The following is a 239,137-nucleotide window of genomic DNA, read 5'->3' on the forward strand; positions in this document are numbered from 1 at the left end:
AGAGAAGCCACTGCAATGAGAAGCCCATGCACCGTGAATTTACCATAAGGCAGACAGCAGAAGTAAGAAAAACTACAATCCGGCAGCCTGTGGAACAAAAACCACATTCACAGAAAGACAGACAAGATGAAAAGGCAGATGGCTATGTACCCGATGAAGGAACAAGATAAAACCCCAGAAAAACAACTAAATGAAGTGGAGATAGGCAACCCTCCAGAAAAAGAATTCAGAATAATGGTAGTGAAGATGATCCAGGACCTCAGAAAAAGGATGGAGGCAAATATCAAGAAATTGCAAGGAATGCTTAACAAAGACATAGAAGAATTAAAGAACAAAGAAACAGAGATGAACAATACAATAAGTGAACTGAAAAATAGACTAGAAGGAATCAGTTGCAGAATAACTGAGGCAGAAGAACGGATAAGTGACCTGGAAGACAGAATGGTGGAATTCACTGCTGCAGAACAGAATAAAGAAAAAAGAATGAAAAGAAATGAAGACGCCTAAGAGACCTCTGGGACAACATTAAATGCAAAAAGATTCGCATTATAGGGGCCCCAGAAGGAGAGGAGAGAGAGAAAAGACCCGAGAAAATATATGAAGAGATTATAGTCAAAAACTTCCCTAACATGGGAAAGGAAATAGCCACCCAAGTCCAGAAAGAACAGAGAGTTCCACACAGGATAAACCCAAGGAGAAACATGCCTAGACACACAGTAATGAAATTGGCAAAAATTACAGACAAAGAAAAATTATTGAAAGCAGCAAGGGAAAAACGACAAATAACATACAAGGGAACTCCCATAAGGTTAACATCTGATTTCTCAGCAGCAACTCTACAAGCCAGAAGCAGTGGCAGGACATACTGAAAGTGATGAAAGGGAAGAACCTACAACCAAGATTACTTTACCCAGCAAGGATCACATTCAAATTCGATGGAGAAATCAAAACCATTAAAGACAGTCAAAAGCTAAAAGAATTCAGCACCACCAAACCAGCTCTACAACAAATGCTAAAGGAATTTCTCTAAGTGGGAAACACAAGAGAAGAAAAGGAACTACAAAAAGAAACCAAAAACAATTAAGAAAACGGAAATAGGAACATACATATTGATAATTACCTTACATGTGAATGGATTAAATGCTCAAACCAAAAGATACAGGTTCGCTGAATGGATACAAAAACAAGACCCATATATATGCTGTCTACAAGAGACCCACTTCAGACCTAGGGACACATACAGACTGAAAGTGAGGAGATGGAAAAAGATATTCCATGCAAATGGAAATCAAAAGAAAGCTGGAATAGCAATACTCGTATGAGACAAAATAGACTTTAAAATAAAGAATGCTACAAGAGACAAGGAAGGACACTACATAATGATCAAGGGATCAATCCAAGAAGAAGATATGACAATTATAAATATATATTCACCCAACATAGGAGTACCTCAATACATAAGGCAAATGCTAACAGCTATAAAAGTGGAAATCGACAGTAACACAATAATAGTGGAGGACTTTAACACCTTACTTACACCAATGGACAGATCATCCAAACAGAAAATTAAGAAGGAAACACAAGCTTTAAATGATACAAATGGCCAGATAGATCTAATTGATATTTATAGGACATTCCATCCAAAACCAGCAGATTACACTTTCTTCTCAAGTGTGCATGGAACATTCTGCAGGATAGAGCACATCTTGGGTCACAGATCAAGCCTCAGTAAATTTAAGAAAACTGAAATCATATCAAGCATCTTTTCTGAACACAATGCTATGAGATTAGAAATCAATTACAGGAAAAAAAAAAACCCTGCAAAAAACACAAACACATGGAAGCTAAACAATACATTACTAAATAACCAAGAGATCACTGAGGAAATCAAAAAATACCTAGAGACAAATGACAATGAAAACACTATGATCCAAAACCTATGGGATGCAGCAAAAGCAGTTCTAAGGAAGTTTATAGCAATACAATCTTACCTTAAGAAACAAGAAAAATCTCAAATAAACAACCTAACCGTACACCTAAAGGAACTAGAGGAAGAAGAACAAACAAAACCCAAAGTTAGCAGAAGGAAAGAAATTATAAAGATCAGAGCAGAAATAAATGAAATAGAAACAAACAATAGCAAAGATCAATAAAACTAAAACCTGGTTCTTTGAGAAGTTAAACAAAATTGATAAACCATTAGCCAAACTCATCAAGAAAAAGAGGGAGAGGACTCAAATCACTAAAATTAGAAATGACAAAGGAGACGTTACAACAGATACTGCAGAAATACAAAGCATCCAAAGAGACTACTACAAGCAACTCTATGCCAATAAAATGGACAACCTGGAAGAAATGGACAAATTCTTAGAAAGGTAAAACCTTCCAAGACTGAAGCAGGAAAAAATAGAAAATATGAACAGACTAATCACAAGTAATGAAATTGAAACTGAATTTCATATTAAATGAAATTAAAAATCATCCATCAAACAAAAGTCCAGGACCTAATGGCTTCACAGGTGAATTCTATCAAACATTTAGAGACGAGCTACACCCATCCCTCTCAAACTCTTCCAAAAAATTGCAGAGGAAGGAACACTCCCAAACTCATTCTATGAGGCCACCATCACCCTGATACCAAAAACAGACAAAGATACTACAAAAAAAGAAATTTACAGACCAATATCACTGATGAATGTAGATGCAAAAACCCTCAACAAAATACTAGCAAACAGAATCCAACAACACTTTAAAAGGGTCATACACCATGATCAAGTGGGATTTATCCCAGGGATGCAAGGAATCTTCAATATACGCAAATCAATCAATGTGATACACCATATTAACAAATTAAAGAATAAAAACCATATGATCATCTCATTAGATGCAGAAAAAGATTTTGACAAAATTCAACACCGATTTATGATAAAAACTCTCCAGAAAGTGGGCACAGAGGGAAACTACCTCAACATAATAAAGGCCATATATGACAAACCCACAGCAAACATCATTCTCAAAGGTGAAAAACTGAAAGCATTTCCTCTAAGATCAGGAAAAAGACAAGGATGTCCACTCTAGCCACTATTATTCAACATAGTTTTGGAAGTCCTAGCCACAGCAGTCAGAGAAGACAAAGAAATAAAAGGAATACAAATTGGAAAAGAAGAAGTAAAACTGTCACTGTTTGCAGATGACATGATACTATACATAGAGAATACTAAAGATGCCACCAGAAAACTACTAGAGCTAATCAATGAATTTGGTAAAGTTGCAGGATACAAAATTAATGCACAGAAATCTCTTGCATTCCTATACACGAATGATGAAAAATCTGAAAGAGAAATTAAGGAAACACTCCCATTTACCATTGCAACAAAAAGAATAAAATACCTAGGAATAAACCTACCTAGGGAGACAAAAGACCTGTATGCAGAAAACTATAAGACACTGATGAAAGAAATTAAAGATGATACCAACAGATGGAGAGATATACCATGTTCTTGGATTGGAAGAATCAATATTGTGAAAATGACTCTACTACCCAAAGCAATCTACAGATTCAATGCAATCTCTATCAAATTATCAATGGCATTTTTTACAGAACTAGAACAAAAATTCTTAAAATTTGTATGGAGACACAAAAGACCCCGCATAGCCAAAGCAGTCTTGAGGGAAAAAAACGGAGCTGGAGGAATCAGACTCCCTGACTTCAGACTATACTACAAAGCTACAGTCATCAAGACAATATGGTACTGGCAGAAAAACAGAAATATGGATCAATGGAACAAGATAGAAAGCCCAGAGATAAACCCATGCACCTATGGTCAACTAATCTATGACAAAGGAGGCAAGGATATACAATGGAGAAAAGACAGTCTCTTCAATAAGTGGTGCTGGGAAAACTGGACAGCTACGTGTAAAAGAATGAAATTAAAACACTCCCTAACACCATATACAAAAATAAACTCAAAAGGATTAAAGACCTAAATGTAAGACCGGACACTATAAAGCTCTTAGAGGAAAACATAGGAAGAACACTCTTTGACATAAATCACAGCAAGATCTTTTTTGATCCACCTCCTAGAGTAATGGAAATAAAAACAAAAATAAACAAATGGGATCTATGGAAACTTAAAAGCTTTTGCACAGCAAAGGAAACTACAAACAAGACAAAAAGACAACCCTCAGAATGGGAGAAAATATTTGCAAACGACTCAACGCACAAAGGCTTAATCTCCAAAATATAAAAACAGCTCATGCAGCTCAATATTAAAAAAAACAAACAACCCTAAACAAACATGGGCAGAAGACCTAAATAGACATTCCTCCAAAGAAGACATACAGATGGCCAAGAAGCACATGAAAAGTTGCTCAACATCACTAATTATTCAAGAAATGCAAATCAAAACTACAATGAGGTATCACCTCACACCAGTTAGAATGGACATCATCAGAAAATCTACAAACAACAAATGCTGGAGAGAGTGGGGAGAAAAGGGAACCCTCTTGCACTGGTGGTGGGAATGTAAATTGATAACAGCCACTATGGAGAACAGTATGGAGGTTCCTCAAAAAACTAAAAATAGAATTATCATATGACCCAGCAATCCCACTACTGGGCATATACCCTGAGAAAACCATAATTCAAAAAGACACATGCACCCCAATGTTCAGTGCAGCACTATTTACAATAGCCAGGTCATGGAAGCCACCTAAATGCCCATCGACAGATGAATGGATAAAGAAGATGTGATACATATACACAATGAAATATTACTCATTCATAAAAAGCAATGAAATTGGATCATTTGTAGAGATGTAGATGAATCTAGAGACTGTCATACAGAGTGAAGTAAGTCAGAAAGAGAAAAACAAATATCATTTGTTAACGCATATATGTGGAACCTAGAAAAATTGTACAGATGAACCAGTTTGCAGGGCAGAAATTGAGACAGAGATGTAGAGAACAAACGTATGGACACCAAGGGGGGAAGCGGTGGGGGGGCAGTGGTGGTAGTGGTGTGATGAATTGGGAGATTGGGATTGACATATATACACTGATATGTATAAAATGGATAACTAATAAGAACCTGTTGTATAAAAAAAAAATATATGAAGCCCATGCACTGCAACAAAGAGTAGTCCCCACTCGCTGCAACTAGAGATAGGCCACGTGCAGCAACGAGGACCTAATGCAGCCAAAAATTAATTAATTAAAAAAAAAGAACGGATAAAGATGTGGTATATATATGCAATGGAATATTACTCAGCCATAAAAAAGAATAAAATATTGCCCTTGGTAGCAACATGGATGGACATAGAGAATATCATACTAAGTAAAGTAAGTCAGACAGAAAAAGACAAATATTATATGATATCACTTATATGTGGAATGTAAAGAATAATATGACTGAATTTATTTATAAAACAGAAACAGACTCACAGACATAGAAAACAAACTTATGGTTACCAAAAGGGAAAGAGAGTGGGGGAGGGATAAATTAGGCATATGGGATTAACAGATACACACTACTATATATAAAATAGATGAGCAATAAGTATTTACTGTATAGCATGGGGAACTATACTCAATATCTTATAATAACCTATAATGGAAAATAACCTGAACAAAAAAAATATATGTATATATACCTGAATCACTTTGCTATATAATTGAAACTAACATAATATTGTAAATCAACTATACTTCAATTTTAAAAAGTTATTGTTTCTTTGTTTAAATAGTATAAAAGCTGCTTGCTTTGGTCACTTCTTAGGTCTCTGTGTGCAAAAATTAAAATTTGTTTCTCCTATTAATCTGTCTTGTGCCAATTTTATTACTAGTACAGCCACAGAACTCAAGAAGGGATAGAGGGGGAAATTTCCCCCTCCCTGACAGTGAATAAAATTCATTTATTTGTTTATATATAAGAAATTTAACTGGATATTATTTTACATAGATTAGGAGATCCATTTTTGAAAAATTGTGAAAATTAGTGAAAAAGTGAAATAAATATCCTAAACATAATAGCTAAAACTATCTGACTTTTACCACAGAGTATAGGAGAACATGTTCATGACTCATGAGTAGTCAAGATTTCTTAGGTCACAGAAAGCAATAACCACAAAAGAAAACAAAAACAGGCTTCATCAAAATTAAAAAACTTTTGCTCATCAAAATACTCCATTAAGAAAATGAATAGTCAATCCAACAGACTTGGAGGAATCATTGGCAAAACATATATCTAACAAAGGACTGTTATCCAGGATATACAAAGAACTGTGGCACTTCAACAATAGAAAGACAAAAAAACTATTAAAAATGGGCAAAAGATTTGAAGAATCAAAAATATATATAGCAGAATGGCCAATTAGCACATGAAAGAAGCGCTCAACATCACTTGTTATCAAAAAAATGCAAATTAGAACCACAAGGAGACAGGACTACACACCCATCAGAAGGGCTATAGTCAAAGAGACTGACACCAGCTACCCATGGAAGCAGGGACGCAGCACCTGGAGCAATGCTGTCCACGGTGGGGTGAATGACACAACCACGCTGGGAAAAGGTCTGGCAGTTTCTTCTAAAATGAAACATACATGTACCCTATGACCAGCAGTTCCACACAGAAGTATTTACCCAATATAAATGAAAATACATTCACAAAAAAGACTTGTGATGTTTATCATGGCTTTATTCATATAGCCAATAACTAGAAAGAGTCATAGTGCCCATCAACCGAAAAACAGATAAATACATGGTGGTAAGCAATGAAACTAGCAACACAAAAGAACAAATGACTGACACATGAAAGAACATGGATAAATCTCACAAGTATTATGCAGAGCAAAAGAAGTCTTACACAAAAGAGTATATATTGTATGATTTCATTGACATGATGCCAGAAAATACGAAACGAATCTACAGTGGAAAAACTTCAGAACAGAGGTTGCTGCTGGGGTTTGGAGGAAGGATTCACTAGGAAGGGGAGTGAGAAAACTTTCTGTGTTCTGTGTCTTGATAGCTTATATGTGTATATACGTTTGCCAAAATGCAGCGAATGTTCACTTAAGATGGTGCATTTCATTGTAAATGTTACATCAAAAGAAAAATGTCAACAAATATTAAACTCTGATGCTAATGATATGCCTCTGAAGTATTTAGGGGAAGTACACTGATGTCTTAGATTTACTTTGAAGTACATCACAAATACTAAGATGGGTTTATTTATGGGATTGATAGCTAAGTATCAAGGCAAGTCCAGTAAAGTGTTAATAGTAGAATCTAGGTGTTGGGTATGTGGGTGTTCACTGTAAAATTCTTACAATGTTGCTACTTGTTTGAAAATTTTCATAACAAAATGTTAGAAAACATGAAAAAAATAAATATGAAGTATGATGTGCATGGCAGTAAACTTCCGGTTTGGCTATATATTAAGGTTAAAATTATAATTGTAGCAAAGGCTTATTTGCTCAGGTCTTAAAAACACACAAACAAGCTTAACTTTATTAAGCTTCACAAAGCAGGGAGTTCTGCCTGTTTAACCAATTATAAGCACCTAGCATGGTGTCTGGTGTATAGGAGGTGGTAAATAAATATCTGTGGAATGAACTTTTTTACATATAATTCTTAATCAGACTATTTCAAGGCTTTCAGAAAGTGAGATGTGATCAAAGCAATTCAAGTGTCTTCTACGGCTCAGCCCATGATCAGAAGTATTTCTAAACTCAGTACAGATGATTCTAACACTGGTTAATATTCGTTGCCTAACTAAATTGATTTTTAAATGATGATGGGAGATAATAAAATACAAAGAATTTCAAGAGTTCTCGTAGTTTATTGATCTAAAACTGAGTTTGGCATCAGAATTATCTGAGAGTTTTATAAAAATTACAGTTTTCTAGGCTATACTTTGGAGATTCTGATTCAGTAGTTCAGTAGTTTTTTTAAAGTCCTCATGTAATTTCATAGCATATCTAGGTGTGCCAATCAATGACCTTGTTCATTTCTTTTCAACTACTTCAAATATATCTTCCAAATAAATGGCAAGAGAAGTAACCTTTATTTAGCTGCTTCCACATACTAGGTACTGTTCATGTTATCCCATTTAGATCGCACAATGACCCCTACAGGTGAGTATTATTAACTCCACTTTACAGTTTGGAAAATTGAGACTAAACAGTGTTAAGTAACTTTGACTCAATTCATTATAGCTAACCGTAGAGGACCCAAGATTTGAAGCCAGTTGTGTCTACAAAGCTACAACACTAGAACTAACCTTTTCAAAAAAGATAAGGGGAAAAGTTCCTAGAAAAGTTAGTTTCTCTTCTGGCATTAGCAACTGTGATATCATGCAACAAATTCTTAATTTATTACTTAAATGCCCGTTGGTAAAATCTCAGCCTCTGTCTTGTTCCAGTATCAATGGAAAAGAGCAGCTAATGTGACCCTTTATATATAGCTTCCAGAAGAGCTTTGGAGGGAGAGGGGAGAAAGAGAGTTCTAGATCTTTATTCTTCAATTCTTTCTATACCTATAGTGCTCTACTTCAAATCCTCAGAGTTCTCCAAATGAATGTCCCAAATTAAATATTGCGTTTTCCTCTCTCTCACACACAAAAACAAGAGTCTTTAGCTCTTCACTGTTTAAACATATCTTAGGCAAATTGTCATCTGCCTCACTGCTAGAATAGAGAATTTGTGGTCAAGGTCAACAGTAAATTGCTACCTCCTTCCTGGATTGCTGAAGTGACTGTTTGGGCTTTAGTTCTTTTAAGCTGTTTCCAAGTTTGAAGACAATCTAATTACAGACAATATCGCTTCACACACACACACACACACACACACACACACACACACACACGTTTTTATTAAGATTTTCATATTCCATATTGTGTTGCACATTATAAGTCAGGGTCTTTTCTCAGGGACAGTGGGATCAGGAATCAGGTGTTGGAAACGTAAAACCTCCATCCTTCATTATATGGTTTCACAGCAGAGGTGTTCTAAGTCTTGGCGCTGTTCTCCCTGCAGGGGGCTCAAGACATCCTGCAGCTCATCCCTTTCAGAAGAGCCCTGTCTCAGCCAGACACACTCTACTGCCGAAAAGATCAAGCCTTCCTGGGTCCAATTCCTTTTTAGTGCCCGACTTTCCTCTTTTATCCTAAATATCTCCTTCTAAGGAGGCAACACGGTGCACATAACGACTTCATGTGATACATGAAAGAAACATAAACCCTAATCTGCTATAACAGCCTATGATTCTTTCATTAACAAATAAGATAAATGCCTAAGTCACAAAAAGAGATGTCTTTTCAATGTTCCTGAGCTTCAGATTCTTCAGCTATATAAAATAAGGAAGTACATTCCATGATCTCTATGATACCTTCCAGTTCTAAAATTTTGGTATTAGACCAAAACAGGATTTGTTGGCTTCGAGACAGTTCTCATTCACTTGGTCCTTAGGGTGATACCAAGTGAGAATCAAGCTGCACTTTCAATAAACACTAGCCTAAATTGGGCAGGATGTTAGGTGAGAGGTGTGGCACAAAACTCAGAATGTGCCTATACATAATAGGTACTCAAACCATTTTTGTATTAATCATAATTAACATTTATTGAACACTCTGAATGTGCCAGGCACTGTTCTAAGAAATTTACATATATTAGCTTATTTAAACTAACGACCTCTTTGAGCTAAATACTATTATTACGCCCCATCTCATAGATGAGGAAGACTGAGGCACAGAGAAATTCGAGGCCAAAGGTCACAAAGGTGCCAGGGTTAGAACCAAGAGGTCCAACACCAGAGCAGAATTAGTATTTGGTTATACTCTGAGAAAACTACCCGGTACTTGAGGGTCTTTTTGGAATATATTTTACTGATCTAACAAGTGGTGGCAAACTCATGACTCACTAGCTCTTCCTGCACCTTTGGCAGCCATCATTAATAGATCATGGCCTCCAGGTGGGTTCTCAGAATCCTTTGTAACATAGAGCTCAGAGCAGGCCTTATTGTCATTTGGAGTTGACATGTGAGAAACCTACTATCCCTCACATAAAATAGACCACTGACTGAAAAAGAGGTGTATATACAGCTACCAATTATCTGCCCTTACTTCACTTTCCCATTAAATGAAAATACCTACTTGGCACTTGCTCATGCACCATCTATGATTAGTGACTTCTATGCTATTGGAGCACAGCTAGAAAATGTAAAATGCCTCTATCGATGATTAATGATGCTCTTACCCATTGCGTGCAGCCACTCAAGTGGGGAGATGCTGCTTCCCCTGACATTCACAGAAGCTCACCAATGGCATTCAGGAACAAACAGGGGCAAAGTGGCTGATGGCCCGTGGGCGCCATGCTTCCCCAGGGTGGTATTCCAGTGATTAGACAAAACCTCCTGTCACCATCAAGGCACTTTGTTTATTTTCTTGGCTCATAGCTCCAGCATACGTTTTAATCTATTCAGATCCTCGGAGCCAGGAAACCATTTGTAAGGGGTGTGAAAAAATCTCTGGTTCCAGAATTAACTTTGTCTCTCCACAATCTGAGAAAGCTAAGAAGGTCCCTATCCTAAAATCATGTCCCCTTGTGATATCCAAAATTCCAGTTACCAGCCATTCATAGTAGAAAATCACAGCACAAAGGAAGGAGCCTGGCTTTGGTGTCAGACAAACGAACCTTGGCTCTGTTATTTTCCTGTGTTATTGTAGGCGTGGCATCTAAGAAATGGGGAGAACAATCACTCCCCACTAGTTTCATGCTGGAGGACAATGTATATAGAGTACTTGGCACAGTGCCTGATACAGGTAACTCATTATCATTATTAGTATTACCATTACCTTTATGGCTAGCATTGCCATTTCCCTGGGTTCTCTCTTAAAATGTCACTGCTCTTGGTATGTGTAATGTATTAAGTCCCCACTGTCTTTGTTTGATGGGATTTCTTCCCTCTTTGGGGCCCAGGCAGCACTGATGGCACAAATCCCTTCAGCAGGAAGGACACTTCAAAAGAGGCAATGGGTTGCCAGAAAGGCACTTGGCCTATTTCACAGCTCTGTCTGAGGACATCCATTCCAAATTAGTTAACATTCCCCATACAGTAGCTTTGCCCCTGCCAAGGGCCATACTGAAAAAAAATCTTTTTTAAAAAATACCTCAGCTTGTCCAAATGTACAGAGGTAGTAAAAAGCAGTGCAATGAGGCAAACCCTGTATGAAGGCTGTTAAAAATGTGACATAATTTTTTCAACTCTGTTTTCAAACTTCTAACCACCCTGCCTGCCTACACCTGCCAAAAGCCCGAGATAATAGCTGACGGCACATTAGGGACCATTTCAGGCATCTCCTGGTTCCTCGTTCCTCATATGCAGAGATGCATAAAGGACTGCTTGGGTCCATATCTCACTTGAAAATTCAAATCATATTCACTTGCTTTTAGATCATCTCTTTGTTCACTTATAGAGCCAGGGAATGTTGCTAGGTTCCAAACAGGGAAACAGGGGCTATTAGGCACCATACCTATCAAACAACTACAAGTTTATAGTCCCTGCAGCATATTTATAGAGAAACATGGCAAGAGCAGGAAATGTCTTTGGCTACCAAGGTTATACTTTTATACAAGGCAATTGACATATAGATAGATAGATGATCTCAAAGACACCACATAACCCAGCCTCATAAATACACCAAAAATGAAACTACACAAATATTTTATTGGCAGGTTTTCACAGATCTGGTGAGGTTTTCACTGATGAAATCTATACTTTCTCATCTCACGACATCAGGGTAAAATTCAACTCACGAAACAGTCATGGCAAATTTCCATGATAGCAAGTGGAGTCGAGTGTCTAGAAGCAGCACAGGGGCATCTCTCACTGAAATTACAATGTACCTCCACACACCAACGCTCAGTGGTTGACCAGTTAGTCTTTGTTAGTCTGTAAAAATTTCTTGATCTCCAGAGACTCACTGAAATCCAAGGGTCTGGATTAGAAAATCCACAGAGCATTCTTAAAAGTCAAGAGAAGTTGAGTAGCTCTTTGCTTGCAGACTAACTCATCCATCTAGAGATTGATCTCTGCCAAATTCTCCGTGATTCTGTTACACTGTTATTTATGAGGACGGTGGCATCATGTTTCAGAAATTACCATCCAGTCAGCACTGATGGGTATGTATTTTTCTTGCTCACTCAGTGGCAAAACACATATATAATAAATTCTTAGGAACTTCATCTCTTTCAGGGAAAGTCAAAATAACTGCTGGCTCAGTGGTCTGCCACAAAATCTATTCCTGGATAAAAGGGAGGTCCACCCCCTTTTTATTGAAGTATTTCAATACTTCAGCAGTTCCAACAAGAACAGAGAAGTACCAATGAGAAGCAAAATAAGAAACTATGTTCCATGACTAAGAAATTGTTTCTGAATATTTTTATACCATTTTAAATTTGTTCTCAATGGAAAGATGGCAACAGATTAATTGCCCACATGTCCATTTGACAAAAAAAATTTTTTTAAACAAACTTATTTTACTTTTATGGCTGCAGATAGGAGTTATTAACCATCTGTCTTTGTATTACTTAAACATTATATGAATAAACATTATTTTACAACCAGAAAACAGTTATTCATAGAATTGTACATTTACTCCCCAATAATTCTTCTTTGCCACTTTAATAAGGGCCTAAAGTTACCATCATTTCAACTCTCCTTAAAATTCATTACCTATAATACTAAGGAAAACAGATGGCAATACAGTTATTTCATTGCAAATGAAGAAGGCCTAAAAGAAATTTCTAAAAAATTTATTAGCAGTATCAATTACCTCTAAAATTAAGAGGGAAAACTGACAATCTAAATTATAACTCACACTGTTAAAGGAAATGAGGGTAACACAAATAACTACCAGTTGACGGCTGCACTAACTAATACACTTACGTAGGCAAGTATCCTATTGCGTAATAACAAAACATGGATAAACGATTGACATTTCAGTTCTCTACTTCTATGAAACACAGAAATGAGTACGTCTCCAGAATCAGACAACACATCATATAAGATAAATAGAAAGACAGTTCTTTGCTATGTAGGGTGAGGGAATAGAGGAAAATAGGTGTAAAGAGAGGCAGAGAGAGAAGGCTTCAGATCATCTGAAGGGAGTATGATAAATCTAGATTTATTAAGACTAGAGAAACACCCTAAAGAACAGAAGTCAGAATAAACTAGCCAAAGACAAATCTGCACTGAAGACAAACTCTGACTTGCACTCTAAACCAGAGACAAGAGAGCGACGCAGAAAGAACTCTGCAGAAGTACAGAGGCCTTCTCAAATACTCAGCGGGGATTGAACAGGGAATGCAGGCAAGGAAGCTGCCAAGGCCAGGAGAAGAACCACTATAAGGACAGGAGGTAATAAGGCCCAGCATTCACACGAAGCTAGGAGCAGTGCCTGTTCACAACAGCCAGACTGGAACCTCATGACTCACAGGGCACTAGGCTAAATACACAGAGGGCTTTTCTTCAGTAATGAGGACAAACTACACCGAGCATAAGCATGTTCCAGTTGGGCCTAACAGATCTTAAAAGCGAGAATGGAAAGGATCAAATTGTTTACGAGTAACTTAACGATGTCCCAGTAAAAAAGCTCGAGAGCATTTATATGAATAAAAATATCCAGCATCCAACAAAGTAAAAGTCCTATTGTCTGGCATTCAATCAAAAACTGCCAGGCCTGTGTAGAAACTGGAAAATGTGACCCATCAGTAGGAGAAAAATTCATCAATTGAGACGAACTCAGAACTGACACAGAATAAGCAGACAAGGACCTTTTTAAAAAGTTACTATAACTATTTTTTATATTTTCAAAATGTTAAGCAATGATATGAAAAACATAAAAAGATGCAAATCAAACTTCTTAAATTGAAAATTACAATGTAAAATATGAGAAAGTATTAGATGGGATTCACAGCAGGTTAGATATTACAGAATAAAAGATTGTGAATTTGAGAGATGAAGAGAAAAGAGACTTTTAAAAAATGAACAGAGCAGCAGTGAGCTATGATAAAAACTTAAAGTACTCTATATATATGTAATGGGAGTTCCCAAAAGAAAAAGAGGGCAATAAAAATTATTTGAAGTAATAATGGCTGAAAATTTTCCAGATGTGATAAAAATAATAAACTCACAAATCCAAGAATACCAGTGAACCCCAAGCACAAGAAATATGAAGAAAACTACATAAAGCCACATTGTAATCAAATTGCTCAAAACTAGTAATAAAGAAAACTGTAAAAGCAGTCAGAGAAAGACATGTTATATACAGAGGAATAATAATGACAGGAGATATCTCATTGGAAACAAGCAAACGAGACCACAGTGAAGCAACATCTTTAAAATACTAAAAAGGCAGACAATTACAAGTATTGGCAAGGAAACTGGAACCCTAGTACATTGCTGGTAGGAAAGGCAAATGGTACAGTCATTTGGAAAAAAGGTTGCGAATTCCTCAAAAAGTTAAACATAGAGTTACTATATGACCTAGTAACTCCACTCCTAGGTATGTAGCCAAAAGAAATGAAAACATTTGTTGACACACGAACTTGTACATGAATGTTCATAGCAGCATTATTCACGGTAGCCAAAAAGTAGAAATAACCCAATAATTAACCAACTAATGAATGGATAAATGAAATGTGATATATTAATACAATGGAAAATTATTTAGCCATAAAAAAGGAATGAAGTACTGACATATGCTACAACATGGATGGATCTTGAAAACAACAAAGCTAGATATAAAAAGCCACCTATTGTAAGATTCCATTTATGTGAAACATCCAGGATAGGCAAATCCATACAAAGAAAAGTATATTAATGTTTGCCAGGGGCTGGGAGAAGGTGTGCATGGGAAGTGACTGCTAATAGGTATAAAGTTTCTGAACTGCACACTTTAAAAGGGTAATCTTTAGAATTCCCTGGTGATCAGAACTCAGTGCTCTCACTGCGAGGGGCCTGGATTCAATCTCTGGTCGGGGAACTAAGATCCCGCAAGCCGAGTGGCAGAGCCAAAAAAAAAAAAAAAGAAAAAGAGGGTAAACTTTATGGTATGTGAATTATATATCAACAAGACTGTCAATATAAAAGAAATGATAGAAATATAGTGTGGAAGATATCTAAAAGGTGAGAGATAGTGTTACATATCATACAGTATGTGCAAATAATATGTATAAAAAATAAACTGCAAAGAAATTCTAAAAAATATAGTCAGAGATTGTAATATTGGATAAAAAAAGTAAGACCCAACCATATGTTACCTACAAGAATCACAATTTAAATATAAAGACACAGAGTAAGACGCGGAGATCACCTTCCTCCCCACAGATACACCAGAAATACATCTACACGTGGAACAACTCCTACAGAACACCTACTGAACGCTGGTAGAAGACCTCAGACCTCCCAAAAGGCAAGAAACTCCCCACGTACCTGGGTAGGGCAAAAGAAAAAAAGAAAAAACAGAGACAAAAGAATAGGGATGGGACCTGCACCAGTGGGAGGGAGCTGTAAAGGAGGAAAAGTTGGCACACACTAGAAAGGCCCTTCATGGGCGGAGACTGCGGGTGGCGGAGGGGGGAAGCTTTGGAGCCACGGAGGAGAGCACAGCAACAGGGGTGCGGGGGGCAAAGCGGGGAGATTCCCGCACAGAGGATCGGTGCTGCCAGCACTCACCAGTCCGAGAGGCTTGTCTGCTCACCCGCCGGAGCGGGCGGGGCTGGGAGCTGAGGCTCGGGCTTCAGTCGGAGCGCCAGGAGAGGACTGGGGTTGGCGGCGTGAACACAGCCTGCAGGGGATTAGTGCGCCACGGCTAGCCGGGAGGGAGTCCGGGAAAAGTCTGGGCCTGCCGAAGAGGCAAGAGACTTTTTCTTCCCTCTTTGTTTTCTGGTGCGTGAGGAGAGGGGTTTAAGTATGCTGCTTAAAGGAGCTCCAGAGACAGGCGCGAGCCGCGGCTAAAAGCGCGGACCCCAGAAACAGGCATGAGACGCTAAGGCTGCTGCTGTCGCCACCAAGAAGGCTGTGTGCGAGCACAGGTCACTATCCACACCCCCTATCCGGGGAGCCTGTGCCGCCCGCCACTGCCAGGGTCCCGGGATCCAGGGACAACTCCCCTGGGAGAACGCACAGCGCGCCTCAGGCTGGTGCAACGTCACGCCGGCCTCCGCCGCTGCAGGCTCGCGCCGCACTCCGTACGTACGCCTCCCTCCGCCCGGCCTGAGTGAGCCGAAGCCCCGGAATCCGCGGCTCCTTTAACCCCGTCCTGTCTGAGCAAAGAACAGACGCCCTCTGGCGACCTACACGCAGAGGCGGGGCCAAATCCAAAGCTGAGCCCCTGGGAGCTGTGAGAACAAAGAAGAGAAAGGGAAATCTCTCCCAGCAGCCTCAGAAGCAGCGGATTGAAGCTCCACAATCAACTAGATGTACCCTGCATCTGTGGAATACCTGAATAGACAAGGAATCATCCCAAATTAAGGAGATGGACTTTGAGAGGAAGATTTATGATTTTTTCCCCTTTTCCTCTTTTTGTGAGTGTGAATGCGTATGGTTCTGTGTGAGATTCTGTCTGTATAGCTTTGCTTCCACCATTTGTCCTAGGGTTCTATCCATCCATTTTGTTTGTTTGTTTGTTTTGTTTTTTCTCTTAATAATTATTTTTTAATTTTAATAACTTTATTGTATTTTATATTATTTTATTTTACTTTATCTTTCTTTTTTCCTTTCTTTCCTCCTTCCTTCCTTCCTCCCTCCCTCCCTCCTTTCTTTCTTTCTTTCTTTCTCTCTTTCTACTTCTACTAATTCTTTCTTTCTACTTTTTCTCCCTTTTATTCTGAGCCGTGTAGATGAAAGGCTCTTGGTGCTGCAGCCAGGAGACAGAGCTGTGCCTCTAAGGAGGGAGAGCCAACTTCAGGACACTGGTCCACAAGAGACCTCCCAGCTCCACATAATATCAAATGGCAAAAATCTCCCAGAGATCTCCATCTCAACACCAGCACCCAGCTTCACTCAACGACCAGCAAGCTACAGTGCTGGATATCCTATGCCAAACAACTAGCAAGACAGGAACACAACCCCACCCATTAGCAGAGAGCTGCCTAAAATCATAATAAGTCCACAGACACCCCAAAACACACCACCAGACGTGGACCTGCCCACCAGAAAGACAAGATCCAGCCTCATCCAACAGAACACAGGCACTAGTCCCCTCCACCAGGAAGCCTACACAACACACTGAACCAACCTTAGCCACTGGGGACAGACACCAAAAACAACGGGAACTACGAACCTGCAGCCTCCAAAGGAGACCCCAAACACAGTAAGATAAGCAAAATGAGAAAACAGAAAAACACACAGCAGATGAAGGAGCAAGATAAAAACACACCAGAGCTAACTAATGAAGAGGAATTAGGCAGTCTACCTGAAAAAGAATTCAGAATAATGATAGTAAAGATGATCCAAAATCTTGGAAACAGAATAGAGAAAAATGCAAGAAATATTTAACAAGGACCTAGAAGAACTAAAGATGAAACAAACAATGATGAACAACACAATAAATGAAATTAAAAATACTCTAGAAGGGATCAATAGCAGAATAACTGAGGCAGAAGAATGGATAAGGGACCTGGAAGACAAAATAGTGGAAATAACTACTGCAGAGCAGAATAAAGAAAAAAGAATGAAAAGAAATGAGGACAGTCTCAGAGACCTCTGGGACAACATTAAACGCACCAACATTCGAATTACAGAGGTTACAGAAGAAGAAGAGAAAAAGAAAGGGACTGAGAAAATATTTGAAGAGATTATAGTTGAAAACTTCCCTAATGTGGGAAAGGAAATAGTTAATCAAGTCCAGGAAGCACAGAGAGTCCCATACAGGATAAATCCAAGAAGAAACACGCCAAGACACATATTAATCAAACTGTTAAAAATTAAATACAAAGAAAACATATTAAAAGCAGCAAGGGGAAAATAACACACAAGGGAATCCCCATAAGGTTAACAGCTGATCTTTCAGCAGAAACTCTGCAAGCCAGAAGGGACTGGCAGGACATATTTAAAGTGATTTAAACCATTAGCCAGACTCATCAAGAAAAAAAGGGAGAAGACTCAAATCAATAGAATTAGAAATGTAAAAGGAGAAGTAACAACTGACACTGCAGAAATACAAAGGATCATGAGAGATTACTAAAAGCAACTCTATGCCAATAAAATGGACAACCTGGAAGAAATGGACAAGTTCTTAGAAATGCACAACCTGCCAAGACTGAATCAGGAAGAAATAGAAAATATGAACAGACCAATCACAAGCACTGAAATAGAAACTGTGATTAAAAATCTTCCAACAAACAAAAGCCCAGGACCAGATGCTTCACAGGTGAATTCTATCAAACATTTAGAGAAGAGATAACATCTATCCTTCTCAAACTCTTCCAAAATATAGCAGAGGGAGGAACACTCCCAAACTCATTCTACGAGGCTACCATCACCCTGATACCAAAACCAGACAAGGATGTCACAAAGAAAGAAAACTACAGGCCAATATCACTGATGAACATAGATGAAAAAATCCTCTACAAAATACTAGCAAACAGAATCCAGCAGCACATTAAACGGATATACAGCATAATCAAGTGGGGTTTATTCCAGGAATGCAAGGATTCTTCAATATACGCAAATCAATCAACGTGATACACCATATTAACAAATTGAAGGAGAAAAACCATATGATCATCTCAATAGATGCAGAGAAAGCTTTTGACAAAATTCAACACCCATTTATGATAAAAACCCTACAGAGAGTAGGCATAGAGGGAACTCTCCTCAACATAATAAAGGCCATATATGACAAACCCACAGCCAACATCGTCCTCAATGGTGAAAACCTGAAAGCATTTCCACTAAGATCAGGAACAAGACAAGGTTGCCCACTCTCACCACTCTTATTCAACATAGTTTTGGAAGTTTTAGCCGCCGCAATCAGAGAAGAAAAGGAAATAAAGGGAATCCAAATCAGAAAAGAAGTAAAGCTGTCACTGTTTGCAGATGACATGATACTATACATAGAGAATCCTAAAGATGTTACCAGAAAACTACTAGAGCTAATCAATGAATTTGGTAAAGTAGTAGGATACAAAATTAATGCACAGAAATCTCTGGCATTCCTATACACTAATGATGAAAAATCTTAAAGTGAAATCAAGAAAACACTCCCATTTACCAATGCAACAAAAAGAATAAAACATCTAGGAATAAACCTACCTAAGGAGACAAAAGACCTGTATGCAGATAATTATAAGACACTGAAGAAAGAAATTAAAGATGATACAAATAGATGGAGAGATATACCATGTTCTTGGATTGGAAGGATCAACATTGTGAAAATGACCCTACTACCCAAAGCAATCTACAGATTCAATGCAATCCCTATCAAACTACCACTGGCATTGTTCACAGAACTAGAACAAAAAATTTCACAATTTGTATGGAAACACAAAAGGCCCCAAATAGCCAAAGCAATCTTGAGAACGAAAAATGCAGCTGGAGGAATCGGGCTCCATGACTTCAGACTGTACTACAAAGCTACAGTAATCAAGACAGTATGGTACTGGCACAAAAACAGAAAGATAGATCAATAGATCAGGATAGAAAGCCCAGAGATAAACCCACGCACATATGGTCACCTTATCTTTGATAAAGAAGGCAGGAATGTACAATGGAGAAAGGACAGCCTCTTCGATAAGTGGTGCTGGGAAAACTGGGCAGGTACATGTAAAAGTATGAGATTGGATCACTCCTTAACACCATACACAAAAATAAGCTCAAAATGGATTAAAGACCTAAATGTAAGGCCAGAAACTATCAAACTCTTAGAGGAAAATATAGGCAGGAAAATCTATGACATAAATCACAGCAAGATCCTTTTTGACCTACCTCCTAGATAAATGGAAATAAAAACAAAAATAAACAAATGGCACCTAATGAAACTTCAAAGCTTTTGCACAGCAAAGGAAACCATAAACAAAACCAAAAGACAACCCTCAGAATGGGAGAAAATATTTGCAAATGAAGCAACTGACAAAGGATTAATCTCCAAAATTTATAAGCAGCTCATGCAGCTTAATAACAAAAAAACATACAACCCAATCCAAAAATGGGCAGAAGACCTAAATAGACATTTCTCCAAAGAAGATATACAGACTGCCAACAAACACATGAAAGAATGCTCAACATCACTAATTATTAGAGAAATGCAAATCAAAACTACAATGAGATATCTCACACCAATCAGAATGGCCATCATCAAAAAATCTAGAAACAATAAATGCTGGAGAGGGTGTGGAGCAAAGGGAACCCTCTTGCACTGTTGGTAGGAATGTAAATTGATACAGACACTATGGCGAACAGTATGGAGGTTCCTTAAAAAACTACAAATAGAACTACCATATGACCCAGCAATCCCACTACTGGGCATATACCCTGAGAAAACCATAATTCAAAAAGAGTCTGTACCAAAATGTTCATTGCAGCTCTATTTACAATAGCCCGGAGATGGAAACAACCTAAGTGTCCATCATCGGATGAATGGATAAAGAAGATGTGGCACATATATACAATGGAATATTACTCAGCCATAAAAAGAAACGAAATTGAGCTATTTGTAATGAGGTGGATAGACCCAGAGTCTGTCATACAGAGTGAAGTAAGTCAGAAAGAGAGAGACAAATACCATAAGCTAACACATATATATGGAATTTAAGAAAAAAAAATGTCATGGAGAACCTAGGTGTAAGACAGGAATAAAGACACAGACCTACTAGAGAATGGACTTGAGGATATGGGGAGGGGGAAGCATAAGCTGTGACAAAGCAAGAGAGAGTCATGGACATATACACACTAACAAACGTAGTAAGGTAGATAGCTAGTGGGAAGCAGCCGCATGGCACAGTGATATTGGCTTGGTGCTTTGTGACAGCCTGGAGGGGTGGGATAGGGAGGGTGGGAGGGAGGGAGACGCAAGAGGGAAGACATATGGGAACATATGTTTATGTATGACTGATTCACTTTGTTATAAAGCAGAAACTAACACACCATTGTAAAGCAATTATACCCCAATAAAGATGTTAAAAAAAAAAAAATGTTGGGGCTTCCCTGGTGGCGCAGTGGTTGGGAGTCCGCCTGCCGACGCAGGGGACGCGGGTTCGTGCCCTGGTCCGGGAAGATCCCACATGCCGCGGAGCGGCTGGGCCCGTAAGCCATGGCCGCTGAGCCTGCACGTCCGGAGCCCGTGCTCCGCAACGGGAGAGGCCACAACAGTGAGAGGCCCGCATACCGCAAAAAAAAAAAGGAAAAAAAGTTGGAATTATTGACTTGATTTCTTAACTTTCAGGTAAGTTATAATATTCACACTTGTTACATACAAAGTATACAATACTTCACTTTGACCATACCACAGGGTTCTCATTTAACTGAATCAACCATTTGTTAAAAATCTTGTTCATATCAAGTATCAGACACATGGGGGGAACATGTTGCTATGGAAAAAAATGATATTTGGAGAATCTGTCAAGAGAGTAATATTAAGCACTGTATGTTAAGTAAATGCGCCACCTACTCCTGCCAAGCATTAAAGCCTGTTATCCCTAATTATGTTCCTCACTGAGTTTATACCTTTAAAGTGTCAAACACAGCCCCCTAGTTGTGGGGCTAATTTCAGTTTTCAGTGATAAATATGTTTTATGCTTCAAATGACATTATGTGGCCATCTACCAAGGAATACTCAAGTCCATTTTCTCTATTCTATTGTTTCAGTGAACAGAAATTACATATATTCTAACTGCAGCTAGGACTCAAAGCGGAGATAAGAGAATATAACAGGATGTTCTCAAATAGTTACCTAAAGATGACGTCTCATTTATCCAGTAAATCAAGAAAAGAAGCTGCCCGTATATACAGTCTTCTTATACCCAAACATCTGCTTTTACACTTTACAACAAAACTTAAATTTGCAAACAATTCCACGGGAACTCCATCTCTTACAGACTCGGATTCATCATTAGACACATCAGTTATCACACCGTAGTGTGATACTTAGAGCAAACAAAACCTCTTGAGTGTGAAACTATTTGCCCCTGCACTAAATGGTCTCCAGGGACCACGGAACCAGAGCTCTTTCACTTCTTTCATGGTGAGCTGTCATTTCTCCTACTGGATGTGCTTACTCCGCACATCTCCCAGCGCTGTCTCCTACCCCTCCAATATTCTCTGAGCTGGAAGAATCAGCAACCACAGTTAACACACAATTCTACGATATTAACACTTTGTAATTTCTTGATTATATGTATTAAATCTTAATATCTTAAGAATATCCACCCTATGGCTTTCATTTGTACACATGCTCTTTTTCCTCCAGATCGTTTGCCTTTTATGTTTTTACTCCTTATACAGATGGTCCCCAACTTATGATGGTTCGACTTAGGATTTTTCCACTTTATGATGGTGTGAAAGCAATATACATGTTCACTAGAGACCGTACTTTGAATTTGGATCTTTTCCCAGGCTAGCGACGTGCAGTATATGATACTCATGATGCCGGGCAGTGGTGGGGAGCTGCAGCTCCCATCAGTTACGCGATCACAAGGGTAAACAACCGATACCTTTACAACCATTCTGTACCCAGACAGCCGTTCTGTTTTTTACTTTCAGTACAGTATTCAGTAAATCACGTAAGATATTCAACACTTGGTTATAAAATAGGCTTTGTGTGAGATGATTTTGTCCAACTGTAGGCTAATGTAAGTGTTCTGAGCATGTTTAAGGTAGGCTAGGCTAACCTCTGATGTTCAGTAGGTTAGGTGTATTAAATGCACTTGCAGCTTACAGTATTTTCAGCTTATAATGGGTTTATCAGGCCATAACACCATTGTAAGTCAAGGAAGCTCTGTACTCTTGACAACACTGAGTATCTTGACAACACACTGTGTGTGTGTGTGTGTGTGTGTTTTGTACTGCTAATTTGATCAACAGACAATGATTTTAAACATTGGAGAACAAGGTAAAATACCCAATAGATTACGTCTAGACATTGAGCTTCCTCTCTATGCTTTTCTCTTTTGTCCAAGTTATCTGCAATAAAGCTCTAATGCTGCAAAGGAGAAATTAGGAAACAGAGCTTTAAAAAAAGAGAAAGAAAACTTTGAACTCAAAATCACCTAATGTTCATGTACTTTTGATAATTTAAACTGAAGCTGTGGATAAAACAGGAGGAAGAGAATTAATATTTGGGTGACATATGCACTGAAATGATTGTGGGGAATGGGGGAAGGAAGTGGCATGACCAAAAGCTTTAATCTTTTCTTGTAATGGTAAAACACTAATTCAAAAATGAAGTTTTTTGAAGATGATATACAAAAATAGACATTCAATTTGTTGGTATTTTGAACTAGATCTTTAATATCTCATCCAATCAAAAATTCTGTTTCTCTGATTCTCAATTATTATAAAATTCTCAATTATATACTTCAAAGAAAAACAGGTTCCTAAACATAAAGTTTTTGACATTTTTTTTAAATATATAGATTGAGAATACAACAAAGAATTTAAAAAATTTTCTCAAATAATGATCAGTTAAGGAAGAAAATGCAGAGCAGGAAAATGAAAAAAGAGCAAAGGAAAGAGTTAATATTTATAGCGAGGTGGAAGAAAAAAGGGAAGAAAAGCAAACAAAGAAGATTTACTAAAAATTTTGGTCAGTAGGGCTGTTTCAAAACAGACACACCAACCAAGCTAATGTGGGTAGCTGCAACCCATGGTCTCCTATCCATTTGTTAGATCCATAAGCTCTAAATATAAAGTTCCTTCTCTTACCAGTCAAAACTCTATTTTCTGATAATATCTAGCTAATAAGACAAATTATAAAGCAGAAACTAACACACCATTGTAAAGCAATTATACCCCAATAAAGATGTTAAAAAAAAATAATAATTTCAAACTAATTCACAGTAAAGTGTGCTTAAGATTGCCAACTCACAATGTTTAAATACTTTGAGCTACAATTTAAAAGCTTCTGAATTCCAAATCAACGCACTAATAAAGGTTCATTTTGGAGATTCAGGGGAAAAAAAAAAAACTGCCAATGAAATGTCTCTCCTCCACTAAAGACTAGCAGTCTTTCCTAAAAAAAAAAAAAACTGCCAATGAAATGTCTCTCCTCCACTAAAGACTAGCAGTCTTTCCTAAAAAAAAAAAAAAAAAATCAATATATAAGTGGAAATATGAAAACCAAGTTCTTATACATGTCACATGTCGATATAAACATGTTCCATAACTGGGAGGGATTGATTTCATTTACTGAACACAGAAAACAATAAGCATTTATATAAGACTGATTTTTACCATAGGTTAAAATTCACATTAAGTTCTGACAAAAGAGTCTAAAGATTAAGTGGAAAAAGATAATATTCACATTAAGTTTTGACAAAAGTATCTAAAGATTAAATGGAAAAAGATGATATCTGAAGGTATATTGAAAAGAGCATAGTCAATTGTATGAACATATATTTTTTTTAAAAAGAGGGATGATTACTTGTCCTCCACAGTTTCATAAACATACAGTATTTACAGTTATCATCTTTGGTTCTTTCTCATGGGACTATAGCAGCAGTTTGATCAACTAGTGTGCAGCAAAAATCTTTTTGCAGACTTCAGAATGCATAAGAATTCCATTTATGCATTTTAATGTTAATAGCAAGAACTATAAAACATGAAACCTGATTGGAAAATGCAGTATTTTAACCTTCAAATCTGGCTGTAAATAAAATATACATAATAAACCTTTTTTCTCTTTTTACATATTGCATATTTGACATAGATGTAAACAAGAAAATTTATATAATCGTGAATAAGCCAAAGGCATAATCGGATTTTAATTTGATATCTTAAGTGTTCCTAATATAGTCTCCATGTTTACTAATAGAAAAATTCCACAAATAAGCTATTACACAGATATTTAATACCAAAACAATTGTGTTACAGTAATCAACCACATCAAGCTATCTTTTAAACTAAAAGACAGAGAAAAACTTTATGTAATAATGATACTGACACTTTCTGAATCTCTTTTCAGGCAGAGTTTTTTTTGGTTTTTGTGACCATGTTATAATAGATTGATAAACATGGCATACGATAGTACCAATTTTTCATTAATATGGTGATTTTAAATATCACACTAAAGATAGAATCTTATTTAAAATCCTCCACCAAATGTATTTAGAGGGAAAAAAATCAGTTACTAAAACTCATAGCTCTCTTTTGGCCTCAGGAAATACGTTCCAGGCAGAGAAGATAACTAAAACAGAAGACTAATGAATAAATATAAGTTATTCAAAGAATAAGAAACAATTTATCTTTTAAAAGTGACAGAGTGAATTATCTTCCCCCCAAATTTTAAAACATTAAAATATTGGTTCTCTGAATCATAATGTCATATCTTTTTATTTTTGTACAAATGACTTTTAATCTTAAGAGAATAAAAAAGATCTTACAACTGACAATAACTATGATAAGAATATACCTAATAAAGCTAATTCCCTTTGCTATTAAGGAGCAGTACTAACGTGTTTTACATTCAGGGTAACAACTGCTTCTACCAGATAACAATCAAGCTTTGGTTTTAAAATTTAAAAGTAACTGATAAAATTAATGTAATAATTTTAAGAATTCTTTGAAATAATTCAATAAGATATCTCATAGATATGTCAGCTCTCCTTTATATAAAGTACATTTTTATTTGTATACAATGAAGACTGACTACATGTCTTAAAATGAAAACACAGGGGTACCCTGGGAAGATAGTGGTAGCAAAAGCAAGAGTTTTTGAATCTCTCCATAAACCCAGGGAGAGCAATGGAAAGAAAACCCGAAAACCATGGACAACATTTAAAACAAGACTAAGTACAGGTATGCAACAACCTCAAAATATAAGTAGGTAGAACAAACCCCTAACAAGTCCTATGACCTTCATAATATCAGCACTTCTGTAGGAGAAAACAAAGGGAAGCCAACTGGGCATCTAACAGACCTGATAATAGGAGACGCTCAAAATAAGTAGAAATCAGGTGAGGCAATTTGAGACAGCAACTGAAGGTGGGATGGGTTTTGCCTCTCATAATAGCAGGTGAATGTGAGGATAATAATGTCTCAAAGCAGCAGGAGCACTCTAGACCCTAAGCACTCCTGAAACGGACCAGCCAGGGCTCCCTTCTAGGAGAGAGTCCCACTAAAAAGAATCACTTGGTGGTAGAATCAAAACTGATCAGGATAGAGGAAATCAACAGATGGAAAGAGGAGTTCAAGTAAAGGTGGGAAAGGGGAACAGAGCTCTGAAAGCAAGGCAGCACAATTTTGAACAGCAGAGAACAAAAAACAAAGGAGGGGCTTCCCTGGTGGTGCAGTGGTTAAGAATCCACCTGCCAATGCAGGGGACACGGGTTCAATCTCTGGTCCAGGAAGATCCTACATGCCGCGGAGCAACTAGCCCCATGTGCCGCAACTACTGAGCCTGCGTTCTAGAGCCCGCAAGCCACAACTACTGAGCCCACATGCCACAACTACTGCATGCCACAACTACTGCAAACCAAAAGGAGTATGAAGATAGAAAAGCTAATCTGAACCAGGTTCCTTTTTAAAGTTCAGAAAAATGAGCTTCACTAAAAATGAGAAACAAAAATATCAAGATCAGGGCTTCCCTGGTGGCGCAGTGGTTGAGAGTCCGCCTGCCGATGCAGGGGACGCGGGTTCATGCCCCAGTCTGGGAAGATCCCACATGCCGCGGAGCGGCTGGGCCTGTGAGCCATGGCCGCTGAGCCTGCGCATCCGCAGCCTGTGCTCCGCAATGGGAGAGGCCACAGCAGTGAGAGGCCCGCGTACCGCAAAAAAAAAAAAAAAAAAAAATCAAGATCAAATCCTATGCTATATTGTTATAAATAAAACAGAGAATAAGGAAAAGAATAACATCCCTCCAGACAATAAAAGTACACCAGAAAGACCCACAGAACATATCAAAACTATTACCTTGTATTTTAAAATGAGATTAAAGTCATTACAAAAAAGATACAAGCCATAAAAAATGAAATATGAATCAGAATTAGAAATGAGGAGACAGAATTTAGGGAGAAATTGGAAATGAAAGAAAAACGTCACTCCAGAAATGAAAACAAAACTAGAAGAAACATAGGAGCAAATAAACATAACAGATAGTGCCTTAAGAGAAACAGGTGAAAAGGGAAAAAAATTTAACTCAAAATGCGGATAAAAAAGGTTCACAAGAAAGTGACATGTATTGAAGATAAGCAAAGACACATGGCAAATAACAGGAAATCCAGAAGAAAACCAAAGCAAGGGCAAAAGAACAAATACTACAATAAGAACTCAAGTAAATATTTGTAAAATTAAAAAGAATGTGAAATTACATAATGAAAGAGCACACGGCATATTTGAAAATATCAGCACAATAACTAACGCCAACACATATTCTCTTAAAAATTACTAGAGTGAAAGAAGAAAAACACATGGTGACCTATATAAGCCAGCCTCAGGTATCACAGATTCTAGTCTACCATCATCCTTGTCTACTCTCTGTCACACCTTTCCACTTGAAACCAATTAATCTAAGCTTGGATTTAAGAAAAACAAAAACTCAGAATTGACCAAAGCAAAAACAAGTTAAAAATTCAAGTCACATCTGCTTAAACGTATACTAAACAAACACATTTGCCACTGCTCTCTCATGAAAGTCCACCGAAATGGTAAGAAAATTTTGGAAGCTGAAGCACAAATGAGTGGAATTGACTTAGCAGGTGAAGAAATTTGCAACCCGAAGGGCCGTAGGAAACTAAGAAGCAACTTGCTTCTAAACACAAACCCAAGTAATGAAGATCCTGGGTTCCTCCAAAGACAGTGCAGAGGGGAAAACGCGAAAGTTGTTTTCACAAACAGGCAACCCTTCTTTCACCAACTCCACAGAAAACTCTGGCAGAGTTGAAGCATGAGATTCTAAACTCAGGCATACCAAGCAGAGCTAAGGGCATTCAGGAAAAAGCCTTCAGAGCAAACCGTGGATATCCTCAGGCAGCCCCAAAGAAAAGTGAATTGTACCAATTAGCGAGCCTCATCCATAAACAGGGCTTCCAATCAGCTTTTTAGGGTCTTACTCATGAAAGCAGCTAAACATCACCACAGATGGAAGGAAATTCGAGACAACCTTAGAGAGGAAAATAAGAAAAAAATTAAATTGAAGGAACTAGAAGGCAAAAAAGCAGAAGAAAACTTGAAAACAACCACTAAAATTAACATCCTCAGACAGGTAAAAATGTTTCGTCCACGAAACTATCAAGCGCAAGTCCAAGGCAAGGGTCAAGCAAGGCCCAACAGACTTAGCCATTAACGAAAAACAACAAGCTCTTTTTAGATGCAGGCAGCTTATTACTTACACAGTGAAAACATCGTAGTCAAAGGGGCCAAGTCCCCATGGCCTCTGGGTAGGGTGACACCAAAGTAAAAGGAACCAGATGCAACAGGATTAACGGGACACTGCTGCTGAGGTGCTAACGCCAGGCTGCAGCTAAGAAATTTTATAGCCTACAGCTGTGCCCTAAGCGGGGCAAGATAGAAAGTCTCAAGTCTCCAAGGAACCAGGGAGGCAGATGGGAAAATTGCCTCAAGACATCCTTCTGAAAAATAGGGAGCTTCCCTCAAGAAGAAAAGGCCGATGAGAAAATGTTCTTGTGACGGCTCCTCACAAGACTTGACTGTCTGACCACGTTCCTAGGAAGATAACAGGGCATTGCACCAAGACTTAGGCCAGGAGGTTCAAGCTCTGACTGCATGGCCTACGGGGATATGTACAAGGTCACCAGAACACCATGGAGTGGAGCCATGGCCCTACAGACACAACATACTGCTACTTTTAAAAGGGAATATTCAGAGAATTAAAAAATCTTTTGGATATTAAAAATATGATAGGAGAAAAAAATCATTGGAAGAACTGGAAGAGAATATTAAGAAAATATATAAGAAAGCAGAAGAAAAACATGGAAAAGAGAATAAGAAATTTTAAAATTAGGCCTAGATATCCACATCTTAATAAAAGGAGTTCTAGAAATAGAGATTAGAAAAAATTAGAGGGAAGGAACTTATCCAAGAAGTAATATTAAAAATCTTCCCAGAACTCAATGATGTGAATTTCCCTTTTAAAAGAGTCCATCAATGATGAACTCAAGGATGAAAAAAAAGATCCATCCTTTAACACATCATCAAGAAATTTCAGAATATTAGGAGTAAAGATAAGATACTAACAGCTTCCAAAGAGAAACAAACAGGACACACATAAGTATCAAGAATCAAAATGACAAATGACTTCTCAATAGCTTCAGTGGAAGTTAAAAGGCACTGGCGTAATGCTGTAAAATTGAAAAGGGCAATGATTTCCAGCCTAATGTCAACACTCACATAATGTTTCAATTGAACATATGGATAGAATTGAGCCATGTTGAGTCACACCAATGAATCAAAACTATTTATTCTTTATGCAGTTTTTCACAGGAAGCTGCTGGAAGAGGTACACCACCAAAATGAGGGAATAAACGAAAAGAGGAAGACAGGATTCAGGAAATGGGATATCCAGCATGAAAGAGGTGAAGAGCAACCAATTCAGATTAGCATAGGACAGAGAGCCCCAGGTGAAATGTCTTTAAAGAAAGAAAAAAACAAAGCTAGATTACATGATATGTTTGAACCTACTAAGAAACTGAAACTCCTGGAAGGTAGTTAGGGTACAATTTAACTGCTACTACAGAGAACACTGAGCAAATGAAAGAATAAGGTCATTATAAATTAATTCCAAACGGCTTAAAACAAAAATTGGAACAAAAAAGGAAATCTAATTACAGATACCACACAACCCAGTTGTGAATAACATTTACACAGTCAAAAGAGTATAAATATTGAATGCTAATTGAACCAAAACTGTGATGTAACTGCACTAAATTGGGAGGATGAGAGAGGAAGCTACATTTTTAGGGAACAGGGAGAAGGAATAGAGCTTAATTTTCATATTCCAAAATAGATCAATAAATAAAATCTAAGACTGAAATATCAAGGAATAGCAAAAAACCATGTTACTCAGAAATACAAAGGTAAAATTTTAAGAAGGCGAAAAGATTTGAAAGTGGTTACCTCTCAGTAGCAAGAGCTGGTGTAAAAAGAATAGGGAAGGCAGTACTGTTTTTCATTATAATAAGCCTTGGAAAAAAATTTTTTGACTTAAAACTATCTACATATTTTGAAATAAATAAATAAAGCAATAAGTTAAAGATAGCAACCTAAGTTTATAGGCCAAAGTGAATAATTCTAGACAATACTTACCAAGTGACCCTGACAATAAAGACTAATAGGTAGGACTTCCCTGGTGGCACAGTAGTTAAGAACCTGCCTGCCAATGCAGGGGACATGGGTTCAATACCTGGTCCAGGAAGATCCCACATGCCACGGAGCAACTAAGCCCGTGTGCCACAACTATTGAGCCCATGCACCACAACTACTGAAGCCTGCACACCTAGAGCCCATGCTCCACAACAAGAGAAGCCACCGCAATGAGAAGCCCACGCACCACAATGAAGAGTAGCCCCCGCTTGCCACAACTAGAGAAAGCCAGCGGGCAGCAACAATAAATAAGTAAATAAATAAATAAATAAATAGTGAAAAAAATAGGTAGAAGAAAAAAAAAACTGGATTATTGTTCATATCTAGCAACCCTATGGGACAAAGAAAGATTAGACTGTTTCATTTTGAATAGGGGGAAGAGGAGGGGAAGCCCTAAAAAATACTTGAACTCAAAAGAGTTCCCTAAGTTTTACAAATTTTATGGTATTTTCTACTGGAATCACAGGATGTTACAGCAGAAAGAAACCTTATATATTTGCTAATGATTCATCTCTCCTATTTTATAGTTACTTGTCCAAAGTTACACAGCTGGTTTGGGCAGAATCAGAACCCTCTGTTAACTCTCACACTCTTGTCATTTTATCACAATGCATTTTAAAATAATAATTAAATATCAAGGAAATTGAGTTCCTACTGATATATTCATTAGCATTTTTCTTTTTATTTAAAAAGGGAGACTACTTGAAAATAAAAAATGTAAAAATATCTATTAGTTTTAAGTTAAAGCATATTGGTCTTTTACTTTCAAATAATTAGTCATTATACAATAAAGGAAAAGTATCTATAAACAAACTCTCTTTTCCTACTTTTTATGATGAAATGGAACTGAGAATTTTTAAAACTTTCAGGCTGCCATCTATATTTTGCTTAAATTGTGGGTTCACTCCTGCTTTATCTACCTGGAAAATGGCATTGAAAACACATATTTTATTGCAATTTGTATTACTATTCAAATGACTCAGAACACCTTTATTCAGATAGCTAATCATGCCCTAGGATCTAACGATTTGCTGAAAGTAGGTTTTGACAACAAGATTTACAAGGAAAAGATATACTGCCCTATAGTTTTAAGGAACTGATGGTGTTCAACCAAAGGACTTGAGAGTGTTAGGTGATTTTCATAATTATTATGCTACACACTGGTAACCTAGTGATAGGTTTTTAGGATATACCTTGAGTCTCTGAATTAACAGGAACATCAAAAAGCGGGCCAAGGCCTATTGCAGAGGACCCATTATTACCAGTTGCCACCTATCATTCAAGTCTTGGGTCAAGTTCCTAGTCAAATATCAGAATTACCTGACTTTGGATGGAAAGTTAGGCTGCCCATTTTTTTTCCTCTTAATCACTAATTAAACATGGCCTAAAATTTTTCTTTACCTTGGCAAAAGGGAAGAATTAGGCATAAAACGAAGCAGGGCTCATCTGTTTATTCATCAGTCTATTCCATGCTAAAATCTATACCACAACATTCCTACACCATAACAGTTTAAGATTCTGAACAAGACTAAACACCTGTGAGGTAGTCAATAAATACCTGTGAGCTGATGATTTAAATGACAGCATCAGATCAATATATGATATTTTCCCATATCTAAAATAACCTTTCCCATATCTAAAATAACCTTTCCCATTTCTAAAATAACCTTATTCCTGTTCTCTAAAGCCATTCATTTGCAAAAACCTCTCGTCTTTCAACATTACAAAAAAAAAAGTGAGAAAGTTGATTTTCCAAGGTAAGAATCCAAGCAGCCTCTGATTTGTTCAGTTCATTCTACCTCAAACACTCCCTCTAGTCAAATGTCCTCTAAACAATTCTGCACAGTGAATACAGCAGACACACAATGCTTCACGAAGGTGGTGACTTTAATCAGCTACAAAGCACTCAGACCTTTTTCTACGCCTATGTTTGATCACACAAAAGTCACCTACTGCATCTTATAATTAATAAGCAGCAATAAAGTTTATTCTGCACTACTTTGTTATTATTTTAACTTTTAAGTTGAAATAGAAACTGATTTTTTCATTTTGAAGCAGTAACTATGAGAACTATTTAAATCATATCCATGTTTATCAGCCTAAGAGAAGCATTTCAAATGATATAGGCCTCTGTCCTTCATTAGAAAGACTCCACAAGAAAAAAAATGACAGGATTATTTAAAGGCATGTTCAGGAACAACAAAAATGAATTTATTAACTGCAACTCCAGTGTTTCATAAATACTATTTTCATAAGAAACCCTCTAAAATTTACATATAATGAAGCCAGCTAGTAAGACACAATCCCTGTAAGTTTTGTGTATAAGGAAAATCCTCATACAACATTAACAGAACATGGCTTATAAATAAAATATACTGTTTTTGTTAGCAAATATAAAAACAACAGTTCCAGATTTATCTTTTAGAAAAAAATTAATTTATTTTAAGAGTCTCCGCCTAAATTCATTTTGGTATCAAACAACTACAATTAGTGATGGGGCAAGCATCCATAATTGTGGCAGGATGTTATTTACAAAAACTATACAAAATTAGATTAATTATTACATCAACTTATCAAAGCTTCCTGAAATTAGTTTCATTTTTGGAAATGTATCAAAAGTCCTCAGATCCAGAATGATAGTCTTTATTATTTTTAATTCATTAATTTAAAATTAATTATTTTAATTATAGCACATCAGATCTTCAAGCAAAAACATCGGATGAAAGGCTGTACGATGAAATAGTCTCCTTTTCCTAATAGCTTGGAATGTAAATTAAAATGTGTTCCCTTCTTTTTTTTTTTTTTTTTTTTTGCGGTACGCGGGCCTCTCACTGTTGTGGCCTCTCCCGTTGCGGAGCACAGGCCCCGGACACGCAGGCTCAGCGGCCATAGCTCACGGGCCCAGCCGCTCCGCGGCATGTGGGATCTTCCCGGACCGGGTCACGAACCCGTGTCCCTTGCATCGGCTGGCAGACTCTCAACCACTGCGCCACCGGGGAAGCCCTTCCCTTTTTATTGAAGGAAAAAAAAATGAACTAAGCGTCCAGTAATATCAAATACCTGTTAGAATAACTTGTCTGCTGGAATTAAAGTTGGGCAATTACTTCTACATTGTTAAAAAATGCTTTAAATTAAGTCCTTTTTCTCTTTTATAAAGAAAGCTTTTCTCAGCCATTTTGGATCTCTAAGTCTTGTAACAAAAATGTCACTCAGTTTTTACTAGCAAGTCCACACCCATAGAAGGCATCTTCAATGCAGTATATATTTTAAAAGTGCATATAAGCATAACTAAATTTCTTAAATTGTTAACAAACCTAGGAGCAATAATTTAATATTCTATCGCAAAATACAGGTAGCCTAAAGGCAACATGCTTGGTCAATCTTTCATAAACTTTTTGGTTTGATGTCAAAACATTTCAAAATAAAGAAAAAAATACCATGACTCTTTGCTAATGGCTTTTATGGTATTAATTTGCAGATATAGCTAAATACTCATCTAACAAAGTATCCCGGTTACCCAATGATATTTGCCATGAATTCAGAAAACAATAACATATATAATACAAAAGTAACAACAACAACAAAAACATGTATTTTAGGCCTAAAATGAGTTTATCTAATAAGAGTTACATGAGAAATATCATGTAAGACCCCAAATAAACTTTAGATACAAAATTATATGATGTGGCTTTGTTCAAACACATCTAATATTCAGATACAATTTAAATAAACTAGGCTGGCTTTTTTATATCACCAGCTTTCATTAGGGCTTTAATAGCTCTTGCCCTCATCTCAAGTTCTAGCAGCTCCAGCTGCTGTGCAGAAGGCTGAACATCTTCTGGTGGAGGAACAGTCAGGGTGGCGGCTTTCGGTTCCTTTGGGCTAGACTCTGCCAGTCCCAGAATCTCATTCACACTTTTCTCAATGTCTTTCTCCAGGTCATCTATCTGACCAGCTTCACTTTGGACTGTATTTTCTGAGACCTCGGGAGCAGCTGCTTCTTCATTGCATGGGCCTTCTATGTCGCTGTCATAAGCATCTGCATTTATACTGAGTACATCACTATCTTCCCCTTTGCCTGTAACAAACAAAAAAAGGCAAAGAACCATGTAACCTAAATGCCCTGATCAAAATTTCCTTTCTGTTTATGATGAAAGGGCTGCTGTGACCCACACCTCCCACCATGGAGTCCCAAATACATTCCATAAACCCCATCCCAACCCCTGTTCCCCTGACTCAACTTCCTTCCTCCCTTCTTCCCTTCCTCCCTCTCTCCCTCCCTCCCGCCCTTTCTTTCCTTCTTTCCTTCCTTCCCTCCTTCTTTCCTTCCTTCCTTCCTCCCTTCCTTCCTTCCTCCCTCCCTCCCTCCCTCCCTCCCTCCCTCCCTCCCTCCCTTCCTCCCTCCCTCCCTCCCTCCCTTCCTCCCTTCCTTCCTCCCTCCCTCCCTTCCTTTTTTTTCCGCCCCCGCATAGATTGTGGGACCTTAGTTCCCTGACCGGGGATTGAACACAGGCCCCAGCAGTGAAGGCACCGAGTCCTAACCACTGGACCGCCAGGGTTCCCCCCTTCAACTTTGAAAACAGATCTAATTTAATGTAAATTTTAATGTATTTTTCATTCTAATTTAGAAGAATATGGAAGCACTAGGAAATGTACACCATCATATGGATGTCCCTGATCAATTTTCCTAATTAAAATATCGTTAACTCTTTAGACCACAGTGAAGCCTCTACATTACAAAATGCTGACACCCTTTGGATAGAGTATAGCTTATTACTGAAGAAGCAAAATTCTATTTGAGAAGGAGTTTTAAATACTTTGCCTTATAAACTACAAAAAAGGAAAAATATCACTGGCAAGCTGGACACCATGTGCATTGCAATTATTTCAAAGCTTTTCATATACTTTTTCAAACACTTTGTTCTAAATCAATAAATTAAAGGAGAATGCCTAAGGCCACTTTCTAAGGTAAAATAACTTTTCACCAAGAGGATTTTAATTAATAAAGTTAGCATGCCATAAATTTTTAAAGTACGTTTGTTATAAAACTTCTATAACTGATGCTAAGAACTTGCATATAAACACAGATTGTAGCCCTCAACCACCTTGGCCTGGACCATTACTGAAGTCCATGAGTTATTTACAACTTTGAGTGCTCCCTTATACCTCCAATTTATTTATCTTTTAAATTCCTAATATGTCTTTTAAAAAGAAAGTAATGATCCCCCAATTGTTAGCTTTGTTAGTTTTCTTGTAGTAGGAAGAACTTATTGACAAAATATAGATTGACAGATGGAAAATTCTGATAATAGAATGTATAAACAATTCTACTCCATGGATTTTAAAATAAATGATTTCGTGACCTTGATTCTGCTACACACCCTCTCAATGTTTCAAAGGAGAAAACTCTTTATGAAAAAACTTTTTTTGATTATATTTTCTATGAGTTTGTTTCAAACATTTTTAGAGGGCAGAGGTGGGGTTTGCTTTATTTTTTTAATCAGAAACAGCTATACATGTTATTCACTGAAGAAATGGGGCTTATAAATTTGGTGTTCTCAGTTTACATTAAAAATTATCCAAATCCAAGTGACTGAGTTCTCTGTAGCACAGTATTGGTAAAAGCATTCACAAGTTCCATCTGCCCATTATACCTGCACCATGGATGCCAAAGCTTTGTAGAATCTGTACCTGAAATGATTTAGCATAAGCACTTCACTTCACAAATGTGAAAATAAGGTAAGTGATTTGTACAATGTAATCTGACAAACTATGTAAAGATCTAGGATCATACTTCAAGTCTTTTCACTATTTCTTAATTTTCTTCATTCTACTGACTCACTTTTAAAGTATAGCTTGCAAATATATGAATACATTTTCAAAGATAATTTACTCTCATCCTAAGTATTAGAAATAGCAGGTTTTTTTGTTGTCAATTATGATCCTCAAATCAGAAGGGGTATAACTTGTACACTCTTTCTAAAAGAGTAACTTTAACCTAAAATGCCTCATTCTAAGCCCTCAAAATGTCAGTGTGGTAAAGTTCTGTCCTTCCACACCCCCATTCTACATATGTGAAAATGTGTGTGTGTGTGCATGTGTGTTCACAGGGAAGTGAGTACACATTTAAATTATAAGAGAATTCTACAAAAGAGCATCTTCAAGTTTTTACATGAGCTTAGGAGTCTGAGAGTAACAAATCAATCTCAGGGAAATCGTTTGTACTCCTCTAAAATAAATAAAAACAGTTTTACTGTATGCATGATGTTAAAGTAAGGCTATTGAAATCCACCAAGAAAAATAAAAAGACAGGTGGGTCTGAGGTAAAATAATACAAATGTAATTGACAATATTAAGAATAAGAATTCAGACTGTTGACTGTTAAAGACATTACAATAAAAAATGGCTCAGGGAAGAGAGCAAGCATAAAATTAGACCCAAATTACTGATGTCATAAAGCAGCAAAATAACTAAAGTAACTTAGATGTGGTACATATATACAATGGAATATTGCTCAGCCATAAAAAAGAATGAAGTAATGTCATTTGCACCAACATGGATGAACCTAGAGATTATCACACTAAGTGAAGTAAGTCAGAGAGAGAAAGACAAATATCATATAATACCACTCATATGTGGAATCTAATTTTTAAAAAAAGATACAAATGAACCGATTTACAAGACAGAAATAGACTTACAGATATCGAAAACAAACTTATGGTTATTTACAACTTTGAGTGCTCAAAGTTGTAAATAACAAACTTATGGTTACCAAAGGAAAAAGGTGGGGGGAGGAATAAATCAGGAGCTTGGGATGAACATACACATACTACTATATATAAGATAAATAACCAACAAGGACCTACTGTATAGCACAGGAAACTACTCAATATTCATATTGAGTATGAATATAGGTGATAACCTATATGAGAAAAGAATCTATAAAAGAATGAATATATGTATATGTTTATGTATAACTGAATCACTCTGCTGTACACCTGAAACTAACACAACATTGTAAATCAACTATACTCCAAAAAAATTAAAATAAATTAAATTTAAAAATTTAAAAATAAAGTAACTTTAAAATATACACAAAGAAACAAGAGGGTATGATATATTCCTTACTAGATTATATAAAAGAGCAGAATTAATGTAACATGGGTGGCCCTTAAAATACTACATACCATTTAGAGAACTTCAGAGAAAAAGCAGCATAACTAAAGAAATGAATCAAATAACTTAAGGGAAAGGACTAAAGGAGTTGAAGAATTTGGCTAAGGAACACAGAATAGAGTTAAAATATTTTTCAGGGAAAAAGCAATACAAGGATTTATTGAGCATTCATCTCTTATGGTTGATCCCCTAGCCAACTACTCACAAATATACATTCTATTCCATTTTCCTCTGATCTGGATACATTCATCATTTCTCTTTTCTTTTGTTTTCCTGCTATCTTCTGTGCTACCAACTTGATTCATACCCGTCAAACTCTACCCAAGTACCAAAGCTTTTTAAATAACAAATCAATCCATCTAGATTCAGTATCTAGACAGCAAAATGAATCAATCACTATCTAAATTCATCACTAACACAGATGAATAAATGGAACTATTTATCAGAGAAAATATCTGTTTATATTATTTAATGAGGCGTAGTTATAAACATGGGATAAAACCATAAAGGGAAAATATCTCACAACTAAACAGAACACCCAACACTCTTTAAATATTTTACTGACAAGGAGAAAATTTACAACTACAAAAGACTCAATCACTTTAAAATTAATATAGTTTCGGTATTTAAAAATGGGAGTGTACTACATAATAGAAAAGCTAAAATGCAATACCTGTATTTTTATTATCATCTATAACAAACCTCAATGCTTGAAAGCTACAGAGATTCCCCTAAGCTAGATAAAGGAAAACATTTTATGTTTTATGTTTGCTTTTTGTTAAAATAAAAGTTTTAATTATCCAAAGTAAACAAACATAGAAGAATTATTAAATATTTTGAGTAATAAACATTAAAAAGGACTTTTAAGTTATATTACATTTAAACCTTGATAGGGCCTATAATATTCCACTTGCAAATAATTCAACATATCAGAATACTTTTAAGGCATAAAATGAAAGCATATCTAATGTTATGAGTGACTACATGCTTGTGAAACTTCTTGATAGTGAGTTATTAAATTAAGCCAAGAGACAAACCCTAGTACATGGAATAATTAAGTACCTGTCTGAATTCCTGATAAAGATGGCAAATTGAGCACACATATCTAATTCCTATCCCTATCAAGAATCCACTGAAGTCACAGGAGAGATACTTAAAAATAATAGCATAAGAACTGTAAATTAGGACTTCCCTTGTGCCACAGTGGTTAAAAATCCACCTGTCGGGCTTCCCTGGTGGCGCAGTGGTTGAGAGTCCGCCTGCTGATACAGGGGACACGGGTTCGTGCCCTGGTCCGGGAAGATCCCACATGCCGTGGAGCGGCTGGGCCCATGAGCCACGGCTGCTAAGCCTGTGCGTCCAGAGCCTGTGCTCCGCAATGGGAGAGGCCACAACAGTGAGAGGCCCGCATACCGCAAAAAAAAAAAAAAAAAAAAGAATCCACCTGTCAATGCAGGGGACAAGGGTTTGAGCCCTGGTCCGGTGAGATCCCACATGCCGCGGAGCAACTAAGCCCGTGCACCACAATCACTGAGCCCGAGCTCTGGAGCTTGTGAGCCACAACTACTGAGCCCAAGTGCCACAACTACTGAAGACCATGTGCCTAGAGCCCGTGCTCTGCAACAACAGAAGCCACCCAATGAGAAGCCCACACACCGCAACGAAGAGTAGCCCATGCTTGCCGCAAACTAGAGAAAGCCTGCACACAGCAACGAAGACCAAACGCAGCCATAAACAAACAAACAAATAAATAAATAAATTTATAAAAAAGAAAAAAAACTGTAAATTAACTGAGAATGAAAATAACAAGCATCAGTCCTTCCTAAGTAAAATACAAAATGGAGGACCACAAAGGAAAAATATCAACAAACAAAGCTGAAAAAACGTAAGACTTCTGAGAAAGAAAATAGACTACAAATAAAATTATAAGACGGGGCAAACCTATAAGAAAATATTAGCAAAATACATTTTTTAACAGGACAAATGTAAGGATATATACAACGTCTGGGTATTGTTAGAAATAACTAAAAACATGGGCAAAGGATAGAAACGGGTTAAGCATTTCACAAAATATGAAATACAAAGGATCAATAAACATATAAAAAATGATCAACATAATTTTTCATCAGGGAAATACAAATTAAAACATTAAGATATTACTTTTTACTCATTAGTAAAAAATAAGAATTTCAGCCATCTGGAGAAAAAAATAATAAATTGGCAAGATGCAAAAATGATCAAGACACATTGTTAAGTCAAAAAAGTAAGCTAAAGAGTAATAATCATACTATGTTAAAAATAACATAAGTTATTAATAGTGGTTTACTTCTGGGGAGGGGAGTAAAAGTAGAAGGGGAAGAGAAGAAATTGAGTTTTCCAATTTTGCTCTATGAACATATGTATTTCTTCAACCATTTCTAAGAATATAACCTTGTAGAAAGTTTAAAAAAGAAATTATAATATTAGATAAGAAAGGGTATCATCTAAAAAGAAATTTTGCTGGATTTTTACAAAATGTAAGTAGGCAGGATAAAATTGACAGAAAAATAAAAGCAAAGCAAAATCACTGCCAAAGACACCACAGATAAGTGTAATTCTTTCTTAGAGTCTTGGAAGCAGGGAAGAGTTGGCTTTGGAACATACAGCAAGATAATTAAACTCATTCAGAATAGTTGAGTCAACTGAACCCTTCCTTCCTTCCCTCCCCTTCCCTGACACATGCCCAAGCACTCTATTGGGAGGCCTACCCCATTCACTTACACTAAAGAGATCTGGTAGAGAAATATAACTAAACATCTATTGAAGAAATCCAAACCAGCTACCAGAAAAACTACAATAAATGAAGAACCAAGATGAACAAAGGAGGACATAAAGAAAATTTAGGGATCAGAAGATATTCTACTGGAGGAGAATGAGGCGTTGGGGTGTCTACTTAGTATCCTTATGGAGTTTGAAGTAGACAATGTAGCCATAAAACAAGCACAGGGTGCAATGAAAAAGGACCAGAGAACAAGAAATATTATAATTTACAATTACAGTTATCAAGAGCAAACATTCAATGGCTGTTGAAAGACAATGTTTAAAAAAAAAAAAACCTTTCAAAATGTAGAAAATAAAAATATATTTAAAATATGCATTAAAAGTTAAGAGATGAGGATGAATGACTCACAAGTCCAACAACCTAATATAATTAATTCAACAAATATTGTTGAGCACCTACTATGTACAAGACATTGTTTTAAACACTGAGGAAACAGCAGTGAATTTTAAAAATTCCTTGCCTTACCATTAAGCCATAGGAGGGACACTATAAATAAATCAACATCAGGTGCTATGAAAAAAATAAATCAGGATAGAAGATAGTAGCAGAATGTTTTCATACAAAGTGATCACTGTGATTTGATACAGTAACAGTTGAGCAGAGACTTAAAGCAACAGAACAAGTCAGAAAGCAAGAAGAGAGGGAGTGAAGAGGGAAAATACTATGTATAAAATAGTTAACTAATGAAAACCTACTGTATAGCACTGGGAACTCTACTCAGTGCTCTGTGGTGACCTAAATGGGAAGGAAATCCAAAAAAGAGGGGATATATGTATACATATAGCTGATTCACTTCACTGTACAGCAGAAACTAACACAACATTGTAAAGCAACTATACCCCCCAAAAATACAAATAAAGAAATAAGAGAAGAAAACTGATATGAAACAAAGAAGGCTTTCACACTGAAAGGGTCTGCCAAGAGCATCACACCTAAGACACATCCTGTGAAATATCAGAACTCAACAATAAAAAAAAAATAGTTCTTAAAATTTCCGAGGAGGGAAAAAATAGATGTCCAAGAAAAGATAGCCTCAAGAAATCAAGAGCATTCTTATCAGCCACTGTGGACAATACATTCCAATGGCTATGGACATGCTCACAAAAAAGAGGAGTAATGACATACTCTGTGTCTTGAGGACACAACGCTCTTCTAAATATTCTTGTTAAAAGCTTGAACATGAATCTGATCAAGCCTCTATATCTAATTATCAATTTACAGAAAAATAATGTTAAATAAAACACTGAGATGCAATCAGTAAATTTAAACTGAGAAACTCCGACAACCCAGCTTCTTCAAGAAATAAACTGCAAAGAGAGGGAGAAAGGGAGAGAAAGGGGAGTAGATTAAAAAGAGACTCAGTATCATCCAATTGCAATGTAGGGACCTTATTTGGATCCCGATTCTTATAAATATAGTTTTAAAAATACTATAAGACAATCAGAGAGGTTTGAACACTGAATATCTCAGGATTAAAATTACATTATCACTGTTCTGTAACCCCTAATGAAATAATGGAACTAGACAATACTAAATAGCTATTAAAACCATTAGGCTGACAACACCTGACCCAATAGATCAATCTTAATATCACAATACCCACCAATGAACAACTAGGTTTAAATTTGAACACTTTCTGAATATTATCTGATGGTTTAAGAAATGCTACTTTTTAAGGTATTATGATTATGTTTAAAAACCCACCTCTTATCTTTAAGAGATATATTGATACTAAAATATATACAACTGAAAAGATGTAGGATTTGCTTTAAAATAACATAACGGGTAGGAAGCAGGTAGGAATATAGATGAAAAAAGATTAGACATAGGTGGATAATTGTTGAAGACGTAGCTGAGTACATGGGAATTAATATTCCTATTTTCTTTCCTATTTTTGCTTGAAAATTTCCCAAATAAAAAGGTTTTTTAAAGTTGATTTTTATTTAGAAACCTGTAACAACAGGTTTTAATACACACACACACACACACACACACACACACACACACACACACACACACAATGGAAAAGAAAATGAGAAAATCGAAATCCAATTTTCCTATCAAGCAAACATAGAGTTGGTTATTAGAAGGGTTAAACTACTTTACTTTTTCTATTTTAATTAGTTTTTCTCATCTGATTTTAAGTTATTCACGTTCAGTGGTTATGCCATTTAGAACAACACATTTCACCATCCTTCCCTCTAGAATCTTAACTCTCCAAGGCCTCCGGCGTTATCAATCTGCTGGAATCTCATTAGTAACAAAGCGTATGATATATTGGACAGCAATGCTATGCCTCCATGGATTTCTTTTCTTAGACTACAGATAATTTTGGTTTAAAAATTTTTTAAGTTATGAAGAACACATTTTTAATGTATTCTAACTGTAGAAAGTCAGCTTGATAACTTTTAACATTTTTAGTGAGTTCCAGCCTTTTCAAGAAGCCAAAACTTTATTTTCTGAAAAAGAAACAAAACTGTTCTTTTAATATATAAGAATAATTTTTTCTGGATAAGCCTTCAATCTTCCTCTCAGCAAAACTAACAGATTTGGCTATTTTTTTTCATGCAGTGTTTTAAACTATTGATTTAACTTTAAGTGCATAATGTTAACCATCATATTCAAAACTTAATCATGACATTAACCAACTATTACTCATAAAAAAGAAAATGCAAACAATTTAATACAGAAAAACTGTCTAGTATTCTACCAAACCCCTTGAACTATCCATTAAACTTCTGGCTAAGTGATTGTCTGCTAGCCTGTAAACCTAACTTTTAAGAAACACGAATCCAGAGGTTAGTAAATATTCACTCAGTATCTATTTACATATGTGCTGTAAAGGCCACAGAAGCAGGCCTTACAAAATGCCACAGGTAGTGTAGACTAAATATGTGTGGCAGGATTTAAGACACAGGTTTTGCCTTCATGGTGCTTGAGGATGCTTAAAATATGAACATCACACTTTAAAATGCTAAATTGTACAATATAAAGTATAATAGAATATCACAGTATATAAAGCAATAGTGAAAAGTCAAGGAGATCTTTACAGACATGTATTATTAAGTAGGTCTTAGAATCTAACAGGTGGGGCTTCCCTGGTGGCGCAGTGGTTGAGAGTCCGCCTGCCGATGCAGGGGACGCGGGTTCGTGCCCTGGTCCAGGAGGATCCCACATGCCGCGAAGCGGCTGGGCCTCAGTGAGCTATGGCCGCTGAGCCTGTGTGTCCGGAGCCTGTGCTCTGCAACGGGAGAGGCCACAACAGAGAGAGGCCCGCGTACCGCAAAAAAAAAAAAAAAAAGAATCTAACAGGTGATATTGACAGGGGAGGAAACTCCAAGTGTGAGGGACAGAATGGACAAAGGCAAAGTATTAGATCTAAACTCGGTACAATATGTGAGCCTAACAGAATAAAACGCAGACGTGAGAATACAGAAAAGGGTAGTACCCAAAATTACTGCCTCTGAAGACATCACCATTCCAGGATAAAAAACACAACAGGCTTTTACAATGGATCAGGTAAGTAAATATTTTGGGGTCACACTGGGGTACAATAACAGGCTAACACATGAGAGATTCCTGACTACCCTTCCTCTAGTAATCTGAAAGTAAACAGGAAGAACATATTTTTAAATGTCATTCATCATTTCTCCTATCATTTGATTAAACAGGCTTCTAATATGAAAACATACAAAACATAAAACATGGGGTTAAAAATGAAGACAGAGTAGCGTATTTACAAGCACTGCTGTTTAAAATCAGGCAACTGTTCTCCCCAAAGATTTGTTGGAACTTATGAATTTAAAAGGGCATCACACTCAAATATTCTCTGCTAGTAACATCTCAGTGCTCCACAATCTGCCCATCCAAGGAAGGTGTTCTTAAACTCATCATCTACCTCACGATAGGCCACGTTTCCTGCGACACTGCTTTAGTTTGTTTAAATATAAATATAAGCTTACAATGAGATACTAAAGACTGGATTCTAATTTTAGATAATGTAAAAGTATCTTTTATATACTCATGCAGAAAGCAGCCAGTCATTATCAGTATGCCAGAAAAGTGGTAGTGCATTTCATAAAACATAGAAATCCTACCCTAAAACTAAAAACACTTTCATTAAAGAAGTAGGAAAAATAATGAAAACTGTCAGTTTCACCCTCATTCTTTCCATAAAAGAAAATATGTGGAAGTAGTGAGAGTCTTTGGAAAAAATAACTATGTCACCTTAGAGTATATGGTATGAAGGTGGAAAATGCAGTATAAAGTGTCCTGTATGTTTTCAGAATGGTTGGAAAAAAGATCATCTCATGAGGAAGGACAGTTCAAGAGTGTAGAAAGATGCTCAAAAATAAAACTCGGGCTTCCCTGGTGGTGCAGTGGTTGAGAGTCCGCCTGCCGATGCAGGGGACACGGGTTCGTGCCCCGGTCCGGGAAGATCCCACATGCCGCGGAGAGGCTGGGCCTGTAAGCCATGGCCGCTGAGCCCGTGCGTTCGGAGCTTGTGCTCCACAACGGGAGAGGCCACAACAGTTAGAGGCCCGCGTACCGCAAAAAATAAAAAAATAAAACTCTAACCAAACATTAATTACCCAAATGAGGAAATATCCGAAGAAATATAAGCTACAGAAGAATCTCTATGATGACCACATATTTTATAAAGGGCACATGATCAATGCTTAATATAAAAGACTGGTATTAATCTATACAAGCAATATAAACAAAGCTAAAGGCTAAGGGAAACAAACCAAAACATGGCTCAGTTTTGTTAAGACCAGAAAGAAAAACAAGCTTATAAGCAACTCACTCTTTGGGGTAGGTGGTAAAATATTAATAGGTAAATATAACTAATATTCTATTTCATTTCTATCTTCTTTTTAAGAACCTTGAACATACTGGACAGGACAGAAGAGAAAGAATGAATTCTTTTAGTCATCTATCCATCCACTTACTCATTCAAAAGAATATGAGTACCCACTATAGACAAGCAGTGAAGACTTAAAGAATCCTAAGACACAATCCTTTACCTTAAGTACCTAAATTTAGGTACTCATAAATGCTTATTGAATTGAAAACAATTATTAATTATTGGGCAGTGTTATAACAGAAGTAAATAAACAGGCAACTATGGACTTTAGTTAGTAATAAGGTATTAATAGTGCCTCATCAATTTTAACAAATTTACCACACTAATGCAAGATGATAATATGGGAAACTGGGAGAAGCGGTGGTAAGTGGGTATACAGGAGCTCTGTACTTTCCACTCAATTTTTTGTAAACCTAATTTAAAGCTGTTCAAAAAAATTTTAAGTATTAGTTTTTAAAAATAAAAATAAAGTTTGTTAACTACAAGCTCAATACGTATCAACTATATGATGTGGCAACCAAAACGGCTGATTAAATCATAGGCTAGGTGTGAGGTGTATAAAAAGTTCAGGAACTGTTAACAAAATTGATTTCAAGCCTAGTATTTACTATCTTTCTTTTGGTAGCAGCACTTCTATATAAGGAGGTACTTTTCCCAATGAACTGGATGAGAACATAGTGGCTGAAAAACGCAGAGGATCCAAACATCTGAGGAAGGGTTGGAGTATGCAACCTCCAAAGTAGCTCCCCTGAGAGTGTGTCTAGGATCCTATGAAATGCATCACAAGATAGAATGTTTAAAATGAGTACAATTTAAAGAAACATGGAAATAAACATTTCTCTCAATACTGAACCAAATTCATAATTTCATTCTTGATAAAAAACACACAGAGCATTATGCATCCAAAAACCTTATCAGTTTACTTTTTTTTTTTAAATCCAGAAAAGTCTCACATTCAAATGCAACAGAGGGGCCTTCAAAAGGTACAGGAACAGTATGGGCTAATTTCCATATAAAATGTAATTTTTACCCTTTCATTCAACTACTACTCATAGAAAGAGACAAATTAAAAAGCAGGGAGGATCATGTTGGTGTCACTGCTGGTAATAACTTGTGAAAAAGCTCAAAGGAATGAGAAAAGAAATGTAAATTCTTATGCCACACCGATGGTTACACCACAATCTCTTCTTACTTCACCAATTGCTGAACTGCATAACATTTCCCCAGAACAAGTTTTTTTAAATCTTTTAAAGAAGTTAACTCGTGTTGAAAAGCTGCATTCTGTGAATACTTATTTGTTAGAGCCAGTCAAGGAGATAATCAAGGGCAAGGAGGAAAGGAATTAGACTCAAACTTTGAAAACAAATCAGTAGTACACATGCTTCTCTGCTTCCAACTCCAGAACAGCCTTCTAACACTTTCTTTTCAGTTTCCCCTCAGCTCTCTAACACTCCTACCTGCAATTTTGGTTTTCAAAGGAAGAGGCAGCACAGAGCTCATCTGCCAATCCAGACTTCTTCAGGTAAAACTTCTGGCCTACAAATGCTACTTAATTAACTGATGATCTTCATTCTCTCTTCCTTTACAGTGCAATAAAAGTCTCTGATGACATTTTTCTCATTATCTTTTCAATTTTTTATAACTTGTACTTATTCCTTCATGGTTGTAAAGTTCTTTTCAGCAAAACTCAACCCCTTTGTAACTGCAAACTGATTTCTTCATTCTTTTTTATTCTAGTCCCTCTCCGTACCTACCTTCCCTTCTCCTAGTGCAGTACTACCTCAGAACAACAACAGAAGCAATAAGAACAAAAATTGAGTTTTTCCATTTCTCTCTCACCTTAAGGACTCAAACAGTTTCACACAATTTTACGTTCAATCTTTGCTAAATGATGGAAAATATCCCATATAAAATTGAATTTTTTTGAAGTAATAAATGAATACATTATGGCCACCATCAATCCTTTATAATAGTCTAAAAGAGTGGTCTCTCAACTTCATTATTTACATAAACCTATCAGTGAAAACATTTTTTAAGTACCTGTCCAACTACATATTTTTATTTACTTATAAATTAATACATAATTAATATGAACCATTACAATTACATACATGTAACTGAAAATTTTAAAAGGGAGAGGTTTAAATATATAAGTTTATATGTATTTATTTACTTTAGAAGCTCTAGTATTTTTATCTTGCATTCCCAGGGAGTGTGTATAATTACACCGTGGTGATCAGTGGTCTGAAAGGCTGAAAGAAGCCCAAAGAAAATACCTATCTAAACTTTCATCACACGGTTTAACCACTGAAAACAATTTTCCCCTATTAAAGTCTACTTTTCGAATTCTTGAAGCTCTCAACAAGGTAATTCTTAAAGCTATCATTCATTAACTGTTTTTTAATTAATTTATTTATTTATTTATTTATTTTTGGCTGCATTGGGTCTTCGTTGCAGTGCACAGGCTTTCTCTAGTTGCTGTGAGCAGGGGCTACTCTTGTTGCAGCATGCAGGCTTCTCATTGCAGTGGCTTCTCCTGTTGCAAAGCACTGGCTCTAGGCACGTGGGCTTCAGTAGTTGTGGCACGCAGGCTCCAGTAGTTGTGGCTCGCGGGCTCTAGAGCACAGACTCAGTAGTTGTGGCACACGGGCTTAGTTGCTCTGTGGCATGTGGGATCTTCCGAGACCAGGGATCAAACCCGTGTGCCCTGCACTCTACCCCAGGATTCTTAACCACTGCGCCATCAGGGAAGTCCTATCATTCATTAACTCTTGAATTAGAAGGCCAAAATATAATTGCATGAGGCAACTACATTACTTTAAAAAAAGTGACAAGATTTGAGTCTAACCACAGCAAAAGTCTGTGCATTTTGTGTGTGTGTTTGCACATCTTTCTCTAATAGAAAAGAGGAATAATTTTCACATGAGAAAGTTAATGTAAAAGATTCAGAGTAAAATGTAGTCAATGTCTTATTAATTTTAATCGTTTTATACACCATGTGGTTACATTACTTATTTTTATAACTGTATTCAAATGAATGCATCTTAAGGAACCATCATACAGCTTAAAGACTAAAAACTCAAGCATCTTTTTCTCTAACAGAAAAACGTAGAGATAGAAAAAATTGTATATCTCATTCTTCTTCCATTAAACAATTTAATAAAACAGTTACTAAGAAGCACTCTTCACAAGTGCAGACACTGCTCTAGGCCCTGTTCTTTAGAAAATCTGATAGAAAGGAACTTCAAGATCGAGGCCAAACATCCAAATATTTAAACATTGCGAGAATCTGCTCTACAACAGCAACACCAAGTGGCCATTTGTGCAACCTGTGTTCAAACACCTTCAGCAATAGGGATGAACGTATCTCAGAAGGCAGCCCAATGCATTTTCTGATACATCTGATTATTTGAAATAAATAAATCGATCCAAACATGTTTAATGATAACCTTATCTACTGGCCCTGCTTTTATTCTCAAATTCTCAATACAGAACACGCCTAGTCAGTCTTCTATTTAACAGCCCTTCAAATATTTTAAAGGGACTACTATAAACCTCAACTCTTCTCGTCAACCTAAATACACAATTTTTAACTTAGCTATTTGATTAATCATGTATAGTAAAAAAAAAATTTCTCATAACAATTTCCAAGAAGGAATGCAAACATAAGACTTTAATTCTTGAAGTTACAAAGGAGAATAATTTGCAAAATTACACAAAGTTTACCCCAGTTGTAAACTTTAAAGCAAAAATTTAAATTGTTTTAATATTACTAAATGTCTTAACTTTATTTATTTATAGATAAATATATAGAAGAGAACTCATTAAGATTAGCAAAGATTTGTTTGATATTTTAGAAGTATTTTCTATGCATTAAATACCTTTGACAAACAGCAGTTTCATTTTTTTCTTAACTGTAGCACAAATGACTAATTTAGAAAATTTATATAAACCATTCTTATACAACTACCCTCCTGCTAAAAATGAATGACTTAGGACACTAATCCTAATCCTATTTTACTACAGGACCAATCAATCAACTAGTAGATTATATTTATATTTAAATAATGTTTGCACAGTGAAGGTGAAAGTTAGTGTACAATCTGATACCTTCAGCACAGCCAGTTTCATAAATAAATTTCCTATCGATAAGATAAATAATACCAGTACTAGACAAAGAAATGCCATTTTCAATTTACCTAATTCATAGTCACTGTTTCTCAATATTGAGTATTTTAGAAACTGAAAAAACTGAAAATATAATTTAAATAACTTGTCAATATCATATACCATTAATAGGGCATATAAGATTTATTTTATCCTGAAAGAACAAAGGGAAAATTCAGTGCTGCTTTATATTTTGGTCTACTGAGCAAAGGGTTACTTTAGTGCTAAGTAAGCTTCAATTAATTTTCTTAAATGGTCAAGTCATTAAATAAAATGACAACACATTCACAAGGAGAATTATGCTCTGTTTTTATTGAGCTAATAACTGTGAGCAAAAATAGAAAGTTACAGATAATATTAAATCAATTTTGAAAGTTCTGCATATTAAAGACAGACAATATTAGTTCATTTAAAATAAAGGCAAGGGCTTCCCTGGTGGCGCAGTGGTTGAGAGTCCGCCTGCCGATGCAGGGGACACGGGTTCGTGCCCCGGTCCGGAAGATCCCACATGCTGTGGAGCGGCTGGGCCCGTGAGCCATGGCCGCTGAGCCTGTGCGTCCGGAGCCTGTGCTCCACAACGGGAGAGGCCACAACAGTGAGAGGACCGTGTACCGCAAAAAAATAATAATAATAAAAATAAATAAATAAATAAAGGCAATAATCTTTACTGAGCCTGTCAGGATTTGTTTCCTGGGGTACCTCACCTTCTTGGTTAACTCCAAGCAAGTTAGTTACTATCTGGTTCAGATTTCAGCTATACTAATATTTGTCTGTAAAAAGTTCCATATAATTGAGTCTTCTAAATGACTTACGCTTATCCCATTATGCAACAAAATTTAAAATTTTAACCACTTCATAGGCATTTTTCTAAAAGACTTCACTTATTTCACTGCTTTCTAAAAAGAGCTGAAATTTAATTTAACCATTTTCTACAAATTTAGTTACAGTATGAACAGGAACTGTACTGCAAAATGGTAACTGCTGTGCTTGGATCTCCTGTTTCCTCTCCTCTGCTTGCTGTCACTTACTGATGACAGTGTGTTCTTGATGTTTCTGATGCTGAGGTGAGAACCCAAGAGTGTCTATAAAGGCTCCTGAGCATAAAAAACTAGGCTTTGTGATATCTGGTTACTGAGTTATTTTTCTCTCCTTCTTCACCTCCATTGCTAATTTTCCAATTACTGAAGTTACCATAAAAAATATATATATATCACAGCAAAATAGGCTGTTAGCACCAGGAAGGGAATTCTGAAGAGAGGTCCAGGTACCTGAACACAGAAGCAGAAAAACCCCTTCCCTTAGAGGGCAGCACTGGCTAATGTGCACAATGAGGTCTCCATTCCTTTTTCCCTGGGAACTGGAATCAACCTGCCCATTCTAGACTTTTCTATCCTTTATATGGCATTCTTTTTTTAAATTTATTTTTCAGGATTTTTTTTAACATCTTTATTGGAGTATAATTGCTTTACAATGTTGTGTTAGTTTCTGCTGCAAAACAAAGTTCATCAGCTGTACGTATACGTATACGGTGTTCTTCTCTCCACAGATAATTTAACAGCACAGTCTCCACACCTTCTGCTCATTAAATGCAAAGAACAGAACAAAGGCAGAAACAATAGCAGTGCTGTCAAATTACACATGGGGCATAAGAGTTAAATGACCATGACTACATTATATGGAAACGATGTGTGCTTGGCATGTATTGATACACGACAAACAAATGTAAATAAAACTATGAATCTGAGTTTCTGTCTATGGGTGTGCTGAGAAGGATAAGGGCACAAAGATGTAACTTTGTCTGGCACTGGAATTCTCAAAATCATCAGAAATATTTATAAACACCAGAGAACGTAAGTTAGAATTACAGAAAATCTAGATTTTGTTCTCACTACACATAAACTGAAGGAATCACAAAATTAATTAATCAACGTTTTCCCTTTTTCTTTTAAATACATATTTTGTTTTTTTTGTTTTTAATTTATTTATTTTATTTATTTATTTTTGGATGCATTGGGTCTTCGTTGCTGCACACGGGCCTTCTCTTGTTGCGGCGAGCAGGGGCTACTCTTCTTTGCCGTGTGCAGGCTTCTCATTATGGTGGCTTCTCTTGTTGCAAAGCATGGGCTCTAGGCACAGTGGGCTTCAGTAGTTGTGGCACAAGGGCTCAGTAGTTGTGGCCTGTGGCTCTAGAGAGCAGGCTCAGTAGTTGCGGTGCACCGGCATAGCGGCTCGGCAGCATGTGGGATCTTCCGGGACCAGGGATCGAACCCGTGTCCCCTGCACTGGCAGGTGGATTGTTAACTACTGTGCCACCAGGGAAGTCCCTCCCTTTCTTAATTAAGCATTAGTAGTACAGGCCACGGCTTAAAAAAAGAAATTCTGCCTAAGTAAACTGATGACCTGTTTCTCTCTACCAAATAAGTTCTTATGATTCAAGTTTTAGAGAAACTATTCTAAGCCATCAAAGACTAGCTGCCTACAAAATAAACAACATAACCCTCTTGGCTGCAACAGATTCTCACTGCTCTGAAGTAATTTTCATCAGAAAAATGGAAAAATGTGAAGTAATCTTTGACTAACTAGTAAAAATTTATTTTTACATTCAGTTTTCCCTACTAGGCATGAGAAAACAACAACAACAACAAAAAGACATCTAAAAGATTAGCCCTATTCATCTACCTGGCTTGAATAAATAACAACTACCATTTTACTTCTGTTAGCTGGTAATGTCAAAAATTACTGATTTATAGAAAATAATATATGAGGAAGAAAGTAAACAAGGATAAAATATCTAGCAAAAAAAAAGACAGAAAAAAGTTACTCTATAAAACTTTCTCCCCATATACAACCCAAAGATATCCAGTTAACACAGCTACAGTATCTTGGAGGTGAGAATATATAATAGATTACTGAATTAAAACTATTCAAAAATGACACCTTTCTGTTGGCATCTGTAACCATACAGCACTAAGACAGAACCACTCCAATGACTAAAGGAGTCATGAAATAAAGGATGTATATCTTACTCTGGATCTTAGACTAAATAAACTATTTTGTTTCCCTATCTATAAAATGGGGGCAAACTGGAAGACTGTGAAAATTTATTATTGGTAAAATGCTTATAATTTTCAGGTAAAATGTTACAGAAAAAGTTAAGTACGTGATCCATACCTTGTTTTAATTCCAAACCTTCAGGTTGCTTGTTCTCTCTCAGGGATGAGGTAGAATCTACACAGATGTCTTGTCTGAGGAATGAAAATAAATAAAAACAATCTTTTAAACACTATTCAATGAAATAATATTTACTGCTGAGGTTCCTAGAATTAAGTTATACACTTGAGAAGACAGTGAATTCTTCTCAGCCCCCAGGGTACCATTCAGTACATTCTGGAAACTCAGAAACATGTATACAAGTGTCAGAAGCAGCGGCTATAAACTACTACCAATTTAAGTAGTATACTTTGTAAAATCAAGGAACAAACCTGGAATGAATACCGAGGTTAATTTTCTCTCCCTTCCAATACTCTGCAGGGTAGCTGATGGGAGAAGTCATAACTCACAGAAGAATCTAGTAATTTTTCAAGTTCAACTGTTAAATTTAATGGGCACTCTGGCATTCAAATTATTTTTTTTTGTTTGTTTTTGCTGTACGCGGGCCTCTCACTGTTGTGGCCTCTCCCATTGCGGAGCACAGGCTCCGGACGCACAGGCTCAGCGGCCATGGCTCACGGGCCCAGCTGCTCCACGGCATGTGGGATCCTCCCGGACTGGGGCACGAACCCGTGTCCCCTGCATCGGCAGGCGGACTCTCAACCAATGCGCCACCAGGGAAGCCTCAAATTATTTTATATTCATCTAATTTCATACCTCAAATGCTTTGGTGTCTACAGGATGTGGAAAATACATATCTTATTTGTAATATACATATGTAATCAAAGTAAATGGATTATGTATAAGATCATGCCATAAAAAAAGTTCTTGATTCACTATTTCTGCAAAAGAGCTGTAAACTAAACTAATACTCTTTCTTAGAGAGCATTATACCATTATAATATTGATGTTACAAATACTTTACAGCAAAAGTCAAGACATTAATTATTTTAAATATTCAAAGTAACTATCTTCTTTAAAATACGTATCTATTACCTTCTGAGAATTTTTACACACACCCTAAGACTAACATACTAGAAATATCTAGGAAATTTTCGTATTCACAAAACTTTTTATATCCACTTAATAACAAATCCCTCAAATAACTAAAGGATAAAGACTTGTGATTATTTCTTTGAGAAGTTTACAATTTTCTTTCCAGTCAACACATTTGGCACTTATAAGTTTGTTCTGTATTAAAATTTTACTAATACAGTACAAACTCAAATAGAAACTATGAAAATATTTAACTTGGTACTATGACATCTTACAGATTTATAATTGAGATAGCTCCATTTTTTATCCTTCTTTCTGTCTAATGTTGCTTACTCAGATTTTATTCTTTCACCAGAATGACTAGCATATCCCAAGGAGGATATCAACAACGCACCCTGGCAATCTAGGGGCAGATTAAATGCCAATATACCACATTAAAAGCTTTGCAAAGGGGACTTCCCTGGTGGCACAGTGGTTAAGAATCTGCCTACCAATGCAGGGGACAAGGGTTCGATCCCTGGTCCAGGAAGATCCCACATGCCACGGAGCAACTAAGCCAGTGCACCACAACTACTGAGCCTGCGCTCTAGAGTCCACGAGCCACAACTACTGAAGTCTGCATGCCTAGAGCCCATGGCAAGAGAAGCCACTGCAACGAAGAGTAGCCCCCGCTCGCCACCACTAAAGAAAGCCCAAGCACAGCAATGACGACCCAACGCAGCCAAAAAAAAAGAAAAAAAAAAAAGCTCTGCAAAGAATAAAGTTAAAATATGCCACCTCAAGCCTTACGTCAAATTAGACTTTACCTACTGGGAACATTAATCTATTTCTAAGTATATTCCTTTAGAGAAAATGTTTGTTTGCTCTAATACCTGAATGGCACTTATTTCTCTTCTAAACATATACACCTAACTTTTTCAAAAAATGACTTGAACAAAAACATAATGTAACATCACCATTAAAAGGATATATGCATATATTGCATATGCAATACCTAATAAAGACACAACATCACTCACGCAACATTATAGCCGAGAATGTATAATCTGTATCATGAGGAATCATGAGACAAACTGCAAGTGGAAATGAGTAATGTTCTATTAAAAAGAGGGAGGGGAGTTAAAGTCAATGTTATAAAAGACAAAGAAAGGCTGTGGAAATATTCCAGGTTAAAGGAGGCTAAAGAGTCATGACAATTAAATGTTATAACTGACTTGAGACTGCTCAACTGGAGGGGAAAACATTATAAAGGAAATTACTGAATCAAGTGACAAACTAAAATACTGATGGCAGATTGGATAAAAGTATCAATGTTAAATTTACTAAAGCTGAATTTACTGAAGTTAACAATGTATTGCGGTTATATGAAAAAGAATATCACTATTTTAGGAAAAGTACAATGTAGTATTTAGAGGTAAAGTGTCATGATGTATGTAACTTAGCCTCAAATGTTTCAGAAGAAAATATACAAGTATATAAAGAGAAGGTGTGCAAATGGGACTAAATGTTAATAATAGGTAAATCCAGGTAAAGGATATATGTATGTTTCTTGTACTATTCTTATTCCTGCAACATTTTAATAATTCTGAAATTATTTCCAAATAAAAATTTTAAGTTAATAATAATGTAGTGAAGTGCATTATTTTATGCATTATTTGATTTTCTCTGTGAAAGCTCCTTAAATCCCCTTCAAATAAAACTGGACCCCTCTATAAAGTCTATCTGCTGTCATAAACAAATTTTTTTATTGCCCAAAGTGAATGTTTATAATGTTCTGTTTTCTCTTAAGTTGGATTTGATCAGGCTGTTGAAGAAAATCACCAGAAAAAACTTCAGACAGTAGAGGTAGTACACCACCTTGTGGCTGAAAAGTGAAAAGCTAGATGCTTTTACATCAGTATCATCTGAAGCTGAAAAAATGTTCCAGAAAATAGTTTGGAATTTTAATTTTTCCAAGACGTAGATTTGCAACTAAAATTATCATACACATTCAGAGTTCTGTAATGCAATTTAAAGATTTTCACTAAAGAGCATAAAAGGCAAGACGGAAACAAAAAAGGAAATGTCTTAAAGTGTAAGAAAATTATGTCTCCCCCAACATAATAAAACATACTAAGTGTCAGAGTTAGGAAAACTAAAGGAATTCCAATTTATAGTTAAATTACATTTAAATATTTCTATCAAACATTTTAAAACCATATAAGAATTTTATAACTGGAGAGAGAAGAGGTGAAGAGAAAAAAGGGGGGAGGGAAGGAACACACTAAAAATCTGGCTTGGGTTAAGAATCTTGCAATGTTTTTTGTAGTCTTTTCCATTAAGGAAAAAAAAACACAGTTTTTATTTCCCCAATTCTCTTCTCCCATCTGCAATGCTCCTTAAAGCACCTTAATTTACAATCTTGGCCTTGAATTATAAAAGAGCCCTATATCTATCCTTGGGATTTAAGTTCTCAAACCAATATCAGTCCAACTTTCTTTCTTTTACTCCAAATATGGTTCTATGAGTGATGCTTTCTTATAACTCCAATGAATTTGTTTTTTAAAATCAGAGTAATACACTGGGGAGATCTGTAGGACGTAATCAAGAACAACCACACATGTGAATTACTAAGGTTTAAAATATATTGCTAAACAGAAAAAAAAATCAATTTCTTGTCTAAAAGAAAAATACTGGGAAGAGACCTCAACAGAAGGATAAAGAGAGAACCAAACCAGAAGGATTCCTCCCACTTTGGAAAAAGTCAGCTAACAAAGAATCAGGCAAACTGGCCTAACGACAGATATACCCTTGGTTCTCTCGCCACTATCCTGGGAGTAAAACTAGAGGCTGAATGATGCCAGCTTATCAAGTTATGAGCTTTCTACTATTAAAAATAAGAGACAGGCAAAGAAACTAGAGTAGCCAAAACAATTGTGAAAAAGAATAACCAAGTTTAAGGATGCACACTATCACATTTCAAGAGTAAAAAGCTACAGTAACCAAGATAGTAATGGTATTAGAGAAAGGATAAACATCTGGATTAATAAAACAGAATAGAGTACAGAAACAGATCTAACACATATATGGTCAATAGTTTAAAACAACAACATAAATGTGTATCACAGTTCTGTAGGTCAGAAGTCTGGGAGGGGTCTCACTGGACTAAAATCAAAGTGTCCACAGGCTGCACTCTTTTCTGGAGACTAGGGGAGAATTCATTTCCTGCTCATTTGGATTGTTGGCATAAATTTGTTCCCTGAGATGGTAGGGCCAAAATCCCTGTTGCCTTGCTGCTTACCCAGCTTCCAGTCAAGGTCTTCTCATGTCACATCTCTCTGACCTACTCTTCTTCTGTCTTCCTCTTCCACTTTTAATAACTCAGTGTGACGAGACTGGGATAACCTGGATAATCCAGGATAATCTCCCCATCTCAAAGTCCTTAACCTTAACCAAATCTGTAACGTCCCTTTTCTCAATATATAAAGTAACACATTCTTAAGTTCTGGAGATTAGAGAGTCATTTTTCTGCCTACTATATTACCTGAACTGGAGAATGGATAAGCAAACTGTGGTTCACCCACGCAATGGAATATCAACTACTCAGCAAGGAAAAGGAAGGAACTACTTATATACACAGCAACATAAGTGAATCTCAAATGCATTATGCTAAGTGAAAGAAGCCTATATACTGTATTTATCTATATGACATTCCGGAAAAAGAAAAAGTGTGAGGACATAAATCAGGTTGTCAAGGGTTGGACACAGGAGAAGGAGTGGACTACAAAGAGCCATGGGGGAAATTCTGGGTATGATGGAACGGGTCTATATTGTGGCTGTGATGGTAGATAAATTTGTCCAAACCTGCATAACTATATAGTAAAAAAAAAAAAAAAAAACCAAAACTAAATTACACTTTTATCTAAATTACACTTTTAATATTTTTGTATCTAAATTACACTGTTAATATTTTTTAAGTTGGGGTACCACAAAGCCTTAGAACAAGTTCAGAAAAATGAAATCACCTAGTGCTCAAATGTAACCCTCAAACACTATGGAATGGAGCAAAACAATCTTTCTCAAAGGGCCTTTCCAAATAGCAAATAAATTCACATCTCTAGTGTTTCCCTCAGCAAGCTCATTCCTCAAGATAGCAAAATTTAACCCTTGTTTCCATTTCTTTTCCCCAAATAACATAATTCCAAAAATCAGTTACCATACTCCAGTTTCTCTGATCCATGATTCTCTAAGAATTCATTCTATAAATTGCCCCCCACAACTCCAAGTTTTTGTAAATAAGTCAATTCTCTAAATGGGGGCTCTAATCTATATAAAAGTGACTAAAGGGAATCACAGAGGTTCTCCTCTTTGTTCTATCCCTATATTCCTGCTTTCAAGCCTTTTCCAGTTTTAAAATTTGTATGAGATCACTTTATAAGTGCTTTATTTAAAGGTGCACAAGTAGGATGTGTAAATATCCTACTACTTTGAATGTGGAGTCCTATCTAAGCATTAAGTCGCAATACTCTCAATGATTAGTAGTACTTTCTGTGAAGGTTTTCTGAAAAACGTATTCTGTTATTTCTGATAAAGTTATTATATAGAATAGTCTGCCTAAGTATTACAGCTAATTTAGAAGGACACAAAAACATAAGTGGGGTACAGATAACCAATTTATTACCCTTTACCAGCCAAAAAGCACACAGTCAAGCCCTTTATAATACATATACTATGTCTAAAAGAATTTAGCATACAGAAGTAATGGCAATTTAACAAATTGATCTCATTTGTGAAAAAAATCCTTTTATGCTTTAAAATATGTATACAATAGTTTTCTCTTAATTTAAACTATGTTTGTAATAAATGAAAAAGTTAGACACTTATAAGCAATAAATTTTTAAAAAGCAGTAGCAGTAAAGAATAATAATTTTAAAAATCACAATGAATTCTTTTGCTTTCTTTAGGCTTTCATAAAAGGAATTTGGAGAAGGGAATCCCCAATACTCATCAATGTAAAGTGGAATTTTAAGAACAGTGATTGTGTGACTCAAAGTAAAAATTCAGTGATTCATAGTAAAAATTCTAGAGCAAATACAGCAACATTTTTTTCAATGCATTTCAACAACTACTATTCTAAGCACTTTACAATCTTTTCCCATTTAATCATCATCACAATCCTATGAGTAGGTACTGATATTACCCCTATTCTCCAAACAAGGAAATTGAGGCCCAGAGAGATTAACTAACTTGCCAAAGGTCAGAGAGATAGTAAGCTGTGGAATTCTGCTGCTAAAAGTGCAGGCAGTTTAACTCTAGAACCTTCATTCTTTACATTTATGCAGACTTTCTCCTACTTAAAGAAATAGTTCTCCAAGCAGTAATATTGAAAATTATACGTTGCCATCATCTATATCTCAAAGTATCAGGTCAGTTTTCATTCAAAATTTGACCCCAAGACCTCATAGGAAAATACTTCTTTCTATTGGAAAAACTAAGATATGCTATTAAATCATCAAGACAGAATTATTATTTTACAGTGGAAAATTTCAATGAAAGGACAGACATGAGCAAATACAACTGGTAACCAAAACAAATTCCAAATGAATCAAAGATTTAAACATTTTAAAAAACCATAAAGTACTAAGAGAAAGTATGAAAAATACTTTTTATAATTTCAGAATAGAGAAGGACTTTTGTAAATATAAAACCCAGGAACCATAAAAGATTGATAAAATCAGACTACATAAACATGAAATATTTATGCATGTGCAAAAGAACAATAAAAGCCATAAACAAAGTAAAAAAAAAAAGCAACAAGCAAAAAGAAAAAAAATTGCAACCCACATCACAAACAACGGATTAAAAAGACCAGAGGGGACTTCCCTGGTGGCGCAGTGGTTAAGAATCCTCCTGCCAATGCAGGGGACATGGATTCAATCCCTGGTCCAGGAAGATCCCACATGCAGTGGAGCAACTAAGCCCATGTGCCACAACTACTGAGCATGTGCTCTAGAGCCCGTGAGCCACAACTACTGAGCCTGCCCTCTAGAGCCCGCAAGCCACAACTACTGAGCCCGCATACCGCAACTACTGAGCCTGCATGCTGCAACTACTGAAACCTGTGCGCCTAGAGCCCATGCTCTGCAACAAGAGAAGCCACAGCAAAGAGAAGCCTGTGCACCACAATGAAGAGTAGCCTCCACTCACCGCAACTAGAGAAAGCTCATGCACCCCAACAAAGACCCAGTGCGCCCAAAACAAATAATAATAATAAAATAAATTAATATTAAAAAAAAGACCAAAGCCCTCTACATACATACACACACAAGGTAAACAAAAATGACAAAGCTCACAGAAAAAGGAAATTCAAATAGCTTTGTAGTATATGGAAAAACAGTCAATTTCACTCAGAGAATATAAATTAAAATTCCAATGAGATATCCTTTTTTACCTATCAGATGAACAAAGATCAAAATGTTAGATAACATTATATTAGCTAAAGTATATGAAAACATGTATTCCACATTTTGGGGGAGGGGTATAAATTGGTTTAAACTCTGAAAGTCAATTAGGCAGTATCTATTAAAATTTCAAATGCCCAAACATCTGATCCAACAATTAACTTATAGGGCTTTATATAATCACAGAAGAACAAGATGACTTACATACTGAGATACTCATATCATATGCAGTAACAGAAGACAGTAAACACTTAAATGTCCAGAAGAACAAGATTACTTATATACAAAGATACTCAACATATACAGTAACAGAAGACAGTAAACACTTAAATGTCTATAGATAGACTTTTGCTATATTCAACAATGGAATAGTATACAGGTGTGTGTGTGTGCGCGCGTGTGTGTGTATGAAGCCTTATATGCACTAGGTAGAACAAAATCCAAAAAAGTCATACTATTAAATGGAAAAAATTAAACAAAAAAGGGTATGGAACAGTTTGCATAGTATGCTACCATTTGCGTGACAAGAAAAACTATACATACACTTATACATTTGTAAATGTATACAATTTCTCTGGGAGGATACACAAGAAACTGGTTTACTGTGGTTGCCTACAAGAAGGGATTCAGAATGGGGAACAGAAAAAAGAGTGAGACTTATTTTCACTATATACTTTAAAAAACTTTATACTATGCGCATACATTTACCATTCAAATAAATAAGCTGTTAAATAACACGCAAGATATATGGCTATGTGGGAAAATGTCCTCATTTGCTGAAAATTCAAACATAAATATGTAGAATCAACTTACAGTACTTCAAGAAAATAGATAAAATAAATATGGAAAACTGTAATAATTGTTAGGCCTAGGCAATAGTTATTTGGGGGTTTCATTATACTGTTCTCTCTACTTTTCTATACACTTGACAATTTTCGTAATAAAAAAATAAACACAAGAACAACCTAATACAGTGAAGTCCCTTTTGTCTAACTCGGACAAGATGGTATCACTTAACTGAAAAAAAAAATATTTTATTAACACAGGGAAACACTTTTAAAAGTTACATATAGGAGGAGCTTCAAGATGGCGGAAGACTAAGACGCAGAGATCACCTACCTTCCCACAAATACATCGTAAATACATCTACATGTGGAACAACTCCTACAGAACATCTACTGCACACTGGCAGAAGACCTCAGACCTCCCCAAAGGCAAGAAACTCCCCACGTACCTGGGTAGGGCAAAAGAAAAAAGAATAAACAGAGACAAAAGAATAGGGATGGGACCTGCAACAGTGGGAGGGAGCTGTGAAGGAGGAAAGGTTTACACACACTAGAAAGGCCCTTCATGGGCGGAGACTGCGGGTGGCGGAGGGGGGAAGCTTCCGAGCCACGGAGGAGAGCGCAGCAACAGGGGTGCGGAGGGCAAGGCGGGGAGATTACCGCACAGAGGATCGGTGCCGACCAGCACTCACCAGCGCGAGAGGCTTGTCTGCTCACCCGCCGGGACGGGCGGGGCTGGGAGCTGAGGCTCGGGCTTGGAGAGCAGGGAGAGGACTGGGGTTGGAGGCGTGAACACAGCCTGAAGGGGGCCAATGCGCCACAGCTAGCGGGTAGGGGGTCCGGGAAAAGTCTGGAGCTGCCGAAGAGGCAAGAGACTTTTCTGGCCTCTTTGTTTCCTGGTGCACAAGGAGAGGGGATTAAGAGCACCCCTTAAAGGAGCTCCAGAGACGGGCGCGAGCCGCGGCTATCAGCGCAGACCCCAGAGACGGGCATGGGACTCTAAGACTGCTGCTGCCGCCACGAAGAAGTCTGTGTGCAAGCAGAGGTCACTCTCCAGACCTCCCCTCCTGGGAGCCTGTGCAGCCCGCCACTGCCATGGTCCCGGGATCCAGAGACAACTTCCCCGGGAGAACACATGGTGTGCCTCAGGCTGGTGCAATGTCACGAAGGCCTCTGCTGCTGCAGGCTCGCCCTGCATCCATACCCCTCCCTCCCCCAGGCCTGAGTGAGCCAGAGCTGCCAAATGAGCGGCTCCTTTAACCCCGTCCTGTGTGAGCGAAGAACAGATGCCCTCAGGCGACCAACACGCAGAGGCGGGGCCAAATTCAAAGCTGAGCCCCAGGAGCTGTGCAAAAAAAGAAGGGAAAGGGAAATTTCTCCCAGCAACCTCAGGAGCAGAGGATTAAATCTCCACAATCAACTTGATGTACCCTGCATCTGTGGAATACCTGAATAGACAATGAATCATCCCAAACTGAGGAGGTGGACTTTGGGAGCAAAGATATATATATATATTTTTCCCTTTTTCTCCTTTTGTGTGTATGCTTCTGTGTGTGATTTCGTCTGTATAGCTTTGCTTTTACCATTTGTCCTAGGGTTCCATCTGTTTTTTGTGTGTGTTTGCTTTTTTTAACTTTTTAAAAATTTTTTCTTAATAATTTTTTATTTTAATAACTTTATTTTACTTTATTTTTTTAAATTTTATTTTATCTTCTTTCTTTCTATTTTTTCTCCCTTTTATTCTGAGCTGTGAGGATGAAAGGCTCTTGGTGCTCCAGCCAGGCGTCAGGGCTGTGCCTCTGAGGTGGGAGACCCAAGTTCAGGTCACTTGTCCACAAGAGACCTCCCAGCCACACGGAATGTCAAACGGCGAAAATCTCCCAGAGATCTCCATCTCCACGCCAAGACTCAGCTTCACTCAACGACCAGCAAGCTACAGTGCTGGACACCCTATGCCAAACAATTAGCAAGACAGGAACACAACCCCATCCATTAGCAGAGGGGTTGCCTAAAATCATAAGGTCACAGACACGCCAAAACACACCACCAGACGTGGACCTGCCCACCAGAAAGACAAGATCCAGCCTCATCAACCAGGACACAGGCGCTAGTCCCCTCCACCAGAAAGCCTACACAACCCACTGAACCAACCTTAGCCACTTGGGACAGACACCAAAAACAATGGGAACTACAAACCTGCAGCCTGCAAAAAGGAGACCCCAAACACAGTAACCTAAGCAAAATGAAGACAGAAAAACACACAGCAGATGAAGGAGCAAGTTAAAAACCCACCAGACGTAACAAATGAAGAGGAAACAGGCAGTCTACCTGAAAAAGAATTCAGAATAATGATAGTAAAGATGATCAAAAATCTTGGAAATAGAAAAGAGAAAATACAAGAAACGTTTAACAAGGACCTAGAAGAAGAGCAAACAATGATGAATAACACAATAAATGAAATTAAAAATTGTCTAGAAAGGATCAATAGCAGAATAACTGAGGCAGAAGAACGGATAAGTGACCTGGAAGATAAAATAGTGAAATAACTACTGCAGAGCAGAATAAAGAAAAAAGAATGGAAAGAATTGAGGACAGTCTCAGAGACCTCTGGGACAATATTAAATGCACCAACATGTGACTTACAGGGGTCCCAGTAGAAGAAGAGAAAAAGAAAGGGACTGAGAAAATATTTGAAGAGATTATAGTTGAAAACTTCCCTAATATGGGAAAGGAAATAGTTAATCAACTCAAGGAAGCACAGAGAGTCCCATACAGAAAAAATCCAAGGAGAAACACGCCAAGACACATATTAATCAAACTATCAAAAATTAAATACAAAGAAAACATATTATAAGCAGCAAGGGAAAAACAACAAATAACACACAAGAGATTCCCCATAAGGTTAACAGCTTATCTTTCAGGAGAAACTCTGCAAGCCAGAAGGGAGTAGCAGGACATATTTAAAGTGATGAAAGGGAAAAACCTACAACCAAGATTACTCTACCCAGCATGGATCTCATTCAGATTTGATGGAGGAATTAAAACCTTTACAGACAAGCAAAAGCTAAGAGAATTCAGCACCACCAAACCAGCTTGACAACAAATGCTAAAGGAACTTCTCTAGGCAGGAAACACAAGAGAAGGAAAAGAGCTACAATAACAAACCCAAAACAATTAAGAAAATGGTAATAGGAACAAACATATCGATAATTACCTTGAATGTAAATGGATTAAATGCTCCAACCAAAAGACACAGACTGGCTGAATGGATACAAAAATAAGACCAGTATATATGCTGTCTACAAGAGACCCACTTCAGACTTAGGGACACGTACAGACTGAAAGTGAGGGGATGGAAAAAGATATTCCATGCAAATGGAAATCAAAAGAAAGCTGGAGTAGCAATTCTCACATCAGACAAAATCGACTTTAAAATAAAGACTATTAGAAGAGACAAAGAAGGACAGTACATAATGATCAAGGGATCAATCCAAGAAGAAGATATAACAATTGTAAACATTTATGCACCCAACATAGGAGCACCTCAATACATAAGGCAAATACTAACAGCCATAAAAGGGGAAATTGACAGTAACACAATAATAGTAGGGGACTTTAACACCCCACTTTCACCAATGGACAAATCATCCAAAATGAAAATACGTAAATAAACACAAGCTTTAAATGATACATTAAACAAGATGGACTTAACTGATATTTATAGGACATTCCATCCAAAAACAACAGAATACACATTCTTCTCAAGTGCTCATGGAACATTCTCCAGGAAAGATCATATCTTGGGTCACAAATCAAGCCTTTGTAAATTTAAGAAAATTAAAATCGTATCACGTATCTTTTCCAACCACAACGCTATGAGACCAGATATCAATTACAGGAAAAAATCTGAAAAAAATACAAACACATGGAGGCAAAACAATACACAATAACCAAGAGATCACTGAAGAAATCAAAGAGGAAATCAAAAAATACCTCGAAACAAATGACAATGAAAACACGATGACCCAAAACCTATGGGATACAGCAAAAGCAGTTTTAAGAGGGAAGTTTACAGCAATACAATCCTCCCTTAAGAAAAAAGAAACACCTCAAATAAACAACCTAACCTTACACCTAAAGCAATTAGAGAAAGAAGAACAAAAAAACCCCAAAGTTAGCAGAAGGAAAGAAGTCATAAAGATCAGATCAGAAATAAATGAAAAAGAAATGAAGGAAATGATAGCAAAGATCAATAATACTAAAAGCTAGTTTTCTGAGAAGATAAACAAAACTGACAAACCATTAGGCAGACTCATCAAGACAAAAAGGGACAAGACTCAAATCAATAGATTTAGAAGTGAAAAAGTAGAAGTAACAACTTACACTGCAGCAATACAAAGCATTATGAGAAATTACTACAAGCAACTCTATGCCAATAAAATGGACAACCTGGAAGAAATGGACAAATTCTTAGAAAGGCACAACCTTCCGAGACTGAGCCAGGAAGAAATAGAAAATATGAACAGACCAATCACAAGCACTGAAATTCAAACTGTGATTAAAAATCTACCAACAAACAAAAGCCCAGGACCAGATGGCTTCACAGGTGAATTCTATCAAACATTTAGAGAAGAGCTAACAACCATCCTTCTCAAACTCTACCAATATATAGCAGGGGGAGGAACACTCCCAAACTCATTCTACGAGACCACCATCTCCCTGATACCGAAACCAGACAAAGATGTCACAAAGAAAGAAAACTATAGGCCAATATCACTGATGAACATAGATGCAAAAATCCTCAACAAAATACTAGCAAACAGAATCCAACAGCACATTAAAAGGATCATACACCATGATCAAGTGGGGCTTATCCCAGGAATGCAAGGATTCTTCAATATATGCAAATCAATCAATGTGATACACCATATTATCAAATTGAAGGAGATAAATCATATAATCATCTCAATAGATACAGAGAAAGCTTTTGACAAAATTCAACACCCATTTAGGATAAAAACCTTCCAGAAAGTAGGCACAGATGGAACTTTCCTCAAGATAATAGAGGCCATATATGACAAACCCACAGCCAACCTCGTCCTCAATGGTGAAAACCTGAAACCATTTCCAATAAGATCAGGAACAAGACAAGGTTCCCACTCTCACCACTATTATTCAACATAGTTTTGGACGTTTTAGCCACAGCAGTCAGAGAAGAAAAAGAAATAAAACGAACCCAAATCGGAAAAGAAGAAGTAAAACTGTCACTGTTTGCGGATGACGTGATACTATATATAGAGAATCCTAAAGATGCTTCCAGAAAACTACTAGAGCTATTCAATGAATTTGGTAAAGTTGCAGGATACAAAATAAATGCTAAGAAATCTCTAGCATTCCTACACACTAATGATGAAAAATCTGAAAGTGAAATTAAGAAAACATTCCCATTTACCATTGCAACAAAAAGAATAAAATATCTAGGAATAAACCTTCCTAAGGAGACAAAAGACGGGTATTCAGAAAATTATAAGACACTGATGAAAGAAATTAAAGATGATACAAATAGATGGAGAGATATACCATGTTCTTGGATCGGAAGAATCAACATTGTGAAAATGACTCTACTACCCAAAGCAATCTACAGATTCAATGCAATCCCTATCCAACTACTGGCGTTTTTCACAGAACTAGAATAAAAAATTTCACAATTTGTATGGAAACACAAAAGACCCCGAATAGCCAAAGCAACCTTGAGAAAGAAAAACGGAGCTGGAGGAATCAGGCTCCCTGACTCACACTATACTACAAAGCTACAGTAATCAAGACAGTATGGTACTGGCACAAAAACAGAAATAGGATAGAAAGCCCAGAGATAAACCCACGCACATATGGTCACCTTATGTTTGATAAAGGAGGCAAGAATATACAGTGGAGAAAAGAAAGCCTCTTCAGCAAGTGCTGCTGGGAAAACTGGACAGGTACATGTATAAGTATGAAATTAGAACATTCCCTAACACCATACACAAAAATAAACTCAAAATGGATTAAAGACCTAAATGTAAGGCCAGACACTATCAAAGTCCTAGAGAAAAACATAGGCAGAACACTCCGACATAAATCACAGCAAGATCCTTTTTGACCCACCTCCTAGAGAAATGGAAATAAAAACAAAAATAAACAAATGGCACGTAATGAAACTTCAAAGCTTTTGCACAGCAAAGGAAACCATAAACAAGACAAAAAGAGAACCCTCAGAATGGGAGAAAATATTTGCAAATGAAGCAACTGACAAAGGATTAATCTCCAAAATTTACAAGCAGCTCTTGCAGCTCAATATCAGAAAAACAAACAACCCAATCCAAAAATGGGCAGAAGACCTAAATACACGTGTCCAAAGAAGATATACAGATTGCCAACAAACACATGAAAGAATGCTCAACATCATTATTCATTAGAGAAATGCAAATCAAAACTACAATGAGATATCATCTCACACCAGTCAGGATGGCCATCGTCAAAAAATCTAGAAACAATAAGTGCTGGAGAGGGTGTGGAGAAAAGAGAACCCTCTTGCACTGTTGGTGGGAATGTAAATTGATACAGCCACTATGGAGAACAGTATGGAGGTTCCTTAAAAAACTAAAAACAGAACTTCTATATGACCCAGCAATCCCACTACTGGGCATATACCCTGAGAAAACAATAATTCAAAGAGAGTCATGTACCAAAATGTTCATTGCAGCTCTATTTACATTAGCCAGGACATGGAAGCAACCTAAGTGTCATCAACAGATGAATGGATAAAGAAGATGTGGCACATATATACACTGGAATATTACTCAGCCATAAAAAGAAACGAAATTGAGTTATTTGTAATGAGGTGGATGGACCTAGAGTCTGTCATACAGAGTGAAGTAAGTCAGAAGGAGAAAAACAAATACCATATCCTAACATGTATATATGGAATCTTAGGGGAAAAAAAATGGTCATGAAGAACCTAGGGGCAAGACGGGAATAAAGACAGAGACCTATTACAGAATGGACTTGAGGATATGGGGAGGGGGAACAGTAAGCTGTGACAGAGTGAGAGAGTGGCATGGACATATATACACTGCCAAATGTACAATAGATAGCTAGTGGGAAGCAGCCACATAGCACAGGGAGAAAAGCTCAGTGCTTTGTGACCACCTAGAAGGGTGGGATAGGGAGGGTGGGAGGGAGGGAGCTGCAAAAGAGAAGAGATATGGGGATACATGTATAACTGATTCAGTTTGTTATAAAGCAGAAAGTAACACACCATTGTAAAGCAATTATACTCCAATAAAGATGTTAAAAAAGAAAAAGAAAAAAAGTTACATATATAATTTAAGCTTTTTAGGTTAACATAAAACAGAAATGTATCTTCATTCATCAGCCTTTGGATATGAAGTCTTATCTTTGATATGAATCCATGGAAAAGAGTTCAGTCTCATCCTACTCATATAAGCCATTGACTACATCTCTACTTTTGGCTTATTTAAAGCACAAAAATCTGAGTGCAGAAAAAAATAACCCTCTGTATTTATACAGTGCTGCCCAAACTTTTACTGTTGTTATCCCACAGCTAAAAACAACTGCAGTTTGAGTTTTTCCAAAGCATTCAGCGTGATCAAATAATCTTTTTATACTGATATTTCACCTGTTTTTTCATATAACTATATTGTAAAACTACAGTAACTGCACTGGAAACAAATACAAGTGACTCTTGGTAAGCAAAAACTTCAAATGGTGGGAGAAGTGCACCAGCGTATTAAAGAATAATCATTAACAACCAGTTTAGTGCACTTAACATCAGTGAATTTATTTTTCAAGTGAAATGGAAAAGACAGTTAATACAAAGAATCAGATAAGTGATTAAAATCTTACATTTTTTAAAAAAGTCATAAGGGAAGAGCAGAAAAAAGGAAAACTACCTGCTTACATCTAATCTAGTGCTTGAGCAGCAAGCTGAGGCATTAAAACGACTGATGGGAAAACAACAACAGATACAGTTTAAAAATCAGCTTTCTGTAACACAAAGATTTTTTTTGTGTGTAGACAGTTACAAAACCAGAAAATCCTTCCCAAGACCCTCAAAATTCCCCAATGGAAAACACAGTTGCAATTCAAATGAAGAGCCTATCTAAGACCTCTGAGAAGCTCAGGCCCTCCCATTTCAAAGAATGCTCTAAAGATTCTAGAGAGGTGCCTATCTGCTAAATATTTAAAAAGAACTGGGTCAACATCTGCTTCAAAGTTATCAAGTTGAAAGCAGGGGGTTTAAAATAATATGGGAGGAAACATGGTGGGTGATAGGTATTCAAGCGTTCATCGTACACTGAAATTTTTCATAATAGAGTTAAAACAAACAAATAACTGTTACAAAACAACCTCATACATTCCAGAGTGGGTTATGTGAGTTAGATCAATCACAGGTCAATTTGTGAAGGTATTATTACTAATAAGCCCGGGTCTAGGGTCTACCTGAGGCCTATTTTTGTATCTATTGATAAAAATGCTTACTTAATTATGTACTGTAGATTTATGCTGTCCATTAATTCAATGCTCCGGAGCACTGTAAATTTTATTCAAATGCTTTATTCCTTTGAAGCTTAATAATAGCAGTTTATGAAGGGCTCTTTTCTTCCCAACAAGTTTAGTTTTATTGACACTGAGAGTTCAGCATTTGGCTTAGTACTATTGCCCCTTTGAAAGTTACTTATACATACATAATCCAAGGAGTGCGTTGCCTGAATTGGAACAAATTCAACTCAATACTCTAATGCCAGCTGAGCTGAACCCCCAAGACAGCTATAACTCATCAAAAAGAACATGAATGCTTCTCCCTTACTAAAAACAAAACTAACGCTTTTTATTCAACTAACAAATGGCATCAGAGTTCTACCACATATCACTATAAGGGTTGTTGTCCAAATTATATGTATTACCTAAAAGCTCTAAGGCCTGTTCAGGAGTATCTTGCTTTTTCAGAAAGTTAATCACCCAAAACTAGAATTTGATAATAACTAATTTAGAACATGCCCATCCTCTGCTAAGAAGCAGTGACTAGGATCAATAGTTCCAGAACACTCCTATAGAACCTACTTTGCAGTATACCTTAGTTTGAGAATCTTGATTTTTAAATTTCTTTGCCTTCTAGAACTGGAATATTATCTCATCATTGCTTATTATCCATAGAGAAATACAAGTTCATTTCCACTGACATCTCCCTTAATATCATTCACTAAAAGCATATTAATTTAAAATTCATAAAGGTATTTATTAAATCAATTCTAAAACATTGTTAAGATTTCCCTAAAGTGTTTGTATTTTTATTCTTTTTATATAAAACCTCGATCCTGATTATTTTATTGCACTATTCAAGATTTAAATTTCACTACAAACATATTCTTTAGGGTGTAATCATCTCACATTATAGGCCAAGCTAATACCTGTTCTCATTTTTAGTGTTACTTTAGCTATAATAAAGCTTCTTTTCCAAATGAAGACAGCGCTCTGATTCCAGGCATATTACCTTATTTAAAATTGTTGTTCTTGTTAAGCAACTTGTAATCTGTAACATGTGCAATCTTGCCACAATATCTAAGTTTTAAAACACTGCAAAATTGTAAATGCTAAAATTTTTAGACTATCTCAGTACAATACAAAGTTGCTCATTTACTTAACTAAGGTGAACTAAAGTGACAGACAAACCCATCCCTCACCTTTTTAAAAATGAAGGTATTTAGAAACTACGAATGTTCTATCTTCATAGTTCCTGCATCTCATTCCGATTAAAATTGTTATAAGTTAACACTCACTAATTTCAAGTTTCAAAGTAGTACACTGTCAAAAATTTCTTATAACTACTACTTTCTTTTTCCTTTGGGTTGTAAAAAAGAACTATTGTAAAGTAAGTAAGAGTAAGCAATCAAAATTTTAAAAAGCAGTAGAGATCAAGAGAGCTTGGGGGAAAAAACATGTATTTGAAAGCTGACCTTAGAAGATAAATATAACTTAAAAATATAAAGCTAACAATGTGAGGAGATCATATAAAACGGAAAATATAAAGATTTTTTTCCCTTGTGCATAAACATTTGTGTGTACTTCTGTATTTTCAAACTTTTAATGGTTTATGAGAAAATTAATTTACACAGGGCATATTAAATACCATATACATACACATACGCATACATATACCTCATACTGAAAGTTGTCACTTTACAGCTTCTTAGATAATTCTAAGAAGCTATTAATGTTATGTCCTTTCCCATAAACACCACAATAAAAGCACACAGGTTGCCGTTAAAAGAAAATATCAAAATTTTCACGTGTCTTTAATACCATAGACTGCTTTATCTAGACCTATTTAAAATTCTTCTTGTTCATCAAAATTGGGATAGGGCTTCCCTGGTGGCGCAGTGGTTGAGAGTCCGCCTGCCAATGCAGGGGATACGGGTTCGTGCCCCGGTCTGGGAAGATCCCACATGCCGCGGAGAGGCTGGGCCTGTGAGCCATGGCCGCTGAGCCTGCGCGTCCGGAGCCTGTTGCTCCGCAATGGGAGAGGCGACAGCAGTGACAGGTCCGCGTAACGCAAAACAAACAAACAAAAAAAATTGGGATAAAAAGGTAAAGGTGTATGATAAGACACTGACAAGTTGATAAGACACTGACAAACGGACAGAACTGGTTCCAAGGCAAACCTTTGGCCTTTATGTATTTTCCCTTGAATCAGAGTTTCACTTTCTAGACATTCTGTACATTAAGCATATAGGCAAATGAAGTACTATGTGGCAAAGTGAAACATATATATGCCACTCAAAAAGAGAGTACCTACACTCAGCTCCAAATTGTTTTTGCCCTCTCAGGAAAGGTTGCTTGATCTGATTTTCAAGCAAGTCAGAAATTCAAACTTTGGTGTGTTATCACTTGATTTTTAAATGTTGGAACTATTTTAAAATTTTTTAAATATTTAAATTGAGCAAAACATCTCTATGGTTACAGGCAACAATCTAAAACTCTGGCTTATGTCTAGGTTTTAATCAAGTACCTTGCATAGTTTTCTATTGCCACTGTAACAAAAATCACCACAAATTTAGTGGCTTAAAACAATGTGAATTTATTATCTTACAGTTCTGGAGGTCAGAAATCCCAAATTAGTCTTACGACACTAGAATCAAGGTGTAGGTAGTGCTACATTTCTTCTGCAGAATCCATTTCCTTGTCTTTTCCAGCTTCTGAAAGATCACCTGCATTCCTTAGCTTGTGGCTCCTTTTTCCATCTTCAAAGTACATCACTCCAATCTCTGCTTCCATCATCCCATCTCTTTTAGCTGCCTTTGACCAGTTAATTACTCCCTACCACCAATGTTGCATGCGTGTGTGTGGGTGGGGGTGGGGGGTGGGGTTGTTTTTTGTTTTTTTGGTCTAAATGCATTTGCTAGAACCTCCAAGAAACATTAAAAATGAATGATCCTGTCTGATTCGTCATTTTAATTCACCAAGTGGGTAGTTAAGCTCAGTCAAATGGTCATTACATATCTGAATAGTTTTCTACTATATCTTTTTTACCTACAGCTTATATTAGAAATGACTGATGAATATTAGCAAAGGCCTTTTTAGCATCTACTTATCTGACCATGTAATTTTTCTCTTTTAATTTGATGAAATGACTTATGCTAATAGACTTTCTAATGAAGTCTCCTGTAAATTCCTAGAGTAAATCCTACTTGGTCAGTAGCATAATTACCCACTGATACACTGCTGGATTCGATATGCTAATGTTGTACTTACAATTTTTACATCTATATTCACAAGTGAGAAGGCCTATAATCCCCTGAACACTTTTTTGGCACTATTTATGAAATTTGGGATATTAAAGCTATGCAGAAATCATAAAGTAAACTGAAGATCTTTTCATCTTTTTCTAGGGCTTGGACTAATTTAAATAACACAGGTGTAATCTGTTTGAAAATAGTAACAGATGGCATGCATTATTGAATGTTTTATTAGCTGTAAACACATTAAACACATTACATCACGCAAATAATAATTCAGTTGTGAATTCACCTTGTCTTTTTCAACAGATCTCTATTCACCTTTCTAATTTCTTCTTTGTTAATCTCTTCAAGTTTTCCACTTTTGGGAGAAGTTAATTTGGTTAATTTGTATTTTGATAGAATACCATACATTTGCTCGCTTCAAGTTTGTTTATACAATGCTGCATGTGGATTCTCATTATTCTTTTAAACTCATACATGCCTATGATTCTGTCTCCTCCTTTCTCACTAATCTCAATTTCAATTGCTCTCTACCTATTTCCTTAATCAGACCGAAGAAGAGTTTATCTTATTTTCCTGTCTTTACAAAAATCAGGTTAATAAATTTAAATTATCCTTTTGTTTTCTGTTTCTTAGTTTTAATGTTTACCTTTGTTGTTTCATTTTTCCAACTTTCTTTTGGTTTATTTTGTTATTTTTAAAATTCCTTTAAGATGTGAACTAAGTTCCTGGGCTAGGCATTAAGCTTTTCTCTCTCATATCTAAATCTTCTCTTTAAATGTAGCTTTGAAATACTAACAATCAAACAGAACACATGAATTCCAACTGGATCCTGGATCAGAATCAATCAATTAATTAATTAAAATAAATAAGTAAACTATAAATTTTTTTTAGTAATTGGGGGAATTTTATATGGGCAATACATTAGATGATATTATTTGAATTACTGTTTATTTCTGAAAAGTGATGATGGCATTGTGGCTGTAAAACTCTCCTTATCTTCAGGAAGCGCACACTGAATTGTTTAAGCATGAAATGTTATGACATCTGCAACTTATTTTTTAATAGGTTATGAGCCGAACTGTTTCCCCACAAAGAATTCATATGTGAAACCCTAACCCCAGTGCCTAAGAATGTTGACTGTTTCGGAGATAGGGCCTTTAAAAAGCTAATTAACTTAAAATAAGGCCATTATGGTAGGTGCTAATCCAATCTGAGTAGTGTCCTTATTAAGGGGAGATTAAGACACAGGGAGAGACACCACGGGGACACACAAAGAGAAAGACAACCAAGTGAAAAGGCAGCAAGAGGGTAGCCATCTGCAAGCCAAGGAGAGAGGCCTCAGAGAAAACAACCCTGCCAGTACCCTGATCTGGACTTTCAGCCTCCAGAACTGTGAGAAAATAAATATCTGTTGTTTAAGCCAGGCAGTCTGTGGTATTCTGCTATGGCAGCTCTAGCAGCCTAATACAAATGGCTCTTGGGGAAAAAGGATAAATATAAGGAGAGAGCAAAAGCAAAAATGGCAAGATGTTAATGTTGCTGAATCTAGGTAGAGGGTATATGGATGTTCATTACATCATTCTTTCAACTTTTATATAAGTTTGAAGTTTTCCAAAATAAAAAGTCTGGGGAAAAAAATTTCACTGGGAAATATATACACACACACGTACATGTAAGTTAGTATTTGTTTGTTAAAGCTGCCATAACAAAATACCAAAGGCTGGCTGGCTTAAATGACAAAAATGTGTTTCTCACAGTTCCACAAGGTAGAAGTCAAAGATCAAGGTGTCTGCAGGTTTGGTTTCTTCTGAGGCTTGCAGATGGCTGCCTTCTGGCTGTGTCCTCACATGGCTCTCTCTGTGTGTGCCCAGCCCTGGAGTCTTTCAGTGTACTCAAATTTTCTTTTCTTATAAGGACACCAATCAGATTGGATTAACTTAATCACCTCCTTTTTAAAAAAAGATTTATTTATTATTTATTTGTTTATGATTATTTATTTAATATATAAATAATAATAAATTTATTATTATTATTATTTATATATTAAATATTATGTATTATTTATTTGTTTATTTATTTTATTTTTATTTTTGGCTGCATCAGGTCTTAGTTGCAGCACTCGGGCTCTTCGTTGCAGTGTGTGGGCTTCTCTCTAGTTGTGTGCAGGTTTTCTCTTCTCTAGCTGTGGTGCACAGGCTCCAGGGCACATGGGCTCTGTAGTCTGAGGCACGCGGGCTCTAGTTGAGGCGTGCGAGCTCAGTAGTTGTGGTGCATGGGCTTAGCTGCCCCACGGCATGTGGAATCCTAGTTTCCTGACCAGGGATTGAACCCACATCCCCTGCATTGTAAGGTGGATTCTTTACCACTGAACCACCAGGGAAGTCCCATTTACCTCTTTAAAGACCTTATCTCCAAATAAGATTACATTCAGAGGTGGTAGGGGTTAGGGATTTCCACATATGAATTTTGAAGGGACATAATTCAGCCCATAACCAGGTGTTCTCTCGTTATCCTTGCCCTTACAGTATTAAGTCTTTAAATCAAAAATTTTAATTCTATCATTTCTTCAATACTTTTCTAGCTATTTGTTTCTCTTTCTATAATTTCTAGTACGTTCAGGATAGGTCTAAAATTGTCTTCCAGGTAGCCATGAGTTAAACATAAGGATTTATACTTTTTGTGTGTGGTTTTTATTATTCTGTGTTTATTTATTCAACTTGATTTCTTAGGAAAATGATGTAGCCCCCAGTCATAGCTAACCTCTTTATCAGTTTGTCTACTAAGTTTAGGAATTCAGAATTTATTTTTAGTTCCTAAAACTACATTTGTGGGGACTTCCCTGGTGGAACAGTGGTTAAGAGTCCACCTGACAATGCAGGAGACACAGGTTCGAGCCCTGGTCCGGGAAGATCCCACATGCTGCGGAACAACTAAGCCTGCGTGCCACAACTATTGAGCCTGTGCTCTAGAGCCCACTAGCCACAACTACTGAGCCCACGTGACACAACTAATAAGCCTGTGCTCTAGAGCCCAAGCCACAACTACTGAGCCCACGTGCCACAACTAATGAAGCCCGCACACCTGGAGCCCATGCTCTGCAACAAGAGAAGCCACCAGCCCCCACTCGCTGCAACGAGAGAGAGGCTGTGTGCAGCAACAAAGACCCAATGCAGCCAAAGATAAAAAGATAAATAAATAAATTTATTAAAAAAAAAACTACACTTGTGCTCTAATTGTACTTCTTTGAGAGTTTTCATTATTTTGTTAAAGTTTTCTTTCCTATAGTCTATTAATTCTGTGTTCCATAGAAGCTACCTATTCAACTTATTCAGCTTCATTTTCCTCTCTCAAATTATTGAATTCCTTTCATTGGTTCTTTGCCTACTCGTAACTGTTCCCTCAGCATCTGGACAGCTCAGACTACTGTTATTTATTAGAGAGTAAAAAACCAGCAGGTAATAAAAAACATGGAAATTTTCAGCACCAAGGACCAAACATGTTAACTAAGTTAGCCCTCTGTTGAAGCACTGGAACGAGGTTTTTATAAGTCTGCCCACCAGGTTCAGTTCTCTTCTATAGAGATTAACAGGACTGAATTGTCCCTTTAAGCACAAAGCACATAGCAAATGTCAGGAACATGCACTAAAGCCAGCATCTTCTCACATTAACTCCCTGTCCCACCTTCATTGTTTCACACTGCAGTATATCTCCCCATTCATAACTAAGATTATTAATAATAAAATAGTAAACAAATAATAACAAACAAGTCACATTAGCTCATTTAAGCCCAATAATCCTATTGAAGCAAGGATTACCCACATTTTACAAATGTATAAAGTGATTTTAGGGAAGGTTAAGTGTCTTAAAGCCAGGTCCATTAACATGAATGCTTATATAATCTCTTCAGAACTAATATTCCTCCTACTTCCACGTTCATTTGTGTGACCTCAGGCACACAAATCTTTCTGGGCCTTATCTTTCCATTTGTAAAATGATGATGCTAATACCACCTACCTCACAAGGTTGTTGTACAAACCCAATGAGTGAATGAAGTCATATAAGGTGATTAGAACAGTGTCTGGCATACAACACTTACTGGCTCAGTAAGTGTTAGCTTTAATATTATTATTTATCCGGCATCTTTAGCTTATTTGGCATCTTCTAGCTTAGTATTATTATTTATTTGTCATCTTGTAGCTTTTTTTTTTTAAAAGCCTATATTCTCAAACAACTCAAAAGAATCCCAATGATCTGGCACTTATCAGATCCACAAGTGGCTACTATGACAGTTTTGGGTAATATTTGTGATTGCTTAACCTGCTCATTGCAGCATTTAAAAGCTAACATGATCTGTCTTACAGTAACACTGTAAAAGTGGGTTCTTTGCAATAGTCACTTTGAATCTAATCACCATTTTTTTCATTAGAAAAGTTCAGAAGTCAAATACTGTATTTTGTTGTAATTTTTTTTAAGAGAATTAAGTTTCTAATCTGATTGGCTATCCATCAAATGGCTTCTGACAGTAGAAAAGGTAGCATTAATGTTCAGGTGTGAACAATAACGGACTTAACACCATGACATTGTTAACATTGTTACTTAACATTGTTACTTTTACATTGTTACTTAACATTGTTACTTAACTTAAGTAACATTGTTACTTAACAATAACACTTAACACTTAACTTGACACCTCAAAAACTGGGAAAAATAAGCAGAGGCAAAGAGGCAAAACATTTGCCTTAAATAAAGGCAAACAAATGTAATCAAGCAGAAGTTGATGCTCTGTAAGAAACACCAAGAAGCAAGACATTTAATTTAGATAATTTAAGAAACTAAGGACTTCCCTGCCTGCCAATGCACGGGACACGGGTTTGATCCCTGATCCAGGAAGATCCCACATGCTGCAGAGCAACTAAGCCCGTCATGCGCCACAACTACTGAGTCTGCGCTCTAGAGCCCGCGAGCCACAACTACTGAGCCCACGTGCCAACTACTGAAGCCCGTGCGCCTAGAGCCCCTGCTCCACAACAACAGAAGCCACTGCAAAGAGAAGCTCACGCACCGCAACAAAGAGTAGCCCCTGCTCACTGCATCTAGAGAAAGCTTGTGCACAGCAACAAAGACCCAACGCAGCCAAAAATAAATGAATAAATAAATAAATAAAATTTAAAAAAGAAACTAAAAAGTACTAAAAAGTGACAAGCCTTGTAAATGGTTAAACTATCTGAACTAGATTAGCATACTACATAGACAATTTAAAGCTAAGTATTTTGAAGGAAAATCAATAGCATGGCTTCTTAGAAATGTGTACATTTTCTACTCTGTGGGTAAGTATAAATCATCCTGTGACACTCCTAGGCAAGATGTATGTGATGACCAAAAATCTACTGATTATGAGGCAACCAAGATACAACGATTTCTTCAATGCTTCAGTATAAGTAGATTATTTGATGCCCTCTACAGTTATAACATGAAATTAAATTATCTTTTTTCAGTGATACTTACCCAATAGCATTGTATTAGAAATGAAAATATACTCAAGGTTTCAGGTTAAATCTGTGCTACTTATTTATGCTACTGCCTCTGGTTACCTGTTTTTATTTGTGCTCCTGCCTATAGCCAAAGTCTGCAAACAGAGATACAAGTCAGTCTTTGGCAACTACCAAAAAAAAACTGTTTTAGTCAAAAATCATCAATAGATGATAAAATCAGTGGGTGAAAGTTTGATGAGCCCATGGCAGAGCAGAATAATCTAGAAAAAGAAATTAGCATGTTGCTTCTTGGTTAGTCAGCATCCCAAAACATCAGGTATTTTTCATCATCACAATAATCAAATTATATGTACCTATATAAAGTGAACCACCTTACTATCTCAGCTATGAAAAGAAGCTATTATCACCAAACATTAATAGGTATGTAGAAGATATTCAGCGAGATAAAGTCTTCTAAACTACTAACATAATGTTTGGTAGAGTAAGTATAATATTTAATAAATAGTGGGATCACTAGTGATACATATATTCAAATTCCAAATGAGAAATGTGATTCTGCTTGAGGTTGGCATTGTTGCAGTCCTATATCTGAGCAGTAGTTTAAGAAAATCATCTTAATCCTGAACGCAATTAACTTCATTCTCATATATACCAAAAGGACTAATCATTACAAGTAAAAAGATCAATCCAACATTGTTGAATCACTTTATATAAACATAACACAGAAAAACAATCACATTCTTGAGGTAAGAAATCACCAAAGGGATAACAAAGAAATTCTGAAATAAAAATGAAAGTTTTTAACTTACTGACTAACTAAATCAGATCCCATCTTAGAGCCATCATCTGCCTCTTCTTCCACATCAGAGTCCATACCACTGTCACCTTATGAATGACATAAAAAAAATTGAAAGCATGCTCATAAAATGTCAGAGTGATTTAATTATTATACAGAAAGTGTCATGTATAAAGTGACGATTAAATAACTTGAGTGTTGCTGAAAGATGACATTTTTAATTGCTTATATTTAAAATGCCTTATTAGGTATTTGTCATTGCCTTCCCTTGATCTATTTTATAAATGTACAAAATATATATAAGCAAGAAGGTGTGTACATATAATACTTACAAACTACACACACATGTATATATCTATCACCATTTTACATTTAAAAAAGATGTTATCTCTGGAAATTGAAATTCTCCATTTTTTTGTTCCTTCTCTTGTAATGCTAATGCTAATATCCTTGTAGAGTCCAAAAAGAAAAGCTTTAAAATCCAAAATTCTACAGGTAATATATACAAAGAAGAGTCTTAGTTCAGGCAGACAGATAAATGTTGGCAATTCTTCTAACTCTGCATTTGGGTCTTATCAGAGCAGAAATGGTATTCAACAGATAATTAAAAGCAGTAAGAATATAAAGCAGAAAATTTTAAAATATTTTAAGAGAAGGCTTTGCCTTCTCAATAAGTAATTTTTTCTAGTATTTTGGATAAACATTTTTTATTTCATTTTTTTATTGTGCACAAACTTAATGCTCTTACCTACACAACTGATTTGGAGAAACCATACATACATCAAAAAGTCCATTCCTGAGATGCTATTCTGATATGTAAACTATATTTCTGTACAAACAGAAGTAAAAATACTCAGTGATTACCCAATAATAAAATTAAAGTAGCAGTTAAAAAAAAAAAAGAATACCTCAGGATTTATGCTAAGTATAGTATTAACCACTAAGTTACCAGAAGGTACAAATACGCATTCTTACCCTCAAGAATCTTCAAGATTTTTTTTTCAGACAGGAGCTCTAACTGTTCCTGGCACAGTTTTTTAATTTCTTCTATTGAACAGTTCTAAAGAAAATGACATTTTAAAAAATGCATTTATATAACAAAGCACCAATATAAACTAGAAAACAGCAACCATTTAAAAAAAAAAGTCTGCTAAGCAAAATCCTACAGTAAAACAAATTAAAAGCCACATAAATTTTTTTCTGGGATGAAATGTGAAGACCTGCCAGTTAACATGTAAATATTATAATTTATAGAGTTTTGATTTGGATATATAAAGTCATGTTTATTATGAAAGAACTGAAAAATAAGTAGGTCCCCAGATATTCTTAATAGCAGCCTACTTATGTTAGGTAATACCTCTAAAGGCTTAAATATTCAAGTCCTAGCTCCATACATCTTAGATATATATGATGTTGGGCTTAACTTGTCCACGGCTTTTTTTCCACATCTGTAAAATTAGAATACCATGTATTTCCCTGAATAATTTTCAGAGATAAATATATGAAAACATTTATGAATTTAATGAAATATAGGCTATTACCAACTATCATTGCATACTGTTACACAGCAGTACACTATTTCTTAAAGCACTAGAAAGAATCAGTATACCTCTAACTTAGTTACTTAAACTGCCTGTATTTAATAGAATAATTTTCAGAAGGTCAAAAAATTCCTTACCTAAATATAGTAAAGTACCCTATTTCTTCCTGGCAAATTTTTAAATATACAAAGCCATTTACGGTTCTACAAAATCCCTTCTTTATATCTTTTCGAAGTAGCTCATATTAGTTGAAAACGTCCGATTATAATTTCCATTAAGTAAAATGACTGCTATAAAAAAAGTGTTTGTATATTCTGTATATGTGGATAGCCTGATAATGTATGTAATGAAGTACCTTTAACACATCAGGAAGCATCTTCTGTAACTTCTTCTCTCCTATGATACAGAAACACTGCTGAAGCATTTCTTTTTTGTCTGATATATAGAAACTAACTGGTTTTAATGCCACAGTCAGGTCTAATCCACCTTCTTCAAGGTCACTGTGCTCTGCCAAGAATAACTCTTTTTCCAGAGTTGGCAAAAGATATTTGGCTTCCTAAAATTAAAAGAGATAAAGAACCATTAAACAACAGAAATATGTCTATAATGTTATACATTTTCATTTAATAAAATCTTCGTTAAACATTTCCAAATTCTTTTTTTGCACAAATTATTTATTTGAAACCATAGGAAAGATTATTTAATTGCTCAGTATTCTTTGAAGTTACTCTCCACTCTGTAATTATCAATAAATTGAGAAAAAGTGAAGAGATAATATCCTAGGACACACAAATGAAAATATACTCAATACTGAATGATTTCCTACAATTTTATACTTGTGGAATACGATATTCCTCCACTAGACAATTCACCCAAGAATTTTATGTATGCATTGTCATTCTTCTTAATTCATAAAAAGAAATGGGATAGCAGCAAAAATGTTATAAACCACAAATATTATATACTAAAGTACCATTGCTTAGCAGAAGCTATTGTCATTTTTTTAAATAAAGATTTCTTTTTAAAAAATATTTATTTATTTATTTATTTATTTTTGGTGGCACTGGGTCTTAGTTGCAGCACACGGGCTCAGGCTCTCTAGTTGAGGCGCATGGGCTCAGTAGGTGCAGCGTGCAGGCTTAGTTGCCCCGCGGCGTGTGGGATCTTGGTTCCCTAACCAGGGATCGAACCCGCGTCCCCTGCATTGGAAAATGGATTCTCAGCCACTGGGCCACCAGGGAAGTCTCTATCATTTTAAAAACTGTTATATATCTAATGATATTCAAAGCAGGCAAGTAATTTAAGACATTTCAATCAATTTTACCTCCTATCTCCCAAATCTATCCAGTCTCTCCAAATCTACTGCCATAATCCTGATCCAAGGTACCATCCTCTTTTTGCCTAGATTACCTCAGTAGCACTCAACTTGACTCCCTACATCTAATCTGAGGTCTTGCCAATCTGTTTTGTATACTGACACCAAAATGGATTGTATAAAATGCACATATACTCATCCTCCCTATTTACTGATATAAGCTGTCAATGACTTCCCACTGTTCTTAGGGTAATATAGCCTATTAGGCCCTTCATGCTCATTGTGTTCCAAACACAACGACCTTGTCTGAACTACTCAAACATAAGGTGTTCTCCCTTCATTTCATACAGGCAGGGCTTTTGTACACACTGTTCTTCTGTCTAGGAGAGTCTTTCTTCCCCACTTCCCCATCACTCTATACTCCCAAGATCAACAAACTCAGGTATCAATTTAAAAGTCATTTCCTCAGGAAAATCCCTAACTATATTATTCAAGTAGGTTTCCTTTTTATACTTTCTAACGCAATTGTTTAAAATGCGGTTTAAAAACAGGCTGATTTTAAAGAACACTATGATAATTACACTGAAAAAGCAAAGGTTAGCTCTTGTTCTAATGGCAATTCTCTTGTTCACAAGAGAATAGCTCTTGTTCACAAAGCAATTCAGGTGTTAGCAAGGATGTAAAGGAACTGAACTCCCATACAGTGCTAGTAGGAATATAAAATAGTGCAGCTGGTTTGCAAAATGGTTTGTAGTTCCTTATAAAGTTGCCATATGATGCAGAAATTTCATTCCTGGATATATATCCAGAAGAAATGTAACCATAATGTCCGCACAGAAACTTGTACACAAATGCTCATAGCAGCATTATGCATAATAGCCAAAAGTTGGAAACAATCCAAATGTCTATATCAATTGACAAATTAAAAACTTAAATGTGGTATTAGCCACACAATGAAATAGTATTCAGCTACAAAAAGAAATGAAGTACTGATATGTGTTAAAACATGGGCAGACTCTGAAAAACAAATATGCTAGGTGAGAGAAGCCAGACACAAAAGATCACATATGATTCTATTCATATAAAATGCCCAGAACAGGGAAATTTATAAGTCTATAGAGGGGACTTCCCTGGTGGCTCAGTGGTTAAGAATCCGCCTGCCAATGCAGGAGACACAGGTTCGAGCCCTGGTCTGGGAAGATCCCGCATGCTGCAGAGCAACTAAGCCCGTGTGCCACAACTACTGATCCTGCGCTCTAGAACCGCGCGCCACAACTACTGAAGCCGGCACGCCATAGAGCCCGTGCTCCGCAACAAGAGAAGCCACCACAATGAGACACCCACACATCGCAACAAAGAATAGCCCCGCTCGTCACAACTAGAGAAAGCCCGCGCACAGCAACGAAGACCCAATGCAGCCAAAAGAAAAAAATCTATAGAGATAGAAAGTAGATTAGTGATTGCCTAGGGATAGAATGGGTGTATGGGTGTAGAGCTAGTAGGGATGACAGCTAAAAATTGCATATAGGGTTTCTTCTGGGGATGATGAAAATATTTTAAAATTGACTACAGTGATGGTTGCACCACTCTGTGAATATACTCAAAAACCAGTGAACTGTATACTTGAAATTAGTGAATTGTACAGTATGTGAATTATATCTCTATAAAGCTGTTAACAACAATAGGGAATGCAATACACAACAAATATTATGGCACTATTGGAATTTTGCGATGTTCTCTACATGCCTAATATATAATGACTTTTTTTTTTTTACAACTACAGTTACTTCTCATGAGAAGTACAGTTTAGTTCTGTATGCAAATGCTTATAGAATCCTTATTATTGGTCTCCCCATAATAATAAAGAGTACTAAAGACATGGAAACTATTTAAGATAAGAATGGTGATATCCAAAACTGAATCTAAAATGGGTGGAAAAATGCATAGATCTATAACTATTGAAGAATTTGGGGAAAAATAGATGGCAGTTAAGAGAAAAAATAACACCCCTAGAAAAATCCACCAGACCCCGACAGCTGTATGGTCCAACAGTCAAGTTCCGACATATCTTTGAGAAAAAGATATAAACTACTCTGGAACACACCAAAAAAAATGCAAAGCTTTCCCAACTCAATCCATAAGGCTACCATAACCCTGATACCAAAACAAGACAGGTTAACTACAAAAATAAAAACAATAAGCTGATTTAACTTAAGAACATAGGCACAACAGTAAAAATACTGAATTTCAGCCGAGTACAACAACCAAATCAACAAATCAAATAGTATTTATCCCAAGAATGCTGAGGACAATTCAATATAAGTTAACTTATGAATAAAATTACATAATCAGATTAAGAATGAAAACTACTGATCACCTCAACAGAATGCCCTAAAGACATCTGATAGAACTCTACAACCCTCAGAAAACCACGAATTAAAGAAAATGTCCTTAACTTGATCAAAGGTATCTTTCAGAACCTATGGCAAATACACTTACTGGTGTAAAATTAGAAATGTTTCCACTACAAAAAAAAATGGGAAAAGAATGCCTACTATGAACGCTTGTGTTCAACACTATACTAAAAGCCTTAGATTAAAAAGAAAGAAAAGGACTTCCCTGGTGGCGCAGTGGTTAAGAATCTGCCTGCCAATGCAGGGGACATGGGTTCAAGCCCTGGTCCGGGAAGATCCCACATCCCACATGCCGCAGAGCAACTTAGCCCGTGCGCCACAACTACTGAGCCTGCGCTCTAGAGCCCGTGAGCCACAACTATTGAGCCCGCGTGCCACAACTACTGAAGCCCGTGCGCCTAGAGCCCGTGCTCCACAAGAGAAGCCACTGCAATGAGAGGCCCGCGCACCGCAATGAAGAGCAGCCCCCACTCACTGCAACTAGAGAAAGCCTGTGCGCAGCAACAAAGACCCAACGCAGTGAAAAATAAGTAAATAAAATTTTGAAAAGAACAAAAAATAAGAAATATCAGGGCTGAAAAAGAATAGATATATGTACATGTATAACTGAAGCACTTTGCTGTACACCTGAAACTAACACAACACTGTAAATCAACTATACTCCAATAAAAATTAAAAATTAAAAAAAATTATATAAAAAAAGAATTATCAGGGCTGACAAGAGTTAATAAAGAGGCTGCATATCAAACTATTAATGGGGAAGCATAGAGACTTCCATGATTTTCCCTTCATTTCTGTGTTGTATACATTTAAAGTATGTATTCATGCATTTGTTTTATAATGTAAGCAAACTTTTTTTAAAAAAGTTAATATCTTGCTAGGTCGATGGAGCATAAAGAACATGGCTTTTATAATCAGATATTGCATTCGAATGTAGGCGTTATTAACAAACTGTGACTGTGGGTAGACTTCCTTAACCTCTTTGAGCCTCAATTTTCTCATCTTGTAACGTGGAGGAAGAGAGACATAAAGCGCAGCTCGCAAGGGCACTGAAGGGTAGTTTCTGACCCATACTTTTCAAGGAGACTGAGGAGACCACAGGAGTGGAAGAAGCCAAAAGCAGTATGAGTCAGACGATCGGTAAATCGGAAACTTTAAGTTCAAGACGTGCGAGTGTGGGGTTCAAGGGAACTTAGGAACGTGAACTTCAAACATGGGACCCCTTAGGATCGCAGCGCTAACGTAAGATACCTCCGGCTCCGCATCCCGCTGCCACATTCCGCTCCTAGCCCACCTTCTTCCGGAAACGCAGCCGCTTCGAGAAGAGGCGAGAAGAGCACGCACGCACCTGCTGCAAGGAGCCGGAGACGCTGGCAGATGAGTCAGTGCTCCTCCGCTTACGGCGCTCATTGCGCTCCACGCTGCCCCCAGCCCAGCAGCTGCCGCAGCTCCCACCGCCAGTGACACTTCCACTCAAGCTGGTGTTCCCGCAGCAGGTGACGCTCCCGCAGCCGCTGGCGCTCCCGCAGCCGCTGGTGCTTCCACTGCCGCCGCTGGCGACGGCGGGAACCGGGTCCGGCGCCGCGAGCGCCGCCGCCGCCGCCGCCTCCTGACCGCTTCGTTTGCGCCGCTTCTCCCGGGAAGACTTCTTCCCCGTCATGATCCCTCTGCTGCAACCATCCGGGGAAAGCCCGCCGCTTGTGGATCGACCAAAACCCTGCCGCAGCAGCTAGCAGCGGGCACGGGGCGTCGCAGCTTTGACGTCACTTCCGGCCGCATCGCTGACGTCAGGAGGCGTTTCTGGAGCCGGGGCCGGGGCCAATAGCGCTGCCTCCGCCAGCCGAGGAGGTAGGCTTGAGTTTGCGGCAGGTGAGCAGCGTGGGTGGTTTTTTGTTGTTTGTTTTCATACCCCTACAAAGGGCCGAAGGCGGAGCATTACAACAACTCTTTGCTTTATTGATACTGTTTTTCAATCTTTGTCTATATACAATACACAGTAAGGTAAAGGTATATTGTTTGATTCTCCAGTGTCATTTGTCTTTCAGTTTTTGGTTGACAATGACAACAATAAAGAAAATTTAAGGGAAATCTCATTATCATCATCACGTGTATAGATTTTTTTTTTTAATGTATTATAGGGAGTTGTACAAGAGTAGGTTCTTCTGCTTCTTTGTTTTTCCCCATTAACACTACTCTCTGGGCATGATGCCTTTTCACTCTAAAGGCCCTTGACGCTTGTATTTATTCTTTCTCAATTTATTTAATATTCAAATACTGGCGCTTAGGTTGTTGACAGCTTGGCACATTGTCAGAAAAATGCCGCTATATATAACTTAAGAAAAAATTTACATTATTTTGTACTCAAAAAAAAGAAATTGACCAAAGGATATAAGCATCTTATTTTTCTTCTATTTAATCGAGTTCTTTTGAAAAAGAAGGGCTGAACCAACTTAGAATGTCATGCATACACTGAAATCTTTGTCAGAATTTGTTCTAACACATGATAATAGTAGTTTTAACTTGGATTCTTGACTTACAGTGTTGAATACTTTTCCACTGATTGGAACACTGTTTCCTCATCATCAAGTAGTCCGGTATTGTTTAACCTTTTATCTACCAGAATAAGTATAGCGAACTGCTAAATGTAAATTAATTCTTTATGTTGGGGAAAGGGGAGCAGGAATAAAATACTCTTGGCATATTAGTGTTGCTACCTTTTCTCTCTTCCTTCTTTCCTCATAAACTGCCGTTTCACACTAGTTCATGGTGTTTTGAAGGAGAGGAAAACAAGAAGAGTTTAGGAGTGGAGGTGACCAATAAGGAGATCCCAGACCATTTTTTAAAGGGATTTGAGGCAAGAAATGCAAAAGAAAAGGAGCAGTGTGTGAAGGCAGCAATGGAAAAGAATAGAAGAGAATTTAGGGAGTACTTCCGGAGATTATGTATTTCCTGCATAGAGTGCATGAGGGACAAGAAAAAGACGAGTGAGTTTTTGAAAATAGATTATGGGTCATAGTTTTATGTTAGCTTTTGTGGGCTGCTGTGTGGGATTTTTGATCTAAACACAAACCAGGTTTTAAAATCAGAGATCAAGAACACATAAAAAAAATGTGTCACCTTTTGGCTTCGGTGGTCTCAGCTGAGGCCTTTAGCCACAGAAGGAAAAAGGTAAGGATAGGGCAACACTAGTTGGGTGGTAGTAATTTTCTAACTTTCATTGAGGTGACAGAAAGCAGTTGAAAAAAGAAACCTCCCTTTGACCACATTCCCTACCTGTCTCAGTCACTCAGCAACAATTTAGTAAGTGCCTAAAACAAACCAGGTTGCAGGGGCAATCCCAGGTCTGGGAAAATAGCTGTCTCCACCCCCCATTCCACCCTTATATTTGCCTTCTAAAGTCAATGCTGAGGCCAAGCCCACTGTGCCCTCAGGAGTTCCATATTGGCCTCATTAAGTCTCATGCCTGAAAGGAATGGGAATATTACAGTATATTCACAGACAGAATAAATACATAAAATCAATAACATGTAATTGTTGTGACCTTGTTATGAACTGAATTATGTTCCTCCAAAATTTATATGTAGAAACCCTAACTAACCCAATATAACTATATTTGGGGTAGGGAGTTTAAGGAGGTAATTAAGCTTAAATGAGTTCATGAGGACAGGGAAAGGGCTTTGACTCATGGTGTGAATATGACATCCAGGTTGTCATAGAGTCAGTGAGATGCCATTGTCTATTTAGGTTGAACCATATGAAATTGCCTTTTTTCTAAGTCAAAACTGGTTGAATGGTGACAGTTTCATATGGTTCAAGCCAATATTATAGAGCTTAAGAGGCCCAGCACTAAATATTGTTATGAACTTAAAAGCTCTGCAAGCAGATGCAGGACTGCTTTTCTGCCGTGGAACAGATATACGGGAGGGTGGACAGAGATTGGGATTTATATGCCATTTTCATAACTACTCTTCAGTGAGTTAACCCAGTGAGCATTAATCACAGTGATTGGCTAGGGACAGGATGCATTAATGCTGGGGCCAATCAGTACTTCTCTGGAATTTTATAAAGAGACATTAGATGAGAATTTTGCGCTTTCATCTTAAATTATGAACTATAAGGAAGTTACCTCATAGCTGCTAGTTGTCGTGTTCCCTGTCCTGGGAAGGATGCTAAGAGAATGAGACCAACAAGAGACACTTGCTGAAACAAGACACAGAAAGTCCTAATGGTGTCATTTTTCATCAGTGAGCCAATAATTCTTTTTTTTTAAGCTGATTTGTTACTTTCTGTCACTTGCAGCCTAGAGTCCCAATTAATACAACTTACGACATGTAAGATGTTCCAGGAACAGCATTTTTTTCTGCTGCCCCATAGCTTTCCTAGAAATATACCCTCCGAGACTATTCAAAAACCCCACCTCCACTCACCTTAACTACATCTAAGATTTCACTTCAAGTATCACTTCTTATTGAAAACCCTTCCAAATCACTTGCATTCTGAACCCTGCTAAGATTAGCTGCTTTTTCCTTTGTAACCTACTGTTCTTACTACAGAGCAACCAAAACTCTCTACTGCAGGCACTTGCTAATATCTTCTTCAAAATACTGTTAGTTCTCATGAACAGAGGCCGTGTATTACATATCTTTGTAGTCTCAACATATAATACAGTATCTGGCACATGCTAGAAACTCAATGCTTGTTAAACTCTGTACTGAGAAGTTGCAGATCCACACAGAGCTTCTTTCTATGTCGTCACTGTGGTAAATGGCATTAATGGCTCCAGGTCTTCACCTCTCTGTATTCGTGCCCTTTGCCATGTAATTTGATAATGTCCTTCTTCCACTGACTAGAGACATAATTCCTGCAGAGTGGAGTCAACCATATGACTTAATGAAGCCAAGGGGATATTAGCAGATGTGCAGCAAGCAGTCTCAATAAAAGCTTGTGCAGTTAAGATGGTCCACTCTTGTGCTTCCACCATCACCATAAAAATTATATACTCAGACTAGCCCATTGGTCCCAGGAGAAAGAAGAGACAGATAGGGCTCAGCTGCCCCAGCTAAGCTATCCAGTCAAGTCCAGAGTAGAGCAGAGTCACAAATGAGCCTAGCCAGGATCAGCCAAACCCCAAACGTGTTAACTCCTGAGCTAAATAAATGCTATCGTTTTTGTTATTGTTTTCTGTGCAGTATTACTGTGGCTATAGTTAACTTATATGCATACTTTCTAGACTCCCCCTGCCCCCTCTTTCCTTGTATTTCTCTGCTAGTTATGAGAAGAACCTTCAACGCTGTTTGATATCAAATGAGTCACTGTTCAATGCTACAGCTGTAGGATGGGTAGATGTGATTCTTATATTCTAACAGAAATGCCTTTATATTTCATGGTGAGGTTCTGTGGCATTATAAAGAAGTGTAAGGATATTTGTGTTTAGAGTTCCAACCAACTGCTTTTATTAAAAAATCATCAGGACACCACCACCCCCTACCACCTACATGGGCACTTTTTCCCCCTGTAGCAATAAAATCTAGTATTTTTCTTTTCCTTTTAAATGTTCTTTGTACACAGCAGTCACTTTCATTGTTAAAGAAGATGTTAGACTTGGTTATCTTTGAAAGTAATGCTTGGTAAACATATATGTGGCAGATATTTTGCTAGCCTTTTTTTTTTTTTTTTTTTGGCTGCGTTGGGTCTTCATTGCTATGCGCGGGCTTTCCCTAGATGCGGCGAGCGGGGGCTGCTCTTCCTTGCGGTGCGCGGGCTTCTCATTGTTGTGGCTTCTCTTGTTGCAGAGCACCGGCTCTAGGCGCACAGGCTTCAGTAGTTGGGCTCAAAGGCTCTAGAGCGCAGGCTCAGTAGTTGTGACGCACAGGCTTAGTTGCTCCGCGGCATGTGGGATCTTCCCGGACCAGGGCTCGAACCTGTGTACCCTGCATTGGCAGGTGGATTCTTAACCACTGCACCACCAGGGAAGTCCGTATTTTGCTAGGCTTTTACACAAATATCTTATTCTTCTATTTTATGAAATCTCAATGTAGAGATATGTAAACTGGGACTGAGGTTAAGCAACTTGCCTTAACTCATTAATAAGTGGTGGAAATATCACTGAACTATATGGCTTTTTAACTCCAAAGCCAGTAATCTTTTGCTATATTACACTGCATCTCTGGTTGCTCTTACTATTGAAATTTTAAATGATGTAGACGTAAGCAAACATTTCTTGAATTTATTAGTTCCTTTGAGGACACAAGAATGAAAGAAATGTGGTTTGAGGACTTGTTTCAGGCCACTTTTTTCTGCTCTATGTATCAACCTTACATGCCACTACCAACCATCATAGTTGCTATTATGATAAAGTGAAGTGGCTACTACAAATCGAGATTTTTCTCCATATGGATGTCCAGTTTTGCCAACATCATTTTTTAAATATAATTTTGTTGTTTTGTTACTACTGACTTGTCAAAAAAATTTACTTGACCTCTTTCAGTTTCTTCACCTGTAAGATTACTAGCAGTACTTGCCCCATGGAAATAATGGTAAACATAGGAAATAGCATAATGTACTTGCTTAATGAATGCTATTTAGTTTACTTAAATTCATCTGTTCTTTGCAATGCTGCTCAACTGGTTGGTTTTAAATACAGTTGCAAACCATTGAGTAAACATTGCTATATCATATGCCTTAAATGTAGAGTGATGTTATCTCTATCACATTATATCTAATGAAAATATCATTGCCACTTGGACATCATACTTTTGTGATTTATTATAAAGTGTCCAGGAAACCCAGGGTCAAGTTTTAAGTCCCAGGAATTCATCTTAGGCCTAGCATCAATATCAGCTTACCTACTTTACAGAAGTATGTTGGTCAACTTTCTCCTCTAAAACTTCCATTACCCACCTTATTCTGAAGGCTGTTTTCCTCCATGACAGGCACGAGTGGTTTAGTTTTGCCCTCAAAGTCAAGATCCTGCCTTTCTTAGTATCCCTGGAAAACAAGCATCCTAATTTCAAATATTAAACAAATAAAACCTGATAACCACTTTAGGAAGCAGACAGGTGGAAAAATATTTAAGAACAAGAAAACTTCAAAAAAATGTTCCCCCATCTTTGTTGAGATGGTAACTAGAATGCCAATTATACCATTTTTATTCTCCTAACCTCCTTTAGTTAAGGGAAGGAAAACATCACTAAGGAAGCTCAGATATGATGCAATCAAGTAAAAAAAAAAAAATCAAACAAAAAACAAGTTACTAATCACCTGTGAATATTCTGGCCACAATAGTCTAATTTCAATCTAACCAAGCCTTTGGATTTAGCTTTCTGTTTGTAGGAAATAGGTGTGGCAGGCAAATTCTAAGAGGGCCACCAAAGATCCCTCTCCCTGGTATTCATAACCTTGTGTAATCCACATTTTTGAGTAATTTACTTCCAAGCAATAGAGTATCTTGATGTTGATGGGATGTCATGTTTGTGATTAAATTATAAAGATTCTTGTTGGTCATGCTAGCAGACTGTCTCTTCCTGGCTTTGATGAAGCAACTGGCCATGTCAGGGAGGCCCACCAGGCAAAACTTGATGGCAGCCTCGGCCAACAGCCAGCTAGGAACTGAGGTCCTTAACTCAGCAATCAAAAAGAACTGAACACTAACTACATAAGTGAGCTTAGAAAAATGCATCCTTCCCCAGTCCAGCCTTCAGATGAGACCCCAGCCTTGGTGGGCACCTTGATTGCAGCCTCATGTGAAACAAAGAAGCAGAGGAAGCAGCTAAGTTGTGGCAGGATTCCTCACTCACAGAAAATTTGAGATAATAAATGTGTGTTATTTTAAGTCACTAAGTATTGAGGTAATTTATTAAGCAACAGTAGATAATACAGTAGGGTTATAAGAATGTTTGTTACAAATACAAAACGGGAGTAGTTAACATTCTGGATTGGCCAACACACTTCAAAGTCAATGATAAAAAAAAAAAAGATGGAGGAACTGTTGTAGATTAAGAGACCAAACAGCCATATAACCAAATAACTAAATTCAATACCTAAACCTTGATTTTTTAGATTAGAGCCTTTAGAACAAAAGTTATAAAAAACATTCTTAGGACAATGAGGAAATTTGAATATACACTGGATATTAGATGTTATGAAATTACTAATTCTTTTAGTATGTGGTTATTAATAAGAATATTCTTTAAAATGTTTTTTCTTAAAAGATGCATAATGAATTATTTAGTTGATAAGTGTGTTATTTGTAACTTATTTTAAAATAATTTCAAATGGAAGTATTAATAATAGAGATAAAGCAAATATGGCAAAATGTTAACAACTGCAGAACCCAGTTGGCAAGTCCATGGGTGTTCATTGTATGTATGAACATTTTCATTAAAAAACTGAAAGGAAACACATGGAAAAATGTTAAATGAGCCTTCAAAATTGTATTTATAATGACAACTACACTGTGCTACAGACTGAATGTGCCTCCTCAAAATATGTTGAAACCTAATCTCCTATGTAATGGTATTTGGAGGTGGAGCCTTTGGGAGGTGATTAGATCATGAGAGTGGAGCCCTCAGGATTGAGGGGTCCCCAGAGAGCTCCCCCCTCCCTTCTGCCATGCAAGGACACAGGAAGACAGCATCTAAGAGCCAGAAAGTGGGCCCTTACCAAACACCAAATATGCCAGCACCTTTATCTTGGACGTTCCAGTCTCTGGAACTGTGAGAAGTAAATGTTTGTTGTTTAAGCCATCAAATCTATGGTATTTTTGTTGTAGCAGCCGCAACAGACTGAGATACTGTGTATAATTTTCTACAGAAGAATGCACTAGAATTTAGAGTAATTATAAATTATTTTTTCTAATGATTGAATAACATTCCCTATTCTCAGGTGGGTAATTTATATCTCAAGACCTCTAGGAAGGATGATACATCACTAATGATCCTCTATGCATTTTATTATTTTTTCACAAAATAACCATAATATACAGTGATAACTGCTAAGGAAGCCATAACCCAGTCTTATCCCCAGTTATCTTTGTGAAGGTTTTTAGCTATGCTTCTTCCATTATTTTAAGAAGATTATGAGGTAGATAAAAAAAATTTGTCACATTGTTATTTAGTTATAAATTCAGCTAGTCATGAAAAAAAAATCATAACATGCTCATTTTATTTATTTATTTATTTACTGGCTACACCGTGTGGCATGGGGGATCTTAGTTCTCTAACCAGGGATCGAACCCTGCCCCCCTGCAGTGGAAGCGTGGAATCCTAACCACTGGACAGCCAGGGAATTCCCTAAAATGCTCATTTTTAAAAATGTAATGCCAGAGGGGAACTACAATAGTTAATGAATTAGAGACAATGATACCTTAGCTCTTTTGCAGGCAACTGTTTCTAATGCAATATGAAGGACATTAACCCCAAGACTTTTACCACTGGAGGTGATTTGGCAACATTTATCAAAGTTTAAAAATGTGCATTAACTTGACCTACCAATTCCAAGTATAAAATGTATCCGAAGGAATTAGTAAGAAACTTGTGAGATTTGCCATAGCATTGCTTGATAGCTGAAATAGGAAGCAATGTCAGATAATAGGAAATGGGCACATCAATATAACATATTTATTAAGGTGGAAATATGTGTACTATATGTCAAGTTTAAAAATCAGGTTATTGAACAATGTGTATCATACAATCCTTTTTTAAAAAATAAAACATGTTTACATACCAATTGATATGGCACAAGATGTCAAGAATGATTCTCTCTGGGTAGTGGAATTATAGGCAATTTTTATTTAATGTGTGTGTGTTTTATTCAATGAATGTGCATTTTTCTATTCAGAAAAAAATAATAAGGGAATGGAAAAAAGTAACTTAAGTAACTTTAAGTAACTTAAAAAAATCTTTAAAACAATTAGATCACCACTTATCACTTATCTTTCAAGTGGGATTTCTTTTCCTTTTTGCTAAACTGTATTTTGTAATTTTTCTTCAATAAACATAACAGTATAGTGGTTATAAAAACACTTGCACACTAATGGGAAGCAAACAGTGTTTACCATTTGCCACCCCTTACATTCGGAAGAGTAAACTCCTATTCTTAACGAAGACTTTACATCCTACCATTATTCAAAGGTACCTAGTATTTCAAAATATTGCAGATAAATTGTACTTACAATTGCATGCTAAACATGACATGTTAAAAAGAAAGCACTGTATTGTAAGTACTGAACCAGGCTGACCCAGTTACACTCTTAATGCAGTCATTTAACTTTGACTTAACCCCCTAAATCCCAATTCAACAAAAAGCAAAGCACGGGTAACTAATGGAACCAGCAAACAATATTTAACGTCTGGGTACACACCAGAAAATTGCAATGTAATACTCAGCAAAATACATATCCCCTCAATTTACATTTTACCCATTCTCTTTTGATATTCCAAACGTTTTTCCTTGGACTAATCTAGACAATCAAACCATTTCTCTCTTATTGGGGAGGAACTGTTCTTCTTAGACTGCAATTTGGCATTAAGCCAGGAAATTCACGGTTCTAAATATCATAAATGTTGGGAATGATGCTCACTATTTTAGATTAAGAATAGTTACACTTCTCTTAAGAAATTAAGGTTCTCTTAGACACAACAAATTATATAATTAATGGGTTGGTTCCTTCTTGGTGTTAGTTGCTAGGATGTTCATAGACAAATTTGTGACCCCTCCCTCTCTAGGAAGTATGGCATGGTTTGTACTTTTCCTTTTTTCCATCATGATTCATCCCACTATCTTTACTTCTGAAAATAGAGATAACATCACCCTACATTTAACAGGATTTGGGAATTAAATATCCAAGTGTTTAGCACTATACCGGGACCATGTTAGAGGCTCAAAAATACTAATTTCCCATGACAGTCTCTGGACTTGCAAATAACAGTTTGATGTATTCTTGCTCGCTCAATTGCCTGATAATATTCAACACATTCCAAATTCCCTTTGATATAATGGAAATGACCAAAAATAGACAATCAGATATCGAAATTGGAATGAATAATGAAGTTACCTCAAATAGTGAAGGGGAAAAGAAACTGGATCATAAGCCTGTAGTCAATTTGGGGCTTCATCTGTCTGAACTGATACACATAACACAGCTTAGTAATTTGCTTTTACTTCAACTAAAAATAAGCCATCAAACAAACTTTCTATTTACAGAGGACTTAAATGAAGAAATTATGTTGTATCTTTTCAATATATGGAATAATTTATAACAAACTTAATTTTAAAAATTCTAAAGTAGTTGTCCTAAAACAAAACCTTGAAATCGATCAGTGCTGTTGAAAGAATCCAGCAATGAAAATGAGTAGAGCAGAAATTAAATAAAAGACAACCACCAACAAGTAACAGTCTGGGGTATATAAGTAGTAAAGCAGATTACATAAATAAAAGCCCTTGTCTTCTCCTAGTTGGCTAAGGTAAGGGAACTACACCACTGTAGTTGTGTTGCCGTTGGTCATAGCTCATTCTTAATTTATATCTGAACTATTAAAAAACCTATCCCCATTACCCAGGAAAATTTCACAGTTCACCAGTGCAAAAATTTTATTTCTCCTTTGTTTCCCCTCCCCCGCCCCCACTTTACAAGATCTGAAATTTTACTTAATCCACAGCATTCTTTTCATCATCTGTAATCAGACGTGTGAAATGTGAGGAAAAAAAAAAACTTATCAATTTAAAATCTCAGTCCCCAAGCCCACTGTTACAGTAAATTTAGGATAAGTCTACAGCATTCACTTACTTTAGCTGGTTCTGATACCGAGGCATACTTTTTTATTTGAGAATCAACGCCTAAAGATTTGGCTAATTGTACAGCGTTTGAATCATCACTGATAAGTGTCCCAAGAGCCACAAGAAGTCTAAAAGTGGCTTCCAGGTCTTGTACAACTTCCAAGACTGTGCTAATTACTGACAAGCACTGAGCTTTCCCTTCAATGTTATGGTCTTTATGAAAACAAACAGAATAGTTCAGGGTTAATGTAGCCAGAGCAATGTGAATGTTCTTATTGCTCCCTGATTTCAGTTCTATTGCATGGGACAGTAGTGATTCCCTCTGGGACATCATGAGCTTTTGTCCTGCCTGGCCAACAAAACAATTGCAAAAAGTCCTGAGAGCAAGCAGCTGGTTTGCTGGCTTTCCTTTAGGGTTCAGAAGACTGATGAGATGGCTGCTGAACCGAGCTCCTTCTTTTTCATTGCAGAAGTTCTCATTCACACTGGGATGTTTAATTGATAACCGAAGAATGTCAAGTGCAGGAAAGACAATATCTATTGAAAAGAAAAATTCATTAATGTTAAAAAAAATTTTAAACATTAAAAATAATACGCCTGCTTTACAAAACGTGTATACTTCTGAAACTTGTGTTAACTGATTTTTCATATTTATAGAAACTGTATTTATTGCTACAAGATCACATTACTTTAAAAATATGGTAACTCTCCTGGGTTATTAAAATAGCTTGACATACAGTGAGTATTCAATAAATCTTTGTGCAAAGAATAGGATTGGGACCTTGCTTTTAAAAAATTCTAAAACAAGACCAAAGAATTGAGGGAAAGTTCTTTATAGGAGAATTCCAGTTCACAAATGCCAATAGGATGCTTATTATACACATTGGTAGAAGGATTTATATTTAAGGGACTGGGTAGACACCAGGTAAATGAATGCGCTAAACAATCTTAACATCATTAAAAGTGAAGAAAGCAGAAATTATGGGCCCTGTGATATAAAGGTAGTATGCAACATCATTTATAAAGGATATTCACCTGAAAAAAACTACTGAACCAGAATCTAATTATGTCTAGCAGGAAAAACACAGATAGAGGAACACATTAAGTGATCAGCCAAATTCAAAATATAGGACATTTTGCAGGAAAAATGATTTTTTTCTCCAATAAATCAATTACATGAAAAAATAACAGGGAAGAGGACACTTTTAGAATAAAAAAGAGTTAATTAACTAAATAAAAGAAAACATACTTATAGCAAATGTTTGTAGCCTATGTTTAACAGGTCAGATAGAGTTTCGTGGATGGCTTGCAGGGAACCCACAAATGCTCTAAAAGAGTATATAAAATGGTCCATGTATGGGATCATTACATTACCTTCAGATTCTCTTAAGGTATGTGACCAAAGCAAGACTATGAGTTACAGTGGTATAGTGAATCCTTTGTGTGAAGTTTTTCCCAATGCGAATTTCAACTAACATGTCAACTTTTATTTAATCCAGAAACACCAGTAGTATGAAATTAAAAGATATACTTTCTGCTTTCTAGTTACATTTTAAAGAGTGTTTCTGTACCTTCAGGCCAGTTAACAGCTTTCCATAAAATCTGAAGTTGCTGGGCTGTGGGTTTTTCTGAAGAATTATTACATATTAGAGACAGTATCTTTTCAAGAAGTACCAAGTCATCCTCAGTTAACTTCTTCTCTTCCGATGCAGTTCCATTAAGTTCCTTCAGTTTACCTAGAACCCAAATCCAAACCTTCAATTTTCTCTAACTGTAATTAGGCAGATATATCACATAAATGCCAACATTTTCAGTAAGAGTACTCTACCACACACCATGGAGAGGTAAGACTTTTCACAGCAATTATCAAAGACCATAAAACAAGAATAAGGCCTGGGAGTAATTTTAAGCTGAGTACAGTACAGAAAAAGAAAGATTACTGTTATGATTTTTATTTTACCTGTTGTCTTCTAAGATCTTCTAAAGCTTTTGCTTTGAATAAGTTTTTAAGTATACCATATTTGTTATCATTTTGAATGCTTTTCAAAGTAATATTATGTCATATATAAGTCAATCCCCTACTTTCTCAGAGAGAAAATTTATAACATCTTTTAGCCAACTTATGGCAACTTCTATGACTGCCAATGAAATAGTCAAAAAGCTAAATGTGTATTTATATTTAATTTATTGACTTAGTTTCATCTGTACATTTGACATCACATTTTAAAAAAAACATTTAATTTGCTTCCCATATTGACATTTCATGAAACTATTTCTTTCAAACTCTTCACATGCATCTTCAATATCAGCATCTTTGTCATCATTAATGTTACTTTGAGTCATCTAACACTATTTCCTCAAAAATTTTCATCTCAAAGAATAAAAAAGGCCAAATTTCCATCACAAAAGGTTTAAGAAGATACAATGTCCAAATTTACAAATTTTTATCTATCATAACTGGAAACTTGGATCTATTTCATTATTCTTTGGCATTAAAAATTACTTAACACTAACAGAATATTAAAACAGTTTATTAAGGGAATACAAAAAGAGATCTTTTATATTTGTACAAGAGTTTAAAAATGTCAAGTTGTCTAAAAGTGTGTATACACTTCTTTATTGTTCAAAAATAAAGCAATTAAGAAAAGACCTATGAATGATTTTTATAAAGACAGTATGAAGGATGATGAGAAACAAAACAAACCTCCCCAAAACAATAACACCCCTGTCATATATTCAGGTATGTATGTTATCTTATCTCAATAGACTCTCACCATAATCTTTGAGGAAAACAGAGCTAGTAATACTCTCAGTCAAAAATAAACAAACAAAAAACAAAACAAAACCTAGTCATTTTGTTTTGAGGAAAACATTAACAGAAAAAGCAATGAAAGCCAACTGAGCAGTTTCATTTTTACAGACAAGATCTTTGTTTTTTAAATGCTTTACTCATTCGTTTTCATTATTTTTTTTCTGAAATCAGTTAAGAGCTTAGGGAATGTGACTGATATTTTTCCCCTTTAATTTTTTTTTCTCATTAAAGTCATCAAAAAGCATTTACTTATATTTGTGTAAGGTTTCTTATAAAGTATTAATGTCCATTATCAGATCGTGTATTTTTAGTTGACTCAGTTGTGTAATACCAAAATACAAGTCTCTATCGTGTAAGCACCTGGTTCCCAGCACATGCTTAGGACAGAAACAGCCTTGAGAGCAACTCAAAGAGTCTGTGGATATGTGAGAAAACTACTTAATTAAAATACACTTACCTAATATTTGTGTAGGGTTTGCTTGATCAAAAGTGACAGCCTCTTTTTTAGGAAAATAAATATTCACTGTCTTAGATGCAGCTGATTGGTAGGCACTGTTCCCTATTCACAGAATAGAAGAAAGTGAAAATCGTTCAGAGTGGTCAAGAGCAAGATTTTTCTAACTGATTTTTGTTTTCAAAATTACTGAGATACATAACTATTCAGTGCATGCAATAAAATAACAACCAACTTCAGAAAAAAAGAAAATAAATCCGTAAGATTTTATATACTGTATATATTTGTTAATATAATAAATTTTAGTTTTTGGAATGGGAGCTTCATTGTAAAACAAAGCCTTTCCATTTCATATTTTCTACTTCTCTCATATTTTTAAGATTCAATCTAAATTGAAAGTTTTTAAAAGATCAAAGAACACAAAACAATTATGAAACTTTCCATTTCCTTCTTCTCTAGGCATACTAATCTCTCTTTTCTCATTCCAAATCATGTAGTAGGCATTGTCATTTTCTCCAATCATTTTCTACATCATTTTTATAAATCCCTCCCAAGTTGTAAGCTCCTGAAGGGCATATGTATTTACTTCTTAAGTCCCCATTATAGTAACACTAACTCAGTATCTGATGATGAACAAAAAACTGCCACAAGATGAAAATTCAACAATACTCAGTGTATAAGCTACTTCAACTAAAGCATAATTTAAATCTCATTTATGTCTTTCATTTCAAATCTTAATTTATACAACATTTTTGTTCTGACGTAAAATAAAGGTATTTTGCAAAAATATGAATAAAACATTTTAATCTTCTGAGTATATTAGGAATAGAAAGGGGGAAGGTAGATAAATGAAGAATGAGGTAAGTGCACAAAATTAATTCTAATTGCTTACAAAGCATAAAATATTTATTGACATGATCAAAGACACTGCCTGTACTCCTGGTTGTTAGAGTCTAGTTGTGGTAAGGAGACTGCAAATCAAATTATCATCCAAACAATTAAATACAATGAAAAGTTCTCTGAAGGAAAAGTATAGGATGCATTGAGAGCTTATGATAGACTAGAGGATCTAGCAAGAGGTATATGTGCATATCCAGGAAGTTTCACTGAATTCATTTAATAAATACTATACTGCAAAATTAAATAAAAAAGAAAAAGGAGGGAAAAAGCCAAACAATAATTACTGGTCAAAATAGCAAAGTAGAGGGCACAAGTATTCCCAAAGAGAACAGCAGTACCAAACTCCTGAGGTAGAAAACTGCATGCCATGCTCAAGACACTGATGCAGGCCAGTATGGAAGAAAAAAGGCAGAGAGGAATGTGATACAAGGCAAGAGAAAATAGTCAATGGGAAGCTATTACAGGGTTTTAATCAAGGGAGGGGCATAAACAGGACGACTGAGAGACCAATTTGGAGGCCATTATTTCATTGGGCTAGGTGAGAGATGACAGTGGCTTAGATAAGGTATACAAAGGTCCATTACATACACCAAACTGTTAAAAACTTTAATTTCTTAAAAATGAGAGGAAGCACTGTTAACTTTAAGACTCTTTTGTAATACAACAGGTATAACATTACTAAGAATTTATTCCGTATAAAATGATTTACATATATTTCGTAATTTTAAACTCTTATTTCTAGGAAGTAGATATAACTTTACAAATGAGAAAAAGAGAGGCACAGAAACAGAATGACTTGCTCAAGGTAAAACACATAAAAAGTAGTGGAACTGAGATTTGAGTCTAAGCATTCTCACTCCAGAGTCCTTAATCTTAATTACTTACTACATTAAACTTCAATACTGCCAACCAATGTTACTTTCACAATGAAAAAATAGCTTAAAAAATCACATACCAACTTAGTTCTCAAGTAGAGTGGTGGGTTTATATTTTATTATGCTCAATAACATATATGTCACACATATTCTCTTGTATAAAATAATAGGGAAATATATATGCCAAGAGATCTGTCAAGCTTACAAGAGGTGAACCACAAGTTCAGTTCTGCGTTTTATGGCAGCCTATACAGAGTAAAAAAGTATGCCTGCATATATTCAACAATGCTAAACAAGTAAGATGTGTCAGGGTTTAGGCTGGATACTAAGAATAAAAAAAGTTAGTTGCGCAGGGGAAAGCCAAATATTCCAGGCCTAAATCGTAAAAGCAAATTCTTTCCTGAGTCCTCTCAATGTGTAAATAATATTCTAAACACATTAAGTATGTAAGAATGAAGTGGAAGAGATGGGAATAACTCAGATTTTGTAAGGATAGTGAGGAAACCAGCCTTAACACAGTAGAACAGCAGTTTTCAATCCTGGCTGCACATGAGAAAATTATAAAACTACTCTTGCTAAGATCCCAACCCAGAGCAACATTAGATCAAGTGAGCATCGCTGGGGATGAGGTTGAAGTAGTTTGTCTAAGCTCCCCAGATGATTCTAATGTGCAGTAATGACACAATTCTGAGAACACTCTAAAAGCCAGGTCAAAAGTTTGGTCTTGATTTACTGTATAAAAAGTTTCTCAGCAAGAAGAAGATGCCAATTTCCTTAACCTTTCATTACATAAAAAAAAAGAGGAAATGAAAAATGTGTACCTGTAAATGGATCAACTCCAGCTATAGTAGTTCCCATACTTGCAGACCCGGGTACATACCGACCACCACCTAAAATGCAATAATACTCCTAGTAAGCATAGGTAACAGCAAATGATAAAGTTCAAACTGCTCCTTCTCTACACAGAATGACTTATTTTCATTATTAGTCACACTTCAGAATGACATCTTAATAAAACAGCTGTAAATTTAATACAGCAAAATGCTTAGAAGAGTATCTGGCATGCAGTTAGATCTCAATAAAATTAGCCGGAAAAGTAATTCTCAAGGTATAAAATAAATATTACATGCCTTATATACTATAATTATAGAAGTTTAATGAATTATAAAAGCATTAATAGATTGGAGAGAAAGACAGTCAAAAGTTTCCATAATGAAATGTGGACACTATTTTATTGAAATAGAGACGGGATTAGTTGGCACATAAGACAAATAGAAAAGAAACTAGGTAAGAGTTAGGGATGCTATGATAATAGCCCAGTCTCAAATTTGAGAATACTTGTAGCTGCTTTATTGAAAATGGAAAGAAAGAAAGAAACAGGAAAAACAAGTGCAGAGAGAGAATCAGCAGGATTTGGAGATGTTCGGAGTCCTGGATCAGCCTTTGTGGGAAGAAGAAAGATGAGCTATTGTTCTAGCCCCTCTAAGCTTAATATTCAGGAGTTGGTATAACCAGTGCAACAGATACAGAAAAAACAAACAAAACTAAAAAACAAAACTGCAGATGTGAACAGGATTCATTAAAATAATGAAGAACACAGAATAAGTGGATTTGCTGAGTTTTTACCATATGCTGGCTAGCATGCTAAGCATCTTAATTGCATGAATCATTTACATATTAATTAGAGATCATTATTATATAATATTTCAGAAGAGGAAGGCTGAATAATTTGCCCAAGGCGTTATTATGAGGCAGAAAGTAGTCCTACACTGTTCCAAATGTGGTTCTCTGACCACCTGAATGAGAGTCACTGGTTCAATATGCAGACTCCCAGGGCCTGCCCATAATAGCCTAGTTCTCCAAATTAGCTTCAATTTAGAAACCAATAGGGAGCTTTTAAAACTACCTGAACAGCAAACCACATCCAAGACCATACAATCAGACTTCCTGGGGAAGGGATCCGACTCTGAGTATTTTTAACCTCCTCACTAATCTAGTGTATCAGAATCTCTGGGTGGGACCTTGCAATAACTAACTTAAACAAGCATCCCATATGATTCTAACTGACATTAAATGTTTGAGAGTCATATAAATGAGGAAAAGAAAAAAGAATTAAGATTGACCTTAAGTGAGAAGCAAGATGGGTAATGTTTTGGCCCCAGTGCTGTTGGTAAAACTGGAGGAACAACATCAACAATAGTAATAGCTAACATATATTGAGGGCTTAAATATATTCCAGGCATTTTGCTAAACACTTTATATGTACTATACCACTTAATTTTTATAATATCTCAATACAGCAAACGTTTTTACCTATCTTTTATAACAGTGTGGTTCAGTTAACCTATTAATTCCATAATTCTCTTGGACTTTTAGTATGCTATCTTGCATATCTCCATAATCAGTGCATCTTCTGAGTTACTGACACTGTGCAACAGTGAGACATGCTCCAGTTACGATGGCCCCAGTTGTTCTCTTGATTTTGTTGGTACTGTTTGAAGCTTGGTATATTCTTTCTGTTCCAAAAAAAAGCTGCTAATGAGATTCAGGAACTCTGTTGTTCTAAGTTTCAGAGCATCACTGTGCCTGAATATGCTGATAGAGAAAGTTATCATCTTATCTACTCTTCAGATCTTTACTGCCTTTTCAGGGTCACCAAAGACTTCCTTAATAGCCATCATGCTATCACAACATTTAGCTTGATAGTTGGTTTCTGTAGTACACTGGTACACTGCACAGGGTACAGATATTTATTTGCATCTGGGCCACCAATGCATTCTTAGGAGAAGGGAAGCTCACTGAGAGCAGTTCACAACTTCATGATACTGACCCAAGGTTGTGTGTTGGTCCCATCTATGGTTTAGAAAGGACTATACGGTCACTTTTAGAGCTCACAGTACTAAGTCTGCAAGGCCAATAGATACCATAAATACTACGAATTTCTTCCCAAATTTGGTATATTGTCCAGGAACTCTGGCTGAAGATCCAACAACAGCATCATAAAATACATCAAATGCTATTCTGAAAACAGAGATTTCTTCAGTTGTATTAAAGTCCAATTTTTTTCCAGTAGTGTTGATGCTGAGGCATGCATACCTTTGGTAAATAAAGTCACTTTGAAGAGACACCAACACCTCCAGGGCTTCATGAAGGCCATTAATAACTTAGATTAGGAAGACTAATCCTGGGTAGCTGGGTGGACTGTCTCCTTCCATGCTAAAGGCAAATTATGCCTGGGCAAACTTCTTGACTGCACTGCTCCATCCAATCTCAGGGACTCACATGGCTCCTTCTCTGCTCGTGATCAGTAGCATCTCGCCAGTGATAGCACTCATGCTGTGTCTTGGTTGGTGGATTCCCCTATTATCTAATTTCACAGATAAAAAAAATAGGCTCAGACAGGTTAAGTAACTTGCCAACTTCTCATAGCAAGTAAGTGGTAGAGCCAGATTTTGAACCAAGGTCTGTCTGACTCTAAAATCTATGATCTTAATGACTCTGCTCTCCTTCGAGGAAGGACCACTGGAGAAAATGATGAATTTTAATAATATGTTATTAAAAGTCATGAGGAAAGCTATAAAAGTACTCGAGGAAAAAGAAAAAATTAGAAGTTAAAGAAAAGGAGATCCATCAAAATTGGAAACACAGATAATAAGGGAATTATCAGTTACTGGATAATATCTTCAAAATATAAAGCTGTATAATACAAAATGTTATACATTTAGTGAAGAAAGACATATTGATCAAAACTGCTTCCCACCTGTAAAAGGATCTGCTGCAGGCAGTGTGTTAGAAGATCCTGATGAAGAGCCTGGAACATACCGACCACCACCTGTGCATGCAAACAAAGAAAAGCCTCAAGTATGCCAGAATCCTGCATTTCATAAATGGCACATTGCTTACATCAGAAGACTCTAAATTTGGGGAGAAATAAAAGAGCAAGGCTGTCCCATGACAGAATAAGAGGAGTTACAGTCAGAAGTCTTATAGTTGGAAAGGTTAGTAAGAAACTAAAATTTCAGTGATTCTCCAAGTTTTGCTTTTGTTAACTTTAATCCTTTATTATATCTTAGCTTCTGCACTTAAATATTAAAATAACTAGGAATTCAAATACAAAAAGATAAATTGCAGTTGGTCTCTGACCTAAATAATATACACATACAATCAGTTCCTGTTCCTATACGAATTCACTAGAATTCCTGCTGCTGTTGTTGCTATCAAACCACAGGCACCAACTGTGAATCTTTTAGAGAACCCCTGGGTTCATTAATTCATGTGTCAAACAGTACATTCAGTGCTGAGATCTAGCAGGGAACAAGATTGCTTGTATCCACTGAAGCTTACAACCTACTGGAGAAAATCACAAAGGGGATGAGTGGTTCAAAGGAAACAGACTTCCCATTTATACAATTACAAATGTGTGGTGTGTGTGAGTACGTTTTGTTAGTATCTCTAAGGAAATAATCAGAGGTGTCTACAAAAAGATATATCTAAGGATGCTAACAGAGTTTCAGAGGAGCAAAAAAGCCAAATTGTTGTTAGATTTCCAGACAGAGCCAGCTGCTTTTCGGTCCTCCATCCCACAAGATAGCTTATGAAATACAGTACTCTTTTGTACTGTAGACTGATATTCCAACCAACAGAAATATACAGGTAATAAACATTTTTTTTTTTCTTGTTCTGTCAAGTGCATCTGCTGGGAGGGTCCTATCATTTATAGTTCATAGTGAATCAGTCTGATAATCTGTTTAAGTCAACATGCAGGTGAGATTAACTTTATTATGTGAACAAACAATGGAATTTTGAACTAGAAGGAGAGGAGATAATTTAGGAGCATGAAGCATCTGTGAGGGAAGAAGAAAAAAAAAAGACCTGAGACAAGAAGAGGATATGGGATCCTTGCAATACGAGGAAGAGCACTAGCACATGAAAGATAGAGTCAGAAATAATAGGAACCCATTAACAATAAAGTGTCAATTTCAAATTTTTATTTAGAACTAGCCCTATATCTAAGAAAAGATAGATATAGGGCCAGCTCTATATCTATCCCATATCATGGCCTCAGTTCCCAGGGCCCAGAGCTCAGGCTAATACTTCTAGAATTAAACTCCATTTCCAAGGATCCCAGACTCAAACTAATACTACTGGGATTATAATACTACTGGCATGAGAACCTAATCCCATTAATAACATTTTAGACGCTGTATACTATGTTATAAACAACTGACTTAAAATGAACATGAGGAGGGCTTCCCTGGTGGCGCAGTGGTTGAGAGTCCGCCTGCCGATGCAGGGGACGCGGGTTCGTGCCCCGGTCCGGGAGGATCCCACATGCCGCGGAGCGGCTGGGCCCGTGAGCCATGGCCGCTGAGCCTGCGCGTCCGGAGCCTGTGCTCCGCAACGGGAGAGGCCACAACAGCTGGAGGCCCGCGTACCGCAAAAAAAAAAAAAAAAAAATGAACATGTGGAATACAAATAACATGTAAACTAAAACTACCCATAGTTCAGTTCTAGATTTGATGCATAACTAACTAGTTTAGCCTCATGTGAAAACAGAATTTCTATTTACTAAATTTCACCAAAATATATATTTTAAAAAGAAGCAATAACATGAAGGAACTTACAGGTTTCTTTTCATTTCAAATGACTGAATTAGTTTCAGTTTAATTTTATTTAGTTTACAGTGTGGCTGTATTTTTGAAAGAGAACAATTTACAACTGTTTCCATAAATACAAAATTACTATATAATTTGAGCCTCAAAAATATATATCTGCGGCAAAAACCTGCTGTAGATCTTGGTTTTTATTTAAACAGCTAATCATAATAGGTGTTTAAACACAACAAATAAAGAAAAAAAAATAATCAACATTGGTGGAAGTATATAAGACTTAATACAAACCCTAACTTACCTGTAAACGGATCTGAAAAACTGGGATTCCCAAGTCCCAACATTTGACCTTTTGTGTTATCAATAATAAATTTAGCCACCTGATCCAAAAACATAGGATTCAAATCATTCTTCTGCAAGAAGTTGTATGCAGTTAACCAGGGATCGTCAGTGATGTTATATGGCAGTTTATATGATGGTCCACCTTCGTTGACATCAATTGAGAAAACATAATCAAACTCCTTTAATAGGAATATAAAAAGGAGATAAGTGATTACTATCTGTTCACATAAATTAATGACATACATAACACAGATTTATGTTAATAATTATAGTGCTAAACTTTCTCCAAAGCACAATTTTAAAATCTTCCACTTGGCAAATAATGTTTAATAGCAACCATATGCATGTGGTGCAAGAATAGTAGTTCACTGGCAGGTAGATGTGGGGGATGGATTATTACTACATATTAATTGTAAGACCAAAGGATGGTTTCCAATTAGTTGATCTCAAGGCCGAAAGTATTAGCTGTTACCTTACCCTACTCATGAAAACATGCTGGCATTATAAGCACAGCCCTGCAGGGTCCCTCATGGCCTGTCAAGTTAAATATAACTAGGCACAAAGCATTAGATGAAAGGTGACACAGAAGCGCCTAATCCAAAATGGTTGGGAACAGCTTATCTATGTAACTACCAAAAGGCAAATAATGGCAGTGTCCATCACAAATGCAGCTCTCTCTACATGCAAAGATATTAAAAAAAAAAAAATCTACTTCAAGACTAAGAATCTCCCCATTGAAATCTATTTTTAAATGTCAAAACACCAAAGAAAATTTTATTAGCATGGGGAAAGGGAAACAAAAACTTTTAATTTGTCTAATGCTTTAAGATAATAGCAATTAGAAAGAAGTCGACATACTTTCCCTTCATATAAAACTTTTCCAGATGTTTGCTGATTAGCACCAGATGAGCCAACAACATCACCAATTTTTATCCACCTCCCTTCACTAACACTCCACTGATAGGCTTCGACTTTCTCCCCATCTCTGATTAGGCGAGTCTGTCCTTCTCTAGTACCTTAAAATAAAAATTTTAAGAATCAAAGAGAGAATGGCAGAGTAAATTTTACAAACATTAGATCGAAAAGTTTTAACATTAAAGTTTATATATAAAAGTAAATATGTATTTTGGTTTAATAGAAAATTTTATGAAACAAAATATTTTAAAATGTAATTCTACTGGAAACTGGCCAAAAAGAAAATAACAGTTTAAAAGAAACCCTACTGTGACTTCCCTGGTGGCGCAGTGGTTAAGAATCTGCCCGCCTGCTGATGCAAGGGACACGGGTTCGAGCCCTGGTCCGGGAAGATCTCACATGCCGCGGAGCAACTAAGCCCGTGTGCCACAACTACTGAGTCTGCACTCTAAAGCCCGCGAGCCACAACTACTGAGCCCACGTGCCACAACTACTGAAGCCCGCACGCCTAAAGCCCATGCTCCGCAACAAGAGAAGCCACCGCAATGAGAAGTGAGAAGCCCACGCACCGCAATGAAGAGTAGCCCCCTCTCGCCGCAACTAGAGAAAGCCCGTGCTCAGCAATGAAGACCCGATGCAGCCAAAAATAAATAAATAAATTAATTAATTAAAAAAATAAAAACTCTATTAAGTAAAGGATGGTTAAAAACATGTGATTCTACTAAAAAGCAGCTGGCTGATCGAAAATAAAACAAATTTTATTAACGAGTATCTTCTGACAATACTTCATTTCAGTAAATGATTCTCCATTCTTCTAGCTGATCAGGCCAAAAAGAATAGAAGAGTGTGATTCCTTTCTCTCAATTCTAATCCTTCAGCAAATTCCATCAACTCTATCTTTAAAATATAGCTAAAAGACTACCTCTTCTCACCATCTCCATTGCTACGCGTTGGTACAAGCCACCATTATTTCTCCGTTGCACTGATTCAATGGCCTCCTACTATAGGCCCTGGAGCCCCCTAGAGTCTATAACACTGGCTGTTTATTCTGCCTACGACATTCTCCACACAGATGTTAGCAAGATTTGCCCCCTTGTCTCCTTAAGGACTTTACCTGAAAGCCACATTCTCAGCAAGGCCTTCAGTGGCAGAGACTGCTAGCTGTCCTCCAGAGATTCCTGCTCCTATTCCAATGGGTAGAGCTGTAGCTGTCTAGTTGAAGACTACCTTATTCCGCCCCCTTACATTTTGTAGTCCCTAGATTACACACTGAGTAATGGTCAGTGGAATCTGGGTAGGTGTGATAAATGCCAGTTCTAGGCCTAGTTCATCATCTTCTACCCTCCCCTCTTATGCTGTCTGGTGGCTGAATATCTATAATTCAGGGGGACCATGCAAGCACATGATGAAGATGGTGATTTCAGCATGGGTCCCTCAATGACCTAGAGGAGTAAAATTATTCTACGAACATGTTCCAGCATACCCTGCTGTCAACTGAACTTCAAATGTGCAACAAATAACCTTCTCTTGTGTTAAGCCACTGACATTTTAGGATTTATCTGTTACAGCAACCAGTGCTATCCTAAGTATTATACATTTCCTGACCACTGAATTTCAAACTCCTGTTTTATTTTTTATTAAAACTCAATGCCTGCTTTACTTTTCCCATAGTACTTATCTGACATACTTGTATATTTACTTATTAACTTTTTAATTATCTGTCTCCTCCTGTACAACATAAATTTGTGAGAACAGAGATTTCTGTCCCTTTTGTTATCTGTATTCCCCAGAGCTTAGACCAATGCAGAGCAGACAGTAGGTACCTAGTAAATATTTATTGACTGTGTATATATAGACAAAAAGATTACATTTTTGCAAAGAACTGTAAGAATATTAAAAACATGAAATAATACAGTGGTGTTCAAACTTTTGGTTTCAATATTTCTTTACAGTCAGAAATGTTATTCAGAAGCCCAAACAGCTTTTTTTTAATGTAGGTTATATCAGTTGATTTACTGAATTTGAAATTAAAAATGAGAAGAGCAAAAAGTATATTTACTTCATGGAAAACAGTAATAGATCCATTACATATTGAATAAGTAATAGTTCAATGAAAAATAAGTATAGTTTTAAAAATTTAGTGAGAAGTCTGGCATTGTTGTACATTTTTGTAAATCTCTTTACTGTCTCTCTTAATAGAAGACAGCTGGATTATCATACCTGCCCCTGCATTTAACCTGTTGCAATCTGTTGCTTGGTTGATGTATACAAAGAAAATCCAGCATCACACGGATAATACAGTTGAGAAACAGAGGACTAGTTTAATAGCCTTTTCAGAAAAATGTGGATATTCTACAAGTAGTAGATCCTAAAGGTTACAAATTTAGAATCTGAAACTGTATCAATGAATTTTTCATGCTCTATTATACTAAAATCCATTGATCTTATACTCTGAACAGTTCTTTTACCCATGTATGATTTTGTAAGACCATGAACTGGTCATTTGGAAAATACTGATTCACTGAGCTATGCAGATCTTCCATATGATTACACATTTTATTATTCAATATAAAAAAACTGCATTTGTTAATATTACCATTAATGTCACAAGTTTTCCAAAATTGCAATTTTCATTTGGAAGTCTGAATTTTATCTTTGGCAACAAATGCTGTCAGTTGTTTTCCTTAAAGTGACATTCTCGCTTTGTTCATTTTCAAAAAAATATCTGCCAAATACCTAAGCCTGAATAACCGTAGTTGTTCTTTGAAATAAAAATGGAATTCCCTGAAAAAAGGGAGAGTTCAGCCTGCAACTCAAATGACTGCAGAAGTACTTACCCCTGAGGCACATGGTACTTCGGTAAACTGTATGTGTACTTTACATTTTGTCATCCAGAATGTTAAAAAAGACACGTACTAAAGGGCCAAAAGGTAACAAAATTAATTTTTAATGCTTCATCAGGGACACTCCTAAGGGCAGATGGCATTTTTTTCTTTTTTAATGACGACTGCATACCAGTGAAGAACACCATGACTACCTGAATAGTTTGGTGCCACTGCCTCCATCTACGTCCTAAGGAGCCAGCAGTTTTACCCACCGCCGCTTTTATACCATAAATGTAGATGATAACACAGTGTAAAAGGCAAATAACACCTTAATATTATAAAACTAGCTTTGACCACATGGATATCCTGAAAGGATCTCAGAATCCCCAGGGGTCCATGGACCAAGGGATCATGGACATATCCAACCTAAGATTTCATTTGAGACAACTACTGTCCTCTGATTTTAAAATCAAATGATCCCTAACGCATTAAGCAGACATTGCTTTATTTAAACTCATTTTTATTTTTAGTCTCTACAACCTCTCAGAGAATCCAATCAACCAAAAGGTATTAAATGAGTGATTTCCGAACACCTACTATATATGAGCTAAGTATTAGGTGATTTATTTAAAGAAAAAGATTCCTGTTTATGGGAACTTAGCTCCAAGTCTTTAAAACTGTGAGGCAGAGGCAAAAAGAACATGATTTTTCACTGTGGTTATGCATAATAAAAAGTCTCAAAGATCAGTACCTCGCAATGAGAATAATACTGAATGACTTAACAAAACAATCTTTTTTTCTTGTCACTCATTATTCCAAAAGGCAAACAAGGCAGCATTTTTTACTACTAGATACATTGAAATATTTACCAGGTTCATTCAGATGTTCCCTCCCAGGAAGCTGCTCAGCATTAATGTCTCCTAAATCACCAGTTTTGGAATCAATGGTTGCCTGAGAGAGTTCTCTTTCAAAAGCCTTGATTTCTTCAGCACTTGCTGTCCGATCCTCTGATTCTGTAAACACTCTAATAATACCATCACTATAAGGAAACAGAAAGTGATTTTAAGTCACTGCCACAGTAGGTTAACATTATCACACTTCAGTGATCCAAAGCAAAAATAATCTGTATTTGTGAATACGAGAAATGTTACTATGTATTTATTGCTGAGTGTAGAACTATGCCGATTTCAGCACACTACCCTCTATTACTTTCTAAAGCAATGGAAAGGGTGGAAAAAGACTAAGGAAAAAGTTACTGGGAAAGAACAAAGAAATATATATTTAACACAATTTTCAATTCCAAATTAAATATTTACCCTCATAAAAATCTACAGACATAGCATACACTTTTAAAATGAACATTACACACATAGGTATTATGGTATAAAGAAGGGTAGTAAACTGTTTAACTTATAAAGGGCTCAAATACCCAGGACAGGGCTTAGAAAATACTAGATGCTTGATATCCGTTAATTAGAAATGCATGGAGCCTGTCCTTACTATGCCATTAACTAGCAATGTAACCTAACCCGAATCAAGAAAAAAACAGCTTCACCTCTGGACTGGATGACAGTCCCAGCCTCTATTCTCAGAAAAATGACTTCATTTCCATAATTTCTCTTTGTGAAATTTTGGGGTAGGGGAGACAAGTTAGCCACTTTCAACTGTACTAATCCTACTCAACTCTGCAGAAAAACTTTCTTACTTAACCTTCTACTAACAGCAGTGTTACCCCTTTATTTTTCTTCAACTTTAAATGATTTTAGGGTGAAAATAACTAAACCAACAAATCAACCTCTGGCCCAGCCAAGGAGTAAAATACATCCGCTTTATTAGACACTGTATCCCTTATGGCTGTCGCCCTTTTTCCTCTTGCCTTCAGTGCCACAGTAGTCTATAATCCTTTCCCTCATCCATTTCTTCAAAAATCTCTTTATCTGTCTCCTCTCATTTACCTTTTTCTATCATTTTCTATGAAAATGTGATGTCAAAAAAGTCACTGCTGACATCTTTCAAAGCAAATCCAAAAGCTTTCCTAACTTTCCATTCCTTAACCCCTCATGTACTTATTGACACTGATCACAATCTCCCTCCAAAATCTCTTTTCCATCTCTGAATTTCAACATCTGGATTGCTTTTTGTTTAGGCTACTGGCTTCTCTTTTTCTACCCACAGTGTATCACAAGTTCAGTCTTTAGTTCTGTTCCTCCCCTTCTATGTTTCTTCCCTCAGAGAAAGATGCCCTATTGCTTGACTCTGGAAGTTCTGTGCCAATCTTGATCTTCAGTCTCAGTTGCTACACTAGGACCCAGTCCAAATGCCCACGACCAATCTGCATGAGTGTGGCTTATCACCACTTGGATCCCAGGAAGTTATCACCTTCTTCACCAAACCAATTCTCACTCTTGTCCATTTTTATTAATGTGGACTTCTAATCATCCAAAGTTTGAAACTCTATCCTTTTCTGACACGCCCCCTTCTGATCATTTTCCCTCCGCATTATCTCATTTTCCGGTTTTTTATCCATTAGCACTGCAGGGTCAATATTTCACAACTTTACACCTACTACTGCAATTGCTTACCAACTTGGTTTCCTGCCCATTGTCACCACTAGTTAAATCTAACCTACGTATTTAATAATTCATAAGTTCTGCTTTAATCACAGCACTTCTTGCTCAAGAGCTACAACCCTTTAACCCCAAGCACTGAATCTAACAAATGCTGGGCATTCCAGGTTCTCCATAATTAAGCCCCACGCTACCATCTTACCCTGTCACCCACTGTTCCCCAGCATTGTTCCTCCACCATTTTCCTTCATTACCTTTCAAAACCCAATTCAAATTTCTTCTTCTCCAGAAAGTTTGCCCACACCAATCTCTAACTTCTCTAATTTCATGTTTCGACTGCAGAACTTACAGTGCAATACTATTGTAATATATCATGTATCATTAGTGCAAAACCTGTTATACCTACTACTGTTTTGTTTAGTAACACAAATGTGCCTGTGGTCTCCCCAATTCACCTGAAATTCCTATGGCTTATCTCTGTGCACCCTAACACCTACCTAAGGCCTAGACACATATTACTGATTGATTGACTAGAACATGAGTACCTCGCACCAACCACAATGTCACCATTGTCTAGCACACAGCAGCACCATATAGACTGAGCTGGAAGTCGGATCGTTTGAGCACATTCCCCATGTTTCCAGATTCTCAGAGATCTGTCTTCTGCTGTTGTCACAAAATCTAAAATTAATGAATACAGGAAAAATTAGTTTGAATATATAAAATTAAGTACATTTATATATACCACCTTTCTAAATAGACATACTGATTTTTAAACCCCAAGTATTTATAAATTATAGCTTTAAATTTTATGTATTTGTCACTTATACAATATACAACTTCAAAGAATCACATTTTTATATATTTAACATCTTACACACTATACTTTATACCAATAAATTATAAGAAGTCTTTCCTCAGATGCCCAAAAACTTTTTTTTTTTTTTTTTGCGGTATGTGGGCCTCTCACTGCTGTGGCCTCTCCCGTTGCGGAGCACAGGCTCCGGACGCACAGACTCAGCGGCCATGGCTCACGGGCCCAAACGCTCCGCGGCATGTGGGATCTTCCCAGACCGGGGCACGAACCCGTGTCCCCTGCATCGGCAGGCGGACTCTCAACCACTGCGCCACCAGGGAACCCGCCCAAGAACTTTTTACAACACACCATCAAGTCTGAATTAATATAAAGATGATCATACAGTTTCCCCCTTTAGGAAAAAGATACTTATGAAATAAAGTTACTAAATTACTCAAGTTACAGTTAGTAAATTGATTTAAATCATTAGCCCTCCCCCCACCTCAAGATGGAATAGAACAATGCTCAATACAAAATTTAAAATATGTAGTATAAGACAGTCTTACCTTTACAATTTGGAAAGACAGATATGCTATAAATATAATTTGTATGACCATAAAATACTTCAAGACACTCGCCAGTGATTTGCCACCTTCTAATACTAGCATCATTTGCACAGGAGAGAAATTCTGTTTCACTCAAAATTGCCAAGCCTCTTACACAGTCTTCATGCCCTGTATAAAAAAAAAAAAAAGAACACGATAAATCAATAAAAATGGATCATTTGGTTGATGGCTCTATGTATTTTATTAACATTATAAAACACATACCAGTGAATATTAAAAACTGATTTTCAAGTTAGAGAAATACTTTTTTTTTTTCCAGTAGAAAAACCTGATAGCCAAAATTTGTACTGTAGGCTTGGCAGTATTTTTTATCACCAGTCTTGGGAAGTTCTATATTTACCATATCTTCTCTAAATTATTTCTTAAAAATTTCTTAAACCCCTCCAGAAATAAGTTTCTGATCCCCACAATTTTTTTTAAAGGAAATCCTTTATTTATTGATTGATTGATTGGCTTCACGGCATTTGGGATCTTCGTTCCCGACCAGGGATCAAACACGTGCCCCCTGAAGTGGAAGCTCGGAGTCTTAACCACCGGACCACCAGCGAAGTCCTCCAATTTTTACTTGACAATTCATTTCAACTCTTCTTCCCCAATAACAAGAGTAATTCATAACATACACAATATTAAAATATAAACAGATATATAACAAAGAGTAAATATCCCCTAAATTTCTCACCACATAATACTAAGATTAATATTTATAAAGCACCAAGAAAAGAAAAACTAAGATTACAAAAAAGATTTCAATTATTTAAGAGTTTGAAATAAAATATCATAGAAAAGTAAACTTTATTAAAATGTGAAATAGGTTGAGAGAGATTAATTTATCTAAAACCACACAATCAGTGGCAGAGCTAAAGCAAGAATTCAAGTTTCCTGCCTCCTATTCCTGCCTCTTTCGATTCAACCAAAACATAAATATAAAGCCAAACACTGTTGCTTTACCAAGGGAAATATTTCATAATTTATATAAATGCAGGCATTAAAATGATAAAATAAAAATTAATGACTATTGATTTTTTAAAAGGGCAAGAATTTATGGAATGAAAACTTCTTGTGTTATGTTGATTGTATATATATATACATATATATATACATACATGTGTGTGTATTTATTCCTCTCATCAAAGGATATTAAATGTTTTTAAAAACTTGATAAGATTCCATTTTTTTCAATATTAATTGAGGCATTGTAGATGCCACTACAATTTTTTTTAAAAGACAAAACATTCTCAGAAGTCTGTGATCTAATAAAGGAGACCAAGAAGTCAAAACCTTTCCCATGCTCAGTATTTCCTATGCTGATTCAGATTATCTATAGCAGATTAATAAAAACTTAACACATATGTTGTATGTATGGAAGCAGAAACAAAGGGATGTTTAGTTACAACTCATTGTCTACTTTCCACCTACAGATAGTTTTATCTGCACAAAGGGACTTCTTGAAGTATTATCCAGGATGCTGATCAACTTTTAAGGAATAAATAAAAGGAAAAACGAACAAATAAAATCATACCAAAAATGTTAAGTGCCCCACAAATAAATCATCAGTTCTAATATTAGACAGCAGATGCCTCGTTTTAGGAGTTATTTAATAGCTGAGGTTTTAAAAGACTACCCACCTGAAACCACAACATAAACAAAGCCTGAAAGTTGTTATTATTAAACAATGTACTTCAATATTAATAAAAGCACGACTGATGTTTTCCTCATATATGAAGATAACACTACTGACCCACCCTCAATAAGACTTATGCTTGGAAGTTTCAGGCTGAACTTGTTCAAATGACAACCAAAACATAACTGAGTACCAAAAATTACATATATAAAATACACAGAAGCACATACTCATATTGTAGCTATTTATTAGTCCATATCTGGTTGTTTTATGAGAGGTCTCAGTACATATTTTAAAAAGATATTACCGGGCTTCCCTGGTGGCGCAGTGGTTAAGAATCCGCCTGCCAATGCAGGGGACACGGGTTCGAGCCCTGGTCCGGGAAGACTCCACATGCCGCGGAACAACTAAGCCCGTGCACCACAACGACTGAGCCTGCGCTCTAGAGCCTGTGAGCCACAACTACTGAAGCCCGTGCACCTAGAGCCTGTGCTCTGCGACAAGAGAAGCCACCTCAATTAGAAGCCTGCGCACCGCAACGAAGACCCAACACAGCCAAAAATAAATAAATAATTCAAAAAAAAAAAGATATTACATATTAACTGTCAGAAAATTTACATTCACCCAAGTTAAATGGCTCAAATACACTGATGTTTTTCAAATACCACTTTAAAACTTCTATTTTTGAAAAAAATCACCTGTGCAAATAGGAAGCAAAAAGATTACAAAAGCTGTCTACTCTGATCTTACCAGAAAAAGTCCTCTCACATCTTCCAGCCTTCCAAAGTTTAATAGTCTTGTCTGCTGATCCAGTTAACATTAAGCCCTGCTCAGGTAATATCTTTACTGCCCATACTGCAGCTGTATGACCCTGTGAGAAAAATGGGTATTAAGTTAAATTGCCACAGAATCATCATCTTTAATTATTTTCTCAAATATTCACATAGAACTACTGTACCTGTAAGGTCATCATGCATTTGTCATTCAGCCAGACTTTAGCAGTAGTGTCCCATGAGCCACTAAGTAATGTCCCAAATTTTCCAGATGAAAGACTACAAACTAAAGGGGAAAAAGGCATTAATTAACACATTTTCATAGAGAAAAATGCTCAACCTTGCTAGTTACTAAAACACTACAATTTTAAAAACACTTTATGAAGTGACAGTATTAGCTAATTAAGGCTCAACTCAATGGAAATGAAGAAGAGTGCAGCGGTCAAGAGCACAGACTCTGGTGCCAGACTGAGTGGGTCCAAGTCCTAACTATACCACTTAGGAGCTGTCTGACCTCAGGGATATTACTTAACATCAGACTCCTAGACTGTAAAATGGGGGAGCAGGATTAAGTGGGCTGCACAATCCCTTCCAGTTCTAAGAAACTACACAGGAAAATAATGCAAATGATTTTCAAACGCTATTTATATAGTTATTTAGGGTCACTTTAGTTAACATGACAGAAAAAACTAGAGTCAAGCTGACTCATTTCATTACTCAACAGTAGTGAAATGGTTAATTAAATGCCTTATGATCTTGATGTAACACTGTACAAGCTAAAAATTATAAGTATGAAAAATTATCTAAAAACATGGAAACAAAAAAGACAGAGTTCTGATTAAAAATGGCAGATTATCCACAGTAATGCTATAAATGGTATTAATCTACAAGGACAAAGAAAACAGAAAACAACATAACTGACTTAGCAAAATGGAGGAGGTTACACAGAAAGCGATTAGAAGCAGAGTAACTGGCCCCACAAAACTGAGACTAAGTATCCAGCCACTAGGTTCCATAGAGGATGGGGCTAAGCAGAGGACCTGAAAAATGAGAACAGTGATTCAAAGGCTGCACACAACAGAGTGAAACACTAGACCTCTCCTCTCAGCCTACAGTGTCAGGAAAGTACATCCTTATCCACTGCAGGAAGGAGACTGGATGGTTATTCTCTGGAGGAACTGAAGCAGAGTTTCTAGGCTCTGGTCACCAGGCATAATAAAGGGCTGGAATAAGGAACCCTAAGAAACACAAGGGGAATAAGTAGAAAGTCTCCATCCTGAAATGTGGTACCTACAGTCTCCCTGCTCCCACAGTATCCGCAGCCAGGCATACATCCCACTCCACCTAAGTAAGAGGCAGGAGGACTCTTTTCTAGAGGACTGAATAATGTTAAAGAACTCCAGATGCAGACATTCGAGAGGGTTTCCATCTAAAAAGTCAGACCATCAGATCACCCTCTAACGAAGCCCACCAATCATCAAGCTCCACCTACATGAAAGAGAAAAACCAAAACAAAGAAACAGAAAAATAAGGGGGAAGGGGTTTGGGGGACCCATAAGAAACAAATCCAATTTCAGGAAGCAGAAGACAAATCTTCAATACAGTATTATTTGCAAACAGATATAATATAAAAAAAGAACTAATGAGAGAACAAGAAAACTAAATGCTAAAAATAGAAGAACCAAACTGAAAAAATAATAAAAAAAAAACTAGGGGGAGAAAAGTCTCCTGAGAATTAGACCCAAAAGGCAAATATATGAAAAATAGGAAAGGATAATTAAGAAAGTTAGAAAGTAATTTCAAAATGTCCAACATCTAACAGGGATTCCAGAAAGAGATAATTGTGGAGGGGGAGGAGAAAGATGAGGCAAAGAACACAGAAATAGTACAAGAAAGATTCCTAAAAATGAAGGTCATGATATCTAGGTTGAATGAACCCACAAAAGTGCCCAATGAAAGGCACTTTGAGAAACAGAGATAGACATGCATTGTGAAATTCTATAACATTAGAAATAGAGAAGACTCCAAAAGTTTGGGAGTGGACCAGAAAAGTGATGCTATTTTGATTCCCCATCTTTTCTACGGGACAAACTTCTAAATAACGTTATACATTAAAGACAATGGAGCAATGCCTTCAAAATTCTGAGGTTAAATGGTTTTAACACAGGATTCTACATCTAGCCAAAAAATCAAATATTCAATAAGACTAGAATAAAGCTATTTTACAATATGCAAATACAATATATTTAACCCCCATGTCACAGCTTTCTTAGGAAGCTGCAACAGCTGTATTACACTAAAATGAAAGAATAAGTTAAGAATGACAAAACACGGGGTCTAGGAAATAGGGAAATCCAGGATGACATTAGCCCAGGTAGTACCAATCCAACAAAAGGCTAGAAGGTTACAAGAGGAAGTTTCCAGGAAATACATGGAACATATAAATATTTTAACGTGTGTGGTAGCCATTAGTTATATTCATCAAATATTTTCTGCTCTTCACCTTCTAAGCAAATGGTAAGACTGAACTCCCCAGTTCCTTTGGCTTTAGGTATGCTACATGACTTGTTCTGGCATTGAAAAATGAGCAGAAATAATGTTACTTTCAGGTGGAAGCTTTAAGGATAGGTGCACAATGAAGCCATGCTCCCTCCCCACTACTCCAATCTCTGTGAAAGCACATGCTGCAGTGAAGCTTCTGTCATCCGGATCCCACAAGGAGTAGAGCCCCCTGCTGCACTGGATCTATAAGAAGCAAAGCAAACTTATTGCATTAAGCCACTGTGATTCTGGAGTTGTCTGTTACCACAACGTCACCTAGCCTACCTGACTGATTCAGAATTAGTAGCAAAAGTGAGGCTCTGCTGAAGCAAAAAGCTGAAATATATGGCAGTGGTTTAACAGGCAGGTAATGAGGAGACTATTACCACAGAATAGAAGGCTGGTGCTCCTTATCATGTAGTAAGGAACATTTGATAAAGCTGTTACCAGCAATAACTCAGGACATGACAAACTTGTAGTCTAAAGAAAGAGGTTGGAAAACAGGACTTCAGTGATGGGTGTCGCTTACTATTGGCCACATTTGGCTAGGTACTAAAAGAATGGAATGAGATCAAGAACTGGCTGGTTCCCAGTCAGAAATGAAGAGTCCAAACTTAGGGATTTGCAGAGTTGGAAGAGCCAACTGCTTCTCAAGCCCAAATGAAAAATGTAAACCCGAGAAGTCCTTTCAGCAGCAAAGGACAACTGAAACCCAGCCATGCAACAGGAACAAATCAAAAACATGGCCATCCATCCTGCACAGTGCCAAAACTTCCAAATGGATTTAAAGCATTTTCAAAGCAAAGAAAATTAAGGTTGTTGCCCTGAAAATAAATGCTTTCACCTCGGAAAAGAGCTCAGGGAAAAGAACCTAAAGGTTCAGCTTTCCAACTAATGTCTGAAAGGCACAAGGTTTCAGTAGCTAAATCTGAAGAGGCACACAGGGAAAGAAAGAAGGAGAGATGGGGAGTAATACAGCAAATCTAGACTACAGCTGAGGTATGACTACTGACAAAGAGATCTGACTGGAAATCAAACAGGTAAAAAACATAAGTTTTTCAGAGAGTTATGTTGCCAATAACTAAGAATGTCCGTGACTGTTCAAGACTTAACACGACCCTTGTGCACCTAGCTCCCACAAGCAGAAAGCAAGTTGAAAAAGTTGGTAGTCCCCAAGGAGGGTCAATGTGACCAAGGAGAATAACAGAAAAGAATCCCAGAGGGTTAAAGGAGAGCCATGAAGAACAATGGATTGGGAAACCCCTTTTGGAGACCAGAGGGAACTGATCACAAAAACCTATCACTATCAGAGTAGGGGGTCCTTGAAACAGCCACCTATCTGAATTTCAGATGACTACAGATTAGAAACTGCTGTCTTGCATTGCTCCCTTTTCTGAATGGGAGTGCTTCCTCTGACTACCCTCAATATTCCACAGTTGTATACTGAGTGAATGGGTGACAGATAACTTGTGTTTTTTGGTCCACGGATCTCCAAATTTAAGAGGAACTATGTCTGGACCTGATGTAGAAACACCTGAGCATCATTTCCCTGATATTTAGAATACTATGTATCATCCAGAAATTCTTAATTTTGAACTTGATGCTGCAACTGGATGGGACTTTTGGCTTGTCTGACATTGAGAGAGAAGTGGGTATATTTTGCCTGCAGAAGAGAGAGCAAGCTGAATAACTAGTGACCAGAGGCAAACTGTGGTAGCTCTCTTTATGGGCCCTGGCACTTGCCCCGAAGCATGGGATGGCACTTTCCTCCTCCATTACCTAAAACCGCAACTTGTAATGTAACTGGAAAGTGTTATATATATACACTGACTAAAAAACAGTACCACTCTACCATTTAGAAAATAAAATTTGGGCTAGAAAGCTAACAGAAAAATGACATGACATAAAGATGTCAATCATTAATTTCTTTATTTCCTACTCACTAATGTGGTATGTTTTAAATTTAAAAAAGAAAGAAAGAAAGAAAGGAAAGAAGGGAGGGAGGGAGGGAGGGAGGAAGGAAGGAAGAAATGACATTTGGCCTCAAACCATCAAGTAACTTAACAAAATAACGAAAGATGACCTTATGATAAAGTAGAAACAAACCAGGCAGAAAAAATACTCTAAAATGTGAAGCGGTATTTTTACTGCACAGGTTTCTATGAGAAACACATTAAAAAAAAAATCAAGATAGGGCTTCCCTGGTGGTGCACTGGTTGAGAGTCCACCTGCCGATGCAGGGGACACGGGTTCGTGCCCCAGTCTGGGAAGATCCCACAAGCCATGGAGCGGCTGGGCCCGTGAGCCATGGCCGCTGAGCCTGCGTGTCCGGAGCCTGTGCTCCGCCACGGGAGAGGCCACAACAGTGAGAGGCCGGCATACCGCAAAAAAAAAAAAAAAAAAAAAGAAAAAAATCAAGATAAATATGATTACATAAACTTGCATTACAAAAAGAAAAACAAGAACATATATAAAGTTAAAAAAAGATAATGAAATGAAAAAATATTTGTAACTTGTATCAAAGGATTAAAAACTCTAACTTATAAAGGACTTTTAAAATGGCCAATAACCCCACATTATATGGACAAAAATATAGTTCTCAGGAAAAAAAATGCCAACAGCCCTTCTGTATATGAAAAAATGACCCCTCCATAATGAGAGATGAAAATTGGCCCATACTAAAATATCATTTTTCACTTATTTTGGCAACAATCTGAAAGTCTGACAACATACTTTGTTGATAAGGGAAATACGGACGTATATACTGCTGCTGGAAATGCAAAAAAAGTTTTAACACCTAATGTGGGGATTTGGCAATAACAAAATTAAATATGCATTTACCCCTTGATCCAGAACTAGATATCATACCTAAGTTACACTCACAAAAGAACAAAATGACATATGCACAAAGACACTTGCACTAGCAAAAATTTGGAAACTTAGATATCCATCAATAGGGGACTGGCTAAATAGGTTAAAGTAGCTATAGTACAGCTACACAATGAAATACAATGCCATAGTAAAAATGAATGACGATTTCTATATACTGCAATGAAGTAATCCCTAGAACAGTATTATCAAGCAAAAGTAGCCAGGGCAGAAAACTGCAGTAAGATACCGTCTATCTAAGAAAGGGGCAACATAAATATACATACATATTTGCTAATTTTTTTTTCAGAAAGAACAAAGTTAATAAACAATTAGTTACTTATAAGGATGGCGGGAGAAGGCAATACAGACAGAATCCAGATTTCTCTGAATGCACCATGTTGAATAGTTTTTTCTTTGCAACTATGTATGTTTTATATAATTACAAAACAAAATTAAGTTAAAAAAAAAATCCTGGTGAGCACCACTACAACTCAAATTGAGGTTTCTAAATACGATCTCCCACTAAAAGAAAAACATAAGGCTTCTTGGCAAAATGGCTGATTTCAGGTCTAGAACATTTTGTACTACCAAAAGCAAGGAAGACTTCTGAAGGTCTTATCAAGAGGCCACAGGAGCCAATTTTTAAAAGAGGTTTCCAATCAAATATGGGACAATTTGAGAATCAAAAAAGGAAAAAAAAAAAGATGTTAGGGAATCAACTCATTTTGAAACCCAGTAAAAGAGGTGAGAGAAGGGGCAAGAAAAATGCTTATCCTGTCTTCTCTGTGTGTCTCACACGGTAACCAAAGAGTTGATGTGGAAAGTTCTTTACAGAAGAATGCTAGCTATTAAATCCAAAAATAATGGTAGAATTAGAGTATAATTTGCAAATTTTAATGAAATACTGGGTCTATGCAATGATCATCAGTAGATGTTAAAGACTTATTTTCAAAGGCTGAAGGGAATTTTATAAAGAATGGATGAATCTGGGCTTCCCTGGTGGCGCAGTGGTTGAGAGTCCGCCTGCCGATGCAGGGGACACGGGTTCGTGCCCCAGTCCGGGAAGATCCCACATGCTGCGGAGCGGCTGGGCCCGTGAGCCATGGCCACTGAGCCTGCGCGTCCGGTGCCTGTGCTCCGCAACGGGAGAGGCCACAACAGTGAGGGGCCCGCGTACCGCAAAAAAAAAAAAAAAAAAGAATGGATGAATCTTAACATCATGAAAAGAAATATTACATGCCTCCTGTTGTGCTACAACAGAAAGTATAAAATTCTTGCTCAAAACTTGAATCTGAATCTGATCAAGCTTCTAGATTTAATAGCTTACAAGACTACGGGACTGAGGAACATGAGGCTAGAGAAATGAGGCTTTAACCAGCGGAGTTCAGATTACAGGAAATTCTACAGGTAAAATAAGCTGGTTTCAAATAGAGAGGGGATTTAAAAAAAGAAAGAAACCAATAGATGGAAAGACAAGTGGACCTTTGGGTCACAATTCAAACAAACTGTAAAAAGAAACATTTGAGACAACTGGGTAAATTTGAACATTCACTGGATATTTGGTAACGAGAAATTAGGTTTTGTTTTGTTTTAGGTGTGATAATGATATTGTTTTTAAAAAAGAGAGAGGGACTTCCCTGGTGGCGCAGTGGTTAATAATCTGCCTGCCAGTGGAGGGAACACAGGTTCGAGCCCTGGTCTGTGAAGATCCCACATGCCGTGGAGCAATTAAGCCTGTGCGCAACAACTACGGAGCCTGCGTTCTAGAGCCCGCAAGCCACAACTACGGAGCCCACGTGCCACAACTACTGAAGCCCATGCGCCTAGAGCCTGTTGTCTACAACAAGAGAAGCCACCACAATGAGAAGCCCGCACACCCCAACGAAGAGTAGCTCCCGCTCGCCGCAACTAGAAACAGCCCGCACACAGCAATGAAGACCCAACGCAGCCAAACATTAATTAATTAATTAGTTAAAAAAAAAAGAGAATCCTTATATTTTTGAGGGGTCAGCAAACTGTGGCCTGTAGGTCATCTGTTTTTGTACAGTGCACAAACTAAGAATGGTTTTTATATTTTCAAGTGGTTGAGAGAAAAAAAAAGGTACTTCCTGACATGTGAAAATTATGACATTCAAATTTCAGTGTCCATAAATAAAGGTTTATTGAAACACAGACATGTTCTCTCATTTACTGTCAGTGGCTGCTTTTGCACACAATGGCAGAGCTGAGCAGTTGTGAAAGTGACTGTATGGCCTGCATAGCCTAAAATATTTACTACCTGGCCCTTTACAGAAAGTTTGCCAAACCCTATTGTAGTGCTATATATTGAAGTATTTACAAATGAGAGAGTATATTGGAAATTTCCTTTAAAATAATATTTTGGAAGAAGCAGAAGATGAAGCAAGATAGGCCTTGTGTTGATAATCCTTGAAGCTATGTAAATACATGAGTAGAAAAGATCATTACACTATTCTCTTTTATGTTTGTTTATATATAACTTATAAAATACTATGTCTCTATTTTTGTATACATTTGAAGATTTCCTTCAAAAAGTTTAAAAAAATCTGTATCACCCTGTATTGAAGATTTCCCATACCTACACACAAAACATTTTACAAACTCCTTAAAGAAATTAAGTTTAGAGTGCTTATGGGCCATACTATTTGCTTACAGATGTCCCAAACTATTCCAGATACATTAAAAAAAAGTAGTATACATACTGCACTGATTAAGCATATCATTTTATAACAAAGAGCTGTTAAGCAAACACAAATCCAGGAATATAAAAGAATCAGAAATACAAATCACAGAAAATGCTGTTCAAAAGTATTAAATACTCTCAAATAATGATACCAGAACCCTAAATACATTCCTTCTGGGGCTTTAATTTGCTGCATAAATACAGACATAACAGCCCAAAGATAAAGAAGTGCTCTCAGTTTTCCTGAGTAAATGAATTTCTTGCACAAGATAGCTGAAAAACCAAAATTACAAAGTATATAAAACCATAATCTTTTCCTTTTTACATATATAATCATGTCAACCATTACTGATGACAGTAAGTCTGTAACAGAGAATTTGCAGAACAATGATGATCCAAAAGGTTTTCACTATTAAGCCATAGCTATAAGTAAAAAATAATAATAATAAAAACTAGGGGGCTTCCCTGGTGGTGCAGTGGTTGAGAGTCCGCCTGCCGATGCAGGGGACACAGGTTCGTGCCCCGGTCTGGGAGGATCCCACATGCCGCGGAGTGGCTAGGCCCATGAGCCATGGCTGCTGAGCCTGCGCGTCTGGAGCCTGTGCTCCGCAACAGGAGAGGCCACAACAGTGAGAGGCCTGCGTACCGCAAAAAAAAAAAAAAACTAGGGAAAGCAGATACAAGAATTTTATCTTCAAAAGGATGAAACTTATTCAAACAGAAAAATACCAAAGCATTATACTCACCAGTATTTTTGTGACCTTTTAGTACATAAAGTGGTGCTGGACTCTCCAGTGAGAAAATGCAAATATTGTGGTCATTTCCTCCAGTGGCGATTAGTCCATGAGGGTACATGTCACTTGAAGGTATGATGCATACACAAGAGACAAAATTGGAGTGGCCGCTCATACAGTGCATTTCTGTAAAGCCCCTGTTAGGACTAGAAAGACATGATAATTCATAAGATATACACTTGTCCTCTGACTTAGCCTAAGATAGACGTTGTCAAAGTACTCATTTTCTTTTAGTATCTAGGTTGAACTTTATATACCACTTTAAGAATCTATTGTTTTAAATTAAATATTAAATACCTAATTTGTCTTAGCTACTACAGAGGCTTAATCAGATTAGGAGAAGTTTAATTAGTGTTTCACTGTTAAGAATATGTTAATTAACAGAAAGAACAAGGAAGGAAAGGAAAGGAGACAAATATCATAAGTGGTTTTTTTTTTCCTCCATCTGCATTTCTACTTATCAGTGATTGTTACCTTAAGAAATCCCTGGTGAAGTGAAACATTCATGCAATTAGGATAATGGAATCTACTATCAATAAGCCGTAAACACATTGAGGACATTTGCACACTCTGAAACGTTAACTTAGTACTCATTAGTATAGCATGTGTATCTAAACAGCTAGACTATCAATCACTTTCAATATGCAAACTAAAGGAACTAATACAGGACATACAAATGACTGCTCTAGGGACACAGCATATTAATAACTGCCTGGGAATTAGAATGATTACCAATTTGTTATACACATCCTTCACTTAGCACCACTCCCTTACATAACAGGTCAAACAACAGATTATGATATACTATATGTGGAAGGCAGTAAGTTAGCTGTAGAGGGGGATAAAAGAATTTTATCCCTGATTCAAGCTAAATCAAGGAGTTTGTGATCTAGCTGAAGGAGATAAAACAACTGTACATAAAAGGGAAGACTCCCAGATAAAGACTGCACACATGCTCATCTATATTCACTCCTTTCCCAAACACCACTAAACAATATATATAATGTATATTTTATATCTATCTATCCATCTATGTATATTTTAAGAAAGGCATAAACCCACAAGGCCAGAGAGAATAAGAAAAAAAGAACAGAAATATAACTGAATACTGAAAGCTGACAGAAAAGTAGTAAAGGCCTTAGGATACTTGAAAAAAATGAGTTCTAAGCAGGCATCAGGGAAAGTAAGAGGCCCAATTTACCAACGAATCTGCAGAAGGCTCAAGAATTAGCAGCACTATGCATCTCTAGGAAATGGGAACAAAAAACTAGAATTAGGAAGACTAGTTGAAAGTCTTTGGAATCAGACACAGAATCGTATCAAAAAATCTTCAAAGGAAGGTATTTGGTAGTAGCTAGTTTTAACTTGTTTACTTTATTTTGGTGGTGTTTTTTTTTAAGTGTCGTTTTAGAAACTTTTTTTAATTTGTATTTTTATTTTTGGTTGAGTTGGGTCTTTGTTGCTGGGCACGGGCTTTCTCTAGTTGCGGCGAGTGGGGGCTACTCTTTGTGGCGGTATGCAGTCTTCTCATTGCTATGGCTTCTTGTTGCAGAGCACGGGCTCTAGGCGTGCGGGCTTCAGTAGTTGCGGCTCGCAGGCTCTAGAGTGCAGGCTCAGTAGTTGTGGCACACGCGCTTAGTTGCTCCGCGGCATGTGGGATCTTCCCGGACCAGGGCTCGAACCCATGTTCCCTGCATTGGCAGGCGGATTCTTAACCACTGCGCCACCAGGAAAGCCCTAGAAACCATTTCATCAATAAGCCCAAAGAAATGTAAAAGATAGGACATGTTTAAAAATCTATATTATATAAACCACTAAATCTACCTAAATGTGTCCCTTAGCACTCCCCAGTACAGATGGATGCTTGTGTGTATCTACTGTAGTGATCTGTGAAGCTCTTAATGGCAGAATCCAGAGCTGGTTCTGCCCAAGTTTGTAGCACAATGTTTTACATGGTAATCATTAAGTACTTCTTGAATCAGTGAAAAAATGCTTTAAGCATCAAGAAAAAAAAAAAAAAAAAAAAAAAGACACTCCAGCCAGACAACTGCCCCTCTTGTACCCAGCAAAAGTCTGAAGTTTTTTCTTTAGAAAAGGTGAAAGTCTTTGGCTGGGGGTAGACACAAGGCACAGTTGATCCTTGGGGTTTGAGAAACATGTACATTCACCATAGAGGCCAAGACCACCAAAGACAAAATCTAGAAGCCAGGCAATCATCCTCTGGGCAGGAGATCAGCCCTATGAAACAGTCCAGCCAGATAACCCTACAGTGAAGCTCATAGCCATGAAGCTCCACGGATACACAGATCTTTCAAGTTTTTTAGTTCTCCACCCTTAATGGAAAGCACAGAATAAGAATTACCAGACATTTGGGGTAAAATAGTGACCAAAACAAACAGGGAGGGGAAATAACCAATTTGGAGGAAACAGACCACTAAGGAGAAAATAAGTTTAAAAAAATCAGCATTGCCATCCTTAGGTATAAGATATTGCAACCATGAAACAAAAACATAATTTCACAAAAAGTTAAGGCAACTTCTGAGGAAGTATAGTAGAGAGAGAAAGAAAGAAATTTATAGAGAGAAATTAAAAAGCAATTTAGAAACAAATTCAATATATGAATAAAAAGTTCCAGAAAAGAGGACAGAGAAAATAAGACGAAACCAAAGAATTTAAGAAAATGTCCCAGAACGTATGGACATGACTTATGGACATTAAAAGGGACCACACTTAATGAACGTGAAAAATGAATGAATATAGACCACCTCCCAGAGAGAAAAAGTAACAGGTCAAGAATAAGAATGGCTTCAGACTTCTCAACTGTAACACAGTGAATACAGTGGAGCAATGGCTTCAAAATTCTGAAGAAAATTTGGAAACTACAATGCTACAAACATTTAAATTATTATTCAAGTAGCTAGGCAGGCTAAAATCATGTTCCAATTGCAAGGTCTTAATACATTTATTATCACTGCACTGTATTTCAGGAAGCTCCTGGAGGATGTGCTCCAATAAGGTATCAAGGAAGAAAACCAAGAAAGTTAAAGGATATTGATAATAGAAATCTGACAAGAGGTCCAAAAAGGGATTCTTGAGAAGACAGTGAAGGGAGATCCCAGGATCAGCTGTGCACCAGAGGCAGACAGACCAGGTCAGAAAGTTTTCATCATCAAGAAAATGAAACTGTTATATATTCAATGTGTCTAGAGGTCTTGAGAGGAGAGTTAGACAACTAGCAAACAATATGAAGTTGAATTAATGATAAATACATAGAAAATTAAACAAATGAAAACCAAAAATAAGACAATTATTAGCTATAGGGAGATCATAAAATTGTTGAGGAAAAGTTATCATAGTTTATTCCACAGCTCAGGTGTAGATAGACTCTGTACAGTCACAAAACACTGATTTAGTCTACATTAAATTAAACTATGTTATAAGGATCAGGACATAGAAAGGATGCATATGTGATGGGGGTTGGTAGAGGGTAGAAATGAGAGCTAAATTTTCATATTCCATAATAAGAACTAACAGAAAATGCTAAAACAGAAAACTAAAAGAAATTTTAAATGAAAAGAAATAGTAGTATAGCACTTTATATACAGATACAGAAGCAAAATTCAAAAATAAGCCATTAAAAGACATGAAAATTTTGCCTCCAAGAAAAGGGAATAGTGGGTCGGAGGGGAGGAAGGAAATGGCTCTAATTTCTTAAACTCTGTATAACTACTTGACTAAGGACCCAAGGTGCTGAGTGTTTACATGAGGGATAAGTCACTCCAGCCTTGGCATGGTCAGGGAAAATTTAACACATGATGCTGAATCTGAAGTTGGCGTCTTTCAAATACGGGTAGTTTTCAAAAGGCAAAGCAATCGTTGGTGACAGACTTGGGAAATCCAGTTTACTCTGAGGTGGGCTTCTAGAGGCTTGAAGCAGTCTGCAACAAAGGCATATTGACTGGTTCAGTTCAATGTACAACCAAAAAATGGCATCTCCATTCTGAAGCGCCTTCAGAAGACCCGGAGGCTTTCTGGGTTTTCAGTGGGCTCTTGTGAAAGATGAAATATCTGGTTTAGTCCACCCTAGAATAGAACTATTTTGCCTCCTTGAAACTAAATTAAATCCCCCATCATAACCAGTCCACCCCTACATTATCCACCCCAATTCAGAGCCCTATCAACAATGTACATGAGAAAATAAAAATGTTTACTACTTGGCTCCAAACATTTCACTGCACTTCATTAATTTTATTAATATACCATGAAATAAATAGAAATTGTCAGGATGTCAGCCTTGAGGGCACTTTTTATCACACTAAAGGTGCGGCTGAGACACTTGTTAGGATGCCTAAGAGTGACTATGAGATGCTCTACCACAGCACTTGGAAATGAGAGGAAAACAACCTTATCTCACCAATCCCTCACTATGGAGTCCTGTGCCTGGTAAAATGCAGGCTCTCAATCAGTGTTAATTGAATACCACATGAATTCTAAAAAACAAAACCGGAAGACAACATGAACTAAGTGAAAAAAAACAGTTTTCAAAGAGAGGGTCACTGCAGCTCAAAGTTTGTCAAGTTCCTGTGATCCAGTGATTTAAGCTCCCATCAACCTACCACAGTCCTACAATGTAAAAGTTTGAGGATTTAGCTGTTCAACAGAATTCAACTATTACAACAAGCATCCTTTAGCTACTCTTTACTGCAATGTTCATATCCTACTGGGCATGTGCTTCTACTGAACAAAATTTTAAATGTACAAGCTTAATCAGTAATTTGTACTCAAATACACAGAAGTTATGTATCAATGTTACCAAGTGGTTTGGAATATCACAGAATCTTAAGCATTAGAGAAGACCTTATCTAATTCAGTATAGGAGTTTCCTCTACAATATCCCTAGTTTAGTCTGTCGTATTTTGGCTGCACTACTGCAAAAGCCTCTAAACAGGTCTCCTTCCACATTTATCCCTTTGCGATTCATTCTCCACCTGAAGCTAGCAGAAACTTCTCCACAGGTAAGTCAAATAATGTTGTCCTCTGCTTGAAACTCTGAAGGCTTCCACCCACTGACTTCTTTCCTCAGCCCTCTTCCCAGGGCATGATCTGGCTCCTGCCAGCCTCTAAGACCTGCCCTCACCTCACAGTTCATTCCCTCCCGCACATTGGGAATTTCCTCCTTCTCAATCCAGGGCCACTGTGTTTGCTCCTCCTACAGTCTACAGTGCTCTTCCAATTCAACCCTTCTGGTTCCTCACTCCCTAGACCAGCTCAAACTCAGTATCATTTAAGAAAATAAAACAAATACCAAAAACACCTTCCTCAGAGAGGCTTCTTTCTTTAACGTCACCCTCCACTCAATTCTGTATGTTATATCTATATTTGTTTTCTTCATAGTACACATGCCAATGCGTAATTATTTACTTGGTTGTTTTTTCATCCATCTTCCCTCCCAGACTGTAGGCAGGATCTATAAACACAGGAAACTTGTCTGTCCTTTTCTTCTTCTTCCGGATCACAAACAAATAGGAGCCACTCAATAAACAGTTGTCATCTGAATTTATGGAGGAAAACGTATGGTTTCAATGAGTGAAACCTCTGATGGGAGAGTTACTACCTGAAGTAACTTACCTCAAATTTTCCCTATCTGAACTGAAATCTGTCTTCCAAGTCTTAAATTTCCTGTTACAACAACTAAATCAGGGCTAAACCCTTGAACTTGATTTGGACTGGAGCTTAACCTTCTGTTTCCTAATATTTTTTTGATTAATCTCTCTGAAAATCTTTTAAAGGCAATGGGCTTTCTCTCCCCAAGAAAACACACTCCGGTTTCATCCCCTCCGCCCAAGTCTATCACATACACCAGACTAAGAAAGTCTGAGCTGGACAACGTGGAGAGGGGCCAAGACAACTTTTTGCAATGCAATTTTTGAGAACCTTAATTCTCAAATTTGAGGGAAGACTACAGAACAAATTCCAGGGAAAGAAGTGGACTTCCTTAAATTACACATGCCAGATGCTTTCACACGGCCTCATTAAGGAGGGTGCACCTGGCGTCAAAAGTTTTTCAAATCGAAAAGAAACACAGGAAATCATCGTCCACAAACTGAAGCCACAAAAAATAAGAAGTTCGTCCAAGGTCACTCAGTCGTTTAGTGGTCAAGTTAGGACAAGAAAGTAGGTCTCTGTTCCCCCAACCCGGTGCTCTTTCCACGTAAACCTCACTAGTTTCTTACACTGCGTGCCCAGACTGCCAGTGCTCTAAGAACTGGGAGGGAGCGTGGACCGTCGGAAAGGCCGGGAAAAGAGGAAAAGGGCAGGATAGGGCAGGGAAGGGTCACTCTCTTCCCAGAGAAGGAAGCTTGCAGCACAGCCGGGTAACAGCGGGACTCGCAGCGCTCACCTGTCTGGGACCCAGAGGCGGGTGGTGCGGTCTCGGGACACGGACACAAAAGCCCCCGGTGGATAGAGGCAGCATACCAGGCCCCGCACGTCCAACTCGTGGCCCGGGAGCGAGCAGCTCAGCCGGTACCTGGCGGCGCCACTCGCCATGGCCCTAGGAGGTCCGGCGCCCGGTGCCCGAGCACCGCGCAAGATCAGTCCGTCTCGGAAGCCGGGCGTGCAGCGGGTGAGGGCCTTGAAGGTGAGAGGCGTCGGGACCGGAAGAGCCCGAAGGCCGGTGCGGAAGGGCGGCCGGGAAGGGGCGCGCCCAGCGAGCCGAGTGACACAGCAACCCTGACGTGCGCACCGGAATTCATCATCGGCCTTAGCCCGCCATGACGCAGAGTGTGTGCGTCCCGACTGCTGAGGCCGTTGAGGAACTGAGGCTCGATTCCCTCATGCGCGCTGGACCGCCAACGGAGAAAGAGATACCACCGTCCAGCCCCTCAGAGTGGGCGCCCGAATCCCTGACTTTCCCGAGCCCGCGTCCTCACCGAGCCCCGGCTGAGCTTTTTATTGTGATGCCGGATGTGGGCCGGACTACAAATCCCACAATGCCACGCGCCAGCGGGGCGTGAGTCGTAGGCGCGCCAATCCGGATATTTTAAATCTTAGTCCGCTGTGCTGAGTGCCGTTCTGTGGCTGAGTGAATTTGCGTCGCGTGTAGAGTTGGGGGCAGGTTTACGCCGCCGATTTCCCCAAACCTTCTCTGAGTAGTTCCCCGAGATTTTTTTTTTTAATCTAAACTTTTTTAAATTAAAACGAGAGAGCTTGGGGTCAAGTTGGAAACAAGTCACTTTCCTTGAATTCTGTGAATACTAAGCCGGGTTTTTGGTACTTTAAAAAAAGTTTTACGTGTTAAAGATTTAAAATTTTCTCTCAAACTGTCACATCTCTATACAAATGGCAAATGCTGGGTCCTTAACGTCTGAAAACACTAAGGGAGAAATGTCAGTAGCTTCTTTGTGAGACAACATACGGAATAGTTGGACAGTTAGAGGTTGTAGGAGAGGAAATATCTTTTTTTCTTTCTACTCTTCTAGCAGAAAAGTTTTCTGCTGGGGTTCTGTAGCAAAAGACAGTAACAAGAGAAAAACAGGTGTTTTAATGTGTATGTCATATATACAAGGGAGAAATTCAGAGATGAATAACTCAAAGAGGTGACGAGAGCTTGGGCTTATATGGCATCTTAACAAAGGAACAATAAGTTTTTACACAAGCGATAAAAGAAAAGAACTTTTAAATCTTTAGAGACAGCAAATTATGGGAAGCCGACTATATGGGAAACTAGCAGTAAAGGCTAATTAATTAGTAAAGTTTTTATGTAGATTCTTCTGGTGCAGTCTCCAGGATGGTAAAGGTCTGAAGTTGTCTCCAATGATTAACTTTTGTCCTTCCTGGTTAACAAGCAAGGAAGGGCACTTTTGAAAATTTATATTCTGCTTTTAAGCAAATAGCAGAATAGTAGAGAACTTTTCCTGTACCTGCTTTTCACTTGCCTTCCCCTCCAAATAATCCTTATAATACCAAAGTGGCATATTTTGGGATGGCAAATTCTACCACCCTTCACTGCAACGACCATAAATATAACAAATGACCATTACAAATATGTTGGTCTCAAATGGAATAATTACGTGAAAATGTTTTACAAACTTTGAGAACTCAATCACATGACATTATTTCATTTTGTATTGCACTGGTTTTAACCCACTTGAAGGCAGGTATACAAGAGAATAAATCTGGGCGTAAAAAATGTATACAAGGGCTTCCCTGGTGGCGTAGTGGTTGACAGTCTGCCTGCCGATGCAGGGGACACGGGTTCGTGCCCCGGTCCGGGAAGATCCCACATGCCGCGGAGCGGCTGGGCCCGTGAGCCATGGCCTCTGAGCCTGCGCGTCCGGAGCCTGTGCTCTGCAACGGGAGAGGCCACAACAGTGAGAGGCCCGCGTACCGGGGAAAAAAAAAAAAAAAAAAAAAAGTATGCAAGATGGGAATAATGTGAAAATGTTAAAAGTCCAATATGTATGTATGTTTAGAGATCCCATCACATTTTTTTTTTTGAACTCCCATCATATTTAAGCTGTCTATAGGAAGACTGGAAAAAAAACAAACTGCAAGTTACTTTTATTAGAGAAATAGGATTTGAGACGACGTAATTCTCATTTTTTAAAAAAACATGTTTAAAAAACATTATTTTAAAACAACTTTGCTTTTAATTCAGCCCTCACAAAATAACTCTGAAAGGAAGCCTAAAGGTATAAAACTTTCAATGAAATGAAACATGGTACCAGAATCGCATCAATACTTAATGCTGTATCGTCTATGTTGTATTCCTTCCTTCTAACAGGAAGGAAACTACTACTTATGAAAAACAAAAAGACTGTGCAATGAATGCTGCCTACCACGGAATAACTTCAAATAATTCTTATTAAAAAGTCTGATGTATTACAAATGATGTTACACAGCGATATGATAAAACTCGCTGGAGTGAGTTCAGGTCATGCACACAATCAAGAGAGGTTACTCTGATTACAAAGAAAACCAAGGTTTTTAAATAAAATATTCTTCCCTAGCCAACTCGCCGTTTTCCCTGTCTTCCAGAGGTATCGAGGTAACAGAAGGTAGTCCTCAAACCTCGCGAGAGCATTTCACTCTCGCTTCACTGAGCGAAGGCCGAGGATTGGCCAATCAGGAGGAGGGGGCCTCACCGCGACCAGCCCCCGTTGCCGGGAGACGCGAAGGCAAGCGGCCACTAGGGGTTAGGCCTTGAGGGCCCAGGAAAGCTGCGGGCAGGTGAGCGGGGCGTCTCGGGTGAGCTAACGGGTTCGCGGGCCCGACTAGAGGGCTACGCGGTGGTGGAGGGCTCGGAAAGAAGTGCGAGTGCCCTTGAGTCGTGCGACTTCGCTCTTTCCGCGCCCCGCCGCGGAGCGACCTCCCTCCTTACGCGCCCTCAGCGCTGGCGGAGGTGAGAAATCCCGGTTCCTCTTTGCCTCCCTTGCCGATTATTTTAGCCTTGGAAATGCTGATGCGCTTCAAACAAAATAAATCCAGCTCTTAGCTGTTCTCCTCCGCCAAGGAAGTTCCATTTTTAGTCCGGCGGAGCGTGAGGAGAGACCTCAAACAGTCCCTTGTGGAGACCTGCCAAGGCGAGACCAGAGGAAACGATTCGAGCGCCTCAAAGATAAAGTTCACTGTGGGCTGAGGGATTTTACTCGAAGTAATAATAAATTTCTGTCTGTTGGTCAGAGCGGAAGGGACTTAGCAACTTTCCACTTCTTCCTATATGTTAAAATGGTTGATTCGGGGAGGATAATGATTGTAATAATTAGGAGCCAGATGTTTCATGTGAAGTATCTGGAATCGTCACAACGGCTGTGCAAGCTAGAGCTCGCTTCCACACTGCAGATAGGGAAACACGTCCAGAGGGGATAATATGGCAGGTAACTGACGGAGCTCCGTTAGCATCCCTAAACTTTCTGGAACCTCTCTGGTTGTGTGAATAACCCCAGCGATTGTGTGAACATTTGAATGACTAACCCCGGAGTTAGTGGCATATTTGTTACTAGTGCCTCTCCCTTTTATTTTACCCGGTGGAACTGATCTAATGCTAACTAAACTTCTTCCACGATAGTAAAGCAGTGGCAAAGAAAATCAGGTGGAAATTCTGTATATCGTACATTTTCTTAAAGTTCCTCAGGAAAGCTGGATTAACACTGACTAATTCTGTTGGAAACAGGTTTATTGTATTAGCTTTCTCTGGGAGAAACCGTTTTGACCACAGATCTTGTCTGCCTTTCAAAAAGTTGTTTCATGAAACTCTCTTTTCTATTTGCAATAATAATAGTAGTAATTTTACTACTTTGTCCAAAAAGTTCAAAACGTCAAGAAAATAGAATCACGGAGCTAGTTGGAATGGGAAGGTTGTAAGTTTGGCGTGAACCTATTAAATATAAAGTGATAATGGGATATCTGAATAGAAATTCCCAATAAACAGTTGAAAACTTAGAATTGGTGCCCAGTTTAAAGGACAGAACAGGAGATACTGATTTATGAGTAAACAGCCTAGTTCAAGTTATAAGAAAAGGATGAAATATTATGGAGAGACGAGAAGTAATCCAAGGACTGATCATGAATGATGCTAAGGAAAGCCAGGGAAGAAGTACTGGGCATGGGCTATAGAAACTGAGAAACCATTTTAGTTCGAGAAATAATTTAGTTCCTTTTTAATAGTTTAGTAAATTTTTGTAACTGGCAATGCCTTCATGTGGGAGGAAATTCAGACGGTACAAAAGAACAAAGTTTTTGCCTGGCCCTGAGATATACGCTGGAGATATAAAGATATGAAGCTCTTGCCTTCAAGGTAGAGAAATACTTAAGCAGATTATTTCAATTGGTGTGATAGGTCCTGGGACAGAGATGTGTATGGATCCATCGTAGCATTTAGGTCAGCCCTGTAAATTCAAATTGAAGAAGGTGGGGGTGGTTATGGTCTGGTCATTGAAGGATTCCTAGGGAGGATAACAGGCAAGATGTATGTTATGCAAGGGGACCACTCAGGAGGCCAGTATAATAATCCACTTGAGTCCATGAGCAGTACTATAGAAATGGAGAGGAAGTTAGATTTTAAGCATTTAGGCATACAATCAGTAGTATTATTTCATTAGCTATGGGAAATGAAGGAGAGGGAGAAATCAAGGACTACATTTCTGACTTGTGTGGCTAGAAGTTGGTACCAAGAGGAAGAGCAAATCTGGGGGAAATGACAATGAGTTTACATTTAGATATATTTATTTTGAAATACTGATGATATATTGAAGTGGAAATGTCAAGTAATTATTTGGATATAAACACCTTAGAGTGTGAGAAGTCAGGACTGGAGATACGGTGTTGTGAGTCATTAGCTTATTGTTAAAACCCTGAGTGTAGATGAGGTGGCACAATGAGAGCTTAAAGAGGAAAAAGAAAAATAGACTGTGGATGATATCTTGAGAAATGCTGCTAATAAAGGCAGGTAGAATAAGATGGAGACTGAAAAAGGAGAAACAGAGGAGGGGAGTGTCACGGAGATGGTTTCATGTAGGAGTGGACACCAGTAACAGAGAGATGACATTTACATTCCTAGCTGCATTGGCAGGAACCATTTGGATGGAATAGTAGGAATCCAGGAGATAGAGGAAGTGGAAAAAGTAGAGAATAATGGATATAAGCTATTTTTTAGAGTTTGCCTGTGTAGAAAAAGGACATATAAGACTGTATTAAAGGTGGTTTCAGGATCAAGAAATTAGTTTTTAAGGTTAGGAAAGAATGGAACATTATAACAGACTGAAAGAAAGGAGAAAGTTTAAAGACATACGTAAGAGCTGGATAATGCCCCAAAGGAAATTGGGGCAGGGGTGAGGGAGAAGGAGGTTGGTAAGGAGAGGGAAGCTAATGTCCCAGAGGTATGGGATCAAGAGGTTAAATCAGAATAGAGACTGATCTTGAATGAAAGAAAGGATGGCTATTGAGAGTGGAGGTCAGGGTGGATATAGGAAAGTTTATGTGCTCCAAATGTGATAGATTTCATGTCTTAATTTTCTCAATTATGAAATTGAGTCATCTGCTGAGAGTGGCAGGAACAGACTTAATTAGAAAAGTGGTTAAGAATTGGAATCATCAAGGACGGAGTAGCTTATAAAGGATTAATAAAATAATTTCTGAGATGAGGGTCCATCTAAATTTGGTTACTATGGCTTTGCAGTTCTCCAGTCTGTATAGTCTTGGGATTTCCATCAACAGTGTTCAGCAGTCCAGGTTGAATGTAGAGAATGGTTTCTGATTTTGCCAGAAGGGTTGAAGAAGAGTTCGAGGATGCAAATTTGTTGATGGTGCTCCTGAGACAGTAATTTAATATTGAGAAGGAAAGGAGTCCTTGAAACTGACCTCCTCAAGGTCACTAATGGTTTCTTGGATGGGGATTCCAATGGACATTTCAGTGTTCATCTTACTTGAATTCCCAGCAGAAAATGGCATTGACCATTCCTGCCTTTTCTTGGCATCTCTGACACACACTCCTGGTTTTTTGTTTGCTTTCTGAGTCTTCGTTTTCAGTCTCATACTAGTTTCTCCTCTTCTGTGCAATCTCTAGGTATTGACATTCCTGAGGCCAGAGTCTTGGGCACTCTTTTTCTCCATATTCTCTCTCTAGTTCAGTATCTTTAAAACTCTTTTGAACATGACCTATAATAGGACATATATTTTACATTATAGACCAGTATACACATATGTGTAAATTTATATAAATATAACTGAAAAAGAATTTAATGAAACAGTACTCTTCCTATGTGCAGTGAACTCCCTTGTATTTTCTATTTTATTTCATATTTAAACCATATTGGTCATAACCTGCTAAATTGTTTTCATAAGCTACTAATAGGTTGTGACCCATAATTTTAAAATGCTATTTTAAATTATTAGCCCAAACTTTAAATAATAATATATTCTGATGAGTAAAGGAGGAGGCTGGTAAACTGGGAGAGAATGAGTGAATAAAGGAAATAGTTTAAGGGGAGGTGTAGTGAGAATAAAGGTGAGAAAAAGGTAGAAGGAGAGGAAATTAAGGCCAGAGAATAAAGTGTTTCAATTAAGATATTTGAGATGAAGCAATTCCAGATGATGACAAGCTCCAGCTCTGGCCATGGCTATGAATGACTAAAATAGAGTTGAAATAATTATTGAAATTTAGGTCAGGGAACTGTGAAGCTAGAATGTTACATATTGAATCCAGTATCCATATGGAAGTCATCCAGGATGTTGGTGGTACTGGAATAGAGGACTGTGAACAAAAGACTAGTAAACATGGGGGAGAGATTAGGAGGTCCCTAGATAAAAGCAACCAAGAAAGATGCAAGGCAATATAGTTGCATTATTTGGTCCTCAAAGGAAGAGAATCCTGTTTATTTTTTTAAAAACTTGGAAGAATAATGTTTTGACAGTGACATTGTGGAGCAAGGAGAGTGCGGTGTACTCCTTTGCTTTGGAATTGTGGGACAGGAAGCTAAAACAGCCTTCACTACCAAAAGCATTTTCAGGAGAAGACGGGAACCTGTTAAGGCAAAGTGTAAAAGGAACTATTTATAATAGGATTGAGAATATAAAGGAGTTTATTATAGACCAGAACTCACAGAGAAAATATCGGCAGAGAAGAAAGATACTGGTTTTGCCGGGAGAGAGAAAGCTTACTAGAGTATGGGATGAGAGTCCAAGAGAGAAAGATATCTAGAGGGGCTTGCATTTTGATAAGATAACAGGGAAATGAGGAGGGCATGTTGTAATAAATGACTTCATGGTTCTAAATAGAACATTAATGTCAAATCTGAACAGAATTAAAGCAAGCTCAACCTTGTACGTAGTGATACCTGCAATGGCAATTTGCAAGAAAAGTCATCATGGATTAAATGTTTGAAGGAAGGGTATGCAGGTCACTACTATCTTGCTACAGAAGATACCAAAGGAGACCTATTCCTTGTTTCCAAACAGTGGTTAAAGTGAGCAAGCAATGGCCAGTAATCACAAACCTTCAGCAGCTCGGCCTGTTTCTCGAGGTGGGATTGGATTGACAGGAAGGCCTCCTTCTGGAATACGGCCCCCATCAGGAAATATTCGAGTGGCAACTGGAGTAAGTTTAAAACAAATAATTGAATTATTATGCATATATCCTGGTAGAATTTGGAAAGCTTGTCTATAATAAGAGATTCTTCTTTGTTTTTCTTTATAAAGAAAACATATTATTATATAAGTATGTTTTTTGGAAAACATATAGAAGTATAAATGTGGGAGAATGTTTGAAAGACACTGTTATGAGAAAGAGGCCTGCTCATGCTGATATTCAAATTTATTTTAAAGCTACAATAATTTAAGTGGTATAGCGTATTGGTGCCAAAACCAAGTGAAATGGAAAAGACCAGAAATGGAATTGGGCATGTAAGAATTTAATTAATGATTAAGGTGACATTTCAAATTAGTTGGAAAAACATGGAGTATTCAGTAGTGCACTCAAATAACTGGTAAACCATTTGTTTTAAAAAACCAAGTCCCTCCCTCACACAGAATTCTAGATATTTTAGAAATTTTATATTTAAAAAATGAAACCATAAATGTATTAGAGGAAAATATGGGTAAGTATTTTGTATAAACTTGGCGTAGGCTAGGCCTTTGTAAAAATAACAGGAAACATCGAGTACTGAAAAGGAAAGTATTTTTATATTTATATATTTGAATTTAAAAAAATTGAAAACATCATAAAAAGGTTAAAAGAAAAATGATAAACTGGTTAAAAAAAAAGTATTTGCAACATATATGTCATACATAGAATTCAGACTCTTAAAATGAAAAAGGAAAGTTTACTCATTTGTAAAAGCTCTTTCTGTATTAAAGCTATAAATCCTATGTCCAATCAAGATTCCTTGAGATTTCTCTTGGGGTAGAGGAAGGAATATCATTGTAAAACTATTCTAGCATTCACTTAGAACGGTACAAAGGCAAAAATAAGAAAAAGTACAATACTCTAATATAAAAATATAAGAAGTAAAACAGTGTTCTGGTTGCTACAGCAGCCTAGAAACAAACTCTAGTAAATGTTAAGAGCTTAATGTAAGATAGAGAGTGTCATAAATCAGTGAATCAGTAAGAGAAACACACCACATTAGAAAGAATTGGTAAACTTTATAAGCTGATAATTCTAAGCAGAATAATATCCTGTAAGGATATTTATTACATCTTCATTATAATTATAATAGTGAAAATTTGAGAACAGCCTAAATGGCCTTACAACAGGTTAATCTTAAATAGATTATGATATGTCTATCCCTATAATCGGCTATTAAGTAGCCTTTAAAAATTATTTTCAAAATATATTTCAGGAAATAATATATCTTTATAGTACAGTATTAAGTGAAAAAAGCAGTGTGGTGTCCGTTTAACATAAAGATATATATATATATATATATATTTACATTTACATAGAAAGAAATGAATACACCAAAATATTTATAGTTATTTCTCTGATGCTCACAAGAGATGGTTTTGCCTATCTCAAGGTGCGTGTGAGGTACTCAAGCTCGGACGGTAGACTAATTGCAAACTAGAGATAATGTTGGGTCCTGTGTTTAAATCATAAGAAGAGCAGCAATTTTTGGAGGGAATAATTTTGTTAAAGTTAGGTTTTCTTAAAGTTTTAAGATTTTTCTAGAGTTTTAGGTAATATTATCAACATCATCATCAACTTATACTGAAATGATTTTTCTAAAGTCTTCATATATATGGTACTGAGCGAGGGTATCTTTTTCTATTATTCTAAGAGTAAGAATTTATGCTTGTTAAATATTTATAAAAGGAATCTGAAATATATTGGCCACCTACTGTTTGCCAGGTGCTTTAACTAATTTTTGCAGTTACTAAAATAGTAATGCTTGCTGTAAAACATGGAAAGGAAAAGTGTCAGAGTTCCCTCCTTCTACCCCAGGTATAACCATTGTCTAAGGTGTGATGTGTATCCTTCTAGACCTTTTTCTATCCATTTACAAACACTAACACACATCCATATATAATTGTATGGTTTTAGTATTTTCCAAAATGAGGACAGTGCTATATGTATACATTCTTATTTATCTTGTCCTTTTCTTTCAATAAGGTATTGTAAACATATTTCTGTGTGAACACATGAATACCTACTCCATTCTTTTCAATGTGTGCAGTTTTTGTTTTTTTTTTTTGCAGTACGCGGGCCTCCCACTGTTGTGGCCTCTCCCGTTGCGGAGCACAGGCTCCGGACGCACAGGCTCAGCGGCCATGGCTCACAGGCGCAGCCGCTCCGCGGCATGTGGGATCCTCCCGGACCGGGGCACGAACCCCTGTTCCCTGCATTGGCAGGCAGACTGTCAACCACTGCGCCGCCAGGGGAAGCCCTGTGCAGTTTTAATTTATGCTTTCTTCTCTATACTTTAATCTGGTAAATTTTTTTTAAGTGATATAGTTATTTGAGTAGCTGTCATAATTATGCTTGCATAGAGCCAAAGAGGAAATTACTCAGAAGGTTTATCCAAGGAGAGATTTAGCATTCCTTCCCAAAGATCACTCAGGATAATCCTGAACTCATTTCATTTGAATTTGTAGTTGACAGTATTCCTGTATACAATGTATTCTTTGGAATGTGTTACTGTTCCTGGCCCCCATACTCAAATTAATTACCAAGTACTTCTCAGAGTCACTTGAGAACTATGTTAGCTGATAGAATTTGAGGCTACCAGCTAAAAGAATTAAAAACAATCAAAATCAACCAGAATGGTTGTATCTAACCTCTATCTAAAATTTCTACTACATATTTAAATCTACTAGTTTATTCTTTGACAGAGAGTGAGAAAAAAGAAAAGAGGGAAAGGAAGATAAACAAAAGAAGGATATCTTGGAACAGTTTCAGGCTGTCCTTTATACCTTCCCATGCCTGTACATACTATATGAACTGACAAGAAGGGAGTCTTTTGACCTTTCCTCAGGGTGTATAATATTACATTAGATTCTGCAGACCTGAAGTAGAGAATCATGTAGAGTAATAATATGAATGCTTGCTGAATGATGGAAACTCTTTAATACTTATATGGCTATCTTGTGATGTAATTATATCTTTTTTTCTCAAGATGAAAATTTCTTTATTTTTTTCTGATTTTAATGGTAATATATACTTACTGTAATGATGTTGAAAATATGAAATTATATAAAACATAAAATAAAAATGAACTATTATATCATTATATAGGGGTAAACTTTGTTACTATTTTTTAATGTAATCCTCCAGACTTTATTTTACAAAAATGGAATTATAACCATTTCCTATGATTAAATAAGAACAAATAGGTGGACATTTTGCTCCTTTCCAGTTTGGGAGTACTATAAATACATCTACACATAGAATTTTAAATTTTAAAGCAATGTATTATTTAATTATCATAGAATTTTAGAGGTTAATTTTATTTAATATTTCAGACATTTAAAATGTAAGGAAAATTTTACAAATTATATAGAATCTTAGTTTTTTTTAATATTCTCTTTGCAGTCTTAACAATATTAGAGGCACAGTCTTTTTCTTGTTTATTAAAACTGAATCTTGTTTGTCATTTAGATGCCACCTGGAACAGCAAGACTGGGCTCTCGTGGTGGTCCCATAGGGACAGTAGGAGTTCTGTCCTCTCAAATCAGAGTTGCTGATCGTCCTGTGACACAACAAGGTTTGAGTGGAATGAAAACTGGGATGAAAGGTATCTATTTTAAGAAGATGAGTATATTTTGTACAAGTATTACAGTATCATATTACTAAATCAGAATTGTAGACTGAAAGAGGCTATTTTACTCAATTCTTATTCCTTGATTCACAAAATTGTAAGGGTTAAATAAAAGAATGAATGTGAAAATTCATTGTTAACTAGGGAGTTACATACATATATTAGCTATTTTAATCTTCATTTTTCTTAACATAAAAGTTTGCTATAACTTTTCCTAAATTGAAGTATAGTTGATTTACAATGTCATGTTAATTTCAGGTGTACAGCATAGTGATTCAGTTATATATACATACATATGTATATATATACTCCTTTTCAGATTCTTTTCCCTTATAGGTTTTTACAAAATATTAAGTATAGTTTCTTGTGCTATACAGTAGGTTCTTGTTGGTAAACTTTGCTATAACTTGAAGAAATTTGAAATAATTTGAAGAAAAGAAAAGCTCAGGAATAAAAATTAGATTTCTAGTACTATATAGAAATATTCTGAAATACTTTTTTTTTTTTTGGTTTCTATACCAAAGTGACACTGGTAAGGTACTTGTGTATTTATGAGTAGTGAATCAAGAATTGTTACTTTTGGTAATAATATTCCATTATAATGCTTAAGTAAGGAAGTGAGGCTAACACATAGATTTATGTACTACATCTCTCATTATGCCTCTCTGTGTTTAGAAAGGCATAATAATATATGTTATGATTCAGAAAGTTGGTCTATAATATATATATAATTCAAAGCACGGTGAACTGTTTTATAATGAGCTTTTTATTTTCTGTATTTGTGCAAATGACTTATCAGGGATGAAGATACTCTACTGGTACAAAATTAATTATAAGATGTCATACTACATTCTGTAATACAGTATATCATGCCTTTCAGGAGACTTAAATTTTCTTACTTGTATTATAATACCCTTAGCTCACTAAATATTAAAAACCAATTGATTACTGGACTTCCCTGGTGGTCCAGTGGTTAAGACTCCATGCTTACGATGCATGGGATGTGGGTTCAATCCCTGGTTGGGGAGTAAGATCCTACAAGCTGTGTGGCGTGGCCAAAAGATGAGGAAAAAAAACAATTGATTATTTAGAAATGCTTGCTTAATAATTATCAATACTGTGAAGGAAAATGAGTCAAAATTTTGTGGTTGCTTAGTCTTTAAAAATGTCTTCATAGAAGTGTTTATGTTTAATATTATTTAAAAACAAGGGTAGAAACATACTACAATTCTATAGAGAATTCATCAAATTTTATTATTGTATTAATTTCTCCTTTAAAACAGAACCAGTATCATTTAAGATAGTAATTTTCTACTTCAAAGCCTTGTGCGAAAGAGTTCTGATTGTTACCATCATGCACCACTGTCTGCTGTGACTTTTGCTCTTACCTGTTCCAGTTTCTCATTTCCCATTCTAGTGAGACATTCTCTCCCTCTTCTCAGTATAGACCTCAGTCAGTACTCCCTAGCCGTTTCTCTCATGCCTTGCAGGGCACTTTACCTCTCTCAAGGTTTGGGACATTTAACCTAGGAATACTTTTTTAGTCCTACTGAAATGTAAGATTATGTTTCTTTCTAAAAAGTCTCTGAAAAAAATTATGTAAAATCATAATATCTTGCCTACATTGAGAAATTTGTAGTCTAAATCTGCACTGTCCATTATGATAGCCAATAGGTATATGTGGCTATTTAAATTTAAATTAATTAAAATTAGGTAAAATAAAAATACACTTCCCAGTAGCACCAGCCATATTTCAAGTGGTCAGTATTCCCATGCAGCTACTTTATTGGACAGTGCTGCCATAGAATATTTCCATTGTTGCAGAAAGTTCTTTTGGTTAGCCCTGTTCTAGACCCCCTTAGACCCAGTTTCCATTCAGCCAACCTGACCTGTAGAATCCACTGTTTTTGTTTTTGTTTTTGTTTTTTTGAGTCCATTGTCCTGACACTCTTTGTGGTCTTAATTCAAGCTTCCATTATGTCATGATGCTAAGATATTAGTTCTCTTTTCTATTTCAGTGCTTCTTCCTTATTTTCAGATTTATTGGGGCATTTGTCAGTATTATTAGAGAGCTGTTGAGTGTAATTCTGGTTGTGCTTTGGATTTGCTATTTTGGTGGCATTTTCAAACTGAACACTAATACTTAAAAAAATGTTTTTTAGGTCCCCAGAGGCAAATTTTAGACAAATCTTATTATCTTGGGCTTCTTCGGTATGTTAAATACTTTTTTTCTATGCATGATCATGAAGTTTTAACTACGGTACTTATTAAGATAATTAGGTTGTAAAGCAATTATACTCCAATAAAGATGAAAAAAAAGATAATTAGGTGTCTGTTAATTCCTAAGAATTTTGTATTCTAACATCATTTTTGGTTAATTTGGCTGTAAATAGATGTCATCACAAAATGTGGTGATACAGTTAGGCTGAGGTTTTAAATTTTATGTATTTGAATGTATGTGAACTATATATTTCAAGTTCACTGTTTTTCATTTAATAATAATAATCTTTTATGCTTCTTTCACTAGTTATTCTGAAATATATTATTCATACATATATGAATAATATATTATTATGTATTAATGATATCTGTATTAATGGTAAAATATATATGCTTATTTATAATAAGCATATATGTATTAATATATATGTATTAATGATAAAATATATATGCTTATTTAATATATTTAGTACAGAGTTTTAAGTAGGTATGTATTTGGTCAGTTGCTATAAATGTGGCCTAATTTTAATTAATTCATAAGCTTTGTTATATATCTCTAAGTATGCAGCTCTAAATTAACTCTTTTCTCTTTCTATACCTACCTTTTTCTCTGCTCAGGTGTCCTACTTTCTTATCTCCATTTTTCCATTACACTTTGTTTTCTTGTTGGCTCATCCTCTATATCTTCTTTCTCTCTGACTTGCATTCCATTTAATGCATCCTTGTATCGTGTCCTGAAAGCTCTGTTTTCTTTCTTAGTCCTTCTTAATTCTTTTGTTGTTCAATTACCTGAATCCTTTTGATTCTCAAACTCCAGAAGGCAATAGGAGAGGGGTAGGTTTTCTCCATCTGTCCTCAAAGTTGACATCAGTAAGAAAGATAGTGAGGCCATCAGTTGAATAGCATCTTTTGATATCCAGCCACTTTTTAATCAAAAGAAGGGAAGGTGATAGAGCTGTTTCTCATCATTGCATTGCCTCTCTTCTCCAGGATTTGTGCTTCTGTATTAAAAAATAGTTTTACCTATTTGTGTAGTTGACTGTAGAGCAGTGGTTCTCAGTTGGCAGTGATTTTGCCCCCCAAGGAACATTTGGCAATTTTTAGACACATTTTTAGTTGTCATAATTAGGTTTGGGGGGTGTGCCACTGGCATCCAGACCAGAGATGCTGTTAAACATCCTACAGTGCACAGAATACCACCCCCCTACCAAAATATTATTCAAAGACCTAAAATGTCAACAGTGCTGCTCTTGAGAAACCCTGTCCTAGAGGGTAGCAAGAGCTGTAAGGGTGACAATTAGGTATCTACTTCTGTCTTAGATTGTACCAGTTTGCCCAGGTTTCCATACCAGTACTGTTTCATCTTTTTTAATAAATAGAGAACCTGTATCAGTTTATCAGTTGGGATATACCTCCTTAATCAAATAAGCCACTTAAATTGTTTTTCTTTTTTTAGTGAAATTTCACAAAACCATTTATATTATTGTTACACATTTATGAAAAGTTTGTTTTGTTTAACTAGAGAGACTGTTTTCTGGATTGGAAGTATTACTGACTTTTTAATTTCTTTTCACTTAGAAGTAAAATAAGTGAACTTACAACAGAAATCAATAAACTTCAGAAAGAAATAGAAATGTACAATCAAGAGAATTCAGTATATTTGTCATATGAAAAGAGGTGAGTAATTTTGCAGTTAAAGTATGCAAGATATGTTTTTATTATGAGTAACATTTAATGTAGTATGTATCAGGAGTTTAATACTGAATTTGTAGTTATACATAATATTCATAATGTTCATCTGCCTATTTCTGTATTTATGAATGTTTTTATTTTATGTTTCCAGAGCTGAGACTTTAGCTGTTGAAATCAAAGAGTTTCAAGGACAACTAGCAGACTACAACATGGTATTTGTTCTTTTCTGAATCTCTTTTGAATATTTTCATTGTTTTTTACCAGTTTAAAAAATGTTATTTTAAATACCAAATAATACATGAATACATGCGTAGTGAGAAAGATTGAAACCATAGAAAGTGTAGATATTAAAGTTTCGCTTTGCTTTCTCCCTCCTTTCCCTCCCCAGAAATAATTTGGCTTAACAGATTGATAAGTATTCTTCAAGCCTTTAAAAAAAAAAAAAAAGAATTTATCAATACTTAAAAATACAGAAACATGCACACATTTTTTCCCTAACAATGTTAAAATAATAATTTTTAAAGTAGATAAAATTTATTGGGTACTAGCCATGTCATTACTTTAAAAATGTTTTTGTCTTTCTATGGAGTGTTGTCATCATGAAATTTTAAAAATTTAATTACTTAGTCCACAAATTACCTTCATCAGTATGTTTCATTCAAAATACAGTGTTTGCCTTCTGTCAAAATAGAGTATCTAACATAAACATAGTTTTGCTTCCTAATGTAGACTTCCAGAAGATGATTCCTAATGTGGATTTACAAAAGAAATGATCCCGTTGGCAGTGTTGATTACTGCCTCAATCTTTGGGGTAATCTTGGCCCCATGAAAATTTCTAGTGGCAAAATTTTCTTCCTTCCTACTCTGTAGGTACTTTAGGCAGCAGTGGTCTCTGGACTTATTGAAAACTTTTATCTCACTTCTGCAACTAAAAAATAGCATTACAGGGCTTCCCTGGTGGTGCAGTGGTTGAGAGTCTGCCTGCCGATGCAGGGGACACGGGTTCGTGACCTGTTCCGGGAAGATCCCGCATGCCGCGGAGCGGCTAGGCCCGTGAGCCGTGGCTGCTGAGCCTGCGCGTCTGGAGCCTGTGCTCCGCAATGGGAGAGGCCACAACAGTGAGAGGCCCATGTACCACAAAAAAAAAAAAAAAAAAAAATAGTGTTACGCAAAATGAGAAACATGCCACCATAATGGTTAGGTAAATTATGATATACCTACTTGATATTGTTACATTGTACTCATAAACAAAATTTCTCTGATTATAGTATATTGTAATTTTCACATTTGTTGGACTTTATAATCCATAATATTCTGTAAATGATGTTCTGTTCTAAATATGAGAAAAACAGTTTTTTTGTTTGTTTGTTTTTGTTTTTGCGGTACACGGGCCTCTCACTGTTGTGGCCTCTCCCGTTGCAGAGCACAGGCTCCGGATGCGCAGGCTCAGCGGCCATGGCTCATGGGCCCAGCCGCTCCGCGGCATGTGGGATCTTCCCAGACCGGGGCACTAACCCGCGTCCCCCGCATCGGCAGGCGGACTCTCAACCACTGCACCACCAGGGAAGCCCGAAAAATAGTTTTTTATAAAATATAAAAAAACATTAGATGAAAGGGATTTTTAGTTGTACTAGAATGCATTAGGTAAGTTACTTAATATAAAAATATTAATAACATGTAAAATATGCTGTTTGTAGGTTTTTCTCTGATACAGAGAAAGCAGTTAGTTAGCCAGATATCTAACATATAGTAAGGTCTCAATAAATATTAGAGCTCATTAGCACTTATTATTCATACCACAAGTGAAAACGTGATATATAGTAATTTATATTATATTAGGAAAGCTTAGTCTTTTAAAATCAATTACATCCAAATAGTTTGCTTTTAGTAGCCTCCTGTTCAGATTCTGGCTCTACAACTTGCTAAATTTCTGTATCTGCAAAATGTGGACAAAATATCTACTTCATAGGGTAATTGTGAAAATTAAGTGAAATAATACATCTAATAAGTTCAGAACAGGGTTTGGTACAAGGTAAATAGATAAATATGTTTGCTATTCCTGTCATTGCCTAACTCTTTGAAGTACGCTAACTAGTGTTCTGTTTGTGCCTTGCCCTGTTTTTTTTAAAATTTTTTTTTTAATTTTTAGAAGACCAAGAAAATCATTTTACATTTACACTGGTGTAAATTTGTAAATCCGTTAACACTCCTCCCCCCTGAAAAAAAAAAAAAAAGAGAGAGAGTGAGAGATCTTCCCCCAGATTTTGTCTTCTCAACATCCTTCTTTATAAGCTCAGACATCTTTTCAGAGCAGACAAAGCTGTTTGAGGTACGATCGGCAGGAAGAGTAGTTCATTACTGCCTACTTTTCCACCCTAAAGACGTAGTTTATTGATTGCCGTAATTCATAGTATATGCTTACTTAGATAGCTCAGTATTTGTTTTTGTCTTAGAATGTAAAGTACTTGGAAGTATTAATACTTAAATGACTACTCATTAGTTGTAAGATTGAATACCTATATTATGGATTACAGAGAAAATTTATGAAGACTAATATAATATGGTTTTTTTGTACTTTTCTTTTTAGTTGGTAGATAAACTTAATACCAATACTGAAATGGAAGAAGTAATGAATGATTACAACATGGTAAGAAAATTTATAAGTATAAGCAATAGATCTACATTGCCTCTAAAACAAAGCATTTATATGTAGAAATAATTTGATAAAACCTTATGTACCTTGGAGATAGGTATTACTCTGATCCTAAATACTACTGTTATAGTTGAGTTCCTTTAGTTGCTCTTTTAAAATTTCTTCCTGTTGGTTGGCTCTCCCAAGTGGATGCTTCAGTGTCTTTCTGCAAGGCTGTGTTTAAACTGGTCTCTCACTAAGCATTAGTTAGGGAGTCCCGTCTACATATATATTAGGTATATAATATACATAATATATATTATGTATATAATATACCTAATATATATTATGTATATAATATACCTAATATATATTATGTATATAAATTAGTTTCTATATAAATTAGTATATATATATACTAATTGTATATAAATTAGTTTGCAATACTTCTGGTTTAACATTTGTGCAAATGGAGCTGAGTACTCAATGAAGAGTTTTATTAGAAAGGGAGAAAATGAATAGTTACCATATGATGCTAGACATAATACTACTTTTGATTAGTAAATGAGAATTTATGTTCAGTGGTCTTGGATTATTTGATAGAAAACAGTAAAATGATAATTGCTAGCTTAATTGATTATAAATATTTGGAAAAAAATAACATACAACTTATAGCATAGTTTATAATTTATTTATACAATCAAAGACTATTTTATAAAAGCATAGGATTTATAAAATGACTTTTCTAAATTGGGATTCTATTAATAAAAGCAATGATAATGTAGTGAAATTATTCTTAGCTTTAAAACACAGGAGAATTCCCAATTTAAAAACTGTATTTTTAATGCCAAATGTAAAAAAGTAAAATCTTTGTGTTTTCTTAGTTTTTTGGGATGGGTCCAAATTCTAGGCTGAATATGCACAGGTAGAGTCAACTAGGAGTACTCAGGTAAAATCCTAAATGATTGAAGAATGCAACTTGCATTGGGTGTAAATTTAACATATTACTAATCAACTACTGAATACTTAAAAAAATCTTGAAATTCTGTTTACATTAATGAAGTTTACATTAGATTACTTGACAGATCAGTAAACAGTGAATATTTTTGGTGTGAGATTACAGTGCCTGTGAAAAAGACCATTTATTTGTATTTGGTGTTTGTAGTGGTTTGTTAAATGAAGCATACTGTATTTTTTAAAACTTTGCCTGTGGCATTATGATTATTATAATAATCTCTAATTGGTTCATAATCAGAACAACCTTTAAAGAGATAGTTTGGCCTAATGGTAATTTTTATCAATAACTTTTGTGTTAACTCTTTATTCAGCTTAAAGCTCAAAATGATCGAGAAACACAAAGTATGGATATTATATTTACTGAAAGACAAGCGTGAGTACACTCTGTTTAGAAATCAAACAGATTTATAAGTGACTTGTATAAGGTAGTTTAACTTCTGAGCCATTTATTTCTTTACAATTTTGTTAATTGGCTTTCCCTGATGTATTTTTTATTTTAAAAAGTTGAATATTTGCAATACAAATTGTATTGTTTATGTATCTTATCTTCATTCAGAGAAATAAAATTTCTACGTCTTGGAGTTTAAAATCTATGATGGATAAGAACATTTTCATCTCTACCATTTGCAATTTTAACTTCAACTCTTTTTTTTAAAAGATTTGTTTATTATTTATTTATTTTTGGTTGCGTCGGGTCTTTTTTTTTTAACATCTTTATTGGAGTATAATTGCTTTACGATGGTGTGTTAGTTTCTGCTTTATAACAAAGTGAATCAGCTATACATATACATATATCCCGATATCTCCTCCCTCTTGCGTCTCCCTCCCACACTCCCTATCCCACCTCTAGGTGGTCACAAAGCACCGAGCTGATCTCCCTGTGCTATGTGGCTGCTTCCCACTAGCTATCTATTTTACATTTGTTAGTGTATATACGTCCATGCCGCTCTCTCACTTCGTCCCAGCTTAATGCGTCGGGTCTTAGTTGCGGCACACGGGATCTTTGTTGAGGCATGCAGGATCTTTCATTGCGGCATGCAGGCTCTTCATTGTGGTGCACAGGCTTCTCTCTAGTTGTGGCATGCAGGTTCCAGAGCACGTGGGCTCTCTAGTTTATGGCACGTGGGCTTTAGTTGAGGCACGTGAGCTCAGTAGTTGTGGCACGCAGGCTTAGTTGCCCCGTGGCATGTGGGATATTAGTTCCCTGACCAGGGATCTAACCTTCCCGCCCTGCATTATAAGATGGATTCTTTACCACCGGACCACCAGGGAAGTCCCTAACCTGAGCTTTTTAACTAATTCAAATTATGAGATTTAAGCCCCAGTCTAATGAAATGCACATTATTATTCAGTGGGCTATTTATGTTATTTCATTATTTAATTATTAATTGATAATTAGTTGTTATATTAGTAATCTAATCATAGATGTAGATTATTTGTGCATCTTTATATATAACCTGGTTAAAGACCAAATACCAAGTAACTTTGAGTTTCGTTATAAGGTAAATGTGGCAGTGACAGTAATGACTACAAAGATAATAAATGGATGTAGTGTAGTTATCTTAGCCCATTTGGGCCGCTATAATAAAATACCATAGACTTGGTTACTTATAAACAACAGGAATTTATTGCTCACAGTTCTGGAGGCTGGGAAGTCCAAGATCAAGGCACCAGTATAGTCCTATTCTGGTGAAGGCCCTCTTACTGGTTCATACCTAGCACCTTATCAAGGTATCATCACATGGTGGAAGGGGCTATGGAGGTTTGTGGGATCTCTTTTTTTTTTTTTTCAGTACGGGCCTCTCACGGTTGTGGCCTCTCCCGTTGCGGAGCACAGGCTCCAGACGCACAGGCTCAGCGGCCATGGTTCACGGGCCCAGTCGCTCCGCGGCATGTGGGATCTTCCCAGACCGGGGCACGAACCCATGTCCCCTGCATCGGCAGGTGGACTCTCAACCACTGCGCCCAGGGAAGCCCTGTGGGATCTCTTTTATAAGGGCCCTAATCCCATTCAGGAGGACTCCACCCTTATGACCTAATCACCTCCCAAAGGCCCCAGCCTGCTAATACCATTACCTTTGGTGGTTAAGATTTCAACATATGAATTTTGGAGGGACACAAATATTCAGACAACAGCATTAGTTAACATAATTATTCTTTATCGACTTTTTGATCTTAATTACTGTCTAAAGCAGTGCAAACAGAAGATGAGCTATTTTGTACATACTAATACTGCACACATTTTGTTCCATAAACTTATCAATATCGATTTCCTTGAGAGCAAGGATAATAATTAACCAAAATTATGTAACATCAAACATACTGTCATATTACCTCTGCATGTACAGTAAATATTTGATGAAGAATAGGATTTTAAATATAAGGATGAACTATTTGAAAGATAAATGTAATTTTCTATTGATGAAAAACAAAGGAATCTCATTTTCTCCATCTATCATTTGATGCTACTGTAAAGTGCTATCTTTTTTTTTTTTTTGGCTACACTGGGTATTAGTTGCGGCATCTGGGATCTAGTTCCCTGACCAGGGATTGAACTCAGGCCCCCTACATTGGTAGCGCGGAGTCTTAACCACTGGACCACCAGGGAAGTCCCTAAAGTGCTATCTTAAAAATTACAAATATACTGGAAGTCTCTTCCCTTTTACAAAGAAAATTCCATATTCATGGTGACCAAGCACTTACTTGAAAACTTCCTTTTGTTGTTGTTCTGGTTTTAGACCATTTAGCAAATATTTATCATTTACTACATATAAAATACTTTCCTAGGTACCTAAAGAATAAGAAATAATAAGCTATACCCTGTTGAGGACCTTATATAGTTTAGAACATTTAGGTCCTCATTTATTTCATCATTTATCTGAAAAGTTATATGATACCCAGGTCAGATTTATAAATATTATATGTAAATGTTTTATAGATATTTTATCCAAAAAGATAACTCCCAGATTATAAATTTAAGAATTTCATAGGTTTTTATGTCTACTTGGTTCATTTGATTAAGGAAAATGTTCTTAAAATAAGGTACTTTGTCCTGAAAATGTCAGCAGTTTCAAAACTTAATATCTGTAGTTTGTAACTAAGGCTGAGTGAAATAGGTTCTACTGACCCTTTAACAGGAAATTTAAATTAATAACAAGTTATTTTTATAAAGTTTATTTTTATATATCACAGGATAGATTTATTTCATGTGTTAATCAGATAGCCAACATCTTAATAACACGAGACTTTATCTTGACTCTGTACATTCAAAGGGAGCAGGAAATGTCATACCTTGAGAAAGCAGGTATAAAAATCTTGTTTTTATTCTCTTCTCTTTTAGTACCACCATTTACTGTGGTATGAGACCATCTAGTTTATTATGGAACACCTATTTTTAATAAATTGGTTATAGTATATAGCTTCAATATGTTACTATGACACCTGTGGCTTTAATTCAGTTTCATGTGCCTGCTTGAACTAATGATTCTCTTCCAATTCTAATGTCTACAGTTTTCTAGTTTGGTGTTAGCTAAAATCATTTATCCGTTAAAAATATATGAAATTATAATTTTAAACCCATTTATTTTTCTTTGTTTAGTCAGATATCTATTGAATACCCAATATTTAATTATAAGAGGCTTTTGAATGTAAGAGATGAAAGGTAGTTTTTGCTCATTCATAATTATATTTCATTTTACTACATTTCTCAAATATGAATATTTGCCTCAAATTAAGAAATGATATTTTGGTAAAATGATAGATTATTTAGAAAAAGATGACTTTTATTTTTAAAGTTATCTCGCTCTTATAATTGAGATTTAAAACCATAACGTATAATTTACATTATCTGTTAGGAAATATTACACTTAAAACATTTGTATATTTTATTGAAAACATGTTCCTATAAATACAAATACGCATTACAAATGAGTCAGTTCTTTTATTTCACAGGGTATATCATCCAAAACAGTTTTTATTTTCCTCAGTAGACATTTGAACTGAATTTACTATTGATATAACCTTAAAAATGACTATTTTTAGGATATAATGTACATCTACATTATTTTTAGTCTCTTTTTTCTAAGAAATTATCAGGTATGTACATGTGTTAAAAACTTTATGTTATAGAGAAATTTCAACATACCCAAAAATTAAATAGTGTATTATATTCCTATACACCCATCTCCATCAGCTTTTATCCAACCCTGCTCCATCCAGACCACTAGACACTGTTGCCTTCCCTGTATAATGATGAAGAAAATTTAAAACCCCATATTATTTAATCCATAAATATATTTCAGTGTTTTAGAGATATTCCTTTCTCTAAAAGATATGAATACTGTATACTAAATTTCCTCACATATGGAAGGTAAAAATGATAGATTTTGTTACAGTTTTTAATGCCACTATTTGCATTAAGTTGTTAAAATTATGATTGTAGCCAATGGATTATAAGGAATTGGCAAATAATTCACTTTAGACTCTTCCTATAATAGTCTCAAGGCCAGTATTCTTTGGACCATTGTTGTCCTATGAGGTATTAGCAGCCATACATCAAAGAAAAGATTTTGTTGTCAAGGAAGTTTGGCAAATTCTTAATATTTCGCTCTTGAAGAGCAGAGAGCAGTTTAGTAAAGCCTTGGGTAGGTCCTATAGTAAAGAAACTTGTTTGACTTTGTTTAAACCCAGTATTTCCTAGTAATTCTATAGTAGTTTGTCCATGTACCTTTTAATCCCCCACCCTGTAAATACTTCTGAATGTCTCTCTGGAAATTAATGTTCTAGAAGACAATTTGGGAAACATTGCTCTATCTACAGCATGGCAAAGAACTGACCACGGACCAACTGAAGATTCCTCAGCCACAGCACAGAATCATTTGAATAAAAATCTAAAGAGAGGCAGAAATAGGTATTTTAAAAAACAAGATTCATAGATGATTCCCACTTTGGAAGCCACCATATTATTCAATTGTGACAGTCATACATTTTGATGACAGTCTTTCTTTGTAACAAAAATCAAGAGATTGTGCCTGGACATTGAACCTGTGCTTTAAGTCGCTACTAAATTTTCAGAAATTTAAAAAAATTAAAAAAATTTAAAAAGCATTTTCCAGTTCCATGAATTCATTCTATGGGCATAAAATCAACCTTAGCGTGTTGTCAGTTTAAACTATCTCTGTTCTTCACTTTGACTTGTGATAAAATTCCATAATCTTTATTTCTTTACTGATTCCAATCAGTAAAACTTTAATATGTATTACATCACATATCTGACTAATATGAAAATCTGTTCATTTTAATTAATGAATAATTTACTTTAGGCCTTTTCCTACTGTTATGTATGGTCCCCTGAATACTGCTGAGAATAGTAATGCTAGTATTTTAACTGTTAGCTAACAAGGAGTGGCAGTTACTGTATTTGGACCTACTTGCACAATGCCAATGAGAAGAGCATAATTTTATGATATATATGTGTGTTGCAATTAATATGATGGTCTACTAGCTATAGTTCAGTATGTCATGTATCAAAATCTCCACGTCTAAACTGTGAGTGAGCTGTTAACATTTTTTAAAGAATCAAACATTGAAAGAAATTAATTTTCTTCATGTAATTCATGAGTATCTATGTATTTGTCTTCAATAAACCCATCATCATCTACCACAAATTGACGTAGTTGTTCAAATATTACTATAGTTTCTTCGGAGCTTGTGTCTGGTATCTGTGGAGGAGGACTTGGGTTTCTGGTAAAACTATCTTCATAGGTTTCTGCTTCATGCTCTTCCAGGCGATGATGCTTGTAACTAAGCAGAAAATTATACCATACTGGACATTTGATAGCAATTGAAATGAGGAGTGAAGTCATCAGTACAGTGACTACCACACTGACAAGAAAAGTCCAGCTTTTTCCTTGAGATTCACGTTCTTAAATGGAATACCGAGAAAGAGAGGGTGGGGGTAGTTTTGTTAAATTGACAAAAATAAAATAATCATAATTACATGTCCTAATAACTCCCCAATATTGGTATTAGAAATAAATGTACATAATCTTCTTTAAGCAAAAGTTACTAAAACTGCCAAAAATAAAGATATTTCATAGTGTGGTGAAAGAATACCTTTTTTCAAAATATCTACCTGTCTTTGCAGGTATTGTTTATCCGTTCACCTAGGAACATTATTGATTTATACCTGTTAAGAATTGTGACTTAACTAGTTAATACCAAGACTCAGAGAAGTTAAATATCAATAATTTGCATAACGGCATTTGACTGATAGCTAGCAGAGCCTACTTTAGAAACCCAGTGTTTTGTCAGTCTTTTCTTGGGTGGAGGAATTGTTCTTTTACATAGTTTCTAGAAATTTAAAATACAAAAAAATAATGAAAACTATCTCGATTTATTTGGTATGCTATCCTCAGCAATATTATTATTCAAAACCAGTACATTACCTGAATTTCTTGTTAAGTTGTTCAAAAAACTATTAAATGTTGAATTGCTAATGGACTCAAAATGAATGTAAAGATCTTCAGTTATAGATGAAGGAAATTTTGAGTAGCATTCAGCCTTGTAAGGTACTGTTTTGATATTGTAGCACTTCAGTGTATCCGGATAGCTGCACATGGTGATGTTCTCATTTTCTAGTAAATTAGAAAGAATAAGATTTATTATGGAAAATAATATTATTATGGTTAATAAATTATTATGGTTAACATTTTATAATTTTTTATCTAGAATTTTTTGACATATTTATCTGTCATCATTAAAGGTATTATAAAAAAGAAACTGTTGTATTTGCCTAGCAACACAACAAGCGAAATGCCCATTTCTGTTTATGTTATAAATGTAGCTTAAGTGCAGTATCTGTTTATTGTTTAGTTTGTCTGTGTTAGTAATGTAAAAATGTTATGATTTAGATTATGGTGAACATCTGGAACATGGCATGTAGTTTAGAAAGTGGGTCACCTGTTTTCACCTACTCTCTGACAAGCTATCCTAAGAAAAGGAAGTGCTTTTAAAAATTAGTCTTATATATCGAAACTGCAAACTTAGTATACAAAGTGACAGTTTCATCTCATATATATAGAACATTTAAGTTTCTTTTCTTCTTTTTCTTTTTTTCTGGAGAGGCAGAGGGAGAGCTTGTACTCAGCAATTTCTTTTCAGTGTTTCTTCTTGTTTCCCTTAAACAGGAAGTTTCCTTTTCTTTTAGACATGAAACAAGAGACTTTTCTGGGGTAGAACAATCCAAAATCAATCACATTTTGGTTTTGACTAATTTAAATTATGATTGCTTACCTAGTGTCACATTCGATGTGTTCAACCAGTTTTGCAAATTCAGTAGACTACAAGAGCAGTTCCACGGATTTCCGTATAAAATTATGAATTCCAGATGAAACAGTTGTGGTACATCAAGATAGCTTATCAAATTGCCTTGCAGATTCAATAGTATCAGGCTTTTTAGAGGCACAAATATATCATGATTCAGTTGAACTATTTTGTTTTGGCAGAGATATAACTGTTTTAGTTTATCTAAGCCTGTAAAGGCACCCTGTTGAATTATGTGGATGGAGTTTCTACAGATATTTAAAATTTCTAGATTGGAGAGGTTACCAAAACTATTATTATGTAGGATAATGACATTGTTCTCAATCAAATAGAGCTCGGTGAGTAAAAAATATGTCTGTAGAACTCTTGTATCTGTAACATTCAGAGTAATTTGGTTATAACTGAGGTCAAGTATAGTAACATTTTTATTGATATTTGCTGGAATCAAAGCATAATTCTTTGCAGTGAAATTACATTTGACTTCCTAAAAAGAAAATTAGAAATGCATTAATAAGGAAAAATGCTAGCAGAATTTCCCAAATTTTCATATGCAGGCAATTAGACATTAGAAGGAAATACTTTTAGAAAAAAATCTACTATCTAATCTTTTTTTTTTTTTTTTTTTTTTTGCGGCACGTGGGCCTCTCACTGTCGCGGCCTCTCCCGTCGCAGAGCACAGGCTCCCGACGCGCAGGCCCAGCGGCCATGGCCCACGGGTGCAGCCGCTCCGCGGCACGCGGGATCCTCCCGGACCGGGGCACGAACCCGCGGCCCCCGCATCAGCAGGCGGACTCCCAACCACTGCGCCACCAGGGAAGCCCTACTATCTAATCTTTTTATGTTAAAATATGAAAAAGGTAAAGCAAATACTTTTTTTTTTATTGGGATGGAATGTTGAAGATTAAGGAATTCTGATATATATAATTGAGGAAGGAGATTGTAGTTTGTCATACAAGTATCTTCCAACTGTTATTAAATAATCATTACAGAAAGAAAATATTGGTATATTACCATTTATATATGTGGAAATAAATGGTAAATAATAATTCTGTTAACTTATTTAGTATTTCAGTGTGCAAGATTGACATTTATAAAGAGAAAATAATGTAAAAATGTAATTTTTAAAAATCAGAGCTACCAGCACTACATCTAGGACTATTAAATAATTAAGAAACAATATTCAATATATATCTCTATAGGGTTAACAGCTCAAAATTTGGTGTTTTAAAAGAAAATATCTTGTAACAGAAATTGAGCCATGTGTTGAATTTAAAGAGTCAGGCAACAGGAAGAAGTGCTTTCCTTATGTGGATATAAATCCAAAGAAATAGTTCTTGTTTTGACTGTTTTTGTAGTTGAAATGTCCCCCAATAATAATAATAATGTAACAACAGCAATTTCCCTCATAAATACGTGGTTTTTTAAAAAGTTTCCTACATTTTAAAGTGTGTTTTTTATGTCTTAACTAATCTCCGGTTTTGTAGTGAAATTTTACGTATTTCTCCTTTTGTCAGCTTTTAAAGAACTCAGTTTTTTAAAAAATGAAGACCGCTTTTGTCAAATTAGAATCTGGCTCAGAGATCACATGTTTTGAATATACACAGCTAACTAAAGAGTTTGTTTTGATAGCTTGCTTTTTTTATTCTTTCTTTTATTGCCTTCAATATTTTACTAAATCTACACAAAGTGTACCTTTGAAAATATTTTCACTAGCTTGATTGTAAAAACTTACGGTTTTAGACGTCTGGCTTTCGTCTGATAACAATAGCATGGAGAGTGGCCAAAACAAGATTGTGATGCTTGTGATTTTCATATTGCAAGCCTGACAGAAAAGAGAGTATTTATATCTCATTAGGAGACTAGAACATTAGAGATTTTTTAGGACATTTTGATTTCCATTTTTCTCCTTTTAAATCTATTTTTTCTTAAAATATATAAAATATGAAAGAAGTAAATATCCCTTCACCCTCCCTGCACTCTAATCTTAAAAAACTGGAAAGCTCCTGGGGAGAATGAAAGACAGTAATTTTCAGGGTGTCTTTTTAGTTCCTAGATCTAGTGAAAGGAACTTTAAAACAATTGAAGTGGTTGTACATTTTAAAATTTTAATATATGTGCACAAAAGCAAGTCCAGAAGGATATATATTTATGTATATATACACGTTTAAGTATATGCTTATATTGCTACTTCTTGATTTTTCAATTTTAGGCATTATCTATTGATACTATCCTTTGACTTAACACTTTGGGAGATGAGAGTCCTCAGCTTTCTTTCAAACACTCCCTACCTTCATCTTCAATGCATCAAATATATACTTACTGTCTCTTTACTCTCCGAGCATAGTCACTTGTAATTTTGGTTAGATGAGTACTCAGTGTTTATCTATCAGGAATGTATAAAGCTGTCAATGACTGAGCCCTGTTAACAGGATTATTATTCTGTTCCTGCACACTGTTTTTCCTCTAATTAATTGTCCTGGTTTTCTTTTCATGTGCTTAGGGTTTGTTTTTTTTTCTCACTAATTTATACCCAAACTCTCCCTAGCAAATCTCTCAATAGTTTATGTATATTAGATAGTTTAATTTGTTTCATTTGCTTGAAGAAGTCTCTCCCAGAGCCTGCTGCCATGCTCTGATCTAGATGAGCTGATCACTAGGCCCTCTACACAGCCGTTGACTTCCACTCTGCTTCCACCCTCATTGTAAAGACTCCCTTTTGCCCTTGTTACTGGATTCCTGTTTTCTAGAATGCCCTGTCTTGGATTACTGCCTTTTTTCCATGGAGCTTCCTGCAGGAGCTTCCTGAGAAGGTCCATAGAAGAGAATTTTTTTTAGACCGTGAAAGATATTTTGGCTAGAAATAGAACTCTAAGTAGGAAATAATTTTCCCTCAAAAGGTTGATGGCATTGCCCCATTGTCTTTGGGTTTCTAGTATAGTCGTCCCTCAGTATCAGCAGGGGATTGGTTTCAGGAGTCCCTACAGATACCAAATCTGTAGATGTTCAAGTCCCTTACATAAAATGGTGCAATATAATGAATACAGTGGACCCTTCATATCCACGGGTTTTACATCTGTGGATTCAACCAACCATGACTGTATTACTGTTGAGAACTGTGATGCTATGCCGTTCTAATTCTTTATCCTTTTATGTAACTTGCCGTTTCTTAACCCCAAAGCTTTTTCTTTGCTCTACAATATTATATAGTTAGAGGTGTACAGTATAGTGATTCACAATTTTTAAAGGTTATACTCCATTTATAGTTACTATAAAACATTGGCTATATTCTCTGAGTTGTACAATATAGCCTTAATATGGATATTCTGAAATTTCATGATCCTTTATGAGAGTCTGTTTTCATTCATGAAACTGGGCAGTTGGTGGGCACTTTCAATCTGGAAACAATGGGAAATTTTCTGAATTATTTGATTGATGGTATTGATAATTTTCTTCCTCATTAAAAAAAAAACAAACCTCACTTCTCTTTCTAGAACCCCCTTAATTAGGTGTTGGATCTCCTGGTATGATTTTCTAATTTTTTATGTTTACTCTTCCACATTTCATCTCTGTGTGTTTTTGCTCTGCTTTCTGGAACTTTATCATCAAACTCTTCTGTTAAAGTTTTCTTTTTCCTGTCATCTTCTTAATTCTGAAAATTACTTTTTTAGTATACTGTGGTATGAATATATTTTTCCTTGTTTTTTTCTTGTATCTCTTGTTTTCTTTTTCCTTGAATAGCCTTTGTACTCTCAAGTTGTGTTTTTCCAGTTTATTTTTATAAGTATCCTTTATGTTAGAGGTTTTCTTTTGAACTTTGTGTATCTGTTAATATTTGGTTTAGGACTTACATATAAGAGTGGGAAACAAAAAAGCTGATGGGAAACTGTGCGTTTGTGTGGTTCTTATTAACTTCGCTATTATTTTTTGGCCATGCCGCATGGCCTTTGGGGTCTTAGTTCCCTGACCAAGGATCGAACCCGTGCCCCCTGCAGTGGAAGCGTGGAGTCCTAACCACTGGACCACCAGGGAATTCCCAGTTCTTATTAACTTTAGATCTTACTGTAGAGTGACCTTAATGGACTGTTTTTTGGGGGAATCCCTAAATGTCATTATCTTTAGATTGTTTCTCTTGGGCTGCTTGGATTCCCCAAAATGACATTTTTAATCTGCCTGAAAAGGTGAGGCCAAGTAGCCAGCATTCTGAGAGCTCAGTGGTGGAAAAGTTGAGTTTACCTCAGTAATTAGTATGTAAACTTTAACTTACTCTCCCTGCTTTTGGCATAACGTCCCTGCAGTCACTTGTGCCTAGTGCCCAGATTCTGTTTGTTTTATTTTCCCCAGAGCAAAAAACCAGAAGCCTTATTTTTCTGCTTAGGTAGGAGAGGACCTTTACCTGGCTGGGCAGTGTCAGGGAGAAAGACTTTCAACTATGTTTCAGCCCCTCCTTTTCTACTTCTAGAATATCTGGTACTGCCAATCTCTGGGCCGTCTAGGGATTCTGCAGTGTAAATCAAGTGGCTTCTCAGCTTTCCCCACTGCTGGCTTGGGAGAATTTTGCTTTCCCAGTCAGTTTGCCCTTAACTGTTAGCTTTCTAGTTTCTAGATTTTATTGCTGTTGTTTCCTCTTCCATTCTTTTTGTCTTTATGAGTTTATATACTTCAAATTACCTTTTATTTTCATTTTAGTAGGGTTTTGGACAGGAGTCAAAGTTAGTGGGTACATTCAACATGCCATGTTTAACTGGAAACTGCCATTTATTTCAGTAATTCTTCTTACTATAAGTACTTTCCATTTAGTCATTTTATTCATGACCTTGATATTTCATATTTTTATTTCTGTTTTGTTAAAGTCAACATTAGAAACTGCTGCATAAAGCAACTATTCTCCAATAAAAATTAATTTTAAAAAGATCTATTAAAAAATAAATAAATAGGGACTTCCCTGGCGGTCCTGTGGTTAAGACTTGGCCTTCCAATGCAGGGGAGTGCAGGTTCAATCCCTGGTCAGGGTGCTAAGATTCCACATGCCTTGCGGCCAAAATACCAAAACAGAAGCAATATTGTAACAAATTCAATAAAGATTTTAAAAAATGGTCCACATCAAAAATAAATAAATAAATAAGAAATAAATAAGAAACTGCTGCAAACAAATGATCTGTTTGAAATGATATGAATATGTCCTGTTACTATCATCCTTAGTGGTTAAAATTTAGTCTTTTGAGCCTTCTTATTGCACTTGTTACAATTAGTTGCTTATGATTTTTTAGGAAAATTTATTCCACGAGAGCAGGAGGTAAGAAACTACTCGGTGAGCAAGATTCATTTCAAGTTACTAAAGTCTGTTGCTGCATTAGCAATGAGGAATTTATTGTTATGCGAGTACTGGTCTATTCTAGTTAACTTCCTCATTGCCTTCCATCTGATGATCTGTTTATGTTTATTCCTTTTCCACTTTCTTTCTTTACATGGCTAAATCAAAGTTTGAAGAAAAAGCCACTGTTCTCCTAGATTTTACAATTTGAGCGTAGATCATAATAGAATCCCTTTTAGAGTCAGAAATGAATTCAAGCTATCACTTATTCCAGACCACTGCCTACAAAAGGAGATCCCTAAATCATAAATAAAAGGTAGTTTACCCGTATTTAGTGATTTCTAGGAATAAGTATGCAACCTCTCCAGTGGCTTGTTTCAGTATTTCTCAATGGTGTAGTGAAATTCTTCCTGATGTTTTTGTAGGATGCCCATGTGGGTAGGGCAGTGGTAAGGAAAAAGAGCTTCTTTTTTTTCCCCAAGAAATAAATAGGATAAGGGTGAATAAAGGAAGCAGATAGGCTACAAAGAAAATTAACTAAACTAAAGAGTTTATGTGGAATAGAAGCAGCCGGAGAAGGTAATGGAGGTCAGGTGGGACTGTGAGACTTGTGAAAATGGAGACAGAGGATTGTCTTGTATTTATTATCTTTATCATCTGTGTTATACTAATAATTGTCTTCTCCAGTATGCTAAAGTGAATAAAATCGTAAGGGTTGGAAAAGGAATCTTTTTTTCCTTCTATTTGATAAATTTTAGAGTTAGAAACTATATATACTTAGAGCTTAAGATAGATTCTGTACAAGAAAGCAGTCAATAGATCTAAACCATTATTAGGTCTAAAGCTATGAAATGCATTGATTGAGCCACAAGGTCCATGGGGCTTTTCGTATATTTGTACATGTTTTGAGAGGGGAAAGATTGAAAGATGGGGTAGGTGGATGTTGACCATCACAACACTAAATAGACAAATCCTTAGACAGCAACATTTGCTAGCTTTATTGGCTATCTTGAAGACATCAGATTGGCAGAATAACTAGCCAATAGTTTATGCAGAAATTGTTCTTGAGTCAGTTTACCCTATTTAAAAAGTTGATTTAAAAGGAAACAGCTATTATTGCCTTTTTCTCCCTTTGGATTTTTTTTTCGATTTGATATTTATTTTGAAATGATATGTGGGCTTGAGTTTAGTGATTAAAAAATAGAGAATAAATGGAATATCAGTTTTTTTAAAAACTATCTTACAAAATTAAGTGCCCTTTTATATAGCCTATAACCTATATTACAGAAAAAAAGATTTTCACAAAAGGAAATGGTAGATATTAAAAAAGAAACAATGTTCTTCTTAGTGCAGTTTCAAGTACAAGTTTCTGAGAAGTTTTTGGTCATGTACTTTATATGACTATTATATACCATGAAATAAAAAGATATTGCAATTATTTTGGTTTTGTTAAATAAAATGTATATACTGTAATACAGTTTTGTCATTAAATATTTTAGATATTTATACCAGAATTCAATGTATTTGGAGTAAGGTATTAATAATTCACAATTAACTTATCTCTTGTAATTTTATAGAACTTCTTTTTTCAAACTTAAAAACTTTTATAATGGAAACTATCAAGAAAAAACCTCTAAGTAGGATAGTCATTGCGTAGTTTCAACAATTATCACCTGGTAGTCAGTCTTTTTTCATCTTACAAATTTGTTTTTAAGTTAATATCACTTCAAAATGCTCTGTGATTAACATATTTCAAAATAAAAAGATCTTATAAATTTGATTGGTTAGATGAAACCTTTTTTTTTCAAAAGAAAAATAATTAATTTTTATTACGTTTTCAATTTATTTGGGAAAGATTTTTTGGCCATGTCCCAGGTTTATATTTCTAAGGTAGATCTTGTGAAAAATACAGTCATATTTTCTTCTCTTTCATCACTTATTAGAGACAGAGATTTTTGTATAGACTTAACAAGTTTAAATATGATTTCAAAAAATTCATCAGTAATCACTGAACCTATAAATATATAGGATCTTACCTTTCCTTTTTTCTTTTGTCTCCGAGACTGGTGTGTAAGGAATGTACTCTCTTTCTTCCACACCATTAAAAAAAAAAAAGTATGTCATATGATTTTATTTCACTTTGTTTTAACCTTTGTACCGTGAACAGGTGGAAAAAACAAAAAAGAAAGAAACTAGACTTCCTTAGCAAAAGATTGACTAGAAGAATAATTTCTTAAAGTCATCTTTGACTTTTTCAGTGTAACAACTAAGGTGGCTTGCTTAACCTTTGTGATTCTTAATCTTAGAAAATTTAAATATTAACAAATTTACTTTGTGAGTTAAAGTATATAATATTGAGAATGCATAATTTGAAAGATACATTGCTAAAGTGATTTAAGTGTTGATCCTAAAGGTACTTTGTATTTTGAAAGATTCAAGTTGAAAAGGTTCCACCAAGTTTTGTATTCCACTGAGTTTCAACTTTGTTGTTTACTCATTTTTATGACACCATCATTGGTAGTTTTACTGCCAAGTTATAACAGGAGCAGACTGCTCAAAGCATCAAAAGACCCGACCCTTGGCCATTACGTGACCTTCAAAAAAATCAGTTACCTTCCTTGTGCTTCCTTGTGTAACTTCCCCTCTGTAAAATGGAATACTTTACAACATTAGTTCCCATCTAACTGTAGTAGATATATCAGGCAAAAACATGGTTAAGATTCATTGTTGGTAGTAAATAATCATGGAGTTCAGAATGAGTTAGATCTAACAAACTTCTCTGGGCTTCAGTATCCTTAATCTGTGAAACAAAGAGATTGGAATAGATGATCTTTTCTGTTTGAAATTTCTATGAGCACATGCATATACCCGTGTAAATTGTAGCAGCAGCAGACACATTTTTTTATGCTATAGTAATTGAGGCTCAAAGTGAAGACATCACTTCCTGTTCAATAATGAGACAAAAATAAATAGAAATTCCAGGTTGTCTGTTTCATTATGTTCATCTTTTATTTGGTTATTATGAGATGCTCTCTGTAGGAAAATTTCTGAGTTTAGATTATCTTATTCTGGTACTAGGGTATGAATGTGTAAAGTGTGTGGAGGATAGATATGTGGATCTATGAGGCTCAGTTAGTGATTATGAAAACTGTTAACGATATCTACATTTGAAAGAGATTGAATAGAATAATTATATTTTGAAACTCAAAGTAGAAATTTATGATATTGAGACTGAGAATTTATCTTCAAGCAAGCTTTTTATATGTAAATCTTGAAGTATTTACATGATAACTAGCATCTTACCTCTATTTTTTCAGAATTTTTCTTTACCCTATTTATAATTGATCTTGCATAGGTAATAAGTGGCACATCACTGGTATTTCTTGTGATTATATGATAAAGATTGTTATTGTTTGTAATTAATTTCATTACTACTACTTACATGATTAGACTTATAATGTTCCTGTTATATTTTCAAGGAAATTAGCTTATTATTTTGCAGTGCTAAAGTACAGTTGATAATTTGTGAAATATCAATACCAGTTTTAATTAAAGCAGTAGATAAAAGGGAATTTAAGCAAAATATATTAATCTAAAGCTATGAATTTTTTAATCAAATTGCACTGTTGGTCTTCCTACTCCCTAGTGCAGTCAGAGCTGTGTTACTTGAGATGATTTATGTGGTAAACTTCCATGCGAGATTTCATTTGGTCAAAGAATTCTATAGCTAAAAGATACTTGAAAACCACTATTCTAAAATTTAACTCTCTTGTTTGTCTTGAGGGTATGATAACAAAAAGTGCAAATACATTCTCATATGTATAAGACTTTAAGGATTTTCTGTGATAATCTTTGTGGTTTTTTATAAGAAAGTAAAGTGGAGAATAAGGAAATACAAGGATTTGGAGATTGAGAAGAGAAAGATGTAAAATAAGTCTGTGTTTTGTTTTGTTATAAATTTATTTGTTTTTGGCTGCGTTGGGTCTTCGTTGCTGCGCGCGGGCTTTCTCTGGTTGCGGTGAGCTGGGACTCCTCTTTGTTGCGGTGAGCAGGCTTCTCATTGCGGTGGCTTCTCTTGTTGCGGAGCATGGACTCTAGGCATGCGGACTTCAGTATTTGTGGCACACGGGCTCAGTAGTTGTTTCTCGTGGGCTCTAGAGCGCAGGCTCAGTAGTTGTGGCTCACGGGCTTAGTTGCTCTGCAGCATGTGGGATCTTCCTGGACCAGGGATTGAACCCGTGTACCCTGCATTGGCAGGCGGATTCTTAACCCCTGCACCACCAGGGAAGTCCCAATAAGTCTGTGTTGATGGGGCCAAATTTTGTACAGGTCAAATAAAATTTGTGTGTACATCTATAAGGACTTTTAGATCACAAACTATGGTTAAATAACTTTTACGTATCCTACTTAATTGAGACTGAGTAAAGTTAATTGATTTTTCCCCTCAATATTGTAAGAGGAATATTGTATACCTTTGATTTCAGGAAGGAAAAACAAATTAGAAGTGTAGAAGAAGAAACTGAACAGGAAAAACAAGCAGCAGAGGGCATTATCAAAAATATGCCTCCAGAAAAACAAGTCAAGTATATAGAAATGAAAACCATGAATGAGAAATTGTTGCAGGTAATACTAATTACTACTCTGTGCTGGGCATATAGCAGTCTTACTACTAAAAAGGTGATCTGAAGGTGGGCAGCATTGGCATCCCTTGAGAGCTTGACTAAACCTACTAATCAGAGTCTTCATTTTAACAAGATGATTCATATGGACATTTGAATTTAGGAAGCACTGATCTAGAAAATTTCGTTTTCTTATGTTGCATAATGACCTAGCTTTTACTCTGTTATTCAGTTCTATGCATCATTCATTTTTGCAGGTCATAAAGATACATGAAACAATTGTTTTTTAATGAACTTTTAATGAAAACATTAAAAGTCCTCATACACCAGAGCCATATGGATATTTACTTTCTTTCCTTTTCTTCCTGCCTAATAAACAGCAAGTCGTTTACTTGCTATGCCCTTAATTTGAACAGCTTTTGTCCCCTAATTATGGTGTTTAAATAAGAAATTTGGATGTCTACTGAGGGATTATTGAGAATCCTCTCAACATTCAGTCATGGTGGTGACTCAGGTTTACAAGGTAGTGCCCTTTCATGTCCAGATATCCCTTAACCAGTTAACAGAGAATTAGTCCCCGCAAATGCCAATAATGAATGTAGTTCTAGTTTCTCAGATAATCCTTTATTGAAAATTTAATATAACTTTTTATGTTAGACAGAATTTATAACATATAATGAAACATTGATGAAAGAATATTATAAAAATACCAAAATATTATCAAAATATAGCTAATATCACACAGGGGTGTTTGAATGGGTCTGGTTGGCCCTTGAACACCTTGGGTGTTAGGCACACTGACCCCTGTGCAGTTTAAGTCTGTGTATAATTTATAGTTGACCCTCAGTATCGAAGGTTCCACATCCACGGATTAAACCATCCATGGATTGAGTAGTACTGTAGTACGTATTTCTTGAAAAAAATCCACATGTCATTGGACTCATGCAACTCAAACGTGTCTTATTCAGGGGTCAACTATAAACAGTTCAAGGGACTTATCCCTAAGAGTGAGCCATATAAATGGCTACAGGTCTTGGCCTTAAAAGAAAATAGGCAAAAGATATGGAAACATGGTTAAAAAGACAAATAAAAATTATAACTTTAAACAGTATCATCATTAATTTGAAGTATTCTGATATTTGATATTCTCAGAATACAGTGATGATTCACTGTGAAAAGTTCTGGCTCCCTTTAAAAAGCTCATAAGTATTTTAAAAGGTTGATCTTGGCAAGGTTTTTAGTAATAATGAAATAAATTGGCAAAAATAGAAATAATGAATGTTAATAAATTCTAGTCAGATTTTAAGATATGGGTTGAAAACATTTACAAAATTTACTTTGTCACATCTGTATTTAAAATGTTGAGAAGGAAATTATTCTTAATGTAATTTGCCTATATATTTGATTTTTTTCCTTCTTCTTAGGAATTAGATACACTTCAGCAACAACTAGATTCACTGAACATGAAAAAAGAGAGCTTGGAATCTGTAAGTAAAAATCAAGTAAAAGTTTTCATATTACTCAGCTACAAAAGAAAATTCAGTTAAATATATTAATGGAACTCATTCAGGTACATATTTATTTAGTAGTTTACTAATAGAAATGTAATAATTTTTTTTCCTATTCAGGACTGCAAATATCTTAGTTTAGTAAGAAAGCAGATTCAGTTATTGAGTACCTACCCTGTACAAAAATCATTCTGCCTTGCTGAGGCACACAAAATCTAATGGTAATTTAAAACTACCAATGGCAGTTTTCACAGAACTAGAACAAAAAATTTCACAATGTATGGAAACACAAAAGACCCCGAATAGCCAAAGCAATCTTGAGAAAGAAAAACAGAGCTGGAGGAATCAGGCTCCCTGACTTCAGACTATACTACAAAGCTACAGTAATCAAGACAGTATGGTACTGGCACAAAAGCAGAAATATAGATCAATGGAACAGGATAGAAAGCCCAGAGATAAATCCACGCACATATGGTCACCTTATCTTTGATAAAGGAGGCAAGAATATACAATGGAGAAAAGAAAGCCTCTTCAATAAGTGCTGCTGGGAAAACTGGACAGCAACATGTAAAAGAATGAAGTTAGAACACTTCCTAACACCATACACAAAGATAAACTCAAAATGGATTAAAGACCTAAATGTAAGGCCAGACACTATAAAACTGTTAGAGGAAAACATAGGCAGAGCACTCTGTGACATAAATCACAGCAAAATCCTTTTTGACCCACCTCCTAGAGAAATGGAAAAAAAACCCCAAAATAAACAAGTGGGACCTAATGCAACTTAAAAGCTTTTGCACAGCAAAGGAAACGATAAACAAGAAGAAAAGACAACCCTCAGAATGGGAGAAAATATTTGCAAACGAAGCAACTGACAAAGGATTAATCTCCAAACTATACAAGCAGCTCATGCACCTCAATATCAATAAAACAAACAACCCAATCCAAAAATGGGCAGAAGACCTAAATAGACATTTCTCCAAAGAAGATATACAGATTGCCGACAAACACATGAAAGGATGCTCAACATCACTAATCATTAGAGAAATGCAAATCAAAACTGCAATGAGGTATCACCTCACACCGGTCAGAATGGCCATCATCAAAAAACCTACAAACAGTAAATGCTGGAGAGGGTGTGGAGAAAAAGACACCCTCTTGCACTGTTGGTGGGAATGTAAATTGATAACAGCCACTATGGAGAACAGTATGGAGGTTCCTTAAAAAAATAAAAATAGAACTACCATCTGACCCAGCAATCCCACTACTGGGCACATACCCTGAGAAAACCATAATTCAAAAAGAGTCATGTACCACAATATTCATTGTAGCACTATTTACAATAGCCAGGTCATGGAAGCAACCTAAGTGTCCATTGACAGACAAATGGATAAAGAAGATGTGGCATATATATACAATAGAATGTTGCTCAGCCATAAAAAGAAATGAAATTGATTTATTTGTAGTGAGGTGGATGGACCTAGAGCCTGTCATACAGAGTGAAGTAAGTCAGAAAGAGAAAAACAAATACCATATGCTAACACATATATATGGAATCTAAAAAAAAAAAATGGTTCTGATGAACCTAGGGGCAGGACAGGAATAAAGACGCAGACTAGAGAATGGACTTGAGGACACAAGGAGGGGGAAGGGTAAGCTGGGACGAAGTGAGAGAGTAACACTGACATACATACACTACCAAATGTAAAATAGATAGCTAGTGGGAAGCAGCCACATAGCACAGGGAGATCAGCTCGGTGCTTTGCGACCACCTAGACGGGTGGGATAGGGAGAGTGGGAGGGAGACGCAAGAGGGAGGGGATATGGGGATATATATATACGTATAGCTTATTCACTTTGCTATATAGCAGAAACTAACACAACATTGTAAAGCAATTATACGCCAATAAAGATGTTAAAAAAAAAAACATACAAGCAAGAGACTAAAGACAAGTGAAGATGGAGAAGTCAGTTCATTACTTTAAAGATGTAAAAGCTTGCATTTGTTTTATTATTTATTTAAAGCGTTTTTAAAGTCACAAAACATGTTTTCTATTAAAAAATTGAATAAGATGAAAGTAAAAATGCCTATTTATTTTCCCTCTTTCCAGACAGAACTGCTCTCACATTTATTGAGTGATTACTATGTGCTTTTTTTGAGCTCTTTACATATGTCACCAGCATTGTCATTTTATCTTCACAGCAATCCTATAATCCTACCTTCATTTTACTGTTGAGAAAAACCTTAAGTGGGATGTACACTGGATATGCTGTCTGCAGCTTTTTTTTTTTAACCTAACATTCTCTCTTGAATGTCTATTCATGTCAGCTCTTAAGATATCTTTCTCATTTTTTGAAATTACTGCATTGTATTACATTGTATGACTATATATAGCACAGCCTTGTAGATGACTAGATTGTTTATATTGATAGTTTTTTGAGATTATAAAACAATGCTGTAGTGAAAACACATTTTATGCAAAGTTACTACGAGTGTATCTTAAGATAAATTTCTTGCATTGGGTCAGAAGGTACAAACTTCTAAAACGTTGTAACATTGCCAAATTGCCTTCCAAAAAAGTTCCATTTTCTACTCCTAATCTCAATGTATGAGAGTGCCTATTTCCCCCGTACTCATTAACAGCTGCGTTATCCATCCACCTTTTCCATTTTTACTAGTTTAATAGTTTAAAATTAGTATCTTGTTTTAATTTTCATTTATTTATACAAAAAGTTGAGTATCTCTTTATATATTTGTTGGCCAATGCATTCTTTTTCTGCAAACTACCTTCCCACTGTCTGTACATCAAATCTTGCCTGCCTTTCTTGATTTCCTATGTATTCAGGTAGCTATAACGATGATAGGATTAGTAACAATTGTAAATTGACATGATTGCTTTCACCTAGCTTGCAAAAGAAATAAACCATGAATATTTTGTAATCATTCTTTTGGAAATTTGCTATTGAAAAAACTAGTTTGCTTAAAAATATTAAGATGATTTTCTATATCCAGTTGTATACATGTGGGTACACAGTATTTTTATTTTCTTTGATCTCTATGGTAATAAAAATATGCTTCAAGGAATAAGGACTGCATTTATATAGTATTAATACAGCCAGCTTTCAGAATTCCTCACTATCTTTTTTTAGGGTGTGTAGGAGAGAGTTAGGTCTTATTTCATTGGCAGATTTAGTTTCCACAGGAAGAGGTGTAGGGTATAACCTTGGAATTAGTGTTTCTATTGATGCCACTCTACTTTGGCATTAGTACATGTATGCCTAAAATTACATGAATTTAAAAAAACTTACAGTATTCTCAAATGAAGAAAATGTAGATCCTAATTCTGTTTAACTTTAGCTGGATTCCTTTGTGGGTCTTTTTGGGGGGGGAAGATTTGTTCTTCAAGATAACATTATGTCAAATATCAATCAAGTAGTGTTTATTGCATATCTGCTGTATGCTCCCTACTGTGCTAAGTATTGCTGATTCAGTTCATAGGAGTGTGAAAAAAATCAGGTGAAAGATCAACAAGAGCTTGAGTCTTCAGGAGTGGTTTTATCAAGATGCAATGATGAACATGTCTATAGGTGGTTAAGCAAAAGAGACGGGGGAGGTACTATGAAAAGGGATACATCAAAATGTCTGCATTTTTTCTATCGGTATTTTATTATCATGCCTTTTCACCTGAAGCTAATACATTACTTAAGCTGTGTATATAACCCTTTGCCTATGGACTTTCAAACATTTCCTCTTGTTCACTTTTTCCTGTTTTTAAGATTCCTTCTCTTTTGCTTTCAAAAAGGAGGAGGTCTCCCCTCTTAAAAATCTTGTTCATACTGTCAGCCTGTTTTCAGATATCATTAACTTTTTTTTCATGATTAACTTTTATTTTTGTTAACTTAGAAAAATTATTTAGATATCAGATCATCAGTTTTCTCATCTGTAAAACAGAGATGATAGTACTATCTTACAGAGTTGCTTTGAGTGTTAGAGATAGTATATAAAAAATATGAAGTATAGTGCCTGGCACAGAATACGTGCTCAATAAATAACAGCTTCAAATGTCATTTTCATCATCATCATCACCACTACCACCAACATCCCTAGCTCTTTTGGTTATCTTTTAAAATTATCACATCCCTTATTTTCTCTTTGTGAACAGTAGAACAGTGGTGAATACATGATAATTTTACTACTCGTGTCTTAGTTTCCTAGTGCTGCTGTAATAAAGTATCACAAACTGGGTGACATAAAACAACAGAAATTTCTTGTAGTTCTGGAGGCTAAAAGTCTAAAATCAAAGACTTGCTTCTTTTGGGACACTAGGTGGAATCCTTCCTTGCCTCTTCCTAGCTTCTGGTGCTAGCTGTCGATCCTTGGCATTTGTTCCTTGACTTGTAGCTACATCACTCCATTCTTTGCCTGTATCATCAAATGGCATTCTCCTCAGGTGTCTCTGCTTTTTATCTCTTCTCTTCTAATAAAGAGCAGTTAATACTGGATTAAGGTCCACTTTAATGACCTCAAGATAATCTTAACTTGATTAAATCTGCACAGACTCCATTTCAAATTAGGTCATGTTCACAGGTGCTGGAGATTAGGACTTCAGCATACATTTTTGGGGGATATAGTTCAACCCATAAACTTGTAGGAAAGCATATATATGATCTATTCAGGGGAAAATATCTTCCCTCTAGCGATCAGTTCCTTGGACTTTGGATTGGGTTTTGTGGTTAAAGTTATACATACATCGTTAAATTTTCTTTATTATCTTCCCATTAGTAGAGATGTCTTTATCTTTGTTTAGGTCTTATATTTAGAAAATAAACTAAAGCTACCACCTTCTTGTGAACCTTAGACTGAAAATTGCTTATGAAAGTATGTAGGGATTTATTTTTATTCTTCAATGTTTAGAAACGTACTTTGTAGCATTATTGAGTACTCTAGGTTCTTGATATCTCTATTTAAAGATGCTGGTAGTTTAAATTTGTCCTTAGTCTTATAAACTGAAAACTATTTGAATAGTTTTTGATAAAATACTAAAATTATTTTAATTCTCTTCAGGAAATAGCACACTCCCAGGTAAAACAGGAGGCTGTATTGTTGCATGAAAAACTTTATGAGTTGGAGTCCCATCGAGATCAAATGATTGCGGAAGACAAAAGCATGGGATCCCCAATGGAAGAGAGAGAGAGATTACTTAAGCAGGTAGGAAAAACAAACATATGTATTTTAATATGTCAGGATTTGGTAAATGTATCAGTCTGTTTTATTTAAGGCATATGAATTGAACAGAAAACTAATAAGTTTATTTTCTTAAAAAACAGTGAAAAGTGAACTCCATCTAAATTAATATGAACTGCTTGACTAAGAAGATCTAGGTAAAAGTCATTTCTCAAATAAACTTTTTTTTTTTTGCTTAAATCCTAATTTTATATGGTCTTCATGCATATTTTGGTCATTTTTTCATGTTTTGGATCCTTATAAGAAAAACTTGAAACTCTTCTTATTGATCAGTAAATAATTAATCTTATTGAAGATGTATTCCATTATTTGTTTTGGGCCTCATATTTAGAAAATGAAGTGCCCCAAGGCTGACAACTTTGTGTGGTTATTTCTATCAGTGCCACCATGAAGTGAATGGAATTAAAATGTCCTGTGAAATCACAGTATGTCACCGTGTTATGTCAGATGTGTTCAGTAGCTTTCTTACTATCCCAAGACTGGCTTTAATTTATCCTATTGTTTATCCTGAGACACCCTAAACATACAGCCCTTAGGAGCCTATATATTTGGGAGCACCTCTAGTCAGGAACCTACAAATGGGACTCCTTTGTGGTCTTAGATTGAATCCAGTGGGTTTGTAGGAGGCTTAGGGATCAACTCAGGAGCTATTTAAGTGTTAGAATCATTCTAGAAAGGTATCAAAATCTAGAATCTCTGAAGTTCCTTGGAAAGAGATCATTGAAGGCAGGGGACGAAGAGTGTGATCTTGGTATAGAATTTCTAGATAGAATACAGAATGACTAGTTAAATTTGAATTTCAGATAAGCAGTGAATAATCTTTTAGAATAAGTATACACGTAAGGACAATAAGTGTATTCCAAATACATACCACAAAAGTTATTCATTGTTTTTCTGAAATTCAGATGTAACTAGGATTGCTAAATCTGGCAGCCCTGCCGTGTGCATGGGTTGGGGGTGGGGAGCAGGGGGAGCAGGGCGGGGGAGACAGGCTCAAAAATCCTAGATATTTATGTAAATTGATCCAGGCCTGAAGATGTGTTAACTTCTTGGTGCCACGTGGATAGGTATGGATATTTATCAGTCACCACTCTTCCTTTGAGGAGGAAAGAAAAATCTGTGAATAGTTCCCTAATGATGTTCCTTTTAACTTCAAAGGCTGAATTTCAAGAAATAAGTTTAAAGCGACTAGATTTGATATTTTAGTACACACCCTAGAAGGAAAATCTCTTTAAGATAGCCTAACAATGAGTAATTCTTTAAATTCTGTTTTCTCTTCATGCCTTTATAGGTTAAAGAAGATAATCAGGAAATAGCCAGCATGGAGCGACAGTAAGTACTTTTACACTAGGACATTTTACATTCATTTCTCATCTTTTAAATTGCATTCTAAATGTGTAAGAGGTGCATATTGTTACAGTCATTTTTTCTGTGATTCACACTGACAGTATTGATGCAGCTTTCAGTTTTATTTATAGCTTTAAATAATTCTTTGAATGTTTAGTTAAGAGCCATTACATAGTATAATTGCTTTTTAAAAACAGCTTTATTGTGATATAATACATACTGTACAATTCACATATTTAAAGTGTACAATTCAGAGTTTTTTATTATATTCACAGAGTTGTGCAACCACCACCTCAGTCAATTTCAGAACAGTTCAGTCACCCCAATAGAAACCCATATCCCTTAACCATCACACCTCTCATCCCCCATTCCCAGCCCTAAGCAACCACTGTACCTTATGTCTGTGTAGATTGGCCTGTTCTGGACATTTCATATAAATGAAAGCATACAATATATGGTCCTATGTGGCTGGATTCTTACACTTAGCATAATGTTTTCAGGGTTCATCTGTGTTGTAGCATGTATCAGTATTTCATTTCTTTTTATTGCCAAATAATATCCCATTTGTGTGGTTATACTGTATTTATTTATCCATTCATTAATTGATGGACATTTGGATTGTTTCTATTTTTTGGCTGTGATGGATCATGCTGGTATGAACAATCGTGTACATGTTTTTGTGTGTGGACATATATATTTTCACTTCTCTTGGGTATTTACCTAGGAGTGGAATTTACCTAGGAGTGCTGGTTCATACGGTAACTCTATATTTAACTTTTTGAGGAGGTGCCAGACTATTTTCCAATGCAGCTGCACCATTTTACATTTTCACCAGCAGTGTATAAGTGTTCCAGTTTCTCCATGACCTCACCAACACTTGTTATTATCTGTCATTTTTGATTACTGTGTAGCCACCTTAGTAGGTGTGAAGTGGTATCATTGATTTGCATTTTCCTGATGATTAATGAATGATCTTAAACTCTTTTTCCTGTACTTATTGGTCATATATATATATTCTTTGGAGAAATGTCTATTCACATTCTCTGCCCATTTTTAAAATTTATTTATTTTTTATAGATCATTATTGGAGTATAATTGCTTCACAATAGTGTGTTAGTTTCTGTTGTACAAAAAAGTGAATCAGCCATATGCATACATATATCCCCACATCCCCTCCCTCTGGAGCCTCCCTCCCACCCTCCTTATTCCACCCCTCTAGGTCATCGCAAAGCACCAAGCTGATCTCCCTGTGTTTTTGCCCATTTTTAAATTGGGTTATTTATTGTTTTATTATTGAATTGTAAGAGCTCTTTATATATTCTAAATAAAGTCTCTTATCAGATAAATGATTTGCAAAAGTTTTCTTCCATTATTTGGGTTTTCTTTTCACTTTCTTTATGGTGTCCTTTGAAGCACAAAAGTTTAAAATTTTTTTTAAGACTTTATTTTTTAAATAAATTTATTTATTTTATTTATTTATTTTTGGCTGCATTGAGTCTTCATTGCTGTGCACGGGCTTTCTGTAGTTGCAGCGAGCGGGGGCTACTCTTTGTTGCGGTGCCCGGGCTCCTCATTGCAGTGACTTCTCTTGTTGCGGAGCATGGGCTCTAGGTGTACAGGCTTCAGTAGTTGTGGCTCATGGGCTCTAGAGTGCAGGCTCAGTAGTTGTGGTGCACAGGCTTATTTGTTCTGCGGCATGTGGGATCTTCCCAGACCAGGGGTCAAACCTGTATCCTCTGCATTGGCAGGCGGATTCTTAACCACTGTGCCACCAGGGAAGTCCCAGTAGTTTTAAATTTTGATTATATCTGGTTTATTTATTTTTTTCTTTTGTCATCTGTGCTTCTGGTGTCATATGTAAGAAACCAATGCCTAGTTCAATTTCTTGAAGATTTATGCTTATGTTTTTTTATTTGTGTTTTATAGTTTAGTTCTTATGTTTAGATCTATGACCCACTTTTAGTTAACTTTTGTGTATGGTATGAGGTAGGAGTCCAGTTTTATTCTTTTGCTTGTGTATATCCAGTTATTCCAGCACCATTTGTTGAAATATTCTTTTAAGAAATATTATTTAATGTTCTTTCTCTGTTTAATTGTTTTGGCACCTTTGTCAAAAATCAGTTGTATATAGATACAGGGTCTTATTCCTAGACTCACAATTCTATTCCATTGTCTATCCTTAAAAGGATATGTCTATCCTTATTCCAGTATCATACTGTCTTGATTACTATAGCTTTGTAATAAGTACAACTGCTTTTGTTAAAATTTTAACCCATATAATCTTCTCTCAATGGTAAATTTTCTCTTATTTTCTAACTTTTAAGACAAACTTGCTAACTTAGTTTAGTTTATATAAACCTACAAAAAGAAGGTTGCTAAAGATTTTTTATTTTCTTAATATCACAAGTAAAGCTCAAAAGATGGCTGGCAGGGAAGGGTCTACTGTTGAAGTCAGGCAAGCCAGCATTCTCAGAACACACTTTGTACTCTAAATGCGAATCATGAAAAAAGATTTTTCTCTCAAATTTATAGTATTGTCCTCAGAATAAAGCATATTATTTATTGATATTGTTTCTGCAGATTCAAAAAGATGTAAGATTTCATAACATCGTCACTAAATGTTTTTACTGAATATCTAAATTGTCTGCCATAAATTCATTAAATAATATTTTCAACAGGTTAACAGATATAAAAGAAAAAATAAATCAGCTTAATGAAGAAATTAGACAACTTGACATGGATTTAGAAGAACACCAAGGTAATTTTTTAAATATTTTTATGAAGTATAATATAGATACATAGCAGTATTTATACAGTATTAACTTGGGCCTCAGGGACTGTTTACCTGGGGTTTATTATTTAATTCTTTGTGATATCACTAAGTTTAACTATTAAAATACTAAACTATTAAAATATTTAGTAGTAGTAACTAAATATTATAGTTAGTATTGAATCATTTAAGTAATATTTTAAATGTTATAGTTAGTATTGAATTTTAATAGTAACTAAATATTTTAATAGTAACTAAATATTATAGTTAGTGTTGAACTATTTAAGCCAACTAAAAACTTATATAACTTAAAATGGTTATATAATGGCAAGAATTTATTTTGTTTTGCAAACAAATTTTTTTGTTAATTGGGATGTAGTTGTTTTACAATGTTGTGTTAGTTTCTACTGTACAGCGAAGTGAAGTAGAGTTCCCTGTGCTATACAGCAAGAAATTTTTTTTTTTTTTTTTTTTTTTTTTTGCCGTACGCGGGCCTCTCACTGTTGCGGCCTCTCCCGTTGCTGAGCACAGGCTCTGGACGCGCAGGCTCAGCGGCCATGGCTCACGGGCCCAGCTGCTCTGTGGCATGTGGGATCCTCCCGGACCAGGGCACGAACCCGTGTCCCCTGCATCGGCAGGCGAACTCTCAACCACTGCGCCACCAGGGAAGCCCAAGAAATTTTTTTTTTTTAATCAAGTAAAATGGTTTAAAGTTGCTCCCAGATTTCTAAGTTATACTTCTTCAATATTGTCAGCTATTAACTGGCGTAAGTGGTAGAGTTACAGGGGAGTGAGGATCACATCACAGATATCACAAAAAATGTAGGAAGAATTATTCGCTAGGGGACCCACTAATGTGGTGGCAAGTACTGATTATTCCAGTCCTCTCTCAGCTTTCCCCAGCAGTGGGATTTGAAGTGCCAAGTCAGGGACCAGAGCACTTCGGGTGGAAATGCTGTGGTGGGGATTTGGGAGCTACAGTGTATGTGTGGTTGAGGGAAGAGTTTGGGCATCACAGGTTCCTAACCGACTTGTCTCTAACAAGGGAGGAAAAGCTGGGTTACTATGGCACTTTAATTACAGATTAACTGCAAGCCAGTTAATATGCTATTGGATTATCAAGAGTTGACTATATATTCTTATGAGTTAGGTATTCTATTGTAAATAATATGCCTGTTATGGCTAAAGAAACATTCATAGCAGAGGAAAAGGGTGTTCTTTTCCTAAATTAATTTTTTATTTCAATTTTAATGCAGTGTATTAGTTTTATTTATACATTTTATTGATTTATGAATAATAGCATTAGCTACTATTAATTGATTACTTACCTGGACTGGTTACTTTGTGATCTTTGCAGGAACACTTTGAAGGCTTCTAACCTCTTTTATGCTTGTTGAAACTCAGAGAAGTTAACTCAAATTCTCACAGCTAGTAAGGGGTAAAGTCTAGATATAAATCAAGTTCTCTTTGACCCCAGTGTTAGCTCTATTGCCCAAACCTAATCTTGGCTTTCTGATATGAAGTGCTGTATTTGTGAAATAAAAATATTCTTGTGAAATGCTTACAGTCTTATTTACATGTGGCTACATGTAAACAAGACATCTAAAATCAGACAAACTTTAAGTCCTGGTTATTAGGTAAGTAAACTTATCTGAGCTTTCATTTTCTCATCTGCAAAATGAATATAGTGGTCCTACCTCACTAAGATTTACAAATAGTAAGTGGTACACATGGCAAGGTAGGTTCACAATAAATTGTTACTAAGGTCATGTTGTTTTCTTTATTAAATTATTTTATTGCTTTTAATTTATGTAGATCTAGTATATAGATTTTCTTTGTTAATAAATTATTCTGAGAAATCTGATAATGTTCTTGATTTCAGATGCTTTATGGGATACATTTTAAATAATATTCCTCCTTCTAAATTTAAATTTCTAGCAGAATTCTATTTATTTTTCCAGTAAAATAACTCATTTGGGGGTAACAATTTATTTTATTTTATTTTTACATCTTTATTGGAGTATAATTGCTTTACAATGGTGTGTTAGTTTCTGCTTTATAACAAAGTGAATCAGTAATACTTATACATATGTTGCCATATCTCTTCCCTTTTGCGTCTCCCTCCCTCCCACCCTCCCTATCCCACCCCTCTAGGTGGTCACAGAGCACCAAGCTGATCTCCCTGTGCTATGCAGCTGCTTCCCACTAGCTATCTATTTTACGTTTGGTAGTGTATATATGTCCATGCCACTCTCTCGCTTTGTCACAGCTTACCCTTCCCCCTCCCCATATCCTCAAGTCCATTCTCTAGTAGGTCTGTGTTTTTAAACAATTTATTATTAATTGCTAGTTCTACGATAAATAGAATGCTTTGAATTGTAGCTTCCCTTTTCCTTTTTGTTTTCGTAAATTCTTTGTCCTTTTTTTTTTTTTTTCTGGCCGCACCACAGCTTGCGGGCTCTCAGTTCCCAGACCAGGGATCGAATCGGTTCCTCCTGCAGTGGAAGTGAGGAGCCCTAACCACTGGACCACCAGGGAATTACCTGTCCTTTTTGATTAATGTAGAAAGGCACAATCTATAATGTAATGTAATAGTAGCAAAAAAGCATATATATATGTACATATAAAAATATATGTGATATATAAATATTATGTATTGTATGTTCACATATATATCAATGCATTAGTTTTTTGTTCTACTACACTTTGATCATCCTGGATTATTGGGGTTTTTATTAGAAGGTCACTTGTTAGTTCAGGACCTCATTATTTCTTTCCTGAACTATTTCAGTAGTCTACTAACTGGTCCCCGACCTCCAATCTTGCTCCCTGTCAGATTCATCCACCACAGTGTTGCCAGAGTGACTTATGTGAAATGTGATTCTGTATCATTCTCCACTTAACAGTGGTTCCCCGTGACCTACAAGATAAAGTTTAAGAATCTTTGTGTGGCATTCTAGTCCCTCCATAATCTGACCTGTACATTGTCAGCCTCCTCTCCTACCCCTCAGCATCTCTATCCTTACATTCTAAGAATAATAATAATAATCTACCAGTGGTACCTCACACCTCACCCTCTTATCATACATCAAAGGATTGTTTCATGCTCAATCCTTTGCTCCTATTATTTGTTCCCTTTTCTTGAATGTTCTTTTCTCTGTTACTTACTTTACTAACTTCTCATTTTTTAAGATCTAGCTCAGGTATCCTTTCATATCCAACATAGTAACCCTAATTTCTCTCCCTGACCTATTTCTGGGCTGGGCTAAGTGAGTGATCCCCTCTGTTATCAGAACACACGGCATAAATGTATTGACCACATTACTTTACCACTTTCTACTTAGGTGTTTGTCTTTTCCCTTAAGCTCTACATCCTCCAGGACAGGGACTGTGTCTTGTTCACTTTGGTAACCTCTTTCATCAACACAATGCCTGGGAAAATAAACATTCAATAAGTCTTTGTGGAATGAATTAAACAGTCCTGTATTTTATTTATATATTTTTAAATAATTATTATTTTTTTGGGCTGCACCGTGCAGCTTGTGGGATTTTTAGTTCCCCATCCAGGGACTGAACCCTGGCCCTCAGCAGTGAGAGCATGGAGTCCTAACAGCTGGACAGCCAGGGAATTCCCAGTCCTGTATTTTAGAAGGGAAGGATTTGTAGAATGAATTAAAGGTGAGAGTTGGGCTCTAGTCACTTCTTTGGGCCCTCTAGTTCTTAAGATATACAAATGCACTCTTATCTACAGAGAGAGCTTGATTAGTTAGCAACAGTTTTATTACTTTTTAGAGGATTCCTACCTTCGATTTATGATTTCCAGTAAAGAGGTGGATTCTTATCTACATCTGCATTCTCAGCAGTCCCTTGACTCAAGATTGTGGATAATCTGCTCCTTAAGATGTGGAGGATTATCAAGTTATTTTGACTTTCTGGTCCATACTTATCTCTGCCCCCAGCTTTATTCCTTCTGGCCATTTTATTAATTTCTTAGATGTTACCTGGTTTCTTCCATTTATGGCACCTGTGTGTAATCCAGCTAGGCCACCTTTTGCCTTGTAGGGGTTCTGGTTAACATAACACTTAAACTGTAAATGTGTTTGTACATGTCTGACTTTGTTAGTACTTGCTCCAACCCTTCAGTTTTCAAATAAACTTTTAAAAGGTTTGCATAATTCATTCTAAATTTAAAGGCATCATTTGATACTGGTTTAGGTACAGTTATGTTCTCTGCTAGATATTAATGGTGGTCCTGTAATCCAACAGCTTCTTCAAGTTCATCATATTTTTGCACTTTTTAAGTCCTTAAAGTTACAATTTGCTAAAAGTTACATTGTCTCAAAGTTAACTTAATAAAATCAATTAACAGTTATTTGGCTATTCTACAAAAATCTTCATTATTCCTAGATGTTGAGTTATCAGTTTCTGTGACAATCTGGATAATGCAGAAAAAATCCTCATAATACACTTACACTTTTGACCAATTCTAGATGGGCTTCTTTGCTCTCAAATCTTTATTTAGTCTTTGTAAGTAATTTTTAAAGGAGAAATAACCTGATAACAGAGAATTTTCATTATAATAAGATGTCATTACTTTTTTAAACTGCTGGGGGATTTAATCCTATTATGTTAAGTATTTGTTAGACTTCACCCCTACAGTAGTTTTACTTTATTGCTGGATCAGGTAACTTTGTTATATGGGTTCTAAAAAATACTTAGGTTTAAATATGTGTACTATCCTATATTTTAGCAGGAAAGGAATTGTTACTATTTTTGCTAACTAGAAGCAGTGAGAAATAGCTCTATTGAAAGTTGTTATATGGTCAGAATTCGGCTACAATCTGCATCATTATTAAAGCAGAGCACTATTGGCAGATGCCATGCTACTTTTCAGAAAAGCCTGATTTCTCCTGGAATCCATCCTGATTTCTCCTTTCTCAAGCTGAAGTGCCAACCATTAAATATTTACTTAATTGTTGCTTTTTAAAATGCTGCTTCTGTATGAGAAAGGGAAAGTAATGGAAAAGGCGTTGTAGATCTAGGTGAAGGCAACAAGCTAATAGTAGCCTATATTCTCATTCAACATAGGATATTATTTTTATTATTCTTTTACCTAAAGATTTACTTCTAACATATGGTTGAGTAGTTAGTTTTTGATAAGGTAATTGTTGACTAAGAAAATTTATTCTCACCACAAATTAATTTTTGTATATTTCATATTGAAGGTCCCTCAAAGTAAATGGTGTTTATTGGTCCACTTAACTCAGGCCTCTACTGTACTCTTCACTATATTCCGTTAAATTCTAAAAAGAGCAGTGTTACTATTTTAAGACACGACAAAACCTTTCATGGTGTAGGAACACAAAATAAGTGATTGTCTATGCAGAACTCCTGAGCCTTTTGAAATCTGGTTAATTCTCATCTTTACCCAGTGCAGCTTAGGTTTAGACTTTCTCAGGTCTGCTAAATTAGTTACCATTTGTCCATCTGCTTCCAGCTTCCAAAATTTTATTACTATTGTTTCCTCTCCTATTTTCCTCATTGCTGGGAGTTTGACCTTTAAAAATTCTTTTTACTATAATTTTAGTGGAGTTTGGGGGGTGGGGCAGGTTAGGGTTAGATGTGCATGTTCAACCTACCATCTTTGTCAAAAAATTACCAGTTATAAACTTACCCAGAATTTCTGAAGCGTTTTAATCACCTTGAATGTACTTCATTTTATGGGTGTGTGTGTGTGTGTGTGTGTGTGTGTGTGTGTGTTGCCTCAAATGACCATTCTCATGTATCGTCATTAACTGTGCAAATTATCAGTCAGCATCTAGGAGGTTACCCCTTACTAGTTTTAAAAAATTTTCCTTAAAGTAGTTAAAGTTATTTTAAAGACTCCAATTAACTTATTTTTTTTAATTGTGTACTTTTTATGTACAAACCTGGTGTGTACTTAATGTGGAAAATTCAAGCAATACAAAAGTGTATAAAGTAAAAATCATCTCCTTTCTCCTCATACGCATCCCATTCTTCAGAGGTAATCATTGTTTACAGTTTGATATGTATAGCCTTTTAGACTTTTTTCTATACACAGCATATATATATATATTTAATGTATATATATTTAATTGAGTGATACAGTTCTTCTGAGCTTGAGTCTTTTCATTTAACTGTATATAATGAACACTCTTCCATATGAGGATGTATATACTTCATTCTAAGAAGTATTGCATAGTAGCCAATGTCAGGGCTTTAAAGCCAGACTAAGAATGGTCCCTGGCACATATTTAAGTACTTACAAAAACTATTAGCTGTAGTCATGTTGATATTCTTGTTAAATAGTATTAGCTGTATCCACATTGACATTAGGTTGTTTCTAATTTTTCACTACCAAGAACAATGCTGCACTAAATAACCTTGATACATATATGTTTGTTAATTTGTATATTTCTATAGGCTAAATTTCTAGAAGTGAAATTTTGAATAGAAAGTTACTTATGTATACAATTTTGATTATTTTTGAAAATTTCTTTCCAGAAATGGTTGTACCAGTTTATACATCCAGCAGCAGTATGTGAAGTGCATCCTCACCAGTGCTAATTACTTCTCTGACAGTTCACTGTTCTCAAAGGCCTGAATTTGTAGTACTACCATGATCCACGAGGTGGAGCTAATTTTCTGGACATCTGCGTGCTCAGACAAGGCTTAAGGAACACAGTTTACAAAGTATAGTCACATTTCTCTCCAAGGAGGATTTTTAGGCATTATTGCTCACTACAAATTATTCCTTCAATTTTAGAGTACAGTATCTTCCCAAAGATTGATAAAACGGAATATCATGTGGTTATCAATACAGCATATCACAGACATCTAAATATCTAACAGCTACAATGTGATAAATATGTATCATAATAGAAGTATGCATAAAATGCTACAGGATCATTGGATTACTGCCCTAAACGTCAAATGAATTCATTGCAATTTACTCTATAATTTAAATGCTGCTTTCAAGGGTAGTAAAAACATAAAATACAACCCTTTTCTTTGGTTTGTCTGTAGGATACTTCTTCCTACTCATAGTTCCAAGGCCCAGGTTAGAAGCTTTTATTCTCTGGTTATGTCAGGTAAAATAGAATTTATAAAGACAGAATAGTTTTGTTTTAGGGCACGGGTTCTGCAACCCGCATGCTAGGATTCAAATCTGAGCTGTGCTGTTTTACTGGCTGATCTCAGACGTGCTACTTGACCTTGCTGTACCTTAGTTTCCTCATCTTTAAAGTGGCAATAATAACAGTACCTACCTTCCTTTTAGGGTTACTGTGAAGATTAGATGAATGGAACGTGTGTGTGTGTGTGTGTGTGTGTGTGTGTGTGTGTGTGTGTGTGTGTGTGTCTATGACTCAGAATAGCATGCAATTTAAAAATTGCACATAAATGTTAGTTATTGGCTGTTATTATTAATGCTATTAATTAATTTTTTTTAGTTTTTTTAAAACAGCTTTACAAAGGTTTAATTGACATACAATACAGTAAACATATTTAAAGTACATAATTTGATAAGTTTTGACATATGCATCCACCTGTGAAACCATCACCACAATCAAGAGAGTAAACATACTCAACGATCCCCAAAATCTCCTAATACCCTTTTGCAGCCTCTCCCTCCCACTCCTACCTGCTTCACTCTCCCATCCTCAAGTAACCGATGATCTTGTTTCTGTCACTGTTGATTAATTTACATTTTCTAGAATTTTATATAAACAGAATCATAACTATGTACACATTTTTCTCTGGTCCTTCACTCAGCATAATTATTTTAAGATTTATCCATATATTTGCACATGTCACCAGTTTGCTCCTGTTCATTGCTGAGTAGTATTCCACTGTGAAGATAAACCACAGTTTATTTATTCATTCTTCTTTGTCTGACTTGGATTAATTATTTTTAATGATTCCATTTTATCTTCTTTATTGGTCTTTCAGTTATAATTCTTTGTTTTGTTATTTTAGTGGTTGCTTTAGGATATTGTGTATATCTTTAACTTATCACAGTCTACCTTCATGTTATACCTCATTATGTATAGTATAAGAACCTTGACAATGGCATGCTTCTACTTCTCCCTTCCTGGTCTTTGTGGTATTGTCATCACACACTTTCCTTTTACGTATTTTATAAGGTAATAACTACATAGCTATTTTTTTTCACACACATACACTGTATTTTATTTTTACAAGAGATAAACTGACACCAAGCATTGTAAATGGTTGACCACAACAAAAGCAACAATGATTGCAATTACTGAACACAAAACACACTCATACTATGTCATAATATTGACATTCAGTCCAGTAATCCTCCATTGTAACAACAGCTCCTTTACTTTGCAGTGAAAATTGGTTTGTATATTTTTTGCCTCTTGAGTCCTTGTGGGATTTTTTTTTTAATTCAAACAGAAAATCAAAAAATTATAATCATCCTCATCAGTTCACTCAGTCCCATGTCATTAGTTTTTTTTTCATCTTGATCTTTCTGAAAATGCTTATTCATTCAGTTCAGCAGTACAGTCAGCTACCAGAAACCTGCATGTCTCAGAGTCTTTTCCATGAATTCCTTGAAGATGAAACTCTTTTATAGGAACATTTCTGCAAAAGCATCCGAGTACACCCAGAACTGTTTGTAAATGACAAAAGACTTTAAAATGACCACGGTTAAAGATTTGATGAAAGTTCATAATAATGCAATTGACAAGGAAATTTAGTTATTTCTGAGATATCCATTTTGCATAGCTATTATTTTTGACAGTCAATTATATTTTTAAACGATTACTAATAAGGAGCAAAATCTTACTATTTACCCATTTCTGCTGTTCTTCAGTCCTTAATGTAGATTCCAGATTTCCATCTGAGATCTTTCTCTTTCTGCTTGAAGGACTTTGAACATTTCTTGTAGTTATGGTCTGCTGGTGATGAATGCTTTCAGCTTTTGTATGTCTGAGAATGCCTATTTGCCTTCATTTTCAAAGGATATTTTTGCTGGGTATAGTCAAGGTTGACAGATGTTATCTTTTAATACTTCAGAGATGTTGATCCACTGTCTTCTCACTTACATTGTTTCTGATTAGAAATCTGCTTTTTTTAAAAACATTTTTATTGGAGTATAATTGCTTTACAATGGTGTGTTAGTTTCTGCTTTATAACAAAGTAAATCCCTTATACATATACATTTATCCCCATATCTCTTCCCTCTTGCGTCTCCCTCCCTCCCATCCTCCCTATCCCACCCCTCTAGGTGGTCACAAAGCACTGAGCTGATCTCCCTGTGCTATGCGGCTACTTCCCACTAGCTGTCTATTTTACATTTGGTAGTGTATATATGTCCATATATACACTACCACTCTCTCACTTTGTCCCAGCTTACCCTTCCCCCTCCCCGTGTCCTCAAGTCCATTCTCTAGTAGGTCTCTGTCTTTATTCCCATCTTGCCCCTAGGTTCTTCGTGACCGTTTTTTTTTAGATTCCATATATGTATTAGCATACGGTATTTGTTTTTCTCTTTCTGACTTACTTCACTCTGTATGACAGATTCTAGGTCCATCCACCTCACTACAAATAACTCAATTTTGTTTCTTTTTATGGCTGAGTAATATTCCATTGTATATATGTGCCACATCTTCTTTATCCATTCATCTGTTGATGGACACTTAAGTTGCTTCCATGTCCTGGCTATTGTAAATAGAGCTGCAATGAACATTTTGGTACATGACTCTTTTTGAATTATGGTTTTCTCAGGGTATATGCCCAGTAGTGGGATTGCTGGGTCATATGGTAGTTCTATTTTTAGTTTTTTAAGGAACCTCCATACTGTTCTCCATAGTGGCTGTATCAATTTACATTCCCACCAACAGTGTATGAGGGTTCCCTTTTCTCCACACCCTCTCCAGCATTTATTGTTTGTAGATTTTTTGATGATGGCCATTCTGACCGGTGTGAGATGATATCACATTGTAGTTTTGATTTGCCTTTCTCTAATGATTAATGATATTGAGCATCCTTTCATTTGTTTGTTGGCAATCTGTGTATCTTCTTTGGAGAAATGTCTGTTTAGGTCTTCTGCCCATTTTTGTATTGGGTTGTTTGTTTTTTTGATATTGAGCTGCATAAGCTGCTTAAATTTTAGAGATTAATCCTTTGTCAGTTGCTTCATTTGCAAATATTTTCTCCCGTTCTGAGGGTTGTCTTTTCGTCTTGTTTATGGTTTCCTTTGCTGTGCAAAAGCTTTTAAGTTTCATTAGGTCCCATTTGTTTATTTTTGTTTTTATTTCCATTTCTCTAGGAGGTGGGTCAAAAAGGATCTTGCTGTGATCTATATCATAGAGTGTTCTGCCTATGTTTTCCTCTAAGAGTTTTATAGTGTCTGGCCTTATATTTAGATCTTTAATCCATTTTGAGTTTATTTTTGTGTGTGGTGTTAAGGAGTGTTCTAATTTCATTCTTTTACATGTAGCTATCCAGTTTTCCCAGCACCGCTTACTGAAGAGGCTTTCTTTTCTCTATTGTATATTCTTGCCTCCTTTATCAAAGATAAGGTGACCATATGTAATGCTATTAATTTATAAACTGAAACTTTAATAACTTTCCTGGAGATTTTCCCAAAACATATTTGGAAAGTATTTTCCCCAGGATGTACAAGATAATATATTCAGTTTATCAGCTGGTATCTGAGTTTCAAATGGCATCTTTACATTGCTGTTTTGTAGCTTCTCAATATACATACAATGAAGAAGAATGAATCATTGCTTATTGTTCAATTTGGGGATTGGTTAAACTATTTATTAGTATGGTGGTATTATCTTCAGACCAGGCACTTCAGCACCATCTGAAACTTGTTAGAAATAAAACTTCTTGGACTCTACCCCAGACCTACTAAACATGAAACCTTGGGAATAGGGCTTAGCAAATTGTGTTTCAACAAACCCTCCTGATGATTCCGATGCATGCTAAAGTTTGATAACCACTGCTTTAGGAAATAATTAAGAACTTACATTGTGTTTAGTATACATGCCAAGGATTACTCATTATACCATCTGATTTTATGGACATTACTCTGTTGAAACAAACTTCTTCATAGTCCTTTTTATTTTCTTTAGAAATGGTGAGGCTTTAGGCAATAATTTAACTTTTACATATTTAGAGAATTTTTATTGTATATATTTTAAATGCCTCTAGTAGATAGAATAATCAGACCTTGTCTGCATAGCTGTAAAGAAACTTTCCTGCCAAAATTTAAAACATTTTGTTGAATGTATAATTGATAAATTGGGTGAAGCTTGAAGCTAAAAGTTAGTTTAAAACATTAAACTTATATGTACTCATTTTAGCATACCAGTTTAGCAATATTTGATATATTAGTTTATCACTTACTGCTATAGTGATGTGTGAAAAGTAGGTGAGAGAGAGCCTGAATGTAAAAAGATGAAGTTTAATAGGACTCCAAAACTAATTAAAATTGAAGCAGGAATGGGGGAGGAGAAAGTGCTGTATTTTACTAAAATATGTGAAAATGTTAGAGGGGGTTTAGATAACTGCTCAATGTGAATTCATGTGATACAGCCTCCAGAACAGCTGGAATCGTAGATTACATTAACAAAAGATGAATATATGGACTATGAGAAGTGATAGTCTGCTTGGAATCCTGTTTCTTGGCATCATACTTTAAAAGGAATGAAGAAGAACTGGAGTAAGAGTAGAATGAACTCTTAGTCCAGAAGAACTGGGCTAAGAGTAGAATGAACAGAATGATAACAAGACTGAAACTATGACACATAAGGAACACTTGAAGGTACTGAATGCTCGAAGGTACTGGGATATTTAACTTGCCTCAGAAGGACCCCAAGTGCTAGAAAGGAAAGAATCCTACCTTCCAGCAAAAGTACCTTGGTGTTTATTTTTGCCCCTCCTCTCTAATTTTATTTACTATCTGCTACTTTTTCACCTCTAAAATCAGTAGGTCTGCTGACTTGGGAGCCTTGCAGCCAGAGGAGTCACTAGCTTGTGCCTTGTTGTACACTGATCATGAGAGAAGATTGGGGTGGCTACCTGTTCTGGAAAATGGTGATCAGACCCTTCTCCAGGGTCAGAACTGCTTCTCAGAGTATAAAAGCCAAGATTGCTCTGTTAAGCCTTGATTCAAGAGAACATTTTATGATAGAGAGGTAAAAGAGTCAGATGACCTTACTGACAAGTGAGGAGAAAGGTGGTTATGGTGGTACTCAGCCCTTTAGTGCTGGAAGAAGAGCCTAGTTCCCTTACTCCACTGGCTGGCTATAGCTGAGAGTATCAAAAAGCAATAGTGTCCTTTCTACAATATCCCAAGTCTTTTGTAACAGTCCGTACTCATTTCTTCTTCCCCCCTTGTAAGGGGAAAGAGGCCTGAATTTATAGTGGAAATTTTTGGGTACTTGTCTTACTAGAGCATAAATTTCTTGAAGGAAAATATCTTATTCATCTCTATAATTCCTCCGTTACCTGTTAAAATGCCTTGCTGATATGATACTTTCCTATATAAAAGCCTTCTGAACTCTTTTCACCCATCTAGTTATCATAGTACTTCATATATAGCTTAGTTACAGTACTTATGTTGCATTGTAACTTGTTGCTTTTGTTCACCTAACAGATTGTACACCCTTCTAGGATAGAGTGGCAACTGTCTTGTTCATTTTGATATCCCCAGCACCTATTATAGTATCTGGCACATAATAGGTACTCACTAAACTTGGAAGAAATAAATTATGTAGAACTATGATCACATCAAATACTCAGAGTTTGAGGATAGCTCTAAAATAACCCTCATTTTATGAACGTGTCCTTTTCCCTCTCCTTTGGTCTCTTCATTGTTGATCTTTCTAAAATGATTAGACCCTTTTTATGGCCTGCTTTGCACCTCCAGTGTGATAACTGATTAGCTTCCCCTGTCTATGATCTTGTCCTCTCCTATAATATTAAATCTAAGGATAGATTTTGTAACAAGCCCTATATTTTACTCTACTTTAGGACTGCCCACATCTGTACATTGCCTCTTATGAGAAGCTCAGATATTAATCCACCAACTGAGAAATCACAAAATAGAGGAGTTCACTAGGGCCCTGATCTCTTCTCTTTTAGCAACAGTGATATGGGAGGAGGTTTTATGAAGCTTGGGAATTTGCTAAGATATATGGGAGCTCTGTCCTAGCTAATCCAGCTGGCCCGCTGTATAGCTGGGAGACATTGACCAGATATGTCTTCCAGCTCAATCTGATGGCAACTTGGAGCATGGATTTGAGGGGAGAAGGAGGGAGGAATCTCCCAGGTTTCTGACTTGGTTGATAAGTGTATGGTGAAGGGCTTTCAAACATAATAGGCAATACAGAGCGGTACAGACTTTGAGGGGGAAGACTGATGCATTTAATTATGGATAGGCTGTGTATTAGGATGTCATGAAATGTGCCCACATGAATATATGTAGTAAACAATTGGATAAAACAATATGAAAATTAGGAAAAAGGTCAAATTTAAGTTTTTAAACCACAAGAATGAGTGGGATTTCCTTGGATATAATGTAGCATTAGAAGTCAATGAAGAGCAGAATCCAGAATTTAAATGAAGAAAGGGAAAGTTATGAAGAGAAGACAAAGAAGGAATGAGAGTAAGAAAAACCAGAAAAGCCCAACCCCCAAGCAACAAAAAACATAAGCGGAAAAATAATTGGAAGAAGAAAGGATGTATCAATAGTGTCAAATATTACAGAGTAAGATAACTTGAAACTGCCCCTTGGATTTGATAATTAAGGAGTCATATAATCTTACTGTGAACAATTTCATTGGAATGTCAGGAGGAGAAGCCTCATTGCAGTGTCGTAAGGTCTAATAGCAAGATGAGGAGCTGGAAACAGCATGTGTAGGAAATTCTCTTAAGTTTAGAAGAGGAAAGATAAGATGGTAGTTAAATGCCTATAAAGCCTAGGATGCAGGCCTTCTTCTTAATCCCTTAATGCCTGACCAATCTCCCAAGAGGACAACTTCTCAGACAGCCACACAAGGAACTAGGACTTTTTTAGAAACCTAGGCCATGGCAGATTCAGCAGATACTAGCTTTTCTGCTACTTCACATACGTTATATAATATTTACGAGCATATAAGCCTCCTGTGAGGATATTCCAGATCATGTATGCTGCAAGCTCATATTCTTTCTTTGTTTCCCATCCAAAAAACTATTGCCATAAATTACTGAATGGTAACATCATTATAGGGCTAATCTTAATCTGTCTATAATGTATTTTTCAAAAAAAATTTAATCATATACAAACTTTGTTATTAGTGAAACAAAAAGATCTCTCCCCTTCCGCTTACAACTAATCGTGCTGCATCATTATGCCCTGAGACCATTGTTAATCATCTGAACTGATCAGTAAAGTTGTTAATGCATCCAAAGTCTTAGAGTGAACCAAATGTTTCCCATTCGTTCTGAGTGTTCACTGGCTGGGAATTCATGACCTCTGGGTATTTACTATCCTTATACAGTAGCTTTCAGACTTTTTACTATGAGTACTGGTGGTGGGGGCCTTGACAAGGTTTTCTCTGTATAAGGATTGTCCTCGGTGAATTTGGGAAAAATGTTTTCAGACCAGAAAGCAGAAAAGCTGTCTGCTGACCTGGGTCTCTGACTTTGCCATCACCTTTGTGTAATCGTAACTCACTTCCCACCCAAGCAAGTATACAAGTGGAAGTCCGTAGCCTCCACGTAATTAGGGGCTCTATTCTGACTGTCTACCTCCACTCCCTAATGTTATTGCTGCTCTAGCCGGTACTTGGCAAAACTGTAGAGCTTATAGGAGGATAGATAGAACACAGACTGACCAATGGGTTTTAGCCTCTAGACTCTAACTATTGGCTCCCCCATTTTCTTAGAACTCTTCTTCCTAAAGTCCTTCTAAATGCCAGCTTCTTACCAGGAACACCCTTAGGAATCTCTTATTCTCTCCATCTTTGCTGGGCATTGTCTTAGTAAGCTTCCTTTGTTTCTCTAGAATGCTAAGATCTAACTGACTTTAATGAAGAAACTGTACAGATTGGATCAAGCACAAATTTATTCTGCTTTCTTTACCTGGGGCTCTGGGAGCACAGGACTGCAGCCATCTCACTAGCTCAGGAAAATAGCCCTGGGCCTCCAAATCTCAATTTCTGTTACACTGAAAATCCTGTTTTTCTAAAATAATCATGATCCACCTCTACTAATGGTCCCTTTATGCAGCTAAAGTGTCCGATTTCATCCATCTGTACGGGCCATGGATTTTTGCCCTTTTAATCATGTCTTTTACATATATTAAATGCAACATGGCAGTTTCTTCCTCAATTTTCTTTTTATTTATTTATTTTTCAGTACCACAATGTCCTCGATTACCCAAGCCAGAAACCTGGGAGTCACACTTGACTTCTCCCTCTCTGACCCTCACCAAAATCCTCACCTCACTCTGGCTCTTAAATGTCTCAAATGAAAATCCTCTACCTTACATCCTAATTGCCCAGGCAGTCTTCCTCTTTCATTTGGATTACTTTGACAACCTCCTAACTGGTCTTACTGCCTCCACTCTTACTTCTCTTTTATTCTCCAGATCAGAAATGCAAGTTGATAATTTTATTCCTCTGCTTAAAATTCTTCAGTAATCTTTGCCCTTACGAGAGAATCCAGACTTTTATAACATGTGTCTTATAAGGTCTCTCATAACCTGCCTCATCTTTGTGCCACTTTTTCACTTCACATTCTCTGCCTCAGAACTCTTTCGGTTTTCTGTGCTACCATATTCATCCTCACTTTCATATTTCTGTACTTATAATGCTTTGACTTTCAACTCCTTCTATATTTTGACCAAGTAACTCCTATTCATCCATTCTTTATAATGCAGCTTAAATATTACTTCTTTAGAGGAAAATTTCCTGAATCCCTGAACTAGATTAATTGTCCTTGCTGTGTGCTGCTATAGCACCCTTTACTTTCATATGATAGCACTTAGTACATTTTAATTGTTAAATCTCTAGACTTTAAGCTCTGTGAGGGAAGTAACCCTGCCATCTTGTTTGCTGTTATGAGCTATTCAGAGATGAAATGAAATTTCATGGGAGCTTATGTTTCCCGTCACCAGTGTGTGCATGCGTAGGTTGAATAGCTCCAAGTTGGAAGTGAAATAGAGAACCATTGGAGAGTCTTTCAGTCCTTTCCAGTCAGGGGATTGTTCTTTCCAAATAGTCAAACATACACATATATATAGCTGTTTTGAAAGACCCTGTAAGTCAATGTAAATGAATTTCACCTAATTGAAAATACTGAATATTTAATGACTAATGGCATATCGAGAACCTAAGAGATATTTCTAATTTAGAGTACTATATCTTAAGTTCTTGAAACTAATGTTAAATTTTTTATCTCTTATAGGTGAAATGAATCAGAAGTACAAGGAGCTAAAAAAAAGGGAAGAAAATATGGACAGTAAGTGATAATCTTATAGATGTGAAAATATATTCTCAGTTGTTCATTTATACTGAATCAGAGATCTCATTTTGAGAAGATTTAATGACTAATAATAGAAGTGCAGAAGTGTGGACATTCAAAGCATTTGCCTTGAAGTATTACTAAATATCTAGCATAGTTTAGATGGGTAGAGAATTCTAGAAAGATTTTGTACATGTGTATGTATGTGTATGACTGTATGTTAGGGATAGATTCTAAAGCTAATACGTACATTTATAGTCTGTATAATCTATAGACCACTCATTGATTGTTGAATGTTCTCTTTCACATGCTTCACCTTTAATATCTTTCACCTTTTTTTTAAGCTTTTCATAGTACTTATCTCATTATTTATTAGCCCTCACCTCTGATTTTGTTCCTTGGTTCTATTACTGACTGAAGCTTTAGTAGCCTTCTATTGTAGCTTCTTATTCACTTTTTTAAAAAATCTGAAAAAAAAATCTGAATTTGACTTTGTAAATAGATCTTCACTTAAACTTATGTTGTACATTCATAAGTTTATCAAAATTGACTATATTAACAATTACTGGTTTCCTTTTTAAATTATTATTTTTTAAAAATCTGACATTTTTATAGGTCTGAGGCTGATTGTTACCTTCATAGAAACATGTCATAAAGCAGTAATTACCAACTCTGGCTTAACGATATCCCAAGATTTCTTTAAAATCTCAGCAAGTACCAAAATTATCTCAGAATTAATTTCTTGTTTCATGCTAATAGTAAAATTATTTTAAGTTAATTTTTGGAAGATCCATAGAAATATTTTAAGAATGTAAGTAATAGCAAATTATGTACTAATTCTATGTTAGAGAAGAAAAGGGAGGATTTCTTAGAATATTTATTTGTAACAATAAATTACTAAACTTACTTAGTTGAGACTAATTTGGCATTATAAAATACTCAATTTGCAGGTAGTTAGTAATATTTTCCAAAGTAAAGTTAGTGGCTAATTATAGATGTTAATTGTAGGTGTATCAGTGAGATCCTAGTGTAAAAACGTAGGATTTATTCTCATCTCCATTTTATCAACTGTTACTTCTGAGCCTGAATTTATAAATTTTTAGTTTATTTATATTAAGGTCATAACAAACTTTAAAAGCCTGAAAGTATGTAGAAATGTTCTTATTGAGTAGTTTAATTACCCTTGGGTTAATAAAAAATTAAACAGTGATAGTTTAAAATTTGCCTTGAATTTCTAAAAAGTACTTTTCACACCTACAAATCAGAGCTTATGTAGTGTTTAGCTATATCAGCAGTAGCATCTCATCATATTTTTCAATTGGCAGCCTTTATTGAGACTTTTGAGGAAACTAAGAACCAGGAACTGGAAAGGAAGGCACAGATAGAAGCCAACATTGTTGCACTCTTGGAGCACTGTAGTCGAGTAAGTACCATGTACCTGTCTTAGTGTCTTCATTATTTTTACTGTGATTACCTTTCTAAATACAACTCAAAAACTGCAGTGGTTCACTATTATGTAAGAGTACAGGATACCTAATGAGTATCTTGATTCCTCAAAAAACATTTATTGAGCAGCTACTATTGTGTGGTACCATAGGAGGAAAAATGCGTGGTCTCTTTTCAATATTCTAAGTGTTTTAAAAATCCAGTCAGTTCCTAAAATAGAATAGTTGAATTTTTTCTACAGTAAAATAAAGCAAATGTAAAACAATTCTGAATTTTAATTTAACCTCTCCTTATTGAGAAAACCACTTTGAATCTCACTGTATTCTTTTATAAAATATATATATAATGAATGATGTATTTCAAAAAAGAATACCCTTTCAAAACATCCAGTCCTTTAGCAGCATTTTCAAGAGTTTTATTGGAAAGTTAAATCAGTGGAATTTTTTCCACTTTTATGTCTCTGCAAATACAGAATATAAATCGTATGAAACAGATATCCTCTATCACCAATCAAGAGCTGAAGATGATGCAGGATGATCTCAATTTTAAATCTACTGAAATGCAGAAATCACAAAGTACGGCTAGGAATCTGACTTCAGGTGAGGAAACAACCTAGATTTTAATATCCTTTTTTTCTGTAACAAACTGGAACTTTTAAAATCTAATGTTATTCTCTTTGATTTTTTTTGAAAGACTGAGGATATAATTTATGACTGCCTATTGCTGCAGTCATTCATAGGCTCAGAATTTTTTGTGACTTTTCATATCAACTTAATAGTAATTCATTGGAATATTCTCACTCATTTAACATTTATTGAGTATTTGCTTTATGCCTTTGCTGTAACTTGAGTATACAGGGATTAAAAAAAAAAAATCCAGTCTGTTTCCTCAAGAAACTTGCAATCTGGTGGAATGCCAAACAAACAATTGAAGTGTAATGAAACAGTGTTAAGATAGAAGGATAAGGAGCAATGGACGTGCACAGGGCTCATATCCACTGTGGTCTTGGGTAGTTAGGAGAGAGGTATCCTAGAGGTGGTAATGTTTTAATTATAGTTTCAGCCATTATGACTAACATGAGACTAGAGTAGCATTTTCCAAAAGAAATGTAATGCCAGCCACATATATATTTTGAATTGCCTAGTAGCCACATTAAAAAAGTAAAAACAGACAGGTGAATTTTAATAATATATTATATTTAACCCAGTGTATTCAAAATATTATCATTTCAACATGTAGTCAATATAAAATGATCAATGAGACTTTACAGTTACAGCCCATCTCAATTTGGACTGGACACATTCCAGTGCTCAAAAGTCATATGTGGCTAGTGGCTGCCATTTGGATAGTGCAGGTAGAGATTAGAAACAAATATAATTGAGCTTAAAGAGCCTAGGATAAAGTCAAGTCAAAATTTGTATAGTATCTTTGGTTTTCTGAAGTGGTGGATTCTAACTATGATGGTGTATGGTGACTTTGAATTAGCTATGTTTTATTTATCTACTGGAAATTACTCTGGCAGTTGTGAGATCATGGAGAAGGAAGACACTATTTGCTAACTTAAAAATGTTTAAAGATTCCCAAAATGGAATAGTTTCCATAATATCCCTTTATCTGGAATCCCCAAATCTAAAAAAGCTCTTTACAGCAAAACCTAACCTGACCTGAACTGACATGAGACTTTTTAATTATCCTACCTAGTGTGACTGTTCATACTTTTTGCTGCAGAAGTATATTTATCTACTTGATGTCGGGTGCTGCCTCAGACCCTGTCATGGGAGTTATATAATAATCAGTATATACACTATATTACTTTTCTAAAATTCAAAGAATTCTGCATTCTAAAACACAACTGCCTAGGAGTTTTATATAAAGGATTGTGAATCCACAAATGCATATTGAACGCTGTTAACATGCAGTTGAATTTAAATTGATGATATAGGTGGAAAATTGTCATTCTGTACATTTATTTTATCTGCCCAGATTTGCTTAAAGTTTGTTTGCCATAGTTTTATTTGTATATCTGAATTATATTCCACGTAAGTGGAGTAGGTGCATTCTAAATTTGATTTATACCTACTGTTGGTTTAATTATGAGTATTTTTTTAATTGTGATAAAAAACACACGAAATTTACCATCCTAACTATCTGTAAGTGTACAGTATAGTAGTGTTAACTATCTACACATTGTTAATGCAACAGATCTCTAGAACATATTCATCTTGCAGAACTGAAACTTATACCATTGAACAGCAGCTCCCCATTTCCTCCTCTTGAGCTCCTGCTAACCACACTCTACTTTATATTTCTAAAAGTTTGACTATTTTAGATACCTCATATAAGTGGGATCAGGCAATATTTGCCTTTTTGTGACCAGTTTAGTTCACATCGTAATGTCCTCAAGGTTCATCTGTGTTGTGACACGTGACAGGATTTATTTTTAAGGCTGAATAATATTCTGTAGTATGTACATACCACATTTTCATTATTCATTCATTCGTTGGTGGACATTTAGGTTATTTCCACCTCTAGGCTATTGTGAAATCCTGCTGCAGTGAACATAAGTGTGCAAATATCTGTTCAAGATCCCATTTTCAATTATTTTGGATGTATACAACTATGAGTGTTTTTACATCTTTATTTTCTTTTTTCTATAAGCTGAAGAATTTTATGTTTAATTATTTCATCTAAGAAACTTCTGTTTTGTGTTTTAGACCATAGTTTTAAATTTTTCATTTTCTAAAGTCAATACTAATTCAACAAGTTTTTGCCTCCTTTAAGCTACCTTTGTATAATGGCTGTCGAGAAACATACATTTTTTAAAAGGGTAAATATCAATACCGGGAAATGAATTCAATAATCAGGACTTTGTATTCCTTTCATACTTTTATACTTTGTGTTTACATTTCTTTTAAAAACCTAGTCTTCTCCAGAGATGTAGAATTAAAAAAGAATGAGAACTGGCTTCAATGGAGATAAAAATCTGGTTTGTTACTATGATAAGGATTTTACTGAAAGTTTCCCTTTTAAAGTTTGAATTATCTGACCCCTACAATTAATTTCATTTAGTCAGTTATTTTTAAGTGTTAATTTAAGCCAAGCATATAAATTGTTTTTCCTCTCTTAATACCATCCCCCACAAGAAACTTTTTCTATCTGGAAATCACCATAAGAGGTGTATAATATTCTGGTTCATCTTTCAGAGATAATGAATTTTACATTCCCCTTTTGTGAACTGCCTCCCTTTGACCCTTGAAGTTAAAATTGGAACTCACCTGATTTTCTTAGTGTACTCTGTGCTTCTTAATGGAGCAATATCACTCCCAAGGGGGCAAAATTACTTCTTGGGGGGAGGGTAAAAAAATTTTATATACTAACTATAAAGGTGTGTGGCCCTCCAAAAGGTCACTGTACATAAACAGATATACATCTGTAATATAAAAAATTCATGGGAGGTGACTGTGAAAACAATAGTCTACAAAAGGCTCCTTAGGGGGACAGTAATGAAAAAAAAAAGGTTAAGATACACTGATAAACTGCATGAGTAAAGAGACAAGGAACCTGTCAGCAATAGTTTTTATTTATATTTTTGGAAAGGAAGCTCCAGGGAATAAACAAATGCGCTGATGGCAGAATATTTCAGGAACATTTCCCCAGGTCAAAGTGGTTCCTTCTGAGTTTTGCTACTATGTACACACTACTTGGTAAACTTTGCAACTTCATAGCATATCAGAAGGAACTAGTCTGCATCCTCTTCCTGTCTCTTCTCTTGGAGAAGCTTTTAGCTTTTCATGGGGTCCTGCGGTTGAAGGAAGATAAACTTTACCCTGTACCAACCAACTGTTTTCTCCCTTTCTCTAGAAAAAGCAGTATATATAGTTTAAAAATGTATTTCCCTAATATATCTTTAAATTAAACTTGTAGTTAGATTTATATAACTTTTCACGGAACAGCCAAAATATACAAAGTAAGTACATTTCCTATTTAGAGCATTGAAACACCATAAGCTTCAGTGACTTTGATTCAGCACTTTGATTCTCAACTTAACTATTTCCAACCCTAGTAGAAATATTAATCCAATAAAACAAAACCCTCAACATTTCAGTCCATATATTGGTATATCTTTTAAAATAACATATAGTCAATGTGGTTGAGTCTTAAGACTCTTTAAAGAGACAGAAGGAAATGTTCACATTTAATTATACCAACTTAGGACAAATTTGGTTGGTAACAACCTCCTTTCTTAAATCAATGTCTTTTGAAGCTTTTTTTTTTACTATTTGGTATTTTATACTCTATGTGATTTTTGTTATATTCATAAGTAGAGAGTTGCTCGATTCTTGAACATGACATTTTTATTATAATGTCACCTTCCAGGTATATTTTAATCTTTCTGATTTCATAGGTAGAAGAGGAAGGTTTAATAATTAGCAGCTTTGTATTGATTTTTCCATTAGAGAATCTTTATAGGTAATAAAACTTAAATTTATTAAGTCCAAGTAAATTTTGCTAAATCTTACATGAAGAAACCAACTTACTTACTCATTGCCTGCCCTGTATAAGAGAGACATCCTGGTAAGAAGGAGTGCCAAAAATCTATGTATAAACTCTAACCAAATCCTAATCTGACTACTGAAATGTGTATGCATTGAGTAGGCTTTATGGGACCTAGGAAAAAGCAGCAGCTAGAAGTTGAAAGAACTGAGTACAGAGATTTAAGATGCTACCCACTCCAAAGGAGAAAAGTTTAGAGATTTATTTAGTTCGGCAAAGTTAACTGCTTATTTATGATATAGATCAGCACTTTTCAAAGGAGCAGAATGCAAAGTCTCTACAACATGTTATTTAAAATGTCCATTATAAAAATTTACATTTAGTAAATTTACTAAATTTACATTTAGTAAAAATGAAGAAAGAAGAAAATGTGAGTCAAGGGGAATCACTACACACTGAACCTGAGATAATCCAGATGTTGAAATGAAAAGAAAAAGGACTTTAAAAGTTTATAAACATATTTAAGGGCTTGAGGGAAAATAAAAGCATAAAAAATGAACAGATTGGAGAATCCCACAGAGAAATGGAAATTACAAAAAAGAACCAGGTGTAAATTCTAGAGTTGAAAATATAACTAAAATGAAAAATTCACTGACCTGAATAGAAGATTGAAGACAGCAGAAAAAAAAGAATCAGTGAACTTAAAGATAAATAAATAGAAATTATCTAATCTGAAGAAGAAAAAAGAATGAACAGAGCCTAAATGACCTGTGGGACAGTTTCAAGCAGTCTAATTTACATGTAATTGGAGTCCCAGAAGGAGAGGAGGGACAGAGAATGGGGGAGAAAAGATAGTTGAAATAATGACTGAAATTTTTCTGAAAATTTAATGAAAAACTTAATTGTACAGATCTAAGAAGCTCTTTGAACCCCAAACAGGGTTAATATAAAAATTCCTTACCTAAGCACATCATCATCAGACTGCTGAAATGCAGCAATAAAGAAAGAACAATAAAAGGAGCCAGAGAAAAATAATATGTACACACAGGGTACAATATATCCCACTATGAGATTAAATTTTATCATAAAAATCATTGTGAAGTTTGTATTTTACTCTGAAATATGTTACTTTAATATAAAAATCTACCCCTAAATCTAAGTAATTTAAGGAAGATGTTCATATTTGGCTTTTGACACTCTGAAATACCACTATTTTTTTGAGGGTATTCATATTCCTACTTTAAACTAGAGGAAAAGTGAAGGTAAATATGCCTCTACAAATAAGTAACTACAGGATGTATTGGGTTATTCCCATGCCTATCCCTGGGAACACAGAAGAGAAGAAACTGGCCAAGGCAGGTTTGAATCCAGATTTCTTCATCTAAATATACAGGATATATATTTCAATTCCATTTTAGTATCTGTTTTTGAGTTAGCTGAAATCAGATTTTATTTTGGTATCTATAAGGAAGGCAGAACAAAGGATGGGGCCTGGGGAAAGAAGCCTGAAGTAGCAAAATTGACCAAGTGTTACTGTTCCTCTTCCCACAACTCACTGTTGCTCATTGAGGCATCTTTGGATCGTAAAGTAACATTTGCTATTGTAAAATATGAACCTTTCATAAACGTGATAACAATATCACTCAGCACCAAAGCTTGACTGGCTGTTGACCTTGGGCAGTAATTACCTTTCTAAGCTTTAGTTTCCTCATATAATAAAATTTACCCTTGCCCAGGGCTATTAGGGAAAGTAAATCAGATAATATATAAAGCCAGGCACATTCCAGGTTCTCAGTAATGTTGGTTTCCTCTTAAACCTTTCTTTCTCTTTAAAAAAGAGACCTTTAAAGCCAGCATCACAAAGTTAAGAAGTCTCTGAAATAGAGAAGGTAGGTATTATATAATCCTACCAGAATGGAATATTTTTAAAAATACTGTTTTCTGATTATAAATGGAATTCATATTCATTATAGAGGATTTAGGAGATGTAAGCAAGCATAAATAAAAACTAAAAATACAATCCCACTATCAAAAGTTTATTACTATTAAAATTTTGGTATCTTTTTAGTCTTTTTTCCGTATTTTATCACATCTTGGAAAAAAATAAAAAGCCTTTTCTGAGTATTCTCTGCCCAGCTATTATCCCTCTCTTTCAAAGGTTTCACAGTCAAATTTCTTAAAACCTTCCTCTCACTCTTGATTCCATTTCTTTCTGTGAAATCTGTTCTCAGAAGATACATCCAGGTTGTCCTGGTCAGTAAATTCAACACATATTTTGCCATCTTTTTCTTTTAATCTCTAAGTAATATTCTGTACTACAAACCACTTCTTTATTCTTGAAATATCTTTTCCCCATGACTTCTGATTTTTCTCTTATTTCTTTGGTCATTTCTTATTCTATATGGATCCTTCATGTTAATTTATTCTTTAAAAATTTGGTATTCTTATAGGTGCAGTCATGAATCCTTTTCTGTTGATGATTTGAACCACTCCCATTGCTTCAGGTGCCATCTCTATGCTGGTGGTTTCAGAATCTGTATCTTCAGAGCTCACATTTTTCCCTCTGGGCTTTAGACCCATATTTCTATATATGGACATCTTTACTTATCTCTGTTTGGATGTTTCTGAGGTATCTCAAACTCAACAAATCCTAAATCGACTTCAGTGTATCATAAATCCCTCCAACAGACAAAAATTTATATGTCCCTCTGCTTACCCTCCCATACGCTCATTTATTCAAGTTGGAAACGGGATTCCGCATTTTCTCTCGCTCAACTACTGTATCCGGTCGATTGCCTGTTTTGTTAATCCTAAATGCCTAATCTTTTTTGAGTCCCTCCAGATCTCTCCTGCACTGTTTCTTCATTTATTTTTATCTGACATAACTGTATATTTTATATATATAGTCTTTTTCCACTGGAATATAAGTTCTTCGTTTGTTGCTATATTCCCCATGCCTTTCTATTTGCCTGGCACATAGAAAGCATTTATTTAATAAATACTGGGTTTTTTTAAAGATTTTTTTTGATGTGGACCATTTTTAAAGTCTTTATTGAATTTGTTACAATATTGCTTCTGTTTTGGTTTTTTGGCCGTGATGCATGTGGGATCTTAGCTCCATTACCAGGGATCTAACCTGCACCCCCTGCACTGGAAGGTGAAGTCTTAACCACTGGACTGCCAGGGAAGTCCCTAAATATTGTTTAATGGAAAAAAAAATCCCCACCAGTCTAAGATTTCTTGCCTAGATCACTGAATCAACACTTAACTGGTCTTCCTGCACATAGTTATGCTATTTCGATTAATTGTCCACATGGCAACTAGAGAGAACTTTCTAAAATTTAATTATGTTACTCTCTGATTTGAAACTCATTGATGACTTGCCACAGCCCTTAGCATAAAGTCCCAACTCCCTGTCTTGACTTAAGCCCTTCATGAACTGAAATCCTTCAATTTTTCAGTTTTCTCTCCTACCACCATCCACTTTGAACTTTGGGTTCTAGTCATACTTCTCTTATTTGTGCAAAGGTACCATGCTTTCTTAGCTCTAGACTTTTAGACTTTACCTCATGCTTTCTTACCTCTAGACATTTTTGCACATGTTGATTATTTTCTCTGGAACACTCACTTTTTCCTTTGTGTGGTTGATTCCTAATCCTTAATGCCTTAGTTAAAAGGCATGTCTTCAGAGAATTCTTTTGACCAATGCCACATGTTCTGTGGTACCCTGTATTACTCTTTTCATAGTAGTTATCCAGTTTACTGTAAGTGCTTATTTAATTTCCTAATTTAACCTCTAGAATATAGCTCCTCGAGTGAAAACAATGATGTCTCTGTTGATTTCCATTATATCCTCAGCACCTGGCACATAGTAGATGCTCAATACTTTTGAAAGAAAGAATCGCGCACACACATACACACACACATGGGCAATTTTCATTATTTATGGAGTCTGTATTTGTAAACTTGCTCTCTCACTGAAATTAATTTGTAACCCCAAATTCATATTTGCAGCACTTTCATGGTCATTTGTGAACACACGCAGAGGTGAAAAATTGGAATTCAAATTTGAAAAATTTGAATGCTCGAGTTCCCAGTGGAGGTTGATTAAGGCAGCACTATGCCTTCCTGCATTAGTTCTCATACTATAAACAAGTATCCTTTTCATGGTATATTATTTAATGTCACTTTTTTTTTTTTAACCACACTTTTGTGTGTTTTTGCTAGTGCTTTTGCTATTCAAAATGGCTCCCAAGTATAGTGCTGAAGTGTTGGCTAGTGTTCCTAAGCGCAAGGCTGTGATGTGCCTTACAGAGAAAATATGTCAGTTATATAAGCTTCACTGAGGCATAAGTTGGCCTTGAGTTCAATGTTAACAAATCAATAATATATATTAAATAACATATTTAAAGAGAAACATACATAAAACAAGGTTATGTATTAGTTTGATGATAAAAGTATCATCAAAGTTGATAAAAGTATCGTAACCAGAGACTCACAGAAACCTAATCCTGTATTTCCCATAGGAGTTCAGTATTTGCTAACTCAGTGTTTACAATGACTTTTCGGAATATAACTACCACAAATAATGAGAACTGACTATATATGTACTTATAAAATTTTGCTCATAACGTTTCATAACTTGCTTTTTTCTCCACATAACTGTGTGTATATGTCATGCACATATTAAAAATGATGAATCTTTATCTCATATATTATTAAGTAAGAAAAAGAACTATGTGTGTTCTTACATGTTTGTATGAGAATGGAGACAAATGTGATTAATATACATCGGTTTATGTTGGTTACCTGGGGGGTAAGTAATTTTTTAAAAATTTATCTTTGTATTGTCTCACTAGTTGCAGTGAATGCATGTTTCTTGTGCAGATACTCTTGTAAAAAAATGCATAATTTTTAATGATTGCATTTCCTTTTGTGTAAGGAATAAAATTTCGACTAATTATGGCCTTGAATCTTCCTGCGTTTCAGATAGTCAGCGTCTACAGTTGGATCTACAAAAAATGGAGCTACTGGAAAGTAAAATGACTGAGGAACAACAGTCTCTAAAAAGCAAAATTAAGCAAATGATAACTGATCTGGAAACATATAATGATTTGCCAGCTTTAAAATCATCAGGTGAAGAAAAGAAAAAGGTAAATGGTAACAGTTCTATGAAATTGTAATTCAAGTTGGTTTTTTCTTGATTAAATTTAATAATATATGTATTTTTTAAAATTTATTATTTTCAATTGACTATTTGATATATAATCTAAGAAAAAATAAAGAAGTTTACATATATAGTAGGAATTTAGAGTGATTTAAGTTTCAAAACAAAAGACAAACATTGAAAAGCAAGTAATAGTGTACTTCAAATATAAACTTTGTTAAATGCAAATTTGATAACGATATTTCTGTACTTAAGACTTCTCAGTGGCTTTTCATTGCCATTTACATTAATTTAAAGTAAATCTGGGACTTCCCTGGTGGTGCAGTGGTTAAGAATCCACCTGCCAATACAGGGGACACAGGTTTGAGCCCTGATCAGTGAAGATCCCACATGCCGCAGAGCAGCTAAGCCCGTGCGCCACAACTACTGAGCCTGTGCTCTGGAGCCCGCAAGCCACCACTACTGAAGCCCGCACGCCTAGAGCCCGTGGTCTGCAACAAGAGAAGCCACCGCAAAGAGAAGGCCGTGCATCGCAACAAAGAGTAGCCCCCGCTCTCTGCAACTAGAGAAAGCCCGCGCGCAGCAAGGAAGACCCAATGCAGCCAAAAATAAATAAATTAAATAAATAAATTTACAAAAAAATTTTAAAATAAAGTAAATCTGGTGGAGTACAAACACATATGACAGCCCTAATAAGTTATTATTAATATAGTTAATATTAATTTAGCTTATTATCATTAAAAGGATATTTTTACAAACAGCTTTTAGAGTAATTATAGCCTTGGTAGAATTTTATCAGAATATTATTGAAATTGTTTAAGTCAAATGCTGTTTATATTGGTTTACTAGGTATCTGCTAAAGCCTGTTACTTACTTCTGTTTGGATCTATCTAGAAATTGCATCAGGAGAGAACAGTATTATCAACCCGCAGAAATGCCTTTAAAAAACTAATTCAGAAACTAAACACAGAATATGAGACACTAAAAACACAATTGCAAGAAAACGAGACACATTCTCAGGTAAAAAGAAAAAAAAAAGACTGAAATTCATTCTGTTTTTAGGCTATCTGGCCTGTTCTCTTGATCTATATTTTCACTCCCAAAGCAATCCATTCCCTTTTTTTTTTTCACCTGCTTTATTTACCTTCCAAATTTTCTGGCTTTGAAGATAACTAGATTCTGTATAGTCTCCACTCAGAATGAATTTACTCCTGCTTTCCTGACTTCTGTAAACTTATATCGAAGGCCAACTCTATGCTAGGCACTGTTCTGGGCACAGCCATTATGGTAATGGCTTTTAAAAATTTCAAAAGTAAAGTGTTTTTAATGCAGAAACTTTGCTAATACATAAATGCTGCAGATAACAAAAATGAGCCGTAATGACTAATATCCCACCACCCAGGAGATGATTCTGTGTATATGAAGACAGATATTTCTAGTCTATATTTCTATGTTATGTGTACACTTAGTTTATACATGTACATACGTACACATTTATTTCTGTATATTTATAGAAATGGTACCATATTGTACCTATTATTTGGAAACTTGTTTTTCATTATTAACTATACATCATAAATACTTTCCCTTGTCAGTAGATTTTGTAAAAATATGATTCTATATAATATTTGACTATATGGATATAGCATAATTTACTGAGTCAATTCCAAATTGTTGGACATTTAGGTTATTTCTTGTTTTCAAACTATTCAAATAATGCTATAAAGAGCAGTAATGTTCTTGAATTTCTTTATTTACATCTCTGATTATTACACAGGATGCATAGACAAGCCCCCTTTTCATATCACTCATCCTGTTGATAATTACCTGAACAAGGTCTAAGGTCTTCTGCATTGAGAGCTCTTTCTAAGGGCAGAAATGATGTCTCTTTCCCTCACTTTCTTCCCAGCACTGTGCTAGTGGTTGGCACATAATAGGTGTTCAATAAGTATTTGTTGGAGGATTAAATGAAGCATGCGTGTCATATACAAAATCAGTAATTGTGGTCTGATAAAGGTTGGTCATTCTCACATCTAACTATCTACATTAGCAATTTGCAACTATGATTTATTAATGCTAAATGCGTTAAATTTTTTCTTCCTTCGTGTAGTAATATGATGATGATGATAGACAACCATCATTAACATTTTGGTATAATACCCTTGTAAATTTTTTTTCCTTTGCAGTTATACACCCTTAATTATATTGATTTTTACAAATAATGAAATCATTCTATGCATATGCTCTTTAAGCAATTGTTTTCTTAAGTGTTTTCAAGCGCTTTTTTTGATAATATTTTTATGGCATCAGCTATTTCATTGCGTGGATGTACCATTTAAAAAAAGACAAACCTTATATTCTTCTTGAAAGGGGTGGACTCTCATCAGAGTTTGCCACAACTACTAAAAACTTAGAAGTCACTAATTTACATATTTCAAATTTATTCGTCAGTTACTCTGTCTCTACTTTGTAATATACAGGCCTGGATATAGACTTGTGAATAGCAAAATTATCCTAGTCTGTTTAGAGTGGGAATGGATACTGGAGAAGAAACATAAGAAAAAGTTTATGAGGCCATTGTCTTATGTTTCATAGGAAAAAATACTGATATTTCATATGGATTTTTGACCCTCCTCTTCCACTGAATGGATGATTTAAAGAGGAAAACATTTGACAAACACAATTTCTTAGAGCCAGTCAGTGGCTACCTCATTTATTCCCACATTAAGTACTAATCTTATTCGTAACCCCACGTACAGGAATTTGTAACATAAACCACAACTTACAATGCTTCTCTGTATTATTTGTTGCCTTTTGTGAATCCCAACTGTTTGAATCACATCCTGGTCTCCCTATCTTTTGCAGTTATTTACTCAAAAACTGGCTTTTGAGATCTGTAATTTATACAATAGACCTTTTTTTTTTGAGTGGTTATTGATTTGAAATCATTTAAACACATTTATATTGGAACAAACTGTAAAACTCCTAGAAATCATAGGGGAAAAGCTCCTTGACATTAGTCTTGGCAACAAGTTTTTTATTATAACACGAAAAGCACAAACGACAGAGGCAGAAATAAATAAGTGGGTCCACATCAAACTACACAGCAAATGAAACAACAAAATGAAAAAGCAGGATAAGAGTAAATATTTGCAAGTTATATGTCTCATAAGGGGTTAATATCCAAAACATATAAAGAACTCATAACAGACTTGTAAAATAAGTTGTAGGGAGAAAAAGACAGATGTGTGCTTCATAACATCCTTGGAGCTTTAAAGGCAAGTAACTGAAATAGATGTATAATATAGAAGGAATTTGACCATCTGACACAGTGTTGCTTTTATATCATTATTCATGTAGCACTTAAGGGGTCTGCTGCATTATAAGGCTACCCCTTTGTATGAAACAAAGAGGAAAAATTTGGTACTTGACTTTGCAAAAGGTTATTAGAGATTTATTGTCAAAAAGTGCTGACTGCTTCCTTAAGTCCATCTTAACTTCAAGGCTCTATCAGGGGAAGCTAGATCTGATTTAGTAGCATTAAGTCACAGCACATACAGTTCATATAATTAATTAGTTATGATTCATCCTAATATCTAGATTTATCTCTTTGGAGGAAACAATGGGATGGATGCTACATTAAGACTGAACTTATGCCCTGAAAATAATTTTAACATGAGATTAGAAAGAAATATTAATAATGCTGTTTCAATTATCAGATTTTTTTAAATGATTATTACTTCTTGGAAATGTCCAGGCAGAACATTATTTTAATGTTTCATTTTTCAGACTGTCCTTTGTTTAGGAAAAAAACTATGTGCATCTTAAAAAAGAAAGACCATAACCCAGAGTTACAAGGTTAATTAAATCAGAAAAACAATTTAATTCTATAACAGTAAAATTGTCTTTGGAGGAAGCAACCATCAATATAATATCCACATTAGCTTCCTGTTGATGCAGAAATTATTGTAACAGTGCCAGCTTTTTACCAGCCCTCTTATAATCTTCACACTGCAGCTCGGCTCTTATCACAGCCTGTGGAATTAGACAGGAAATTTAGCCCTGGAAATAAGGAAGTTTCTCCTATATAGCTGAACCTTTGCAGTATTAGAATATATAGTACTTTTGTGACATTAGACCTTCAGGTTTCAAGGAGAGATTCCTATCATGTCCCATTCTTCTGTTTTAAGTTCTTTTAGGAAAGGGAAAAATCATAAATTGTCTTTCAGTTGGTATGTTCATTGGTATAATAAATAATTTCCAATTAAAGTAAACAGAGTAAACCTGTTGTCAAATTCAGCATTGTATTTATTATTGTATTACTGTTATTTAATTTTTTTAAATTCCTTTTTTGTCTATCATGGCTTTATCTCAATAAAATGCAGGGAGTTGAAAAGATTTAAAATTGGGGGTGTTTTTTTTCTTATCATCTCAAAGGGGTGTATAATTGTTTTGAATATGGGCACTGGTTAACATTTTTCTTTTGTGTTTTTAGCTTACAAATTTGGAGAGGAAGTGGCAACACCATGAGCAAAATAATTTTGTGATGAAAGAATGTATCCTTTAAAAAACTGCGAATGAGCTTGACTGAGTGATTTTTTTAGGAATTTCTTTAAAGACTGAAATGAAATTCAGTTCAACATCAAATACCTAATATGTACAAAACACTGGCTAAACTATGTGGGAAATAAATGAATAAGACTTAGTTTCCATTCTATGATTTTGTGTGTGTGTGTGTGTGTGTGTGTGTGTGTACACCAAACTAATAGAAAGCAGACTGTACAAAGCCATAGTGCAGCATAGTGATTAAGTGTACAGGTTTTAGAGTCAGGAGATCTAATTTTAAATTTTGACTCTACTACTTATAGGTTATGGACTTTGGACAGTTAATTGTTTAAACCTCAATTTTATCATCTCAAATACAGTTAATACTTCCTTCTCATAGAGTTGTTGGGAGAATTACATATAACCATATATATGTATATGTATGTATGCATGTATGTATGTACGTATAGTCATTTGTTGTTATTTGTAATGCTGTACCTTGGATATCTGGGCAGCAAAGGGAGAGATAAACCAAGTAGTATCATGAGAAATTTGACCTTCGAGCTCATCTGTGTTTCAGCCAATTCAGCTTCATCTACCAAGATAAGTACTTATGTCCCATCTTATTTCTATCAAGATAGTTCTTATATTCAGTCTTCTTGCTTGTCTTTTTGTATGGACATAGAAGGAAGCAGCTGCTGAGGACAAGTATTGTGAAGTTGTAAGAAACATTTCCCCAAAGGTTGTTTCCTAGTCCCCTTTTGACCTATTTACGGACATCTCTGCTTAGAGAACTAGATCCTGACTCACTGGTTGCATAGATTCTCCTCTAGGACACTACTGAACATCAGCTCAGGGCAGCATGGACCCCAGCTTACCTCCAGATGAGATGCTTTAAGGGCTTTATTCCCAGTGGTTGTGCAACTTATTTTAAAAGCAGAAGATTCCCATTCACAGTATGATAAAGTCCAGAATTCTGGTTTTGTGCAACATAAAGTAGGTGTTTTTGAAACAGAGTGAAGTCTAGAGACTTGCCTGAAATCCTGTGTAGTACTTTAAAGGACAGTTCTTCTGAACATTGAGTTGTTCTATGACCAGATTAAGATTGAGATGAATGAAATGTTAACTCTAAAAAAGATTTTATACCATAGGTGAACTTTTTTGAAACAAGTTTTGCCTGGCCTTTTAGGTTTCAATTGATGCTTAATCTGTTTTTTTTAATAACTATTCTAATTGTGCTTTTTTGTGCCATCTTCAGTTTTCAATAAGAAAAATACTAGTACAATTTGGGTCCTTTCTGAGTCACAAAATTAGATTAATATTTGTTTTGATACTGTTTCCCCTTAACTCATGTAATTAGTCATAGCAACCAAGAGTCAAGAGAGTGATTACCGGCCAATTATGAAGAATGTGACCAAGCAGATTGCAGAGTATAATAAAACCATCATGGATGCTCTACATAGCATGAGCAGAAACTGAGTCTGAACCAACTACAAGTCTCTATAGAAATATCCTTTTGCTGCTAAACTTCATACATGCCGGCTGAAAAATAATAGCTTACCCTTGAAGAGTTTTACCTAAAATTTTTGAATGTTACAATTTTTGTGGCCTCTTTGAAGTGTGAAATTTTAAATAGTATAATAGTTAAATAAATAGTTTACTTATAAAAAAGTATCGTCTCCTTTTATACTTGTATTTGTTTTGCGTGGGTGATAAAATGTCTCAAAGAACCAGGAGAAAAACAAACTAAAAGTGGCCATTGTTACTCATTTAGTTGGTATAATACATCTATGGCAGCACATGAGATCGTCTTTTCATATGTCAAGCCTAGGAGGGGTGTATGGAGTATGATTCTGATTTAGCACTTATCAACCTTGCCAATTTTTGCTTCTAGAAAAAGTAAGAATAGAAGGGAGATGTTTAGTTTTGAGCTTTACTTCTCAAATAGGGTATATTTGATGTGTTTTAAGACATATAAAGTCACATGTAAATATATAACTTTTTATATATCAGTTATTCCTAAAGATTTCGAATTAAGGCTTTTAATCTTTACATTTTTAAAATACTTTCTCACATGTAAATATTTGCTAGGAAAAACATGAAATTTAAAAGAAATGTTGTACTTATGGCCGGCTCTTCTGGACTATGGCTACTGCTGTTCATTTCCACCCTGGAGTATACATTCACTCTTTAGTACTATAGGAGGACTTAAGTAGATTAATTTATAAGCATTGCTAGAACATTTGAAAGGAAAAGGTGGAAGGAGTAGAATTGTGTTATAGGAATCTGGGAGACATTATGGTAACTAAAGATGTATCCTCTCTTTTGGGCAGGAATGAGTCACCTTGCATATGCACCAGCATAAAATATTCCTTAAAACTATCCTTCCTTCGCTCTGATATCATGTTCATCAAGTTATTCTTCTTCTCAGTATTCATGAAACACAAGCATATTAGTTTCTTTTTTAAAAGACTTTATTGAGATAAAATTTATATATGAAAAAATACCCATGCATGTTGCTTTCTTGAAGTAAATATTTATCATTAAATTATTCAACTTTAGTTCTGTGTGAGTTTAGGTAGAGGGGTGAACATTGTTGAGTTTGATTAATTCTGAATTACTAGTATGGCTGAAGATCTTGCACAGTGATAAGTTCATTTAGGTGGCATTCATAAAGTGTGCTCTTCAGATCCTGAGCTCCTCAGATTTTTAATAGGTGTTATACCACCAAAGGATTCATAGTCAAAGGAATTTGGGAAACATTATTTGAAACAAAGGTAAATTGTTTTCTTTCTTCTTGACTGCTCAGAACCCTTAATGTGCCAATGTGCAATAAGTTCAAGAAGAGTATATACTATTAATATTAGGGTCTTTTTTTCTGAGTAGTGGGATTGTGGGTCTTTTCATCTTCGTTGGACTTCCTGATATGTTCTCAAAATTTTCTGTGATGAACATATAATACTTAGACATGCAATAAAAATTCAAATAAAGTCATATATACAGTTAGTACTTTAACTTGTAGAAAGGACATATGATAGTTAAGACAACTCTGTAGTCATTGAACTAGAACTGAACCAGTCTTTACCCAGAAAGGAAGTAGGAGGAAAATTGCCTATTCATTAGATATATGCATTTGCATTATAACAATGTGAAGTTCGGCAGAAAAAAATTTCTTGAAAAAAGCAAGTTTCTCAACTTCCATTCTAAATTACTCATATATGATATTTGGGGAACATAATTGAGCAGGATTTCTTTAAACTAAAACGTGTTATCTGAGGGAAATTCTTGACTAATGTCTCTTCCTTCCTCTCAGAGCTTTTCAACAAATCCAACAAGAATATTCTCTCTGCTAGGATAGACCTGGAGGCTACTATCTGCATGAACCGGCTCTTCCTCAGTCAGTCACATTGCTCAGTGAGTTTCATTCCTGTTAAAATAACACCTTGTAAGTCATGTGGAAAGAAGCTGCAGACTGAACAAACATGCTGAATAGCCTTACTAATGAACATCAACATGGGAAAGCTAGCAAGTCTTTGTTTTTCCCATCCTTATCTTTATCAGTAAATAAACATGAGTTCTTTATACTCTTTTTCACTAATGGGAGTCCCTGATTTGGACCATATTCTGGTTTGTGTTAATGTGTAGAATTCAGGCAGGGTGAGAGGATTAGAGCATGGAGTAATGCTGTTCACACTAGAGATGAAAGAAGATAGAAGATAATAGGGGCTCTTGCTGTCCCCCTGCCCAATTTCTCTGTTGTTCTTTCCTTTAGCTATATGATTCCAGCATAAACAACCTTGATAAATTAGAATGTTTAGGCTTGAAGTAAGAAGAAATCAAGATGGAATACTAGAGAGTACCTTTTTAAATAAAAGCAGGTTGTGTCTTTAAACTGCAGATTCATAGTTTGAGAACTGAGATTAAACATCTTTAAAAAGACCGGTTTTAATACAAAGGTAGAAAAGTTAGGAAAGACAGATAAACAAAATGAAGAAAATAAATTACTTCTGATCACACTAGTCTCTAGATGTGCATCTATATGTCTTGTCACACATATCTATTTTTCATTATATACTTATGTATTTTTAATAAAATTAATATACTGTTCTTAAACTTACTTTTGCTATTTATAGTTTTGCAAACATTTGTTTGTGTCATTATATATTCATGTACAACAACGTTAAATTGCTGCGTATTATTTTATTATAGGAATACTTTCTGAAAACAAACGCCATGTTAATGAATGAAGTTTAAGGGGTGGGGTTAAGTGTAAGCTTTGACTAAGGTAACTGAGTTTGAATCACAGCTCCACTACTAACTTGTCATATGACCTTGGGAAGTTACTTAGTCTCTGAATTTCAGTTTCTTCATCTATGGGATGAAGTAGTAGTGCTTAACTCATAGGATTGAATCAAAGTGTATGCAGGGTCCAAGGCTTTTGACACAAAAGGCTCTCAGAAAGGTGGCGTGCTTAGCAGTGTGCAAGAGTGCTTGTTTTCCTGCACTCCCACCACTACCTGCGTTTTCCAGGTTGACGTTGCACTACCTCATTTGTTTTAGTTTTTTTAAGTAAACCAAACTGCCTCCATTACTACAACTAGAAACCTTGTGTTTTAATCAAGAAAGCACAATGCAGAATGTGTTTTCATACTAAAAAAAGAAAACAAAATATTTTAAAAACTATTAAAAATATTTATTCATTATAACTTTGTAATAACAAAAGCTTAATGCTTACTGCTTATATTTAGAAGATAATAGATTATACTTTGCTGCCTCAATATCTTCTCTCATAACATATTGTAATGAATTGCTGCTCTGAAACCTGACTGTATAACCTTAAGGGGCATAGGAATAACCTGTGTATAAATAATCTAATCAGTAAACAAGGCTGTTCTGCCTGGTCACTTTATCCTCCTTGAGGTCAGAGTGATTACACATAAGGAGAAGCTGTGTCATGGGAGGGAAAATAACACCCATTGGAGAGTCTAGTATAGAAGAGAGTTTGGAGGAAGCATGAGTCAGAAGGATTTGAGTGGTCTCCTGCCTAAAAGAGGCTTAGACACACTAGATGAGCACTTCACAAGAAAAATATAAAAACTAAAATGAGATTTTCAAAATTAACTTGTTTTATTTCAAAATCTTTTTGTAAAACGGTATTCTTACCATGATAAAAACATAGTAATACCATGGAAGAAAGCAAACTTAATTGATTAGAATTGTATTTGGCATAGGGTCAAGAAAGAACTGCTACTAGCCAAACTGAAATATTATTTTTGTGTTGTCACTTTCAACAGATAAACTCACCCTATTAGAGGAAGTCTCAAATGACATGACGGTGAAAATATTTGGAAGGCAGCTATGCTCATCACTATACCACCAACGCTAAAGGTGAAAATATTTATCTGATACAGTCCATAAGCTCAACCTGAATTTTTTTTTTTTATCAAAGGAAACCACAGTTCATTTTTAAAAGCCTCTCTCAATCTTTAAACAGCTTCTTGTTAAAATGAACTTTCCCTCTGTTTACTGGAGTGAGGGAGGGCCACCTTAGAGGCCAACGATTACCACTCCATCCCCGCCCCAGCCAAGGACAAAGCAGGGACCTTGTGTCTCAGGATTAGGGGAAATGGTTAAGAAGGAGAGGAAGAGAAAATTGCTTTTCCAGCCTCTCTGACTTCCCATGTAGCCTACAGAGAAAAGCAAGCATCCCTTGGGAGGAAATAACAAAAGTGCCAAACAGTAGATGGATGGATGAAGCCTAAATCCCTGCAGAGTACCAGAGCTCTTGCCTTTGTAAGCCACATAAGCTCTGTCCCTTGCTCATGGTGGTTATCAGAAGGCCAAATGGACATTTACTACCAATTGGCCCTACCTCCCTGGGGGCCTCTAGCCTTGAAGACGTTCCTTGGCTCAGTTCCTTTTTCTGCCAGAAATATCAAAGTCAGAGGAGGGGGGCTGGTGAAGCTGTAAAAGTCCAGTTGCCTTGTTTCCTTTTTCTGTGGCACACTTGAGGTAGCCAGTTAGACCATAAGAGGTATCCATAAGAGACCCTAAGAAACAGCTAATTGAAAGAGGTGTCAGGTAATAGATAAGCAAGCTTCTTACAAAACCACTCACCACTGTATTATCTCTAAGGTGCCCCCACGTCAGCCAAAAAAAATGATAAAAGGCCTCCATAAAATAAACATTCAAAGTTTCTGTGATCCAGTATCTTTTTATTGAGTACAGATTAGATTTCCAGGACAGGTTTTCTGTATCACATACTCTGATTTGTCAGACTTTTGATTCCTAAGAAATTTCATGACCTCACTGTGCACTGCCATCCCCCTCCCTAAACAATAAGCTCAACAAGCCGTATCTCTTAATTATCTTCTCAGTAAGTATTAAGGTATGACCTGATGAAAAGAATTTTTTAAAGAGTATATTGGATTGATTGTCTGGAATTCCATACCAAGCTAATGTTTTGACATTATGTGATCACAGCCTCAGAAATGTAAACAGAAAGGACATTTCCAAATAAAGACTGGAGAGGAGATTTAGCACTAACACATGGCACCTCAGTAAGGAAAAATCGCTGGAATTTTGACTGCCGCATGGGTCAGACCCTTTGTCCTGTCATCTGACTTTATCCCTGTTTCATCCATGGTGCTAAAAGCATCCACCATATAAGTATAATAAGTCATTTCTTTAACTTTCCTCATTGAAGCAGCTGTCTGCAAAGATTTTCCTCACTTACTAGAAGAAATAATCCCCCTTCATATAACCCAAGCTAGTCATACACTTCCTGTGGATCTTTCCTTCACACCTTTCTCTTCTGCTTGTACATAATGATTGAGGAATGCAGCATAATGGAAAAGGCATGGGACTTTGAGTTTGAAGAAGCACCCATGCAGCTCACTAGCTAAAGGACTTTGGGCAACTCATTCAGTCTCCCTGAGCCTATTTCCAGGGTTATTATGAGACTCACATGTATCTAATATGTGTGAAATTACGTTAGTGTATAAAATACTATATAAATAAAGTAGTAGTTACTATATTCCTTTCACTTGTACCACTACCTGCATGCAAACATCTGCATCAGTACCCATTCTTCCCTCTCAGAAGCATAATTGTCCCTTCTCAGAAGCATGTCTTAGAAGCATAGTTTCTAAGTCTTTCTAGAAGTCCCCTCTCTATTCAAGACTAGTTCCTACACTGGTGCTCATCATATCCAGTCCAGATTCCTTATGAATCTTCCTTTATTTTCTATCTTTCATCCCCTTCCTCCTATGGCTTTAGCCTTTCCTCCATTGATTTCATCCTCTCAATGCAGAAACACGTTCATCTTCCTCCCATTATTTTCACATTTGAAGTTCTTAAAAGACTAGTTTACTTCATACCCCAAGCTTTTTTCCAAACACTACTCCCTCTACTCCACTGAAATTGCTTTTGTTAACGTAACCAATGCTATCTTTTTTTAAAAACATCTTTATTAGAGTATAATTGCTTTACAATGTTGTGTTAGTTTTTGCTGCATAACACAGTGAATCAGCTATATGTATACATACATCCCCATATCTCTTCCCTCTTGTGTCTCCCTCCCACCCTCCCTATACCACCCCACTAGGTGGACACAAAGCACTGAGCTGATCTCTCTGTGCTATGCAGCTGCTTCCCACTAGCTATCTATTTTACATTTGGTAGTGTATATATGTCCATGCCACTCTCTCACTTTGTCCCAGCTTACCCTTCCCCCTCCCCATGTCCTCAAGTCCATTCTCTACATCTGCGTATTTATTCCTGTCCTGCCCCTCGGTTCTTCAGAACCATTTTTGTTTTTAGATTCCATATATATGTGTTAGCATACAGTATTTGTTTTTCTCTTTCTGACTTACTTCACTCTGTAACAGACTCTAGGTCCATCCACCTCACTACAAATAACGCAATTTCGTTTCTCTTTATGGCTGAGTAATATTCCATTGTATACATGTGCCACATCTTCTTTATACATTCATCCGTCGATGGACACTTAGGTTGCTTCCATGTCCTGCCTATTGTAAGTAGTGCTGCAGTGAACATTGTGGTACATGACTCTTTTTGAATTATGGTTTTCTCAGGTTATATGCCTAGTAGTGGGATTGCTATCTTAATTACTAAAGTTAATGGACTCTTAGGTTTTATTCCAGTAAAACTTCTGTGTAGGGTTTAAAATTAGTAACCACTACCTTCTTGAAACTTTGTCTTCCTTTGCGTTTTGTGACATCATTTTCACTTAATTCTTCTACCTTTTTGTCTACTCTTCATTCTTTTCCCAGGCATCTCTTCTGCTTCTACAGGAGGCTTAGAGAATTTTAACTTGCCAAATTGAATTCTTTCTTCTTGGCTATTGGAATTATCTCAAAGAGTCCTATGTGTCAGGCTGATTTCATACTTTGATAATGAGTTTGTGATTAAGATAACTATATAATGAAAATTGGATCGTGACTACTTATTTCCCATAGACTTCTGAAGTGTCACTAGATGTAGATAAATTTTAGTACAACTAATGAGTTCAGTTGTGGCGTCATCTAAAGGTAAAAAAAGCTGCAGTAGCAGCAATGAAAACAACAAAAACCCCATTATTAAACATTCCCTGAATGCTATTGTTATTGTAAAGTATTGCAGTCATTTGAGCATCTTGTCCTCATCTGGTACTATTGGGCCACAAGTATTTTCTTCTCTCTTTAAGGTAGGCACCAGGTGGTAGGAAGAACTTCTCACTCATTTCTACTAAACTATGAGATCTTTCACCAGGCTGTAAGCTCCCTGCAGACAGGGATTATGTCTTAGTCATCTGCATCCTCTCTGCCAAGTGTACCACTTGGCACATAAGCTCACAGTGAATGCTTATCGAATTGAATTAGTTTGGGTGGGTTACACTAAGCCAAATTGAGAAGGCATGAGAGTCGCTTTGGAAAGCAGTTTGAAAGTGTCTTAAAATGGTAAACATAGAGTTACCATGTGACCGAACAGTTCCACTCCTAGGTATATGTACCCGGGAGACTTGAAAACATACATTCACACAAAAACTTGTATACAAATGTTCTTAGCAGCATTATTCATAATAGTCTAAAAGTGGATACAACCCAAGTATCCATCAGCTGATGAATGGATAAATAAAATGGGGTGTATAAATATACACAATGGAACATTATTCGGCCATAAAAAGAAGTGTAGGGGCTTCCCTGGTGGCGCGGTGGTTAAGAGTCCGCCTGCCAATGCAGGGTACACGGGTTCGTGCCCCTGTCTGGGAAGATCCCACATGCCACGGAGTGGCTGGGCCCGTGAGCCATGGCTGCTGAGCCTGCGCGTCCGGAGTCTGTGCTCCGCAATGGGAGAGGCCACAGCAGTGAGAGGCCCGCATACCGCAAAAAAAAAAAAAAAAAAAAAAAAAGAAAGTTTAGATGAACTTATAGGCAGTTCGCAATAGGGATTTATTTTAACAGCATGATCTTTTGGACACTTAGCAAATTATCAAATATTGTTATTTAATAGTGTGTGAAATAGGCTGGGTTACACAAAAAAACTTACATGGCAGTCTGCTACCTCTTGAGCTCTGCATGAAGCTCTCCCTGCCCCCTTCCCAGCTACACTCTGGCTCCCCAGGCCTTCCTCTCAACCTCACAGATTTCTGGCACTAGTATCAGCAGAGGAAAGACTGAGGATGAAGGCAAGTGGATTAAAACAATGGGGAAGGGAAGAAGACAGAGTAGGCGAAGTACCTTGTGACCTTAAAATAACGAGCCACATTTTCCTGTGTGTCTGGTGAACTGTCTTTAAAGACAATTCCAAAAAAAAAAAAGCTATAAAAATGTTTAAAGGCAACATCCTTCAGCTAGGAGCCTGCCCTACCAAGTTGGCTGCTTTGAAGCTCAACACACATCTGAATTTAACTGAAAAGCAGATTTCAGTACGTTTGGAAGGTGAGGAATGGGAGTGAAGTGAGGATTAGTCTTACTGTTTGAAAATCATTGTTTATAACTCATATTACAATCTATTGAAATAATTGATAAAAGAAGTAGTGTTCCCCCTGCTCTCAGCTATTATAAAAAATAATCAGGTGTTCTTGGTTGAGATGGAAATAAATTTCCAATTTTGTTTATTCAGGGTAAAACTCTGCTGTGTGCCTCTAAACTTTTCAAAAATTTTCAGTTTTTTACACGGAAGCAACAACATAGTGAATGAGCAAAGAGTGAAAACTTCATTGCAAGTAAAATTTCTAAGTAGCTGTGGTACACAGAATTAAGATTTTGATATCCTAATCCCCAGAACCTGTGAATATGTTACCTTACATGGCAAAATAGACATCGCAAGTGTGATTAAAGATTGAGATGGGAAGATTATTCTGGATTATCTGGGTGGACCCAGTGAAATCACAAACCTCCTTTTAAAAGGGAGGCAAGAAGGTCAAAGCCAGAGAAATAAAACATGAGGGTTAGAAGCAAATGTTGGAATGATGTACTTTGAAGGTAGAGGAAGGATCTATGAGCCAAGAAATGCAGGCAGCCTCTGGAAGCTGGGAAAAGAAAGGAAACAGAATCTCCCCAGGGCCTCTAGAAGGATTTAAACCTAAGACTTCTCAGACTTCTGACTTCCAGAACTGTAAGATAATAAATTTGTGTTGCTGTAGGCCATTAAGCTTGTGGTAATTCACTACAGCCCAGATTTATGCAACATATGCCACAACCCTCTGCAATTACTTTTTCACCAATTATAGTTTCCATCCTCATACTTATTTGTCATAATTTCATTGCCAATAGCAGGAACTTCTAATGGTGTGAAGTCCATCATATGCGGAAAGCAAAACGTATCTGTATATATAAAGCCAAACATACCAGCAAGTAAGGCTGCCTGTTTTCATTTATCAAATTCATTCAACTAATGCTTATTGAATAAAGAAGTGAACAAGACCAACAAAATTTCTGCCCAGATGGAACTTCCATCCTAATGGAGGAATAAACAAACAATGCAAGTTCATGTGGTGATAACTTTTCCTGGTAAATGTCAATACTGGCTGATACTGGAAAATTAAAGTGTCTCTTTGTAAACCCAACTGCCAAGTTCATGAACCCTTTACTACCATAAAATATGTTTTTCCTGAGGCATTCAAGTAAAACCTCCAGGGGTTCTTCAAGACATCTCATCTATTTCATATCAACTTTCTCAAACTTTATGGGATAATCAATTTCTAAAGTGATTAAAGGCATAAGTGAATACCACAGCTTCTGTCCCTAGGATCCATCTCCAGCCTAAATGCGGTGTTCTGACCAACATCCCAGAATAACCCAGGACTGTTTAGTCTCACATTGGCTCCAGAATGTCTGTATGCGAGGGCCTTAAGGATTGTAATTTCATTGAAAGTGTGGCTAGGAGACTTGTCTTAAAGCTGTATTTGACTAGCAAGCACACTGTTTATTTGGGGAATAGTGATATAGATTGGGAGTGGAATTCAAAAGCTTCCCCTAAGCTATTCTTTGGTACTGCCACTGCAACACAGGTAAATAGAGAGCTGAAGAAGATCTAGTTACCGCCATGGGCAACTTGGGAGAAGTTCTGGTCCAAATGAAGGGAAGGTTGAGTTCAAGGGAATCAAAAAGCACAGTTAGCTAGACATATGGCAGGTACCAACCAAGTTCTCTTAATGTGCTGCCTTTGCATTACTTGGGAGTAGAGCACCTCCCAACAAAATGTGGAAGTATACTTTTCTTACCTTTATGCCTGAAATAATTAACCAGTAACTATCTCAAGTGACTATAAGTGATATTTAATGGAACTGCACAGGTGGTTTCATACTATCTATGTTTTTGCCCAACAAAATTAAACTCCAAGTAGGAAGTAAGTCTACATGCAAAAACAGATTTAAAATTAAGAGACATCGTTCAGGGAATTCCATGGTGGTCCAGTGATTAAGACTCCACGCTCCCAATGCAGGGGGCCCGGGTTTGAGCCCTGGTCAGGAAACTAGATCCCACATGACGCACCTAAGACCAGCGCAGCCAAGTAAATAAATAATTAAAAAAAAAAAAAGAGACAGCCTTCATTCCTTTATTTCCCTTAACTTTTATATTCAATTTAACAGCAGCTTCTAAAACTTCATCTCCAAAATATCACCTGTTTAGTCTATTTATTTTCATTTCTTTTATTATAATCCCAGTTCAAGCCACCATCACGTTTTAGTTAGACCTTAACTTTGTTCAGTTAAGGTCTAAGCAAAAGTTAAGGTCCCTTGCCTCTCTACAATCCATTCTTTAAGAGCAGCCATGATAATACTTCTGATTTTGTTGAAAAAATTTTAAAACTCAGTAAATACAAAGAATTTTACAACAAATGCTAGTGTACTCACCACCTGGAATTAGTAAGTTATTAATATTTTGTCTTTACATATGAATGACATTACAAATATGATAAAAATAGGTATTACATGTATGGTGATGTCGTGTTTGTTTCTTTCTTCAGCCCCATAGCCCAGAACTAATCACCACCTTAAATTTGGTGTTTATCCCTCAAGGCTGTTTTTATACCTTTACTTGATATATGTGTTTATAAACAAAATATAGAATTGTTTTGTATGCTTAAAACATCTATATAAAAGCTATCATTCTGTACCTTCTTTTTTTCGACTGAACATTACTTTGTTGAAAGCTATCCATGTTTATTCTTACAAATCTTGCTTATTCATTTTAATTGCTGTGTATTGTATTTCACTGTATGAATAAAATACAACCTACTCTTCAGTTTTGCCACTGATTGATATTTAGGTTGCTTTATATTTTTCTCTATTACAGTGCTCCAGTGAACATCCTGGTATGTGACTTTTTGTGCTCATGCATACAACTTTCATTACTTGGGTGTAGAATTGCTAGATCATAGGGTATGCATGCACATTTTCAGTTAGCTCTTTCCAAAGTAGTTGTGCTGATTTACGGTCCCACCAATCAACTCCTGAACTTGGTATTTTCGAACTTTAAATTTTTTCAAATTGTTGTTTTAATGGGATTTCCATGATGACTAGTGAGGTGAAGTATCTTTTCACGTGACTCTTGGACATTAATTTTTCTTCTTCTGTGAATTATCTGTTCATATCTATTACTTATTACTGTTTTGGATCCTAATTATTTACACCATATATAGTTTAGTTATATCTATATCTATATATTGATATATATCTCCCAAATATCTTCTCTCAGTCTATGCCTTATCTTTTCACTTTATGTAAGATGTTATTTGTATTTCAAAATTTTTAATTAAAGTAATTTTTTAAATTATTTTATTTTTTATTTTTGGCCATGTTGGGTCTTCGTTGCTGCGCATGGGCTTTCTCTAGTTGTGGCCAGCGGGGGCTCCTTTTCTTTGTGGTGTGCAGGCTTCTCACTGTGGTGGCTTCTCTTGTTGCGGAGCACAGGCTCTAGGCGCATGGGCTTCAGTAGTTGTGGCACACGGGCTCAGTAGTTGTGGCACATGGACTCAGTAATTGTGGTGCACGGGCTAGTTGCACCGTGGCATGTGGGATCTTCCCAGACAAGGGCTCGAACCTGTGTCCCCTGCATTGGCAGGTGGACTCTTAACCACTGCGCCACCAGGGAAGCCCCTAAAGTAATATTTTTAAAACACAAATTAGATCACAGTCTTCCCCTGCTTAAAACCTCCAGTGACGTCCCACTGCTAAACATTTTGCCTTGACCCAGAAATCTGTTCTTCGTGATCTTGGGGAAGCCTTTTCTGATCACCCAGTCGAACACAGCCCCCGTCCTCCCACCCGGCAACACTCTATTTACATCATCCTGTTTAATTCTCTTCCCAGCACGTATGTTTTTATCTCTTCATGGTATGTTCTTAAGTGTTTGATTAATTCCCCCCCCCCCCACCACCCGCTAGCCTACTTCAACCCAACTAGAATTTGAGCTTCATAACAGACAGGACTTTGTCTTTTTTACTGTGGTTCCCACCAGTGCCTTGAACAATGCTAGTGCACAGTTAGGTTTTTATTAACAAAATGAAACAATGACCTTACCATAATTCTGTACAGTTTGTAGTATATATTGGTATATAATAGAATGTGGACCCATCCTCAATAATGCTTAGAATAATGCTTTGTATATGGTAGGTTCTCAACAGATATTTTTTGATAAATGGATGATTGTTTTTGTCATTATCATAAAATTCTGAATTAAGAAACTTATGCTCAGTGTTAGATAATAAAAAAAAAGTGTTGCATAGTGAACAAAACTAGATAAGCAGCACTCATCATAGCATTTTTCTTGATGGGATTTCCTTCTTTCCAGATACACTGCATATCATAGAAGCCCTACAACCAGACTTACATCAGCTAAGAAGTTTGGGATATCACTACAACAGCCTTTCCAGGAGAAGAAAGGGTTACAATACAGAGGAAATCTGGTTTCAGAACAATGGGGAACACATATAGAATAGTGGTTAAGAGCTTGGGTTCTGGAGGTAGTCAAATCCGGGTTTTATTCCTGGGTCTGCCACTGGTTAGGGTAACCCAGGACCACCTACCTTCTCTAATTCTCAGTTTTAGCAACTGCAAAATAAGGAAAACAATGTCTTCTTTATAGCATATAGATGAAATGAACTGATACAGTAAAGCATCTGCACAGTGCCTGCCACCAAAGTGCTCAATAAATAGTAACAGTTAATATTATTAAATGGAAGTTATTATATATTCCCAGATGTTATATAATGGAAAAACAGAGATTTTAACTTTTAATGGCATTTTAAGACTACAGTCTGGTTATAATGTACTGAGGAATACTTTTTCACTGTAAGAACAAATTGCCTTAGATGATTTACTTCCTGTCTTGACTTCTAGTTTTCATGGATGAATTATTATAGATTTGTGCAAATTTCAAGCAATATTGACTAAGCTTTTTATTTTTAAAAGTTCATTACTTTACTGATACATTTATATAAATATACATAACATTTTAGATAATGCATAAATGTGATCATATACATGTTTTCATAGTGAAGTTTTTTTTAAATATCTCTCTCCCCCCTCTTGAGCTTCTTTACACCCCATTCCCATAGTAGCCCGTGTTAATAGCCTAATATTTATCCATCCATTTTTTTCTCTTGATTTATACAATTCTGTGCAAACCTATTAATTAATATACTTATATACCTATGCAAATACAGGGTTTTTTGATTATTAATTTAAAAAATGAGACCATATTCTCAAGCATGTTGCTTTTTTCACCCAGCAATGCCCAGAGGAACAATTCACTTGGGTATAATGTGAATTCATATTTTAATGGCAATACAATATTCTATGATTTAGATATAACATTATGTATTCAGCAATCCCCCAACTGCTGAGCATTCATTTTGTTTCCATTTCTGGCACTACAAATTGTGCTACAATAAACATATTTATATGTCTTTATCTACTGATGTGTTTATTTCTTTGGGACAGATTCCGAGGAGAAGGATTGCTAGGTTGGAGGACATGTTTATTTTTAATTTTAATAGATATTGACAAATCTTTTCTACCAACAGTAAGAAATGTAAAAACATTTTGTGTCACTTTTACAGAAAATGGCACTTGTACATAGTAGTGTTGTAGCAATAAATGTGACATCTTTTTTTAAAAAAAGAACAATAAACTTCTGGTAAGGAAGTTTCAAACAAAAGAAGCATTCCATTGGGCTATGTCCTCCTTTTTTAATTACTGTAATTGGGAAGTCGAGTTGGGTAGGGGATGGGGGCAGGGAGAAGGAGACTTGAAGAAGAAAGGGTGGTGAAATAGAAATCCTTCCACGTTTACTTTCATCAATAGGTGACTTTCCCCTCCGCAAGTGGGCTGTCCTAAAACAGGATGTCTGAGCATCCTGGTAATACACGGTCATATGGCTGTTACACACTTTTTCTTGCAAGTTCAGTGGCTTCGTATTCTTTTGGCTAAATGTTTTGTGGTGTACAGAATGCTGAAATATAACACTTAAACATTTTTCACTTATTTCCTCTGGTAAGAAGATAGTCCATCATGTGAAAGTTTAGATGATACTATCAAGTCCTTCGGTTAATTGCTCAGTTCACTAAATTTATAGTGTATCTTTGTAGGGAGTAGAATAAAATACCGTCATTTACTTATTGGAATGAAAAACATCTTGATAAATTTATCAAACTGTTCCTGTTAATAGGAAGAACACTAATAGACGCTAGTTAGCATTTTGAAAATTTCTCCTTTAGTAATTTCCATGAGAAAATGTGAGTTCTGTGCATAGTAGATATATAATGAGTAAGAAATATTTATATACTTAATTTGCACATTTACTTTAAAAATATGATAGAAAGATGAAAATTGGCTAAAAAGGAAACTGGTCAAAATGGTAAAAACTTAAAACTGTAAAACCTCTTGCCTACATATCAGCAGGAAAAGAGCCTGATTAATTCATGGTCAAGTGAGCTAATGACAAAAGATAGCATGAAGATGAAATTTGAAACAAAGTAGATATAAAATTTAAATTATTTCAAGAATAAATCAAACACTCCTACAAATGTGTTTCATTAAACATGAAAATATAGTTTTCAACATAATTTTGTCGAAGTATTCTTAGCTTGCTTTCTCAACACATTGAGAAACTTAGATAATGAGAATACTACCTTAATTTCTTATCACTTGTTTTCTGGCTTCTTGCATTATTGTACTTAAGATGAGAGCATTCTGGAAAATATTTATATTTTACTGAGAAATTTGTCAACTTTTAAAAGGACTAAGAGTCGATTTTACAGTTTTTAAAAAATATAACATTAACTCATATTAAGTGGTGATATGTTCATGAAAAAGGCGAGAGATTCTTACTCTGTTCCTGCAAAAAGGGGCAGGATATGTAATATTCTTTTTCAGTACCGTTGGGATTGTCTTTCTTCGTCAGCTCTAGGTTTGGATAAGCTCTAGGCCTGGTCTTCATCAGGTTTCCACTGAACTGAAGAGAAAGGAGTGAAGGTACAACCAGGCATATCTCACAGAGTGGGAGTGGCTAAGAAGTACCATCTCTCTTCTTTTAAGTCTAAATCTTCAAAGAGGATAATGATTAGAGGGTAGTTTAAACTATCAAGCCAAGGAAATGCACACACCTAATACCTAACTGTCAAAGGGACGATTCACAACTTGGTTGCATAACTGGAGGAGAAAAAGAATATTTGGGATTAGAATAAATAAACATATATACAAACAGTTGTACAAGATCTGACAAAACTCCAAGCGGTTCTTCCCATAATTTGGAGGATTTTTTAAGAAGGGTGCCTAGACATCCAAAGCTTATCTAATAACAACTCAAATTCAACACAAATCAAGCAAATTATCTTCCTAACCTGCTCCTCTGCTTTTGACGCCTTTTCTGTATGACAGAGCCTATTAACTGTGTTCTATTTATAGTTTGTATTGTGTTATTCTATCTGTATTTTTAGAGAAATCAGAACAGGAAAACCTCACTGAATTAATTCTAACAAATTTTATGTAATATAACCTCTCCAGACTTCAGTTCCTCATTTGTAAATGAGGAATCAAGCCATGTAGGTCAAAAGAATATAGAACTTCAAAACCAGAAACATCTGTTCATACCCCAACTCTGCCACTTACCATGTGCGTTGTCTTGGAAAATTTTAGCAACTTATCTGCATCAGTCTCCTTGTTTTTACGTTTTTTGACTTAATGATTTATTTGATAATGTTTCCATGTTTGCTGACATAATGAAGAAAGTTAAATATTAGCTTTAAGAGAGCCATAAAATTAGTAGACATAGATTGCATAGCTTGTATATATTGTAGTGTTTAAAAAAAAAATTAGAGTTGAAAGGCTCCTAGGAAAGTGCTTCAATCCACTTGACTCTCTCCACAACCATGTTCCTGACTGCCTCTAGCTGCCTCCACCTGAAATGTCCTCCTCCCCATGTCCGTTATCTATTTTCTAGCCTCACTTCAAAGCCCAACTCAAGTCTCATCCTCTCACTGAAACCATATCTGAATATTTCAGTGAAAATTAAACAATAATTGAAATTTCTGTAATAACAATACTTAAGTTCATTATGTATTTCCACCCTTAGCAATGTATAATAAACTATTTGTTATCCACGCATAACTTGTGCTTAAATTATTCATTCTCTTATTTACTTCCTGTAAACTGATTGAAAGTCTACTACATACTCTGAGATCTAGGACTTTATGTAATGTTTCTTTGTAAAATGGGAATGGAAATTCCTATTTCTTAAGGTTGTGGAAAACTGAATAAGATAACATATATGTAAGTGCCTGGCCTGTGTTATGATTTAAATGTCTTTTTTCTTTCTTTTTTGTCAACAGCTATTTTCTGAAAATTTTTAAAAAGTGGACTTCTTAACTTGTTCTCAAAAATTAAGGATACCCTATGAAGAAAGCAGGTTTCTTTCTTTGTCAAAGGAAACATATTGTAACTACCCCTGTCATTTTTATTAGAGTATTTCGGTATCTACTTGGAGATGTCCCTTGAAAAGGTGTTCTAATTTTATACATTAATAGAATTCCATGATCTAATGTCTGGAATACTGGGACAAAAATAGTAAGGAGACTCCTTTTTCCCCACTTCCTTATGTGAGGTTGTTTCATACAATTGTAATACAGTTCGATTCTTTTGTTACATTCTGTATGCATTCTGAGATCCCCTGGCCTTCTAAACAATTTTTAAAAATTTGCATGCAGTAAGGTTCACTCTTGGTTCAGTAAAGTTCCATGGGTTTGACAAATGCACAATGTCATATATCTACCACTACTATATCATATGGAATCGTTTCACTGCCCTAAAAATCTCCTGTGCTACACATATTAATCACTCTCTCCAAACCCCTGGAAACCACTGATCTTTTAACTATCTTTATAGTTTTGCCCTTTCCAGAATGTCATGTGATTGGAATCATATAGTATATAGCCTTTTAAGACTGGCTTTTTTAATTTAGTAATTATGCATTTTAGATTCATCCATATCTTTATGTGGCTTGAGAGTGCCTCCTTTTTATCACTTAATAGTATTCCACTGTATGGATGTATCTGAATGTTTAAAAAATCCTGCTCTTGCTTCATGCATGCAGTATCTTTTCATGTATTTCTTTTTTATTGAAATATGGTTGATGTACAATGTAATGTTACAGGTGTACAATATAGTGATTCACAATTTTTAAAGGTTATACTCCATTTATAGTTATTATAAAATATTGGTTATAGGCTTCCCTGGTGGCGTAGTGGTTGGGAGTCCGCCTGCCGATGCAGGGGACGCAGGTTCGTGCCCTAGTCTGGGAAGATCCCACATGCGGCGGAGCAGCTGGGCCCGTAAGCCATGGCCGCTGGGCCTGCGCATCCGGAGCCTGCGCTCCGCAACGGGAGGAGGCCACAACAGTGAGAGGCCCGCGTACCACAAAAAAATAAAAAAATAATAAAAAATAAATTTCAAAATATATATATTGGTTATATTCTCTATGTTGTACAGTATATCCATATAGCTTATTTTATACATAGTAGTTTGTATCTCTTAATGCCCTACTCCTATATTGCCCCCCTGCCCCTTCTCCCCACTGGTAACCACTAGTTTGTTCTATATATCTGTGAATCTGCTTCTTTTTTGTTATATTCACTAGTTTGGAGTATTTTTTAGATTCCACATATAAGTGATATTGTACAGTATTTGTCTTTGTCTGTCTGACTTATTTCACTTAGCATAATACCCGCCAGGTCCACCCATGTTGTTGCAAGTGGCAAAATTTCTCTCTTTTTTATGGCTGAGTAGTATACATATATATATATATAAAACACATCTTCTTTATCCATCTATATTTCTGATATTCATATAATCCTTTAAAAATTTTTTGCCATTTCCTTCTTCCTTAGTAGTCTCTGTTTCTGCCAAGATGCTTTTCCTCTGGCCTTTCTGTAGGCCTGTACTTTTACATTAAAGGCTTTCTGCAAATATCTGTTTGTCCTGGCTGGCTGTTTAAGAGTGGGACATCAAAAAACTGACTGGAAGCTCTGAGCATGAGTTTAGTGTGTTGCACCTCTCTGCAGCAAAACTAGCGGAATGGTTTTGTTGGAGGTGCCCTACTGATATATCCGTTGGAGAAATATCAACATCTTCAGACTTATTCACTAGGGCTGGTCAGATTTCCCAGAGATCTGCTGAACTCCTGTGTGGAGAATAAACTTTTGCCAGCCTTCTGTGAGACAATGGGTGAAGAAAGCCCAAGGTCTAAATTCAGTTCAGAACTTTAGCTTAATCCTACCTGCTGTCTACAACTGTATGGTCCAGAGAACCTCTCTTTTATACCTCCTCCAGAGAAAAAGACCTCTTTGACATCCCTGCCCCAGTCTTCTATGTGGTGGAAAAGGTATGTTTACTCCACTGTGTGGAGAGCAAGAGGAAATGCGTCAAGGATCTAACTGTTGTGTGGGTTTTGGGGGGGTTTTTTGGAACAGCTTTATTGAGATATCTATGTACTGTACAATTCACGTATTTAAACTGTATGATTCAATGGTCTTTATTATATTCGCAGAGTTGTGCAACCATTACCACATCAATTTCATTTCATTTATTATTTATTTGAAGTATAGTTGATTTACAATGTTGTGTTAGTTTCTGGTGTACAGCAAAGTGATTCAGTTACATATATATATATTTTTTCATATTCTTTTCCATTATGGTTTACTACAGGACATTGAATATAGTTCCCTATACTATACAGTAGGACCTTGTTGTTTATCTATTTTATATATAATAGTTTGTATCTGCTAATTCCAAACTCCTACTTTATCCCTCCCCCACCCCCTTTCCCCTTTGGTAACCATAAGTTTTTTTTCTGTCTGTGAGTCTTTCATAAATTCATTTGTGTCATATTTTATTTTATTTTATTTTATTTATTTATTTATTTATTTTTGTGGTACGCGGGCCTCCCACTGCGGGGGCCCCTCCCATTGTGGAGCACAGGCTCCGGACGCGCAGCCTCAGCAGCCATGGCTCACGGGCCCAGCTGCTCCGCGGCATGTGGGATCCTCCCGAACCGGGGCACGAACCCGTGCCCCCTGCATCGGCAGGCGGACTCTCAACCACTGCGCCACCAGGGAAGCCCTGTGTCATATTTTAGATTCCACATATAAGTGATATCATATGGTATTCGTCTTTATCTTTCTGACTTACTTCACTTAGTATGATAATCTCTAGGTTCATCAATGTTGCTGCAAATGGCATTATTTCATTTTCATGGCCGAGTAATATTCCATTGCACCACATCAATTTTAGAATGTTTTCATCACCTCATAAACAAGCCTGAGTCCTTAGCAGTTACCTGCCCAACCATTCCTCTCATCCTCCACTGCCCCCACTACCCCAGACCTAGACAACCACTAATCTACTTTATTTTTCTATGGATCTGCCTAGTCTGGACATTTCATATAAATGGATTCATACAATATGTGGTATTTTGTGACTCGATGCTTTTATTCAGCATAATGTTTTCAAGGTCTATGCATGTTCTAGCATGTATCAGTACTTCATTTTTTTTTTTGCCAAAAAATTCCATTTTATGGATATATCATATTTTATTCATTTGTCAGTTCATGGTTTGGGGTTGTTTCTACTTTTTGGCTATTATAGATAATGCTGTTATGAATAATCATGTACAAGTTTTTCTATGGACATGTTTTTATTTCTCTTGGGTATATACCTAGGAGTAGAATTGCTGGGTCACATGGTAACTCTGCAGTTAACCCTTTAAAGAACTGTCTGCCTGTTTTCCAAAGTGGCTGCACCATTTACATAATCACCAGCAATGTACAAGTGTTCCAATTCTCCACATCCTAGACAATACTTGTTATTATCTGACTTTTCCATTATAGCCACTCTAGTGTGTGTGAAGTGGTATCTCATTTTGTCTAACTGGCTTTTAAATATACATTCAACTAGTCCTAATTCCACCTTATCCTCACTTCCAGAGGTATAGGTAGTCACTAACTTACCATCTTTTAGAGGTTCTGCAGTGTATATTGCTTTCCCCTCCACCAATCACTAAGCAGTAGCATGTCTGTGCTTGTTATATCAGGTAACTCTGGCTCAACAGTTTTCCGGCTTCTGAAATTTTGTGGTTTCTGCCTTCTCTCCCATTTTCTTTGGCTGGTTGGCTTTATATCCTTGAAGAATTCATTTACTCTATTTTAATGATTTTGAGAGGGAGGAGTAGTTCTGCATATGATTAGTTCACCATCTCTAAACTGGAAATTCGTTTTCAATTCTATTTGCCTATTGAAGTTTTTTGTTTGACGTTTTGAGGAGAATGAGGTTTAACAAACATTTCTTGTTTCTAAAAGAGGCAATCGAGGCATAAGCCACACTTGAGTAAGACATTACGTTTGGGAATAAATGAAAACAGAAGTATACTTGAAGTATTTATGATGGTTGTTTTCTCTTATGATCATTTAAAAATTATATGCACAATTACTTATATTGTTTCATCTTTTAAATGAATCACTGAGATACATTATTTCAAGTTTCATATACATGATGGCTATTAACTTCCTTTTTAAATCTTTAAGAATATTAATAGTAATATTTATTTTGTACATACTCTATCCCAGGCACTGTGCTAAGCATTGTATATACATTATCTCATACAGTCTTTATAACAACTTCATAAGGGGAGTACTTTCAAACTGCTGTTACAGATAAGGAAGCAGAGGCTTAAATATCTAGTGTAACATACTAGGAAATGGTGGGCTTAGTCCTTTATGCTTGTTTTTCTTATCTTGAGCCTTGTTCTCAACAATATGCTGTGCTGTACTGGGGAGAACCTTGCGTATTCAACTTATAGACAGTCTAGGTTGGTTAAATCTGCCATAGCATGAATTGTGCGTGGGTCTGTAGGTATTATTAATATGTATCTACATTTTAGATTAAACATATATACATGATTAAATAAGTTTTCGGTTAAACAGGATTTTTTCCTGCTTTGGATTTTCTGTCCTTTAAGCCAGGTTAAAGTATAGACAATTATCATCAATTAATATTATTAACTTAATGTGATGCGGGAATGCCAGTTTCAGAAGTCATTTCAAATATGGGCTTTCCGGTGTCAAGAAATTTATAGCACAGACAGACTCTTATGTCCCTGACTTAAAGCGTATTTTGCCAAATGCAGGGAAAAAAAGACCCCCTTACTTAAAAAAAAAAAAAAAAGTTTCTATTTTGAGTTGTTAAATTCTTCATTACAATTTTTGTTTGTTTGTTTCTGTATCTGACAAGAAGGACTATGATTGCTATCTCAGTGGGTGGGTGTGACTGAAGAGATGATCTAAGATAATCTAAGGTTAATTTTGTTCTCTTTCTCCATCTCTTTCCCATTTCACTGAAGTGATTAAGAGAAAGAGCTTTCAAGACAAAGGGAAAACTTATTATAAAGGCCCCAAGGCGGGGAATGGCTTATGGGGCTATGAGTTTAGAATATTCCAGGAACAGTGAGGAGGCCATTGTGCCCAAGTGCAGAGGGCAAGGGGAGGGCGGCTCCTATAAAATTGGAGAGGTTGGCAGGATGGCTCCTGCAGGGTATGGCAGGCCACGCCAAGAGTCCACAATACAGAGCCGATGAGTAGTCATGAGTCACAAAGGGCAGGGGCCTTCCATGGGGCAATGCCAGGCATAAGAGAGTGCCTCATGACCCCACTACTTCATCCCCAAGGAAGCAAAGGGAGAGATTTGGGTCTGAGTGTCTAGCAGTTTTCCAGGCAGTTTTAGAAGTCAAAGAATTACGATTTAGTTATTTTACAGTGAGATGCCTGTATTCCTGACTGGCCTGGCATGGGTAACTTCAGTTTCATCTGTGGACACATATATGTGGACATTATAAATCTTATATGCAAAAAACAGACTTTTCAGAGACCTTTTCCTGGACATTTAACCCATCAGTGCTAACGGCACTGAATTGAGCAAACTTCTGCTTATGTAGGAACTAGTTAAACTACCTTTATTTGGTTTTCAAATAAAGGTATCAAAATAAATTTCTCCAAACTGGAATGTCTCCTGAATAGAGTTTAAAGGCTCTGTATTTCATGTTTCAACTCTATAAACCTTTGTAAAAATAGCTGCTGGAGATACATAGGACATGATTCCTGTTCTCAGGGAGCCCAAAGTCTAGTATAAGAGAAAGATGGGCAGACAGTTTTCTACAATGAAGCATGGTAGATTTATTTCCCAGTAGAGGCCAATTCAGCTTTTTCTACAGTTGTCACGTGTGGTTGTTGATGTTTTTAAACCTGTAAAAAGTGTGGGTTATATCTGATGATGATGATACCTATCATCATTTTCAGGCATTATGCTAGATGCTTTACACAAATTAAATGTTATTTCCAAAGAGAGGCCCCTCCCCTACCTTCCCCCATTTAGCACATAAGGAAACTAAACTTCAGAGACCTGAGTCAGCCCAAGGTGAAACAGCTAGTGTGTGGGGTCTGTGTTGAGTCCTAGGTTGGCGATTCTAAAGCCCCATACTTCCTGCTTTTCTACCAACTCCTTAAAAATTGGTTTCTATGATGTGTATATGGATTGAATCAGAGACAATTTGGTAAGTACTTTACCACCAACCCTCTAAGGACATTTGCACTGGTTTTGTTTTGAATGGTCAAACTGTTCTCTGAAACATGGGCCCTTCTGTATTCATTTAGCAAAACTTCATTAAGTATCTGTGAGTGAAGCACTGTGCTAAATACTGGAGATACAAAGATGACTACGACATGGTCCTTGCCTCTGAAGAACTCTTAGCCTAGAAGGGAAACAAGGCATTGTAAGGCAGATCGACAGTACTTTGCTAGAGTCATTGCAAAACCTCTCTTCCTGCCTCTCAGAGGCCTATCACACTCCTCTGCTCATCTCCTTTCTGCACCTACTCCTTATGGTCCAGGCTGCTCTGCATGCCATCTGGGTGAGCTCATTAATCCCCATGGCAATGCTCAGATTCCTCTCATGAGTTTCATACCAATGTATCCACTGCAAACAAAGCATCTATCTGGACTTGGCTATCCCATACCCAATCCAAGCCCATGTATCTATAATAGAATTCTATATTGAATATTTTGTATTTCCCCACAAAAGAGCTTCATGTCCTGTGGCCCTTTCACAGTGAGTACTACCAGGTTCATATTGTTAAGCAAAACAGCAACCTTGGACTTATCCTAGTCTCCTTCCTCTCAGTCAACCCCAAACAGTCATTAAAATTAATATTTCTATCACTTTAACACTTGTCATTCTTTCTGCTTCTGATGCAATTATAGCCTTAATTCAGACTTAACGATCTTTAAATACCACACTGCAATAGTCATCTATCATGAGTTTTCCTGGCTTTAATCTCTGCAAATGTAACATGTCTATTGCTCTCAGAGTGATCATCCTAAAATGAAAATTTAGTCATAGCACTCCTTGATTTAAAACCTTCTATTTCCCTTTGTTATAGACCTTAGTAGGGTATATCAAACCTGGACCCAGTTTGTTTAATGCACCTTGTCTCAGGCTAAGCCCTTTCTCAGCCTTATTTCAGCCTTGCTCAACATTACATTTCCCCTAACATGGTATAGTATTTTATACCTTCATGTTTTGGCTCAGACTACTGGTCCATTTGTCAGAAATGCCTGTCCTGCCCTCCTCCATGCCATTGTCATGGTTCACCTGGTAAACACCTTAGCTTTCAGTACCTAGCTCAAGATTTCCTTCTTCTGTATGGCCCTTTTAGGCTATGAATAATTACGTAACTGTGAAGAACAGAGAATAAGTCTACTGTGATAAATTTCAAAAATTACCACAATATCAAAGTAGACTTCAGAACAATATTATCAGAGATAGAGATAGATATTAATTAAATAAAGATAAGTGAGTCAATTTACAAAGACACATACAATCCTAAATATGAATGAACCTAACAAATAACCTTTAAAATACGTGGAGAAAAATTGATGGAATTTAAAGCATAAGTACAAATCCATAATTATAGTTGGAACCTTTAACATTCTGCTTTCAGAAACTGACATAAGAGGTAGAAAAGAAATCAGTAGGGATAGAGAGGACCTAAACAACTCCATGAACCAACTGGACCTAACTGTAATTTTTGGAATAATCCAACCACCAAGAGTAGAATACATATTCTTTCCAAGTGCACGTGGACCACTCACCAAATACACCATATTCTGGGCCATAAAACAAACCTAAACAAATTTAGAAGACCTGAGCCCCTGCCTAAGGGGCTTATAGTCTATCTGGAAAGATGCCATATGTGCCAAGGAAATATCAGGAGAAGAAAAAAAAGCCATGAGAATTGGTGCGTCATGTCCTCAAGGATCCCAAAGCAAAGACTACTACAACTTTTACTGCCAGTACCACCCTTTGGTATTTAACCACACAGCGTCTGATTTTGTTATTTAACTTTTCCTGTTTTGAGGCATTGTCACCATGGCTGGGATTGTATAATTGTGAGCTTCCAGAGCAGAGACCACATCTTCTCTATGTGTCTCTTTCTACAACAATTAGTACAGTGCTTGCCACTTCGATGCTCAAAAAAAAAAAGGTTTAGAGTAAATGGGGTTCAGAGAGGGTCAGGTATTTTCCATGGCCATCAACTCCGCTCCAGACCAGAGTGGGTGTTGCCACTTTAACTGTGGTGTTCTGGCTGAAGACCAGGACTTAATTGTTGATGACCCTTCCTTTTCTTCTAGGCACCGTTAGGTGCAGTGGTTTCATGAAAAAAGTTCACGAAAGTCCTTAAGAAGACAGATGTGATGACTCTGGAGCTTCAGTGCCCACAGCCCTGCAAAAGGCAGAGCGCCAGTGCTGCGCTGCCAGAAGTCAACACCCCACCCTGTTTGCTCACCTCCTGGAGGCTGTGGTTCACCTGCATTCTGTTTCGTATTTGCCAATGGGTGTTTTAAGGTACATCCTACTGCCCTGGGTCCACTGTCTCAAGGATTTTCCCCTAATCATCTTCATTTGTACATATATATTCATTTCTATAATGCTGAAATTATAGAAATTATAAAGAAAATAAAAATGATCAGTTTTTCAATAACCCAGAAATAGTAACTTTTAACATTTTGTTGTGTATTTTATACATATATAAGTATATAATATAAAAATATATATATATATAGAGAGAGAGAGAATGTATGCATGTGTATAAATTTCATGCTGTCCAAACTGTTGTTTTTCCCAATCAATAATACAGCATAAACATCCTTACATCTTTCCATGTCAGTATGCTTCCATCACAACATTTTGACATTTGTATGGGATTTCTCTGTGTACCATGATTTATATTAATAATCCATTTTTGTTGGCTATTTAGATTGTTTCCAGGTTTTGATTATTATCAACAATACTTCTGTAATGCCCTCATACATAAATGTTGGGCACATCTTTTATC

General features: G+C 36.1%; 4 protein-coding genes and 1 long non-coding RNA gene across 13 annotated transcripts; 2 read left to right on the forward strand and 3 right to left on the reverse strand.

Annotated features, from left to right (window-relative positions):
* Positions 1 to 32,721: 32,721 nt before the first annotated feature.
* Positions 32,722 to 86,036, reverse strand: CAAP1 (caspase activity and apoptosis inhibitor 1). Of its 3 annotated transcripts, XM_060153513.1 has the most exons (7): positions 85,642 to 86,036; positions 81,051 to 81,120; positions 80,920 to 80,960; positions 79,999 to 80,083; positions 79,037 to 79,112; positions 52,735 to 52,808; positions 32,722 to 34,610 (listed from the first exon to the last, which is right to left on the reverse strand). In XM_060153513.1, exons 1-7 carry the CDS (start codon positions 85,951 to 85,953, stop codon positions 34,264 to 34,266), a joined length of 1,005 nt encoding a protein of 334 aa, XP_060009496.1. In that variant the 5' UTR covers positions 85,954 to 86,036; the 3' UTR covers positions 32,722 to 34,263. The 3 variants fall into 3 exon arrangements, with proteins under 3 accessions (XP_060009496.1, XP_060009495.1, XP_060009497.1); XM_060153512.1 differs by having other exon boundaries at positions 80,920 to 81,120; XM_060153514.1 differs by having other exon boundaries at positions 80,920 to 81,120; positions 85,545 to 85,831.
* Positions 86,037 to 92,129: 6,093 nt separating this feature from the next.
* On the reverse strand, positions 92,130 to 132,778 carry PLAA (phospholipase A2 activating protein). 2 transcript variants are annotated; one of them, XM_060155177.1, is made up of 14 exons: positions 132,491 to 132,778; positions 126,043 to 126,236; positions 117,369 to 117,469; positions 117,161 to 117,281; positions 114,730 to 114,897; positions 113,913 to 114,048; positions 111,670 to 111,839; positions 107,919 to 108,076; positions 107,020 to 107,239; positions 104,870 to 104,941; positions 101,931 to 101,999; positions 99,338 to 99,439; positions 97,640 to 97,804; positions 92,130 to 96,605 (listed from the first exon to the last, which is right to left on the reverse strand). In XM_060155177.1, exons 1-14 carry the CDS (start codon positions 132,637 to 132,639, stop codon positions 96,040 to 96,042), a joined length of 2,391 nt encoding a protein of 796 aa, XP_060011160.1. In that variant the 5' UTR covers positions 132,640 to 132,778; the 3' UTR covers positions 92,130 to 96,039. The 2 variants fall into 2 exon arrangements, with proteins under 2 accessions (XP_060011160.1, XP_060011161.1); XM_060155178.1 differs by lacking the exon at positions 126,043 to 126,236 and having other exon boundaries at positions 132,491 to 132,628.
* A 2,447-nt stretch (positions 132,779 to 135,225) lies between these two features.
* On the forward strand, positions 135,226 to 213,362 carry IFT74 (intraflagellar transport 74). 6 transcript variants are annotated; one of them, XM_060153516.1, is made up of 20 exons: positions 135,226 to 135,321; positions 140,047 to 140,185; positions 143,684 to 143,819; positions 146,006 to 146,054; positions 147,642 to 147,740; positions 147,907 to 147,967; positions 150,343 to 150,402; positions 151,716 to 151,777; positions 168,523 to 168,661; positions 170,082 to 170,144; positions 175,231 to 175,374; positions 176,702 to 176,742; positions 179,436 to 179,515; positions 195,983 to 196,036; positions 197,365 to 197,462; positions 197,958 to 198,084; positions 206,969 to 207,132; positions 208,041 to 208,166; positions 211,642 to 211,702; positions 213,052 to 213,362. In XM_060153516.1, exons 2-20 carry the CDS (start codon positions 140,066 to 140,068, stop codon positions 213,168 to 213,170), a joined length of 1,803 nt encoding a protein of 600 aa, XP_060009499.1. In that variant the 5' UTR covers positions 135,226 to 135,321; positions 140,047 to 140,065; the 3' UTR covers positions 213,171 to 213,362. The 6 variants fall into 6 exon arrangements, with proteins under 6 accessions (XP_060009499.1, XP_060009503.1, XP_060009502.1 ...); XM_060153517.1 differs by lacking the exon at positions 135,226 to 135,321 and adding an exon at positions 135,475 to 135,493; XM_060153518.1 differs by lacking the exon at positions 135,226 to 135,321 and adding an exon at positions 142,285 to 142,516 and having other exon boundaries at positions 140,127 to 140,185.
* On the reverse strand, positions 156,999 to 160,540 carry LRRC19 (leucine rich repeat containing 19). The gene is made up of 4 exons (XM_060153515.1): positions 160,460 to 160,540; positions 158,698 to 159,211; positions 157,851 to 158,039; positions 156,999 to 157,327 (listed from the first exon to the last, which is right to left on the reverse strand). The coding sequence occupies exons 1-4, from the start codon at positions 160,538 to 160,540 to the stop codon at positions 156,999 to 157,001; spliced, it is 1,113 nt and encodes a 370-aa protein (XP_060009498.1).
* A 907-nt stretch (positions 213,363 to 214,269) lies between the features above and the next one.
* Positions 214,270 to 227,030, forward strand: LOC132522948 (uncharacterized). Its single transcript, XR_009541386.1, has 4 exons — positions 214,270 to 214,468; positions 215,005 to 215,105; positions 216,986 to 217,079; positions 225,992 to 227,030. It is a non-coding gene; the product is annotated as an uncharacterized LOC132522948 (long non-coding RNA).
* Positions 227,031 to 239,137: the final 12,107 nt, after the last annotated feature.

Source organism: Lagenorhynchus albirostris, chromosome 7, assembly GCF_949774975.1.
Source record: "Lagenorhynchus albirostris chromosome 7, mLagAlb1.1, whole genome shotgun sequence".
Classification (NCBI taxonomy): domain Eukaryota; kingdom Metazoa; phylum Chordata; class Mammalia; order Artiodactyla; family Delphinidae; genus Lagenorhynchus; species Lagenorhynchus albirostris.

Excerpts from the sequence above, each read along its gene's own strand:
- CAAP1 (XM_060153512.1), bottom strand. The coding sequence starts at position 85,953 with ATGACGGGGAAGAAGTCTTCCCGGGAGAAGCGGCGCAAACGAAGCGGT. Across the intron at positions 81,121-85,641 it reads TCTCCGGCTCCTTGCAGCAG|GAAGCCAAATATCTTTTGCC; the intron begins GTGCGTGCGTGC and ends TTTTAATTTTAG. Across the intron at positions 34,611-52,734 it reads AGGTTTGGAATTAAAACAAG|GCAAAGGGGAAGATAGTGAT; the intron begins GTATGGATCACG and ends TGTTTGTTACAG.
- PLAA (XM_060155177.1), bottom strand. The coding sequence starts at position 132,639 with ATGGCGAGTGGCGCCGCCAGGTACCGGCTGAGCTGCTCGCTCCCGGGC. Across the intron at positions 107,240-107,918 it reads AAGTTTTATATGAAGGGAAA|GAGTTTGATTATGTTTTCTC; the intron begins GTATGTCGACTT and ends TTCCTATTAAAG. Across the intron at positions 104,942-107,019 it reads TTTTTCAGATCCGTTTACAG|GTGGTGGTCGGTATGTTCCA; the intron begins GTAAGTTAGGGT and ends TTGCATGCACAG.
- IFT74 (XM_060153516.1), top strand. The coding sequence starts at position 140,066 with ATGGCCAGTAATCACAAACCTTCAGCAGCTCGGCCTGTTTCTCGAGGT. Across the intron at positions 150,403-151,715 it reads TAATGAATGATTACAACATG|CTTAAAGCTCAAAATGATCG; the intron begins GTAAGAAAATTT and ends CTCTTTATTCAG. Across the intron at positions 197,463-197,957 it reads TCTTGGAGCACTGTAGTCGA|AATATAAATCGTATGAAACA; the intron begins GTAAGTACCATG and ends CTGCAAATACAG.
- LRRC19 (XM_060153515.1), bottom strand. The coding sequence starts at position 160,540 with ATGAAAATCACAAGCATCACAATCTTGTTTTGGCCACTCTCCATGCTA. Across the intron at positions 159,212-160,459 it reads AAAGCCAGACGTCTAAAACC|GAAGTCAAATGTAATTTCAC; the intron begins GTAAGTTTTTAC and ends TTTTCTTTTTAG. Across the intron at positions 158,040-158,697 it reads CACATCGAATGTGACACTAG|AAAATGAGAACATCACCATG; the intron begins GTAAGCAATCAT and ends CTAATTTACTAG.